Here is a 288,358-nt window from a genome sequence, read left to right as displayed (position 1 = left end):
GAGCCCTTATGCAAGACAACCCTCCTACTCTATTGGGCTGGATCCAACTCGCGTGAGAAGTTGAAAATCGCATTTTGGAAGTCCGCTTGGTTGAACAACAACAACAAACGGGACAAAGACGCCCTCTGACTTTACAGAAGGGAGGACGGGGTGCTGGATACGCAACTCGCGGAGCGAGAGATGCTAGATGGCAGCAAGGATTGTGCTTGCAATGCGGACAAGCCGGTCACTTTGCAGCACAATGCCCCTACCGGCCTGTGCAAAGACCTCCACTCCAACTACGGCGTCCAACCCCTACCCCATTTCCTCCATTCCAACGCCCGACACCGGCTCCCAGAACGGGCAGAGGTCGCGGCGCTCCCCTGCGACCTACCTCAGACAGGGGGTTAGAGGCGGAAGAAATCATGGAATACGATCCCGCTTCCCCAAATGTAGAGGGGAATCCAGAAAGCCCTCAGTCGGGAAACGAAATGGATCTGTCGTAAAAGGGCCCAAACGACAGATCCACCCCAAGCCCGTCCCAACACGGGACCGGCCGCCTGGGTCCATATTATTCATGCCTGTGACTTTGCTTAACCCGGAGAGGAAGATGCACATCCGTGTACAAGCTCTCATCGACTCGGGCTGTTCGAGAGACATCATCGCCCCAGCCCTAGTCAACGGACTGGTCCTACCAGTCCGCGAATTGCAAAACCCGGTGATTTTTGAACAAATGGATGGCACCAACATGAACCCTGTCACCACAGAAACAATTCCAGTGGTCACGGGCATGGGCCAACACTGGGAGAAAAGATCTTTCGTCATCAGCTCTACAGCCAAATATCCGTTAATTCTAGGCAGCAAGTGGCTTTGTGATCACAACCCCCACATAAATTGGGCTGAAGGATGCGTCACCTTCAATCACGCCAACTGTAAAACCCATCGATGGGACCAAAATTGGGGCAGTGATCCCTCCCACACTGAAAAGGCTCTTCTCACCCGGGAGGACATAAAACAAATACCCGAATATTATTGGCCTTTCTTGAACGCTTTCTCCGAAGAAGAAGCCAATACTTTGCCCCCGCACAGAAGAACCGACTGCGCAGTAGAGATATTACCCGGGGCCTCACTGCCCAAAGGCCGACTCTACCCTATGAATCCCCGTGAACGGGAAGAGCTCCGGAAATTCATCGACACCAATCTCCAAAGGGGATTCATCCGCCCAGCCAATAGTCCCCATGCGGCTCCGGTCCTCTTCGTGAAGAAAAAAGATGGGGGACTCTGGCTATGCACGGACTTTAGAGGACTTAATGCTGTGTCAACCAACAACGCCTATCCTATCCCGCTCATCCGAGACCTCCTCAACGTCGTGGCTCAAGGTAAGATCTTTACGAAATTAGATTTGAAAGATGCTTACTTCCACGTTCGTATAAAGGCAGGGGATGAATGGAAAACAGCGTTTAATACGCCCCTCGGACAGTTTGAGTACTTAGTTATGCCGTTTGGTTTGGCGGGAGCCCCGTCCGTTTTCATGTCCATGATAAATGAAGTCTTACATGAATTCCTCTATAAAGGAGTTGTGGTGTACCTTGATGATGTGTTAATTTACTCGGACACCGAGGAGGACCACATTCAACTAGTCCAACAAGTTCTGGCTACATTAATGAAAAATAAACTGCCCATCAAGTTATCCAAATGTGAATTCCATAGAACCGAGCTCACTTACCTTGGTTACTGTATTTCCTCAGAGGGTTTGAAGATGGATCCATCTAAAATACAAGCGATCCAAGAATGGCAAACTCCCACCACCCGTAAAGAACTACAGTCCTTCCTGGGTTTTGCCAACTTTTACAGAGACTTTATTGCAAATTTCGCGCGAATCACGCTCCCCCTAACAGAACTATTAAAAACCAAAGATAAAGGGGACCAGGCAAAGAAACCCTCTTCCAGAATACAATGGACATCCGATTGCCAAACAGCCTTTGAATGCCTAAAAGACCAGTTCGTTACAGAACCCGTCCTCTCCCACCCCAACGAAAACTATCCTTTCGTAGTGCAGGTCGACGCCAGCGATACGGCCATTGGAGCGGTTTTATTGCAGAAGGGGGAGGATGAAAGGCTGCGGCCTTGTGCATTCCTTTCAAGGAAGTTCTCTGAGGCTGAGAGAAATTGGAATGTATGGGAGAAGGAAGCCTTCGCTGTCAAAGCAGCCCTCACTAACTGGCGACATTGGCTAGAAGGGGCGAGGCACCCTTTCGAGGTTTGGACTGATCATAAAAATCTGGAGGCCCTTCGAAGCCCTCGCAGACTAAATGCCAAACAATTACGATGGGCAGAATTCTTTTCCAAATTCAATTTCACTTTAAATTACCTCCCGGGCAAAACTAACTTTCTTGCAGACGCCCTATCGCGCATGCCCCAACACAAAAGCAAAAGGGAGGAGACTATAGACACAGTCTTCTCACCTACGCAATTGGGAGGCGTGGTGACTACCCGCAGCCGAGCAAGCCAGCCCCTCCCGCACAGCCAAGAGTGGAAAACGAAACTTAAAGCTGAGGTGGAAAAGGAGGGGGGGTAAAGCACCCAAAACCAAACTGATTCAATCCCCACAAGGGGATTGGCTAGCCGGAACCAAATTTTATGTCCCGGACAGCCTCCGACGGGAGGTCTTGCAGCGATGTCACGATGCCCCCACGGCCGGTCATTATGGGTACCTAAAAACGTTACATTTAATACAACGGCAATTCTGGTGGCCGGGCATACGCAAGGACATTTCTCAATATGTTGGTTCCTGCCCCATTTGCCTCAGCGCCAAAACTCGGAAAGGGAAACCCCCGGGTCTCCTACAACCGTTAGAAACACCTAACAGACCTTGGGAAATAATATCCATGGACTTTATCACTGATTTGCCCAATTCAAAAGGACATAATTGCATTTTAGTAGTGGTAGATCTGTTCTCCAAACAAGCACATTTTATTCCATGTACTGCTGTACCCACCGCTCGAAAATTGGCGGATTTATTCTTGAAACACATCGTAAAATTACATTCTTTTCCGTCCAAGGTGATTTCGGATCGCGGCGGACAGTTCGTTGCCAACTTCTGGCGGGAGCTTTTACAAATGTTGAATATTGAACAAGGAATCAGCTCAAGCCACCACCCACAAACCGACGGACAATCCGAAAAAACTAATCAGATCTTAGAGCAGTTCCTTCGTTGCTACATTAATTTCCAGCAAGATAATTGGGTGGACCTTCTCCCTCTAGCAGAGTTCTCATACAACAACAGTGTACATGCTTCCACTGGGGAGGCTCCTTTCAAGGTTGTATATGGAGCTCACTTCAACCCTTTCCCGTTGGACGCTCCCCCTCCTCATTCCCCTAGTTCGCCGGATGTATCCTCATGGTGGGGGGAGGCCGCTCACCAATGGACTCTCATAAAACAACACCTCGAGAAAGCCAAGCAGGATTACAAAAAATACGCAGATCGCCATCGTGCGGCCGATTGGGATTTACATCCTGGAGATCATGTCTACATTTCTACCAAGAATTTGAAACTGGCCCAGACCAGCCGCAAACTAGCATTGAAGTTCCTCGGACCTTTTCCCGTGCGCAAAGTAATTAACAAAGTGACTGTTGCCGTAAATTTACCCAAAAATTTGCGCCATGTTCATGATACATTCCATGTCAGTCTCTTAAAAAGAGCCCCAACCGACGACCAATGGCACGTCAAAGCTCCACCCATCCCAACTCTAATAGACGACCAGGTACACTATGAAGTACAACAAATTCTGGACTCTAAATTCAAACGTAACCAGCTTTTTTACCTCATTAGGTGGAAGGACTTTGATTCTGGTTATGATGAGTGGGTGAACTCTGTACATGTTCATGCTCCTAGATTAACCAAAGCTTTTCATACTCGCTACCCATACAAACCAGGGGGGAATTTGTTTTAAGGGGGGCAGAATGTCAGGTCCAGTGTATATGCAAACTGTACTGACTCCATTTTCTAATGTTTCTAGTGCTTAAGTGCTTTCCCCACAGGTGCACCGGTTCCCAGGCTGACTTCTCATCATGCGAGATTGTTTTGTCTAACACCGTTCCACCAAGGATTGGCCTTGAAGGAGAGAACAACTTTCCCGAGACTGAAAGATGTTGTTTTGAGAACTATGGGGGGAGGCTGGTGCAGCTGGGAACTGTTACTTTGTACCTCATGCTTTGCTCTTCATTGGTAACAATGATCTTGTACCATCCTGAGTCTCCTATTCAGGACAGTGGACTATAATGAACCATTTCTGCAGTAAAGTTTCCTTATTCAAACAATGGACTCTTGTTTGCTTGTAAAGGGGAACCTGTGAGAAGGACATTATTTAGCCACAGTCTGACATAGGCTACTACTCTAGCGGCTCCCGCTTGCTGCTGGGTGAGCGTGGCTCCGATGCTTTTGTCTGAGACTGCTAGCTGGATAAAGAACGGCTGGGTGACATCCGGATGGGCTAGAGCTGGGGCTGCGGCCAGACTACGTTTCAGTTCGGCCAAGGCTATCTGCTGATCTGGTCCCCATTCCCAGGGAGTGTTCTTTTTAAGTAGGGCATAAAGAGGGCGAGCCTTATCTGCAAACGACTCAATAAAATCTCGGGAGAAGTTGAAAGTTCCTAGAAGGGCTCTAAGGGAGGGGACGTCGGTGGGTGCAGGCAGCTTGGAAATGACCTCCATTCGCTGGGCGTCCGGGGTGCGACCCTCGGGTCCCAGGGTCAGACCCAGGTACTTGACGCTGGTCTGAACCAATTGGGCCTTTTCCCTGCTTGCCTTGAACCCAGTCTCGCGGAGGAGTTCTAGGACTTCCCTCGTGACTTGGCGAGCTAATTCTTCTGTGGGGGCGTGGACTAGGATATCATCCATGTAACTCAGAACATGGGGCCTCAAGGAGGGTTGGAGGCGTTCCCACATCTGAACTACATGGGCATGGCAAATGCTGGGGCTGGAGTGGAAACCCTGGGGTGTCCGCTTGAATGCGTATTGCTGGCCGCGGAAAGTGAACGCGAACTTGTACCAGCAAGACTCATGCAACCGGATGGAGTGGAAGGCGTTGGCCAGGTCTATGACCGAGTAGAACCGGGACCCAGCGGCAATGGCCGTCAGGATCTCGTTGTACTTGGCCACAACCGGGGCAACTGGAGGGGTGGTGGCATTCAGGGCACGGAAGTCGACCGTCATTCTCCAGGTCACTCCATCTGCTTTCAGAACTGGCCACAATGGGGCGTTGCAGATGGACTGCATCGGGAGTATGACGTCCCACTCAAGAAGTCCTTCAATGGTCTTGGCTATCCCTGCCTCGGCTTTGGCTGGGTACTTGTACTGTCTCTGGGGAGGGGGGTCCTTTCCTTCAATCAGGACGCAGGCGCCCTTCACTATCCCACACTCGGCTTTGTCTGTCACCCAAACTACGGGAAAGTCCTGAACCCAGGGGTCTCCTGTGATGGGGGCGAGAGGCAAAGGGGCCTTAAGGGCTGCACATCGATGGACTGCATTGACAAAGTCTGGGCCTCCCGGGATGCGCCACAGGAGCCCGTTCGCCAAGTCAATGGTCAGTCCCTCGGCTCGGAAGAACGGCATACCCAAAAGTCCATCATCTTCTCCCCGGTTTGCGCATGCCGAAATCCGGGTGGCCAGGCTCCCAACGGAGAGGGGGATATCCTGCCAGACCGGGGATTCCTGCATGCCGCCTCCAAAACCGGCGAGCTGCATGGTGGTAGGGGTCTGAGTTCCCTTTGTAACTAAGGTGGTCCGGAGTATATTAAGTGAAGCTCCGGTATCTATGAGGAGGGTGGCAGGCTTCTTCTTTTCCCCGGGAGTCCCGATCCCTGCCTTCACTGTCGGTCTCCCCCATGTGTCCGGCTTTAGTTTGGCAACTATGCCCACGGAAGGAGACTGGGACTCGGGGCGACCCTATTCTGAGCCTGCGCCCTGGTCGGTGGAAGCGGCGCTTCCTCTAAAGGGGTTGTTGGGACTCGGGCGTTCCCGGACCGCAGCTATCGGGGGACCTGGAAAGGGAAGGTCCGGTGGTAAGGGGGGCGCCGTCGGGGGTACCGGGGGTTGTTGCTGATCTTCCCAGTCCATGATCGCCTTCATTAGAACGGACGTGGGCTTTCCATCGAATAGCTCCATGTTCGCTCCAATGTTTTTGAGGTGCATCCAAAGTTCCCACCGGAGGGGGTCCCTGGACTGGGGCGTGCTGCCGCGGTCCTTGTAGCCCTCGTGGTCGCCTTGCGGTGCTCCCCAAGCGTTAGACTGATCTGGAGGTGGGTAGACCTGATGGTTGTACGGGTGCGATGCTCGAGAATGGGAAGGGGCTAGGGGCGCATCTTGCGGTCGGGGCTCGTGAGGTCCCTGCTGGGAGGAGGAACCGTAACTTGGGGTGGGTGCAAAGGAAACTCCCGGGCGGTAGTCCCTTGGCCCTCTTCCCCGGTTAAAACTGCTGCTCCTTCCCCTCAGGATTCCTCCCCTTGCCTCCGAGTACGAGTTGTGTCCCTGCGGTCGGTACTGGGAGTGGGGGCCATGATTGGCGTAAGTGACTGCACTTATCGGCTCGCTCTCCTTCCTACGAGAGGCCGGGAACTTCACATGGCGGATCGCTCCGGTCTCTCGCAACAGGCCAGCAATGCTCCTGATGCGAGCTTCCAGGTCTCCCCATGAGATGCTCCCAGGTTCTACTCCTGCCAGGGCTAGGCGAGTGGTGCCGTTGAGCCCATCTATGACTGCCCTCCTAAATTCTAGCTCATCGAAGTCGGGTACATCGCTGGCATCTAGGTCCACTTCGTCTGCTAGCTCAGCGAGAAGCTGCTTCCTAGCTAAGTATGCCTCTGGGTCCTCTCCGGGCTTTTGGGACTCTGCAATGTACAGGGCCTTTAAACTCTTGGTGGGCCATAGGAATGCGCACAGTTCTTTAATGGCTCCATACTGGCTGCGGGTGGCTAGCCTTCGGTTGGACACGTAGGCATTAAGGGCTGTGACTATTTCGGGGCTGGCGCAGTGGCGGGCCAGTTGGGCCACATCGGAACCACTAGCGGAGGGCTGGGAGGTGGTCACATGGGTGAACCACTGGATAGCCGTGTTTCGGTTTAGGGGCCCCATGCGATCGGCTATGGCTTGGAGCTCATCGGGCCTCCAATTGCGGGTTTCCTTAACGACCCGGTCTGTCTTCTTGCCGTCCTCGTCCATGGATACTATTTCTTTAGTAGCTATCGGATGGAGGGGCTGTGGGGCTTCCTCGGGCTGGGGCGACTGAGATGCCCAGCTATCCTTACTATCTTCTGGGAGGGCCAAGAGGGCTGAGGGGTGCACGGCAGAAATTACGGCCTGTTGCATCCCCAAGTGTCGCTTCAGGGCCTCTAGCTCCCTCTTACAAGCTGAATGATCCGCGGCTGCGGTTTTAGACTGGTTGTGGTCCGCCATGAACCGGGCGGCATGGGTGAGCTTAGTAATCTCCTCTTGTCCCTCAGTTAGTGTGTGCTCAGCCATATCGGCACGAGCGGTGGCCGCTTCAGCCTTGTGCTGAGCGTCCTGGAGGGCAGTGGTTAGTCCTTGCTTTTCTAGTATGAAATTGACGCGTTCGGCGCGCCACTCAACTGCTCTTCTCTCGTACTCTTTCTCCTGTTCGGTGAGCTTAGTCCTGAGAGTCTGGATTTCTAGACGCAGGGCGTCCTGCTCTCGCTCTGACCTCTCCTCTAGCTCCTCCTGCGCTGTTTGCAACTTACTAATTAGGGACACGCTGTCCTGTAGGGCAGTGAAAAGTGCCCAGGCTCCATATCTGTCCTTTTTGCTCGATCTAGGTTTCTCCTTGTCACAGAAATCCTGGAAGCACTTCTAACTATCTGGAGTGGGTCGGGTCCCTTGAAGGAACCGGCTTCCCAAGAGCAATCTCCCTTCTTAACTAGCCACTTCTCCAGGCGAGGCACGGTGGGGTTTGTCCGGTACATTTTTCCTTTTTATTTAAAACTACTCAGGGGTTTTAACAACTTTTCCTCTCTATGTTCCTTTGGGAGGCTTATCCTTCCCTCCGGTTCTCAAGGATTTTTAAACTGGGTTCTACACAGGGTTTTACCAGGGGTGATTTCAAGGGTCCTACTTTTAGGTTTACAAGGGTATTTTTAAGGGTCCTACACTCGGTTCTTCTCCACCGGGGGAGAAGGAAAATTCCTATTCCCGTTTCAAGCTTGCCTACAAGCCACGGGACCAGGAAAAGTTTACTGGCTCAGCAGGTGCTCTCAAGCTCTCTAAGCCCAAGAACCAAAAACGCTCAGTGCTTCCAAGCCTCTGCTCAGAAGCCAAAGCTCAGGGGTCTCCCAAGCCTATACTCGGAAAACCAAAGCTCAGGGGTCTCCCAAGCCTATACTCGGAAAACCAAAAAGTGTTCCCAAGCCTCTGCTCAGAAACTGCAACTAAGGGGTCTCCCAAGCCTCTGCTCAGGCAACCAGAAATGCTCCCAAGCCTCTGCTCAGAAGCTGAAATGCTCTCAAGCTCTCTGCCCAAGAACTAAACTCACAGTGTCCCCAGGCCTCGCGCTCAGAGACAAACGGTTAAACTGTCTCTAAGCCAAGACCAAAAGACTAAAGCGCTCAAGGACTGCCTCTGCAAGTCCCCAAGCAAAAGTGCCCAGGAGTAAAACTACGGTACTCCCAAGCAAGGTGCGCTCAAGAGTTCAAACAACTCCCAAGCAAAAGTGTGCCCAAGAGTCCAACTAACTCTCAAGCGGAAAAGGCACCCAAGAGTCTACCTTCAAACTCCCAAGCGGAAAAGCGCTCAAGAGTCTAACTTAAAACTGTTAAGCACGGTGCGGCCGGCTGCCGCGGGGCTTCAGGAACCTGACTTTAGATTCCCAGAGCTAAACTAAAACGGACTATCGATCCCTTCACGTTTCCTCCGGAGCGGGGATTGAAGCCTAAGTGCTGGCAGGAACGGGGTTTGGACGGACTTAGGAGAGACGGGGGAGGGCGGAAGAGAATTTTATATGTGCTGCTTCAGAAAGTATATGTGCGTATATATCTAGAGCCTACTTCTGGGATCCCACCCACATAGACGCATTTAGGTGGCCCGGAAGGTGGCCAGGAACTTCACCAGTTCAGAGGTCCTTACCCACAGTACACCGGTTATAACGGCTGGAGGGCCTCGCGGTGCACCACAAAAGGCAAGTAGTCCAAAGCTGGCTGAAGGAGGAAATGGGGGAAAAGCCAACCCACAAGATAGAAATGCTCGCTAGAGCCACACACACTCACACTTTTAATTCCCTGAGCTAAATTGCGCTCCTTACACTGAGGTCTGGAAAATTTTCCTCTAAGTCAGTTCACTGAAGACACGCGTGTCGACTCACGTGCATTCACACGAACCGGGTTATGCCCGCATTCTCCACCAGTAAACTGTTACCAGAACTGCTCTTTATTATAATGGGGAATTAGCTGTAGCAGTCTGTAACTTAAAATTAGCGCGGATCTTAACCTATGTCTACGGAGGTCCCAATCCCAGACACTCAAGTGAAAAAGAGGCAGACTACAAATAAGTTCCAAACACGTGTATTTAGTGTGGCGTAAGCCTAAACTTGCACAAGCATACAAAGAACACACAGGATCTAAGAAATACAGAGTAGGAAATACAGAGACGTTCGCATTAGCTGGTTCCCAACGATGGTAGAGGGAATACTCACTTATCCTGAAGCGAAGCAGAGATACAACAGCGAGGGTGGCCCAATGCCAGCACTGGGACCACAGACGGACAGCGAGGGGTTCTGGATAGGATGGCACGAGCACCGTGTGGTCTGGGAGACCAGCTTAAATACCCCAAAACGTACCCTGGGGCTGGTGCTGTACTTGGTGGTTCTCACAGTTTAAAACAAAGGTTCTAATGGGCTACTGAATGGCTTGGAGGGGCCACTTTGGTAATCAGATTGTGATAAGTGACACCTCAGGAAGAGGGGACAAAAGAGGGAGGGGGAAATCCAAGTGGGCTGAATGGATGTTCCAGCGGACAGGGCTTGTCCTGATGTCATCAGTTCTGGAATGCGGAGGTTTCTTTGAGATGCATTCTCTAAGTGCTTGGGATGGTCGGCACTTAGTTCCTTCTCCGGGGCGGCTCCTAAGATATGCAGAGCGGGGCGAGGTACTCTCGCTGCGGACGTGGTGTGCCCGCTTCGCCGAAATGGCTTCTCAAAGCAGTCTCTTCCTCTGGGTCTTCTGGCTGCCTAAGAACATGGATGCCGGCTGGGCATAGCTGGGGCTGGATAGCAGGCTGCCCGGTAGCGAGGGCAAGCTCGGGGACTGACCCGCGGGAGGCTCCAGGCGGGAACTGACCAGGGAGCGCCTAGCCAGGCTCGCTGGAGGTTTCCCCGGCAGGCGCCCGGCTGCTAGCAGCGGCTTGGGCCCATATGAGGCAGGCTTCCATGGAGGCAGGGGAAACAGCACACAAAACACAGTCCAAAGCAGGGAACAGGCACGGTCCGTGGCAGATGGCAATGCAGGCACGGGGCACACTTGTAACACAGTCCAAACACACAGTGGGAAGTCCAGATACAGGTCAGGGCAGGGCTGCCCAGAAAAAGAGTCCTTTGTGCAGTTAACCAAACATGGAGTCAGTAAACTACACAGTCCATAGCAGCAGTAAGGCAATTGACACGCAGGCAGGAAACTGACACGTGTATCAGAGCACACACGTGCAAAGCAATCTTTGTGTAGCAATAAAACAGCAATGCAGGAAACTTTAACACAGTTCATGGCAGGCTTTAAAGCAGGAGAGGGGGCCTACTTGGCAACACTAGTGGCACCTTCAACTTCCAGCATGTGAGTTGGAGAGTGCAGGTCAGTGAAGGGAGTTCTGAGATAAAATAAATAAATAAATAAATAGCAACAAACAAACAAGAACAACCCCCTTCCCCAGTTATGGTGGAATGATCTTGTTGGGGTCCAAGGTGCTGCTGAGTTTCAGTGTAAATTTTAGGTATCTGATTTGCATCTCTGTCCCTCTGTTATGGCATGTTACTTAAAATTTCTGGCATGGTTTCTATACCCAATTAGGTCGATGCCTAGAGAAGAGACTCGAAGCCAGTTAGCTACCTAAGATGTTCAATACAGGCAGCTTGTGCTACTGTTTTGTTCCCTGGCTACACTAACTGCTGGCCAGGAAGCAGGCAGGTGGCTATGTTCACAAGTGATTAGATTGTACTGTTGTGTATGGGACTCATTGAAGGGCTACCATTTAGACTAGGTATGATCCCTTGCCCGGTGGCTTTGTGTTAGGGGGACCTGTTTCTTTCTATTGCACCCATGGCCACATTCCAAAATGGGGGAATGGATCATAGTTTCTCCAACACACATTCCCATCACGTCTCTGCACATTTCACAGTGACATAGTCTCTCATTTTCCTTACTTAACAGTATAATACCCTGAATAGACAGGGCTGGATTGAGGGGGGGCAGGGGGGTAGTCTACCCCCAGCGCTGCCAAAGAGGGAGCGCCGGGTGCAGCTGAGTGGTTGCCCGTGCCATTTGCCTGCCCTGCAGGACAGGGAGCACGCAGCAAGCTGGCTGCCCCTTCAGCCGGGCAGGAGAGTGACGCAGGTGGCCTCTCAGCTGCTGGTGCTGCCGCCGCTCTGCTGGCGGCACATTGTCCTGCATCATGCAGCGCTGGGAGTGTGGGCGCACTATGCACACACATGGGCGGCCAAAATTGGGTTGTCCTGGCCGCTGGGAACCCAAAATCCGGCCCTGTGAATAGATAGAACACGTTCAGTGTTGTGTAATTAATGCATGTTGATTAACTCAGGACCAAACTACAAGTGATGAATGACACTTGAACGGCAAGTGTATTCCTCCCTGTTCACTTGCCCTCCACTTGCTCTCCACGCAATCCGCTTGCCATTCAAGTGTCATTCGTCACTTGTAGTTTGGCCCTCAGTTACCCTCAGCATGCATTTCTGGATTTTGGGGTACATGAAGGTGACCAGTAATGGCACATTGCAAGCTCTCCAAACGGGTGGGGAGCATTATGGTAAGCTGCTATGAAGGAATGGCACAGTATTTGCTGCTGTAGAAGGGTTTGAGATCCTTGTAACCTTGACTGGAAGGGCCAATTCTTCATCGCAATCAGACACAGCATGCCTTGCCTCTGTGTAAAATGGAAAAAATAGATTAGTATGTCCCATATGCCTTTTAGGGATTCGGTGTTAGGCACTTCTGTGATCTGCTCTCCATAGTAGCACATAACAAATAGTGAGCTAGTGCTTTAGTCTCAGTTCCATTCTGTGGACATATTCCCAGCAGAACAGGCAAAGAATTGTAGATTGATGTTAGGAATGTGAACACCAGGTTGCAGTTCAGCAAGCCTACTGTAAAGGCGCTTGCCCTGGTACATCGTTTGTAGTGTGTGTGTCTATCTATCTATCTATCTATCTATCTATCTATCTATCTATCTATCTATCTATCTATCTATCTATCTATCTATCTATCTATCTATCTATCTATCTATCTATCTATCTATCTATCTATCTATCTATCTATCTATCTATCTATCTACCTAAATAAATAAATAAATAAATAAATAAATAAATAAATAAATAAATAAATAAATAAATAAATAAATAAATAAATAAATAAATAAATAAATAAAAAATGAAGGCTGGGAGTTCACATTGAGTGTAGTGAGGTTTCTGCCACCATATTCATTCCTTTCCTTGTACTTCCAGTTCTCATCGTTCTCTGAGCATAAGTAAATAATTCCCAGCTTTCTCTTCTCTCACCTCTGAGTTTCCTTTGCAGATCTGTCGAATATATTTGTATAGGTAGATAGATAATTATAGATATGTGTAGATATAGATATTCAGCCACAGCGTGCATTAAATTATTTTCTTATGAAATGGGGTATTGTGGCAGCAAAATGCTCTCAGGGAGTCTGGAACAATGTGACACTGTTTGATGGTGTACATACCGTATCAAGCATTCTTAGGAGGTAGCCCTGAAGTCTTATTCATGCATCCTATGTGCATGTTCACCTTGCTTTGTCAGCTAACAAGTTTTTCTTCAGCCCAGTATGTTACAGGACGTGGAATCTGCACTTCGGAAACCTAAAGGACTGGTTCTTCAAGTGCATCCTGGACAGAGCTATGGGCCAGACCTGTTGCCAGTGAACTGTGGAAATTTGTAACCACTCATGGGTTCAAGAGGGTTCTTGGATTGTTTGCTTCCTCCACCCTGCAGCCCTTGCAGATTTGGCTTTAGTTTCCCGACGTCCATAGCCATAGCTGTGCATATGCTGATCTTCCAGGGGGGCATGGGGCCTTGCCCCCAACATCTAGAGGGGTGTGTGCAGGGTCTAGCTCATGTGGCCCTTTCTCACGTGCCCAGGGTAATGCTGATTGCCAAGTTGGGGTCAGGAAGGAATTTTCCTCTAGGCCCGATTGGCTCTGGGGTCCTGGAGGTTTTTTGCCTTCCTCTGGGCATAGAACAGGGGTCACCATGGATGGGGGGGGAGTGTCACCTAGAACCCCCCCTTGGAGTGCTTGTCCTTGCTATTGGTGTGGTCTGCTCTCCCCCCAATTTTGGGGGGAGGTGGTCACCAGCAGGATGACCTGGGGTTTTCCCTGCTGCAGACGGGGGATTTGTACAACCGGAGGCACCGAGCTGCATTGATGGAGCCCAAGCTCCCCACTGATTCTCTTTTTTAGCTGCAGGTTCTGAGCTGGTTCTGGTGTGGACTTTCCAGAAGGAGACAACAGCTGCCAGGTCTGGTGGTAACAAGGTGGCCAGGTCCTGGAGGGGTGCACCAGCAAGGTGGATCCTAGCAGTGGCCTCAGGAGCATCCTGCAGTTCTTCAGGGCCTGCAAGGGGGCTCCTCAGGGGACTTCAGCACAGGATGAGCCTCCTTGGACAATGGGCTAGAGCAGGTCACAGTGCCCAGCCTCGATTGAACAGGATGCAGGGGGCAGTCTGTGGGGCTGCTGATGGAGCCCCTGGGGTGATTCTTCCCTGGTCAGCTATTGTGGAACAGTTATGGTTCTTGCCTAGTGGAGCCTGTCTAGCTGGGGTCTGGACATGTGGTCGTAGGGCACTGAGGGGCCCGCTTGGTTTGGTTTTGCAGCTCTAGGGTCATTGGTGGTGAGCTATTTTGTGGCTCTTGTGGTGGATTGGGGATTAGGCACCGATCCGTTTGGGGGAAACAGGGCCCTCAGGCTCAGTTTCCCTATTATGGGGATCCCCATAAGGGGTCTGGGGAGTGAAGAATGGCCAGTGAATGCCCAGTCGGGGACTGTCAGTCTGCCTCACTCCCAGTGGCAGGGGATTTCACACAGGGGTGTATACTCACGTGGCATCCCACTGGCTGTCATCCTATGGTTTCCCCTCTCAGCAGTGATCTGAGGGGGCTTGTGGGTCATCGGCTTGGCAGGCGGGTCAGCTGATGCTCGGATCTGTGCCCTTTGCGCGCCTTTGCTTCCTGAGCAGGAATCTCAATACAAGTTGTGGCCTTCTTTACCTCCAGCACTGTGTCCATGTGTTTTTGTCACCATGCTCCCTCCCCACTCTCTTCCCTCACTTAGCACTCGCCTGCAAAGGCAACAAAAGGTTTTTCAAATCAGACAAGGCCTTTCTGTAGACAGGTAACAATGCAGTAACTAAGGAAGCATATGAACAAAATCAAGATGAAAATGATTTCAAGATAGCAACTGAGTCTGTGGCAACTAATTTTCAGTGAAGTGTGCATAGGCCTAAAGGTTTCTAAAGCACATGATCCTCACTTGTGATCCTGCAAGTAGTACATGGCCCATTTGCCATATATTGCAGTTTATAAGACACCTAATAAATCTTCTAGATTTTCTGCTTGCTTAGAAATGTCTCAATACATGGTTAACATGCTGCATTGGCTTGATAGATCTTAGGTTGTACAGATCTGGTACAAGGATTCTATCTAAACTAAACCTGACAGTGTGTAATTAATGAAAATGGATTCAATAAGAATTAATTTACTCTTAGCCCAGATACTAACAGAGTATGAGCGTAAGAGTGTGCTGTCGCAACTTTACAAATCAAGAGCTCCCATAAATTCTCCATTTTTTTTTACTGCTATAAGGTTTCCAAATGCTTTCCTGAATGCTTTCCAACATTGCAGAACAATTGAACAGTTTCTGATGTTATGATTAGTTTGATGCCTTGCTGTCTGATTTCAGTTTTGGGTGGCAGGTAATGGGTTAGGGTGGCAGAAGTGATAGTGACGGGAATAAGCGACTTTGCACATATATGTATGACTAGCTTGATGCCCATGCTTTGCTACAGTATTTAACTACTTTAATTCCAGTTATAATACTTATGGGTATGTAACATTCTGTTTGTGGGTTTTTTTCTTTTGAGTTGGTTTTGTAGTATAATGGCATAGTGCCCAAGCTTCACAAAGGTGTTTGAATAAAGCGAAGCGTGTTGATGTCGAAATTGATGAAGTGAATTTCAAAATGTAACATTTATTGAAGAGATTTTAAAAGGAAAAGATTGTAGTGCAATAAATAAAGTGAAAAATATGTACAACCTTTTCCTTCTACTGAGGACCTCTTTGTAGACCTCATTGGTGGCTTTCCCCTCAGGTGCTAGGATCACCAGGCTGTTGGGTGAGCTCACTCTGAAGCAGGCCACGTAGAACTGCCCATGTGAGTAGCAGTCCTCCCTCAAGTCAATTTTTGCTACCTTCAGTGTCTGCCCCTGGGACTGTTGGATTGTCATAGCAAAGCAGACCTTGAGGGGAAACTGCAGTCTCTTGAACTCAAAGAGGTTGTCTGATGATATGAATGGTATGCATGGAATAAACACTGACTCCCCCCGAGCACTGCCAGTGAACAATGTGGCCTCGATGATGTTCCTGTGGAGGGCTTTCACTCATAGTCTGGTGCCATTGCAGAGTTTGGGTGGGCTGAGGTTCTGGAGCAGCATCACTGGAGCCCCCACTTAGAGGAGAAGCTTGTGGGCTGGGAAGCCAGGAGGGTTGAGCATGTTGAGGAACTCCACAGGGTAGTGGACAGCATCATCCATTTGCACCACTGAGTCCACAGATCTGTACTCCATTTCTACCCCTTCAAGGGACTTAAGTTTTGTTTCATTAATGATGGCAGCCTTGTTGTTCTTGGGGGTTAGAATGGCACACTTGCACAGCCTGTCTGTAGACTTCTTCATGATAGTGACGATATCAGGGTATATCGTGGCTGTTAGGTCTTTTAGGGTCGTCACTACTGTGCCCAGGCCTGCAGGGATGGTTACCTTTCCCTTGTCTCGGGACTTGCTGGTACTTGGCCACTGCTGCTCAGTGCATCACAGGAGTATGATATGAATATTTCTTTGCTGCATCTCTAAATTGCTTCCCCCTTTTAGCATCGGTATATCTTGCACAATGTCTGACAGGAGGCTTCTTGGCCGCAGTAAGAGATGATGGCTGCAAGAGGTGTGAGGTGGAGTTGGACTGAGGGAGGGGTGGTGTGGTGGGCACTTTGGCAGGTTCATGTGAGAGGTTCACATTGAAATGGCCCCTAGAAAGGTCGTGTACCATCTCCCCATGAACATTTAAAAACTCAGTTGCCCTACTGACTTTTATATAAAATCCCTTTCCAGGAGTTTGGTACTGTCTTTCTTCAACTGTCTGTAGTTTCCTTTTCCTGATTTTTACCTCAGAACACAAGAGTTCCACAGCTGACACATCAGAGAGGGGGAGGGTGTGAGCAGGCAGGAGCCTGCGAGCCACACAGGAAAGCCAGGCCCCACAGGGAGATTTGCAACCCTAGAGGGGAAGGCTGGGAGGTGTATTTTTTCCTCAGGACACATTCAATGATTCCCAATAGCAACTGTATACTCTTTAGAATGTTAGGGAGATGGCCAATCAGGTCGCATATGCAAATGACCTCAGGGAGGCTGAGTTGGCAGTTGGGGGTGGGGAGGAGCACACTGCCAGCCACATAGGGAAGCTGTATTCCTATGGGAAAACACATTTTGTCCCTTTTTACCCCCTTAGGGGGTGAATTTCTTAAAATCCCTTCTTAGTGAATCTCTACACCACAAAAGGAACATCCTCCCCAAATTTCAGGTTTCTAGGTCCAGGGGTTTGGGCTGGGCGTTGATGCTTTGCCAATACAACAGGGCTACAAAAATAGATGCTCAGGTTTCACGTTGGAGGGCATGGCATACAACAATAAATGCACATATAGGTGATAAAGGCAAACATATTGCCTGTAAGTTGCTCTGGAAGGCAGGTGCTGGGTTAGGAATAGACCAGGTTAGCATTGCTCTGACAGTGCAGCAAAGTAAAGTGATGGTGGAGAAGATTTCATTACTGTCCTCCATATGCTTTATATAAAGAAAAAATGCACTCTACTCCACTGCTTTATTTTATTTTTATTTTACTTCATTTATTCCCCATCTTTCTCCCAAATGAGGTCCTAAACTGGCTTAAATCATTCTCCTTTCCTCCATTAATCCTTACAAGAGCCCTGTGAGGTAGGTTAGACTGAGAGTGTGTGACTGGCCCACACTCAGCAAGCTTCCACGGCTGAGTGGGGATTCAATCCTGATTCTCCAACATAATAACCACTATATCATGCTTGGTCTTGAGCATTTAGGAAGGAAGGAAAGGCTACTCTTTCATGTGTCATTGTTGTCCCCACCTTCCCAAGCCTGCTATGCAAGGGGTAATTCAAGTTATCTCTACATTTAAAGGTGTTTTCTTTTTTGAGCTGGTAATTGGGCAGGAAAGATTCTTTGGGTTACAGATAGAAACCTCGAAAATTTTATCCCATTTTGGAGGACTGCTCCCAGAAATGTGTTGCCCTGTCAATTCAATGGAAACAATAGTTGGATTAAGTAACTTAACGAACTTTTAATTCTGTTATTAAAGAGGCCGATTCATATGTTAAATTCCAAAAGAACTGATTCTGAATCAGAATTCTTTTTTACTACACTATATATGAAACAGATTTCTGCAAAAATGAGACCAATCAACAGATTTTTGCTCTTAGACTTGTCTCTGGTGGGGGCAAATTTCCATGCTAAGAATTTCTCTTTTTAGTTTAATCTTGCAAAGCATTTCCCCTCTAGCTCCTACATTTGCGGCAAGACAATTAAGTCTAAATGTTGACTGACTGATCAAACTGACAGAAACAGGTTATTTGTGTTGGAAGATGCATTTGCAAAAATCAATATGAATCTATCAAGGAAAGGAAACAATTTAGAAAAATATCCACTCCCTCATTTTGGCTCCATCCATTTACTGAGATGATCGTGCAACGCAATAATAGAAAACACAATGTTCATCTAAACATCTACCCTGAGTAGCTTATCAGACAGAAACATGATTGTGTAGTTAAAATAAAACAAATGTTTTTTGTCTTTAGGTTCAGTAATTTCCTCTGTTCATATCAAACAGATTTATGGAGCTCTTTAAATAAAACCATCTTAAATAAAATCCTGTTTTGATCATAAGACATGGCAATGTTTATTCTTTAACTTCAGTTAAATGCCTTCCAATTTTAGTGTTCTGCAAGAAAGAGTTTAGCTTCTGGGATTTAACAGACAGTAATTTAAGCAGAATCATTGCATCCTTTATGCACTGCAATAAAGCTCTTTAGATGTACACTTGAGACATTTATAACTGCAAGTTTAATGTAAGCTTTTTATCAAACCTTTGGTAGAGACTCACTTGAAAGCTGAGCATTCCAAACACAGCATATATAGATGCTGGCCTTTCCAACTCATCCCTGTGGTAAGAATCATAGAATCATAGAGTTGGAAGGGGCCATACAGACCATCTAGTCCAACCCCCTGCCTCAAGTCAAAAGTGATAACAACTTGAGTCCTATGGAAATTGTCTCCCTGACCTTCCAGACTTACTTCAGTTTCCAAGACCTTCTAACCAAACCAGACTTACTCCCATATTGAATAAAACTAATTAGATGTCTATCTGCCTGTATGATTCAACTGTTGTTTTAAAAATTCATAGCTTTATCTGCCATGTGGCCACAGAATTTTTGTCACAAACAGTGCAACCTTAAGCAGAGTTACTTCAGTCTAAACTCATTGAAATCAATGGGTTTAGGCTGGAATAACTCTTCTTAGGATTGCATTGAAAGCCAACCAATAGTTTTGCATTATTTAAGAAATGGTTACCTCACATCCCATCTACATGTTATAGTTGTCAAGTGGAGTCCACTTTAAAATAGATATAGTATTGTAATATAACACACAGATCAGGTTACCTTTTTTTACACATATGTAAGTTGTTGAATATGTATCTTAAGAGTACCACAATATGAGCGACAAAAACAAAATAGCACAAAGAGGTGACATACACAAGGTGCTCATCATCACAACCCAATGTTGAACAATAGAAGGTGGTTCCTCTTCAATTACAATAAAAAAAACTTACTATTGTTTTGTGCTGGCTGTTTGTAATATAAAGCTTGTAAATAAGAAGCAGAGGAAGAAAATGACCTTTGTACTCCCTAAATTGGGATCATGTTCCCTCTCTACTTTTTATTTAAAACTTTTATAATTTCAACTACACAGAATTATGCGAACTCTATAAATAAGAAGGCAATTACAATAAATGTGTTAAATTGCAAAATATATATTATAGTTCTATTTATAACCATACTCATTAAAAAGTTTCAGAAAAATTATAGATCATACTCAGCCAGTATTTTTGTCCATTATTCAGATAATCTTCTACAATACTCTTGGACTTCCGGTTTGGATCTATGGCGGTATGACGTGGTCCAGGGAGCTGGAACATCTGAGTTGCTGTTTGTCAGGCTGGCAGGTGCCTTGACCACCTGCAGCCCCCCGCTTCCAGGAAGAAAGTGGGCAGGAACGCTTGTGGCCCTGAGAGTGAGTGATCTCGGTGGAGGGGGGGGTTCTGAATCAAGGACTCTCCCCCTGCCTTGAGGTCCCCTCAAAGAAGGGCAGCTTTTATCTCTGCAGCAGCTTTGGAGTCAACAAATTGGCATAAGATTGTCATACCCAAGCCTCAGTAACAGATTTGAGTGAAGATTAGCAAAAGAAACAGCGATTACAACCCGAAAGAAGGGATTAAGAGGTAAAGATTACTATCTCCCCTTATGGACGTGATTTTGGCTTAAGGACTAAAGCTTTAATTGGGAATCCAAGATCTAATTAAAGGGGAAGAGCTATTAATGCCACCCGGGAAAAATGTTTGAGATTTCGAAAAACTTTAAAATGTAAAGGAGCCAAAAATAATTTTTGTTTACATACCTGTGGTTTGGGAGATAGCGACGCGAAGGGAAGGAGCGTGGGAAGCAGCAGAAGTATCGCGAGAAGACAGTTTGTTTATGAGAGCAGCAAGACGTGTAAAGAAAGGCAGAAAGTGCATCGGAGAACCAACGGAAGGAAAACTTCAGAGGATCGATAGAGGAACAGAAGAGGAAATGGAAGTACGCCATTTTAGGTAAGGGAAAGGTTGAATGCTTCATCATAGAGTTTGCCATAGAGAAAAGACGCCCGACATTTTGCCTAGTGCAACAAAGAATTTTGGAATTGTATTTAATTTGAAAAGGCATTTACAAATATAAAAAATTGACAGACGAGAAAACGGAGCTTAGAAAGAGAGCGGACTTGTGGGCAGGTACTAAAGCAAGCCCAACTATGTCAAAAAAAGATAAGGACTGGCAGATGGCTATTGAAAACCTGGATAAAAAGTTAACAGAGGGCAATAAGAAGCTTAATGAGACTATACAAAAATCACAACAAACTTTGCTAAAGGATATTAAAGAAGCAATAAAATCAGAAGTGGCGGAATTGGCAAAAAATATTGATGAGATTAGAAAAGAGCTCCAAGTAACCCAACAGAAGGTTCAGGAGGTGGAGAAAAAAACAGAAAATTTGGCTACAAATTTAAAGGTAGAGACTTCAGTGTTAAGTGACAGGATGGCAGTTATGGAATGTAAAATCACAGAAGAACAAGTGAGATTTAGAGGCGTCCCGGAATCTATGTCAAAATCAGCACAGGATCAAATCACAGAAATATTAGCATATTTATTAAATAAACAGCCAGAAGAGATTGCAGCTAATTTAGACAGTTTATAGAATTAATTCAAGCTATGCACTGCAAAAAGACTTGCCAAGAGATATTATTGCCCAATTAACTACAAAAAGAATGAAAGAAGAAATCATTAGGAAGTATTTTGAGAGCCCTAGTGATCGAGGGAAAATGTGTGAGAATTATGAAAGAGCTACCAAGGAGAATCTTGTTGGGGAGGAAGAAATACAGAGATTTAACCCAGAAACTAAAAATCCTGAATATAAGGTACAGATGGGAAATACCGGAAGGTCTGAGTTTTGAATTCCAAACCTTGAGGAGAGTTATCAAATCACGGCATGACATGGAGGTTTTCTTGGCAGATAATGAAAAGGACTTACCTAAAGCAAGTAGACCTTGAATATGGAGAGCAAATTAATATCGTGGAATGTAAATGAACTTAATTCACCTTCAAAACGTAAGGCATTATTTCATTGGCTAGCAAAACAAACGTGTAATATAATTTGCCTGTAAGAGACTCATATAAAAGATCAGGACTCTAAATATTTAAAAAACAAGAAATTGGGAAAGGAATTTGTGGCTTCAGCAAAACAAAAGAAGACAGGAGTTGTAATTTATATAAAAGAAGAATTGCAACCAAAATTGGTTATTAGTGATATTAATGGTAGATATTTGGCGGTGGAATTTACCTGGAATGCCAAAAAAACCCTAATTATGGGAATTTATGCCCCGAATGGATAGAAGGAACAATTTTTTAAAGAAATAGTGGCACAATTAGAACAGTTGACATATGATCAGGTGATAGTGGATGGAGATTTTAATGCTGTTGTGGATTTGCAATTGGACAAAAAAACAAAAGGCAGTTAGAAACAAAACAGGAAGATTGCCAAAACAGGAAAATTTGGAAGATATTTGGAGGAAATATAATTTAAAAGTGAAGCAATATACCTACTTTTCAGCAAGCCACCAATCACTATCAAGAATTGATATGATTTGGGCATCTAAAGAATTAGCTATATGGACAAAGGACGTGGAAATTATGCCAAAAATAAGCTCAGACCACAATCCTATTTTATGGAGATTTGGAATGGGACGTAAAAAATTAAGATGGAGAATAAGTGAAGACCTTCTCCAAAATCAGAGTAACTTGAATGTTCTTCAGAAAGAAACAAAGTACTTTATTCAGTATAATCTGGATCAAGGGGTGCCAATCCAGAAGGTGTGGGACGCATACAAAGTGGTTATTCAGGGAGTATTGATTGATTTAAATACTAGAGACAAGAAAAATAAGGAAATGAAAGTAAAGGAGATACAAGGAAAAATTGTCCCAAAAGAACAACAATTAAAGAAAAGACCAGGAAAAAAGAAATTGCAACAGGAGATAAAAATTTTACAAGAACAAATAAAAGCAATGGAAAATAAAGAGTTGGAATGGGAGTTGAAAAGATTAAAGCAGAAGTCCTTTGAAGGAGCCAACAAACCTGGAAAATATTTAGCATGGCAAATGGAAAAAAGGAGAGAGAGAAAATTTATAAGTAAAATTGTGGAAGATGGGAAAGAATTGATAGATCAACCAGCAATAAGTAGAGCATTTATAAATTTTATGCCAAATTGTACCAGAAAAAATTTGTGGACATCAATTTGATTAATGAATACCTTCAGAATATAAATTTGCCAATTATACCGAATAAATTGAAAGAGAGATTAAATGCTAAAATTACAGAACTGGAAATTACCGAGGCAATACAAGTAACAAAATTGGGAAAGGCACCAGGACCAGATGGAGTATCTGCCAAATTTTATAAGATGATGGCTAAAGATTTGATGCCATTGTTGCAGAAGGTAATGAATGGAATACTGAAAGGAAAAGGACTGCCGGATACGTGGAATGAAGCAAATATTACATTGATACCAAAAGGGGAGCAAGATTTATTGAATGTGAAAAATTATCGACCAATATCTCTAAAAAACAACAATTACAAAATTTTTGCTAAGATATTAGCAGAAAGACTAAAAGGGTGGTTGATGGAATTTGTGGCAGAAGAACAAGCAGGTTTTTTGCAGGATAGACAAATTAAAGATAATTTGAGAGTGGTAATAAATGCAATAGAATATTACGAAAAACATCCGGGGAAGGAGGTTGGCTTTTTCTTTGTGGATGCAGAGAAGGCCTTTGATAATTTGAACTGGGATTTTATGTTTGCAGTTATGGAAAAGATGCAGACGGGCAAGGAATTTATACAAGCAGTGAAAGCAATATATAAAGACCAATGTGCAGCAATTGTGGTAAATAACGAGTTATCAAAAAAGCTGGAGATAAGAAAAGGTACAAGACAAGGTTGCCCACTATCGCCATTGTTGTTTGTGATGGTATTAGAAATTTTATTAAGACAGATACGGGAAGATGACAATATAAGAGGCATGAAAATTAAAGGTTTAAATTAAGAGCATTTGCTGATGACGTGATGGTTATAATTGAGGATCCAATTCAAAACATGCCAAAGCTGTTAAATAAAATAAAAGAATTTGGTGACCTTGCCAGGTTCTATATCAACAGAAGCAAATCCAAGTTGTTATGTAAAAATATGACCAAGCAAAAACAGCAAGAACTAATGGAGATAACAATTTGCGAGGTGGTACATAAAGTAAAATACTTAGGGATTGATCTCACTGCTAAGAATATCGACTTATTTAAGAATAACTATGACAAACTGTGGCAACAAATAGATAGGGATATGATGAAATGGAATAATCTAAATCTGTCATGGTTAGGTCGTATTGCAGATGTATAAGGTTTTGTTAAAATGGTTTACAGAAGACGAAGTAGTAAAAGTGCAAATGGTAAAGTGGGCAATAAATTGTAACAAAGATATTTCAATGGAAGCATGGGAACATTTGTGGAGAACTACGTTAAAGATATCTACATGTACTAATATAAGGGAGAATGTTTACAAAATGATGTATAGATGGTATTTAACACCAAAAAAAATAGCTTTTGGGAATAGCCAAATGTCAGATAAATGTTGGAAGTGTAAAAAACATGAAGGGTTGTTTTATCATATGTGGTGGTCTTGTGAAAAAGCTAAACAATTTTGGGGGAATATTGTTGATGTTATGTCAGATATAGTGCAGAAAAAGTGAGTAAAAACCCAGAGTTGTTATTGCTATGTATAGGTTTAGAAGATTTTGCGACCCAAGATAGAACGCTAATGTTCTATATGATAACTGCAGCAAGGATGTTATATGCACAATTATGGAAGACACAAGAGATACCGACAATAGAAGGTTGGATACAGAAATTGCTGTACATGGCAGAGATGGACAAATTGACAAGGAAAATAAGAGAACAAGATTCAGAAGAATTTCTTATTGACTGGGGGAAATTTAAAAGATATTTGGAAAAGAAATGGGATGTAAGGGGGAAAGTGTGGTCATTGGACAATTATTGAAGGGGGAGATAGGGTGTCTTTACCGATGGAAATAATATTTGGAAAGTAAAAATAAGTTAATAGTGTAAAAATAATATTCTTTTTTTTTTAGATAATGTATTAGTTGGAATAATAGATACAATTAGATAATGGGTTGGAAAGCTGTTGGAAGTCTAACAAGAAAAGGGGGGAGGGAGTGGGTGGGAGAAACAGGAATAGGTGGGGAAATAGAATGTATATTAATTAATTTGTATGTTGACTCACCCAACAAAAATTATTTTTTAAAAAATCTTCTACAATACTCTTTATAGCACCTCTGTTTTCTTAAATCAATGCATGTATGTTGATCTCTGTTAAGGGCTGTAGGAATCTTCCTCTAGCATGCCTATTAATCAATTCCAATAAAAACCCTGAAATATTTACCATGTCAATGCATGGAAATTGGTTGTTTTCTTCAGAAGAAAATAATTCTGGCATTTCATTGTAAACAAAAATTACATATTTATAGGCTAAGCAATTCCCTCTGCATTTCACTGAATTGCTAAAAGTAGGTATAGCATGCTGGGCAGGTTATGCTGTGTGTATGTTTTTCCAAACAAAAATTGGGTCAGATTGTGACTTTTTCTCACAGACAAAGTAAAACTGATTAGTAATTGTCATAGGTACCAATAAAGTTTTTCTTCATGGATATTTTATAGGTAAACTTGCTGTAACTGCTGTGTTGATGGGTAGGAGTAGAAGGGAACGTAGAGGAGGCCAAAGTGGGATGAACTTGAAATGTGATACAATTCTTTAGAAATCCAGATGTTCATCAGGGAAAAGGAGGTTAAAATTATAGTAGACTGGGCTCCAGCTACCCTTTCACTGACCCTGAAAAAATAATCAGTTGGGATCTCCCAGAAAGTGACAGCTGAAAACTGCTAAAGTGCTTATACTGAAGACTTTCCACTAATGAGATGCTAAAGTAGAAAAGGTGAATGATGAAGTCTGCTTCCTTTCCTCCATTTGATAAAGGAGAACAGCCGTGACACATAATACTCATATATTTTGTGCTATTTCCAGACAAACCTCTGAAATGTCCAAATGAGCAAATTGAATGAATAAGCATAAGCTCCTTCAAGATGGACCTGCTTGTGAAAGCATGTCAAGTCTTAATACTAGTGTACAGAACTGCACAGGAATAAGGAATCAGCCTGTTCTGGACGCAGTTGAACTTTGTCTAGAGAAGCAAGTTTGTAGATTGGAGATACAGTGAGATCAATGCACAGGTAGCTTCTATGGCTCCCAGTGCATTGTTGCACCAGCTGAAGCCTTAACAAGAATGATGAATGAGTTGTCTACACTAGACATGGGCACAACAAAAATCCGACATGGGCCCCAAAAATCCGAACCATGAGGTTCGTGGTTCGTGGATTTTGACGAACCAAAAACCACGAACTGGCACAGAACTGGGGCCAGTTATGAACCAGTTCATGGTCCGTGGTTCATGGGGTTTAAATACCCCTTTCCGGAAGCTTAGCAGCAGCAGGGAAAGGGGCATTTAACCGTTTAAATGGCCCTTTCTTGCCTTGCAAGCAGCAGGTCCCTTTAAACTATCAGCTGGCAGGTGGCGGGGGGATATCCCCCTTGCCACCTGCTAGCTGATAATTTAAAGGGACCTGCTGGTGGCAGGGCCCTTTAAACTGCCCAAACCCCAGCCCCCACAATCTCCAGCCCCAGCCCCATACCCACATTTACCTTCCCCTTCTACGTGGCATCCTCCCTCTCCTCCAGTGAGGGGCAGGAAGGCCGTTTTTGGCCATCTCCACCGCCCTGTGGGCCCACAGAGGGAGAGAGGCCAAAAACAGCCTTGCCGCCCCTCAAATGACTGCCCATGCGGCCATTTGAGGGGCAGCAAGGCCATTTTCAGCCTCCTCTGTTCCTCTGTGGGCCTGCGCAGGGGCAGAGGAGGCCGAAAACAGCCTTGCCACCCCTCGCAGGAGGAGGGGGAGGATGCCGCAGGCTGCAGGTGTCCTCAAGGGAAGTCTGGGGCTGGGGGCTGAGGTGGGGGCTGGGGTGGGGGGCTGGGGCTGGGGTTTGTGGGCCGTTTAAAGGAACCTGCCACTTGCAAGCTGCAGGAAAATTTTAAATGGCTATTTCCTCTGGGAAATGACCATTTAAACTGTCCATTTCCCAATATGATCCAAATGAACCTGAACCAGTAACCAGTTTGTGGAAGTTCGTAGAAAGGAGCTTCCACGATCCGTGGTTCGCGAACCACGAACTGGCCTGGTTCGTGTATTTTTTTGGGTCATAATTGGATTCATGCCCACCTCTAGTCTTCACTGAGATGAGTGGCAGATCAAATGATTCCAATGGAGCTGTATCCATTTAGGAGCTCCTGTGACTGGTGCTACTTGCCAAGAACATACTATTAAGAGATCTATTCTCCACTGGGTGTTAGCACTGAAAGTAAGAAGGAAAATATCTCATGCTTGGGACAGTGATGATGTGGGGGGGAAGAGACGCTTCAGGATATTCTTTTAGCTGTTTGTTCATCTCTGGTTCCCATGTGGCTATTTCAATATAACAAATATCTGACAACTTTATATACATTTTTCAAAATGAGAGTAGGAAAAAGCAATGATGGAATTGTTGCCCCATGATGCCCTCATGCCACCTCTCAATTGATACCCATATTGTATTGTACCTCAAAGATCTCGCCTTCTTAAGTCAGTTATGTGAATTAATTAATCTATTTTGATATTAAAACATGGTCTTTTGATTAAAATATGCATTTCTCCTGGTGCTTTCATGAGTAGAAAGCTTGACTATCAGAATACTCTAGGGAAACATTAATCAAGGATCTTTTGTGTGACCCTCAAAGGTTTCTGATACCCATGGCCATGATTATGACTTAGGTTTGCAGGATAGTAACCAAAGTTCCCAGAATTTCCCTCACAATAAAAACTTCTCTGGTAAATCAGTCATAAAGTCAGGAAGGACCATGAACCCATTCCTGGCCATTGTCAGCAGGTCTGATATAATGCCTGCTACCCCTGCTAATTCAGTCATCTTCAAGCAGACTCATCTTCATTAAATTGCCTTCGTACTCTTTCCTGGTGCCCTTTTGCAACAGAAAGTTTGAGGTGCAGCCAGATCATATATGTTTTCCCCAGCCATTGTGGATCCTAATTCTGCACCAAATTTGGCCCATACCAGGGCTTTCCTAGTTTGTTCCTAGGTAAATCAAGGTGTATAAAGATAGCCCAGGCCCTCTGTTTTTGTAGCTGGCTCTGCTGCAGAGCCGCTTTCTATTGCTGAAATCACATGACCCCTCCCTTCAATCTAGTAAGTGGTTCTCCTGAACCATTGGATGTGGAAATTATTTGACCCTGTTCATCATGATAAGTGTAATACGCTATCCCTCTCTCATTCTGCTTTCCTTCCCAAACGCACCTTTTACATCTCTTTATCCACATCCCTTCTCTTAACTTCTTCCTCCCTCAGTCTTGCTGGTTGGCCTTCTGTGGGCCTGGAAGGCCAGGCAGCCTCCGAGAGCAAACTGTGCCACCAAGTAGCCTCCACGTCGCTGAAGAACGTCCCTGCCAGCAGTCTCTGCTCCTCGTGTCAGGTGAGCAATGCAAAATGCTGCTGCTTCACCTGAGCATGAGGTGCACTGAAACGCCGAGGGGCAAAGCAGCAGCAAATGGCTAGCCTAGCTCCACCCCTTGTGCCAATCCCTGTATGAGGGGAAAGCGCCGCTACTGCCTCGTCCTCTATCCGGAAGGGAAAAATACGGCTGTTGCTGCTGGCAGGGAGTGCCACATTGTTTCTGTTTCCTTCGTACAACTTCATCCTCCATTCTTTGTGTCACTCCCTCCTGTCAAGCTTTCCCCCAAGCCATTTTTTTTCAGGTCTCACCCAGCCATTCATGGTTTTCTTGCCTGCATCTGCCTAAGTTTCTCAAATCTGGGTTGGGAAATTCCTAAAGATTTTGGGGGTGGAGACTAGGGAGAGCAGAGTTTGGGGTAGAGATGGGCACGATCCGCATTACGATCGAAAAAACCCCACGATAATTACCCAAGGTAATGCCTGAGCTGTGTTTGTCCTCCTTCTGTCACCCTGGAAACCCGAATGGAAGCCCAGCTTTCCTTGATCAGCAGGGCTTCCTTCCAACCACGGAGCAGCAAAGCAGTCACCAGTTGGGAGAAGACACCCAGGTGAGGGAGGGGGAAGGAGGTGTTCTGTAGCCATGAGCACTCCAATCTCATCCCTGCAAACCCCGATAGGCAGCTCTGACGGCCAAACACAGATGGCCAAACACAAACACAGATGCCGCCGGCATCACCCACCGTTCCTGTATCGCTGGGAACAGTGGGGCACCCCTCCGCTTTTGCCTCCACGATCCACGATCCATGGATAGGGAACAGGAGATGATCGGTGTGGATCGTTTATTTGGGATCGTTGCTGCCCCCGATCCATGATCAGCTGGATCATTAATTTTTTTTGGATCGTGCCCATCTCTAGTTTGGGGAGGGGAGAGACTGCAACAGAGTATAATGCCATAGAGTCCATCCTCCAAAGCAGCCATTGTCTCTAGGTAAACTGATTTTTGTCATTTGGAGATAAGTTGTAATTATGAGAGCTCTCCAGCCCCCCATATGGAAGTTGGTAATCCTGCATTTGCCCTATCCTTGTTCCCCACCAAAGCCCTGCTCCTTAGCCAAGGTTGCTTTTTAACTATTTTACCATCTCAGCACTCTGCCACCTCATTACTACTTCATTCTACTACATGTTCAAATTAGGTCTTCGTCATTTAATATGGACAACTTTGTAGAGAATGAGTTGATCAAAGACTTATATACTACAGGAAGACCCTGGTTAGTATGGTGGAAGAAGACAAAAAGAAATGAGTAACTTGCAAACTTCAATGTTTTCCCAGATGAACTTTTTAAAATTTCAGTAGTGGGTCAAGTCAAGCTCAGATTTTTCACAGTAGCAGTGTCCATCCATTATTTAGAGGGGCCAATACTGCTGTAGATGCAACAAATAAAAGATTCAGAAGGATGTATTAAAACAGTTAAGCCTTTCCCACCATCGTCCACTATTTTGTTGTGGATATTTAATTGCATCAATAAAACTCATAGAGTACAAGAAGCTGCATGCAGTTCTTTGTTTTATGTCAATCATCCTGATTGCTATTAGGTAGCTTCTATATAATTGTAGACATATAAATGCCAATAAAGTTTGTAAAGTGATTTAAACGTGGTTTATTGATCTCATATAATAGCAGTAGCAGTGGCTGAGAAGATCAGGAGATCACTAAGAGGTTGAGAACGGTAGAGAAATTATATTGCTGAATCTGTTGAAGTACACAAATTGTGTGGTCAATTGACATGTATGAATGTTCAAATAAACCTCACCAAATTGTGGGTATGTTATGTGAAACTCCAATAGAGATACAGACCCATCTATATATATGTTTAGAGTTGCTTAGGCTGTCTGGATATGAATGAAATAGCTGAAATTATGAGAGATTAATCAGTCTAAACTTGCATTAAAATAGAACATTTATGATTTTAATAATATTAGTTACTGGTTTACAAGCACTGCAAAATATTACTTTGGTGCAAGATCCATTACAATCAATGAGGAAAATATTTGGCAGATCATGTCTTAATAATGCTGGAACTGTAAAAACTTGTATACATTATTCCATGAGGGAGGTGGGAATTATCAATAAAGAAAATATCTTAACTGAAGTTCCTGGTAAAAAAATGTGGAATCCCATGCACAGGATTCTAAATATATTTTGAGATAGTTGGATTTTCAAAATTCCCTATTTTTGAATATGAACAATTAATGCTAACTGATCACTTAAAATATTACAAAAATAATGAGAATGATGATGATTAAAAAGTTATGCAATAGTTTATCATAGTGGAAAGAGAAAGAAAAGCAATATTAGAATCAATATCTAATTCTTAACCTGACCTTATTTGTGGATACTTAAATCTGAGGATTGGGGCCAGATGGAGAGAAGGAAAGGATTTTTTTGTTGTTGCAAACTTGCCCCCTCCCAGGTTTGTAGAAAACAAAACCCCCAAATGAAAGGAAAGATTACCACCAACCCCATCAGACTTTTCTGTGCTTGTGCAGAATTGCCACTTATGCTGCATGTCCTGCCATTGCTGCCTCTCCTCAGTAGTGGACCAATGTATGAAAGTGCTGGTGGCAGCACTGAGGATGGGGATGGGGGAGAACCAATTCTGATAGGCGCATTATTGCTGTCTCTCCATGGACAGCATTGTGGATGGGGGGAGGAGAAGGAACTGCCATCTCCTCCAGGCCCAATGTCACTGCCTCTCTAGCACTGCTGTGCAAGTGGGAGGGGGGTGGATGAGAACCACCACTACCAACCTAGCCATTGCTTCCTCTTCAGTGGTAGCCCTGTGGGTGGCAGTAGGAGGAACTTCCACTGCATCCAGGCTAGCCATCTCTGCCTCTCTGGCAGCGTCACTACAAGTGAAGATGGGGAGTTAGAGGGACTGTTTTCACCATCCTCACTTTTGCTTCCTCTCCAGAGAGAAAGTAAGAGACAGAGAGTGAGTGTGTGATAGTAGGCACTAGGTATGGAGAGAGCAAGGCTGTTTCCACACTACTCACCTTAATCTGGAACGTTGTGAAAAAACTGTGGAAGATAGCATCTTCTTGTTCAAGTTTTGCGTGATGTTGCACAAAACTCGCATGAGAAAACACTATCTTCTGCGTTTTTTTCCTCAACGTTCTGCGGTGTTCCGGATGAAGGTGAGTAGTATGGAAATGGCCCAAGAGAGGAAGAGTGATGAGGCAGTGTATGGAGAAAGAGAGAGAGAGAAAGTAAATGTGTGTGTTGGTGTGTGTGTGAGTGTGTGTGAGAGAGTAGGCATTAGGGGAGGGAAAGAGAAAGATTGAGAGTAGACATTGGGGTTGAGAGAAAGAGTGATGGAATGAGGGCCAAGCTACACATGACAAATGACACTTGAATGGCAAGTGGATTGAGTGGAGGGCAAGTGAACAGGGAGAAATACACTTGCCGTTCAAGTGTCATTCGTCATGTGTAGCTTGGCCCTCAAACAGAAAGAGAGAAATTGGAAGAGAATACGTATTTGGGGAACAAAGAACAAGAGACAGACTAACATGCATTGAGGGAGGGAGAAAGATGAGGAAGAGTCACAACAGAGGTTGAGGATGGGAGAAACAGTGATAGGGTGGGGACAGAGAATGTGAAAAAGAGTATGTGGGCCAGTAAGCATTGGGGAGGGAGAATGAGAGAGAGAAAGACTAAGGAAGAGAAAGTGAGAAATGAGGTAGAAGAGAGGGGGAAGGGGAGGAAGCAAAGTTAGAGCAAATGGGATAGTCACTCCCACAAGTTCCTTGCAAGTTCCTACTTGTAGTACAGTTTAATCCTGTCCATGTGTAACACTAGGTGGATGAAAATAAGATCACTACTAAAACACCAGAACAAAGCTTTACATTGGCATAATGGCCTTATGTTGACATAACCATGTTATTATGCCAGTGGCATAATATACTGGCATAACTCCTACACTAATGGGACATTTACACTTCTTAATGAAAATAAAGTTAGTTGTCCTCTGACAGTGCCAACTTATGCTGAATTATTTCAGTCCCAGCTCACTGACTGGACTAACTTTACATAGGATGACAGCAAAAAACCTCATTGAGGGAATCTTTTGTTCACTTAGTTGTTTCCTTAAGGAAAGGCAGATGGTTGGATTGGTTGAGTACCATGTGTGTGCCAGAGAATGAAGACAGTTGATATAAGATTTTAATTAAGAGAAATGGCCTTGTTATTAATTATTAGAGTAAGAAATGTACAACAAATGTGGGAAATACCTTCTCAGTGTTACAAATGTTCCTTACTGCTCTTTTGTCTGTGGCTTTAGACTACTCAGTATTTAGAACAGCAAATGTCTTATTATGATGAGCCTGTTCTGGGAAGTACTGTATTTTTTAATTGTATTTATTCTAGAGATTGCAATTTTTTAAAAAATAAAAGTGGTATATGTATATAACGCAGACACCCTTTTTGTGTATCCACCAGTATAACAATATCTTTTCTTAGTAAATTTAATATATCATTATAGTTATCTCTTTTAACCTGAAAAAGTCACTCCTCCTCCTGCTATTCCTATTACTAGTAATAACATTTTTTTTCAAATTAAAAATAAGATAATTATATTGGTATAGTAGTAGTAGTAGTAGTAGTAGTAGTAGTAATAGTAGTAGTGATAAACTATTAAGATCTTTACTGTACCAGCATGCGGGGGTCCCTGCACCCTAACCAGGGGTACAATGACGATGCAAGCAACACAAGTAAGCAAGGGAGGAGGAGCCTCTGGCCCACACCAGGACTACTGCAACTGCTGCCTCAGGTTCCAACAGCAAAACACCATGTTAATGTACCCCCTGCAGGTGCGGGATTGAGGTGACACCCCATATAGGTTGACTGACAGAGAGCCCACTGCAGTCTGTGGCAAAGTGCCCACTGACAGTCTGACAGAGAGCCCACTGCAGAGAGCCCAGAGAGCCCACTGCAGAGAGCCCACTGACAGTCTGACAGAGAGCCCACTGCAGTCTGTGGCAAAGTGTTTGCAATGCAGTGCTAACCATCTTGTGAACACAACCAATACTTGCAGTGACCAGCATGCATATGGCTGCTCTTCAATGGGGTTGCCAAATGTCTCACACTTGTCTTGTACCTGCGCTCTCACAGGACACAAAGGAGGTGTGTCCTCCTTTCCTTTCCTCCTATCCTTCTGAGCTGCTCACATTCCTTCTGGTGCTGATGAATACATGCAGGGATTGCTATTTGGCTGTATTTATGTTTTAATGAGGTCCCACTGATTAGGTTTGTGTCCTCCCCCCTCCCCCCAGTTCTTTCCCTTCTTCAGCTGGGGGTCATGGGCAAAACCACACAACAAGCAAGGTGGTAAGCAAGGCATGTAGGCAGAAATGTGTTTTATTTTATAAAATCTCATTTCATATAATTTCCCTTGTATTTAATTTCATGCCAGCAAGTTTGTCAAATCCTGATGGAAAATCATTTTTAAGTAACATAAAATCTGTCCAAATAATTAACTTCTTTCAAATCCCTTTTTGGAGAATTCTTCATATCAAGCGTTTTTCTCATAATATATCCCATAAATTAAAAGTAAATGATCTGTATGTGAAGAATGGAAAACATGTAACCACCATAGTCAAATCTTAATTGAATGCTTTCTGCTTCCTAGTAATTTGATAATAAATCTCTTGGCTTTTAGTGGTACAAGCTAATATCAATGGAAAAATCATTAAGTTTTCAATAAGGAGAGGTTAGCTGTACTTATTCTCTAGGTAATATCCTGATCAATACAAAATAGGTAGTAAATATTCTTCCTTTGTCTACACAGCTGTAGGTGACCATCATTCATTGTCAATGTATGTTTAGAAAAAATCATCTTGAGAGCTACATTAGACAGTATTCTTAAACAATTAATCAAACGATAAAACTTGGATGTCAGGTTTTTTACTGTATGATATTGTAAATGCAGGGCCATCTTCAAGAAAATGTTCCAAATTACAAAACCCAAACACACTCGAGGTCTTTCTCCAAAGTAAAGTGGTGATCTGAAGAAACTATCTACTTTTGTCAAGATCTTAGATTTCAAAATTTATTAATCAGCTCATATTGCATGGGAAGTAGCATTACCTAGTTTGGTAATAAAATATTGCTCATAATTTTCACCAACATATATTTCTTTTTTGCATCTGGATTTAGTAAGGATTTGCTAGTTTGATAATTAATACTCCTGTTATGACTGTATTGGGTCTTCCGTCATCCTAAGTAGCTAAGGACCATCTTCTCCCATACGTTTGGGCCTGGAAGTTAAGATCACAGGGAGAGGCCCTACTGACTGTTCCATTACCTAAATAATCTCACCTGGTGGTACACAAGAGAGGGTCTTTTCAGTGGCATCCCAGAAATTATGGAACAGCATCTCCAGAGAGGCGCACCTGGACCTCTCACTGCTGATTTTCAGGAGGCAGCTGAAGATGTTTTTATTTAGGACTGCTTTTAATTAACTTTGTTTCTACTGCTTTTGGAACAACCACAAAGATAAATTCAAGTCTATAAGATTTCCCTGAGCCTTCTATTCTTTATAGATGGTTGCCATCCAGGACCATCTTCCAGTCACCATGAATATAACAACATTGCACCCTTCCAATTGAAGAGAAGTGGGGTATGATTTCTTCTGTCCCATTCTTTGTTTTCTGAACCTTACCTTTAATGCCTTTCCCCCATTCCTGCTATCCTACCTCTTCTACTTTCTTTTATGAGTAGACGAACAGAAAAAAAATGAACATGTTCATTGTTCGTTGCCATCCATGAACAATGAACAATGAACATTGACGAACATGACCTGTTCATGAACATGTTCATTGTTCATTGTTGGTGGGGGCCAGCAGGCTCTCCTCCAGCCATCAAGATCCCTACCACACCACTCCCAGAAATCCTACCTGAGCAGGCAACAGGAAATGTACCAATAATAAATAATAGCTTGGCCCCAGAGCCTGGCAGCAGCCCTGGAACCTGAAGGAGTAGATCCCTACCACACCACTCCCAGAAACCTTACCTGAGCAGGCAGCAGGAAAGGTACCAGTAATAAATAATAGCTTGGCCCAGAGCCTGGCAGCCGTGGAACTTGAAGAGGTAGATCCCTATCCCACCACACACAAAGAAAATTCAAGCTCCAATGCACTCTCCCTGTTTCTCTCTCAAAATGCCAACAACAAATGTCTCTCCCTCTCCACTGTCTGCAAAACCAGAGCTGGGAGCCCCCCTCCCCCCTGCTCTTTGCTTCCTTGTAACAAATTTGGAGCTCCACACTTGAAAGGAAGACCTGCCTGTCAAGCTAAACTGGGCTTAGATTGGGGTTTCCAGGGCAACAGCAGGAGTTCAGACAGAGTTCAGGCAGTCCCTGCCTCCAGTTGCCAAGGGAATTGATTGCAGGTGCCAGACTGTCTGGCTTGACGAACAGCAATGAACGAGGCTCGCAACTACCACCTGTTTGTTTAGAGTTCGTTTAGAATGGGGCCTCATGAACAGCTTGTTTGTGAACAGCTGATTGGGCTGTTTGTGGCTTTTTTTTAGTTCGTATTGCTGTCCGTGCCCATCTCTAGTTATGAGCAAGCTTGTCCTATTACCACTCGCCTTTCCATTCCATCCTGCCCTTCCTCTCATCCCAAGTTCTATTTCCATTTATCCCATCACACTTTTGGATTCAAATTCGGATAACCTCTCACCAGTTCCTTCTTTCAGGTTTACTTAATTACTTTACTTTAAGCTTACAGTAACATACATAACTACACATTAAGTTGGTGGAAAGTGGCTGGTTTTATTTGGTTTCTGTCGTATAACTGCTTACTATCTTGTTTTTCCATAATGTGATACAACTGCTTACTATCTTGTTTTTCTCATTTCTAGACTTATCTTGTTAGAATAATCAAGTGCTTTGTCTCCCTTCCATACGTTCTTTGTCTGAGGTTCACTGTGCCCAAACTAGTAAGTGTATACATCACACTGAACCAGGGGTCATTTCATAGAAAAAGAGCTGGAGGAACTCATTAGCATAACTCATTAGAATATGTCATGCCCCTTGACATCACTGGAAGTGTGTCATTAACTGATTTGCACATGCCCCTCCCCCTGACATCATCTATCCTGGCTGTTTTGGACCCAATCCTGGCCATTCAGGGCTGAAATTGGGGTCAGGATTGGGCCGCTGCTGAGCAGGAGTGATCCACCACCCATCAGAGGCCTGATCCAGGCCATTTCGGCCCCAATCCAGGCCAAAACGGGCCCAAAATGGCCAAGAGTCAGGTGGGTGGGACCACCTGACATGTGACCTCTTTGGGGAACTGCCGGAACTGCATTCATGTACATTCCCCCTCTAAATGAGCCCTGCACTGAACAATTCCAGCGTTACCTTGGTCCTGTGTTTTGACTGTATGCTTGAATAGGACACTCTGACATGGCAGGCCCAGCACAGAGACTCATTCAGAAGTAGATCGCTCTAGGAATCACCACAGTTCTATAGTAAAACTATGGTAACTTTATGGTAGAATTTATGGCAATTCCTAGAGCTACTCATTGTCTCTTCTGAGACTGATGATTTTTATTTATTTTTCTCCCACTGCTGCTCAGAGAAGCGGCTGGCATCAAAAACAATTGCCAGGATATTGCCCACCATAAGCAGGCATATGGTAAAAATATCCATGGCTGAGATTCTAGACAGCCATATTTTTGTACTGGGAACAACACATGGCATATAATTTTTTTTAAGGGAAAGGCGACTTTGGAGAAGGTATTTGAAAATAATAGGGGGAGAGCTGTTTAATCCTTTCCGCTGCCTACAGCTTCTCCAACCTTCTCTGCCATTTCCCCTCCTCCAGTTCCAAACATAAGTTGTGATTATGATGAAGCTGCTTATGCAGATGTAGGGTATGGATGAGGATAGGGAAGTTCAAGATGTACTGACATAATACAGGTTTATGGTGCACCAGGCCTCTAATCTTTTCATATGGATCTTATCTTAGTTAGAAGGCCTAGAACAGCAACTGCCTGGTACTTCTAGTGCTGCAGTTAATTGAAAACTTGAAGTCATTAGGTAATTACAGTAATGCAGGAATGACCAAGTCATGACTCATAAGAAGTATTTTTCTCAAAATGGAAGAAGCACACTATTAATCAAGAATGCATTTGGGTGAACTTAAACGTTGCAAAGCCATCAGCTAGAAAATTACTGCAAATATGTAGAACATCAGGATTAATTAATTAGTATATTTTACTCAAATACACTGACAATATTTCTTGCTAGTATTTCAAGGAAATAAAGCCATTAGTCTCCTATATGCAGAATTATATGTCTGGTTTACTTATTACAATGGTTCCCAAATCTCAAGTTTGTAACATTCTTTCAGCTCTTGAAATATTGCATGGAATGTTCATAAGCCACTTGGTTCCTAAGCAATTTTCTCGATGTCTGGCTCAGAGCTCTGCAATTATGGTTGTAATAGGGAATATGCCTTTTGAGGCAAACTATGCGTATCTATTTCCTCTCATCTGTACGCCTCAGAGACTCCACTCATTGCCAATTGATTGAGGTGGGGGAAACAGGGAGGAAACATTTGTTTTGAAGAAAAAGAGAACTACTTGCAGGGACATCTGGCTACTGTTTTCGCTTTAACATTAGAGGATCAGTGGCTGATGCATGTTTTGAATACGTAAGGTCCCACTTTCAATCACTGGCATATCTTACTGAAAGATCTTAGGTGGCAGATGTTGGAAAAATGTTTCCCTGACATCCTGGGCAACTGCGGCCCATCGGGATAAGCAATACTGAGATCTGATTTGGTGTGGACATCTCCATAAGTTCAGGAGCATGACATGCACAACTACATCATTCAGCTTTCCTTGTACATTCACTCTTAGACACTTTACCAGGCTCAGATTAGGGATACCAGAGACTTTGCAGCAAACATGTTTGATAGTTGAACCGACTATGCTTGGCAGCCATGTTCACTCATAAGAGGGATCTCCAATCTGTTAATCTGCCTCAAACAGCTTTTCAGCAGCTTTGCAGCTGTACCCTAGCCATGATGACAGAATTTTGTTTCCTTGTAGTGACGGAGCATTTCCTCACCTTTTTTTTTATATATATATATATTTATTATTTTTAACATCTAAAACAGTAAACTACAAAAAACTACAATAGTACAAGGGAAGGGAAAGAAGGGAGAATAAGAAGAGGGGGAAGGGGGGGTGGAAAAAAGGGGAAGGCAACTTACAAACACTAAACACTACACTTCAATGCTTTCCCTTCATACTGCCATAATTAAAAAAATAGCTTAATAAAGTAATGATGGAATGGTTGATCTTACAAAATACAAATTACAATTCAAATTAAATCTCCCCCCCCCCCCGGGCCTCGGACGCAGTTCTCTCTGAGCAGCTACAGCCGCAGCGCTCGTTGCCTCCCCCTCCCTTCAGGCTTCGAATCTTCTTCTTTTTGCTTGATGTCTGGCCCAAATTCTGGATTTTTATCCACAAAATCCCTTAGCTGATCTTCCGAATTAATCTTGTAAGCTTGATCTTTATAACTAAACCCGATTCCTTCCGGAAATAGCCATTTGTATAAAAAGCAGCCAGCTTTTTATACTTAAATCTTCTCTTCCGAACTAAAAATGGAACGTCCTTCAGTATCTTGACTTTATTTCCCAGAAAGTCCAACTCCGCGTTATATGAATTATATAGGATATTGTCCCGGACCCTCCTGGATGAGAACTCAATAACGATCTCACGAGGCAGCTGCCGCTTCATTGCATATTTTGAAGATGCCCGACGGACTCCCAAAATGGCGCTTTTTACTTCTTCTTTAGTTGCCCTCGCGGATGACGCTAAAAGTTCCGAGGCAAGATCCCATAAATCCTCATTTTCCTCCTCTTTAACATTCTGGAGACGCAAAATGGTCTGTGTTCGTTCCACTTGCAGCCCAATCAGCTGATTTTCCACCAACTTTAGCTCCTTGTTCGTTGCTCTCATAAGTGACGCATTTTCCCGAGCAGACTTCTCTGCCCCCCCCCCACTACTTCCTTGATGGCTTTCACATTGCTCTCAATTAAGCCCACCCTTTGATCTGTTTCATTCAGCTTGTCAACAAAGGGTTTTATGGCTTCAGTAACCGATCTTTTCACCAGTTCCTCGAGCGACTCGCCTCTTCCCTGCAGGGCAGCCGAAACTGACTTGCCCAAAGCAGGATTCTGCTTTTTTGCTGCCATTTTAGGGGGGGGGGGGCGCCAATCTTCCGAGACTCTGCGAGGGGGGAAAAATCCGAATCTTCTAAACTTCAGATCCCACCACTCCTTCACATGCGCTTGTAGTAACAGAAGGGATTCGCTTACTTACAGGCTTCCGCCTAATCCTGTTCTTTGCCGTTTTCCATGGCCTGGCAGCACACAAGGTGCCGCGCACGTCTGCCGGCCTCCATAGGGACAAACGGGCAATTTATCCCCTGCCTCAATCTGCCAGAGGGCTCTTCCCGTCGCGTCCCGGACCCAGACTCCCTCCCTGGGAGCCCTGGGGGCTAACCTTTGCAGATCAGCCACCCGGTCAGGGTGCTCGGCCGCTTCTTCTTGGACCTGCCGAGAGGAGCGTCCGACATGGCCGCAAAAACGAAACCGACGAGCATTTCCTCACCTTGCAGGGACTTTTGCGTCTGCGTAATAGGTGATGTCAATTCTTCGTCAGGGTTATGGATAATCAAGTTAGGTAATTAAATGATGCAGGAAGGGAAGTACACTTTCCATAGGGTTGTGGAAAATGTGCATGTGTTAAATAAGCTTGATAACCCAGACTTGAATACCAAATGGAAAGACTTCCTGAAAACAGTATGTATTTATAATAACTAGCTGACTTTGCTACTTGTTTCTACAATTGGCTGTTAAATAGCATCCAGCAACAACATGTCTGTGGGGGAAGGAGGGAAAGAGGCACTTCCACTGGGATGTGTGCGTCCACTTGAAATACTGCTGATTGTACTGTACGGTTTAAATAGTGAAAAGTTACCCAATGAACAGGCTTCAACAGTTCACAGTGAGCCCATCAACTAAAAATCAGCTTCCTGTTTGCAACTGGAGAACAAAATATAAAGCTGAGCCATAAAACGTTTAAGCATCCCTTGTCTGTTCATCGCTTCAATCTCCTTGCTTAAATTGAGAGTTAGATATATTGGTGATGGTTAGTTAGCGAAGAATGTGTGACCAATCAGGACAGCTAGCTATTGTTGGAAGATGATTTTGAAAGCCTATTAAATGTGGGAAAATAAATTTATCTGAAGTGTTTTCTTTGAAGATACTCTTTGCTTGTGACCTCCTTACTTTTTCTAAAAAGATTAATTAAAATTGTCAAACAATTGTTCTCCTTTGATTATCTATGTGAAAAAAGTTGATGATTTTATATTCTTTTAAGTTAGTCAATGTTAAAAGTGTAGAAGTATTTTAATTAAAAGATAACTGGAAGAAATATGCTCTAGTAATATCTTATTTTTTCATAACCAAAATGAACCATTTATTTATTTGTCTGCCTTTCTCACTGAGATCCAAGGCAGATTACACAGTGCAAGTGAAATACAATACAATCAATGGATAGGACATTCACCAATCAAGTATAGTAATGAACAACAGGACATTCGGGGAGACAGATATATAGGGTACAGTAGCAGAGAATTTGAGTTCAGCATAGAAATGAAATCTTTCTGAAACCACTCAGAACTAATTTACATGGAATGTTAAGCACTGTAGAAACTTTCTAATGGCACATCTCTCCATTAACATACAATATCCGATAGCATATAGTCCCTGTTCCTATCAAAGCATCCCTCTGAGCTATGTCTTATAGTCCTATAATCTGGGTAGAAAGCCCTCCTGAATAATTCAGTTTTGCATAGTTTGACGAAAGCCAGGAGAGTGGGAGCTTTCCTGATCTCCTCAGGCAGGCCATTCCATAAGGTGGGGGCTACCATAGAGAAAACACATTTGTGGGCAGCTGTTGATTTTGCTTAACTGCAGGGTGGTATATGCAGAAGGCCCTGATCAGATGAGTGGAGCTGTCATGGTGGAAGATGGTGGGGGGAGATGGTCACACAGATATGAAGGTCCGAGACCATGAAGGGCTTTGAATGTGATAGTAATTACCTTGAACTGAGCCCAGTAACTGATGGGAGGTCAATTGAGTGACTACAAAATAGGAGTAATATGCTTGTTCATCTAGTTCCTGAGAGTAAACAAGCTGTAGCTTTCTGCACCAACTGGAGGTTCCAAGTCAGCTTTGGGAGGAGGCCTATGTAGAGTGCATTACAGTAGTCTAGTCTTGATGTTACTGTCACATGAATCCAGGTGCCAGATCCAGGTGTCAAGGTAGGGGGCCATCTTGCAGGCTAGTCTGATTTGGGAAAGGCCCTTTTTTGCAGCTGCATTTATTTGCTTCTCTAGCAGCAGTGCTGGGTCTTATATAATCTCTAGGCTCTTAGAACATTGAGGTGTACCTCTTGCCAGGAGATTAATGATCTGATATAGGAATGTTTACAAGATGTCTTGGCTTCTTAAATGCATGCCTGTATGTGAATGAAGCCAGACCAGGACATTGAGTAGTACTGGAGTAGGCCGGTGAATGTTATCCTCCAATGCACATGTAATGTTTGCCCATCATGAAGATTATGGCTGTTTTCAGAGTAATTGCAGTAAATAATTTCCATTTTTTTCTTGTTTGGCATTAAGTAACATGACTCATTTTAATGTAAGATAATGGTTTTTATCTTGCCTCTGATTATAGATATAATATTGATATTTTCCTCTGGTAAATTAAAGTTATAGAAATGTAGTCTTAATAACAAAATGTGCAAGATATAGATGTCCCTAAATTCATGTAAATTCTAATACTGATGGTTAATCAGACCTACTCCCAGGATAACTCATGATGTGGAATTGTCAAAATAAAATGCTGAACAAACACCTGTGTCTAGCATAGTTATATTCATTGTTGAAAATAGATGGTCGATATTAGCCTGCACATTAACTAATAGAACTATGTCACTGCCCATACAATATTATAGTTAATAGCAATCATAGTGTCTTGCTACCACAGTAATTGGCTTCCACAAAAATCAATAGACTCCATTTCAGACATAGATAGAATGGTTGAAAATACATCATACATTTAGAAAGGTTGTTTGTTCACACAACATGGAAGTTTGGGGGAAAGAGAAGATAGATTTATTGTAAGCCCAGATTTTAATGTGTATGTAGATAAATCACCACATTAGTGACAGTCTGTGCAATTAACTTTACAGTGCTTTGATTGGAATACTTCTGTATTCATAAATGTATTAGGTAAACAAGATCAAGTGCTTCTCACCCAGGATTATTCCGTTGCCCTCCTGTAAAATCTATATATTAATTTTTTATTTATTCATTTTATTTTTACCCTTCCTTTCTCCCCAACAGTGACCCTAAGTGGCTTACATATTTCTCTATTTTATCCTCACAACCACCCTGTGAGCTAGGATAGGCTGAGAGTATATGATTGGCCTTTGGTGTCACAGCAAGTTTCCATGGTGACTTGAACCTGGTTCCCTTGTATTTGTTGTCCCTCAAATGATCCTCTGATCTGACTGCCAGAGGCTTGGATATGATATCCAGTTGGATATCAAGCCAGGACCCCCTCAACTAGCAGGAGTTTCCTTGGATGCTCTCAGGTGGAAGTAGCCCACTTGCCGAAATGCTCTGAAGAGCAGACTGATTAAAGGCCTTTTGTCTAAACCTTCCAGAGCTCCCTCAAACTAATGGCCATAGGGAACTGATCCATTTGCTGTATAATTACCTGAACTCCCTGGTCACTCTCCACAGCACAGCCTGATCCAGGAACTCTATCCCAACCCAGATTGAGATCAAGCTGCTGCTCAGCCTTTGTCAGACCAGCCAGAGCCACTCAGCTAATTCAGTCTGCCTTGTCATCCCATGTAGCATAGCCATATTTGGACCTGCATACCTGTTGGCATTCACCCCAAATTCAAAGTCCCCAATAGGACAGAAGAACCTGTTTCCTTGATCCAATCCAATTGCAGATCCTACATTCTGCACAGAATTGAGCCAATACCAGAATTCCCAGTTGAAGTCTAGCCGCTTCAGAACCTATGTGTTGGATATCTCAGCCCCCTCCAGCTTTTGTAGTTGGTTCTGCACCTCAGCCTCCTCCTCCTGCTTTGCAGTTTGTGGAATCACTAGCCCAACATCTTATGCTCTTGGCTCTTTGTTCCTCACCTGGACCCCAACATCATAGTTGATTTTGGTTTTGAATTTTCCTTCTCCTGCCTTCTCTTCTTTCAGATCTTTCAAACCACACACAGGTGTGGGATTTAAATGAAGCTTCAAAATATAAACACTGATGTTTTGAATTAATCCAGTCAATGAATATGTACACAGGCCACCATGTTTGTGCAGCAGCAGGAGCCAGATTGAGTTCATTGCCCATCACCTATATCCTCATATCAGCGAGACCACCTCTTTCCCTATGCTCTGCCATGGCAGCTTCACTGATCTGAGCAGGGCCTTCTCTAGGAACCACCCTGCAAATGGGCAAAATCAACAGCTAGCCCCCACTTTATGGAAGATTTTGTCTGAAGTGTTCTGGAAAGCTCCCATTCTCATGGCTTTTTGCAACCTATACAAAACAGAATTATTTGGGAGGGCTTTTGAAAGCAGGTAATAGGGCTGTGCTGTAAGAAAATGGCTCATAGGTGTACTTTAGAAAAAGGATAAGGACTGTTGTCTCTACTCTTGTGTTTACTCTTGCTGTAAGTATGCTCCTACTGAGTAGTTTCCACATCATTTCATGTCAAGTTATAAGCAATTTGACATGGCCTATGTCATATTAATTTGCTTAAGTCCTATTTCAGCAATGTTTACAGCTCTATATTCAGATTTATGCTGGTTTTTCAAATTTCTGCTATTCATACGCCATTGTATTTTTTATTGAATGCCTCAACTACTGATCATATTGACTTACACTATGTAATTTGCCTTGAGTCTCAGTGGTGAAAAAGAAGAAAGTTTTGGGAAGAGAAACAGTGGATGAGATAGGGGAGAAAAAAGTGGAGAAAGGGCTATGAAGACAGGGAGTGTGGAAAACAGGGCAGGCGGATCCAAAGAGAGAAAGGGCTGGGAAGAGAGATGAGGGCCACTATAGGAAATGGGATTTCCTTCTGCAAATTTCACTGGTCCCCAGCTTGCAATACCTATAATATACATACACAGCCTTGCTTACTAGATCTTCATGTTTGATACAATATATATGTCCTTGTTTTATGGTAAGCAGAGTATGTTAGGAGGATCTAGACAATAAAATACCTCCTGGTGTTCCCTGACCCATTATGTTCAGGTGACTTCTACAGTCACAGTTGGCTTGTGGAGGCACCTAAGTGAAAAACAACAGCAGTAGAAGGCCTCTGAATGGGTATGAACCAGCTCCACATGCCTGGAACCTCCACCTCACTGCGGCTCTCCTTTAATAATTGCTTTTTCTTTCCAATTTTCATCCTAATATGTATAATATGAACCTTTGCAGCAGCCAAAGACTCAGAGAATGAAGGAGACCCCTCCCTCCTCAAACCTACATGGATTTTGCTGGCCTTTCCTTACATTGTGCATTAAAAAACACAGAAAGGGATAGCAATGGTAACTCCAACGTTGACAGCACCAGTACTATCTGTCATTCCCATCCCCACCAAAAAACAAACCTTTTGTGATTCTAACCCTATCGGTATAAGCCACTCAATGCCAATCCTATTGCCCAGGAAGCGCTGAAGAAAAAATACACTCATGTGCGCCATACACATCTCTTTCCTGCCAATGAAGTTAATGCTAAGGGCTCAATTTCTCCCCTTTGGATCCAATTGATTGCAGACAGATTTGCCATTAAGAAAAACAAGATGCTGCTGGCCAGTCTGTGTGGCCACTCCGTGGGTAAGAACCGAAACAAAACACACCCACTTTGGGGGGGTCGAGGGGGATTCATTACAGCCTTGATTCCCAAATTTGTTCCACCATTCCAGAAGGTGCTTTAATGAGTTGAACCAGGTTTTTTTTTCATTATGAACATCCCCAGTTTGCACTTCAACTGCAGGTATTTTTGAAAATATTCTTAACCTTCAACATGACTGGGGGCTGAGGCAGGAAGAGAAGACAAAGGAACATCCCTACATGGATAGCATCACATTAAGGATTTTTTAAAAGGATTTAAAGTTTATGATACACGGACATCATTTTTTACAAACTGTAATGGATAATATTCAACATCATAGTTCAGAAAGAGAAGAAACATTTTAGCTGCTATATCTCGTCTTTTAACAAAGATTTGCTACAGTGAATGATAATTTAATTTAACATTTCTCTCGTTCTCTTATCCATGTTTTTACAGTATTTATTGCAATGTTAATTAATTAGACACTTTAAGTGCTCAAGCAAATCAACATTGATTTTATGCTGAAATTTATAATTCTAAAAATAGTTAAAATCTTATTTATGAAAAGCCACACTTTTAGGCATCAACACATTTTAAAGTTGCTAACCAGCACTAGCATAATAGCATTAAGAAAATATGTCTTTCAGCTCAACTCACACTATGTAAATGAGACTCCTCTGGCACTAATGATGCCATTTTATGCAAAGATATTATTCGACTTCCTATAACTGGATTGTAATCCTCCAAATAGATTTGATTGACAGCAATTCCTTCTCTTCAAAATCGGATGTTATTGGATGAAACTGATTATCCAGACCTACTTTCATTCACTTTCTGATCTGAATTTGTCATGGAAACTGCCTTGATGATTCTTTGGCTGAAGACACACAGGAGAAATGTGACTTGTTATTCCTCCTGAACCCAACAATTATTTTTATTACCTTGGCATCATTCTGGACTGCTTGTGTTAACAACAACAACAACAACAACTGTTTTACTGTTTTATTCCTTATATCTACTGTTTTATTCCATATATTATTCACCATCTACACCAATCCATTGGGTGAAGTAGTCCAGGGATTTGGAGGGAACAGCTCTGCTTCTTTTGCATCTGATCCAAGAATGGTAGTGGAACTGCTGAAAAGGTATTGTGAACACTAATGGGCTGGATGGGGACTAAGAAACTTACATTCAGGGCAAATAATGTTGGCAGATTATTCAACAATATTGAGAAGTGGTGTTTAGTGTAGCCTAATGGGATTTAATTCCCCAGGTTTACAGTTTAAGAGCACCTTTACATCTAGCTCTACCTTTTGATACTGAAGTAGCATCCGTTGCATTAGGTTCCTCCTGGACAGAGAGAGCCATGCCACTGTTATCCATATCCTTCTGTAGCTCAGTCATAATCTATATTACTGGGCCACTATATGTACAACTGCCTTTAAAAATTGTTCAGAAACTTCAGATGGTTCAGAATATGATAGACAGAGAAGCAGTTCTCAAACTTTAAGCAACACAAGGTTTTCCATTTAGATTTTTATATTTTCAAGCCTTTTAATGAAGAAATAAATAGTTGAAGAAATAAAAAGTTGGGTGTTAAATGAAGTGGTGTAGGAAGAAGACAAAAGAGGGTACAAATCTACTACCTTCCCCCTTCACTGCAGCCCCCACCCTGTGCAGCTGTCCACCCACTTGAGTCTCATGACCCTGGGACAATATTTGCAGATGTCAATTTTTTTTTCCAAAGCAAAGCAAAGTGGGAATAGGGCTGGAGTTAGAATAGGTCAAAACAATCATGGAAAGGGACCCATCCCCCTCCCTTGTTATGTCCCATGGTGGAGGAGGACTTGCCAGGGACAGAACCAGTGTTGACCACTAGAAACTCACTGACTGCCATGGTTTTGCATGCACAGTTCAAGGCGCTGGTTTTGACATATTAAATAGCCCAGAACCAGGATATTTGAAGAACTGCCTCTTTCTTTATGAGCTATCTGGATCTTGACACCTGTACCAGAAACATTTCTCTGGATACACTTGCATCATTGCAAGAAGGAATGGTTTCAGTTGTCTTGATGGAAGTGGCTACTCTTTAGAAAGCCTTCCCTGGATCTAGAGATAACAGAGATCAGACAGGTAGTGGTGGGAGTGTTCAAACAGTTTGCATGTGCTTGATAGTGTAAAAAAAACCCTGTAAGATCACATACACAATGTAACGATGTGAGTCTTGTCCTGCAGCATGGTGAAGGAGCAGTCCTGATTGGTTGAGTTCATGTGCTCATCATGATCCTGTGACATAGCAAGCAACCTATACAAGAAAAGAGTGCATACAGTGCTGGTATAGATCTACACAACATGACATTTGAGTGAGAATTCAAACAAAAATATTAAGGAGAACTGAATAGTGGTTATGGTAAATTCAAATGTTGATCATCTGCATTTTGGTATTCACAGCATTCCTGATGATCACCCACTTGGAAATAAAGGCCCACACCAAACTTATTTCTGATTAAACATGCAGAGGATCAGAATAAACTTCTAGGCATCTGGCAATCTAAGCATCTTTCAAATGCTCAGTCTAGCAAATCTATTCTGATTATTACACCAAGGGAGTCATGTTGCGCAAGATGGAAGGAAAGAAATCATTCAAGCAGCAAATGTGCATTATGTCTGCTGTCATACAAAACATATTTTTGGTTTCAAGGAGATTGCCTCCAGCTAAAGTGCTTTGCTATCTGCTGTTACAGCTGAAGGAGAATATGGCAAAATAAACATCAGTGCAAGGGAGAGATATGAATTATCCCAAAAGATCTCTGTAATTATAAACATCAGCAGTGCTTATCGAGTCCCCTTCTCTTCTCTGGTAATTATTTTCTCAACAGATTACTTGTAAAGGGGTGAAGTGTAAAAAGGCAAAAAATTAAAAGAAAGATGTATCTTTCATGCTGGGGAAATAAGCTATTCGTATTTAGATGCCCTGCATTCATTAATCCACAGGTGTCTCAACCTTTGTAATGGCTGATGTATAAAGAAGTGATCTTTGGGATCCTTCTTAGCAATGAAGTGGTATTAAACAGACTTGATGGCTTAATCACACATCATCTCTCTAGAAAGAAAGAGGAGAGAATGACCTGAGAAATCTGAGCTTTTGTGAAGAGTATGCAGAGAAGTAGATCTGACATTTTCAAATATACTGTAATTGTAGGCAAGTTTGCTTCTGCAGCAGTGTTCACTTAAGACACTATGCAGCAGAAATTCAGTGCCTATGGCAGCTGACCAGTTTCTGTGGGCTTCTAGAGTTTGGCATGTACAGCTTAATTCTGATTCCATAAATATAAAATTCTGTCTTCTTCATTGGTGATTTATTCCTGACTATGGAAAAGCAAACGCACGATGCCTGATTAAGGAAGCTGGGCTCCATGGAACATGGGCCTACAAATTCTTATATTGGGGAAGAGAGTGGGAAACCACCTCTCACCACATGAGGGATGTACAGGCATATAATTCAGAAAAAACATGCAAGGAGTGGGCTGAATTTCAAGAAGTGGAAGAAAGATTGCTGATATTTCAGAGCCATCTGTCAAGTTGTATATTGAGCATATATATGTGTGTGTGGAATTCATAGTTTTGCCTAAGTTTACAGCCATACTGCTACATGGTGTATGAAAATAAATTGTTCATATGAACCAATTCTTACTTTTTATAATATGCATATTTCTATATTTTTCAAAGGAAGACAATTTCCCCGCCCCCAGTCCCCAGCCCCCAAATCTCCATTAGACTTCAGCAACTCATTTTAATAAAGACTTCTTCTTCTCAGCTTCTGTTAGTCTTCTCATTCATGCAGGCAGGGGAATTATTTCTTCTTCTGTTAAAATATACCAGTAACCCTACAGATGTGCTATCTTGAGTAAATTAGATTAGTAAATAGGAGTGTGCATATAATTTTTTTGTTTTGTCTTCATTTTAAGTCCATGTTAAAAAGTTAGTCATTTCCTCCACTTTTATTATTTATTAATTTTGTGTATATACATCGTTCTCCCTCCTGAGAACCAGTTTGGTTTAGTGGTTAAGAACAGCAGGGCTATAATCTGGAAAACTGGATTTGATTCTCTACTCCTCCACTTAAAGCCAGCTGGGTGACCTTGGGTCAGTCACAGCTCTTCCAGAGCTCTCTCAGCCCCACCCACCTCACAGGGTGATTGTTGTGGAGATAATAATAACATACTTTGTAAACAGCTCTGAGGGGGCTCTGAAACAGCTTTGAAGGGTCGTATATAAATTGAATGTTGTTGTTGTTGTTGTTATATTTGCTACATAGGATGGTTTGGGGCTGGGCTGGGGCTAGACTGGCAAACTGTTTCTTTTTCATTTCATTATTGTATTTAAAAAAATGTATATACCTCACCTATAAGTTCAGGGCATCTCAAAACAGAATATAAAATGCATAATAAAAAAACATAGCTCATTTAAAACACAAGTGGGAAACTCTCGAGGACTTGGGGGGAATTCTTCATTTCCTCCTGTATCCCCTTCCCCAAACTATTTCCTCTTTTTCTCCCCCATACCCACTTCCTTTACCCTGCTTCTTTCTTCTTTTCCACTCTCCAACTAATATTTATTTTATCTGTGCCCCAGTCTTCAGATTTATTTATTTATTTTTATTTACTTCTTCCATGCCCCATCTTTCTCCCCAATGGGGACCCCAAGTAGCTCCCCCATTTTATCCTTGCAAAACCCCCATGAAATATATTATGCTGAGAGAGAGAGAGTGACTGGCCCAAGGTCATCCAGCAAGCTTCCATGGCGGAGTGGGGAGATCTCAGAAGGCATTCATTTCTTAAAGGGATTGGTGGATTGGTGCTAGTTCTCTTATTAGGGGGACTAAACCTCCATGTAATTTTTTTTCCTGCAAACATGGAGCTTTTCTTAGGTTTGTAGAAATATGTCTTATCTGTTCATGGTATCAGTCTCTTGATTTAAGTATCCACAGATGGGGCCATTTGAGAATCAGATATATTAGTAACAATGCAACAGGCACATTACAATTCAATCTCAGCAAAAAAAAATCAAAACCACACATTAGAAAAGTCCTGTGAAATAAAGATTCCCCCCTTGCTTTCTGACAAGAGACCAAAGAATGAAAACAATGAAACTTTTCAGGAGGAAAAGCCTTAAGAGAGGCTCAGCAACTGTGTTGCCTGTGTGAGGGAACAAACTACTTTTCCCAGAATGATCTAAAATGGCATACAAGTTCATAAAATGTTGCTGAGCTTGTCTGACTCTCCCCCTTAAACTCCATCAAAGACAGATAGTAGGATGTACACTTGAAGGGATTGAATTTGTGCAGACAGCAGGGCCAGATTTACTGCTAGATAATTCATAATGACTTCTCCTTGTAATTTGAGTGGAAACATCATGATATGACTATATCTGTTATTGCAGCAGCCCATGGAGCTACCTAATCAATATAATAGTTTCTACTCAAACAATTTATTAGATATGAAATTTTCCTTGGGGATTGGATTTCTCTTCACCACAAAATTTGGGACTTGGTGAATATGCTTTCTTCTGCCAAACGCAGCTCAAGTGATCTGGACAGAAATTTATTGACGCCTGTCATCACAATACTATGGATCCACTTAAGCCACATCTCTGCAAGTAATGAGCGCCTGTACATGAAATCTGGAACCTCTGCCTTGGAAGCCAGATGGAGCTCTGTGTAATGCCTTGGAAGCCAGGCGGAGCTCTGTGTAATAGTCTCAGGATATCCTGATGCCTGATTACTGCCAGCTAAAGGAGGTGTGGGTAGTTGCCAGTTTTGGTGGCTTTAAGAGGATAAGATAAGCCAAGAAACCTCAGTCCTTACCAAATCAGTGCAATGATATTTCCTAGCAGGCAGCTGCAGCTCCAGAGCCAGAGTCAGATCCAAATGTCATGGGGTCAGACCGTGGCTCAGTAGAAGGGCACCTTTGCTTGCAGAAGGTCCCAGGTTCAATCACCATTATCTCCAACATCAGGTAGTAGGTGATGTGAAAAGCTTCTGCCTGAGACTGTGGAGAGCCAATGCTGGTCATAGTAGATTAAATTTGACCTTGAGAGACTCAGTAGCCATGTACACACATTTGATCAATGCATAGAGAAGGGTGGAATGGGTATGAGTATGCTGGTCCTGCCTCTTACCTACACATGGACATGAGCACAAGTGGGCACATGGAGGAAGCCTTTGTATACAGCCTCTCTCCCCATGATCAGAAACATTAAAAAGCAGCTGATGTGGGCTGGTCCAGTAGCATAGTCAGAGTCCATTCCAGAGTCCAGATAGCAAGGTCAGGCAGTCCAACGATCAGTTAACAGCACGTTCTGAGGGCTAGGCAAAGGCAGAGTCAAGGCACGGTCGAATGGTCACAATAGTAAGGCAAGGGCAAGTTCAGTGGAGTGGTTGCAGCAGGAACAGGATTCCGACGTGTTGTTTCCACACTCCTTGGTTGTCTGTGACAGGGTTTTATAGACAGGCTGGGCTGGCAGCCAGCTGCTTGGAAGCTATCCTGTGCTTACTTCCTCATCGCTCTCAACAAGCAGATGGTATCTGGCCAGGAGGTGTGCACTTTGCCGCCTCTCCTGCAGCTCCCCCCGTTGTTTTTTTCTATGGCGCTCTCTGGGAGAAACTGGAGGTTTGGGTGTCGTTGGCAGTGCTTCACCAGTGGTGTTGGAACTGGAAGGCATTGGTGTTGCTGGCTCAGCTGCTGAATGAGGGCTTTGGGTAACTTCTGGCTGGGCTTCACCAGTGGTTTTGGGGCTGAAGGGTGTTGAGTAGGGATGTGCACTTCGTGTATCCGATTCAGAAAAAAATCCTGACTCGGGCCCGATTTGGAAAGATTCAGTATTTTGGAAATACTGAAGCAAAGCTTTCCGAAGAGATTCGAATCGCTTCGGAAAGCTTCGGTTGGCCAGCAGCAGCCCTTTGGTGGCTGTTTGCAAATGCAAACAGGAAGTTAAAGCTTTCCGTGCTTTCTTAGAAGAGGGGAGTGAAGACTCACTACCTCCTCCTAACCCCTCCCATCTTGCAAAAAAAGTCTGGCAGCTTGCTTTGCTGGCTGTTTGCATTACAATGCAATGCAATTCAATGCAAGCAGCCAGCAAAGTCAGAGATTCCCGCCTAATTTGCAGGTTGGGGAGGGTGAGGAGGGGTGAGTGACTAGACTAGAATACAAGGAGGAGGAGGGAGGGGGATCAGGGAAGGGAGGGAGAGTTAGGAGTGTCCAATCCCACTGCTGCATTCTCTTTCCAGCCAATGGAATCTCTGGAAGGAGATGCAGCAGGTGATTTAAATTAGAGGCTGGCCTTTGGATCAGCTTCCATTGTGTTCCTGCTGGCCTAGAGAGAGACTTTGAGAGAGAGTGCCTGTTTCTCACTGTCTCTGTGTTGTGGCCTGCCCTGCCTGGACTTCTGCTGTGAGTGTCATCTGACTGACTCAGCACTGGACTTCAGGAGACTGGTAGGAGAGTCAGTCAGTGACTCACTGGCTTTTTTATTTAGGGCTGAGGTGGTGGGTTTCTGGAGAGGAAGGGAAGGGAATTTAATTTGAAGCATTTTAATTTTAATTACTTTATTTTTTGTGGGGGTGGATTCTTTTGTGTGTGTGTGTGTGTGTGTGTTTGTGTTAGCCCTTTTTTTTGCTTTCAGCTGCTCCTGGGTGGGGCATTTGTTTTTTTGTTTTAAGGGTTTATAGTTTAGTGGCTTTTATTTTCCAGTTGCTGTTGGTGGGGGGGTGCTTAAAGGTTTAAAGGGTTAGGGGCTTGATTTTTCCAGTTGTTGGGGGAGGGGTTAAAGGTTAATAGTATTTGGATTAAAGGATAACTTAATACTTACTAACCAGCTTCCATTCTATTCCTGGCCTAGAGAGACTCCCACTGCTGCTGTGGCTGGTAGAGGCTCTCTGTCTCCAATTTAGCTGCAGTCTGCAATTGAGGAGGAGAGGACTTCACCTGGAGGATTCCTGCCTGCCTGTCTGCCTGCCTGCCTGAACATCGCTGGACTGCAGGACTGGTGAGAGAGTCAGTCACTGACTCACTGGGTTTTCTATTTGGGGGGGAGGTGGTGGGTTTCAACTTGTCTGGTTGGGGGGAAGGGAATTTAAAGTTACTGTTGGGGCTTAATTTCAATTGTTGCAGGGGGAGTTAAAGTTTTTAAGTGTTAAAGTTAGTGCTGTTTGTTTAGCTGTGTTTGGTTCTACTTTGGGTTTCCCAGAATAGTTTTAAATAGTGTTTTTAGAAGGTAGGCTAGTTGTAGGCCACTAGGCCACTGAATATTTGCCCCCTGAACTAAATTGATAGGGAACCAAGGGTAGTTTCCCCCAGTAAATAAGCTTCTGTAGGAAAATAATTAGGTAGGTTCTGTTCAAATTATATATATCTCTGGCACCCTTGAAGCCAGGCTGGGCTGGCTGTGGTAATAGACTTCCATTTATATTGGGGCTTAGGGCCAGCTTGATTCCTGATCCTGAAGAGGAATTTAGCTGTATGGTTTGTAGGTTTAGGTTCCCAAAAATAAATAGGGCCTTTAAAAAAGATATTTAACTGACCATCTCCAGTAGTAACAGAGCCACAAGAAACATAGGTTTAGAAACAGGTAGATAGGTTTTTTTGAAATTAAATTGTAAATTTGGGTTTTTTAAAAATAAAAACTTAACAACTGGTAGTTAGTGTAGGTTCCATGAGGGGAAAGAATGGCTGATAGGAAAGCAGAGACGGGCCCCGGGGAAAAGGCCAGCGGTAAGTCTAAAGGGGTGGAGGTAAGGGGGAGGGGGAATGCTGCAGGTATCCCCCCATCTGAGTGGGGGATGCCCTCCCCTGCACTGCTGCTGTTCACCAGCCTGACTTCTGGTGACAGGAAGAGGGTTTTCAAGGCCCTCTTTCCTGAGGCAGCTGCTGGAGGGCCACCCCCAACCCAGGTGTCTGAGGCAGGGACTGAAATTGGGTGGGAGCCTGCTGCTGAGGCTTCCCCTCCTCCAGCGGTTGAGACAGCTGCTGGAGGAGGGGCAGCATGTGATGTCTCCTGGGATGGACAAGGGACACATGACTTTTCCTGCATTCCTGTTCACCCCAGGAACCCATAGGATGTTGGAGGAACTGCAGGAGTAACCTCCTTCTGGGTGGTCCTCCCCTGTTTTCTCTGAGGCCAGCAGCAGGCCTCTCATGGCAGTGCAGGAGGAGAGGGTGCTGGAGGAAGAGGAAGAGACTGTGGTGGAAGAGCCCACATCTCTGCCCCTTCATCCTCATCCATCTCCAACTGCCCAGTCGACAGTGGGACATGGTATGTCTGGCCCGAGCACCTCACAGGAGGTGTCTCCTGGGGGGCCCATAAGCACCTCCCCTGTGTGATGTGGGGCCCCCATTACCTCCAATATCTGGAATCACTTCCAGAGAATGGAGGACCCCTGGTTTGCTCAGTTCCGGCATTGCAGGCAGCAGATCAGTCAAAGCAGGGATGTGAACCATCTCTCTATGTTTGGAATGCGGAACCACCTGAAGAGGCAACACCAGGCAGTGCTTCTTCAGGGGGAGAGTTCAAGTGGCACCACACTGCTGCTAGCTAGCCAGGTGGAGGCAGGCTCCTCTGGTACTCTCCCCCCACGTGTTCCCGTAGGGCAGGGATGCCAAGCCTCTCTGATGGAGATGCTTGGTATGCAGGACGCTAGTGTGCCCAGAGGGGAATCCAGAAGGTGAGTCGGTGTGTCACATGCCACATCATCACTATGATAGTGGTAGATGATCAGCCATTCTCCATAGTTGACCACTTCGGGTTCCAGGGGCTGCTCCATGATGCCTACCCCTGCTAGATGATCCCTGCTCACACGACGTTGAGTGGGACCGTGGTGTCCTCATTTTTCAGGACTGCCAGGGACCATGTGAAGACAAAGTTCTCCCACGCTGCTGAGAGAACTGTGCACTTCACATCCGACATCTGGACCTGCCCTAGTATGCTGCTCACTGGTGGCAACTTGAAGACCTTCAGGGTGGGGGTGAGGAATCCAGTGTTAGGGATGGATGGATGGGAGATTGCTGGGCCGGCTCCTGCAAGGCCTTGCTCCACATTAAGTTTCTCGACTTGTCGCACATGATGGAGAACATCATGGCCACCTTGAGGAGGGAGTTGGACGGCTGGGTAGGCGAGGGCACCATCACCATGGAATGCATGGTGACGGATGGTGGCCAGAACATGAGGGCAGCAGTGTGGCAGGTGAGCCATGAGTGCATTTACTGTGCAGTGCACCAACTTTATCTAGTGGTGAAAGCTGCACTTGGGGGGTCCCCGGAACCCAAGGACCCCACAACTCGTGACCTCCAGTATCCACTGCAGAAATTTTGGAGGCTCATGGTTCACTTCTCACACAGTGTGAAGTCCTCTCATGAACTGCACCAGAAGCAGGCCAGGGGAGGTGTCCCGGAGCATTGCCTGATCTCTGACATAGTCACTCGCTGGAACTCCACCTGTGCTATGCTGGAGCATTGGGTGGAGCAGCAGGCCGCCCTTGAGGCATGGCTCTCAGAGAGTGATGCTTGGAGGCAGGAGGGTGAGTTCAGCTGAGAGGATTGGCTCACCATCTCCCAGACAGTGGAGGTCCTGAAGCCCTTCAAGGACTTCACTGTAGCGGTCTCATCTGACATGGCGACCCTGGGTCTGGTCATTCCTCTGGTGCACACGCTCCAGAGTTCATTGGCCTCCTTTGTGGACCCAGATGAACTATGTGCAGACAGTGTTCCAGCAGTGTGCATGCTTGGGAGAAGGCTGAAGCAGGGCATAGCTGTCAGGCTAATGCCTCTCACGCAGAAGGAGTCGTACATGTTGGTGACCATGTGCAACCCGTGTGTTAAGGGCACTTTTGCCGAGCAGAATGGGAAACTCAGCCAAGCCAGAGATGCCCTCTGTATGCGGGTGAGGCACAGGCAGACAAAGAAGGGCTGCCTGTCATCAGAGAGGACAGGCAAGGGGCCCAGCCCAGCGGGTCCCTTTCGTGCCCCTTCTGAGTAGGCTCCCCCTGCGGCCACCACCGGGATGTCCATGGAGATGGATATGCTCCAGCAGCCCCTCGGCCACTCTGGGAATGCAAGTCATGTGAGAGAGGATTCGGCAGAGGCAGTGGTCAGGGACTACCTTGCAGAGCCCTGTAAGTTGCTGTCCACCGATCCGCTAAACTACTGGGCCAAGAAGGAGGCGGTCTGTCCAAATCTCTCCCTCGAGGTGTAGCAGCTCCTCCCATGCCCTCCAACGAGCATGGAGAGCGAGCACATGTTTTCTTATGTGGGCGACATTGTCAGCCCACATCGCTCTCACCTTCTCCCATGGAGAGTTGAGCATTTGGTCTTCCTGAAGTTCAGCTCTCAGCTCTTAGATTTCTCAGGAGTGGACTTCCAGAGTGGTGAGCCCTCCTTGTGGCCTGCATCCTCTACAAGTCTAGGACCTGGGGAATTGCACTCTTCCCAGCATTAAACTTTTAGAAGTAGAAAGAAATCCAGCAGGAGGAGGGTGGAACTCAGTGGCAAAGGGAATGCACCCTGAAATTTTGCCTCCTCCCCCCACCCCCGCCAGCAGGGAAAAAAATCTACTACTGTCACAGACCCTGTGGGCTCAAATTTATTTTGATAATTGATAACAGGCTCCAGAAATGCTGATTGCCACTGGTGGGAGGGACAGGTTAGACAGGGACTGGTTAGGTTAGGGACTCCCAGCAAGAAACTCAGAGCAGCCATACCTAGCTATGCTGCAGTGCTGATGAGAATGTTGTTTGATGTTGTTTAATGTTGTTTAATGTTTAATATTGTTTAATGTTGTTTTTGTTAAATTTAAAATGTTCATGTTGAAGGGTTGGGGGAGGAGTGGGGCAAGTAGGGATGGTGTGGGTGGGGGCCAGCTGATGATGAAGGCTACATCCTAACACTAACTCACAGGTGTTTTCCAGTTCAGCCTGAGGCTGGCGGGGCGGGGGGCGGGAACCTCGGCTACCATGCTCCGCAAATGTCATTGTGTTGTGGTTGTGGCTGGTACTGTTCTGCTCAGTGGTGTTTCCACTGGCTGAACTGAGAGCCTAGCTGCAGGAAATGACAATGGTTCTGCTGGACTAAGTTGCAAGAGTTCCCCCCGGTTCAGTTTGGTTTGGGTGGAATGGATGTGTGACACTGTGGTTTGGGGTTCCTTGGTGTCACTATGGTTATGTTGGGGGGGGGGGTTGTAAATGTTGTGCTGCTGTTGTGCTATCTCCCACCCTTAGCCCAGGAACCCCAAGAAATAAAATCTTTTTGCAAGTGATTGTGTGTATGTTAGTGATTCTCTGATGTGAGGATAGTTGTGGTACTACTGTCTAGGTGACTGATGTGATATGTTGTGATGTGCCTTCCATGCTGTGTAACTTAAATCTAAGAAATAACATCTTTTTGCAAGTGATTGTGTCTGCGTTGGTGATTCTCTGATGTGAAGATAGTTGTGGTACTACTGTCTAGGAGACTGTTGTGATGTGACACTAGTGTCATGTGCCATTAATGCTGTAACTAAAAGTTAAAAAATAATTTTTTTTAACTTGATTCAATGTCTGTTTGTGTGTTATTCCCTGGTGTGAAGGTTAGATCGCATCATAGGGAACAATGGGAAGGGGCTGGCCAGCCTGCTCTGGGGTGGGTGCGGAACTTGGGGATGCATTTCTTTGGGTCTGTGGGGCTGCTGGGGGGTAGATTGAAAGGGGGATTACACCTGTGGCCATGGATGTCACATTCCATGGATTCCTGCTGTGGGAGTCTGGATATTCCCACAACAGGAACCAATGGAGAGTGGCTGGGCAATGGTAAGTTTTTTTTGGGGGGGGGGGAGTTTGATTCTGAGGGACTGTGTAATGTGTAGCCATACGGTGGCTGTGGCCATTGGCAGCCACAATCCATGTGTTTCTGCTGTGTGGGAGTCTTCCCCACAGTAGAAATAAAATGGTGTGGTGGGAGAATCACATTTGGGGGGCCATAACATGGCCTCCCAAAGTGCTATCTCCCTGAAACTTGGGGAGAGCATGGTAGGACAGGAAGGAGCAGGTCTCCTGAACATTGGGGGCATTTTGCTTGCAAAATGCCACCCCAAGCCACGTAGAAAACGCCTTTGTTTTTCCCCATTGGGAATAGTGAGAGTGGAGGAGGATGGGGGGAGGATGGGGGCACCTTCTTTGGGAGGCCATAAAATGACCCCCCAAAGTGCAGTCTCCCTGAAACTTGGAGGAGGGTGGGATGACAGGTAGGAGCAGGTCCCCTGAAAATTGGGTGTATTTTACTTGCAAAATGCCACCCCAAGCCACCTAGAAATTCTTTTTGTTTTTCCCATAGGGAATAATGTGGCATATGGCTGAGGCTGAGCATTGGCACCAGTCACTTTAAATAAATAGTGTGATACTGCCTTAAGATTTTTGCTTAGTCATGGCCACTATGGATCTAAATTAAGTTGACCTTTTGATAATTACATGCTTGTAAGGAAGACACTTGCCAATGCTGATGTAGTGAAGATACTTGTTGAAGAGGCTGTAAGTAATGTAATATTGTATGGGTCATTTTTGTATTGTGTATGGAGTGGATGCTTTGGTGTTACATTAATTTCTGTATTGTAGGTGTTAAATGATGGCTTGATAAAATGTAACAACATGAAATGGGCTGTTACAACTACTGGCGCTCCCGTTGCCAACTGCCCAGGAGACCTATATTCCATCCTGTCTCCTGTGGGGGTTTCCTTGTCATCCTCCATTGATGGCTTTTGCCTACAGAAGAAGAAACAACAGATTACATATTGGACATTGCATCATATGAATTCAGTACTCTTGTTGCCTATCATCATTTAGGAATTGGAACTGTTATATTGGACTATTGAGCATTGGGTCTGAATACCTATGCATGGAGTAAATTATAAGTTATCGGAAAAAAAATTCACTTTACACTAGCACTTTGAACAATAAAATTCTTTATTGTTAGTGTGGTCTTCTGGGACCTGTGGTCCCCTTGTATTTTCAGATTGTTGAGACCAGTCCTTTTGATTGTTTTGTTGTATTATACCTTGGGACATGGATTATACCAGAATGTTTACATACTCCAGGGAGGAGAGAGAGTGTATTCTCTCCATTGCCCCTATGGGCACGAATTCAAACTCAGAACGATCAACTGAGGATTGGGGCATGTTAGAAAATTTGATGTATGAACGAATTAAGTTCCAATCTCATGCAACTTCTTTAACAGAATATTGCAGAATTAACATCATTCCTCGTGGACTTAGAATGCATAAACCACCTGGTATGTTTAAAGATAATGACACATTCAAATCATGATGGGCATCCATTTTGAATCGATGCTCTTATGATCTGATGTTGCTGCTGATTGAAACTGCATTTGCGGAGGCTGACAAAATCACATTAGAGATTGATGCTACTAAAGATAAAATTAATAGTGTTGTAACGGAGGAAGATTCAAAGTAAAAACCAAGGATTTGGACAAATTAATACAAGAATGTGAATTTAAACTCAAAGAGCTCAAAAATAAAAAACTGGTGAGGGCTAAAAAGGATTACAGCACAGGCAAAGTGTATATGTGGGATAATGTGGATGGTAACAGCAGGAAGAAAAGAGTAACCTGGGCTAGACCAGAAAATACTACAATGGGATATGAAACCACTGATCCCTCAGATAATGACCAATCGTGGGACGAGCAGCAACATGTTTGGACCCTTAGGAGTAGGACTGTTTCCTATTCCAATCCGAGGAATTTTTTAAGAGGGAGCCGCCGTCCCCAAAGAGGGAGGTATCAAATTTAGTTTTTAACCTTTCAGATTGCTCCCTCATGGACGTTGAAACCTAGATACTCAATAAAGGATTTGGTTATGTACCCACACCACAGTATAATGCCTTTAAAACATGGGTGGATTTGTTTAAATTATCACGGTTAATTAAATAGAGAAAACACTTCGGCAGCCAGGGAATTCCCACGAGAGTGGGAGGACTGAGATATAGATCCACTTTTGTCCCGAGAATCTTGGATGGTTTAATAGAGACCTTTGAAAGATTAGTGCATAGGGACTTGGAAAAACTTGAAGCCTCCAAAATAAAGCATTGGAATAACTTATCACAGGCAGAATGGAAGGCTTTAGACTCCTTAAGTAAAGACGATATGATCACTTTAAAACCCGCAGATAAAGGAGGGAGCATAGTGGTGTTAAATACATTTGATTACCTAAAGGAAATCGATTCACAGCCTAGCAATAGAGCTAATTATGAGCCAATTCCTAGAAATCCCCTGCAGGATATTCAACAAGTAATCAAAGTGGTTTTGGAAGACGCCTCCATCAGTGGGAAATTAGATGATAAGACGGTGAAGTATCTTAGACAGGAGTCTCCTAGGACTACAGTCTTTTATATATTACCTAAGATACATAAGAATATTCCCCCCCTCCCGGGCGACCTATAGTGTGAGGCTCCAGTTCCATCTTGGAGCCCTTATCATTCTTTTTGGATTATCATTTACAACCAATAGTTCAGGAGTCTAATTCATACATAAAAGACACTACATCTTTCATACGTACTGTTAAGGCTCTCTCCATCCCGCCTTCAGCCTGTTTAGCCACTTTGGATGTGGAGGCGTTATACACATTGATACCCCACAAGGAGGCTATGTTGACATAATGAGCCAAGAAGCATGTGTGCATCTTGCTGTTTAGGTCTGTCTGTCATAACTGATGTAATAGATCTATTTGACAGGTCCTTGGATGATGCAAGAGTGAAGAAACAGCTTAGTCACCTCACCTGATGTGCTGGGATTGGACACTGGGGGGTGCTATAGATGTATATAAGCCAGCTGTGTCTGGTGTAAGTGTGGAGCTTGTTCCAGTAAGTGCTTGGCAAAGCACTTTGACACTGAGAACAAAGTCTTGTAAATAAGTCACTGTAAAATAAACTGTACATACACTTTTACTACTATAAGTGTGTGGAAGCCTGATTTATAGCTCAGCTACAGTTCAAACCACGCTGTGCCAACAGGCTAGACATGTAGTGGAACTGTATCTCACGAACAGGAAAGATCCAATTCCACCCATCCATTTGTTACTGAACTTTTTGGACATAATTCTTGAAAGGAATTATTTTAGATTCCTAAACCAATTCTTTTATCAAAGAAAGGGGGTGGCAATGGGTTGTCCTGCTGCACCCAGTACTGCCAACCTCTACATGACTCAATTAGAAAAAACAGCTCTTTTGAATTCTTCCGCCAATCCTTTTTTTGATAAGATCCTATATTACGGGCGCTTCATTGATGATATCTTTATGATAATTAGTGGGCGGGACTATGCTAATCACTTAATTAATTGGATGGACACCATTGACAATAACATCAGGTTGTCAGGTACAGTTCATGATCAATGTGTTAATTTTCTTGACGTCGTGGTGTATAAATGGCTGGGGAACAGGCTGGGAGTGAGACCTTTCCGCAAAAGCACTGATAGGAGTGCATACTTGCATTACAACGCCTTCCATAATTGATCTCTTAAAGAGGACATTCCATATGGTCAATTTCTACGTATTAAGAGAAATTCTTCTAGAGAAATTAACTTTAGGAAAGAAGCGGAGAGGATGGGTGAAGCGTTTAGTGCTAGAGGTTACCCGCTAAGGGTAATAGAGCTAAAGAGAAATATTTGCATACACCTAGGGAGAAATTATTTGCACATCGCATTAAGGATAAGGCACAGAACATCAAATGGTCTATTGAGTTTACTACTCTTGCACCGCAGATAGCGAGAATTATCAAACGAAACTGGCACGTGATTCAGGGAATACCGGGTTGTGAATCCTCCCCCTACAGTGGATACAGTAGACGGATGTGCAGTATAAAAGATAGATTGGTGCACTCATATTTTAAAGAAAAGAAAAATGTAGACCCTTTGCCTAAAGGACACTATGCCTGTGGGCATTGTAATGTATGTGCTCTCTCAGTAAATACAGATGCCATTTTCAATTCTAAAACCAGCTAACGATTATTCACCAAACACTTCTCAACTTGTTCAACCCCCAATGTAGTCTATATAATAGAATGCAAATGCGGGCTACAATATGTAGGGAACACAACACGGCCCCTGAAAATACGAATCAAAGAGCATATGTCGAAAATAAGAAACAGAGCTCTTGAGGCACCTTTAACACAGTTTAATCAATGTCACCCTTGTGAAAGGGATTTTAGATTCTTGGCTTTATATGTAGCAGATCCTGGAACCACTACACCCATTCAAAAATTGTTATTACATATTGAAGCCGAATGGATCTTCAGATTGGGGAGTTTGGCACCTGCAGGTTTGAATAACGAAATAGACTTTACTGCATTTTTGTAAAGATTTTAGTGGCACCAGTCACTTTAAATAAATAGTGTGATACTACCTTAAGATTTTTGCTTAGTCATGGCCACTATGGATATAAATTAACAAAATAGACTTTACTGCATTTTTATAAAGATTTTATTGGCACCAGTCACTTTAAATAAATAGTGTGATACTGCCTTAAGATTTTTGCTTAGTCATGGCCACTATGGATATAAATTAAGTTGACCTTTTGAGAATTACATGCTTGTAAAGAAGACACTTGCCAATGCTGATGTAGTGAAGATACTTGTTGAAGAGGATGTAAGTAATGTAATGTTGTATGGGTCATTTTTATATTGTGTATGGAGCGAATGCTTTGGTGTTACATTAATTTCTGTATTGTAGGTGTTAAATGATGGCTTGATAAAGCGTAACAACGTGAAACGGGCTGTTACAACTGCTGGCGCTCCCGTTGCCAACTGCTCAGGAGACCTATATTCCATCCTGTCTCCTGTGGGGATTTCCTTGTCATCCTTCATTGACGGCTTTTGCCTACAGAAGAAGAAACAACAGATTTCATATTGGACATTGCATCATATGAATTCAGTACTCTTGTTGCCTATCATCATTTAGGAATTGGAACTGTTATATTGGACTATTGAGCATTGGGTCTGAATACCTATGCATGGAGTAGATCTAAGTTATTGAAAAAAAATTCACTTTGCACTAGCAATTTGAACAATAAAATTCTATATTGTTAGTGTGGTCTTCTGGGACCTGTGGTCTCCTTGTATTTTTAGATTGTTGAGACCAGTGTTTTTGATTGTTTTGAGGCTGGGCCTCCGCCAGTCTGAAAAAAGGGGTGTATAAAATCTTAACCCTCCGTGTGAAGGCTGTCCACCATCCTTTTTAAAATGTGTATTAATACGCTGTTTTTTAAATGTAGATGAATTTTTAATTTTATTTTAATATGTTGTTATCCACCCTGAGCCCACTCACAGGGAGGGAGGAATAGAAATTTGAAATTGATTGATTGATAATGGAGAGTGGAGCAGGATAAGGTACCTTCTTTGGTGGGGGGTATAACATGGCCCCCCGAAGTCCAATTGTTCTGAAACTTGGGGGGTCGTTAGAGGAGAGTAAAGAGAAGGTCCCCACCAGGTTTGGTTTGCTTCCTAAAGAAAATGCCCACCCCCCCAGGCTCCCGGAAAGCCGGAAGCATGTTCCCCATTGAAAACAACGGCTGAATCTTTAAGAAGCAACCCAAATAGTTTCCGAATCGGGTATTCCGAAGCGGCTTGCCACTATGGAATCCCCTTTATTCCAATTTTTTTTCCTGATTCGGGTAAACCGAATTGGGAAACCTGAATCACCCTGGCCCTGCACACCCCTATTGTTGAGGCTTCTGGCTCAGCTGCTGGCCGTGGACTCTGATCTGCCAGTAGCTATTCCTATTGATTGCTGGCTTCTGCTGTATCAGAGCTGGCTTGGGTGATTACACAAGGCTCCTCTTCTCCCAAGGAGTTCTCACCTTCACTGAGCCCCATGACAGCAGTGTTTCTGATCATGGGGATGGCACCTATATATATATATATATATATATATATATATATATATATATATATATATATATATATATATATATATATATATATATACTTTCTCTGCACAGAAGCACTCACAAGCTGATGATCATGCAGAGGTGGGGTAGCAGGGCCAGCATACTTGTACCTGCTTCTCCCTGTGTGCATTGATCAAAGATATAACAACAGCAACAACAACAAGAACAACAACAATTGTGCTTATATACTGCTCATCTAGATTAGTGCCCCACTCAGAGTGGTGGACAAAATCAGTGTTATTACTATCTCCACAATACAGCTGGGAAGCTGGAGCTGAGAGGAGTGTCTTACCACAGGCAGCCAGCAGAGTTCATGACATTAGTGGGAGTAAAACCAGTTGAGTGCTCATTTGCAGCCCAACCAATTAACCACTATCCAAAAAAGTGTTCAGGGTTAATGTAAGGCAAGCTTCGTATATTCATGGGCCAGTGTAATGATGTTAGTGTACTGGCCAAAGAGTGACTATGTAATCATCGTCAAAAGACTGTTCAGAATAGCTACATTCATGTCTGTGTGAAACACACATTTTGACTGCTAAAGTTTCCCAGGCAATGAAGAAACTGAATGATATGTTCAACTTGCCAAACATATGTCAGCACTGAACATATCTTGGAACCATTTCCTCTTTTCATGTTGCAATTTACATAAATGCATTCTAGGATTTATATGTTATAGAGAAAGAAATGAAGCGGGGCAGGAGGTGGGGGAGTGATGCACTTTAACCCATACCAAAAATCTTAATGGTGGTTAAGGGGATAAAAAGGAACAGAGCTATATTAGTAATTAAAGTGACTGTGTTCTATTCAAGTGATGTGGTTAGAGTCTTGCATGTCTTGCAGAATCTAAGAGAACAAGAAATATGGAATACCCAGATCAGCTTAACTTGTACAGGAAGTCTCAGGGTGCCTTATTTTGAAACTGCTTAGGATGGGGACTAAGACCTCTGCTAGTATACCTTGAAAGTACACTGGTGTAGCCACAATGTATTCTGGCACATCTATACATCAGTAATAAGTTGCAGCTGCGTTAGGCCAATGTAAATCCAGTACCAGCATACAAATGAGTGGTGCCAGGGATCTGTTGGGGGTGGTGATCCTAAGCCTCCCCAGGTCCAGTCATGCTACTAGTGTGGGCACAGTGTTGTATCATGACAACCTTAGCTTCTTTAAAAAAACAACAACCCAACAACCATGGAATACATAAAGTGTGAAAATAGAAGTTCCCTCATGTCCCTCTTTCCAATCCTCGGCACAGCATAGAATGCCAACTAAGTTTGCAGTCAATCACAGCCCTTCTAAGCACCATATAAATTCCAGACAAGACACATCATATACAGGAGTACACAACAAGGGGTACATCTTTTTGGCCTTGGCATGCACATTTAGAGCCCTCATGGGGTACTCTAAAGAAAAGGCTCTTGGCAGAAAAAAACTTGGTGCTTAAATGCTAGCAGGGAAGGAGTAAGACAGACTACAATTCCTTAATTGTTAGCATTGGTCCTTTTACAGACTTAAGTATCCTTCTTCTCTCTCTCAGCAGGCCCAATAATTCTTTATCAAGAACTAAGAAGTAGCAGATTCCACCAGACTGTTATTAAGACATATCACCTTCTCTCTGACTTATTTATAGAACCAACCAGAGTCAATGGATCTCATTCCAAACCAAATCAGAAAATAGCAAGCATACTACCTCCCTTCACTTTAAGTTCATTTTGTACTTAGTTGTACAGGTATAATATTGTGCATACCTTAATGAACTTGTTATGACCCAATTATGGGTTCCTGATTCAGATTAGTCAGACTAGCTTTAGTTCCTCTTCCCACCTACTTGACAGCTTAGAAGTTTTTACTCTAATTCTTACCTCCACCTGAGAGAACTTGATTAATTCCCCAGAAAATAGGAGTCATGGGAGATGGGGTACACAACTTGTAAGCAGTTTATTATACCCAAATGCAGGGAAGGGAAGTTACCTAATAGTAAGGCTTTAAGCAACATCCATTCATTTCAGTGGCCTTTGTGAACAGACCTACCTAGTGTATTGACCCAAAGTTGATTGTCAAATAGTTTCAATCACCTGTTAACATATTTCTTGACTAAGTTCACAGCTACTTCAGGGCTAGATCTGAGCAAATGAACATTTTTGCTTGGAAGTGCATGATGCTTTGTCAAGGGCTTTATAAGCTTTTACTTCTGCATTGACAGTCTAGCACTGCAGAATTGGCTGCTGCCAAAATGTTGAAGCATATCAGTGAAATGGTAACATGTATGCCATATTGATTGTGTTAAACTGAGAGTGGCATAGCCGTAATAGAACAGCAATAGCTGTTGATGTTTAGGTGATGGCTGTTGTTATCAGGATTCTGTCATCTTGAATGCAATAAAATGTTTCACTAATGGCTTGTATTTATTGCTTCAGGACTTTAAGTATTCCATATGTAAAAACTGACATGATAACTATTATGATTTTCCTGGTGCACAGAAGTGAATGTGTGTATGGTGGTGGTGAGGTGGACAACTGACATCCAGCATAGGGCTCCAGTGACTCAGGCCTTAATTACAGCAGGAAGAACTGGTTAAAGTTTTGCAATAGCAATAGCAATAATAATTTATTTATATACTGTCTTTCAGGACAATTTAATGCCCACTCAGAGCAGTTTACAAGGTATGTTATTATTATCCATACAACAAACACCCTGTAAGGTGGGTGGGGTTGAGAGAGCTCCTAGAAGCTGTGATTGACCCAAGGTCACCCAGCTGACTTCAAGTGGAGGAGTGGGGAATCAAACCCTGCTCTCCAGATTAGAGTCCCGTGCTCTTAACCACTACACCAAACTGGCTCTAAGGGGACTGTTAGAAACCATGGCATCTGCTTGCAATCTCAGTACATGGCTCATGGTACTCTTGGTCCTTTCCCTCAATCTGAGGATCCCCTTATTATTTCAAGCAGAACCAGATGAGAAAATAATTCTTAGTATTTTATTGCTGGAGCCATATGAGCACCTCTGTGGTAACATCTGTTCTAGGACCTCTCAGAAGATCACCTGGTGTCACAGTAATGTAGAAGTGTATTTTCATTATATTCACAACCAGGCCATTGATCCTACATCTCCCATATGGTGGGAACTATTCTCCTCTGCCCCCAGTTCAAACATTCAAGAGACATTTCTATCACCTTTGGTGGGTTTTCAGCTATTCCCATGCAGGGGTACTTAAGGCATGCAAGGAGGGTTGCCAGCCTAGAGATCTCCAGTAATTACAACTGATCTCCAGAGTGCAGAGAGCAATTCCCCTGGAGAAAATGGTTGCTTTGGAAGGTAGACTGCATGACATTATACCCACTGAGGTCCATCCCCTACTCTTCCCAAACACCATTCATCCTAGGGTTCCCACCCAAATCTTCACAAATTTTCCAAAAGAGAGTGGACAATTTTTAGATGAAAGAGGCCTGATAGAACCAAGGGAAGGTTACATCTCACAGGCTGAAAGGGGTAAGAATCAGCTGTATTTCATATGATGTGTCTCATTTCTACATTGGAAAATGTTGCTGTCATGAAAGGCCAGCAGTGGGAAAAGCCAAGGAAGAAAGAGTTGCAGCATCTTCCAAACATAAATAATGCATGGATAGCTATAAATATAAATGTATAAATATAGATTACATTCTGGCTGAAAAAGTAGTGCAATACAAAATTGTAGTTCAATTTCATCTGTGAGAATCAAAAGCACTTAGAACTGTTTTATATTAAAATTGTGCTAGGAAATGCTAATATGTCAGATAGATGCTGGAAATGAAAAAGCATGAAGGATCATTATATCACATGTGGTGGACTTGTGAGGTAGCTAAGCAATACTGGGGAGATATAATTGAAGTAATTAATGAGGTTTTGCAAACCCAAATAAATAAGAACCCAGAATTGTTGCTACTGAACTTGGGAATGGAAGATGTTCCAATGCAGTACAGAACATTGTTATTTTACATGATTACAGCAGCAAGACTTTTATATGCGCAGAAATGGAAAGTGCAAGAAATACCAACTACAGAAGATTGGATTTACAAATTGCTGTACATGGCAGAAATGGACAAAATGACAAGAAAATTGAAAGATCTTGATCCAGGAGAATACATTGCAGATTGAGGGAAATTGAAACAATATTTAGAAAAAAAATGGGATGTGAAAGGAGGACTGCGGCAGTTTGAGAACTATTAATTTGTGATTTTATAAATAGAAGAGAGAAGTAACTTTACCATTAATGGGAAAATTTAGCTATTAATTAACCTAAGCTAGTATTATTATTAAGGAGACTTTATTAAAAATATACAGTTTAAATAGTGACGTAGAGAATGGATATATAAGTGGATTTGATATAGTATATATAAAAGAATCGGAATACGCTTAGAGTAAGAGTTATAATATATATATGATTTAGAAGAATATAGTTGAAAATAAGTTAAGTAATAAGATAGGTTAAGGGTTGGAAAGCTGTCGGAAGTCTACAAGGAGGGGGGAGGGAAAGGGTGGGGGTTGATATAAATTAGGTAAGAGGGGGAATGTTTGTATTAATTATGTACTCACCAATATTTTTTTTTTAAAAAAGAACTGTTATATATTGAATAATTCCCAAAATTTGGTTATATATTCAATTATTCTTCATTAGTAATATGTACTGGGATATAATAAACCTAAACAAAATATCCCAATTGATCTACAACTGTTATTGTACTATTTCAAATTGAACAATTAATGACAGTTGATAATATTGAGACCTCTTTGAATCTAGCCATTATTCAAGAAGATTGGCAGGAGGGGGAATTACACAGCAGATATCTGATATGAACATTTACTAGTAAGCAAAGTAATAAGGTTCTTGATACTCGAGAGGATTTCATTGATAGGTACATATTTCCAAAATGTTATTTACACCAATCACATAGTACCTGCTTATTTTCTATTTTGCTCTCTCTGACCAATGCCAGCATACAGAGATAAATGTTTTGCTTGTATATGCTGCAATACAGGTAGACTTCATGGAAACCTAGAAAGAAACAAAATCTGGCAAATGCTAAACTTGTTCCCCATCTCTGGCAGTAGGTAATATTCCCTGTCTGGTCTTAATGTATGGGCCACTGTAATCACCAACATTCAAATGCAGACACAATGACCAAATGAGGTATGAAAAATCAGTGGCAGGTATGGATCTGATATCACTCAAATGCCTTACTGTTTCTTTAGAGCAGATGTGTGAGAGAGCTGTATCTTTAGAATTGTAATTTTCTAGGGCTTTTATCTGAAGTCTTCTAGGACTTTTATCAAGTTTGATTGAACAGACCCCCCCCCACACACACACAACACTTTTCCTCACAGTGATTGTCCTGTGCCTTGATGGGGATGGGGGAGACAGACCAGTGCCCAGGTAGTGCTGCAAAACAAATCAAGATGCACCCCAGCAGGCCTACTCAGATGTTAGTCAATAGTGCTTACTCCCAGGGAAGTGTCTTTCGAATTGCAGCCTATAATCAAAGTCTCCCTTCCAAACATAGATGGGGAAGGGTCTTCACTTGCGATGACCTGATTGGCAGGGAGACAATGCCATTTCCTAGGTAGTGACAGGGGGTGATTTGCACTTATTTCCCCTTCCTGCCAACAGAGTTAATTAATAAAATAAAGGCTGTCTCCCCTTGGGATCCGATTGGTGACTGCTGTTAAAGAAAACAAGTTTCTTATCTTTGCAAATCTTTTAAAATCTCATTCCAAGTTTTGACATAATTATTTTGAAATAACATACAATTCATATTTGTCAAAATAATACCCAAATATTTTACTTTCTTCTCTATTTTAAAACCCGTTTTATTTATCAATTTCATTCGGACTTGTATTTTCATTTTTTTGTTAACACCTTAGTCTTCTGTTTATTAACCTTAAAACCTGCACCATTTTTTTTTCAATTTGACCATTAAAATTTCAATTGCCCTCCCATTTGGAATAAAGAGACGGACACAAGGCTTGGGTGAAACAGGGCCATAAACTGACCGATTTATTTACAACTCAAAACCTATTACTACTAACAGCAAGGGAGAAACTAGCGGTACAGTCCGAGTGAGGGGTCAACCAGACCTGCTCCTCGACTTGCATGGGTGAGCACCCCCTGCCCCAGGTGCAAGCCATCCATTGCATGGCTGTAACCCGGCCGGCCAGGCGAGTGGTTCCCCCTTTTAAAGCACCATACACCCCAGCCATAAAGCCCGAGGGAAGGCCTTTTCCAGGGGGTCCCAGGGCAGCCTGCCCTCTCAGCTGATTCTGACATGGAAGTAGGCATCTTTTAAATCCAATTTGGAAAAGATCTTACCTTGAGCCACGACGTTGAGTAGATCTCGGATGAGTGGGATGGGGTAGGCATTGGTTGTGGACACTGCATTGATTCCTCTGAAATCTGTGCACAATCTCAAGCCACCATCCTTTTTTTTGACGAAAAGTACAGGAGCTGCATGAGGACAGTTAGCAGGGCATATGAATCCTCTTTCCAAATTTTTATCGATGAATTTTCTTAGCTCTTCCCTTTCCAAGGGACTCATGGAATATAATTTGCCCTTGGGTAGGCTTTCCCCTGGTATTATTTCGATGGCACAGTCTGTAGCACGATGGGGGGGGAAGACTGTCAGCTTCCTCTTCACTGAAAGCATGTTTCAGGCTTCTATATTCTTTAGGAATGCGATTGATTTCTTCTTGAGTTAGAAGAGCTACATCCAACTGGGGCGGGTTGTCTCTCCCCCATTCTGCCAGTCAGCAATGATGATTGCAGTAGTCTTTGTTGAACATAACTATTCCCTTAGCCCAGTCTATGTAAGGGTTATGATCCCATAACCAACGGCTACCTAGGATAAGGGGGTATTTTGCTGCTTGGCTAACGACAAAACATCTGCTTTCCCAGTGCTTCCCCATACCTGTGGATATTGGTTCGGTTTCTTAAGTCACTGGGTTCATGTTGGATCCATCCATTTGTTCAAAGACGATAGGATTTTCTAATTCTTTGGTTTCCAACCCCAAGCCGTTTACTAAGGCTGGGGCTATAATGTCTCTGGAGCATCCAGAATCAATCAAGGCTTCTACACAAATATGAGTTCCTCTTTTTGGATTTAGTAGTCTTACAGGAAGAAACAATACAGACCCCTTTTGTCTCACCTCCTTTTGGGTGATTCCTTTTTCAATCTGCCGTTCGGGTCTCATTACGACAGATCCATCTCGTTTCCCGATTGGGGGCTGGGAGCTTCTTCTTCACTCTCTGCGGGTTGTACATCCAGTTCCATTAAAACTTCTTCTGCTTCTAAGCCTTTTTCTGGTTGGCTGCATTTTGGTATTCCATGTCCCCGGCTGGCCCTTGGGGCTGGGATGGGACAAGCAGGAGTAGGGGCGGCGGTCGCCAGTATGCTTGATGGGCATTGAGCTGCAAAGTGTCCGCTCCTCCCGCATTGGAGGCATAGTCCTTGTCGCCAACAAGTGTCTCTTGCTCCGTGACTTGGGGGACCTGTTCGCCCCCCTTTGGGTATTACCGGTGTTCTTCTCACCCCTCAGGCTTGTTGTTGTTCCACTAATTTTACTTGTTGTATGCGGTTTTCGACTTCGCAGGCCAGTTGTATCCAACCCAACAGCATTGGTGGGTCATCTTGCATTAGAGCTCGATCTAGCAGCCTAGGGTTCATGCCTCCTTTAAACATTACAATCTTGGTTCCTTCTTCACAATGGGGATATTTGGCAGCTAGTTGCTGAAATTTGGCCGCATAATCTCTGATTGGTTGCGTACCTTGCTGTAAAGTTTGTAGTTCTGTGCGGGAACGATCTTCCTCAAGTGGATCCTCATATTGGGCTCGTAATGCTGCCACAAAACTTTGTAGAGTGTCTAATTCAGGAGTGCCAGAATCATATAAAGTCACATACCATTCGGCTGCCTTGCCTTCCAGTCTCGACGCCAGGTGATCAATCCTACTTTCGTCGTCTGGAAAAAGGTGTCCCCACCAGTTGAAAAACTGGAGTGCTTGTACTATGAAGAATCCCAACTTTTGCGTATCACCATCAAAAGTGGCTTCCAGTTTAATCCATCCCCACGGTAGCTCAGTCTCCCTTCGTCTGTCCGGCTGCATCAGCCACAGGGTTGGCGGGGGACTGGGTGGCACTAGCCCCTGCATTAGTCCTCTGGGCCAGTCTTGCGGACCTCAGGGAATTCCTTGTGCCCGGGATCTGGGTGCACTTCCGGGCGGTGGGGCTCAAGGTACTTGCCCCGGGGGCCCCGGTGGAATAATTCCTGGATGTGTTTGAGGTGCCTGAGGGACTTGCATAAGAGGAGGCAGCCTTGGTGGATTTGGTTGTTGGGGTACCACCTGTCTAGAAGGTACCTGAGGAAGAGGTGGAGGAGGCACCTGTCTGGGAGGAGGAGGAGGCAGTCGCGGTACTGGTTGTGGAAGAGGTAATGGCTGCGGTACGGTCTGAAGAGGAGGTGGTGGTGGTGCGACCTGCTGCGGGGCTGATGTCAGTTGAGCTGGGAGCAGTAGCGGTTGCGGAGGGGTTGGTAGGATTTGCGGGACCAACGGTGGTGGAGCGGGTGCTGCCAGCATAGTTTGTGGTTGAACCGGTGACGTACCCGCCCCCGACTCCAGAGTGGATTGGGTACCTACCGAGATTGGGCCCCTCCGCGGTACTTGTCCCTGTGCCATGGGAGGCACAAGCGGGGCTATTGTTTGGCCAGCTGCTGCTCTCGTCTCCCTCTGTTCTCTCACCAACACACCAATGAAGTAGATGGCTTGGGATAGATCCTCCTCCATAGCTCCCATTCTATCTTCCATCCAGCAGTAGTGTTCTTGAATTTCGCGGTTCGTTCCATCCTCCCCTCGTTCACTGAATTCAGAGGGTTCCTGCGACCTCGGAGGAACAACGTCTGCAGGCCAAGGCCTTATCGGTCCTTGTGCACCCCCGACTGTCCCCCAAACATGGGCAGTGTCATAAGGCCGTATCGGAGCTTCTTCTCCGCCACCTTGGAATAGTTGCTCTTCTTCCATAGTCATGCTGGCCAAAATCCCTTTTGTTAAACCAGTAACAGCCAAAATTCTGGTATCCACTACCTGGGCTCGATATTCCAATTGATGGGTGCACCCCCGCACCCACACTCTGGCCGAGTTCACATCCGTGTAATCCCAGCTCATAAGCTCATGTCAGGTAGTTTCCCAATCCTGGATATCTTCGGATCCACCTCGGGGATCCCACTCCTCCAGGCAGCCCGCATCTACATCCCACTTATACCAGGGTTGGGTGCTGGCCCACGTTTCATCTGGCGTGCGGGCTGCCCTCCTTAGATCCCACACGACGCTGGGGCCCTCCTGCTCTGTCGACCCGACAGTGCATCTCACATCAATCATTGACCGGGAAAACATGGTGCCCGCTCACCTCTCCCTTGCCTCTCGAGGCCAGGAGCCCCACTGCCATGGTGTCGGCAGAGAAATTAAATGGTTCTCCCCGGTAGCTCCGCACACCTTTGGCCGTGTGCCTGCTATGGCTGGGTCAGCCTGTTCCACCCCTCTGCCGGGCACGAGTTCCATCCGGCCGTCAGGAACAGGCGCCACTCCTCTGATAGGAACAGTGAAGGTTATGTCGGTAGGTACAACTCCTGGATCAGGGACCGTCTCCAATCCATTGTCCGGTACCAACGGGGTCGAATCAGGAAGCCCCCCCATCCTCCGTACCAGGGTCAGTTAGATCAATCAAGGCATCCTTGGCATCCATCCTCCCTGGGTGAGGTGTTGAAGGCTTCAAAGGAAAGATTCCTAACAAAATGTCAGACTATGGCATTCCAGGCACGAGAGTCTGTCTTACTCCCTTCTGCAAGAAGACAAGGTCTTTTGATTTCAAAAGGTTTTATTGTGAAAGACAGCATTCAGGCCTAGATGTCCATATTCCAGGATTTGAGACCCTGGCTGAACAAGGCATTGTTAGGAATGAGATACAGAACAGAAATTGTTACATTTCACACTCTCAGAGCCCAGCCTCCCCCCAGAGTTCACATAGCAGGAGAGTTCTCTGTGGGAACACTAGTCAAGGTCGACTCGGCTCAAAGAAAAGATAAGACAGGGTCTTCTCCCATGGAAACGGCTCCTTGCAGGTGGTGGGGCCTAGAGGGAAAAGAAGACTAAACAACTAAAGAAATAAACATGGCATTATGCAGGTTGCTTCCTTTCAGGCAACATACAAACAGACCCTGACATGTGCATTGCCCTGAACAAAATCTTCAGCCGAAGACACCGGAGCCTAAACGGCCGGACCAGCCACATGACCCTGGGTGACTTGGACAACAAAGAGTTGATAACCTGGACTACAGCCATGTTGTCACACCAAAAGTGGACCACATGGTTGGCCAGCTCATCCCCCCAAAGCCAAACTGCTACCAATATCGGAAAAAAATCCAAAAATGTCAAATCTCTAGTTATGTCGCTGTCATGCCATGCCGCAGGCCAAGGCTCAGCGCACCAGTGCCCCCGGAAGTACACCCCAAATCCCACGGATCCAGAGGCATCCGATGCCACCCGCAACTCAGCCTCCAGTAAAAGCTCATCCCGCCAGAAGGTAACCCCATTGAAGGCTGAGAGAAAATCCTCCCAGACCTTCAGATCATCCCTAATCCCTTGGGACAGCCTAATCCTGTGATGCGGCAACCACAGGCCCGCCATCACATCGCACAGTCGCCGCAAGAAAGGGCGCCCAGGCGTCACCGCCTTGCAGGCAAAATTGAGATGGCCCACCAACTGCTGAAGCTCAAGTAAGGAAACTTTCCTTTTACTCCGGAGCGCCACGAGGCATGCCCTAAGCTCGACCACCTTGGCTGCAGGGAGACGGAAGGTCTGCAGGACGGTATCGATTTCGATACCCAGATATGTCAGAACCTGCGCTGGCCCTTCAGTCTTCTCGCCCGCCAGAGCTATGAACCCTGCCAATAACCTAGCACATTGGCCGGAGCCCTTGGGCCCACAGAAAATAAAGTCATCCAGGTAGTGGGCGGAGTCATGGCATCCCTGCCTTTGATGCAAAGCCCACTCCAAAAAGGTACTGAACTTCTTGAAAGCCGCGCATGAAACAGAGCACCCCATGGGGAGCGCTCTGTCCATATAAAACTGGCCATCAAAGGAGAAACCCAGCAACTCAAAGTCTGATGAGTGGACAGGTGAAAGACGAAAGGCTGACTTGATGTCACATTTCGCCATTTCTGCCCCAACGCCATTGCGCTTAACCATAGCCACTGCCTCATCAAAGGATGTGTAACGCACACTGCACAGGTGCTCCGGAATGGCATCGTTAATGGACCCACCCCTGGGAAAGGACAGGTGGTGAATCAAACGATACTCCCCTGCCACTTTCTTGGCTACTACTCCCAATGGGGAGACCCTCAAGTTGGGCACTGGCAGGGCAGAGAAGGGGCCTAGAACTCGCCCCTCTTCGCATTCTTTCAAGATGTTCCGCCTCACTACCTCCTCCATGTCCACCACCAAATGCAGGTTGGAGGACATGAAGGAGGCCCGAGGACCCTGAAAAGGTATCCGGAAACACAAACTAAACCCCTTAAACAAAAATTGGGCAGAAGTCTTATCGGGGTACCCCTGCAGCAACTCAAAAAGTACCTTCAGCTTTATGGGCGTTGGACCCCTTGTCAGCAGAAGGCTTCCCCTGCCTGGCTCCAGGCCGCCCCCCCCCCCATGGCTGGGGGCGAGGACAAGCTGAGAAAGCATGGGGGCCCTTACATCGCGGACACTCGTGCTTAAATCTGCATCCTCTCCTGGCACACACCCCCTGGTAGGCGAATTCTCAGCAAAGCAGCTGGGGCTGAACCGACTGCCCCATGGGGGCACAGGAACCAGGAGGGTTGGCAAGACGCTGCAACAAGTGCCCACTGTCTGAACTATCACCCAGGTTGGGCTTGGCAGGAGCCATAAGCTGCAGCCACAGCTGTTGGTGTATGCGGTCCCAGGGTAAAGTGGGATTCACAGCCGCACGCATATGGAATTCCTCATCATACTGCATCCATGCAGCACCGATGAACTCCATATGCACCCTGTACACTATGCCAATGTACTGGAACAAAGGGGCAGCCCTCTGCGGCTGAGCCCGGGCTATAACCCCAGAATAGATAAGCATGCCAGGCAACCAATTTGCCCAGGTGCGATCAACCTTCCACCGCTTAAGGCGCTCCTTGTCACGGTCCTCCATATCTTCTTTATCCTTCTTTTCCAATTCACGGAAAAGGAGGGTAAAGACATCCACGAGTTCACCACGCAGAATCTTATCTCTGGTAGCGGGTGTTAAGTGGTCCCCTAGGGGCAAAGCGGTATCGCCAAACAGCATGACCTTGTAGGGCATGACTCCCAAGGCCTGGTAGTAATGGCCACCAGGAAATGGGGGCCACACAAACTGCAGCTGTCCATATAGATGGCTGCCCACGGCGGAGCCAGAAATACTCGCCTGTGAAACCCCCGGAGCAGAAGCACCAGCCCCAGCTTGCAGTGGCAGGGGATGAGGGCCCCAAAACTCCCAAGGGCCAGAACAACCCTGGGCCCCCTGATAAGGATACCCTGACCAGGGCTGTAACCCTCCTGGAGGGGTAACATGAGGTCCAACACCCTGTGCCGGGGGAACAAAACTAGATGGGCCAGGTCCACCCACCGGCCCCCACGGCCAAGGGTATGTCATGTGTAGTGAGGACAACTTACCCGCCGATTCAGGTTGCTCCACAACCACAGCAACAGGGGGCTCCTCCACTGCCTCCTGGGCCTCCTGGACATCCTGCTCGGTCACCCCGACGAGCTCGCAGTCACCAGACCACCCTGCCACGGCACCAGCAGCACCCGATGAACCTTCAAGAATGGACAGACGAGTTAAGACATCTCTCTGAAACGTGGCTGCAGAGACCCTCTTGGAGGCCCTTTGTGCCCTAGCTCCAGCAGGTTGCCCAGAGGCTGAACCCTTGCTCTTTTCCAGTGCAGCCAGCTTGGCAAGGATTTCTTGCCGGGCAGCCTTGCCCTCCTCATCGTCGGAGGAAGAGACAGGCAGGGTATGCCTAGCCTGGGGTCTCTTAACAGGCTGCTTACCCTTGTTTACACCCACCCCTTTCTTGGGAGGCATGGCAGCTGCTACGGGCCCAATCTCTCTTACAAGGGAAAGAATGCCCAACTATGCCTGTGAAAAAAATAGAAAGCAAGGCTCCCTAACACCACTCTGAGCCACCCACAGAGCATCAGAAGCCCAAAACAAATGAACAGGAGCTACCAACCTACACCTACACCCCCCAGCAAGAACCAGGACAGCCTCAACTGAACCCCCAAGGGGGGGGAGCTGGGCGGCACCAAGGAGGAACAAGAATTAGACAAGCATCTGCCAAAAACAGAATGCCATAAAAGTGTCCCCCACGCAAGAAGAACTGCAGGGTAGGTAGGTGAACCCCAAGCTGTGATCCCACTTAATCTAGGTCGCCTGAAGCCCTAAGAGGGGAAAGGCCCCCACCAGGGAAGCATGGGACACTCCCCCAATAAGAAGCAAAAAACCCCCTGCACCAGTCCTTCAATTGCTCGTATTGCCTGTAAGGCCCCCAGCCAAGAAAAAACCCAAAATGACGCCTCTCGCCCAAAGGGGGGGGGAGGCTCAAGCTGGAGAGAGAAGGGAGACGGCGCCCTGCAAAACGCCACTCTGGGAGGGCTCAGGCTGGGAGAGGGAAGGAAATAGCGCCCGATAGAAAACACCGCCCCGAAAGCCGCTACAGCCGGGCAGAGAGGGAGTGCTCGCGGCGCCCGAACAGACGCCGCACCGTCGCACGACCAAATACTCCCTGCCGCCAGCAATGCCTCATAAGCCACCGAACCGCCGCACGCCGGTGCCGGGGAAGGCTCCCAAGCCGGTGGCCCCTGCACTGGGCCCTCAGGGCAGCCGCGCACTGTCCGAAAGTCCTCCGACACCGAAGAGCCGTGGCAGACGCCGCTGCTCAGGAGGTAAAGGAAGGGAAGGCCTTGCAACCCCCTTGCCCTTGCAAGCCGTGAATGAGCAACGCAGCTCCTGCTCAGACGAGCTTGCAAAGGCAACTGCATCACGGGAGAGGCAGGCCCGGCCTAAGAATGGCCGGCCATGCCTCCCCGAAGGACCTGGATGCCTGGGAAAAGTCCGCCCTTTCTCCAGGTGAGAGGGCAAAACGCAGCACCCGGGTAAGCGCGCTGGCGCGCCCCGGGATGCCATTTCCCTTTAAGGGATCTTTGAAAACCAACTCTTAGTCATCATTAACAAAGGCTCTTAACTTATAAGACTAATTTTAATCTTTACACTTCTAATTCTATCATCTAAGATAGGACAACTATCACTTTTGAGAGGAATTGCTGCAATTAAGATGAATGTTTTACCTAGAATATTATTTTTATTTCAGGCAATCCCTGTTCTGACAACAGAGGCACCATTTAAATATGGCAGAAAGATATATCTAGATTTATATGGCAAGAAAAAATAGATTAAATACAAAATATTGTAGGGTGCAAAGGAAAGAGGAGGATTGGGTTTACCCGATTTGAAATTATACTTTACTACTTGCTGTTTTGTGTGGATGAAGGAATGGATCTCGTTAAGAATAGAAGATTACTGGATTTAGAAGGACATGACTTGAGATGTGGATGACATGGATACCTGTGGTATAACAAAGTTAAGACTAATGCGTAATTTAACAACCACTATGTTAGAAGTACCATTTTGAGAACAAGGAAGAAATATAAACTTAGGATCTGTCTGAAAATACCCTTGTGTCTATCGCCACAAGAAGCTCACTTCAGAAGGGGAATGTCAAGTTCACATAAATGGTTAACATACCATGATATGTTAGAATTTTCACAAGGTGAATACAAGATAAAATTAAGAGAAGATTTGATAACAGAGGGTTGTATTAGCCAATGGTTTTCTTATCTGCAAACTTTAGAAAGATTTAAAGTAAAAAGGAATTTTGATTTTGAATTATCCAAGACTGAATTTGAGATAGAACTATGATAAACATGTTATTGCCAAAATGTATAAACTTTTGTTGAAATTTGAGACAGAGGAAGAGCAAGTGAAAGAATCTATGAATAGCCCATGGGCTAAAAATTTTGGATATGACATATTAATGGAGCAATGGAAAAACGTAGTTAAAAGAGTTGAAATTTATATTAAGCTCTAGTCTGAAAGGAAATTTTTATAAGATGATATATAGTTGCTATATGACTCCTGAGAAACTGGCCAGAATGTACCAGGGTATTCAAGTCTATGCTGGAAATGTGAACAACATGAAGGAACATTTAACCATATGTGGTGGATGTGTGAGAAAGCAAAAAAGACTTCGGATACAATTAATCCAAAAGATATTAAAGAGTAATATACAATTGAAACAGAGGCTTTTCTCCTGGGATTGATTCACACTCAGCTGGAAAGAAGTCATAGGACTTTGTTTTTGTATATGACAATGACAGCAAGATTATTGTATGCATAAAACTGGAAGAGTCACATTGCCCACAACAGAGGAATGGTTGGTGAAGGTGCTGGAATTTGCAATGATGACAAAATTTACTTCACACACAATAAGTTCATTTATTGTTGACTGGAAACCCCTTATAGACACTTTGCATGAAATAGATAACATGGCCCTCCCAGCCAGCAGCTTACCTGCTTGAAGCTGGGGGCCGCGCTTTACCTCCCCGCTGGAGGAAGAGCGACAGACACTCTGCCAGCATACAGGGATCAAGGAGGAGGTGGAACCAGAACATATGTAAAGCAGCTCTGCCCCTTGTGCCTCCACAGTCAGGATTTGGCTCAGATGAGTGCATTGGTGCTCTTTTCTCAAGCAAGGCCCAAACGGGTCCTTTGCTGCGGAGGGCAGCCCTATGCTGCAGTGTGGCTCAGGGCAGCTGTGGGCAGCAGAGCACGGCATGGAGAAGAGTGGTGCAGAAGTGAGTGGTCCCAGCGGTGGTAGGATTAGGAGGAGAGAAATGAGTGGGCTGGTGAGCACTAGCACATCCCCATTTGGGGGGGGGGGGGGAATTGGGGTCTCTCAGGATCACTGGTACTGCTTGACGGCTGCCAGCTGAGAGGGCAGACTGCCATGTAGAGCTCCTATATAAGTAAGGCCCTCCTGCTATGCGGCAAGGTGCTATAGGCTTGGAGTGGGGGATCATTTGCCTAGCTGGCCGGGTCCCAGCCATGCGTGTAGATGGCTCATGCCCGGGGCAGCAGAGCTCACCCAGACAGATCAGGGTGGAGGTCCAGAGGTGACCTCAGGGCCTGATCTGTACCACTAGTTAGGCCCTTGCCATGTATATATGTTTGATTATATGCTGTTGCCAAAATAAATATGGCCCATTTAGTCCCAACACTGGTGTCTGTCTCTTCTTTCTGTCTAGAGTGGCAATAATGATTTGATGGTCTCTGTGTTTGCAGAATAAGGAATTTGGACATTAGAAAAAAAGAGAGCTTTTCTTAGTAATACAGAGTAAAAGAAAATTTGATAACTATACTTATATTTGTGGTGGAGAAAATCAGAAGCCTTAGCTTATGTAGTTTCTTTTTTGTTTTTGTTACATTTTTTGTTTAGTAGTTGTCATTCTTTGTTTTATTATTTTCCATGTAGCTGTATTTTTTGTTAGGCAGTTATTTCTTCTATATAAAACTCTTAATAAAAAAAGGAGATGCTGCCCTGCTGGGTGAGTCCAGTGCCTACCTGCTGCTGCAAAGTACAAAATGAAACACACAAACCTTTTGGTGGGAGAGACTCAGTACAAGTTTGTTTCTTGGATTTCAGCATTTCAGAAGCTGCTTTAACAGAACAAAACAGTGATTTCTGGGTTTATTTTTGGCTCATTTTTTCCATTATGCACCCCACCCCCCATGCCAATGCCTTAGAATTGCTGTAGAGGCAAGGTACCCTAAGAGAATCCATTCCAAGTAAAAACACAGCCTGTGTGCTGCAGAGAAGTATAACACAAGTAGGGGAGTTGTGTGCTATGGCAAATACGATGAAAGAAACACACATGGATACATTGACAGATTTATATTCAGTTTAGGAAACAGAAGTGGTTAACACAGCTTATTTATCATCTTTGTTAGTAACTAGGGGTGTGCAAGCCAAAAATTTTCGGCTAAAGCCGAAAGCAGAAAGCCGAAAGAGGATTCTCTTTCATATAAGCCGAAAGCCGAAACGGCCAGCCGTTTCGGCTTTCGGCTTTCGGCTTACTTTCGGCTTTAGGCTTTCGGCTTTCGGCTTTTTCAATGGGAAAATGCCTCCGGCGTCTTCCCGGACGTCTGGGGGAGGCATTTTCCCACCAAATCAGCCCAAAATTGGTGGGAACCTTCCTCTAACCCCTCTCTACAAACTCCCCAAGTTTCAGACCGCTTGGACTTTGGGGGGGCCATGTTATGGCCCCCCAAAGCAGGTCCCCCTATCCTCCCATAAGAAAGCGAAGGAGCAGCATATTGTTAGCATGCTGCTGCTCATCTTCTTCATTATTTCCTATGGGGAAAAATGAAGAAGCAGGCTTCCTTTGCCAGGGGTGGCATTTTGCATGCAAAATGCCCCCCAGCCCTCTGGGGCCCTTCTCCCACCCTTCCTCCCACCCCCCACCAAGGCTCAGACTGCTCCCACTTGGGGGGGGCATTTCATGGCCTCCCCAAGTAGGTCCTCTCAGCCCCTAAAGTCCACCCCTTACAGCCCCACACAAACCCAATTCCCCCCCAGCTGCCACACACAGACCCAAATCCCCACATTAGCCCCTCACAGACCCAAATCCACCCCCACATGCCCCACACCCATAACCCCAGGAACAGGCTGGCAAAGGCCAGCCCTCTCCCTTTGTTCCCTATGCTGGCAACTTCTAAACTCTCTTTCCCTGGGCAATTCTGCACAGCCCAGGGGTGCCACAATGGTGGGCACACTTCTGAGTGCCAGCTGGTCCCTGTGAAAGAGCACCTGAACCACAGACACCCTCCCTCAAATTCCCCCACCACCTACAGAGATGGCTGGCCAGCCAGCCCCATTGTTCCCTATGATGGGAACCAACTGCACAACAAAGAATAAAACAAGAACAACACAAAATAAAGTTTTTTAAAAAATATTTTCTCCCTTCCAAAGTACAAGTAGGCAAAGCATTATGACACATTACACCAGCAGTCCCCCACACAGAAAAATAACACAACTCACTTAACATCAGAGAATCACAAAGCACGATTCCTGTCAAAAACACTTTATTTCTTGAACAGCTTTAGGTTACACAGCAGGGGGGGACACCAAAGGGCATGGCAGCACTATCGTACACAAAAATAACACAACTCACTTAACATCAGAGAATCAGAAAAACACAATTCCTGGCAAAAACACTTTATTTCTTGAACAGCTTTAGGTTACACAGTAGGAGGGCACAACAGGGCATGATAGCAATGTACTACAAAAAATAATACAACCCACTTCACCGTTTTTGACAGCAAATGTGTTTGTGTGATTCTCTAATGTGAAGTGAGTTGTGTTATTTTTGTGTAGTACACTGCTTTCCTGCTCTGTTGTGCCTTCCTACTGTGTAACCTAAAGCAGTTACAGAAATAAAGTGCTTTTGACAGCAATTTTTTGGGGTGATTCTTTAATGTGAAGTGAGTTGTGTTATTTTTGTGTAAGATACTGCTTTCATGCCCTTTGGTGTTCCCCCCCTGCTGTGTAACCTAAAGCTGTTCAAGAAATAAAGTGTTTTTGACAGGAATTGTGCTTTTGTGATTCTCTGATGTTAAGTGAGTTGTGTTATTTTTGTGTACGATAGTGCTGCCATGCCCTTTGGTGTCCCCCCCTGCTGTGTAACCTAAAGCTGTTCAAGAAATAAAGTGTTTTTGACAGGAATCGTGCTTTGTGATTCTCTGATGTTAAGTGAGTTGTGTTATTTTTCTGTGTGGGGGACTGCTGGTGTAATGTGTCATTATGCTTTGCCTACTTGTACTTTGGAAGGGAGAAAATAATTTTTTAAAAACTTTATTTTGTGTTGTTCTTGTTTTATTCTTTGTTGTGCAGTTGGTTCCCATCATAGGGAACAATGGTGCTGGCTGGCCAGCCATCTCTGTAGGTGGTGGGGGAATTTGAGGGAGGGTGTCTGTGGTTCAGGTGCTCTTTCACAGGGACCAGCTGGCACTCAGAAGTGTGCCCACCATTGTGGCACCCCTGGGCTGTGCAGAATTGCCCAGGGAAAGAGAGTTTAGAAGTTGCCAGCATAGGGAACAAAGGGAGAGGGCTGGCCTTTGCCAGCCTGTTCCTGGGGTTATGGGTGTGGGGCTGCTGGGGGTGGATTTGGGTCTGTGAGGGGCTAATGTGGGGATTTGGGTCTGTGTGTGGCAGCTGGGGGGGAATTGGGTTTGTGTGGGGCTGTAGGGGGTGGACTTTGGGGGCTGAGAGGACCTACTTGGGGAGGCCATGAAATGGCCCCCCCAAGTGGGAGCAGTCTGAGCCTTGGTGGGCGGTGGGAGGAAGGGTGGGAGAAGGGCCCCAGAGGGCTGGGGGGCATTTTGCATGCAAAATGCCACCCCTGGTAAGACAAGCCTCCCCCAGCTGTCAGTAGTAGAGATGAGAGCACCTACTTGGGGAGGCCATGAAATGGCCCCCCCAAGTGGGAGCAGGCTGAGCCTTGGTGGGGGGTGGGAGGAGGGGTGGGAGAAGGGCCCCTGAGGGTGAGGGGGCATTTTGCATGCAAAATGCCACCCCTGGCAAAGGAAGCCTGCTTCTTCATTTTTCCCCATAGGAAATAATGAAGAAGATGAGCAGCAGCATGCTAACAATATGCTGCTCCTTCGCTTTCTTATGGGAGGATAGGGGGACCTGCTTTGGGGGGCCATAACATGCCCCCCCAAAGTCCAATCGGTCTGAAACTTGGGGGGTTTGTAGTGAGGGGTTAGAGGAAGGTTCCCACCAATTGTGGGCTGATTTGGTGGGAAAATGCCTCCCCCAGACGTCCGGGAAGACGCCGGAGGCATTTTCCCATTGAAAAAGCCTAAAGCCGAAACGTTTCGACTTTTTTTCTTTCGGCTAGCCGAAACGTTTCGGCTTAGCCCGAAACGTTTCGGCTAACCTGAAAGAAGGCGAAACACTTTTGTTTCGGCTTTCTTTCGGCTTTCAGAAAGCCGAAATGCACATCCCTATTAGTAACATGCCCTTGCTCATTCAAAGGTTGCTCAAAAGCCATAGCAATATTGAAGCCTAATATCCATTTAGCTTGAGAATTACCACCCTACCACCACCAAGCTTGAATACAACATAATATACCAATCCCTCCCCCTAAGAAGGAATAAATGACCCAGGAAGCAACTATGTATTTATTCACAGTATGAAAGAACTCATAGAATTTTACATAGTAGCCTTGGCAAACTATTTTTTGCAACAAAGTTTAGCATTCAACTTTGGTTGGTAGCGAGCATTCTTTCGGAGTCTTATGAAATATGGAAGATTAGACAAACTTGTATCTGAAAATTTTTGATGAAATCTTTTAAATGATCTGATTGTCAAAATTCAATAGATTTAATATCATAAGGATATGTTGACCCTAATTTTATTGGTTGTGTTTGTTTCTTGCACTCCTAATATGACAAGCCATATTTTTATTTCTCACTCTGGTACACACTCAAGATCTTTATTGTCTTGGCAACTTAAACATTATTTCTGTGATGGAAGAGATCATAGCAAACTGTTATTTTTCATGAAATGATTTGTGTCTATAATCAAGAGAAGAAACACCCTGAACCTATGATATTCTCTTTGATATGGAGTACACTGTATTCCAATTTCTAGTACGCAGTATTCTATTTGAATATATTGTAGATTTGTGTGATGGCATTACAATGACTTCTTTGTCTCATTTCTAACAATTCTTTGCCTTATGTTTGCTTTGTTTTAAACAGCCACAAAATGCTGCACATTCCTGAGGTCATGATGGATAGGTCCATGAGATCTGTTTCCTGAGGAAGAGCAGTTTCTCAGGAATCTTCATCTGCTATGCAGAGTTTTTATATCAAAGTTCTATATTTAATTTATATTCAGTCTTATCATTCATTTATTTGCCCATTCACACAACTGGCATGAGTCCCATTGAATCCAAAGGGGATTAGACTGCACCGTTACATATTGAAGCTAAACCTACATACTCATAGCTGGCATGTGACATTCTTCACATCCACTGCTAACCCTTCCTCCTTTTATCATTTCCCTTAAGTCAAGCTTTAGATTGCAGTTTCTTCAGGGCAGGGACCAGTAATCTTGTACTCTTGTCAAAAACACTAATGACAAAATAAATAATGCAACTAACTGGCAGTCTTCTAGAATACCTTTCTGCCTAAGCATACAAGAAGTTCTGATGAATTACGTGGAATTATTCATCTGTAGAATCAGTTTCATATTGTTCATGAAAATTAGAGATGACTCCAAGAATAGTTAGTAAAAGAGGCTTTGAAAGAAGTATCAATTAATGTTATGAGACAGGAAGAGTTGTGCTATGCATGCTATTACAAGAATGAAATGGTTAGCACAGACTGTAAAATGCTAATAATTCTCATACGATCTGTAAAGTAAGGAGAACCGTGTTCCATTTTTTGTGTCTCTGAAAGCTTTCCTTCTACTAAAGGTACTTTTATAGGCCTTTAGGTTAAAATATCTTTATTTTCTTGACGTTTTTCTAGGAAGTTATTCATACATCCTGCCAGAATTAAAAGGTTTAAGACAGACAAGTGTTCTCTGGTAAAGTTGTGGTCTCTCTCCTTCTCAAACAAATTTTTATCCCACCTTTCCTCCAACGAGCTTACAGTTCTCCTTTCCTCATTTTATCCACACAACAATTCTGCTAGGTAGGTTAGGACTAGAGAGAATAGTCCATGTTTACCTGGTGAATGTTATGGCAGAATGTGGATTTGAACCCTAGAATCCAAGATTCAGTTCCAATTTAGCTCCTATACTTGTTCAAAGTCAATTATATGCCCTTGTAAGAACAACAGAGCATGTCAATGAACTACCCTTTAAGCAGCTGAATATAAAAATATTCAGTTTTTCAGGTTTTAGTGTTGGCACCCTTTGTTTTAAGAATTTGCTTCCCTGTGAATTTAAACAGTCTTATACAGTCAGGGTATTTTAATGAACTAGTCAATATTTACCTCATAAAGTTCTTTCTCTGGGCCCAAGGAAGATGCAGAGAAATGAGAGACTCAACTTTTTAATAAAACACACTCCACTTCAGCAAGAAATGTGTTGGTGGAAGTAGTAAAAATGTTTAGGAACAATAAAGCAACCCCCCACCACTATTTCATAATCTTACTCATATAACAGGGTTCAACTTCCATCATTGTTTTGTTGAACACTGTCTCATATTTTCATTAGAAATGGGCATAAACCGAAATACAAACCAAAGTTCATTGTGAACAGGCTGGTTCATGGTTCTCAAACCAGCGGTTCATCAGAGCCCATTTCTGATGAACCATCATGAACTTTAGAGCAGTTCATTTTTTGGTTCGTCACTGCAGATAGCCTGGTGCCAATCAATCATTTTCCTAGGCAGTGGGGGTTGGGCTTTCTGCAGATCTTATGCTGACCTAGAAGTGGTGATTTGCTGGCCTGAATATGATATTTTCACAAACCAAATGAACCGGTTCATGAACTGGGGCAGGTTCATGAAAGTTTGTGGTTCATGAAATGCGACAAACCACAAACTGCATGGTTCAGGATTTTTCTGGTTCGTGCCCATCTCTACTCCAGGATCCTCAGCCAATCGAGCCTGGAGGAAAATTCCTTCCTGAGCCCAAAGGGGTGATCAGTATTACTTTGGGCATTATGATGGACCCCCTCTTCAGTTCCCCACTGTGAGGCAGATTTTCCCACCAAAATTCAGTTTGCCTGCTTTGGCTGAACAGCCCCAAGTAGCATGTTAATCTTTGTGGTTTGAAAGTCTGTTTGTCCAACCCTGACAGTCAGATATAATTTTGGCTTTTTAGCCCAGCCCAGGAATGATGGGGAGAAGTAGGAGCCCACTTCATTTTTGTTGGCAATGGCACTGGGGACTGTATAATGTTAAAAAAACCCTTTATTTAACAGGCAAGGATTGAATAAGAGTAGTTAGGGAATGAAAGTGCTGAGGTAAAATTATGTTGGTAGTACATAATACACTTTGAGTAACAGGCAAAATAGTTTCCTTGAAGCTTAGTTTCTTATATCCTTGGTTCTTAGCAGTAAGAGGTGTTTTACTTAATAGTTTAGTTACAGCAACAATTTTTCTTCACAGAGTTTCCTATGACAGCTCAGGTTTTCTAAAGTTCATTTAAAACTGTTTTCCCCTCACAACAGACCCATGGTCCTCCCCAGAGCAAAACCTCCTTTAGAAACTGGGCAGGAATCTTATTCTAAGAAGATATCATCCTTCTTCTTCCAGCTTGAAAGGGAGTCTAACATCCTACCCAGTCTCTCTTGCCAATACACACTCCGAGTTCTATGGGGTCTGTGTCAAACAGGCTTCAATTTCTGCTGACACTTATACTAAGAATTCTTAAATTGAGTTCTTCTTCAGGACAATAATGTTATAGATTGGTTCCTCGTACCAGAAGGGAACCTGTCTAACCTTCCTTGTCAGACTCACTCACAAACTCAAACTCTGAACAATCCTGTCAGAAACCAACTGTTAGCCCTTCAGCCAGGTTCTAACTGACCGATCAGAGAGGAGGGAGCAATATGTCACTCAAGCTCTCTATTCCAAGCAAGAGTTAATGCTTTCCCTCCCAGCTCTCTGATTGCTGCACTTAGAAAACCTGCTTTCAAGTACAGTCTGCCGCAGGCATGTACAAAAAGGCCACAAGAGCCTAGCACCAGCTAATCTCTTCATAACCTCCATTTCCTGATCTGCCTAAGTTCATACTGAATCATAGAATCCATATTACTGTCAGTTGGCCATCTAGCCTCTGCTTAAAAATCTCCAAAGAAGGAGGCCCACTACCTCCATAGGATGCCTGTTCCACTGAGGAACTGCTCTAACTTATTTTCAATAAGATGAGACAGTGCTGCAGAACAGAATTTGGTCCCCTAACCCTTGCAAGGGTTATTTAACAATAGATACCCCTGCTTTATATGTGAACTAGCTCTAGAAAACAGCCTCTGGAGGACCATACCACCATGCCGGGCCTTCCCAGGGCTCCAGAGGGTCATGCCCTCTGGTCATGCCTTCCCGCTGCCACAGTGGCCTCCTTGGGGCCTCTGGAGGGCCACGCCACCATGCTGGGCCTTCTCGCCACCGCACCAGGCCTTCCTGGCCCTCCGGAGACCTCAAGGAAGCTGCCGTAGTGGTTGGAAGGCAAGCTATGTTGCTGACAACTCACTTCTTATTCCCGTGAAGTGCCCCTATGCAGGGATAAAAAGTAAGTCATTGGCAACACAGCTTGCCTTTTATATATGAGAGATAAGTGGACTGATTAGTCACCTCTCACTCATTGTTTCAGTGAATCAAATTGTTTATCAGCACAGAGCTCTCGTATAGCTCAATATAAGGGTTTTTGAAATATCTTTACAACTGTAGATGGAAAGCTTTAAGGCTATGCCTCTACAGTGTTCTAGTGGGCAACAGAATTAGGTTGCCAGTCATTAGAGTATAGCAAGGCCAGGGCCTCTGCACATAACAAGCAAAGGTTTTGTTTCTTTCCACTGAGTGGGAAGTTTCCTTATCATTAGCAAGGGAGCAAGTCAAGCCTAATGCTTAGGTTCTAATTGTATTCCTTTTCCCTTCCCTGCTTTACAACAATAGTATTTGCCCCTGCCAAGTCGACAGCAGATAAAAGGCAAGACCATGCAATTAGTGGCAATAAGTACAAATGCTATATACATAAATGCCAATCCTGGTTAGTGGGAAGACTAGATTATTTTTTTGATGGAAAACATCTGTGTTATGCACTTGCCTTCTCAGCCTCTCAGCTTGCTTTCCCTCCTACCTACTAAGAAAATGAAACTAGATCACAAGGTACCAGAATTGTCAGAGATGGCAGCTTTCCTGTTCACTTATATTGGAAATAATTCTGTTTGGATACAGAGAACATAGTATTTACAAGCTGGCATCCTTTGGATCCCATCTTGATTAATATATTTCTGACCATACATCCTCTCTTATTTCATGACCCTAATACTGAAGTTCTTCAGACAATTAATGTACCCGCTGAAGTGTTTTTTTTCAGTTTACTAATAGCATTCTTAACCAGTTTAACATGATAAAATTTTGCTGTTCAAAAACACAGACACAAACAGTATATTTGGGGGGGGGGGGAGAGAAAGAGAGGGAGAGGGAGAGACATTTATTGACACATTTGCAAACACCATTACACTACATCCCAATTGTACAGTTCTCTAGAAAGAATAGTGGGAAATACATACAAAATAAATAAATACAAAGGAGAATAAAGAAACTAGCAGACACAGAAACCCAGATTCTTCAAGTAAGATCCTCAAGGGATCTTTCCATACCATGTTCTAAATCTGCAGCACTATCCGTAGTAGCTACAAGACAACATCCATGTTGTAGCTACAAGAACTGGGAGAGCTGGATACTGGAACACATGATGACACTGGTGGAATAGGAACAGAAACAGTCATTACTAATAAATTTAGTCTCTCCTTAATTTCAGTTTCTACAATATGACTGGTGTCCTGATTAGATAGTGAGTCCAGCTTTTGTAATTCTCCTAGCATTTCCCCTTTCAAAGATGGGTCACCAAAATCATATTCCATTGTATCATCCATATTATCTTCCCTAAGACGATAATGTCTCTCTTTGTGGAAATCTGGAAATAAAGAAGAAGCTGGGACATTATTACATTTCCTCAGGATCCAAGATTTAGTTTATACATATTTGGGCTGGTGCTAGACTTCACATGCTGGAGGAATTATATGGACATCCATCTCCTACACCTGACATCTCTTCTGAAAAAACATTTCATACAAATGTCTGATTGCACAGAGGCCTAATTTACATGGTCTTTCCTACTCAAAAAAGGGGGACCACCACACAAACTATCAGGTCTCCATCCATGAATCCCTCCACTAAGGACATTAACTACTTGATAGAGGAATACTAGTGTTTCTGCCTCTGGAAGACCAATTCCAAATCAGATATATTCAACTTGGCCTAACTCACTCAGTAGTCCAATGAAGACATTTTAGGGGACAAAACACTATTAGTGTAAAGGATGGTGACAACCATTCTCAGCACTAAATGCATGCTTGTTAGATGAACACTCCCTGCCTGTATATTTGACTTAACAAGAAGTTAACTGGCTTTGATGGGGCAGAGGGTGGGGAGAGTGAAAGGAATCTATTAAATGCTTTTTTAAAAAAAGCCTGATTTTGAAACACAGGTTTCTTCTTGATTTTAAATGGATTTGTACCTGCAGCGTTTATGCAAAGCAGTCCTCAGAACTGACTGTATCATCCAGGTTTCATGTGACTATCGTTGTTGGGTGGAAACAATTGTCACATGAAACCTGGATGATACAGTCAGTTCTGAGGACTGCTTTGCATAAACACTGCAGGTACAAATCCATTTAAAATATATACTTTGCTGATTTAACAGAAGGTATAAAAGGGAGCCCAATTTTAGCCATGACACACTTTCTACAGTCCTCATATTAGAAATTTCAGCATACTCATACCCACCCCCAAATGAAATAGTCTCTTCATACTGTGGTATCAGGTCAGAAATAATGCTGGAATTATCCAGTCCAGCCTATAAGCATGCATGCATTCCAATCATGCACCGAATTGCCCAATCTGATGGCTTCTGCACCTTTAAGAATTGTACAAAGGCAATATTTTGACAGGTGCAGTTTTTCAAGCTTCATTCCATTAGGCATAGAGAAAGGTACGTTTGGCAAGTTTCCCCCTTGTGTGCAATACTTGAAGAGCATAAGGAGTCAAGTGAGGACTGGACCCAGCCCTCATTTACACACAATCACTCCCTCAGATGCAGTCCAGTGCATTTTGAAGCTGTTGTCTTCCTCAAGGGTAAGTTATTCTACTGTGTTGTTTTCTACCTCCCCAGGTTGCTCCAACAGTTTGTTACTTGAAAATAAGTTGTAATATGCACTCAGACTTAGGAGTAGCAAAGTTTCTTGATGGTATTACACAGAAATATAGTTTTTTAAAAAGAACATCTGGTAACCCTGAAGAGTGTTCTTTAATGCTGCCTCTGCAAAAAATGATTTTTTTAACCTGGTATATTAATACAAAGAGAAGAGAAATTTAAAAACAAATAGCTAACAACAAACTAACAACAAACTACCTTGAAGCTCTGCAATAGTTAGGTTTTCAAACAAATATATGAAAACTTCACTAGAAGAACCAAAGCTGGAGAAAATAGGAAAACTTCACCTGCTTTTATTCATTGTAGGCAAGAAGTGCCACTTGCTATTGATTGGTAGCTACCAAGTCTATAGTCCGGGGAACCAAAATTAACAACCCTCACAAGGCAATTTGAATTTTTTAAAAGTATTTTTAAGTACTGCAAAGTGCAAAGTACTATGTGCCAAGATAATAAATACAATAATACAATAATATAAATATACACTAATAAATGCAAAGTCAAATAGTCCGAATTGTAGAAGTCAAACTCTGTAATAAGAGTTCCAACTGGTGAGAAAGGAGTTCCAACTGGGAAATACAATAACAGATACATTTATAAAATTAACTCTTAATGATTCTCCAAATATATTTTAGCTTTTAAAGTAGTCTATCTGCCCCAAAAGTTCAGGGGAAAAAACCCCCAGTAACATGGGGCTGCAATCTCAAGAACACTTTCCTGGAAGTCAATCCTAATGAAAAAAATGGGACTTACTTCTGAGTAGACCTGCTTAGGCTTGTCCCCATGCCTAGAATTTACATTAATGAGCAACACAGACTTTGGATAAACCTGGACTGAGTGGCAATGTATACCCTCTGACAAAATTACCTTTATTTTGTCAAAATTCAGATTTGGGCCTAACCTGTGATTGTGTTTCTCATTATCTGTTTATTTTCTTAGTGCTTAAATTCATACTAGAGCTAGCATTTACTAAATACTCTTGCATGTCACCTGTCAGCTACTATCAAATAGACATGGGCACGAATCGAAATATGAACCAAATTTCGTGATGAATTGGGCCAATTCATGTTTTGTGAAATGCGTTTCGTGAGGATGCGGTTTTCATGAAATTCATTACTTTTGGGGGCGATTCATTCAATTTGTGAATGATTCATGATGCCAGACAGGCTGGCATCTATCCATTGATTCCCTAGGCAACATAGCCCCGGAATGTCTGCAGACCTTTTGTTGCCATTGGAAACTCCAATCTTAGCCCACATAACCTTGATAGGCACCTCTCCCTGCCAACTGGAGATCTTCCATTCTGCCCTATACAACAAGGAGCAGGGGGGTTGATCTCCTAGGCAACTGAGGAGATGGGGCTTCTGTAGCCATGGGAACACCAATCTCATCCCTCAAACCCTGTTAGGCAGGTCTGTCTGCCAACCAGAGACCTCCTGTTCTGCTCTTTGTTAGCATTTCTTATATAAGGCACAGCTCTCTGCCTCATGCTTTTCAGTTCCAGTAGATAGAGGGAGAGGGAGGATCTGTTGCTGGGATTTTGAGTGAGAGAGTGGAACTGGGAGCTTTTGACTGGATTTGCTGCTTCTTTAAAAGAGACTGAAAAGCCTCTTTCTTATTTTCAGCTCTTGGCCTTGCTTCGAAGGTCATTGGGTGAGGGTGCCTTCTTTCCTCCACCCCACCCAACCCCAGTCTCAGGGCATTGCCTGGCTCTGGGGCCTAGCTTGACTGAGGCCTACTTTTTTTTCTTTAATTTTCTTTGTTTATATTTTTATTTAGAGCATTTGTTCTTGTTGGGTAAGGGTGGGTGGAGGAGAGCCCTGCGAGTTTGGCATCTCTGGGTATGAAGGGGGCCACTGAGGTGCCCTGGGTTCTAACGAATCATGAAACTAATGAATCGTTTCATGAAACGGGACAATTTCATGGAAGTTTATGATTCATGATTCGTGGAATGCAATGAAACATGAAACACTCGTTTCATTTTTCCCATTTCGTGCCTATCTCTACTATCAAAACAAGATGAGTACTGCTGATTTTTTAAAAAAACAAAATACTATTTTTGCATATCACAATGAACTGCTAAAATAATTTTATGTCAGCTATCAAGTAATGTCAGGTACTAACTGGCAATGAGTGTCAAATATTTAAAACAGCTATTAAAATTGTATAGGAATCTATGGTGATAAACAGAATTTTCAGCAAATATTTGATTATTTACATCCTGTTTAACACCAGTGATTTGGATCCTATGAAACATGACTGGAAGCTGCTCACAGACACAGATCTTTCTCCATTCCCTTTCATGCTAACAACAGTTGAAACTCAAAAAACAGTACTGTTGCAGGGATTCATGTAGAATTCATGTGGACCAAAGTTCATGCAGCCCAATGAACACCAGTGAGGAGCAAAAACTGGGCAAAATTGTCTCCAGCTCACTGTGGTATCTAAGGAGCTTCCAGTACTAGCGGAGGCAATGCTGACAGAAGACGAAAATGAGGTGATTTCACCCAGTTCTCTTCACTACAGCTTCCCATGCCACATGGCTTTTGTCCACATGTGTTCTGTGACCTCCAGCGTGGCATGACTGGAAAGATCTGCATCCACAAGTGCCATTTTGCTCCTGAATTATGTGTTTCTCTACTTAGTTAAGAGTTTTTCTGTTAAGAAATGTGTTATGTTCACTTCAGTTAATATGTACATGCTAAAGTTCCCCCCTCAAAAAAAATGTTGGCTGTACTAATGATGTGGTGGCTTGAAGAAACCACTTATTCCATTGGGCATTAAATGTGCATTAAAACCAGTCCATATACCCCATAGTCCTGGATCTTGGATCCAACGTCCATCTTAAACTATGTCTAGTGGATATTTGTGTGCGGGGGAAAGATTTTATAAAATCTTTTGATTTTTTGGACATGATTCTTAGCTTAGGAATGATATTTATTTTTGGAATGTGCTCTTTTTATTGTTCAGGTTTAGCAAAGGTTAATTGTGTTAATGCCTTTTAATTTCCAGCATATGAATGTGCAAGACAAATATTTCAAGACTGAAGATGGAAAGTTTATATATGGATCTTAAAGTTGTCAATTCAGCCATCCCGGCCAGTGGCAACAGCCACTCTGGCCGGTGGCTGCTTTTGCCTCCTCGGAAGGAGGAAAGCAGAAGGCACACCCTGGCATCCAGGGCTTAGCATTGGGGGTGGAGCCTGTAGCCTTAGCTGGCTTCTCCGCCCCATTGCATTCAGTTGTGCCTCATGCTCGGCCTGAGCAGAGCTCATTTCAAGCTCTCTCAGCCGAGCTCCTCTGAGGCTGGTTTTACTGAGGGGCCTCAGGGCTTGGCAGCAGCAGCTGCCTTAGAGAAACTGTACTATTCCCCTGCTTGCTACCATCGGACTTCATGAGGAGAGCCAGGGCCCAGCGCCAGGCTCACTGGTTTGGCAGAGACTTTTTTCTCCTTATTTACATTTGGGGCCTGTTGTCTATCAGTCAGGAGGGATAATGCAGGATTATGCCCAGCCCTTGAGGCCTCTGGCCTACCTAGGCTCCTTCCCCCTCCCCCCAACACTGTTTTACTTCGTTGAGAGAGAATACTTGCAGTGTCAGAATATAAACTCACTTGCACATGTGTAAAGGCTGTTGTGCCCTTTAACATAGAGCATAGGGTGAGTCAGCAATTTCTCTGACAGTTCACACCTGATCAATTAAGCTGGGATTGCGGCAAGATTGCATCAGCCGTGTGCTGGTTGGCTGACTCCAACTCACCCTATAGGCTGGTGGACACTTAAAAGTCCAGCCAAAGGTTTGTGCATCGCTGATCTGCTCAGCTTGGTGCCTGGTGCAAACCTTTGTCGCTCAGAACAATCTTGGATAACTCTGGTAACTGACCTAAGGACTGGACTCTGGTTTTGCTCTCTCTGTATGTATGCTGAGCACTTTTGCACCTGTAATATATGGACTTGTATAATACACCATCTGCACTTCATCACAACGTCTTGGCTCCAGTGTTTTTGTTGTTGGGCAAGGTGGGTCACTTGGCAGCACTAATTACAGGCGGTTATTCCGTCAGGGTTATGGGCCCAGCACGCTTCCGCTGCGCCAGTGTACCTGCCGCCTGCAACTGAACCTGTTGGTTTGCTGGAGCATCGTTTGGATCGTTGTGTGGCAGCTCAAGGGTTGGAACAGACGCTGACTGGTTACAAGCCGGTGCCTGGACCCGTTAAGGCAGCTGTGAGTGCGGTGAGTGCGTGGGAGTCCTGCAGAGTGCAAGATAACAACCATGGCACAAATGGCTCTCATGCCGGCTGAAAGGCTGGGAGCCGATAACTATTTTACGTGGGCAGTATGGATGGAACATTATCTAAAAAGGGAAGGGCTGTGGACTGCTGTAAGCAACCCTCCCGCTGCTCCCACGCCTGCAGATCAGACTAACATTGAAAAAGCCCTGGCCACCATCGTTTTGAGTGTGGATAAGACTCAGCTTGTCCATGTGATGGGAGCTGCTTCTGCCAAAGCTGCATGGGACGCTTTGAAAAGGCTACATGTGAGGCAAGGAGCGGGCTCACTCATTACTCTGACAAGAAGGCTTTACCGGTGCTATCTACAGCCGGGGGAGTCGATGTCTTTTCACTTGACTCGGATGGAGGGCTTTTTCCAACAGCTGGCTCAGAGAGGAAAAATCCTGCCTGAACAGGACAAAGTCTTCGCCCTGCTCAGCTCTCTGGATGCCAGGTTTGATAGCCTCATTACAGCCTTGGAGGCAAGAGACGTGGACAGTTTAACGATGGGCCTCGTCTCTGGGTTGCTGCTTGAGGAGGAATCAAGGCAGCAAGAAGCGAAAACTGCTACGACCTTCAAGAGCTCTGCAATCAACAAACAATGCGGAGGAGTGTCCCAGCACCTGCCGGAGAAAGCTTCCAGCGAGGAAACTGCACTGCGTGTCCGTCATTGCTTTGCCTGCGGTTCTACACAGCATCTAAAGAATGCCTGCCCATCCAGCCGGAGGAAGAAAAAGCAGCAGAAGTCAGCAGGAGTCGCAAGCAGTGGTGTGACCCAGCGTACTCAAACAGCACTGGTGTCTGCTGGACCCTCTGTGTCTGGTGGGAGTATCTGGCTAGTCGATTCGGGCGCTACACAATCTTTTTGTTGTGAGCGTGACTTGTTGGTCACTGAAACAGAGCCCAGGCTCAGCCATGTCTCCCTTGCAGACGGCAAAGCTGCTTCAACGGTCTGTCAAGGGGAGATTTGTTTTCCTGCATTGAAGCACTCCCTGGAGGGGGTGCTTTGTGTTCCATCCCTGCAAAATAACTTACTCTCTGTAGCTGACCTTGACAAAGCAGGCTTTGCTGTTTGCTTTGCTAACGGAGAGTGTACAATTTCCAGGGACGGAGTGGAGCTGCTGTCTGGACCACGAACTAACAATGTTTACATGGTTAAGAACTCTCCTACCATTAGCCATGTGAGTAACCGCCCTTACCACGATGGGTGTATACACTTTCTCCATCGCAGGTTTGGGCATGCTTCCTTTGGGGCTTTGGAGAAAACTTTGGGACTGCTAGGGGTAAAGGTGAAACCTTGCAATGCTTTCCTAGACTGCAATATCTGCAAGGAAGTAAAAAGCAAGGCAGCCCCAGTAGCCAAACACAGCCAGAGGCAGTCAGCCAAGCCTCTTCAGCTGGTTCATATGGATGTGGCTGGCCCCTTTCCTCAAAGTGTGTCTAAGAACCAATATGTGCTTGTAATAGTGGATGACTGTACAAGGTTTTGTTGGGTGTATCCCATGAAACATAAATCAGAGGTTTTTAGTACACTTAAGTACTGGATGAGCAGAGTTCAGAGACAGCTGGACACTGCTGTGGTATCTATCCAGTCAGATAGGGGGGGCGAGTTCTGTTCAAACCAATTAAAGGCATGGTTGCAAAAGCAAGGGGTTGAACAGAGGCTTGCCAACACTATGTCTCCTCAGGAGAATGGTGTGGCTGAGAGGTGGATACAGACTCTCAAAACTAAAATGCAAGCCCTTTTGGCTGATAGTGGTCTGAAGAAACACTTCTGGGCTGAAGCTATGAAGGTTGCCTGCTATTTGGCCAACAGGACTTGGACTTCTTCAATACAGGACATTCCATATCATGCCCTGTATAAGAAGTACCCTAACATACATCACCTCAGGGTCTTTGGGAGCAAAGCCTTTGTAAACGTCCCTTTGGGTAAGAGACGGACCCTGTCCAAGAAAGCCAGGGAGCTGGTTTTTCTTGGCTATCAGTCAGGTTCAAAAGCCTACAGGTTCCTGGGTGATAGAAATGAGGTGATCTTCAGCCGGTCCGCGGGGTTTAAGGAAAATTCTCGCTGGGAGAGGCTAGGTGATAGCAACCACTCACAATTGCTATTGCCTCTGGCCCCTCCACAGCAGGAGGAGAACGTCATCACTCCAAAAACTCCCAGCCCGAAGAAACGGCATGCTGTGAAGCAAGAGGAGGGTGAGTCGGCTGTCAGCCGATCTCCCCCTCCTGCAGAAACAAACAGTTCCTCTCCCTCCTCCAGCCCTGCTCAAATGCAGGCTGTGCCGAGGAGGTCACAGAGGGAAAACAAAGGTGTGCCGCCAGACCGGCTGGGCTATTCACAGGCCATAAATTATGTTTACACCTCTGAGCCAGAGGATTTTTGGCAGGTTCAACAACTGCCACAAAAAGAGCAAGAGGGCTGGAAGGCTGCTATGCAAGAAGAATACCAGTCCCTCATTACCCATAAGGTTGTGTCACCAATGTGGCTACCCAAGGGTGAAAAGGTAATTGGGTGCCGGTGGATTTTCAAAAAGAAACCACTGGAGGATGGTTCTGTCAAATACAAAGCAAGACTGGTCGCTAGGGGATTCTCACAAGTAAATCAGATACACTACGACCAAGTCTTTTCCCCAACAGTAAAAACCGAGACTTTCAGAACTGCATTGGCTGTAGCAGGTTTCAAAGGGTGGAAAGCTTTCCACTTTGATGTAAAAACTGCCTACCTCAATGCAGACCTTGAAGAAAGTCTATACCTGGATCAAATTCCAGGTTTCCCCATGGGAGAAAAAGGTATGCATTTAAAACTGCACAAGGCTTTGTATGGGCTGAAACAGAGTGCCCGGCAATGGAACCAATGCCTGGATCAGGCACTAAAAGCTCTGGGTTTCAAGCAGAGCAACGCTGACTCATGTCTGTATACCTTACAAAGGGCAGGTAAATGGGTGCATTTACTGGTTTATGTAGATGATCTATGTCTCATAACAGAGCATGAGAAGCACCTAACATGGTTCCAGTGCAAGCTGCAGGAAAGGTTCCAACTAAAGTACCTGGGCCCCTTAAGACACTACCTAGGGGTGGAAGTGACCAGGCACTCAAATGGAACCTATGTTTTGTCCCAAGAGGGAAAAATCCTGCAGCTCCTGGACAAATTTGGCATGGCAGAAGCCAAGCCAGTTAACACTCCCATAATTACAAATAGCTGTGATGAAGAAGGTGAGCTTTTTCCTCACACAACATTATATCAATCACTGGTGGGATCTCTCCTATATCTGTCCTCCTGGGTTCGGCCTGATATCGCGTACGCTGTACACCGTCTTTGTCAGAAGAATGCCAGTCCTAGGCAATCTGACTGGGTGGCAGCCAAACGAGTCTTGAGGTTTCTCAAGGGCACTAGCAACAGGAAACTAACTCTGGCAGCCAGCCATACAAACCTGTTCGCTTTTTCAGACTCCAGTTGGGGGGACAGGGAGCAAAGGAAATCCACCACTGGTATAGCTATTTATTTGGGTGGTGCCCTGGTTCAGTGGAAAGCAGTAAAACAAACGTTTGTATCCCTAAGTTCTGCAGAAGCAGAATTTGGTGCTTTAAGTTCTTGTGTCACAGAAGTGGAGTGGTTTACTTCGCTATGCCATGATTTTGGTATAGCCCAAAACAAGGTCATTATACACTGTGACAACACGGCTGCTATTCAGTTAGCTAGGGAGCAGAACTTTAAAAGTCGCTCCAAGCACATAGGGATCAGGTATCAAAACGTAAAAGCAGCTGTTGAAAAAGGGTTGGTGGACCTGCAATACAGCAACACTGAACAAAACATAGCTGACATGTTTACCAAAGGGTTGGATGTGATAAAACATAACATATTCACTGAACGGTTGTTTGATGGTGTAAATATGTAAGGTCAGCTGTGTATAATATATATAAATGATATGTGACATGTGGCAAGGAGTTTAGCAGGAGTGTCAGAATATAAACTCACTTGCACATGTGTAAAGGCTGTTGTGCCCTTTAACATAGAGCATAGGGTGAGTCAGCAATTTCTCTGACAGTTCACACCTGATCAATTAAGCTGGGATTGCGGCAAGATTGCATCAGCCGTGTGCTGGTTGGCTGACTCCAACTCACCCTATAGGCTGGTGGACACTTAAAAGTCCAGCCAAAGGTTTGTGCATCGCTGATCTGCTCAGCTTGGTGCCTGGTGCAAACCTTTGTCGCTCAGAACAATCTTGGATAACTCTGGTAACTGACCTAAGGACTGGACTCTGGTTTTGCTCTCTCTGTATGTATGCTGAGCACTTTTGCACCTGTAATATATGGACTTGTATAATACACCATCTGCACTTCATCACAACGTCTTGGCTCCAGTGTTTTTGTTGTTGGGCAAGGTGGGTCACTTGGCAGCACTAATTACAGGCGGTTATTCCGTCATGCAGCAGCAGCAGCAATAGGCTTTGCTGTAGGCCACAGGGGTGAGTTGCAGCCATTTAAGGGGTGGATTAGTTCATACTTTATTGCTACTGGCCTAGCAGGGTGGATTCTAGTAGTCCCCCCCCCCTTCCTTCCACCTAGGCTTTATCCCCCCTCGCCATTTACACATACTTGGGAGGGAGTATTTCTAGCAGCAATAGCTCGGCCTTGGCCTGCAGGCAGCAGGAGCCATTTTGCAGTTTATTCAGTGGGTGCAGCCATTTTGAGAGAGGCACTCAGTGACCTTCTTAGCCTGGCAGTGCAGCCATGTTATGAAGGCATCTACAATATGCACAGCTCCAAGAGTGGCCATTTGGAGTGTGGCATTTGTGTGGCCTGATTTGCCTCCTGCTTACTAGCAGTTGCAGTCATTTTGGTGGGGCTTGTGCAGCTGCCTGCAGACTCATCCTTTGAGAATGATTAAGAGACCAAAGGGAATAGGGAAATACTGGGCTATCAGTGTCCATCAGTCAGGAGGCCTGAGGCAGGGTAGGCCCAGCCCCCCTCAGGCCTCCAGCCTATCTAGGCTCCTCCACTCAATTGTTTTACTATATTGGTGAGAGTACTTACAGCAACAAAGGTGGATTGCAGCCATCGGAGGGGCAGATTGCTTCACACCTGGGCTGCTGGCACACATTATTACTTTTTCACTCATGCCACCAATGGCATATTGTGTTATTGCATCTGTTTTAGCAAGTACTGGGTTTTTGTGCAAAGAAAGAGGCACTGAAGGGTGAGAGGAGGTTAACCATTTGATTGGCAGTGTGTGGGATTTGATGAATAACATTTCATTTATAAGAAACAGAACAAATTGATGTTGGAGAACAATCATCATGGTTGTCAGGCTTTGCAGGTTGCTGTAAGAGCATGGTGGACTGCCACCAAAGAACGCTATCCAAAGTTTCTCCAAAGAAAGGGGAAGCATGTATGTGCCCCACATCCAGGAGACCCCTGAGGCAAGTTTCTTCCTCTGCTGAGTACTAGTGGCATCAGGGACCTAGTGGCACATCTAGATGCCAGGAAAGGCCCGGGCCCAGAAGAGGAAGCTAGGTGGGGAATCTTCTGGGGGGGGGGGTGCAGAAAACTGCAAAGTTGTCATGTGGGGCACAGAAGTCTGAGATTTTATCTGTCCTTTCTGACAGTTTAGTGCAACTGATGGACGGTAGCTGATCTGAGCTAGCCTGCCTTAACCCAATCCGGTTGCACGGCAGTGAACTGAGTGACAAAGCTGGGTCCATATGGCCTAGGAGGATTGTTCAGCAACCCTGGCAGCGATGAATCTGGCGAAATGTGAAAAACAATATGGATATGGCTGAAGGAGGCTGGTAGCAGTGGCAGTGCAGCCACCTTATAAGGAGGTAATGGGAGCATCTGCCATGCTGACAGTGAGGGAAGCGGATTCCAAACTGTAGAGTGCATGGCTGTGAGGTGGTATCTTGGCAGGTATCCAGTGGTCAGTGATGGTAGGTCCATTTGGCCCTGGCTGGGGTATGCTTGGCCATTGGGGGCCTTGTGGGTCAGTCCCTGCCTCCTTACCTCATGGCTCTTTCCACCCAACATGGCCTGGCTAGCACATTCCAGGGTTAGTCCCGACTGGTTATGTGAATGGGCTTATATGGTGGGGTAGCTTAGGTGCTGTCCACTCAAGTTCCTATCAGCACACACACACACACACCCTTCATTGGAGCACGGACTGGCTATGTCATGGCTATCCAGGTCCCTCAGGGATGGCTTCAGTCCACCATATCCTGCCCTAGGTGGCTAAGTGTGGGTGCCAGGTGCTGGTGGATCTGTGGGAAGCCCAGCAGTAGTCTGGTATGAGGACCCAGCCCTATACAACTGAGGGTACCTCGGCAGCATGGAGCATCTCCCAAACGTGCCAATGCCTTGTTTTGGGGAAGAATGTTCCTAGGGATGGGAAACTCCCTCCTTTCTGGCTGGTCTCCCCCACTTTTTGGTCAGGTACCAGACAGCCTGCTGTAGTTCATTCCATTCATCACCCTTCCCACCCAAAGAAGCCCAGTAAATGATGCCTGTGCGGACACATGCTTCGACTGGCCATCAGGTTATCAGCGGTGCACAGTTGCACAGAAAGGTGAAAATGAGTTGGCATTTTGCCTCCTCCGGGGCCTGCCTGCGGACTCTTTGCTTTTGGGTTGTCATTCAAGGACCATCCCTACACGGGCAAGGCTCTGCCAACCGGGTGCTCTGTCTCAGGTGTGACTTTTGGCTGCTTCAGCTCTTTTCTTGAGGGGGCATGTAACGCTTACCCGCAGCTTTAACACGGCCATGATTATCCCACGGTTTCCATATCTCAGTTTTAGGATTACAGCAGGCATGTGGGAGGACCTCTAAGTATGGGGGGTGATCAACTCCTTTACCTGAGTCACTTTACAGAGTGAGGCCTGTTGTTAGTTGGTGTGCTTCAGGCCTTCTCCGATGTCTGCTTGAAGGTCTTTGATGGCGGCCCTAGTTAGTTTGCCCTTGAGGCCGATGGATCCCTGGCCTGGATTCCTCAGGATTTCCCCCTTCCCCAGCTTGGAAAGCAGAGGTGTACAGGGCAGTCTAGTTTGCCATTTTACACAGCACTCAATGGGCTTTCAATACTGCTGAACACCTGTTTAGGTTGAGGGGAGGCATGGCAACTTTGGTTTAGCGTGCCCCCCAGCTTTGATGTGACACTTCTTTCAGCTGTTCTGCCTTGTTGTGGCCTAATCCCTTAAGGATGGGTCATGAGGAGCCTTTATGGCTCATGACACAAATCTTACAGGTGTCAAGTTTGCAAACAAGCCAACGACAATGGGGCTTAGGAGGCTATTGGGCCCCAGGGTGGTTGGGAGCTATGCCCAGGGATCCCCTTGGCCTGTACATGGAGGTCCAGCGATAAGATGCGACTGTTCTGACATGCATGGCACACCCCCATCTCAGAGCCCGAGTGGCCTGGTGGCTGGAAGGGAGATGTAGTTCTCTGCCTCACCTCCTGGTCATATAGGTGTGGTCCTCCACCTCATGTTGGTCATTCACTTTGTGGTAATGACCTTGTCTCACAGGGCATGGCTTTTTCCTTACAGGCTCACACAGGCTTGCAGCACCCAGGAGAGTAGTGGCCTGAGGGTTTGAGGGGAGGTTCCATCCTCCACCTCATGTCCTGGTCATTCACCATGTGGTGTTGACCTGGCTCACAGGGCAGGGATTTTTCCTTACAGGCTCGCACAGGCTAGCAGCGCCCAGGCAAGTAGTGGCCTGATGGTAGAGGGGAGGTGCGTGCCTCCACCTCACATGCTGGTCATTCGCCGCGTGGTGTTGACCTTGTCTCACAGGGCATGGCCCTTTCCTTACAGGTTCACACAGGCTTGCAGCACCCAGGCAAGTAGTGGCCTGATGGTAGAGGGGAGGTGCGTGCCTCCACCTCACATGCTGGTCATTCACCGCGTGGTGTTGACCTTGTCTCACAGGGCATGGCCCTTTCCTTACAGGCTCACACAGGCTTGCAGCACCCAGGCAAGTAGTGGCCTAATGGTAGAGGGGAGGTGCGTGCCTCCACCTCACATGCTGGTCATTCGCCGCGTGGTGTTGACCTTGTCTCACAGGGCATGGCCCTTTCCTTACAGGCTCACACAGGCTTGCAGCACCCAGGCAAGTAGTGGCCTGATGGTAGAGGGGAGGTGCGTGCCTCCACCTCACATGCTGGTCATTCGCCGCGTGGTGTTGACCTTGTCTCACAGGGCATGGCTCTTTCCTTACAGGCTCACACAGGCTTGCAGCACCCAGGCAAGTAGTGGCCTGATGGTAGAGGGGAGGTGCGTGCCTCCACCTCACATGCTGGTCATTCGCCGCGTGGTGTTGACCTTGTCTCATAGGGCATGCTCTTTCCTTACAGGATCACACAGGCTTGCAGTGCCCAGGCAAGTAGTGGCCTGATGGCTTGATGGGAGGTGTGGACCTCCACCTCACGTTGGTCATTCACCGCGTGGTAATGACCTTGGCTTACAGGGCATGGTGCTTTCCTTACAGGCTCACACAGGCTTGCACCGCCCAGGCAAGTAGTGACCTGATGGTTTGATAGGCGGTGCGGACCTCCACCTCACGTTGGTCATTCACCGCGTGGTAATGACCTTGGCTTACAGGACATGGCCCTTTCCTTACAGGCTCACACAGGCTTGCACCGCCCAGGCGAGTAGTGACCTACTGTTTGATGGGAGGTGCAGACCTCCACTTCAAGTTGGTCATTCACCGCGTGGTAATGACCTTGGCTCACGGAGCATGGCCGCTTCCTTACAGGCGCACTCAGGCTTGCACCGCCCAGGCAAGTAGTGGCCTGATGGTTTGATGGGAGGTGCGGACCTCCACCTCACGTTGGTCATTTATCGCGTGGTAATGACCTTGGCTCACACATCCTGGTTGTTCATTTGGGAGATGATGACCTGGGTTTGATGAAGGGCATGGCCCTGTCTTGGCAGGTGCGGGATGACTTGCTGGAGAATAGCAAGCGTTGACCCGGCATCCTGATTTGTTGGTCTGCAATGCTTCTGTGCCAGGTGTGGCAGGATGCATTGGACCAGAACGCTTTAGAACGGGCTAGGCGAATGGCCAACAGAGCCCTATTCAAGGCTAGGACAGAGGGGTTGGGGTTTTATTTGCTCCATCCGCAAATTCGGGCCAAGTTTGCAGACCTCTACCGAGGGGATGGTGTGCACCTGTCTTCCAGAGGTAACAGCATTTTTCTGAACGATCTGCGGCAGGGGCTTAGGCTGGCTTTAAGCCATTTGTGGGGCGCTGAGGCCTAAGCAGAGGCTTGGCCTCTGCGGTGGCAGGATTTTAGTTAGGGAAAATCTGTAGCGGGCTGGTGAGCACCCTTGGCACCTCCCCATTGGTGGGGAATTGGGGTCTTTCAGGAGCGGCTGGCTGCCGTACGGCCCAGCTGCGAGGTCGGACGCCCTGGGTGGGGAACCCCTGGACAAGCCAGTCTCCCCCCGCTGCCGTACGGCCGGGTGGGGGAGCTTTACAGGGGTGAACCATTCCGCCTCCGCCTGGCCAGGCCGGGTCCCAGCCATTTTGTGGATGGCTCGCACCCGGGGCAGCGGGTGCTCGCCCAGACAGGTCAGGGCGGGGTCCAGGAGTGACCCCAGGGCCTGACCTGTACCGCTAGTTAGGCCCTTGCCGTAGTTTATATTTAATTGTTGTAATTTTAATAAAGCGGCCCATTTTAGAATCCAAATACTGTGTCTGCCTTTCATTCCGACTGAGGGGGCAATTCAGCCATCCCGGCCAGTGGCAACAGCCACTCAGGCCGGTGGCTGCTTTTGCCTCCTCGGAAGGAGGAAAGCAGAAGGCACACCCTGGCATCCAGGGCTTAGCATTGGGGGCGGAGCCTGTAGCCTTAGCTGGCTTCTCCGCCCCATTGCATTCAGTTGTGCCTCATGCTCGGCCCACCCACCTCACCCTATTGCAGTGCAGGATTAGCCGGTCGCCTTTTGGGCCAGGTAGGAATTTTTCTCTCCTTGTCCCTGATTGGCACTTGGGAATGGAGTTTTTTCGCCTACCTTGCACTGTGAGAAGAGGAAGGTAATTGGCTTGGTGGGACTGAGGTAATTCCCCTGGTGGCAGGATTTTAGTTAGGGAAAATCTGTAGCGGGCCGGTGAGCACCCTTGGCACCTCCCCATTGGTGGGGAATTGGGGTCTTTCAGGAGCGGCTGGCTGCCGTACGGCCCAGCTGCGAGGTCAGACGCCCTGGGTGGGGAACCCCTGGACAAGCCAGTCTCCCCCCGCTGCCGTACGGCCGGGTGGGGGAGCTTTACAGGGGTGAACCATTCCGCCTCTGCCTGGCCAGGCCGGGTCCCAGCCATTTTGTGGATGGCTCGCACCCGGGGCAGCGGGTGCTCGCCCAGACAGGTCAGGGCGGGGTCCAGGAGTGACCCCAGGGCCTGACCTGTACCGCTAGTTAGGCCCTTGCCGTAGTTTATATTTAATTGTTGTAATTTTAATAAAGCGGCCCATTTTAGAATCCAAATACTGTGTCTGCCTTTCATTCCGACTGAGGGGGCAAAGTATACTAAGTGCTGGCTTAGATGTTATTTGCCTTGTGAGCAGACTACATAAAAGAGCACTCAGTCATCTTTATATTCACAAAGGATGAGTAACATTCAAAAGCGTATTACTTAGAGCACAGCTCTCCATGTGTCTGCCCTATGGAGTTGTACTCTTCTGGCAACCCAGTGCCAGTGGACTGCCACTAAATATACTAGGTACTTTGGACAGTGTAAGCAATCTTTTAGGGCTTAGTCCTGCACACGCTTACCTTAGTAGTAGCTTAGCCACACTGAATAAATTTATTCTTGAATAAGCATGCATAGCACTGAACTGCCTATGCTACTTTCCCCATGTGTATCTTTGCCACAAGAAGGTACTTTTCTGCAGTCTGCACATGGGCTAAGTAATGTCTATTACTAGTACTTTGTTTCTAGATCATTAATCACATAAAGAGTGCCAGCCTGGGACCCCTAGCCATTTCTTTTTAATTACCTGGTTGTCTTCCTAGTTTATCTTGAAAGCACCATATTGTTTATCAGTGAGGAATTCAGCCTTGGTGATGAGGTTAATAAAGATTTTAGTCCACAAACTATTTGATTAGTTTTGTTGATTCTCTGTAGCTATTCATAAAAGGCAGCTGTTTTTATTATCGCAGTCTACCCATGGAACTATAAAGAGGAAGCCAGCATTTAAACAGTCCCCCCACCCCGGAATCTCTTGTTAGGTGGGTATGCTATGTAAAATAGTGAAACATAATGCATCCTTAATTAAAATAAGTCCAAGCTCCAGAATTTCTAGTTACTGGGAAATTTAGGTGACTCTTTTCCCTCTCCAGTTTTAATGTAAATAAACCATTCCACTAAATGTAGCTAAATTCTAGACAAGCTATCCAATAGCCAAGGCATATAGGACAATTACTTTAAAGAGAGACAAAATTGAAGGATCTACAGACACCACAATACTTTGTGAATGGAGAATTCCTTTTCCTGTGTGAATGGCCCAGTTGCTCAGTGTTAGTACGCATGCCTTGTATTCACAAGATGCTTGGTTCAATCTTTGGCTAGTCAAATTTAAGGATCCCAGATAACAGAATTCAGAATGACCTCTTCACAGAATTTGGGGGACCCAAAGATGACCAGTTTGGAGTTAGCCAAGTTAGGCACAGATCAAAGTGACTACAGGTTAAGTTATGCATAGTACATTATTGCTTGAGTGTGTGGTGGCTACTAGGGGTGTGCGATTTGGGTTTCCGATTCAGGATAAATACCTCAATCTGACCCAATTTGTAAAGATTAGAGATTTCCAAATCGGGCCCAGCATGCTGAAGTTTAAATGGCCCTTTCTGAAACAGGCCCAGCATGCTGAAGTTTAAAGGGCCCTTTCCATGCTGCTGCCAAGCGGCACGAAAGGGGCCCTTCCCACACTTTAGCTGGCCCATGGGGGGAATCCCCCCATGGGCCAGCTGAAGCACAGGAAGCCCCACCCCCACACCCTCATCCCCCTTCCATCAGGTGAAATAAACGGTGGGGTGGGAAGTTTCAATGTGTTCTGAATCTTCATGGAGCATACCAAAGCAGGGCAATAAGCGGTTTCCGAAGCGGCAGTCTTCAAGCAGTCTTGGAGGAGATGGATCATCTAGATACATCTAGATATGGATTAAGGCCTGGCTAGGAACAGAAATGGCTTGGTCTCCCTGACAGATGATTTCAATGGAAGACTGAGAGGGGGAGTGTGTCCCTGTTGATTCTCTTAGACCTCTCATCAATTTTTGATCATAGTATCTTTCTGAAAAGGCTGGCTGGGTTGAGTTTGGGGAGCATTGTACTTTTGTGGTTCCGTTCTTACTTGACCAACCAATTCCCAAAGGTAGTGCTCAGGGACGGCTGCTTTGCCCATGACATTTAAGCTATAAAGTCCCACAGAGTTTCATCTTGTTCTCCATACTATTTAAGATCTATATGAAACCGCTGAGAGAGGTCATTCAAGCATATGGAGTGAGGTGTCACTAATATGCAGATGACCTCCAGCTCTATTTGTCCTTAACAGCTGGCCAGATCGGTCTATGGAAGTCCTGAATAGGTTCCTGGGGAAGGTAAAGGAATATGAGGGCAAATGAGATGAAGTTCAGTTCAGACAAGACTGAGGTATTGTTGGTCAATGGAGAAGCTGCTTGGGGATTGTAGAATCAGCCAGTTGCAGAGAGGGTTGACCTCCCCCGAAGGAGAAGTTTCCTAGTTTGGTGGGGGTGCAACTGGATCCTGGCCTGTAGTTGGAAGCTCAGGTTTCTTCTGCGGCATATAGCATCTTTTATCACCTCTGGCTGGTTCATCAGCTACAGCATTTCCTCAAAAAGTATGATCTAGCTATAATGATCCATGCTCTGATTACATCCAAGTTATATCACTATAATGATGCCTTTGAAAATAGTTTGTGAACTTCTATTGGTACAAAATATGATGGCTAAGCTATTATTAGTGGTTACTTACAGGGATTTTATCACCCTGTGCTGAAAGATCTGCACAGGTTACCCATTTGTTTCCAGGCACAATTCAAAATGCTGGTTCTTACATTTAAGGCCCTAGCTTGGAGCTAGGGTAGTTGAAGGATCATCTCTTCCCATACTGTCCAGCCTACCAGTTAGGATTTGCCTCACAAGCCCTGCTCATTGTGTCCCCATCTTCAGAGGCAAAGCAAGTGTTGACTAGAGACAGGGATTTTTCTGTGGTGGTGCCTCACCTCTGGAATGTCCTCCCAGTTGAGGCTCACCTGCAGCTACTCTACATTCTTTTAGGTGCCATACCAAAACGCATCTTTTTACTCAGGCTTTTAATTAGGGATTTTATCTTATCAGCTTTTTAACTGCTTTTTATCTGCTTCTGTTTTATGGATAGTTTTCATGATATCCAAGGGCTTGTTTTTAATAGAAGGACATTGTTTTAAGCCACCTCCAATAGAACTCTTTGGTGTAGCACAGAAATATCCTAAATGAATAGATCCATTCTGAAATGTGGTAGTTCTTTCTTTAAAAAGTACAGGTGGCATATGAACATTGTTCAGGACCCATCTTCTCTGTTCCTGCTCAGTTAGTTCTTCATTTCACACAGTGGTCGTTGAAACTGCTGAATGCACCAAACCATAAAGCTTTCCAAGTCACCTATGAGGTAAACAGGAATGCAGCCACTCAAACATACAGTTCATTTGGCCTATGAGCCTCTGATACTGTTTCCTTTACGTATGAATGTTGTTGATACAAAGCAGAATTTGAAAGAGAACTCACATGAACATTTGAAGCCAGGGTTAGTTTTACATAAAGGCAGAAGTAGATATCAAGGGTGTGCTTTGGAGTGGTGTTCAGATAATTCCTCGCAGACACTACTGAAAAGGCCACCAACACTGTGGGACCTGTCCTGTAGGGTTGCACAGGGTACGGTCCTGTCCCTCATTCTATCTAACCTCTAAAGCCATTAGGACAAATTATTTGTAGTTTTAGGGATGGCTGTCATTAATGAGCTGACAACACTCCGATTTATATCCAAAACTCCTGGTGATGTGATAGAGGACCTGAATTGCTGCCTGTTTGCCGTGGTTAAACGGATAACAACAAATAAACTGAAACTAAATCCTAACAAGACCGATGTAATGCCAGTTGGGAAGGTGGAGATCTTGAAGGACGTTGTGCTTCCCCCCTTGGGTGGGGTTCTGCTGATCCTTGCAGATTCCATTAAAAGCTTAGGGGTTATACTGGATCTAACATTACTTCTGGAGGAACAAGTTAGTGCAGCTGCAAAGGGCATTTGCTTCCAACTTAGTTTAGCTCAGAAGATGCCCCCCCCCCACTTTGATCCATTCTATCTGGCTTCCTGCACCCACACAGTGGTAACACTGAAATTAGACTGCATGTAATGCATTCTACATAGGTCTCTAAGTTAACTTGGATACACCAGTTGGTCCAGACTACTGCAGTTTGGTTATTATTGGGGGCTAGGCAGAGTATGCATATTACTCCCATCCTGCAGTTACTGCATTGGCTGCCAATCAATTACCAGGTTCAATCCAATGTATTATCACATACAAATCTCTTCATGGCCTTGGACCCTATATGTATGGGACTGCCTCTCTCCCCAGTTTCCATGGAGATATCCTTACAATTCTTTAGTGTAACCATGACTGCATTCAGTATGAAGTGAATTAAAAAGGGGAAGGGGCCTTGTTCTAATATACTTTTTCATTGTAATATATGAGTGCTATTCACTCACTGAGATCTGCCAGAGAGGTACTGCTTGGAGTCATCTACATAAAAGGGATTAGATCTCTAGAACAGAATTTTTATTAGTCCAAAATGTAGGAAACACCTTGCCCATTGGAACCTGTGTAAAATTAGTAAAGACATCTTAAGTCAAGCCTTACATCAGTGGTGCACACTGGTACTCCCTTCTTGTGCCTTGCAGATAACATCCAAAGGGTCTTGAATGGAGCAGGGGAAAGGAGGATTTTTTCAGATAGCATCCTATCAGCTGACTAACTAGTAAAGTACTGAGCTCATCCTAAGCAGATGTGTCACAGCCATGAACCTTCAACTTGTATATCGACACAGATGGTCTTATGTCTCTGGCCCTGGCAACCTCTCCAAGTGGTTGAATGGGAAGTAAATCCTCACTTTTCTTTGGAACAGTGTGTGTCTTTTGCTTAGAGCAAAGAGCTAATCCTGCCCTCTCACAGGTACTACACTTGACAACAGCCATCTTGTGGTGACACCCACTACCATTTCCCAACATTCCCAAAGTGCCACAGGTTCAACAAGTTTAGAGATTCCTACCTAACATGATGCTTTAGAATGAACATTCTGATGACAATCTATTACATGTCATGTTTTATGATGTGGCCTGTCAATTGATAGTTGAGTTATATCTTCAGGAATTACACTTAAAGGTGCCCAGAGCTGTTAGTTACTAAAACAAAAATAGTCAGGGTTCAAAGGAAACAAAGTGTACTATGTGTCTTTAGAAAAAGAAAAGTCAGTAGAGAAAGCCCTGGCAGACATGCTCTGAGGTGCTTTTCATTACCATACCAAATGCTCCAGGTTGAACCCTGAACTACAGCATAAGTGGGTGGTGGATTGTGTTTTCAGCTAAATAAACAAGAGTTTAGTAAGCAAGTAGAATAAAGTCATAAAGTATCTGTCCCGCTGGAGAGTGGAACGTGAGGGAAATAAAAGGCACAATATTCATCTTTGTGGAGGGAGAAAGCGAGGGAGGCAGACTTCTGCCAGATGTGTTTTGGCAGCCTCGGCCCCTTTTAATAGCCTCTGCAGCTCTGGCAACCCCCTCCTGCTCGCCTCGTAGTGAGGAGGGGGCTGCTGATTCGGCTGCTTTCAGCCCACCCCCGCCCCTGCTCAGTCCCATCCAAAGCTGCAGCGCCGCATTTCACACTAGCAATCAATAGCATGGGGTTGGCTCTTGTCGAGGCGAGACTCTGGGCCGGCCGCGGGCTATATAACCAGGAGCAGAGCCGCTGGATCCCTCTCTCTTCAGCAGCAGCCCCTGGCGCAGAGAAAGCCAGGCGAGCAGGGAGCCTGCAGCAGCGCCGCTTCCACCAAGCCCCCCAGAGCAGGCAGTTAAAGCCGAGCGCTTCCTCCCTCTAGCTCAGGGAGATGTGTGCAGCGGTCAAGGCGGAGGCCGGGCTTCGGGTACCCCAGGACCGCTGCTTGCGGGCTTGAGAGCGCTCCCAGCCAAAAGACCGGCGGCATCCTCCGCAGGGACGAAGCATTGCGCAAACGCCGGAGGGGCTCGCCTCTTCTGCAAACTCTCGGGACTTGGCTGTGAGGCGCGTTCCTGCTGGTCGCTGCGATGCTCCCTTTGCCTCGGAGGAGGTCTCCGCTGCTGCTGGGCGCCTGGATGCTGTGGGCGCAAAGTTGCCTCTCTCTGCGAATCTTCAGCGGTGAGTAAAGGAAAGAAGAGGCCACTTCGCTTGGTGAGAGAGGCTGAGACTTTATCCAGATCTCTCAAGAGTTCCGGATTTGGCGGGGCTTCATGGTTTGAATCTTCCTCCCTCTCACTTTTAAATGAAAGTTGCCACTACTATCTTAATACATCTGTACCTGCAGTTATCTAATTGCTGTTAAAACCGTTGGATACTGATTAACAGTTTCAAAAGAGAAAAGTACCCGGTCTCTAATCTTTGGATGAGGACCTTCAGAATCCCAAAGAGGATGAGCAAATGTACACTTTGTACATGCAAAGAAGTACTTTTTTCCTTGTTACTTGTGCTAGGGATCAGCTATGTCATTTCCAAGGCTATTCCAGGCATTTTGATCTTAGTAGATCTGGGTTCCTGGTAAACAGTATGCAAGAATTTACAATACTTGGAATTCTGGACATGATGCCTTGCTGATCCCCCCCCCCAATTAATTGCTGTTTTTCTTTTCATTTGTTTCACTAGAACTTTGGTGCCACTTATTTTAAAGTGACTTTCACTCATTCCATCTTAATTTAACATAACTTTAGAAGCATGCATCTTGCTTCTTTGGGGGTAAATAATCCAAAGCAAATAAATGTAATAAGGTTGAATGAACATCTTTAATCACATACACAGTTTGTATAGTTAAAAGACAATGAAAAAAGATCTCCACCTGCTTGCTGTTTTAGTACATGCTTATAAATGATACGTGTGTTTATGAATAAGTTCTACTGGGTTACCTGCTATGGGAGTATAGCAGGGTGGGAACACATGCCATAGGGAGGCAGTGGCTAACCACTTGGTTTTTAAAAAAACACACACACACACACAAAATGTGCTATTGCTATTGCACCTGTTACAAAATTTCCCCACAGCATTGCACAATATCAGTGATATAAATGATGTTACATGCTGGGGGTGGGGGAGTAATAATTGGGAAATGCAGGTTTCACCCATTGAAAAATATTGGGAAGCTGTTTGATTCTACAAGGAATGTCCACCTCCCAAACCATTCCAATTAACTGATTATAAGGAATCCAGTGCAGGTGGGAGGGGTGCACCTTCCTCTGAAGCAACATGTGCCAGTATGTGCTGATAACACAGCCCTCTCTTCCTAACAGCAAGCTAACCCATAGCAGAGAACAGACCTATGCCATGTCAATGAAGACATGCTTTCTTTTCCTTTTGCTATAGTGGTGGTGTCTGTGATTGGGGGCAGGTTGCAGCAAGCAAGAGGTAGGCAATTGGCAAGTCCCATAGTTGTGTTTCTGTTCTCTGTTGCTGGATAGGGTGGGGCAGTGATGGTGGAAGCAGCACTGAATTTATCTTCAAGCATTTACTTAGCTTAAACTTCCACCAAACTTCATGCTGAATTAGCCTTTGAATTATTTTTAATTTCTCATAATCATATTCCATAGTCAAACACCAAGTCTGTCTTTCTGTCTTTTTCTCCTGCATCTGAAGTAATGGAAATAATTAAAAGTTTTAGCTTAGAGGAAAAACAAAGCCCTTGCATGTTTGAAAGTCCAAATATGAGAAAAGCTAAAATAAGGACAAAGAATCATATTTGGATCAGCACACATGCATATGATTCATTTTGCCTCTAAGCTACAATTCTTATTGTTTCCATTACTACTGAGGTAAAGGTAAAAATAGAGAAGCACTATTTTTTTTTGTTTCTTTGTTTGAAAGATTTTTACACAAATACCTTGTCCACCAAAGCAGGTCTTCTAATGCTGTTAGGATGAAGAAAGGGCTGGAATGTTAAACACAAGATTTTAGACTTGGTGCATTGGAGTGTACTAAATGGAGTAGTTATCTAGTGCTGCAAACCAACTCTTGTACAAGGATTGTGCAACTGTAAATATAACAGCAATTATACAGAGAAAGAACTTTCTCTATGGCACATCTCACCCTTTGCCCAGAGTGCATGATCTCTGCATTATAGAATGTATTGATAGAAAGGTATTAAATCCAACTTTTCCTCATCCTATCATATATTCTACTGATTTCAGTGGAATGTATCTTCATTCATAGGTTTTGGACTGTAGCGTCGTGGAATCATATTTGAAAGAATCCAGCAGCCCCTCAGAATGCCCTGCACCTAATGGTTCTCCCAGCGGATACTGAACTTAATCATGCACTAAGCATTTCCAAGGAAGGAGATACCATGACTTCTCAGTGAATCTTGTCTCACAACTTACTTGCTTTTGTAGACTGAATGTTTCCCTTCATCTTTAACTTTGATTTACCTAGTTGTGGGTTGAGGTTCAAAATATATTATTAAATAAATGTATATTCTACTGCTTTGCCATTAGTTTCTTAGACAGCATCCAGAATGAAAATACACCTGAAAACAGCCTTGAAATAGACAAAGATGAAATTAAAAAGACAAATCAATTAATAAAATAAACAGCTATCAGAGTAACTGCACTATAAAACAGGTTTTTTAAAAGAACCGTTCAAATAATATTACAAGTACAATCCAAACCAGTGAAAGCCCTGACTGAACTGACAGGTTTCATCTCGAAGACTAGATATTCACCATGCAAGCAGTTGTGGGGAGAGAGTTTCACACTGAAGTGCCGCCTTAGAAAATTCTCCAACTCTTTAGCTACTAACCTACCCTATGAAGATAGGGTGCACACAGAATGGGGCCTCGATAGAAAATATCAGTTGTTAGGTTCATAAGAGAGCAAGTGATTATTGTTATTATTATTAACTTCAATTATAACCTACATTTGTCACTGAGACTCAAAGCGGATTATGAAATATATTAGATTAATTAAATAAAACTATGAAGATATTAAGTACACATAGCAACATAATGAAGTTAGGACTGAAGTACAGGAAATCAATGCAAGTAAACAAAAAACCTGTCTGAGGCAAATAAACACCCTGTCAATGTAGGTAGGGTTGCCAACTCTGGCTTTGGAAATTCCTGGAAATTTGGGGGTGGAGCCTAGGGAGGGAAGGGTTTGATGAGGGGAGGGAGCTCAGCAGAGATGTGATACCACAGAATCCACCCTCCAAATAAGCCATTTTCTTCAGGGGAACTGATCTCTGTAGTCTGGAGATCAGTTGTAATTCTGGGAGACCTCCACGTGGCGTTTGACAGCCTTAAAAGTGGGTGAAGAACTGTCTGAGGCAAGAAAAACGAAGATTTGACATACCAAAGAGACAAAGTTAGGAGACACTGTATTGTAGATGGTGAACTAGAGTGTAATAAATGTACAGTAAACATTGTAATATACTCCAATACTACAACTTATAGGAGAATGACCTGAGGTATTATACTATAGCTCTGAGTACTTTATAAGAGTCTTTCTGAACATTTCTGTTTTGTGTGTTCTGCAAAATGGTAGAAGCATGTTGGTGTTCCAGATAGCCTCAGGCAAACAATTCCACAATATGGGAGCCATCAGAGAGAATGTACATTAATGGATAGTTGCTGATTTTACCTGTTTTCAGGGTGGTACCTTCAGAAGGCTTTGTGCGTGGTGGAACATAGCAGGAAAAGTGGTCTTGCAAGAATGTGGGTCCAGGAATATGAAGCACTTTTTAGGTGATAACTATAACCTTGAATTAAATGCAGAAACTTATTGTTAAATGATGTTGTGTCCTAAGAATGGGAGTGAGATGCACATTCCACTGGTCCAATATAAGCCACAAGACAGTGTTCTGTACCAGCTGGAATTTCTGCACTGTCTTTAAGGGCAGACCCATGTAGAGTGCAATACAGTAGTCTAGCTTCAAGGAAACCATAGCACGAATCCACATGACTAGATCAGCAGAATCAAGGTAGGATAACCTCTTCCAAGCAAGTGAAGTTGATAGAATGTCCCCTTTTTTGCAACTGTGTTCATTTGCTTTTTCAGCGATGAAGCTGGATCCAGTATTCCTCCCTAGGCTCTTAACTGAGTCAACAAATGTCAGTTGGACCCCATCAAAGGTGGGAAGCAAGTAGTTTCTTATGATCTGTGGTCCCAGATAATGTAGGACTTTAGTCATAACCAACTTGGAATTATATTCTGTTTTGAGGCTAGAGTACTGCATCACACATTGTATTTTTCTAGAAACCAGTTATTTGAAGTAAAACATGCACTGTCTAAATGTTTGCAATGCCACACATTTATTTGTTTCTAGAGCAGTTATGGTCAATTGAGCAACTGGTACACGTATTAACTGTTCATTTAATGTTACAGTGTACAATAATAATAAAGAAGCCTGTGACATTTTAAAAGCTAAACTATTTATTGGTGCATGAACTTTCATAGTGTACATGTTCACTAAAAAGTAAGTTGTAATGGGACTTACTCCCAAGTAAGTGCTCATAGGATGTGTGTGTGTGTGTGTAGCCTTCTTAGGTATCTATACAACATAGCTGCTGTAACATAATAGTTAAGTGATTTGGCTGTGAATCAGTTCTCTGCTAGTTTGAATTCCGCTACTGTTATTAGCTCAGCAAGTGGCCTTGCATAAGCTATACCTCTTAGCCCCAGCTCCCCAGCTGTATTATAGGGATGATAATGCCACTGACCTTGTTTGCCACTCTGAGTGGGACATTAATCTGTCCAGAAGGGTGGTATATAAGTGCTGCTGCTGCTGTTGTTATATCCATTTACCTACATTGAAAATACTCAAATCTAAAAATTTTTCCATTTCCCCATGTTTGGAGAATACATGCTGGCTATGAAAGGTAACGTTTGATAGTACTATTTACTCAGTTTCTAATGCCATGTAATACCTTTTATTAAGACTAACAAAAATGACATAATTTAGTAATTAATATATTTATATTCTACCTTTTTTATGGATCAAGATGGCTTACCATTAAAACCAATAGAATAAAATCCCTGATTCCCCCCCTCACCCAAAAGATACCTATAGTTTAAAAGTCCAGTCAAATAAAATGTTCTTGCAATCTCTCCTGAAGATTTCTAATGATGATTCTCCCCTCACCTCCTCAGGGAGCCCTTTCCATAAAGTGGGAGTTGCAGGGGAAAAGGCATGGGTGGGCTCTGGTTGATGCCGAGTGGGACATATTAAGTGGAGGAGCAGCCAGTAGGTGGCTACTTGAAGACTGTGGGTGGAACATGGGGACATGTACGGCCCTTGAGATAAAATATGCTATGCTGTGCTATTCTGATTGCACTTAATAAAAGACACACAGCTTTTGTTTTTGGATTTTCCTACAAACCAAGATGGCTACCTGCTTCTTTTATCCTCTAATCTCAGCTATTAGGAAGATTAATATGGATTTTTCAACCCAGGATCCAGGACATATTCTTTTTTTAAAAAAATGGAACATTTTTCAAATTATTCTTATAAGATCGACATCATAAGAAGAGTCCTGCTGGATCATACAAGTGGCCCACCTAGTCCAGTGTCCTATTTCACATAGTGGCCAACAAACAGGGCATAGAGGCCAAGACCTTCCCCTGAAGTTGCCTGCTAGTACTGGTATTTACAGGCTCACTGCCTATGAATGTTGTAGTATCCATTGATGGTCCTTTCTTTCATGAATCTTAATGCCCTTATGAAGCTAACATAGTCATCATCATAGATGGCTTTAAGTGACATAGAGTTAATCTTGTCCCTGTATCCTAGCCAGTCCTATGGGACACAAAGCTTTATGTTGCTATATACTCTTGAATAACACTAGTATTGGAGCACAGAAAAGAGAATAGCTAACCATATCCTCCATATTGACTCATTTGCAATGAAACTCTGATATAAATAGAATATTAATCAAAGGTCAGGTGACCGAATGTTCGATTAGATTATGATCTATACACATTCCAAACCTATCTTTGCAAGTTGCCTGGCTTCCACTCATATATGGTGCCTCTGTCTTTAAAAGTCTGATAGTACTGAGATACTGAACGTATGAACATGCCTTAAATATGTATCATTGGTTTATCTAACTTAGCAGTTTTCTACTCTGACTGGCAGTAGTTCTCCAGGGAATCACACAGAGAAAGATCTTCCTGACTCCTGTTACCTGAGACCTTTTTTAAAACTGCAGACTGAACTTACAAAACACTGTCTCTGTTGTATAGCCATGCCCCCTCTCCCTTAGACACTTCCTGCCCCAGTAGTCTGCTGGTCTGTTGTCCATTCTGCTTTGTTGAAGAGAGAGAGAAGGATGGATTCTAGCAGAGTAGTAGTGGGGCAGGAGGTGAAGTGGTTGCAGTCTTGACTCTTGATGTTACAGACCATTCAAAGAGACCATACAGGAGCTTTGGCAACAGACTGTGTAGAAGATACATGAAAGATAGTTGTATTCAGTCTGTAGTAATTGCTGTAGGGTTAACCTGTAGATGTGTTTCTAACAGTGATCCCTTGTAGAGTAGTGTTGAACTATGCCAGGGGGAAATCCAACTTCAAATCCCCACTTCCTATGCAAATTTCTTGTTGGCCTTGGGCCAGTCAATCTATCTTAGCCTAACCTACGCTACAGGGTTATTGTTGTGAGGATAAATGGAGAAAGGAGAAACATGATTGCCCCCTGAGCTCATTAGAGAAAGTATAGATTAAAAATAAATAAATGTTCATTTGTGTGTTTGACTCTGACATCTCTTTCTGAGACAGACACAAAGAGTAGTATGCAGAAAGTTATGGAAAATAACAACACTGTCCACCATAGGGGCGTTAGCCATACTTTGGAAGCTGTACAAGGTGGTAAGATGCTCTGCACGCCATTCATTTCAATAGGCAAGCCCAACTCTGTCTAGAAGTTGGCTGATGTTTGCCCCTGCTTTCCCAGAGGTTATTTCCCATTAAAGTCATGGAAAGAGGAAGTTGGATCTTTTACTGTATAATTATTTTTTGTAGCTATTTTTGTTTTTCAACTCAAATTAAAACAGTGGCTAGATCTAATGGGCTTTTCAGTAAAGAGCCTTTGTTTACACAGTGGAATTCTTCACTTTTTTTCCTTTGGGGAGTTAATCTTCTTCATACCATATCCCAAAAAACATTTGAAATTTCTTTTAGTTTCAAATGCAGTTTATCATGCAGGTTGGGTGGTGCTGTTAACAAGCCTAAAGTCCACTTGGGCTTAGGGCACCACCTCTACAGTTCTTTGTATTTGAGCCAGTGCTACTCAGTGTTATAGCAACATTATGAATATTCACAACAGATCTCACTGAATACCCACCAACATCACTCAGAAAATGTCTATTGAACTCAGGAAATATTACACAGTCATCATGAGAACTGCCTCAAATGGCATCTACACAAGCTAGACTACAATCACAAACACACACAAACACACACAAACATAATTAAGCTAGTCATTTGGCAAACATTAGCCAATAAATCTACCTCTTAGTAGATTTCAGATATTTAACATGTGCCATTTTCCTCTCAATAGGAATTAGATTTCCCATTCTCTTTTTGTTGATAGGATTGAATGGACTTTACTACTTGTTCAGCATTAGGGAACACCCTGGAAATTTTCCTAATCATTCATTAAAAATGTATCTCCATGAAAATTAGGACTAGAAGCACTGGAAAAAATAAAGATAGCTTGATTTTTCAGAATTCTGATAATAACCACAAACCCTAGAACGGTCGAGTCAAAATGGACCAACCTATGGATTGCATAAATAGCAAATTCCTTATTGCTTAGTGTAGCAAAGTATTCTATTCTATACTAATTTGGTTGGGAAAGGCTTATTTTAGTATTCTTTCCTAGTTTATCACCATTTATCCTAATTGCTTCCAGTGCCTTTTCATGTGTGGTGGTAGTAAGTGCAATGAATTAGAAATAGATGTTCTGCGGTGGGGAAAGTCTTAGTTTTATGTGATCATCTTGAATTATTTTCTATAGTTGGTGTTTACACTGCAATTGATCAGAATGCCTGGAGCTGGCAGGAAACTGGGCTTTTAAACCGTTGAGAAATCTGGGCCAGGAAAAACTGCTGAGTGTTCCATAACCCGCATTGCTGTCCCCATGACATCATAAAACACATAAAGTGATGATAATGCAGTTTGCAAAAATGCAATTACTTTAAGTATCCATTGGGCAGGAAAAAAGCGAGCTAATCTTATTACTAGCCACTTAACAACCCATGTATTAATCAAAGCCATTATGCCTTAATGACTGCTGTTTGCTTTCAGTTTATTTTTGCCTTTTTTACTAGTGACATTTTTCTTGGCTACGTCAATGCACATTCCAATATTTACCCTGAGTGCATATCAATATAACACTTCCAATAGGAGCTGTAAAGGCAGAAAATAATTCAGTACATATATACACCATTTATTGAAATACAAACAATTGAGTAACTCTAGAAGAATGTGACTCCAAGCCAAGGACAGACAATATGTATAATTGGTCATGCTCTGGTAATAACTGTGCAAAGACAAAAGCAGTGGATGGGTGTGCATATGTGCCAGTCTGTATCACAAGAGCAGATGAAATGGCACACTCCATCCTCAATGCACAGTGCTGGTGGGGGATTGCATGTGCATGCACATTTGACAGTGGGGCATTTAATTATTACCCTAGATGGAAGGGAGCTACTTTTCAGTAAGTGGCTCCTGAGTGACTGAACTAGTATTTAAGTTTAAGTAAGCCAATGCCATTTTTATGCTTTAACTGGATTTTTAATAGTGTGTTGATTTTAATTGTTTTATGATTTTTTCATGTTTTAAGTTCTAAGTCTCTTCAAACAGATTGTCTGGAGGGATGGCATATGCTTTTTCTAAGTAAATAAACAAACCATGTTGTGGGGACATTCTCACAGAAGCAGCATATTCCCATGGGGTGTTTTTCTCCTCTGGTCAGGATTTGTGCAAGTGATCCCCATAGTCAGGTCATTTAAATATTATGCTAGTCACTTGGTAGCCACCCATGCAGCTACAGTAACCTTCAAAGAGACACAATGTTTCTACACATGCTTAAACACACTCTTGCATTGGAAACTACATCCTACAGACCCTGGCATTTACATTATTTCCTGAATCAGATCAAGCAGCAGTTAAAGGCTTTTCAACATTGGCCTGAGAGAATCTGGCCTGGATCCAGCAATGGGTGGATAGAAAGGAAAACGTATTCAGTGCAGTTCTGTTTGCACAAGCAATAGCACAGGGGATGCAGCAGCACAATGCACTTCAATATCATTTTTAATGAAATAACAATGTGCAGCAAGAATAATGTAAAGTACAACAGATGGTTTGCATGCATGATTCAATACAATTGTTCTTAAACTGCTGGGGGAGAAACCTGACTCTGTGTTGTGCATGTGGAAAACATAGTACAGATACAATTGCTTTCACTTAGTGCAAGCAAACAGCAAGGAGTACTTTTAGTGCTCTGGCTTTGCACATGGACTGTTGTTAGCGTTGCCAGCTCCAGGTTGGGAAATACCTGGAGATTTTGGGGGGTGGAGCCTGGAGAAGGTGGGGCTTGGGGAGGGGCTAGAGCTCAGCAGGTTATACTGCCGTAGATCCTACCCTCCAAAACAGCCATTTCCTCCAGGAGAACTGATTTTTGTCAGCTGGAAAGCAGTTACAATTCTAGGAGATCGCCAGGCACCACCTGGAGGCTGACAACCCTAATTGTTGTGCATTCAGAAATCTTCCATAGGATCCATCCTTATACATGGTCACTGTAGTCTGGATAGTTTGAACAATGTTTTTCATTACAAAAAAATGGAAGATGTATGAAGCTATTTACAATATTGGAATAAGCAACTACAAATTATTACATTCATCACTCAGCCAGATCTGGAAGTAAGTAGACAACATTCTGTTGGGCTGTTTTACTTTCTGTTTATCACAGCTTACTTCCAGGAAGCTCAGGGACTTCTGTCTCTTCACAAAATCCCTATCAGATATATTAGGATGACAGGTAGTGATTTGCCCAAGACCATCCCTAAATGGTAGTGCACCATGACTGCATCAGTGAGCAGTTTCTCCTAAATGATGCCCCTGAGGCCCTGCTTTGTACTCCAACCTATGTGGAAACAAGATAGAGTTCCATAAGAAGCAGAGCCTTTTCTGTAGTAGTCCCAGAATTGGGGGAACCCTCCTCCTTGGGATATGTCTGCTTACCTCCTTGTCATCTTATCACAGGAAGCTGCTTTTGAAGACTGGGTTTTCATCTTTTTCTTTTTAAACTCTGCTTCTTCTGTTTAAATGGTTGCTTTACTCATATTTTAAGCTGGTGGTTTTACTTTGGCCTTGCTTTTTCTAAACTTTTTTGCAAATTCTTTGACAGAAAAAGGCACATCTTTTAAATAAATAAGCTTTATGGCTAAGCAGGGACTTGAATCAAAATTCCAAAATACAGTTCTTAGGAATTGTGCCTTATTTATTCTACCACTTTTAAATGAACTTATGATGACATCACTTTCTTCTAAAAATCTACAAATCTTCAGTCTGTTTAGGATTGCAGCTTAAATCTGATCTATGTCAAGATAGGTTCATGTGAATCTACAACAGGTGATTTCATAGTAGAAAAAAAAATGTCTGAAACTACTCCTAGACTCTGTTGTTTCACCAAAAGCACTCCTGCACTCCAAATAGTACTCCTAGACTCTGTTGTTTCACAGGAAGTACTCCGACCAGTATTCCAAATAGTACTTCTTTTAAGGCATGTGGAATGTAGCATAGAACATTGTACAGCTTATTTCTGAAGTATGAGTTGTTCAGAGACAACCAACCCAATGAACAAGCTGGATATTTATTTGTGGTGATTAACCTGCTGAGGATGCTGAACTGTTATCTGCATCCCACCACTCTTCTAAGCAAAGCAGTTCCAATGGAAGAGCCATTTGCTGGTGGAAAGCTTCTTAGACTGGAGGTCTTTCGGACAAGGACTTTCTGTCAGGTCTTTCTGACAAGGAACTCAGAAGACCTGAACTCATGACATATCTATACATTGACTGCATGGATGGAGAGGGAGAGTAGCATGAACACACTGGCCACATGCCCTACCTGTGCTCAAAGCCAGTGTCCACACATACGGTCCCTCCTCATAACTCTAGACTCTGCATTCCAAATGTTGCTGATCTCTGAGAGTGAATATATGCGTGGACACTGCCTCTGGACATAGATGCCATGCTCACAAGCTGGTGATCCAAAGTAGGCAAGAGCAGAGCCATCATGTTCATGTTCATGTTCATGTTCATGTTCATGTTCATGTTCATGTTCATGTTCTCACTCACTCACTCACTCACTCACTCACTCACTCACTCACTCACTCACTCACTCACTCACTCACTCACTCTGCTCATTCAGCCTATGTGTGAAGCAGTTGTGTGTATACACATGACTATCTACTGATTTTCACTAAACTCTAATGAGAGAACCAGAGTTTTGTAGTGGTTTGTTACCAGCATAAGTATGGCTGAATGGGGAGGGAATTCAATGGAAAGGGATTCATCAGGGTATATGAGGCACTATTCGCCATGCAGCTGCTGTGAACATGTACTATCATCTCTGATGCCACACCGCCGCCTCCTGATGTCCTTCAGCAATGGTATTGGTCCCCTATCCCCATTCAGGGTGCTCAGAGGTGGTAGCTGGTAGTGCTCCACTGAACTGCCTTATGAATAACCCTGGAAATTACTCAGGGTAAGCAATAATTACTTGCCAAAGGTCCTCTTATGTGTTTCATGGGGAAGTAGGGAATCTCCTTACTATGTCTGCCTCTAATATTCCAGTCAGATATGCTTAGGGGTCTTTTCTTAAGTGGGATATTCCAAGGCTAGGATAGTGTCTTCAGTGTCTGAGACAATGGGACCCTCAAAAAGACAAAAGTATAAGGTAATAAATTCAACTTTTGCTCCAGAGACAGCAATCACTCTACAGAGATTTGGGAGGTATCGCGGGTTTAAGACACAGTATCTCAAAACACTCATCACCTTCTTAGATGAAACTGGCTATCTGCCAACCAAAACTGATCCCATAATTTACAGCTGCAATATCCATGTGCTCAAGAGAGGGGGGGGGGGGAGAAAGCATTTATTACAGAAGGAACAAAATGGGTCTCAACCCTTCTCTTTATGGCATCTTAAATATATGGAGTAGAACTAATGCCAAAAAAATAGACATTTTCCACTTAGAGGGGAAAATAAAGCTGTCAGGATTTTAATAGTTTGGCAAAAAAAAATGCCATCAGGAAAAACTGTAATATATAGATCCCCCCCCCCCATGATAAAGGCACACTACTTAATCTTGCAAGTAAAACAGTGTTTCATTTGCTCTTTCAGTATGATAGCCTCTTTCTAGTTGAAAGCCATTACCTTGTATTGATTCAAGTAATTAGACATACATTTTTTTCTGGAAGTGTAACCTGGGAATGCCAAATGCTGGAGAGTTTCTTTTAAATCAAATGCATAAATAAGGCTCCCCACCATGTATATTTAGAAGTCCTTTCTATACAGATCCTTCTGTTGTAGAACTTCCCTGCTATGATTATATGGGCAATGACAGGAGAAATACTGCATGTGCATTGACATCATCCTTCTGTGGACTAAGAGGGGCATAATAGTGCTTCCAAAGTGCTAGAATTTAAGGACATCCAATGAAGTTGACAGGCAGTAGATTCAGGGCAAACAAAATCACATGATGTGTAACACATTTAGGGAACTAACTGCCATAGGGTATAGTGGTTGCCTATAGTTTACATAGCATTGTGTGTGTTATGTGCTCTCAAGTCACTTCCAGCTTATGGAGACCCATTAAATGAAAGACCTCCAAGACATCATTATCATTAACATTATCATTAACAGCCCTGCTCAGATCCTGCAAACTGGAGGATGTGGCCTTCTTTATTGAGTTAAGCTGTCTCAATTTGGGTCTTCTTCTTTTCCTACTGCCTTCTACCTTTCCAAGCTTTGTTGATTTTTCCAGTGAGTCTTGTTTTCTCATGATGTGACTAAGGTACAATAGCCTCAGTGTGCTCTAGGGAGAATTCAGGCCTAACTTGGTCTGGAACTCACTTATTTGTCTTTTTGGCCACCCATGGTATCTGTAAAACTCTCCTCAAATACTGTTACCCAATGGGTCTTCTTGCAAGCTTTGTGGGGGAATTAGAAACAAGGAGAGGCTAAGTGAAGGGAGAGTGACTGCAGGATCTTTTAACCAATCTCTACAAGGACTGCTTCCTCTGGAAAATACTCTAATAAACAGGCAGATGTTCAAAAGGAATGTTTTTTATTTAAAAAAAACATTAAAAGAGCAATTACACAGAATATTCAGATTTTGCACACCTCTGGGGGGTTGTGGGGCTGTCAGCTCGCCTTTCTCATGACCCACAGTTCAGTACTTTTCCACTCTCTTGGCCAGGAGATGACAACTGTCTTCCTGCCTTGCCGGGAAGCATGTGTTATAGTGTAGGTCTGGTAGGTGGCTTACAATACCACATTTCAAATGAATGAATTTTCTTCCTGTCAGCTTTCTGTCCAAATTCACACCCATACAGAGTAACAGGGAATACTATAGTATGGATTATCTTGATCTTGGTCCCCAGCAACACATCCTTATCATTAAAGATCTTTTCTAGTTCCTTCATGACTGTCCTTCCAAGTCTAGGTCTCCTTCTGATTTCTTGGTTGCAGTCTACTCTTAGGTTGATGAGTGAGCCAAGGAACAGAAAATCTGCAAAGATTGCAGATTCTTTATCAAAAGATTCTTCTTGAAGGAATCTGTCACCCTCCCATCTCTCCTATATAGTTCTTCAGTGTAATCTCCTGATAAGTATTGTATTTTCATGTTGATCTTTCAGCATCCTTTCCTGTGTTTTGAATTTCCCTTTGATTTCCTGGACTTTGTGGAACAGATCCCTTGTTCTTTCTTTCTTTTGTTGTTGTTGTTGTTGTTGTTCTCTTCTATTTCTTTATTATAATAGACACCTTTGTCTCTGCATGCAAGTTGCTGAAAAGCTGCATTTGGAATTCTGATTCTATTTCCATCACATTTTACTTTTGCTTCTCATCTATCTAGCAATTTTAAGAATTTCATCAGTCATCCATCTAGGCTTCTCTTTTCTTTTGGCTATGAGAACAGTTTTTGCACATTCTTTCTTGATCACGTCTCTGGTTTCAACCACAGATCTTCTGGTTCATGATTGTTGCACACAATGTGTTGTAAATGTCTCTCAGCCAATTCAATAAGGGACAGACTCAGAGTCCTGTGAATGAAGCAAGTCTACAATGTTTAATTAAACATGGCGGCGTGTCAGTTACACAGAGAGTAAAGGTCCCTCTTGTCCAATGCTCATCAGAGCTACAATGGCATTTTGTACCCTTGGATAAATTGCAATATTGGGGGTCCCATTGGGTAAAGCTTTATTCTGGACCCCATTGGTCCCAACTGGTGGCCACCCCTGATAATTCAGTGGTCACCTATTGGCAGAACAATTCTGATACAACAGCAGTTCCGGCTCTTCTTTGCCATTGTTACAATTGTCAAGGGCATCTTACTGCAGCGTTGGCAACTTTTCACTATACCGAGAAATATAGTTTCCTTGGCCCCTTTGATGGGAGGGGGAGAGCAATATCCCCTTTCCCTTAGGAATGTGCTTCAGCACCCCACTTTCAGTGCCTGGGGGCTACCTTTGGCCTTGGTAGACTCTATCTCTAGTGGAGGTGTTACTTTTCTCCTTCAAGTGGTCTATAGCCTGCTTCTTTGATCTACCTCCCCCCCCCCTTTCTTCTTGTTCTTTGTCACTGTTTCTCTTCTTCTTCTACCATCTGCTGTTTCTGGACAAAAGTTCAACTTTCGTTTCTGGTTGCTTCTGGAAGTAACCTTCTCTCTGCTTCTCCCCCATCTGCAGCTGGCTCTATTCTACAGCTACGTCTAGCATAAATTCTCTTATCAGCCTAAGAATAGCTTGTGCTGTATAGTGCATAGTGATGCAGGTGTATGCTCTTGCTAATAATTTTATTGCTTCTTGTGCCTATATTGGTGGCCTAAGCTACAAATATCTAGTATTTCTCTCACTGACTGGTATGCATTCACATGTCTTCTCTGCTTTTCTACTTTGCATAGTAATAATACAGTGTAAGCACCTCAGAGTACAGAGAAAAGTTACATAGAGACAGGAAAGGCACATGAAAATATTCTAGTACATTAAATTCACTTCCATCATGATCAATTAAACTTAGTAATGCAAATCTGTCCTTTACATGGTCTTTAAATTCTTCATGAATGTTATTTGGATTATATTTGGGCATTGTGATTCTTTAATATTTCTCATCAGCATTATTCCAATTTTTGAATTTAACAGTTCATGGTCTGTACCACAATCAGCTCCTGGTTGTGTTTTAGCAGAGAGATTGTGCTTCTCTATTCTGTTTTTCTTTTTTTTCTTTTTCTTTTTTTTAAAGAAATTCTATTCTGTTTTTCATAATGTAATCTGTTTTGTTCCTGTATTTATACAATCATCTCTTTAGTTGCCTTGAAGCATGTGTTTGCAGTGAACAAGTTGTTAGCTTCACAGAATTCTGAGTCACTCTCCTGCTTCACTTCATAATCCTAGTAAAAAATTTATGACAATGTATGATTCTGTTTTGTCTCCTACTTTTGCATTCCAGTCACCTATGATTATCAGCATATAGGGGGTATGATCAATTTCTTCTTCAGCACTTGTGTAAATGTTATCAGTTTTTTTTTTCCTTTTCAGCATCTGTAGTTGGGGTATAAGTTCCCAACAGATCCCAACAGCAACCTAGTCATCACAAGAATCATTTCTAGTAATCCCTAGAAATGAGGATGGGATGGGTGGGAAGCCAGTTGAAAAGTAGTGTCAGGGGCCCAACTGGCTTTGCCATTTAACCCCATCAAGTCAACCAGAGAGAAGACTTTAGCCCTCAAGGTCTGCTGACTGGGGCCCTGCCTCACTGTCCAGCTAGCCAGCTGCTAATCGGCCGGCTAGTGATTTGAACCTGGGGATGAGCCTCAGCCCTGCTGGAGCTGCTGGGCCCTGAAGAAGATGGAAACACTGCGTATATTGTCCCCTCCTTTACCCTGTGTACCACAAAGACAGCCTTGGGTAAGTCCTTGGCCAGGTGTTTTTAAAGTTTTCATACACCATAACAGGACAAGTTACAACTTACTTACTTTGGCTGTTGAAGGCAAATGGATGTTCATACACCTTAAGGATAAAATGCTGTCCTCCTGCAGTTAATGAAACCTGAACCCAGATTTCCTTTTGTTCTGATGTGGGGTTTTATGGAGTGTGTGTGTGTGCATGTGTGTGCACGTGCGCACATGCTTTATCCTTAAGATGTGTGAAACCTTTTAAAAAATCTTTCAGAAGTCAAAGATGGTTAAAAGGAGCCCATGTGAAAGAGACCTTCGTTACTGAGTTTCCTCATGATAAAAGTTTTAGTTCTACTACAACAACAAAAACAACTGTATTTTTTGATATCTGTTCAGATATTTGTACCTGCTTTTGTCACCAATGGGGATCTGTAGTGGCTTGCAATATTGTTCTTTCCTCCTCCACTTTTCTCTCGCAAACAACTACCCTTTGAGAAAAGATCAGATCAGTTTGTTTTGATTCTTCTTATATGAAGAATTTGGTCAATAATTATATAAACAAGTACATTTCATTTGAGATGACAACACTGTCTTCTCTTATTCTGTCAAAGATTTATAGAAAATCTTTGAATGAGTTTTCTTTGATATGAATTGGAGTTGTCTGTCTTTCTTGCTAGATCTGCCCAATGACATGCCACTCTGAATCTGGTTAAATTTTAGAGAGCCAAAGGAATTACTGTCCTCTGGATTTCTCATTATTGTGTGAAGTATCTACATAATTTTCTGCTGCAATAGTTATGTCCAGCACATTACACAAATGACATAGAGAGAGCACATTACACAAATAACAGAGAGCGAGCATTGGCCTACCAATGTCGATTTTAGCTACTCCAGCTAGCAGAGCTTTCCAAGGTCTCAGTCAGAGTTCTATGTTCTTTGTACGTAAACTGAGGGCCAAGCTACAAGTGATGAATGACACAGGTTGGACACTTGTCAGCTTCCCTCAAGTTTTGATGGGAAATGTAGGCAGCTTGGCAGAATGTTGGACAAGTGACAGTTGAAAAGTCCATTGGACAGCAGTCAGAGAGCCAAGCTGCAAGACTAGGATGCCTATATTTCCCATCAAAACTTGAGGGAAGCTGACAAGTGTCCAACCTGTGTCATTTGTCACTTGTAGCTTGGCCCTGATTTTTAAAAAATCAGTAAGAATACCTCTGATCTCAAAGTATTATGCTAATTATTTAAACTGTAACCTTTCCTAAATGTTTATTATATTGCCTTTTCCACTGGTGAATGTTTAAATACATGTTTGATTAGTGTGTGATAATTAGTGATTATTGATAAGCTTTATCTTCACATTCATTAATTATTATTAGCTGTCCCTTATGGCATATTAGCACACATACTGAGTTGATTTAGCAGCCATAAGTTGATTTGATAGGCATTCTTGGTTCCTAGGGAATCATCAGAATTGCACTGAATTTTTTTAATTGGGAAAGGGTTAACCATGTGTTTAATTTTCATCTTTATATCAACATGGAAAAGTACAAATATTGAAAATGAGCCAGCCGTTACAGGATACAGAGACAGAGATTTCACTAAGAAGTCTTTCAGATGCTTTGAAGGAACCTTAAGAGTTCTGTAATATCCCTCTCTGTTGTACTGTTTCTATTTAATTTCATTACAATTTGAACATTTGGAAGCCCTTTTCAATCATTTATGTTGATGAATATCAGGAGTCCAACAACCATACATAAATCAATACATGTGGTCACCATGTTAACTGATTAGGGCCTGTGTATTTATTATGTACACACTAACTGTTTTGGTATGTGCAAACCAATTAATAGATTTTCCAGGGTTCTGGTTCATGCACACAGAAACTGTACATCCATGCAAAATAGGTGTGTAACCTGTCAGAAAATATAGACTTTATTTTATTTTTAATTTTTTTTACATTATTTGTAGTCTGCCTTTCTCACAGAGACTCAAGACAAATTACAAAGTATAATTCAATATGATCAATATCTGGGATATTCAATAAACAATAAATAAGGTATAGATAGCAGAAATTTGAAATAATGTTGAAATGAAGCATAAGCAATTTCACATGACATACTAAATGACAGTAACAGCCTTTATTGAAGCATCTCTTTGAACCAGTTTCTTACAGCACAGCTCTATTATCTGTGTATGAAAGCTCTCCTGAACAATTCAGTTTTGCACAGTTTGCAGAAAGCCAGGAGAGTGGGAGCTTTCATGCATCTGAATGGGCACCTGTTGATATTTACCATTTGGAAGGTGGTTCCTGCAGAAGGCCTTGTTCAGATGAGCAAAGCTGCCATGGCAGAGCGTAGTGAGAGAGGCAGTCCAGGGCCGGATCGAGGGGGGGCAGGGGGGGTAGTCTGCCCCCAGAGCCACCAGGGATGGGGCACCGGGAGCAGCTGTCAGCTGCTGGGAGCATGCACACAGCCTCACAGCCCCCAGGAGCACGCACGCAGCCTCGCAGCTGCCGGGAGCATGCGGACAGCAGCGCGGGCAGTCTCGCAGCCCCCCACGCTGCCTTTTGCCTGCCCCACAGGATAGGGGCGGCCAGCTGCCCCCTATCCTGCAGGGCAGGCAAAAGGCAGTGTGGCCGCCTGCGCCATTCGCCATTTGCAGCAAGCCAGCTGCCCCCTATCCTCTGGGGTGGGCAAAAGGCAGTGCGGGGACCTGCGAGGCTTCCCATGCCATTTGCCTGCCATGCAGGACAGGGGCGAATGGTGCAGGTGGCCACACTGCCTTTTGCCTGCCCTGCAGGACGGGGCAGCCGGCCGCCCCCTGTCCTGCGGGGAGGCGAATGGTGCAGGCGGCTTCCCAGCCCTGCACACTGCCTCCACCGCTCCACCCTGTGTGGTGACATCACCGAAATGACATCATCACACAGTGGTGGGAGCGTGCGCATGCACTGCACGTGCAAGGACGGACTAGAGTTGCTCTGGGCGCCGGCAACCCTAGATCCGGCCCTGAGGCAGTTCCATAGATATGAGAGCCCAAGGCCATGAAGGGCTTTGTACGTAATAGCAAAACTTTGTATTGAGTCTAGTAACTGATGGGTTGCCAATGGTGTAACTGCAGAAAGGGAGTAATATGTATGTTCTGCCTAGATCCTGATAATAATTGAGTTGCAGTATTCTGCACCAATTGGTGTCTCCAAGCTGATATTGCATGTATTGGGAGCACTGAGAGTTTGAAAAGGACTATGATGTCTAAAATTTCAGTGGTTTCCTATCTGAATTTAAGTGTTCTGAATTCTTTATTAAAATATCATGTGTCCTATCTGAGTCCACTGGGGATTCAACTGCCAGGACTGGATGTCCATTTGAAAATGCAGCTACTGCTTAAATATGCCCTGTTACTAATGAAAGTTTCAAAATCTTTGACAAACCATACTTGTGAGGGATTAAAGATAGTTTGTACTAGCCCCATGGCGCAGAGTGGTAAGCTGCAGTACTGCAGTCCAAGCTCTGCTCACAACGTGAGTTCGATCCTGGCAGAAGCCAGATTCAGGTAGCCGGCTCAAGGTTGACTCAGCCTTCCATCCTTCCAAGGTCAGTAAAATGAGTACCCAGTTTCCTGGAGGTAAAGTGTAGATGACTGGGGAAGACAATGGCAAACCACCCCGTAAATAGTCTGCCAAGAAAATGTTGTTATACAAGAAAAAATACATGACGAATTATACCAGAATGAACACTATTTGAAAGAAACTGATTTTATTGCAAAATGGTTACCATTCATTGAATTCATTTCCAATACAAATCACTCTCCACCTAAGCATTTACTTTTTGTTACTCAGATTTGAAGCAACGACTATCAAATAATTGAAAAAAAATGCTAGTTGTCTTTGTTTTAACTATATTGGCATGACGTTTATTGTATATAGTTCACTAAGACTTTGTTGTTGTTCTATTTTACTTCTGTACATTGTTTTTGTTTGTTTGTTTGGTTTTAAAAAAATAAATTTAAAAAAAAATTATATCATGTGATGGAGATGACCGATAAGCTATTGCCAGCTACAGTATAAACCACTTGTAGAGAATGTCCACCTTGTAGCCATTTATATTGGAAATAAAGCCAACTGAAATCAAAAAAAAAAAAAAGAAAAAAAGAAAATGTTGTGATGCAACATCCCCCCCCCCATGGGTCAGTAATGACTCGGTGCTTGCACAGGGGATTACCTTTACCTTTACCTACCCTAAAGATAGTTTAAATAACAACAACAACCTGAGACAATTTGTAGTGTGGATGTGCCTGGTAGGTACATGGCATTAAGAACTCTTTTTCTCTAATCCTTTCAAATGAGTGAGATTAAAACTATAAGTCATCTCTCAAACTTAGTAAAATGGAATCATAGGATTGATAATTTAGTTGCTTCCTTAAATCCATTTTGTTGAGTATGCTGCTAGATATATTGATGTCTTTTTGGCACAGCAGCTTCAAGAACAAGTCAGATATGAGCTAAAACAATGTCTTTAGTATTTGTTATTATATCAACACATTGGCTTTGAAACTGGCTCATTTGTAGCCTCCAAGTATTGCTGAATTCAAAATAACACCAAAATAAATAAGCAGGACTCTCAGGAGATATTTTACACCACAGACTTAAACTTATAAATTGGTACCAAGCCAAAAGCAGATCGCCAGCTACATACGACAGCCCATGAGGGTGCTGACAAATTTCCTGTATTGGTTGCCTGGAATTGCGAATACACAGGCATTCAAATTCCCTAGGGTGCACAGTGCAATGACTGGTGATTTGAGTTTAACTTCTTGGGTCACAAGTTGTGCAAGCCTTGCATAAGATAGCCGAACAATGTGGGTGAAAAGCCAGTTTCAGTGCCAGAAGAAGCTGTGTTTTGGCAGAAAAAGAGGCTATTTATTTTTCTTACTAATGAAGACAGAGTACAGTTATGAAATCATGCTGAAGCAGTAGTTTTTGAAGAGACATAATGTAATGTGATTCATCCTAAAATGCAGATTAAATTATATTGATGGGACAGAAGAGGGCATGGAGCAGTAAGGCATCGATGAATCACAAGATCAGCTTTTGAAGAAGATCAGCTTTTGAAAGTTTAGGCAACTTTGCATCATTATAGATTAATCAAAATATGACTGCAGAGATCTGTTGTTCTTTACTGTGTTCCTATTGTATATTATTAGCATTATTATATATTATTTTGTGTGATGCTCCATCTATTCCTTGTGATTTATCAGACAGATGAACAGTTCATATAATTTAGTGCATCACCAAAGACCCAAAGACATCAGTAAACTTATTATAATTTTCAGTATCCTTGATGTTAGTTCTAAGCTATAGTAAATTCACACTTCTTTCTGTCGCTTACTGTGCTATCATAAACAGAATTATTCCTTGCTAAGTCCATTGAAGTCAATGAACTTAGAAGGGTGTAACTCTGCTTAGGATGACACTGTTGAGACCCTCTGATATGTAAAGGGTTGATTAGATAATGCATTAAACATATGACCTGATGCTCACCTTTAAAGTAACGAGCAGGCACAAATTGGCAATAGCCCTCCCCTACAGCCTTTCTCTGCAAGTGGAAGGGGAGAACGATGATGCTCCTCCTGCTTCCGGATGCACTCAGAAACCAGTTTGCACCTCCCCACACAATCTTGAGGGAATCACCAAGTAAACTTACGATGCTGTAAATTAAGAGAAAAGTTGCATATTGGATGATACTTTCAGGTATAAAGAAAAATAATGGCCATACCTGTTCACCTCCCTAAAAAAGACAACTGCCCCAAATAAAGTGAAAAGGGACCAGACACTTTTTTCATACTGCCATGGAATGGCAGCAGCATGAAGGCACTGAGGGTTACCCATTTCTTCTGAACCATCTACTAGACCTTAAGCTGTGCCTAAGGGAAGTTTATAAAACAAGTGGGTCAATTCTCTTCTTCACTAACTTGCCTAGGCATAAGGTGTAGTAGATTTTCCTTTGTCTCTGTCGTCATGAGGGAGGTGCAGAAGAATCTCTTTCACCCATACTCAACCCAAGGAGAGCTTAGCAAAGTTCCCTTGGATTCAGCATTGGAGCTGGAGATTCTGCTGCATTTATCTTGTTCAAGAAAGGTTCAGAAGACTCTCCTACACCTAAGTTTAGACTGATGGAGCTTGCAAAGCAGTGCGCCAGCTCCATGGTTGGTAGGCTTCCCTGGGCTCCATGTAAGATCTTCAGAGATTTTTATATGCCTTGCTCAAAATAGCCTCTTGGGGACTGAGAAATGTCTATCTAGCATGCTTGGAATACCCAAATATTTAAATGCTTTTAGTGTTAAAAGTAGGCATTTTTGAAATTCTGGCGTGGTGGGATGGGAACAACTGCAAAAAGGCTGCTGCAGGAGGTGGAGCCAACTGCAAAATGTCAGGAAATGAGGTCATGATAACTTTAATACTACCTCTTCAACATTTCAGCTGGAAGCTTTGTTTTACAGGATGTCTTTTAAAAGGAACATATTGTTTTAAAGCATTTTCGCATAGACACACAGCTTGCTTTCAGTTACACAGTGAACATCCTTCTGCTGTAGTGGTAGCTGCTGTCAAAGCAATATTTTTTTAAAAAACAAAATCTGCTCAGCCAATTAGATCTCCAATGGTCCTGCTTAGCAAAAGCCCCTCCCACTTTCTAAAAAACACATGGTGGATGCCAGGAAAATGTCAGCTGGCTGCATGGCATGCATGAGTGCGAAGTTGGGGACACTTATTCTGGAAGATGAAAGTTTTGCATCACTTAAGACCAATTTCCGGTGTTCCTCCCTGCAATCAGCACTATAGAGACATTGCACAAGCCTACTTGATTAGGAGGGCAGGAACCTATTCATCTATTCATCTACTATTAGTGATTACCTATTTCACACTAATGGACTGCAGAGGAAGATCAGGATGGGTAGCCGTGTTAGTCTGTCTGCAGCATTAGAAAAGAGCAAGAGTTCAGTAGAATCTGTAAGACTAACAAAATTTGTGGTAGGGTATGTGCTTTCATGAGCCACAGTTCACTTCTTCAGAAAGGGAAAAGAAGAAGGTAAATCTCCTAGTTTCTGAAGGATCCCCAATTTGTAGTGATCGATTACTGAATTTTCAGTTAATTTTTTTCTTGTTCCCACTCATACTTTGTTTTCTATTCTCACTGCTACCCACAGATTTTTGTTCCCCATTACTAGGATCCCATTTGAATGGAAGAATCTGAATGAAGGCCACGTGAATTTTTGTATCTATCTTCCAGAACTATGTTCTGGAAGCATGTACTCCACCTGCTTCTGTAATACTGCCAGAACTAATTTTAAAAGACAAGAAAAACACTGGTGGTTTATAACAGCTATTTGAAGTTATACCATTTGCTCATTAAATTAAATTAATGTAGTGACAGGTTTTTTCTTTCTTTCTCATTTTAGACTTGGAGCAAATGTTTTTGTTCTTAGTAACCGGCCAAGGCATGCCTAAGTTCTATCTAATATTTCATGCCTCTGATATGGTACTTTCTGACATTTTAAGCACAATGTGGTAGATCTAAATCTCTCTGATGTAGTTTATATTTTCATGGGAAACTAGAAAAAACATTCAAAGGCGAATAATCTTGTTATTAAAGCAGTGGACTGGTCTTAACATATGAATGGCCCACACATTTCTTGAATTCCTTGAACAATTTGAGTGTTCTTGGGTTTTCTTATCTCGATACTGCATTTATGTCATAGATTATGTATTATTTTTTTCATGATATATACTCTTTAAGGAAGAACTGTTACATAATTATGAGTTTGGGTGTAGGCAGACAAAAAGCAATTATGATGTGGACTGGTACCATGCCCATCTGTTGGGTGAGTTTCTCTATGTTGCTTGTCTGCACAATCACTGCTAAGAGTACTAGGTCTCCATCCCTGTAGCAGTGGAAATAAAGAGCCAAGGGAGATGAAGATGAGCTCGAAGCTATACACATGCTGTCGATTATGGAAACAGTTTCTGAACCAATGTATAATAGATAGAGATGGGCACAAATGGGAAAAAACGAACTGTGCGTTTCGTGGTTTGTTGCATTTCACGAACCATGAATCACAAACTTTCACAAACCAGCCTCAATTCATGAACCGGTTAGTTTGGTTTGTGAAAATGTCACATCCAGGTCAGCAACCCATCACTTCCGGGTCAGCAGAAGGTATGCAGGAAGTCCATCCCCTGTTGCCTAGAAAACAGATTGATCGGTGCCAGGCTGTCTGCAGTGACGAACCAAATGAACCAGGGCCGATTCCAGACGGCCCCCCACCTCGTGAAACGTTGTGCGTCGTCGCGCATCGTCGCACAGAAAACGCGAAATATCGCGTTTTCTCTCGCGAGTTTTGCGCGATGTCGCAAGTTCATGGTGGTTCATCAGAAATGGGCTCTGACGAACTGCAGGTTTGTAAACCACGAACCAGCCTGGTTCATGCTGAACTTTGATTCGTATTTCAGTTCATGCCCATCTCTAATAATAGATATACATGTGAATCTATACAATGTTCTTTTTTTTTTTTTAGGTCAAAAGGTATGCTATGGCGATTCAACACATCCCTGTTACAAGATAGCTTATTTCCATGATGTGTCCAGACGTGTGGGTTTTCAAGAGGCCCGCCATGCCTGTGAAATTGATGGTGGTGTCCTCCTAAGCCTGCAAAGTGAAACAGAACAGACACTAATAGAAAACATGTTGCAGAACCTAACAAAATCAGGCTACGGGATTTCTGATGGTGATTTCTGGATTGGCCTATGGAGAAGCGGAGAGGGCCAAACTACATCAAATGCCTGCCCTGATCTTTACAAATGGGCAGATGGAAGCACCTCACTCTTCAGGTATAATGTTTGTGCAGCTTTACTTAAAGAATTTTGCCTAAAATATAGGCCTTTAAGGTAGGGTTGCCAATCTCCTGGTGAGGATTGGGGATCTCATGGAATTACAGCTGATCTCCAGATGACAATTCCCTTGGAGAAAATGGCAGCTTCAGAGGGTGGACTCTGTGGTGCGCGCGCACACACACACACACACCTCTACCCAGCTAATTATGTTCCATCATTCTATCTCTGGCCGTGGATTCATTCTTGTCACTGACCCTCGGGATCTTCTCATGTCTCCACGGCCTTGTCTGCATACTTCCATAAGGCTCCTGCCTCCTTTCTCTTTTCCCTTCTGTCACATTCAGAGCAGAACCACAAGTGACAAAAGGCACAGATTGGACACTTGTCTGCTTCCCTCAAGTTTTGATGGGAAATGTAGGCAGCTTGGCGGAATGTTGGACAAGTGACAGTTGAAAAGTCCATTGGACAGCAGTCAGAGAGTGAAGCTGCGAGACCAGGATGCCTACATTTCCCATCAAAACTTGAGGGAAGCAGACAAGTGTCCAATCTGTGCCTTTTGTCACTTGTGGTTCTGCTCTCAGATATCGCCCAGCTATATTATAGTGTTATTGAGATGCCCACAAAAGTGGGGGGATATTTGGAGAAGGTGTAAGGAAATAATGCCTAGTGGATTCTTCAATAAACAGTGGGGTTTACATTTGTCAGACCCAAACCTTGGAAAAGTGTTTCATCACTTAATTGTTTTTCTGGTTAGTAGCTATGCAGGCTGCTGCTCAGCTCAGTATTTTTACATTTATTCTTGATCTTTTGCTACCAGATTGGTTAAGCAAAACAATCTTTTGCATTTCCTTTAGGAATGATTCTTATATGACTTGTTGTGCCTGGATATGAATGCAGAAACTGTGTGACAAACATGAAATGTCTCTGCATATATTATTATTCCCCCCATCCCGCTTCAACCACAAGCATAGAACAAAGAGTAACAAGTCAAACAAGTAATGATCTACGTTGTAGCTCTCTTCCCAACAACAAATATATTAGGAGTATCCAAAGGAGAATATGAAAGGGCCAGGCTAACACAGCTAGAGTCATATCCATTTTTCTATAAACTTTATTTTTTGTTTAGCTCCCATATGGTAGAGGGAGTCTGTTCATCCTTATGAAGTTAGTGCTATTCTTATTTTGTAAGTATTATACTGAGACTCTGAGGCAGAGACCTCTTGCTCAGCTTAATTCCAAACGTTTTTGGTATTTTATATATATATTTTTAAGATGGATAGCTGTGTTAGTCTGTCTGTAGCAATAGAATAGAGCAAGGTATCTGAAGTGAGCTGTAACTCATGAAAGCTTATATCCTACCACAAATTTTGTCAGTCTAATAGGCACTACTGGATTCTTCTATATTTTATTATTAAGTGAAAAACTAGACAAGGTCGAGTAGCACCTGGATTCAACAGAAGAGGAAAGACTGGTGGGCAACAATTCAGCTTTCCAAAGTAATGTTTCCTGTACTTGTATATTATGTCAGAAATTGGTATACAGATGAACCTTCCTGTGGGAGTGAAGCATGTGTTGTGATGTATCATCAGCCAACTGCTAATCCTGGTTTAGGAGGGCCTTATCTTTACCAATGGAATGATGACAGATGCAACATGAAGCACAATTTTATCTGCAAATATGCTCCAGGTAAGCAATGTCAAAGCCAATCTTCATATGTAATTTATGTTTAACATTCCAAAATAGCTTTTGGTTGTAAATTATAGCTTTAAAATCTTAAACCATCTCATAATAAAGAAGACTAGACAGACCAGATATCTCTATAGATATCCTGTTAAGATCCAGGCAAACTAATGGCCACTCATATCAGTAGTCCAATCACCTCAGTAATAGGGGGGAAGAATTAATGTGAGAGACTCTCAAGGACTTGTGGTGGGCATCTCATTTTGCCCTTCCCTGAACGCTCCCATAGCCCCTCTTCTTTTTCTACTTCCTTATCTTTTACCTACTGAGCAGCAAATCTACCTTTATCTACCCCCCTATCTTCAGCTTTCTCACTTCACTCCCCTGGCTGCCTCTGCCCAGGAAAATTATAGTTGAGTTATATAGCACCGGCCACTAGGCTGGGGCCAGTTGTGGGGCGGGGAACCCAAAACAACTTGTGGGGGCAACTCTGTATCCTCTGCCCCACACGATTTTCTCTTTCTCTCCTCTTGGCAACCCCCATATCCTCATCTTTTCCTGCTTCCTTCTGTCCTTCCCTGCTACCCACCCACCTACCAAGCTATGTTTTATTCCCCCCCCCATTTTCATCTATAAATAATATCTATTTACTTCATTCCTTATCTTTCTTCACAATGGGGACACAAAGCTGCTCACATAATTCTCCTGTCCTCCATGTTATCCTCACAACGAAAACCCATGAAGCAGGTTAGTTGGAATAGATGTGATTGGTCTAAGGTGCTTCCGTAGCACAGTAAGGATTTTAACCTGGGTCTCACAAATTCTAGTCAAACTGTAACCACTACACTACACTGACTTTTGTGGCGTGGCTCCTGTTGAACAGTAGCAAAGCCACTCCTGGGTGACTCATGCAATTTCCAAGGTATCAAGTTGCCTGGTGGCTGCTGCTGGGCCTAGCCACAATGAGTCCTCCCTCAATGGTCAAAACAGCCCTGCCCCCTTCCTGTGCCTTTCAATAACATAAACAAGGCTGGAAAGCTGGCAATATGGTTGTGGATGACATATGTTGTGAGAGCAGCTATTGTGGTCCTTTCATATGTTTCTACTTGCATAAGAGCTCTAGCACAACTGGAATTTTTGTGCAGGATCCATCGCACTGCAAATTGCCTTGGCTCCTTGCAGAAAAGTAAGGAAAAGAATGCAGTAAGAAAATAGTATATAATAGGCATCTTCAGTTGGTTGTGTTTCAGGTCAAAACAGGCATACAAAGAATAGTACCTGTGTCCTAGCACTGCAATGGATCTTACAGTTTACACATTTGAGGTTTCTTTTTCTTTGTCATAGTCATGGCACATATACTGTGGTTTAGCTGTGATATGGCATGTTTTATGTATGAAAGTTAGAGTTCCCAGGTCCCCTGGTTGAGGGCTTCTCCGCTCCCAGTCCCCACCCACTCCACTGCCTCTTATCTGGCCAGCAGGAGGGGGGAGGTGCAGAGAATGGGAATGGGAACTCCAGAGTGCACTCTGGAACCTTTGTTGTTGAACTGGGAATGATGTCATTCCCAGCATGACAATGAAGGCTCCAGAGTGCGTACATGCTTTGTGTGCATGCATGGTAAGTTTTCCCTGCCATGCCCTCCCAAGACCACCCCCCATCCCCCAATTTGGGCCCCAGGGGAACTGGCAACTCTAAGAAGGTACAGGCTATGGTGTGACCATGGCAGGCCTGCTACTCCTCCTAAAAAGTAATCAAATAAAAAAGTGTATAAGAATCGGATAATTCTGTCCTGTGTTTAAGAGAGCACCTAAGCTTTTCCAGAGTTTGAGTCCACTGTTGAAGTCAAGAGTAAATAAACTGGGCAAGTACATAAAAGTCCTGAAACATAGTTAGAGACCCAGCAGGAGGGAAACACCATTTTTCAGAGGTATACCACATGTTTTTCATGCAGTAGTTCCCAGGTTCAGTCCCCATTTTGTCCAATTACAGGATCCTATTTTAATGGTGTGAAGAAAGCTTGTTCTCTGTGTGACACTCCGGGGAACCACTGACAGCCACAGGAAACAATTTATATCATGATGTACCAATGATATAAGACAACTAGCTTCATATGATCACAACTATTCCTGCTCCCCTCAGCAAAACATGGCATCCCCTGGAGCATGATAGTTACTTCCTTTCAATCTGTTGAAAGAGGAGGTTAAGATTAAATACATGATACAGTTTTAAAAAACAAACAAACCCTGAACGTTGTTTATCTTTCAACATATGGCAGTGTGTGCAAAACAATGTAAACCATCTGATTTTTTTTTCATTGTTGACCCATTGATTTAACAGATGACATCCTTGAAAAAGAATTAGGAGATAGAGCAGATCCAGATTATGGTAAGAAACATTTGGATTGAATTGCAATGGTGAAGCAATATCATCTCATTCATCATTTACAAAGTTCAAACAATCATATAAATTAGAAAAGCAGAGCAGCAGTAGAGTAGAGGGACAACTAACCCTATAGTGAGTAATATTTGCAATGTATATTTTTATGAGCAGATAGATGTATTTCAAAATACTGTAGGTTGTAACTCCTATTCCAGATGTGATCCCAGTGGCACAATGAAGTCCTGTAGACAACTGTATCTCCTACCCTTGATTTGCTTTTGAAGCTGATGAGCTGTGAAGTCGGCATTGTCTTTTTGAAGTGCAATAATGTGAACAGATACTGCAACACAGAAAATAATTTTTCATTGTTAAAACGTTTAATTTCCTTTTCAGAAATGTCAGCAGCCCAAACAACAGTGCCATCAGGGAAGCCTCATGATTCAAGCAATCCAGAAGACAATTTTCCTGTGGTTGTTACTGAAACTGGTAATTGATACACATATGATTTTAAAATTTGAGTCATATTTTTGCATAAGTCGTAGATCAGGCAGACGTGCAATTTCTGTTTATTACTAATATGAATAAAGTGACTGTACTCCCAGAACCTAAAAATGGAACTGAGCTCCAGGATAAAATATCAAGATGTTGTTCCAGTAAACAGCATTTTTAGCAAAGCCTAATAAATTTTTAAAGGAAAATGCTAGAAAGTACAGATAGTCAACGTTAAGCACGTTTTTCTATCCATTCTGCCAAACCCTTTCTCTCAGAAAATATTTTCTCTTCCTCTAGGGCCACACAGAAGCAAAGAACCTGCATTTAGATTTACATTCCCAGGCTAGGTTCTCTGTGCCATATTTTAAGTGAATAGGTCCTGGCATAATTCATGAACATGATCTTTCAAAAAGCTTTATTCATAAAGAAGTTTTAGAGTCATAGCTTTTGGGGATTTTGACAGTAGTTTGCTGTAGTAGTTTGGAGATGTGTGTAATTCCAAAGATGTGTCAGTCATCTGTTTTGTGATCATTCCCAAACCAGGGAAATTTTCTATCACAAGAAAGTATCCAGGGTTAGCCCAAGATTCCCATATGAACATTCAGCTTCCATTATGCCACTTTGAAAATATGCTTATATATGTTTTAATTCTTAGCATTTCTATTATGCTTTGGTGTGAAAAGTGCTTCATATAAATTGTGATAGTAATCCTTACAGAACCTCCATATTGCAAATGGAGGATTGCGGCTGAGAGACTAACATCCCCTCCCCCCAATGAATTTTTAGCTGAGATGAAATTTTAACTAGTGACATGCCAAACCACAGCTCATTTTTTTAGGCACAATGTACAGGCTATACATGTAGCATCTGAACAATCATTGTGTGCAGTAGATGACAAAAAGAATAAATTTCATTTCTTTTGATTTTTTTACATCTGCTGTAGAAGCTATAAGCTAGGGTTGACAAATTCTTGGTGGTGGCTGGAGATCTCCCAGAATTGCAGCTGATCTCCAGACCATAGAGAACAGTTCCCCTGGAGAAAATGGCTGGTGTGGAGGGGACAATCTCCGGCATTATACCATGACAAGATCCCTTCTCTCCTATCTCCCCCCCTTCCAGCTCCACCCTAGAATTCTGAAGGAATTTATTTATTTATTTATTATTTATGTCATTTATAGTCCACCTTTCTCACTGAGGGCCAAGCTACAAATGACGAATGACACTTGAACAGCAAGTGGATTGAGTGGAGTGCAAGTGAACAGGGAGAAATACACTTGCTGTTCAAGTGTCATTCGTCACTTGTAGCTTCGCCCTGAGACTCAAGGCGGATTACATAGTGTGAAATTAGTACAATCAGTAGCAAGGACAAAGGTAGGCATTTCCATACAGTGTCAAGGACATTTCCATGAACAATGTCATAGGGTAGATGAATACAAGTTTACAAATACATAGCATTAGCAAGGATCCAATACAGGGCTGAAGGATTGCTGAAACAGAACATAATCAATTATAGGATTGCCGTTAGACAACATGAAGCACAAGCAGTATATACGAGTACATATTCAAAGCAACAGATAATATGTAAAGCAACATAATGGTGCAGCCCATGGTTCCCAACTCATTCGTGAAACATCCGAGACCCCCTCCTTACAGTACCGCCCTCCTATTAGCGAAACATCCAAGACCCCCTCCCTACAATATCAACCTCCTATCTGAGTAAAAAATTTCACAACCCAGAGTTGGCAACCTTACTAATAACCTTGAATTACATATTCACACTTTGAAATCATTACACTGTATTATTATTGATTACAAAAACAGAATAACTATACACGAAGTCAAAAACGTTAATGAGCATAACCTAATTTTAGGCATGACATATTTTCAAATAAGCTTCCAGGTATTTTTGTTGAGTAATCCCTGCAAAGTCTATTGCTGAGTCCACAGTCCTTTGTAGGGCTGGGATTGGTGAGCGCTTGAAGATTCTGCTTTGGGGGGATTCAGTTGCTAGGAGAAGAGAATGCTGTGTAGTTCCTGTGTGTCCTGGGTCCAGCCACATAAACACTTATGGCATGAGCAGGCCTAGAAAGTATAGGACTCTGGCTTTTCCCTTCAAAGCTTGCCTAGAGACAGCTCCATCTTCCTCCAGCAGCTGAAGCCCTAAATTCAGCACTGCCTGTTTCCAGCCAGCTTTGCTAAGACAGGTACAGAAAAGAAATGTTTGATTAGAAACTTTTCACAATACTTGTGTGTTCTTGCTCCCATCCAGCATGGTTTTCATACGTTGAAAAATAAAAGGGTAGCTTTAGCCCCACTCCCAGCAAGTGGGATGGCATCCCACCCTGCCCTCCATTTTGAGCACTTGTGGCTAGTATGATTATGGCTGCAATCTTAAGAACATTTACCTGGAAGTAAATCCAACTGAATAAAATTGTACTTCTGAATAGATCTGCTTAAGTCCCACTGAGATAAGTTGTGCTTAAACACAGAAAATTAATGGCAGAATCCTTAAGAAACAATTTTCAGACTTCATACTTTGAAAGAATCCTTTCCGTTGGTTGTTGTGGGTTTTCTGGGCTGTATTGCCGTGGTCTTGGCATTGTAGTTCCTGACGTTTCGCCAGCAGGTGTGGCTGGCATCTTCAGAGGTGTAGCACCTAAAGACAGAGATTTCTCAGTGTCACAGTATGGAAAAGATGTAGGCAGGTCATTTGTATCTACTCAGGAGGTGTGGGGTTGAGCTGAGTCATCCTGTAAGAGTTTCCCAGGGTGTGGAATGCTAATGGTGGGAGGCTTCACTGTATCCTGAGGAGGTTCTTTTGCATATGGATTGGTGCTTGATGTGCTAATCTTCTCTGCAGGGCTATTGTCGAGTATAGAGTGTTTTGTTAGTCTGGTGTTTTTCAGAACTGGAAACCATGCTCTGTTCATTCTTAAGGTTTCTTCTTTCCTGTTGAAGTTTTGCTTATGCTTGTGAATTTCAATGGCTTCCCTGTGCAGTCTGACAAAGTAGTTGGAAGTGTTGTCCAGTATTTTGGTGTCCCGGAATAAGATACTGTGCCCTGTTTGAGTTAGGCTATGTTCAGCCACTGCTGATTTTTCAGGTTGTCCAAGTCTGCAGTGTCTTTCATGTTCTTTTATTCTTGTCTGGATGCTACGCTTTGTGGTCCCGATGTAAACTTGTCCACAGCTGCAGGGTATACGGTATACTCCTGCAGAGGTGAGGGGGTCTCTACTGTCTTTTGCTGATCGTAGCATCTGTTGTATTTTTCGGGTGGGTCTGAATACTGCTTGAAGGTTATACTTTTTCATAAGACAACCAGTTACTTCCAATGGGATAACGAATTCTATGAACAGATGGATGGGGTGGCCATGGGGAGCCCTCTCAGCCCAGTTATAGCAAACTTCTACATGGAACATTTTGAAAAAACAGCTCTAGAATCAGCACCCCACAAACCTAGTGTATGGTTCCGGTTTGTGGATGATACATTTATCATTTGGAGCCATGGGGAGGAAGAATTGATGGGGTTTTTGAATCATCTCAACAACATCCACCGGAACATACAATTCACAATGGAGAAAGAAATCGAGGGAAAACTCCCATTTCTGGATACCTTGGTCATCCGCAAAGCAAACTTTCAGTTAGGTCACAAGGTCTACAGGAAACCAACTCACACTGATCGGTACTTACACAAAAACTCCAATCACCACCCCCGACAGAAAAGAGGCATAATGAAAACATTAGTGGATCGCGCAAGACGGATATGTGAGCCGCACTTTCTTAATGAGGAAATTAATCATCTAAACCACGCACTTCAGGCAAATGGCTACTCCAGAAATGAAATCCGAAGAGCAATCAAACCCAGGATGAATCAAACAACCAAGGAAAAACAGTCTCCTACAGGAAAAGTGTTTTTGCCATATATCAAAGGAATTACTGATCAGATGGGAAAGCTTATGAAAAAGCATAACCTTCAAGCAGTATTCAGACCTACCCGAAAAATACAACATATGAAGAACTCTCCTACAGTTGCATGTGGGTTAGCGGTAGGCAAGTTTTAAGATTTTTAACAACAACATTCAGTTTATATACTGCCCTTCAGGACAACTTCATGCCACACTCAGAGTGGTTTACAAAGTGTGTTATTATTATCCTCACAACAATCACCCTGTGAGGTGGCTGGGGCTGAGAGAGTTCTGAGAGAGCTGTGACTGACCCATGGTCACTCAGCTGGCTTCAAGCAGAGGTGTGGGGAATCAAACCCAGTTTTCCAAATTAGAGTCCTGCCACTCATAACCACTACACCAAACTGGTTGTCTGCTGTTACCAATCACCTCTTCAAGAATATCATTGAAACCTAAAAGCAATACACTATTCTGTGGCACTAACTAACATTTGTGTTGTAAAACATTCCTAAACTATAGTATGCATAATTCTGTATGTGAACAACTGGCTCAAGAAATCTTTCTCTGATTGTGCTCAGTTGTATGTAATGAGAGCAACAATAGAAAAATTAAATGTAGTTTAGTCAAATAGAAATAGTCAATATAGATAGTCAAATTCAATATAGTTTAGTCTATAGTATAGAACACTATAACCTCAAATAAAAAAACATTAATGAGACTCTTTTTCTTATAGGTTTAATTCCCAATCTAATTTATGTTGTCATACCAACTATACCACTGCTGCTGTTGATATTAGTGGCTTTTGGGACTTGCTGTTTCCAGATGTTGCATAAAAGGTAAATAATATATATAGCCAAGTTTGGATCTTGGGGTCATGCACTGTGAAATCCATACTTCCATTTGCAAGCTATTCACGTTCATGGCCATTCTACATGCAATGTAAAACCATTCACATTTTCATTGCAAAATTAATTTTGTTCCAGTGGTATATATTAGAGTAACAGAAAACATATTTAATAGTGCATCCAGGCAATTGGAATGGATTCACATATTACAGTATCTAATGATGTGTGCATCCAACAAAATATTTTTGCTCCTGGATATTTACTGCAAAAATAGCATTCTGCTACAATGGCTAGAAAAAGCCACCTTCCCCATATGTATGAAAAAGGTTTAAGAAGAATAGCAGGCTGGCCCTGTACTTGATGTATTTTGGTATAGTGACTCCTCATCTTAAAACTGGATTTATTATCTTTTCTACTCATTTGCATATCTGTGCAAACTTTCTTTTGAAAAGCCTGCTTACCATGGAGCCAAGATTCATGACTGTTTTCCAAAGCTGGATTTGCTCACTCCCCTCATCCATATTTTGCACACTGTGCAGGATATTATGGTTGTTGTACTATACTGTAAGAAGCCAGTGCATTTAGTGTCATACATGGAGGAGCAAGATCAAGATGGAGTTAGGTACCACTCTCAACATAGGGCTTCCACTGAAACCAGCAACACTATGTTTAATGTTTCCCTATATCATTTCCTCCTTGCCTATGTCAGTAGAACCCAATGATGTGAATGTGAGATATGGACATTTTTTATTTATTTTTATTTATTATATTACATTTGTATTCCACTCTCCCTGAGAACCAGGCTCAGAGAGGATCATAGTAGAAATATAAAACAGGTAGCATAGCAATTAAAACACTTCAGTAAAAACATCACAGAATTCTTGTTGCACAATTCCTCTATGTACAAGAACCCATGGGGGTGGGTGACAAACTGCTTGACATTCAGCAGACCAGGGGAGATCATATCCCGCCCCCCTTGTGGGAGGTCGATTAGGGGATTGGTCAATGATACAGGAAAGTCAGAATAAAATCTGAGTAAGGTAAAGTTGACATAGTATTCTGATTCCAATGGACTTGCTGTGCTAATAGTATCAGATGACTCTGGCCCAAGATGCCTTCCTCTGAACCACTTGTGTCAGGAGAAGGTCACTTGTGCCAAAAGAAGATGCTGCTGCTATCAGAACAAATCCATAGGATTCATTTGCCTGTGGCAAGCATGCATCCACCTTGAGGGAGGGGTTTGCAGCCATGTTATTCTTGCTCCTATAGAGACAACAACCAATGATGATACCCCTTGTAACATTAAAAGTCAAAATAATGGCATGGGAAACTCTATATTGTCTTCCCATTAAGGTGGCAATAATGCCAAGCATTCCACCTGTGCTTCATGGCAACCAACACCTCATTCATGCTTAGCTACTTTCCTTTCCTTTCTTCCAGGGAAGCAAGGAGAAACTGCTTCAATGACACATCTCCATTATCATCTGAATGCCTTGCAGAAAGTTTAGATTCTAACTTGGTACATTTCTCAGTTTGTATGATTGTATTTCAAAGTTGGAACTATAATTCCTGAAAAATTTCCTCAAACTATTATATGCTCATGCCAGAAAAGTTGCAAAAGGAAAACTCCTGACCTGATATTTTTGTCCGTTTCATTCAGCTAGAAAGTTATTATTATCTATACTAGTTAGTGATGTGTGTTATAACATAGTTTCCTTCAACACATACATTGTTACAGCAGTGGTGTAGAAGCCTATAGTAATGGAGCAATGCCTTTACATGCAATGTTGGGACCCAGGCATAGCATATGAACAATAGAATGAGAAGTCGACACCACTTTATTAATTAGAAGATGCAGTGACGTATTAGGTCCCATCCCAACATACTAGTTATTGGTAGATATTTGTGGGATTTTGCATCAGTTCTAAGCAGGTTTGGATCACATTATTAATGGGGGAAAAAACCTCATAACTTCACAGGTAAGTCTAACATACTCTTGGTGTTAAACAATTTAACATGAGAAGCAGTATCTAAAACCTGGGAATCAGTTATGTTCTTTGGGTTGGAACAACAAAAACATGAGTGGAACTTCAGTTATGGAATGAATCTTTCTCTCTTTCCTTTCATCTTCTATCTCCTGTCAGTCCAGAAAAGCTGCCTGCGAGGGTAAGGAGACTCAGAAATGGTTTAGGATATACAATGGCAGTCCACAATGGGAAGGGAGGATTAGGAGAAACCATTTCCTCCTCTTACACAAATTTAAATACACTCCCACTCATGGAAAGTGAATCCAAACCCTTTGTATGGTAGACAACCTGATCTAGCATAGTCCTGGAATGGGCATCTACCTCCATAATTCCATAGATGAACTGTGCAGGTCCATGAAGCAATGCATTCCCTGTAGAATACCTTGGTATGCTCTCTTAGCATGAAATGTTAAGACTGAAATCAATTACAGCTATATACATAATGTTTTTTACAGGTGACCAAAAAAAAAGCATATACAGTAGTAGAAGAAATTCTGCATCTATTTGCAATAGCTCTTTCTACCTTATCATTGATTTTTCACTTGATCCTTACGAATAGATGTCCTCTGTAGAAATAGATATCCTTTAAAACTATAAACATGCACATGTTTTTGATTTTTCAGTAAAGGAAGAACAAAAACTAGTCCGGACCAGTCTACACTATGGATTTCAAAGAACCCAAGGAAAGATAGTAGCATGGAGGTATAGAGATATGACTGAAAAGCAAGCAGGAATAACATTTTTTTACATGCAGGATCTCTTTTAATGTCATGTCAGATATTAGCTTGGAATGGCTTGAAATTGCAAAGGATCAGCAACATGAACTGGAAGCTCCCCCTTGAGGCAACTGTTCAAATCTTTTTTTATATGCAATGTTTTATTTTTAATTCAGCAGTAAAACATGCCACTTTCAAAGGAAAGAATGCATTTATTTTGCTAAGGAAAATGACTGCACTACAGATAGCAAGGAGATGGACTGAGCATTTGGAATATCTATGGGAAAATGTTAACTGTATGTGTCAATTCTAAAACAATTGTTTCTAGTTTAAATTTAACTTTCCCCCCCCTTGTTAGTTCCCCATACAATGTACCTTAATTGATGTGCTGTAAATTCAGTTAATATAAATTTACAGTGTAACAAAGTAATTTATCTTTGCATAAAAGTTTGATAAAATATTGATTGTATGAGTACTTTTATGGTGTCAGAAGTGATTTCACTGTTATTCTACCTTTCATCTACTTCAATAAAGGTGCTTAACAGTGCCTTGAGATTGATCTGCAATTAAGAATGTACAGAGTTGATGCATAAGAGTGGTAAATGACCAGACCTTTGGTGTTTGATGAAGTTTGAGGAGCCCTCCTCCATTACTCCCCAATTTCCTTCTCCAAAATCTAAAATCAGACAATTCTTTTAATGTTACTATTATGTTTATTTTATGCTTTTCATTGTCTTTTGGGGGTAATCTATTTTAATCAATTTAAATGTGGTCTTTTATGTGAAAAAATAATTTCCATTTCCCACAGCTGTAAAAGGGCTTACATTAAGAGCTATTGTTTTGGTTTCCCTCTCTATGGCAAGGTAGAATAATAAGGAACGTTCATCTGTCCTATGTGAATCAGTGGTGATTAAAGGAATGCTTCCTGTCCTCTATTCTAAGTGCCAGTGGATACAACTGTAAACAGAACTGCACATTTAGTAACTTTGTTTTAATTAGCAGATGTACCTTTTTCTTTGCACACAATGGCAAGCACCATCCCCTTCCATTCAACTGGATATGGCCCTATGGATCATTCTATGAACAATTAGCACCCTTTGTCTGCAAACTATTTGAAACCATTAACCTAATTAGAGAGAAAGATCTAGTTGGTCTTTAAGGTACTACTGGACCTGAATCTTGCTATTCTACTACAGACCAACACAGCTACCTACCTGAAACTAAGGCATGGTAAGTCCAGATTCATTGTTACAGATTTCTTTTTTTGTTTGAAATTTTTAAAATATTTCCAAAATAAAAAGGGTACAGAAAAAACAGGGGGAGTTACAGGGTCCAAGGAGGGGTAGGATTTTGCACTACAAGAGTTACTAAAATACAGAGTACGCAAAACATATCTTAATCAGTGTTAGTCAATATTAAAATAAAGAATACATATACTATTCCAGCTACTGAGTATTTTCACCTTTATTTTCAGAAACCAAATACATTATGCAGCCAAATACATTATGTTACAGATTTCTTAGAGGACACTTGGTATGATTTCCTGAGGGAACACACTCTGCAGGGGACCAAGATAAAATCCCAAGTCAGGAAAGAAACAAAGGCAATGAAGGAATGTTAAATAAATAAAATAAAAGATAGGGGAGCAGAATAAATAACAGAAATATGATGGAAACGTACTTCCACTCTTACTTAAATAAGCAATCAAACTGGCTTGGTTGTGTTTTCTCTGTACCATGCTCCAAAATAAACCATTTGAAGCTACATGGTTTGAGTTGGGTAAACAAACACGGATGGGGTTTTTTTCATCCCTTCTGCAATAATAAGCTTCTAAAACATAGCGGAAACTGCTGATGCACTATAATGAGTACATTTTGCCAACAATGGAGTTATTGTTATGATACGTTCGTCCAGTGTCACCATGCATCATTTCACCAGGAAAAATTAATTCAATGTAAATGTCATTTGAGTCACTAAAAACAAACTGATGTCTTGATAATTTTTTTAAAAAGACTATTTCTTGCAGTATATATTTTAAGAAGTTGGTTTATGGTAGGAAAATAAACTGTAACCCCATCTATTCTTCTGTGACAGGCAAAAACACACAGAGTTCTACTCCTTTTCCTCCTGCACTGTTACCTGAAGTGGTCTCCTTGCATAAATATGATTTTTGGAGGGGAATTAGCTGGCAAGGAAGACGGCTATACGAGAGGCGGTAACTGGAATCGAATCACCTGTGTCTATGGGGTCCCAATCCCAATAAGCCAAGCGAGTCTGGTGCTTCAAATCAGTCAATAATTTTTATTTTAAGGTACAGAACTTCATGCACATACATGCCAATTACTGGGGAAAATAACCACGCACACACAGAGAGAGTCCTAGGAAATAATAGCCAGAAGCATGGGAATAGAGCAAGAGGGAGTAATCATATCTACCTCTCCTGGGAAGGGGTCCAGTCCGTAGGAGAGAAGCTTCAAACGTCCTGTGTTGTCAGCCCAGAGAGGTGTGGAACAGTGCTTGTAGATCCAGGAAAGCAAGCAAGTGTGAACAGAGAGAGACTCAGGGAAGTGACCCTAAGGGAGAAGCCAGGAAGCTTGCACGATGTGTATGAGGCTGGGGCCTACCTTTATAGGTAAAATGTGCCCTGAGGTGGAGGAGAGTCCTTCTGGCAGTTAGGACAAAGAGTCTAATGGTCGGTTCCTGGGTGTAACAAAGGATTCAAGTACTTTGGTTGATGGCTGTCAGGGTGCATGCAAGCAGATGCAAAACTAGTTCCAGCACTGCACAAAAGGGACAGTTTTCCTGATGAAGTACCGGAGCCAGGTTAAGTGTTTTTGGGGAGGGGATACAATGTGCCAGGAATGACTGTACATGCTTATGAATGCCAATTGATTAATTCCTCGATCATGGATAGGAAATCTCATCACGGGACAAGGGGCAGGAATGTGTTAAGTGGGGGTGACTCAGCGAGACCTTTATTGCTCTGGACCTTCCAGAGCATGGGTGGACAGCGAGACCAGTTGCATCACAATGCCCCTGCATTCCAATGCGGCATTCCGTACATGCCTGGTTCTCCAGGGCAGGATCTGGCAATGACAGGGGCTCTCTGGTTGGTAGTACTGCAGCCATTTTAAACCCCAGAGGCTTGTATACTTTTAATATCATGAGCAGTCATATGAAAACTGCTATTAAAATGGCGGAGGCCGGGCTGACTGCTCACAGCACTGCCTTTCATATTGCAGAGGTTTTTTTTTAATTTTATTGGTGAGTACATAAAATATTACACAAATTCCCCATCTTACCTAAATTATATCAACTCCCACCCTTTCCCCCCTCCTTATAGACTTCCAACAGCTTTCCAACCCTTAGCCCATCTTATTATTTAAATTACTCTTAACTATAATTTTTCTAAATCTTATATATATTGTATCACTTATTCTAAGCATATTCAAATTCTTCCATATCTCCAATTTACTAATATATCCAATCTACGTCTCCCTATTTAACCTATCTATTTTTAATACATTCTTCTTAATACTAATATTAGCTTAGATTGATTAATAACTAAATTTCCCCATTAGTGGTAAAGTTACTTCTCTCTCCCCTTTATAAAATCACGTGTTAATAATTCTCAAACTGCCACAGTCCTCCTTTCACATCCCATTTTTTTTCTAGATACTGTTTCAATTTCCCCCAGTCTGCAATATATTCTCCTGGATCAAGATCTTTCAGTTTTCTTGTCATTTTGTCCATTTCTGCCATGTACAACAATTTGTAAATCCAATCTTCTATCGTTGGTATTTCTTGCACTATCCGTTTCTGTGCATACAAAAGTCTTGCTGCTGTAATCATGTAAAATAGCAATGTTCTATACTGCTTTGGAACCTCTTCCATTCCCAAGTTCAGTAGCAGCAATTCTGGGTTCTTATTTATTTGGGTTTGCAAAACCTCATTAATTATTTCTATTATATCTCCCCAGTATTGCTTAGCTACCTCACAAGTCCACCACATATGATAAAATGATCCTTCATGCTTTTTACATTTCCAGCATTTGTCTGACATATTTGCATTTCCAAGCGCAATCTTCTTGGGCGTTAAATACCACCTATACATCATTTTATAAACATTCTCTTTATTTTTTTAAAAAAGAAAGAAAAAGAAACGGTGTCAGTTTATTGGCCATATAAAACTTTGCTGTTATTCCATCCGGTCCAGGCGCTTTCCCTAGTTTTGTTGATTGTATAGCTTCTTTTATTTCTTCCTCTGTCACTTTCCTATTTAACTTCTCTTTCCATTCCTCTGAAATTGTTGGAAGCTTCATTTTCTCCAAATATTCCGCTATTGAATCTCTGTTCACCTCCTTTTTTTGGTACAGTTTTGCATAAAATTTTAAAAAGGCTCTACTAATGGCAGATTGATCCATCAATATATTATCTTCTTCTCGAATCTTAGTTATGGTTTTCTTCTCCTTTTTTTTTCTTTAACTGCCACGCTAAATATTTCCCAGGTTTATTTGCACCTTCAAACGACTTCTGCTTCATTTTTTTAAAAAATTCCACTCCAATTCTTTGTTATTCATTGCCGTCAATTGTTCCTGCAGGATTTTCATATCCTGATATATTTTCTTTTTTTCTGGTCTTTTCTTAAGTTGTATCTCTTTGGCTTTAATTTTTTCCATAATTTCAAATCTCTTTTCTTCCTTCCTCTTGCGTTCAAGTCCATTAGTATTCCTCTAATCACAGCTTTATATGTGTCCCATACCTTATAAGTTGGTACATCCTTGTTCAGATTGTACTGTATAAAGAATTTGGTTTCTCTTCGTAACAACGCAATGTTTTCTTCCATCTGCAGCAAGTCTTCATTTATCCTCCATCCTCTTCTTTTAGTATTTTTTCCAAATCTCCACATGATTGGATTATGATCTGAGCCTACCTTGGGCATTATCTCGACATCTCTAGTCCATACCACCAATTCTTTGGAGGCCCAGATCATGTCAATTCTTGATAGTGTAAAATGTCTTGCAGAGTAAAATGTATATTGTCTATTTTTAGGATTTTGTCTCCTCCATACATCTTCCAGACTTTCTTGTTCCTTAATCGCAAAGAACAATTTTTTGCAAAAGTCATCTTTTGGGGGGGGGCACTTTTAGATTTCTTGTCTTCTTCCAAGTTTGTAACTCCATTGAAGTCACCTGCCAGAATTATTTGATCATAGGTCAGTTCGTCTAATTGTTTCTGTAAATCCTTGAAAAAATTTTCTTTTGCCCCATTAGGCGCATAAATTCCAATCACCAAAGTCTTCTTAGAGTTCCAAATTATTTCCACTGCTATATATCTGGCTTCTGTATCGCTTAGAACTAATTTTGGCTGCAGTTCTTCCTTTATATACAATACAACTCCTCTCTTCTTCTTTTTGGAAGCTGCTGCAAATTCATTTCCAAGTTTTGCAAGTTTCAAATATTTTACATCCTGCTTTTTGATATGTGTCTCTTGCAAGCACACTATGTTACATTTTTGTTTTAAAAGCCAGTGGAAAATAGTCTTACGTTTAAAAGGTGAATTTAGTCCATTTATATTCCAAGATATAATTTTACACTCCATGATCAAATTTTAGCTCTTTTTGGTAAGTCTTTTTCATTGTCCTTAATAAATGTTTCCATCTCCTGGCCAGATCTGATGTTTCTCCTTGCTCCACCAAATTCAAAAGCCAGTCCTTCAGGTATTTCCCATCTGTATCTGATTTTCAAATCCTTTAACATCTGGACCAACTCTCTGTACTTTTTCCTCTCCAACAACACCAATCTGGGCAGTTCTTTCATGATTCTCACCACTTTTCCATTGACTTCTAATGGATCCTGAAATTGTTTACTCACGATTGACTCTCTTGTATTTCTAGTTGTAAATTGCACAATCATATCTCTTGGTAACTTCTTTTGAGCTGCAAATTTTGAATTAATTCTGTATGCCACGTCCAGAAGCGCTGATATCTCCTCTTCTTCTTTACCCAGGTAACCCACCAAAATTTCTGTAATCTGCTCTTCCGGAATTCCACGAAATCTAAGTTGTTTTTCCATTTGTTTACATTCAGCTACGGCCATTCTTCCCTTCACTCCTCTCATCTCCATTCTCTGCACGTCTGCCAAAGTGTCAGCCGCATTTTTACTGCATTAACTCTCTGCTGTGTAACTTGCAAGTCTTTTTGAACTTGATCCATGTTCTTAGTTAGTTCTGCCATCTCCGATTTAAGTGCCTCTTTAAAATTTTTCAAATTTTTCGCCATCTCTTGCATCATATCTTTAAGCTCTTTATTTCCTTCCGAAACTTTTTTGTCTAAATTTTCCAGCGCCGTTTGCCATTCCTTCTTCGACATCGTGGGGCTAGCTCTACTTTGCTCCCACGAGTCTGCTCTTTTCCTTAACTCCATGGCGCTACTTTATTATTTTGTTTTTAAAAGTCCAGATTTAGGTTGTTTTTCTAAAAACTAGTATTTACACAGTCCAGAATGTCGGGTGTCTTTTCTCTATGGTTTTATTTTGAGGCAACCGCCCTTACCCTTATCAAAGATGGCCTACTTCCATTTTCCTTGAAGTCGCAGCTTTGCCCTACTTTGCCCTACTTCAAAATGGCGATGTTCCACTTCCGTTGTTTACAAGCCGCTTCTCGCCAGTCTCTTTATGGTTCTGATGCACTTCCTGTTCCTCTCCGTTTCACAGCAGTTCTCGCGATGTTAAAACTTTCTCACAGTCCGCTATCTCTTCCTAGCCGCAGGTATGTAAACAATAATCGTTTTTCCGCGCTAACTTCTCTTTATAATGTCACTTTTAAAAAATTTATTTGCTGGAGTTTTCTCAGTTATATATCAAGTCTCTCGCAGTTTTCTAATTCTCTTTGTCACTTTATTTCTTATTGTAATCTGTCCCGTATTGAGAGATAGCAATCTTTACCTTCTTAAATGTTTCTCTTGGGTTGTAGTAGCTGTTTCTATTATCCAATCGATTCAGGTTCCCTTCTTGGTTTGCTGAAGCTTGGGCATGTAGGTCTTATGACAAAAATTGACTCCAAAGCCGCTGCAGAGATCTTCGCTACCTTTCTTCGGGTGGGACCTCAAGGGTGGACGGGGGCTCGTTGTGTAGAACCCCCCTCGCACCCGAGATCAACACGCCCTCAGGTTCTTGAGCATACTTGCCTGTTCTCCGCCTGAGAACAGGGGGCTATGGGCAGTTTGCGCCCCTCCAGCCCCTACAAACCTTCATGAATCCCAAACTCTCATATTGCAGAGTTGTTGCACAACTGATCTTTCTTTAAGTGGCTCCCGTCTCTGTCTCTTACTATCTAAGCAGCCCTAGTTTTTTTAACTTTCCAACAATGATGTGTGCAGCTTACCAATTCAATATATAACATCCCAAACAATATATAACCAGTCCCCTTCAAGTTTCAAACCTTCTTCACCCAATAGGAAATTAATTTGCCTAAACTTTTTTTTTTTTACTTTCTTTTAAGTTCATTTCCAGCATTGTATTTATTTTCTTTTTATTTTTAATTCTGGCCTGGAACCCAAATCATTTAGTTTTGCTTTGGGTACAGCCTCTTTTGTGATTCTGAGAAAAGCCAATCATGACCCTTTGATTAGATTGGGGAGAGCACAGCTTAGTGAAACCCTTTTGTTCAGAAAGATCACTTTTCCACCAATTAGCTGAGAGTGGCATGCATGGTTCTCACCATTTTATCCTTACAACAACTTTATGAAGAAACTTAGCCTAAGACATGGTGACTAGACTATCAAATCCTATGATGAGTGGCTAAGTGAGAATTTGAACCCAGGTTATCCCTGTTCTAACCTAGCATTATCTCCACAGTGCATTTCAGTTGGCACCAATTACAGCTCTCAGGGTCAAGATTAGAGATGGGCACTGTTATGACCTGTACTTTCTTTGGGGTAGATTTTTCTTTTAATCTTCCCCTTACACCCTCTGGGTAGTTTGCTGCCACCAGGAATATATTATTCCAAAATATTTTATTCAAATTTCCCCTTTGGTAACGTGTTTAAGCGTCAGGCTCCTTCGTGGTTCTATGTGGCCCTGAGGATATGAATGGGATATAGCAATGACAGCTACACTGGGATATAACAAAACAAAATAAATGTTTATTTTTCAAGAAGCATATTGGTTTCATAAAAGTAGTCCTTAGTTCTTAAAGTTACTTCCTATAAACTCATTCACACAGATCTCTTCTAAGGCTTCACACACAGTTAGCCTCCTTCACTAGACTCAATAGTTCTCTCACAAATACTTCAAATATAGGCAGCACACAGCTAGCCTCTCTTTCTCTGACTCTCATTCACAGAAATATTAAACCTGCTCAGGCAGCATGCAGCTGGCCTCTCTTTCCCTGACTGAGTGTCCTTTCACAAACATGCTCAGTTCAGGTTCCACACAGGTTATATTTCTGTCATAAATACTTCAGTATACTCAGGCAGCACACAGCTAGCCTCCTTCTGACTGAAAACCTTTCTCTCTGCACTGTCCGTCTAAACTGCATTCACTCCGCCCACACTCTCAGTCATCAACCAATCATATCACTCACTCTTCCCTCTCTCACCCCACTCTTCACCTAGCTCAAACCAAGCATTTAAAGATACATGCACACATTTACTTGGAATCATTACAGGCACGAACAGCAATAGGGACAAAAAAAGCCACAAACAGCCCAATCCACTGTTTGTGAGCAAGTTGTTCATGAGGCCCTGTTCCCAGCGAGTGTGTTCGTTCCAAGCCCTCTTTGTGGCATTCGTCAGCCATTTGTAAAGCCGGACAGTCTGGTGCCTTTCAATCAATTCCCCTGGGAACATAGGCATGGACTGTCTGACCTCTGTCTGAACTCCTTCTGGCTTTCTTTCTGGCTTGTAACCCCTCAAAGTAGCTTCCAGCAGACAGTCCAGTTTTTTCCACTGTGAAAAGAAAATGACAGGAAAGGGAGGGACCCATGGATCATGGCTTCCCCAGGATCCAATCTCAGGAAAATATTCTACCATGCCAGCCCCATGGAAGAAAAATCTTAAAGACAAGTAAACTATGTTCATATCTGTCTGCAAGATTGTACTGAATCAGGCCTTTATATATAAAGAAGAATGGAGCTACCACACAGGACTAAATTGGAAGCAGCAGTCTTGAAGAGACAAGGATCCAAGGCTGTGAAGGATGTTAGTGGTAATATCAGCACCTAGAATCGAACCTTGAAATGAACAGGCAGCCAGTATAATGCTCTTAAAATTGGAATAGTATGTACATTCTATCCAGCTACTGCTAGAATTCAGTACCAAATGAAATGTCCTTTATTTGTTTCAACTGAAGGGCAGCCCTGCGCAGCACACATTACAATAGGCAAACCCTTGAGATTCCTGTAGCATGCATCAATGTGACCAAATCAGCTGAGTCTAAATAAGGGACCTAATTCCACACTCAACAGAGATGATAAAACACTTTCTTGACCACTCCACTGATCTGCTTTTCTATCAGGAGGGCCAATTTTAAGATTGTACCCAAACTCCTCACAGAATCAGGCAACTTTGCTACCTCAAATGCCAGGAAGGTTAAGCCCTCCAGGACTTTAACCCTTCACATTAGCTGTGTGACAAGTAAAAGCACTATAAATATTGTTTCATGGGTGCTCTTCCTTCCTTTCTCTTTCTTATCTGAAAGAGTCTAGCAGGAGCAGTAGAATATATCCAGAATGTTCAGTAAGAAAATACTATCAAAGATGTATGTCACATTTGTCATTCTGGAGATTAAATTGGACAGAAGCTCAAGCTGATCATTGATGTGGGTGAAGAAGCAACAATATTCAGAAAGAAATAAGAGGATAGAGGGGAAAAACTAAATAAGGGTAATTGACAGTTGCTCACAGCTGAACCAAACTGGGATTGTAAATTTGTGCCATTATTAAACTGCTATTTTTTTAAAAAAAGTTTTATTCCTGTATCAAAATAGCAGTTAGAATGCTGGTTCCTGTTTATATTTTTAAATAAATAATATCCCTTCATATTTAGTGCCTTATAATCATATTTTAAAGTATCTGATGGCATAATGCAATTAAGAGCACAAAGGTATCCATATATTAAAATGCTCATTATTATAATAATAATTCTTATTTATTTTTGATTTTTTTATAGTCTGCCTTTCTCGCTGAGACCTAAGGTGGATTACATAGTGCAAGTCAATATAATCAACAGCTAGTAAATTCAATGAATACATGCAACAAAACAAAAACAAAAAATCTTCAACCCCCTCTATGAACAAAATAGTTTTTATCTGGCATCTAAACTGAAGAAGGCTAGGTGCCAGTTGCATATCTGAAAAAAATCTTAATTGGAGAACAACAAGGTAAATGGTCCTTTGGACCAATTGTTTGGATTACTGACCCAAAAAAAGCTCAGCTAACATATTGTTTGCTGTGCTCTGCTTAAGTGATATGCTTTCTTGCCTTGAATCTATTTGTTGTAACTTTTTACCATTGTTTTTTTTAAAAAACTACAATGCTAACTGATGACCCTTTTTATCCAGTCAACAAACTGTGAAACTTTCACATAAACACCAGGGCGATGAGGCAGAGCACACTGATAGCCAAAGGATGTCACACCAGCCAGCAGCCACTTGTCTTTCTCTGGACACATCAAGGGCCCACCAGAATCTCCCTGGAATGTCAAAGAGAAATAAAACCATTAAAAGATTCTTACATGCAATATTTTTATTGAAAATAAAAGTATCTGCTAAGCCAAAATGAGGTTTGACATGGTTTTATTTCAGTGAGAGGCCTGTCAGTTATGTGCAGTTTTATTGCAACCCTCTGGATGTGTTCTTCTTTTAGGCTAAATTCTTTTGAGCTTCCATGACGTTTGTGTCACAAGGGTTTTGTAAGCATCACTGAAAAAGACAGTGCCTTTCTTAGCCTTCAGAATAGCTTTAAAGGCACACTGGTTATGATAGCAGCCCGAAGCTTGTAAGAGTATAGGATTTACGTGTTGTCTAGAATTATTTCTTTTAAAAATGCAAGGATGTTAAGCTGATGAAGGACAACAAATAAAAGTGGAACAATGATGACAGCACTACTGGAGAAGATGATTCTATTGCTGCCAAGATAAGCAATGCTCAACCATAAATCAGTATTGAGCTACGCTACATTTATGCTACAGATAATGATTAGAGAATCTCACAATAACCCATACTTTTCAAGTAGCTATACAGTAGAGTCAGCAGAGAAGACTTAATAACCTTTTCTTGGAATTAAGTCCCCTTGAATAGCTCTGAACAGCATTCTGAGTAGGCCTGTTTAGAATTGGTCTCTTTTTGTTTCCATTTACCTGACAGGAATCAATTCCTCCTTGATCATACCCAGCACAAATCATATTTTCAGTAATATTGTATTCTGGCATATGTTGTTGGCATTTTTCTTGTGTTATAAGAGGGACCTCAGCTTCCTGCAGAACACTTGCAACTGAACCTGTTAAAAGATGAAGGTATGAATTTAAATTGGCATGATTCCAAAAATTACAAATGTGTCTAAGCAATACTCTTATTCATCCTAACTGTTGCTATTCCTATCAAATACAAGTGATTTGAGCTTCCAGTGTTACTAGTTTAACTCAAAATATATTTGATGAAAATTGCCTATATCCCAATTGTCAAATTGTGAAAATGTGCATTTTCCACATTTTTGTGCAAATACACATACATAGCACAAATATATATATAAAGAACAAGCAGCAGCAAGGAAAATGAGGCAGCTCAAAACCCATGTCAACATTCAGAATCAACAAGAAATATCTAGCAGACACTAAGACCCAGTTTGGTATAGTCTTCAGAGTATCAGACTGAGATCTGCAAGACCCAGGTTTGAATCCTCCCTCTGCCATAGAAGCTCACTGGGTGATCTTGGGCTAGGCATACATGTTCATCTTAACTTCAGGGCTGGATCTAGGGTTCCCAGTGCCCGGGACAACCCAAGTCTGGCCACCTTTGCATGCATGTGCTGTGTGCACGCGCTCCCGGCGCTGCGTGATGTCACTTTGTGATGTCATCACACAGGGCAGGTGTGCCACCAGCGCAGTGGCAGCAGTGCCGGCAGCTGGGAGGCCACCCACGCCACTCATCTGCCCCACTGAGGGGGCGGCCAGCTTGCCATGCGCTCCCTGTCCTGCGGGGCAGGTGAATGGCATGGGCAGCCTCCCAGCCCTACATGCCACTCGCTTGCCCAGCAGGACAGGGGGTGCGTGGGAAGCTGGCTGCCCCCTCAGCCAGGCAGGCGAATGGCACAGAGGGCTGGGAGGCTGCCCTCACCATTCACCTGCCCCACAGGACAGGGAGCACATGGCAAGCCGGCTGCCCCCTCAGCGGGGCAGGCAAGTGACACAGCCTCCCAGCTCTCTGTGCTCTTCACCTGTCTGGCTGAGGGGGCAGCCAGCTTGCCGTGCGCTCCCTGTCCTGCTGGGGGGGAAATGGTGCAGGCGGCCACTCAGCTGCCCATGCTGCCACTGGCACACTCCCAGCAGCTGGCAGCTATGCCCGGCGCCCCCTCTTTGGCAGCGCCGGGGCAGACTACCCCCCTGCCACCCCTCGATCCGGCCCTCCTTAACCTACATCACAAGTTTATTGTAAGGATAAATTGGAGAAAAGGAGGATGATGTAAGGTGCTTTGGGTCCTCACAGGAGACACAGGCAGGGTATACAAGAAGTAAAACAACAGAAATGTTCATCCTCATAGTAAGACTCAAGATATGTGTTGCAATTGCTGCCAAATACATCAGCATGACAGTAACGCTTCAGCAGCTGAGTGTCAATTACAAACATATTAGTTAGATCCAGTGATCAATTTGTACAAGGACTACAGATCTTCACACAAGGAGAACAGTTCTTTCCCTCTCAGCAGTCATTTCTAAACCTGGGAAAGTTGATTCCCAGGCCTGAGGGGCCTGACTGTAGTGAGGAGGGGCAAAAAGAAAAAAAAAACCTTCTAAAAACACTTCTTTCTCCTCCCTCTTCCATTAGTGGAGCTCTGCAGACTAATTGGTGGCTCTGCTGATGAAAGAGGAAGGAAGGGCAATTTCACCCCATTTCCCCTTTTCACCGCAGCTCACTGACCCGTGTGACTCATTGTTGCAGGGGTGGGTGGGTGGGGGACCACAGCCATTAGCACCTTATTTTGTTGGATCATTAGATACAACCTAGTGTATACAAATATTTTAAATACCTTTGGACTGACATGCATAGAATATTCCACATGGAGCAGCGAGAAAAAGAAAGTAATTCCTATCAGCACTATTTTGGCATGGGAAATGTCTTGGGGGAAAGCAGGAGCCTTTTCTCCCCCTGTGGCAGCACCCTGAGACCATTTGGGTTCTCCTTTATTTCTTACAGCTGTTTCCAATAGCTTCTGTGAAGTTGTGGGGAACCTGGATGCAACTCACTTGTTTTGCCCAGAGTCTTTTGCTGTGGATAATACTGTAATCATAGCACATAGTGCTGGACAAGAAGGACAAGAAAAGGAAAGCTTGATAACTAATGTAAGGAATGCTAAGAAAAGTTTTATGTGAACAGATCATTTTTTAGTATTTCTAGCTATACACTGTTGAGATTGCATTCAAACTCAATGAGACATCAATCTGATGGGCTCCTGCTGTGTCTAATAGATTATATCTATATGATGCTACACAAACTGGCTTTGAAGTTTGAACTGGCATAGTCATGGTGGCATCCTCATTCATTCACTTCATTTTGCTTGTTGAAAACCAGAGGTCACTGGAAATAATTTCAATTATCACAGCAGATCTTAAAAGCCATCAAACCATAGCTCCTTGTCATGAAATATTAAATGCAGTCCAAACTTAAGATAAACAATTAGCAAGTGAATTTACTAGCTTGAGCTGGGAAAAAAATCACATCTAAGCTTGCATATGCCACTGCAACAAAGATATCCTTCAAGTTATATATTTATCTTGGTTGTATAAGCAAAACCATAATTTGTCACCATCTCTGCAGACAAATTCCAATTTCAGACAAAAAACATTTTTGTCCCTGGAGAGATGCATTCAATAAAGAACATCCTCAACCTCCTGTAGGCCACAAGTAGACATGGGCACAATCCCAAAAAAAATTCCGATTAAGCCGTTTGTGGATCTGGGCTGCCGCCGAACGCAGGTCACCGATTCTAACCGACCAAGTCTCGTTTCCGGTCTGGAATCGGGAATTGGGGAGGCCAGCACCCAGGGCAACTGTAGTCAGGCTCTTGTGCGCGCACTCCTGAGTTGCCCCTGCCCCCGCAGCAAGCTGGCTGTCCCAGTGCGCTGCGGAGCTGGTGGCAGCTCGAGTGGCTCGGGGCTGCCCGCACCGTTCACCTGCCCTGCAAGACAAGGGGTGGCCGGCTTGCCCGCGCGCCCCTTGTCCTGGGGAAAGGCAAACAGCACAGGCGGCCTCCCAGCCTCCCACGCTGCCTTTTGCCTTTCCCCAGGACAAGGGGTGGCTGGCTTGCCCACATGCCCCTTGTCCTGGGGAAAGGCGAATGGCGCGGACGGCCTCCCAGCCTCCCGTGCTGCCTTTTGCCTTTCCTTTGTGCCCATGGCTTCAGAACACCCCCTTCCCCCTCCCTCCCCTGGGTTGCTGCTCTGTGATTGGAAGGAAGCCTGCTAATCAAGGAAAGCTGGGCTTCCATTCATGTTTCGAGGGCGACAGAAGGAGGGCAAACACAGCTCATTCCCCTGACTCAGTTGCCCCGGGAATAAATTACTGGTGCCAGAGTGTCTGCAATTCTGAACAGAAACTGACCCATCCGATCAAGTCCCAAACAAGCAAACTCCTGACTGCTGGATCAGTTGCCGTGGACGGAACCAATTAGCTGAGTCACGATGGCGCAAACGCCAAAATCAGGGGTTTTTTGCAATCGTAATTCAAATCGGGCGCATCTCTAGCCACAAGCATAGGCAGCAAAAACAATGAGGAGACATGTGATGTCTTAAAAATTGACAATCATAGACATGGACTGCCCTGTTCTGTACATTTTTTGCCACCCCACCCCACCAAAATAAAGATGTCACATACACAATTGGGTTCAACTGGAATTTCTTTATTGAACTGGTATGAGCTCTATTATACCCAACCCTCAGTTCAGGCACCTATTTAAGAGGCTGCTGGAGGCATGCTATCATTAATGGGCAACCCCACCGTAGCTCCAAGCACGAAGCAGCCAAACACTTTTAATGGCCTGCATACTAATGTATACCGAGAGAGGCTGTTCCTCCACTATCACCATCATGCCTCTCTGCTGGCAAACACAAGGGCTTGAATAAATGATGCCCCAGCTCTAAGAGGACCCCTTCCCAAGTCCTTGACTGGTAAGCCATAAGAAGCCAGTTCAGGAAGCCTCCCATCATAAGTTTCGGGGTGCTCACCATAGTCCTTTAACTTAAGCAAAAGCCCACATTATTCCAGCCAACCCTAGTAGGGTGTAACCAGTCTTAACCAGGCCTACTTAGAAATAGAGATGGGCACGAACCGAAACATGAACCAAAATTAAGCACGAACCAGGCCGGTTCGTGGTTTGCAAACCACGGTTCGTCAGATCCCATTTCTGATGAACCGTCATGAACTTTTAGGCTGGTTCATTTGGTTCATTTTTTGGTTCATCACTGCAGACAGCCTGGTGCCAATCAATCAGTTTCCTAGGCAACAGGGGATGGACTTCCTGCAGACCTTCTGCTTACCCAGAAGTGGCCTTCTGCTGGCCCGGAAGTGACCTTCTGCTGACCTGGAAGTGATGATTTTCTGACCTGAATGTGATGTTTTCATGAACTAAATGAACTGGTTCACAAACCAGGGGCAGGTTCATGAAAGTTCCTGGTTCCTGGTTCCTTAAATTTGATGGACCATGAACCACGTGGTTTGGTTTTTTTCCAGTTTGTGCCCATGTCTACTTAGAAACACCCCATCTTGTCAAAGTGGCAAAGTAGAGCAGGCGAAAAAGAATCCTTTCTTGGCCAATCTGAAAATTCCTGCTTGGCCCTGAAGTGACCAGCGACTCCCACCTTGCCAAAATACTGGGATGGGTGGGCAGGCAGGTCTGAACAGCAAGTGCTGTTATAGGGCAGGAGCAAGCTTATAAGGATTACTTGCTCCTCTCCCTTGATTGACTGAAAGCCAAGCCTCCCAGCATGCCCTCCCCCAAGCAAACTAAACATCTTCCTTATTTGGAAAGGAAGTGTGGCAAATGCAGCTCCCAAGCCATTTGAGGGGGAGGAGCTGATATTTTCCTTTCTCTTGTATGTTTGTGTAGAATCTGTCATTCCACTGGCACCATCATATCCATACATGTTAGCCTTAAACTGCATGGGGCCAAACAACATTAAAGAGTAAATTGAAATGTTACTGAAATGCAGCTGCTGGGGGCTGCCACTTTGATCAGAGGAGTGGATAGTGAAAGGCTTCTTAACCAAGCTGCCCCACTGGGAACAACGTGGGGGAACAATGCATGAAATAACATTTGAGAAAGGCTTAAGTAACCCCCTTCCCCCATTGTCTGCTCAGGTCAAAGGGGCAATGCCTAATAGCAGCATTTCATTAAGAAGAAAACTTAGACTTCCCCATAGATATTGTCTGGTATTCAAGCATAATGGGTTGTAGTATGGTGACTGAAGTGTACTTAATAGAAGCACATTTTCAAAACATAAATATATGTTATTCTAAGTATTTGATTATATCAAAGGATAACATTCAAAGCATAGGGAGACAAGAAGTTCCTTTAAAGGTTTTGAAAAGTTTTTTTAAAAGACAAAGTGATGACATACCTTGATTGGTGGTTCTTCCCCACCCAGCGATGGAGCAATTAGTTCCTGGCAAAAATTGTTTATTTTTTTCTGGAAAGCAAATAGGCTGAATGTAATCTGTGAAAAGAGATGATCAATCAATTATAATGCCAGTTTCCAGTGTCCAGTCTTTTATGAAGTCATTACTCAGGCAGTTTCTCCAAAGACAGTTGGTAGGAGTCAGCCCAGAATGTGTCAATTTCTGAGGACTTCATATACTCTGTAATTTATTTTTCTTTTATTAGAAACATGTAATATCTTACTTTTCTGAAATTCTTTCAGACCTGGATCTAAATCAGTCCCTCCCAACTGTAAAAAAAACCCCATATTCCTACCTGTGTAATTGATGTAGAATTTAAGATGCATCAAAGCAATGTCACTATTTTTCGTTCGCTTGTTGTAATGGGGATTTATGATGATTTGATCGATCTCTCTGCTGACTGTTTGAGGATATGACAGATTCAAACTGTCATGCAAACCAAGTACTGCTTTCCACTGAGATGGTTCTAAATTCCTCCTGGGGATTACAAGGCATATTTCTAATCACCTGTTATTAAGTAACAGGGCTGAGTAATTTATGACTTCTTAAAAAACATTTTGACCATATTGGTGCAATGTTCTCTTGCACAAGTCTCATACAATTTGGCTTGTGTTGGGAAGTTTCCAACTATCTAAGCTCTGTGTTCTTAACATAGTGCTATCTCGAACTGGTAGGGATTGATAACAATGCTAATAGTGTAGTCATCAATCTCTCCCAATTCTAAATAGGTTTGCAAGTGTGACTTCAAAAATTAAGCTCCAATGTTGGGAATATAGCTACCGCACTATGGCACAGGAAACTGCCATGGAGCACTTGCCCTCTTTTCCAATATATGGGCAGCAACATCATTTCAAGTAAGGAAGTAAAGATGTACAATGATTCACTACAATCAAGAGGCAAGTGAAAATTCCAAATGCCTCTCCATTGCATTGCCACAAAAGCTTGTCCCATCACTAATTGACCAGGTTATGGTATTGCAAGGCAATATTAGCTGGGCTATCTTATAGAGTAACAAAGTGCATGTCCATTGTTCTATGAGCTGATCAAGAAAATACATAGGAATCTCTTTGAATGTAAAAATAATGTATATATACAATTTTAATTCTGAAAAAAACTGTATCCCAGAGATTAAAAACATTGGAACCACTTAACTTTTGAAAGCACACTTTCAGTCCTTTTTATAGTATATTATGTCCTAGCATATATTTAGGAAATAACTGACTTAAAAATTTCATAACCAAAGATTTACCCATTTATTTTAGAATTATATCACTAATGGTGCAAATTTCGAAGGAGTTAAATCCTTCTAAACCCATTGACTTTAATGGAATGGTGTTACGTTACTATAAAAGCCTGTTACAACTCTAGTAGAATGGATCAGTCCAGGAGGGCACTTTCATAAGGTTACAGGATGCTATCTAAGGCAATGATTATTGTAGGTATCACCTTGTGTTTACTCCATGGTGTTATACTTTGTGATCTGTTCTTTGTACTTTTTATATTATACTTTGCCTTAGATAGCTTGTTGTTTGGATTTTTCTCTAATTTTATAATTTCTAGCCCAATGGTTATTGTTCACTGGTTGTCGTAGGCTGTCTGATTAATCTGATTAATGCAAAATTCTTAAAACAAAATTGCAGAGTAGAGATGGGCACGAACAGGAAAAAAATGAACCACATGGTTCATGGTTCATCAAATTTCACAAACCATGAACCACGAACTTTCATGAACCTGCCCCTGGTTCATGAACCGGTTCGTTTGGTTTGTGAAAACGTCACATCCAGGTCAGAAAATCCATTACTTCCGGGCCAGCAGAAGTTCACTTCCGGGCCAGCAGAAGTTCACTTCCGGGTCAGCAGAAGGTCTGCAGGAAGTCCATCCCCTGTTGCCTAGGAAACTGATTGATTGGCACCAGGCTGTCTGCAGTGATGAACCAAAAAAATGAACAAAATGAACCAGCTTAAAGTTTGTGGCAGTTCATCAGAAATGGGATCTGATGAACCGTTGTTTGTGAACCACGAACCGGCCTGGTTCGTGCTTAATTTTGGTTCATATTTTGGTTTGTGCCCATCTCTATTGCAGAGTAATAATTTTACTTGTATTATTTGTAATTGATGGGTCTCAGTTGTTGAGAGAAAGGTAGATATTTAAATAAATAGTATATTTGTGATTGTTTTTAAAAACTAAGGTAAGTTATACTTAAGGGAGCTTATGCCATTTTTGGACAATATTTTCATATAAATATAACTATCAAAAGACACGTGTTTAAGTCTTAGAGACATATTAACAATTTCTTTTAGTCAAAATACTTGAATAAGATGACTTATACTTGCATCATATGAAATGCTGCCTAACCACTATGGATCATAGTATTGGGTAGTAATATATCATCAAGATATTCATGACACAACATGGACATGGACCTGTCTGAAGATAATGGTAGCCATTGCACAGCTCTGAAGATAAAGGGTCAATATTTCTTCCAAACAGTCAACTGACCAGAGCGACTCACAATGAGGGGGTCAGTGTAAGCATATATATTGTTTTTTCACATGTAAAGGAGAATAGGTGTTTGCCTGTGACAAATGAAGGTAGAGCTGAATGACTTGACTTCATTTCCCAACAGCAGGATGACACTCTAACTGTGGAAACTGAAACTGCTGCTGATGTGGGCAAACATAAACAGCTTAAGGTCAAAACATATGAGACAAAATACACTTGAATTATACTCAAATACACTCAAATTACAAAATACACTCGAATTATCCGTGTAATTTGAGTGTATTTTGTCTCGTGTGGTGAGACTCTTAATTTACTTACAGGACTGTCTAACGAACACTTTCCTGGGAGTATATCCAACTGAATAGACCTGAGTATGATTCTTCACAGAGAGAATCCCAAGCAAGTCTACAAAGAATCCTTCTTGGGTCTATTCAATAGGGAAAGTGTTTTTAGGACTGCACTGGCTTAAGTGGGCTGAGAACCAGGCTTTTATTTTGAATGCACTTTTGTAACCTATGAGGTCATTTTGTAATCACACCATTGGCATCATGTTGGATGAGTAACGCATATGCTCAATTGATTCTAGATAATGTGAGAACACTTAGCCTGGTATAACATATTTAAAGTATATAAGCACTCTTGATTTGCTTACATCCTTTGTTGTAACTGATGAAATATGAGGCTACAAATCAACTGAAGATCTATCAAATTAAATTTCATATTTAGAAGGGAACAGCTTTAACTATACTGAGTATACGCTGAGAAATAATTTCAGATTTACATAGATTTGTGAAGGCTGCAGGAGTGCATAATCTGATCAATAATGTCACAAACACAGTTTAAAGACATTTACAAAAATATTTCTTTTATTTCTCTTTACTTCTGTGCTTTTTGCCAATACAGATGTAAATAATTTTAAAGTGCAAGGTGCACACTCTTTCCACACTCACACTTCTATGCATCTTGAACATGCATATCTGTAGAACACACTGCATCCACATACAGACTACTCAGGCTCCCTTAATGTCCATCATGTAGTTATACATGAGCTGAGCAACTCACATAACAGAAACAAAGGTACATTTCGCACTCGGTTTTTAGAGCGCGTTTGTACCTGTTCCACATCCCATGTTTGCAAGGTTTTCACACTTAAAAGCAGTCATGGGATGCAGTCCCACTTTTTGTCCGCTGTATCCCCGATTTTTCCCCCTGCGGACATACCCCGATGTTTTTTAAGTTCGCTGCCGACTGGCAGCTGGCCCGCATTTTGCTAATGTGAACACATTTGCCTCCTTTTTGCTTCTCTCCCCCCCCCTCTCCTTTTCCCTGGGAGCTGATTGGTTTGTGCAGAATTAACCACTCCCACCCTCCTCAGCTCTCTGAACTCCTTGTCCACCATTTTTTTTAGTAAAGCGAGCTGAGGGTCATAAGGCTGCTTCTTCGTTGGTTTCCTTCCTCCCGGTATGCATGCTGTTTTATTTTTTTTCAAAAGCCAGGAATGATTCCTAAGCTTGCTGCTAATTCCCTGCTAGCTTTAAAATCAAGGAAAGTGTTAAATAGCTGCTTTCTCCTTCCTCCCTTAGGGTATGCACACACATTCTTTTTTTTTTAAAGACAAGAATGGGTTGCAACGTTGTAATGTTCCTGCACTTTCTTCCTGGCTTTAAAAGCCAGGAAAGGATTAAATGGCTGCTTTTCCCTCCCTCCCAGGCATGTTTCAGACTTTGCCAAAGAGGGGGAAAAAACCCAAGCATTTTGCACAGCCCTTTGGAAACAAGCCTCTGCTTCCTGGGAGGAGATTAATCGGCAGCATTTTAACCCTTTCCTGGCTTGATTTAAAAAAATGAGAGTGGTACATGTTTTCCCCCAGAACTCTGCCACCAATTGCCTCTCTGGTGGGCAGGGGACAGCCCAATCAGCAAAAAGGGGGGAAGGGTTCCAACATTGCAACGTTACCACGCATGCTGAATTTTTTAAAAAAAAGTGTGACGTGAATTGCAAGGCCCCAAAAGCCCAAAATTGCACCGAGGTTTTGAAATGAAGCACAGACACCAAATCGAAATTGCAGTGGACAGTGTGAAATGAACAGGTGCAATGCCGAAGCCACTGCAATCGGGGCGAATGCTCATAAATGGCGGTTTAAACCGTAAGTGCGAAAAGGGTCAAAGTGTGTATTACATTCCACCCTTTCCCCAGCAATGTTGGTTCTTGTGGCCAAACTATCCAAAATGAAGATGTTTTGTCTTTTAACTTTAAAGGGCCAAGAATGGTACAGATTGTGAGGGAGGGGGTGTTATTAGCACAACCATATGGGGCAGAAGAATTAAAGCCCTCTTCCTTTCCCATATGGCCCCAATCTGAATCAGGGTGGAGCACAGCTATAATTTAGTATTTAAATTGATACAGAGATCTTTGATCTCCCTTTTGTTCAGTTTTACCCTCACTCATTTGGTAGTGCCTTACAACATGAACTGGAGCAGGGAATCTTAACTATAATTGTGTATATACTGCTCCCAATAAATACGACCTTACCTCCACGCAGCTTGCTGCTCGGAGGGGGTCGTGCATTGCTTCCTCGGAAGGAGGAAGAGCAGAGCAGATTCCTGGGCATCCAGGTCTCTGCTGGGTGGGTGGAGCCAGCAGCCTTTCTGGGTGGCTCCGCTCACCCACCTTCAGTGGGTTTCAACGCTTGAGAAGGACAGACATGTCTCTGGTGCACCCGAGCATTGAGGCAGCAGTGAGGGCTTGAGGCTCAGGCCTGCGGCGGCGGCGCTTAGCAGTGGGGCTTCCCAGAGGCTCATGCTCGCGGCGGGCGCAGTTTGCGGCGGCAGCGGCTCGGAGGCGGCGGCAGCACCTCTACCGCAGAGGGAGTGCTCCTCGGCGGCGGGGCTGCTCGGCTGTGCTCTTCATGCAGGCTTGGGCCGGCTTCGGCGGCGCTCAGCAGTGGGGACTCGCTGGAGACTTGGGCTTGTGGCGGCAGCGGCCTGTGGTGGCGGCAGCTCGATGGCGGCGGCGGCGCTTCTGCTGCGGAGAGTGGCTCATTATCTGCAGAGCCGCTCGACTGCGCTCTCCCTGGGTGGCATGAGTTGTTGGGCCCCGGGGGGGTTGGCAGAGTATAGGCAGGCGGCGACAGTTATTCACCCCCCCCACATGCCTAGCCAGGGAACGGGTGGCTTAGGTTGCGCCCCCTGCTTCTTAAAGGGGGGCAGATTAAAAACCCCCTTTAGCCTCCTCTGGTATCAGTGGGAGCTGTTTTGCCCACTTTAGGCCTTTGTGCTTGGCCCTAGGGGCAGGTATTGCGCACCAAAGTAGCGGCCGCCATTTTGGAGCTTCATTGACGGCCATTTTAGGTGTGTTATTGGCGGCCATTTTGGGGGTTAATTGGTCCCATTTGGGAGCACAGACCTGTGGGCTTCAGTGGCCTTTTTGGCCCGGTGTAATTTTCACTGGTACACCCGGTGGGTTCATTGCCCCCCCTTATTGTTAAGTAAGTGAGTAAGTGGGCTGTTAACTGCATCATGGCACCTAAAAAGGGTGGTGGCCCAGGCAAGGGCAAGCAGCCTGCTAAGCAGGCCCCAGCCAAGCAGCCTGCACCAATGGTTTCCTCTTCTGAGGAAGAGGAAAATCTACACCAGTAGATTTTTGTGAAGTGGCTGTTGTTAAACATGATCAAGTAGCTGGCCTGGGTGGGTTATACAAGTCAGGTGGTAGCAAGTCTCCTGACAGTTGCTGCCAGGCCTCGATCTGATGAATCTTTCCTCAAGGCCTTGCTCCTTTTACTGACAGAACCCAAGGCATCAATTGGCAGTGCTACAGGCACTGCTTCTGTTATGGGTAGTGGTAAACCTCCTACTGTGTGTGCATGTGTATGCACGCACTTGGAAACATTTCATATTTTGCTCTTTTTTATCAGGCTTGTAGAAAGATCTGTCTTTTTTCATAGGTTCAGTATCTGGATTTAAGTTTCCACAGATTTAGCCATGTTGGGAATCAGATATATTGACAAGCTTGGGGCCTGCAAGAACTTGCAGGGGCATCTCATTTCCCCCTCCTCACTATTTCTTCTTTCCTTTCCCTGAAAGCCATCATATCCTCACCCTCTTTCCTGCTTCTTTTACTCCTTTATACCTACAAACCAACCCCCTTAGCTTCAGCTTTCCCTCCGTTCTCCTAGCAGACTCTCCTTGGGAAAAGTCCAGTCACACTGCTGGGCCGGGCACAGTTGCATAGAGAGGAACCTGCAGGGTTCACTTCACTTTCCACTGTATCGCCCTCCCCACACTATATCCTCCTCCTGGCAGTCTTTCACAACAGTAGCAAGCAGCTAGACCTGGCTGAGTCATTCAACTTGGATGGCAGCCAGTTGCTGTTTCAGATTTTTCTGCAAATCTGGTTTTTTTTCCAGGTTTATAGAATGATCCATATTGTCGGTTCATGGCTCCAATATCTGGATATAAGTATCCACAGATATTGCCATGCTGAGAATTTGATATATTGATATAATAGACTAATTATTGGAAAACCCACATATTAATGAATCTAGGTGGGGAGGGCTATGGAGGATTAATGGCAATCCCATTATAAAATATGTTTGGGGAAATCATCAGAAAACAGTACATTTCTATATCTGAATGTTTTGGATTTCCTGCATCTGTTAAGTAGAAGAAATACTACCCAACCACCCATACGAAATAATGAATCATTTACTGTACAGCCACTGAAGGTGTCTGACAGCATCAGAATCAAGAATAGAGTTTGAATGATTATGGTGCATTTTCATTAGTGCTGATAAAAGCTTATTTCCCAGAAACTCAACATGCATCTAATATGTAAATCATAATGAGCCTGTTGTTCTTCCATAGTTAACATTTTCACTGAATGCAACGTTATAGCATTTAATTCCAGAGGACCCAGATTGCTGAGTTTAAGGTGTTAAAAGTTGTCTGGATAGCAAACATATATAGTCTGGATTTATTTATTTAAAATATTTCTTTGCCTTTTCCCCACCTAACTCAGGGTCCCAAGGCAACAAATGACATTGAGTAAACCAGAGAAGGGCAGACTCTGTGTTTTGGCATTCTACTTAATTTGTGCCTAGGGAACCACCAATCCCAAAATAGTACCTAGATGGATAGAGTGAATCACAAAATGGCAGATTGGTGGGTACAGCCAATTTTTTGGCAGGTGAGGAAACTCCCCTCTGTTGTTTTCCCAAAACAGACCAGAATCACCCAAATTATAGTTTGCCTTGCAGGGGGAAAACAAAGTTCTTTGTTTTCCCTGAAAGAGGAAAATAGCAGCTTTTATGCATGGATAATCAGTCAACAGCACCCTTCTTTCCAGTCTAAAGCAAGGGCATGTCTGTGAACACATGTAGGAGGAGGAGAGGAAGACAGGAGAAGGTGCTGGTGCTGTCGTTGTCCCATCCAGAGCAAAAGGATGCATACATGTACTCCTCTTGCTTGAAAGACAAAGAGGAGAGATGCTGCTTTGATAGCTTTAAAGGGAAGGATAAGAAACTTATTAGTCCTGACTAGAGATGGGAACGAACTGGAAAAAAATTAAACCATGTGGTTCATGGTTCATCAAAATTTCATGAACCATGAACTTCCACAAACCTGCCTCTGGTTCACGAACCAGTTTGTTTGGTTTGTGAAAATGTCACATCCAGGTCAGAAAATCATAACTTCCGTGTCAGCAGAAGTTCACTTCCGGGTCAGTAGAAGGTCTGCAGGAAGTCCACCCCCTGTTGCCTAGGAAACTGATTGATTGGCACCAGGCTGTCTGCAGTGACAAACCAAAAAATGAAGCAAATGAACCAGCCTAAAGTTTGTGGCAGTTAATCAGAAATGAGTTCTGATGAACTGTTGGTTCGCAAACCACAAACCAGCCTGGTTCGTGCTTAATTTTGGTTCGTATTTCAGTTCGCACCCATCCCTAGTCCTGACCTGGATGATCCACTAGCCTGATTTCATTCAATCTCAGAAACTAAGCAGTTTTTAGATGGGAGACCACCAAGAAAAAACAAGGTTGCCACACAGGCAGGCAACAGCAAACCACCTTGGAATGTCTCTTATACTGACAATTAGTCACTCACTGCAATTGTGCACACACGCACACACGCACACACACACAAGACAGTAACTACTATAGCACTGGAGGAGTGGCAGAAAGCTACATTTCTTTGCTTGAAGAATGACTGGTCACTTCTGATGCTACTTTAGCTTATGGCTGTGTATTAAAGGGAAGATAAGCCTAACAAGTTACTTAAACTACAATTTGTGAAGACAGAACAGGTACATAGCATTTACATGCAGAATTAAGTAAATAATTAAAGTTACCCATATACGCAGTGTGCAGCTGAGACCAGCCATTCATTGCTGACAAGTGAGGCTCCACAAACTGGTCTGGAATTAAAATGTAATGATACCACCCAAGGCCAAGCACCTTCTTGAGTATTGGTACCACCAACAATCTTCATACCACTTTTCTGAATAATCAGTCTTTTCCCACATGCTATGGGTGAAAAGAAAAAAAAATACCAAATTCAAAACACATCATTTTGTAAGAAAGGCACAGGATCTAGAGCTAGGTTATGATGACCTTCCAAAAATAAGAGAAATTAGGTATTTGAGTTTCATATCAAACCTACAAATAAATAATACATGGAGCTTTTCTTCCTTTTATGTTATTATGACAATTATTATCATCTTTCAAGTCACATGTATATCTAAAATAGATTGGTACAAGTAATTTAAAATCCATTAATTTAATTTAAAAAAACTTATATACTGCCTTGTAATGTCTCAGGCTCAATATCGCTAAAATTCTTCTGTAGTTAATTATGATTTCAAGAGTACCCTTTTTGAGTTTATCATCTATATAGACAGCAAAGAAAGACATATTTGGCAACTGCCTTACAACAGTGGAGCTTTGTTCTCCTAGAGGTTCCATGAATCATGAGACTGAGCATCCCTCCGAACCATGCAAACAATGTTTTATGTGGGCTGCCTTCTGGACTCAGACCTAGGAATAAGACTTCTAGCTTTCGTTTTATCTATTTTATTCACATTTAACATGAAAAATATAGCAGTATATTGTGTGAGCAGAGAAAAATACAGTGTTGGCCTGTCCGAGCTGAACTTTACACATTTTTCCTTTTGCATATACTTACGTTTTTCATTACATTGCAGGTGAATCACCAAATTATCAAGACACTGTTTCCTAGAATGACAACAGTAATTGCATTTCAGGTGTTTGCAGGTCATTTAAGATTGTAAGACAGTTTATTCAAAACAGGGCTTTCCTAAACTTTGTTTTAATACTTGTTGTGAAGGGCTACCTATATATCCCTTTGGCAGACTGGCAAGGTTATTGGGGTCTTATATGCTGGCACCTGGAAAAATAGCTAAACCACTGATCTCTTTGTTGTTTTGTCTCTCACTGGCAGATTTGCTGATGCTACATGTTTGGAAAGTTTGCTAAACATTGTCACCTAAAATGTAATATACCTATAATATACAAGACTACACAATGAAAACATGAAAAGGAGATCAACACAAAGAGATGATGGGATTGAGACAATTAAAGAAAACATCAATCTGACTTTTGTTCCACTTTAGCATCTTGAAAGAAGGTTCTACTTTTTTGACAAGTTAAGTATGGTCTGAAATGCAATAGCTTGGATGAGCCTCCTCAGCTCCTCATCCGTTGCCAAGGTGGCATAAAGTGCTTTTTGAATCTTGTTCTGAATGGGAGTTCCTAGCATTAGATCACAAGAGCAATGTGCTCTGTGGTGGCAAACTGCTTGCAAAACATGGAAAAAATTACTGTACAAACAGAAGACAGGCATAGAATCCAAGCCTATTCAGCTTGCCAGCAGCAGCATAGCTGCTTAAGCTGGGAGCCGTCGTTTGCAGCCCTGCCCGGAGGAAAGGAGACAGGTTCCTTTCCTGGGCATCCTTTTGCAGGAGGCTCTGCTTTCCCCGACTTCAGTGGCTTCGTGTGCTCGGACGAAGCAGGAGTGTTTTTTCCCTCCTCTTCTTTCCAAGTGGCGAAGTGCAGGCTGCATCGGGGCCAGGCTCCACAGCAACAGCATGGTCAACTGCTGAGCGCTCAGAGGGACTTTTCCCAGAGGCGGCAGCATTGTGGTGGCAGTGGCGGCGGCGTTTTTCAGCGGGAGCTTGTCCACTGCTATTGCTGCTGGCTTTCAGCCCTGTGGCTGTAGCAGGCCGGTTTGCCAGCTGCAGGTGCTCCCGTGGCACGGAATGGGGGTCATCAATTTTGTTAAGGCTCCTGCCTGGTTTCCCTCCCTTGCAGTCCCACCCTTTTTTACACTGGGTCTTTGGGGGTTTGTGGGGCTTGTACTGCAGCCTGGGGTGGCCTGGGGCTGGGGGGTAGAGTATCCTTCTCCCCCCTGCTGCTGAATATACTCATACTTTAGGGTAGGACTGGTGTCCCTGGTAACCTATAAGTGCATTGTTTGGGGGCCTGGTGGCTATTTTGGTTGTTAACCCTCAAATGGGTGGGTGTTTAGGAGACAGCTACCTTGCTTGTGCTTGGTGGCCATTGTGTGGTTGCCTGCAGCTTCAGCCATTTTGTGCAGTGCCTTTGGGTCTTCTCCAGGGCTGTGCTCAGCGCCATCTAGTGGTGGCTGATTGCTACTGTTCCTTTGGCAATTTGTCTGTTTTTGCTGGGCATGGTGCTACCTAGCAGGGTTGGTGTTAATTTTGGTTAAGTGGTTAGGCTGTGAACCAGTCCCACGCATCAACTGACATTAGCATTTGCTACATTGGAGCCTGCTAGGGGTCATGCTGCCCAAAAAAGGGGGTGGCCCATCTAAGGGGAAGCAGCCTGTTAAGAGGCCTACGCCTAGGAAGCCTCCACCAGCCATTTCTTCCTCGGATGAGGATGACAGTGGTCCAAGCAGGCAGGAGCTTCTGGATCATATTGCAGCACTCAAGAAGGCTAGGAGTGGTGCAGCACCAGTTGTGGCACCCGTTTGAGTGCACTGAGCTCCCAAAAAAGTCTCTAGAGCAGAATTCTACAAAGATTTTTTCTCTCGTCTTTCTGCTCTTGAGGGAACATCGAGAGGTGGCGGGTGACAGAGGTGGTGGCTAGGAATCCCTGATATCAATTGATGGTGTGATGGAAGTCGAGCAAGAGTGGCCGGCGGACAGCGGGCAAGTTGCCATAGAAGTGGAACTGCCAGTATCTGAGGGTAAATTTCCTCTGCCTCAGCAGGCCAGTAACTGGCCATGGGGCCATTGAGGACAACCTGCTACCACAGGTGATCCAATTTCTTTGTCTTCATATTCATCTCCCATGCAGGGTTGGCCCGCAGCGGGATTGCCAGTTTGGCCTGGTTATGCCAGTGGGTCCTTGAGCCAGCAACAGGTGCAAGTTTTACCAGCTACAGGGGGTGCCAGCAGTGGGGATAGCCAGGCCTACCCTCTTTCCACGGTTGGGTGGCCTTATGGTTATGGCCCTCAGCTGGATCCAGTCCCTTATGGATCCCCTGGGTATGGCATGGTTCCGTATAGGGCATTGCCCCTGGGGACACGGTGTTGCCTTTGGGTGATCACCTAGCACAGGCTACCCAGGACAAGATTATAAAAGGTGAGTATGTCGATGTCTTTACCCTTCTTTTCAGGGAGCTGGAGAAGAAGGATAAAGATGATCTAGATGATAGGGATAAGGAGAAGATTCGCCGTAGTTGGATTGACAGGATGTGGTCACATTGGTTGTCTGGGTTCCTGGTCTATGAGGATCTATTGGCTAGGGCACAGCCCTGGAGGGCTCTCCCTCTTTTCCAGTACATGAACATCATCTATAGGAGCTACACCGATTTTGAGGGGGTGGCTTGGCTGCGGTATGATGAGGAGTTTCGCATGCATGCTGCCTTGAATCTGAGCCTCCCTTGGGATCAGATTCTCATGCAACTGTGGGGACAGGTTATGGCCCCTGCAAAATCTAACTTGAGAGACAGAACAGACAGTGGTCATCTGATATTCAGGCTGTCTCACAGGTCAGGTTCCCACACCTCTGCGGGGCAGCAGGTTCAATTCTGGCTGCTCTGTTGGGACTTTATGTCCAAAGGGGTTTGCAACAGAAAAGCATATAAGTATAGGCTTGTGCTGGAGCCCACCCATATGCAGCTTGCCCCAAAGGAAAGCAAGGTGGAAGACACTTTGTGGGTGGAGGCAGCCAGCAAGGGTCTGGTAAAGGGGCCCAGTCCAGTAAAGCTGAGGGTATTTGAGCATTTGCTTCAAGCTTACCCTTGGCACCTGGACACAGATTATTTACTTAATGGTTTCAAGTTGGGGTGTAGGTGTCAGGGCTTGTCGCTGCCGCCGCTGGGCGGGGCCCCAGCTGGGCTGGCCCTGGCATCAGAGGGGCACCAGGGATACTGCAGGACCCTGCTCTGTGGAAGGAGGGGCGGTATACATCACCCAAACTCCCTCTCAGTCCACTCGCTGGCCTACTCAACCTGGCCTGCTTACCCTCTGCATCCTCCTTCATCTCCTTCTCCCAGAACTCTCCTCCAAGCCTCCACTCTTGCACTGCTCTGCTCTCACTCCACACCATCACTCCTTACTCACACCCACCACCTCAGAGCTCTTCCTAGCCACCTTATATAGGGTTTCCTTTCCCCGCCCGCCCTCCTTCTAGGCTTGTCCCCTCTCCTGACTTGGCCCAGCTGTGCCTTCCCTCAGGTGTTTCCCTCCTACCACTAATCCCTTCTTGGCTTCCTTGCCTTGCTGGCAGGGTGGGGTTGAATGTGAGCCATCCCCAGCTGAGGTCTCCTTGGCCTTGCTCACGAGGAGCTGCCCCAGCTGGCTTCTGTGCTGCTGAGCATGCCTGGCCTTGCTTGCGAGGAGCTGCCCTGTCCAGCTTCTGGGCTGCCTGCTCATTGATGCTGGGCAGGGCTACCCATCTCCTCCCCCAGAATGCCTGTGGCATCCCCACCTGGAGGGGCTTGGCTCCTAGCACCTCCTGAGCCAGGCTGCTGTCCTCTAGCCAGGGTGTGGCTCTGGGCTGTAGTGGCTGCTTCTCGTCCTTGGCAGGTAAGGGCTCTGTCTGGGCTGTTGCTGGGTCCCTGTTCCCCCTGCCTTGGCCCTTTGCCTCTGTCCTGCTTAGCCCCCTCTCTTCCCCCTGGAGGGTGGGACTGGCTGGTCTCCCCCTGCTCCCCCCAGCCCTCTGAGGCTTGGGCCTTTCGCCTCTTCCCCCCGGAGTGTGCAGTTTCTGGACCTGGTTGCTGGCTGGGGTGGTAGGGCCACTGCCTCCCGGTTGTCTCCCACTGCTCCCTCCTACCAAGTCTGGGGGCTGGGACCCAGACCCCGGACAGTAGGATCCCTTTTCAGGGTTCCCAGCAAAAAAAATTCAAAGGAATGTGCTGAGGTCAGGGTCTTGTGGCCATTTGATGCCCCTCCTGTCCCTTCCTTGAGGGTTTCTCCTCTGGGGGTGGTGCCAAAAAAGGCGCCTGGAGAATTTCGCTTTATCCACCACTTGTCTTTTCCCAAAGGGGGACCAGTGAATGACAGCATTCCCGATGAGCTCTGTTCAGTGCACTACACTTCTTTTGACCAAGCGGTCAGGGTTGTGCGCTGGTGTGGGGTGGGAGCTGAGATGGCAAAGTGCGATATTAAGTCTGCCTTTCGCCTTCTCCCTGTTCACCCAGAAGACTTTGACCTCCTCGATTTTTCATTTGAGGGCAAGTTTTATATGGACAGGGTCGTTCCGATGGGGTGTTCCATATCTTGTTCGGCATTTGAGCGCTTCAGTTCCTTTCTGGAATGGGAGTTGCGATGCCACTGTGTTTGCTCTGATACCGTGCATTATTTAAATGACTTTAGGATAGCAGGGCCAGCTGGCACTGGGCAGTATGCCAGGCTAATAGCTGGGTTCATGGAACTGGCTGAGGAACTGGAAGTTCCTTTAGCTCATGAAAAAACTGAGGGACCGTCTGTTGTCCTAACGTTTCTGGGTATAAAATTAGACACAGTCCAACAGACTTTGAGGTTGCCCTTTGAGAAAGTGGTAGATCTCAGGGCACGGTTGGATGACTGTTTGGGTAGAGACAAGGTAACTCTTCTAGAGTTGCAGCAATTATTTGGCCATTTAAATTTTGCCTGTAAGGTGATTGCTCTGGGGAGAGCTTTCCTCAGGTGGCTGTGCGATGCTATGGGGACCTTGCGGTTGCCCCATCATCGGTTACGAATGAATAAAGGTATGCGGGAAGACTTACTGGTTTGGTAGGAATCCTTAGATTCCTTTAATAGGATGTCTTTTTGGAGGGATGATTTGCTCTTAGAAGACAAGCTCCAAGTCACCTCTGACACCTCTGGGTCCACGAGCTTTGGAGTATTTTTTCGGGGCCATTGGTGTGCCGACCGATGGCCAGCAGACTGGGTAGCTCAGGCATTGTCCAAAGACCTTACGTTTTTGGAGTTCTTTCCCTTGTTAATGGCAGTTTGGCTTTGGGGACTGCAGTTAGCTAACCAAACAGTCCACTTTTGGTGTGACAACTTGGCAGTTGTGCACGTGGTCAACACTTTGGCTTCTAAATCCCCCAGGGTAATGAGGCTTGTAAGGGCCTTCACCTTGAAATGTTTACAATTAAACATTTTATTTAGGGCCAGACACATTCCAGGACTTAATAATGGCATGGCAGACACTTTGTCTCACCAACAGAGGGAATGATTCTGGCAGCTTGCCTCTTGGGCCGACAGGCAACCAGCAAGGATGCCCTAAGAACTTTGGCATCTTGGACAGCGGAAGCAAACAGAGCGATCCAATTGTCCATTGCCCCCAGCACGCGCAGAGCCTACGACCATGCGGTAGGGCAGTTCTATGACTTTAGGGCAATGACCAGGCTCAAGCAGTTTTGGCCCATCCCGCCTGAACACCTGATGCACTTTTGTGCCATGCAGCGTGGGAGGGGTCTTTCTGTAAAGTCCATTCGGGGACAGCTGGCTGCTTTAGCCTTTGAAAGTAAGGCACGAGGCTTACCTGAATTCATGGGAGTTTTCAGGATTTGTAAAATGTTAGAGGGCGGGTCTAGGGAAGTTAGGACACCTGGGGACTCCAGGCAGCCTATCTCCCCATCAGTCTTGAAGGGGTTGGGAGCTGTCTGGGGGGAGGTGTGCTTCTCTGTGTATGAAGGGAAGCTCTTTCGTGCTGCTTCCTTAACAGCATTCTTTGGGGACCTGCGGGTCAGTGAGTTGGTGTCCCTATCTCGTACGGACACTTCTGGCCAGGACTTGTCAGCCCAAGATATTAAATTTGTTGGGGATAAGGTCTCCATTTGTATTCGGCAGCCCAAGACGGACCAGTGGCAGTGGGGTAGTACTTTTCTTTTAGGCCCCTGTGGGGAGCAGGAGCTTTGCCCTCAGGCAGTATGTGGAACTTTGTGGGGAAGGCCAGGGTGTCTTGTTCCACCATGAAGATGAGACCCCCTTAACTAAGTATCAGTTTTGGGTGGTGACTGAGAGTGCTCTTAAGAGAATTGGTTTGTCGGGGGTCAGATTTGGCACCCATTCTTTTAGGATTGGGGCTGCCTCTACAGCAGCAGCTATGGGGTACCCTCAACAGGCAATACAGCAAGTGAGCAGGTGGCGGTCAGGGGCTTTTTGGAGCTATATCCACCCCTTGCCTCAGTTTTAAACGGTCATACTAATTGCTCTTTCCTTAGGTGCCATGTTGGGCCAAGGGAAGAAGAGGATCCTGATTTGTGGCCACAGCATGGTGTTCTGGGCAGCCTGTCAAGCCAGGAGAATGCCGGTTGGATCCCAGCTAGGTTTGAGTGCTGTGGCCACTGTGGAGTGGCAGGGACGGCATGGCCTTAGGTGGCTGGGCCTACTGCCACTCTTGTTTCAGGGAAGGAAGAGTCCTCCCCCACATATTGCAGTCATCCATCTCGGTGGTAATGACGTGGGGCTAATGCAGGGTAAGGCCCTGTCAATGCAGGTAGCTGAAGACCTCTGGGTTATAAGCAGCCGATGGCCAGGCATGCTTATATATTGGTCAGAGATGCTACAAAGATGGATTTGGCAGGAAGCCTTAGATCCTAGGGCAATTGAAGGGTCCCGGCATAAGGCTAATCATGTCATTAAGAAGTCCTTGGGGGATGGCTTGGGCGTTTATTTACCACATCCTAGAATTAGGGCTGAATTTGCCCACCTCTACTGAGGCAACGGTGTACACCTGTCACCTGAGGGCAATGACATATTTCTGGATGACCTATGGCAAGGGCTTCGGTTGGCTTTAAGCCATATGTGGGGCATGAGGGTGTAAGAAGAGGCTTGACCCTTGCAGTGGCAGGAGACTTTTGGGAATAGGGTGCGGGCCGGTAAGCACCCAGTGGTGCTTCCCCATGGATGGGGAACAGGGTCTGCCATCAGTGTGGTATGCTTGTGGCGGCTACCATAGCACAGGCAGATGCCTGCTGGGATCCCCAGGGACAAGACCTTCCCTCACGCTGTATGGCTGGGGTGTTAGGTACTTGATGGGGGGATCCATGGCCTGGCTGGCTGGGTTGCAGCCATTCTAGAGATGGACTACACCCAGGGCTTTGGAGCTCGCCCAGGCAGGTCAAGGTGGAAGTCTGGGGTTGACCCTGTGGCTTGATCTATACTGCTTAGTTAGCCCTTGCCATGGTTTATGTTTCATGGTCATGTTAATAAATGGCCCTTTAGTTCCAAACCTGTGTCTGTCTCTTCATTCTGGCTGGGGTTGCAATATATTTAGGAAATGCTTATGTAACATATCTTTTACCCTGAATTTTGAGCTTTTGTGTGTCACAGAAGAAGAAGTGAGCTGTGAGTCACAAAATTTCATACCCTACCACAAATTTTGTTAGTCTTATAGGTGTTGATGAGCTAAATATTACTTAAACCAACCTTGAGGGGAAAAAATCAGCACTTCACTTCCCTAATAAAATTTTCTTTGGGGAAGATAAGAATTTGCATTCCAGAATGCTCAACAGAAAATTAAACTGCTTTCTTACATGTTTACACAGTCTCTTGCCACTAGAGATCAGTATGACCAAAGATGTTTTTTAAAAAAATTAGCATGGTAGTGAGAAAAAAATAATTTTGAGTTATTTAGCTCTGTTCTGTCAAACTTATCTCAGCCTGACTCAGCAGCTTTAGAAATATTTGACAAAATAAAAAGAAGACAGATTCCAGAACAGCAGAAGACATGTATCAAAATTACTCAAGCATTTCTATGATTCAGCAGCTTGAAGAATATTTTCTTTGCCTGTAATGCTCCTGAACCTTTGAGGCTGTTCTTGTGCCAAAAGTGGACAGAAAGCTACTATATAATTACACAAAAGAAATCAAAATGATTTCTTTACAATTTATCATACTTTATTAATTTATAGGATTAGTCAGGGCTTTTTTTCTGGAAAAAGAGATGCTGGAACTCAGTGGGTTGCCCTCGGAGAAAATAGTCACATGGCTGGTGGCCCCGCCCCCTGATCTCCAGACAGAGGGGAGTTTAGATTGCCCTCCGCGCTGTGGCACAGAGGGCAATCTAAATTCCCCTCTGTCTGGAGATCAGGGGGTGGGGCCACTAGCCATGTGACCATTTTCAAGCGGTTCCGGAACTCCATTCCACCGCATTCCAGCTGAAAAAAAACCCTGGAATTAGTAATAGCATTTTCATAATCCGCACTAAAGATAATTGTTACTAAAAAGGATAATGAGAATTACAGTACTGAAATCTCATTAAAAATTGTGCTGTCATATCAGTGAAAAATTCTGCTGGGTCTATCTAGTATACACATACATGTTTCTACATAATTAGAGCCATGTACATATTTAAGAATGACCCAAGAGTACTTTGCGACAGGAGAAAAGTCAATCTGTACCACTATATACAACATCTCTGATGTTTTATGTGTTGTTTTAAGAGTCCCATGGTGCAGAGTGGTAAGCTGCAGTACTACAGCCCAACCTCTGCTCATGACCTAAGTTCAATCCTGGCGGAAGTTGGGTTCAGGTTCAGGCTCAAGGTTGACTCAGCCTTCCATCCGTCCGAGGTTAGTAAAATGAGTACCCAGGTTCCTGGGGGTAAAGTGTAAATGATTGGGGAAGGCAATGGCAACCCCCCCCCCCCCCGTAAAAAAGTCTGTCAAGAAAACATCATGATATGACGTCCCCCCATGGGTCAATAATGTCTCGGTGCTTGCAGAGGGGACTATCTTTACCTTTACCTTTCACTACTAAATGTTCATTTTTAATATGTAGAGCTCTGGATTTTATTTATTTATGAAATTTATATCTGCTTTTCCATCAGTGTGCTCAAGGCAGCTAACAAAAGCAAAGTTGCATAAAGAAATTACAAAATCAATAAAAATAGAAAATGCAGGTCTACAATTTCCTTTTGTTTTTGGCAATTGATTATGTGGAATGGAAGCAGCTGTAAAGTTAGCAAATAGCTGATAATCTTTGATGCATCCCTCCCTATAGACAGCCAATTCACAGCAATAGGATGGAAAAGAAAGGGTTTTTTTGGCTCTAGAATGATATCTGTTATTCTGGTTTTTGTTTGTATGATATTTATGGATCATTTCATAGTTAATATGAGAAAGTTTAACAGTCAAACTGAATTTAAAGCGAGCAATAAATATACATTAAGTGTAACTCATGAAATATGCTCTGATAACTTACGTTGGTGTTAGTATCCAGCTGTTGTTGATTGCCTTTGTAACGTTTACAAAAGGGCCATTTCCATCAAATAGTAAAGGAGATGATGTATTCATAGTTCTAAGAGGGAAAATAATGTCTGGAATAATTTTCAATTAAAAATAAACTAGAGAAACCAATTAATTTACACACATTATCTGGGCCTATGTAATTCTGAGAAGTGCTGTAGGCCTTGCACAATAAATGGTATCTATTGTTTATAAGATTTTTACCTAAGGTTATGGGTAGGATGGTAATAAACAGTCTATCGATGGATGTTTATTACAGTAATAATTATTAACCAATGAAAGAAAGAGGGGAAATGATACTTCATGGCACTTTTCCTTTGTAAAAGACTCTCTTTACTTAACATAAGTTGACCTTTTAAATATATCATTGAAGAATATGCCAATTAAAAGAAATAGGACCATCATGATAAGCATACTGCCTATTGTAAAGTTGGCTAAACCCAGTGTTCTATATTGCTTTAAAGCTCACAATTGCTTTAGAGCTTACAACTGAGCTCTACAAACAAGGAAATGAAAATTCACTAAACCACATTACTTACCCTAGTCCCAACCAGTGGCAGATACTGCTTGCTAATTGTTCAGTCGAATAGCCTGCACAAGCTGTATACCATTTATTTTCAACCTTGAATTGAACCAGCCCATTAATGCTGAGAGAACCATTAAGCAAGCGCACTATTGACAAAATAAATAGAAATGTTTGTTTTAAATGTTTATATCCTGCTTTTCTCCTGATCAATGGGACATAAAGCAGCTTACATCAATTAAGAAAAATTAAAACTTCAGCAGTAACAAATCATCACAGAGGTCTTGACCACTTCCAGATTTTTAGTCCAGTAGTCATAAAAATTAAAAATGGCACATGATGCACATAAAAACAAATTATGAAGCTTATCATATATGCTCTCCAAGACTGTGCAAATAAATTATTTGTACTCTTCCTCCCATACACTTGTTCAAATTATCTGAAGCCATTCTAGAACCAGGCATATTTTTATGACTACAGTTATCCATACAACAATATAAAAAGTTTCCAGTGCTCCATGATTGCTCCTGAACTGATTGGAATCTGCATAAAATCCTTCCCTCATAGAACTTCTCTAACACATACTTACCATACTACATAAGAGATATTTACCCCTTGTGTAGTACACACTGCCATCCTAATCAGAGTTTGACATTTTAAGTACATTGACTTCAATGTGTTAGAAAGATAGTTGATTAATTAATGTGAGGCTGTTACTGTTCTCCCTTCCTTCAAGGTAAAGGATGCCTGAAACCAACTCTGCCCTGTGACCAGTACTTTCTAAGGGCCAAATGTGATGGTGTCCTCATGTCTGCTATGGGGATGCAGTTGCCATTTTAAAGAGGCTTAAAAATGCTATGAGGGCCTGTTCCTGGTTGAACACACAGCACAGCCAGCCAAGGTGCTCTCATCACCCCTGCACTTTTTAAAGTGTTGAAATGGCTATCTCCTCACTGCTGTTTTAACACTTGAAAAGGTGTTGAGAGAGAACTCCTCAGCTCACTGTGTGTACTATGAACTCTATCAAGATCAAGCCCTCATGACATTTTTAAATCATTTTAAAAGAGGGCAAGTCTCGTAACCAGGGGGAGACTTGGGAGCAGGGACATGGTAGGGGGTGGCATCAGAGCAGGAGGACATCACTTCCAAGGACACCAGGAAGTGGCATTGTCACACTTGTGATGCAGCCAGGTTTTTTATTTTCCCTCCACCACCACTTGGCACATTGGTAAGCAAAAGTAGCTTTGGGTGCGGAATACCCTGCCTACACTGGGTGCTTGGCAGCCATACCATCTCATTTAGCTTGGCCCTAAATCTGCATGAAAGACTCTCCACACAAGATCAAACAAATGGTCTCAAGTCAAGATCACAACCTATAACAAGCTTTTTTCTCTCATCCTTAAAAAAATCTAGCCTGATAAGACAACTCTAAAGCTCATGTACTATTTTGTGTGGTTTTTATTTTTTAATAAAGGGTATTACTTGGATTTTGCTTTGAGATGTTTCTTGGGACTAATGTGGCTACTTGGAACTTTTAATAAAATAAAAACAATCCATGTGAAGACCCAGGACAAAAGCTACAGTGCACACAGATCATGACCAAAGTGGAAGGCATTCGCAACTACACCAGCTGTGACATTTGTGCAGAATGACTCATTCTACTGTTTGTGCTTAACTGCTGCACAGTTCACATGTTCAGATTCAAACAAATATATATAAATAATGTACCTTATTTATATTTTAAACGCTTTGGGAAATTATGGCAAAACATTCATGTGTTGTTTTTTAAAAATAACAATGTGCTGTCCTATTTTGGGAATGGGTAGGGGGGGTAGCCTGTAATTTTCCTTTATTCTAAAAAAAAAGCAGAACAGAAAATGTTTGCTTTTCTTCACAAAAATGCAGTAAATTAAGTTATATGAGGAGCTATATTTTGCCTCTGAAGATATATACTGCTAATCATGAAGTCCAAGACACCCACCAACAGATGTCTAAGAGTTTCAGCAGTAACAGTTTTGATTTATCTAGCATAAACTAAGAAAATATGTCTCAAAATCTAAATATCCACCCACAGAAATAATCATGTCAGACAGCTCTTGGTCTGTAATAGTAATTTCATTTTTTACCAGTCCTCAACATCACTTTAACATCAGTTCTGCCTATAAATAATTGTACAGAGACCATTATATTTGTTTTATGTGAAACAAAGTTATGTATGGAACATTTAATTTTGGAAGTAACTATCTCCACAGATGGTATTATGACAACAGCTGTCACTGTTGTCAAAGTAATCCACGTATGTGCTGTGAAACAGTTGAAATGCTGCTCCCCATAACTGTTTTATGCTCTGTCAAACACTTTTATCAATCTTATGTTTGATCCTAAACTTATTTCCTGGAAAATACATACAAAGAAGATAGTTCTAAGCATGATTCACAAACATTCTAAAGAAAACCAGATCTATTTTTCCACTGCAACGAATAAAAGAAAGCTTGGTTCTTCATATTACATATTTAGTCTGTTTTAAGTATTGTTATTTATATATTGATACTTTGGTCTAGATTAGGGATAGGCATGAACCAAAATATGAACAAAAGTTTGTCACGAACAAGGCCAGTCTGTGGTTCGTGAACCAGCAGTTCATCAAAGCCCATTTCTGACGAACCGCCATGAACTTTAGGGTGATTCGTTTGGTTCAGTTTTTGGTTCGTCACTGCCAACAGCCTGGTGCCAATCAATCAGTTTCCTAGTCAACGGAGGTTGGGCTTTCTGCAGACCTTCTGCTGACCCAGGAGTGACCTTCTACTGAACCGGAAGTGACCTTCTGCTGAACCAGAAGTGGTGATTTGCTGGCCTGGAAATGACGTTTTCAAGAACCGAATGAACCAGTTTGCAAACCAGGGCAAGTATGTGAAAGTTCATGGTTCATGGTTCATGAAACATGACGAACCACAAACTGCATGGTTCATTTTTTTCTGGTTCATGCCCATCTCTAGTCTAGACGCTTCATTTACCTAATTGTTTCACTGTTATCAGCCAGGTCTATCAACATTAATTTAGGGCCCTAGTCTAAGAGGCCAGGATAACTACCATAATAACTTACAGAAGTGGACAAACAAAGCCATTGTGAGACAAAGTAACCTTGCAAAGGATTTTGCCATTGTGTTGTTCCATGTTTGGCTGCTAGATCCTTTGTACTGCTTTGTGGTAAGTGGCCTATTAGATTTTAAACTTGTATAATGTAATAAAATGGATACTGGCCAACAAATGATCTGTGTATACAGGAATAAGGTAGAGAAAAGATTGCTCAATTAATTTTGTATTTCCTTTCTATTTTGTGGGATGCAGATGTTCAGTTACACTCCCAGGAAAAAGAGGGATATATTTTAAATATAGGTCAGGATCTTGATACCATAATCAAGTAGGCTGAAAAAAATATTGGCCCATGGTTAACTTTTTTTCATCTTCTCACAATTAGGTGAAAGAAATCCATAAGCATGGTCTTCAGCTGAGAAAGGAAGGCAGAACTATTATCCTCTTTGATGATGTGTTATATAGAAGAAATGGATATCTTGTTCCCGATTTAAGATGAAAGTATTTACCACAGTCTGTTTCATCAGAATTATCTTTACAGTGCTGGGATTGGTCACAAAGATAGATCAATGGTATGCATTCCCCACTTCCACACTGATAATATTTGGGTGAACAGGGATCTGTAAAATAAAAATGATGGTTCATAAGGACTAACAAGGATGAGTTATTCTCAATGAATGTTTTTTTTAAAGCATGTTGAACTCACTTGCCACACCTAGATGGTAGCCAGTTGTGAAATTGGCTACAAATCCATTCTTACTTCCAGCCTTGTCAGTAATAAAGAGCACAGTCATCTGGTGAGTTGTCGAGAATATATCTGGCACTGGAGATTTTCCTGTATATACAGCTGCTCATATGTGGAAAGGAATATATTCCAGACATAGGTCATTTTTGTTGTTTTGAAAGTTGATGATGCATTTTTTTTGCAATTGCAAAAAGCTTTTGATAGAATACAACCCATCCCCCGCCTCCCAATCCTAATCTACTGGTATTCCAAGATCAGTCTACAAAAAAATTCCTCCCCATTTAGACATTTATGTATGAGAAATAACCCTATTTTCATTTAATAAAAATATTTATTATATCCCCTATTTCCATCAATGGTCTCCAGAGCTATGTGTGTTTAATCTGCACATTTTTTATTTATTCATTTATTTAGATTATTTATAGTCCACTTTTCTCAGAGACTCAAGGTGGATTACATAGTGTGAGACAGTATCCTCAATTTCAAAGACATTTCAATAAATGAGAGCCAGTTTGGTGTAGTGGTTAAGAGCACAGGACTCTAATCTGGAGAGCTGGGTTTGATTCCCCACTCCTCCACAAAACCAGCTGGGTGACCTTGGGCAAGTCACAGTTCTCTGGAGCTCTCTCAGCCCCACCCACCTCACAGGGTGATTGTTGTGGGGTAATAATAACACTTTGTAAACCGCTCTGAGTGGGCATTAAGTTGTCCTGAAGGGCGGTATATAAATCGAATGCTATTATTATTATTGTTGTTGTTGTTATTATATAATATGGTATATAAATGGTACTATGGTATATAAATAAAAATTTGCAAAAATTTTAAAAACAGCAGAATTGTTGGATTCTTACACTGCTGAAATCTGAATATATTTTATGGATTCTTCCTGGCTACAATTCCCCTGGATTTATGTTCCATAAATTGATCTAGCAGGTTCCAAAAAGGTGTGGCCTTACTTCTAGGATTTACCACATGTGTATGAAGGTCTATGTGACATCACATAGCAATGTTGTGCTGTGATATTATTACACACATTAAATATCAAAAGCTTCACAGTTGCTGGAATATCATGGGGGTTCAAATCATTTTGGAATCCAGAAGGACCACTCAGAAATCCATATAAATCAACCAGGAACTTTCAGTTATACCTGTAGGAGTTCAGTTCCGCTGAACAATTTCTAGAGTGATATCTAGAAATTCTTCTGCCCTGTTCGATTTTCACTTATGTAGTCAATGCTATTGTTGTTGAAAATGCTTGTTGTATGTGAAGTTTATTGTAAAATCTAAGAAGAATACAGTAACAATACTATGTCCTGATTCTCAGCCAACGGAGATTATTACTGTGGAGCATATTAAAGGCTTTTGTATTTCAGCGTCTGTTTTCTTTTTCAGTGAAAAAGAACTATTGCACAATGGTGCCCATTTTATATTTTATATGATTTAGCAAAAGAACTGGTAAGTCATACTTGCCCAAAAATAAAGAATCCGCTCCTCCACTATCTCTGATTTCTACAACATCATCAATATTCTCCAGATCAAAATACTGGAAATGAAGTTGTATATTTCTCTCCCTTTCAGCATTTAAATACCACACACCTAGAAAATAACGTTCAAGAATGAAAGAAAACACTCCCTTTGCTTTATAGGTACATCCAGATTGCTTATTTGTCAGCATCTGCACATAATGAAATGGGAGCAGCTGTTTATTCAAAGTGGCAGCCACATGCAACAGTATTCTTTTCCAATCTGTGAATGGATAAACAAAATCAGTGCTCTCTTTCTTGCCTTTTGGATTCCCCTGCAGAATGTCCACCTTAATTGCCAGCTCAGATGATGGAAGAAGGGACAAAATTATCTGCCCTCCTGCCAGAACATTAACAGCTGCGCCTCCTGCAGCCAGTAGACCACCCATTCTACCCAATAGATGCCACATGCACACACGAAGTTGTCTTATTCTGAATCAAACCATTGGTCTGTCAAAGTCTGTATTGTCTGTATTGGCAGAGAGAGAGAGAGAGAGAGAGAGAGAGAGAGAGAGAGAGAGAGACTGATGGGATGAGGGATGGGGAAACAAAGAGAAAAAGTAAGAGAATGTATATATGGCAAGAGGCTTCTGGTGAGGGGGAAAGAGACATTAACAGAAGGGGCTGGGGGACAGACAATGAGAGAATTTGGCACACCCAGCAGCAGCAATGCTGCATAAGTCGGGGGGCATTCTTTGCTAACTTGCCTGGGAGAGAGACAGACTCCCTTCCCGGGCATACAGGTAGTTGGCCAGGGGCGGAGCCAATGCCTTAGTAGGCTGCTCCGCTTTTCCGGCCACCCGTCGCTGTGTTTGCTCGGCCCACCCACCTCACCCTGTCATAGTGCAGGATTAGCCGGCTGCTGTTCCCAGAACCAGGTAGGAATTTTTTGCCCTTGTTACCATATTGGCTGTTGGTATGGGGTTTTTTTTTGCCTACCTTGCACTGCTATTAAACAAAAATGGCTGTTCCTGTACCAAATAGACAAAATCCAAAAGAGAATACACTCACAGGAGCATACAAATTATAAATTTATAAGTCAATTAATCAAGTGCAATTGCTACATATTACTCATAAAGAGTGACCTTATTCATTTTAGTCCATTAGAATCAGGATGAAAAAGTTCAAAAAGTTCATTAAGTGTTGTTCCCTTGTAGTTTCTTCTGTTTCCCTTGTAGTTTCTTCTGTTGTTCCCTTGTAGTTTCTTTCCACAAAATGCTGAACTAGAGGAAGCACCTCTAGTTCAGCATTTTGTGGAAAGAACTCACGATGAGAGATGTTTTAAAGTTGCGGTCCTTGAGGTAACAGATCAAACTGTTCTTTTACGGAGGGAGGCTTTTTGGATTCATGAATTACAAACAGTTAAACCTTCAGGCTTGAATAATGAACTTTCTTTAAATTGTTTTTTGTAAAGGGTTTTCTGATAAATGAATCCACAATTGTTGTAACAAGGGTTTTACTTGAGAATTAGAAACGGTCCCTTTAAATGAAATGGTTGATTCTAAAGGATTCTAAAGAATTTGCATAAGAGATACCGATGGACAATAGGGAGGCTGCGCGAATCCACATGCAGCCACCGGTGTCCTCCCTCTCCAAGGGAAATTCAGAAAATACAAGAAAGCAACAGGTCTGTATGGGTAAAATGATGAGGAGTTTATTTTTTAATTTGCTGTATTGATAATACAATGGTTATGTATGAATATATGTATGTATTACAGCGGTATATAATGCCCCTGAGGAAGCAAATGAACGAAATCTGAGCTTATACAGCCGGCAGTCAGATTGGGCATTAACCATCATTTGGAATACTACCGCGGCGTAATATACTGGGAACCTTTCCGGAGAAGAGGAAAAGGAAAAATTTCGTTTGGGACACTGTTGCTTTAATTTGATACAGAAGAAACTACAAGGGAACAACACTTAATGAACTTTTTGAACTTTTTCATCCTGATTCTAATGGACTAAAATGAATAAGGTCACTCTTTATGAGTAATATGTAGCAATTGCACTTGATTAATTGACATAAATTTATAATTTGTATGCTCCTGTGAGTGTATTCTCTTTTGGATTTTGTCTACCTTGCACTGCTGGCAGAGGTTGAAGGTTTTGGCCTGGGTGGTGCCGTTTAGGTTCCCCGGGCAGGAGATTCTCGGGGAAAAGGGAGCGGGCCGGTGAGCACCCAGTGGCATTTCCCCCATACGTGGGGGAACAGTGTCTGCCATCAGTGCGGTATGCTTGTGACGGCTACCACAGCACAGGCAGACACCTGCGGGGATCCCCAGGAACAAGTTCTTCCCTCATGCTGCATGGCTGGGGCATTAGGAGCTTGATGGGGGGATCCATTAGCCTGGCTGGCCAGGTTGCAGCCATTCTAGGGATGGCCTACACCTGGGGCTTTGGGGCTCACCTAGACAGGTCAAGGCAGAGGTCAGGGGCTGACACCGTGACTTGACCTGTACCGCATAGTTGGCCCTTGTCATAGTTATAGTACAGTTATGTTATTGTTATATTAATAAACGGCCATTTTTCTCCAAGCTTGTGTCTGTCTCTTATTCTGGCTAAGTTAGCAAAGACTGACAGGCATTGCGGGACAAAAAAGGAGAGAGGGAGAGTGATAATAGATGTTGGGGATTGGAGAAAGAGTGGGTGACAGAGTGTGTATGACAGTAGGCATTGGGGGAGGGAGAATGAGAGAGAGAAAGACGAGAAGTGATAGAAGAGGTAAGGGGAGAAGGGAGGAAGCAAAGGTGGAGGAAATGGGATAGCCATTCCCACAATTTTCTTGTGGGTTCTTCCTTGTTAATACTATTTGTTTTGATTATTTAGTTAATTTTTATTCCCTTTCTGGCTGTACCACTTCTCCCAATCTAATTAGAATGCTAGTTTCACATATTACTCCGATCGGCCTGCCCCATTTCAACAGATGGGAGAAAATGTTGTTTTCAGGCAATTAAATTAATGTTTACAGGGCAAATCCACAGAGAGGTATTTGACAGCCCAAAAAAGCAAGTGCTGTACTCAAATAATATATGATAGCATTATATTTTATTATAATAAATAGGAAATTATAATAGATTTGCAAAACTCTCCCAAGTCATATTTAAAGGAAGGCAATGGATATGGTAGGATCTAATTTAAAACCACAATGAAGTGCATCAACAAATAATGCTAAGCTAATAATGCCAAATGGACTGATTCCAGGCTGTAACTACAAGGCTCTCCCATTCATGTCTAGTATGATTGTTAATTTAGATAATTAACAGTGCAATGCTAAGTAGAGTTACACTTTTCTAAATCCATCAAAACTATGACCTGAAACCACTGAAGGGGTTAACTTTGTTTAGGATTGCAGTATATAAAGTTGCCTGTCCTTTTTCTCTACAGATATGAACTGCAAGTTGAAAGAATATCTGTATGACAAAAAAAATGAGGATGGCTGACTGAACTGTTATCCCCCAGTGTATCACCTAAGCATCTCAAGTAAAGATTTTTTTCTCTGTGCATGCACAAAGCATAAAAGAGTGATGGTTGCCAGTCTCCAGGTGGGGCCTGGATATCTCCTGGAATTACAACTGACCTTCAGATGAGGGGTGCCCCCCAATTAATATTATTTGAATTTGGTTATTCAGAATATCATACATATTTGGTATTCCTGATATTTAGGCCCAAAACACTGGTATGGTATTTAGAACTTGGATTTAGTTGGGAATCAAATATATTTGGCTCCATTATTCCATATGGGGGAACCTTTCTGGGGGGCTGGAGGTTTTTTTTTTTTTTTTGCAAACTCTCAATCACAGGGAAACTTCCTGTTCATTATAGAACTCCCAAGTTTCAAGAAGATTGGACCACGGGGTCCAATTATATGGGCCCTTGAACAAGGTGCCCTAATCTTCTCTCTGTTATTTCCTTTGGGCAAGGGGAATTCCCTCCCTCTTGGATATGCACCATAACACATTGAGTGGGTTTGAGTGTGTCAGCGAAGCTGAGAACAACACTGTCAGGAGCACAGGCTTGGTTAAGGCTAGGCCAATGTGGTAACACAAGAAAACAGTGGGTCTCGCCCCGACAGGTACAAGGAGGAAGTCCCATGGCGACCACTGGCTTGACCTCTACCACTAGTTAGCCCCTTGTTGCTGCTGTTGAATGTTATGTTGTTGCTTTAATAAAGTAGCCCTTAGTACCCAAGCCTGTGTCTGCCTCTTACTTCCGACTAGGGTAGCAAACAAGCACCAACACATCAACCACACAGCAGTAGAACATCAACCTGGCAGAAGCACTGCCAGTTTCCTGACAATGGCAAGCAGGAACACATACAGTAAGTTGTTATAAGAGCCCTCTCCCAAGGAAGTCCACTAGACTCAATAACAGTAGAATAACAGCAGAATAACAATAGTAACTCTTAAAATATATAACAACTTTTAAAATATTAAACCACACCAACAAGAAAAAAACAATCTGCCCCCCCACCCTCAACAGCAACTCTTAAAATAAATAACAACATAACTCTTTAAATATGATTTAATTACGCCAAACACCAACAAGCAAAAAACAGTCTGCCCCCCAGATAGGGATCCCAGATCCCCGGTGTGGGTGGGGGATCTCCCATCCCCGCTCCCCACATCCCGCCCCCACTTAACTGAGCTGCGGGGGGGCACACACCTTCCTTGCGCGCTCCCCCACCACGCAGCGTGCTCCCGTGCACCACAGCCGCTGGCATGGGGCCCGTTTTGGCCTGGATCGGGGCCGCTGAGGAGCACAGGAGCACTCCTGCACTCCGCAGCACTTCTGCGCTCCGCAGCGCTCAAAATGGGTCCAATCCACGGCAAATTGGGCCCATTTTCAGCATCTGCATCCTGCACTCCACAGCACCCAAAACGTGCCTGTTCTGCCATGGATCGGGCTCATTTTTGAGGTGCTGTGGAGTTCAAGAACGCTCCTGCGCTCCGCAGCACCCAAAACAGGCTAGTTCTGCCATGGATCAGGCCCGTTTTGAGGTGCTGTGGAGCGCAGGAGGATTCCTGAACTCCACAGCGCCTCAAAACCGGGCCAAATCTGTGGCAGAACAGCTTGTTTCAGGCACATTCTGCAGTGCCCGGCTGCGCAATAATGTCACCCCGAAGTGATGTCATCACACCTGTGGGGGCGCGCACACTCTGAGTGCACGCACCCCCCTCTCCCAAAAGGTAAGTGCCAGGTCCCTGTCCCCCATCCGGGAGATTGAGGGGGCCTGGCAGCCCTACCCCCAGAACAGGAGCAACAAATATTACGAAACAAGCAAAATCACCCCACTACAACAGCAAAACAATTAAATAAAGTTTTTAAAGGAAGTTTAAACTGGAAGAAAAAGCTTGCCCCTTTCCCTAACTCTGTCTAACCCAACCCCTGGCCAGCAGCCCTTCCCCTCAAAGCAAGAAAAGATGACTTCTCAAACCAGGCGGCAGTTCCTCAGGAGGTCCTCCAGGCAAGCAGAACAGTCCAAAAGACACAGAAAAGACAGCAATCCAAAAGGCCAACTCCCAGGGCAGCTAGAAACTAAGAGCACTCAACAGCACACTCTCCAGAAATCTCACTCTAAAATGAAGTCTGCTCTGAGCCAGGACTGCTTTTAAATCCTTGGCAGGAAGTTGAAAAAGGCTCGTCTATCAAAGGATTCCTATCATTGGCCATACAACTAGAGCCCTTCCAATGCCACATCTCATTGGTTACTCACTACTTCTCAGTCTCCCCTCCCCTCTGCTTTCTGGGGGGAAAAGCCCCATAAAAACCAAGAAGCCAGACAATTTTAAAATGGCTGGTGCTGTCATTCCTGGTTAGACCTGCCAGTGGGATACTCACATAGGATCCCACTGGCTGTCATCCCATGGTTCCCCCCCTCAGCAGGGGTCTGAGGGGGTTTGTGGGTCATCGGCTTGGCAGGCGGGTCAGCTGATGCTCGGATCTGTGCCCTGCATGCACCTTCACTCCCTGAGCTGTAATCTCAATAAAGTCGTGGCCTTCTTTACCTCCAGCGCTGTGTCCATGTGTTTTTGTCACCATGCTCCCTCCCCACTCTCCTCTCCCACTTAGCACTTGCCTGCAAAGGCCTTCTCTAGGATCAGTGCTATGATAGTCATTGGCAGGAAACAGTGCACACAGAAACACTTATGGGGATGTTTTAGAGGGATCATCAAATAATTCTTCTGGTTAAAATTGCCAATCTCTGCTGAGATATAGCCGCTCCTTGCAGCCTCACACACACATATTACATACCTCACATTGTGCAACTGTGGAAAGTAGAATAGCAAGCATTCTGAAGATATTCAGCAACTACTAAATGTTATTATTTGATAATCAGGTTAATTATACTAATGCTCTTAAAGAATAGAGTATTTTATTCAGATTTCTATCAGCTAATTTCCAAATGCACATTCCTGTTTTCTTGTAGCTTATATAGGTACATTACAATCTTAAATTCCTGTTACTCTCACAACATAGATACAAATGCTATAGTGTTCCATAGGCTTGTACAGTTTTCTTTTAAATAAATGAAATGTATGTTACATGCTTTCATTCCAATAAATTCTGTTTAAGTTTTGAAGATGTAATACTTACAAGTGGCTAGGTTGGGGTATTTGTTGGGGTAGTTCATTGAAGCAAATGTAGTGTTTGGCTCCCACAAATCAAAAGGCCCTCCACAGTCAGCTAAAAAGGGGAGCAGGGAAAGATTCAGAAATGAGAATGCGCTTAGTTTGGACTATTGTATTGTAGATCAGAATACTAAATTGTTGTAGAAATTTGGAAATATGAAACTATTGCTAAAACTGTAATGGTCCAGTTACTTACTCTTTGTCTCTTTGTCTAAACAGAGCTGGCTCTGCCCTTATATCTACCCAGGGAATACAATTACAGGACCCAATGGCATCAACTACACTGGCTCTTACAGCTGCTCATCCTCCAATGTGATATATGCCCTCATGTGCCAACAATGTCCATCTGCTCTGTACATTGGACAAACCAGCCAACCTCTACGCAAAAGAATAAATGGACACAAATCTGACATTAAAAATGGCAACGTCCAGAAACCAGTGGGAGAACACTTCAATCTAGGGGTGTGCAAAAGTACCCTGGTTCGTGTTTCCCGAATCTGGCAAACCCGAATCGAGAAGCCAATTTGGGTATAGCAGAAACCCAAATCGCCCAGCCGATTCAGGTATGCCAATTCGGGTTGATTCGGGTTGATTTGGGTTGATTCGGGTTGATTCGGGTTAGCTTTTTCAATGGGAAAAAGCCTCCCCCAGGCTTCTCTGAAGCCTGGGGGAGGCATTTTCCCACCGAATCAACCCAAAATTGGTGGGTTCCTTCCTCTAAATCCCCTCTAACAACCCCCCAAGTTTCAGACCGATTGGACTTTGTTATGGCCCCCCAAACCAGGTCCCCCTATCCTCTCCTAAAAAAAGGGCATAGCTTTAGGTTGCTGCTGCTGATCTTCATTCATTTTTTCCTATGGGGAAAAAATGAAGAGGCAGACTTCCTTTGCCAGGGGTGGCATTTTGCATGCAAAATGCCCCCCAACCCTCAGGGGCCCTTCTCCCACCTTTCCTCCCACCCCCCACCAAGGCTCAGCCTGCTCCCACTTCGGGGGGGGGCATTTCATGGCCTGCCCAAGTAGGTGCTCTTTTCTCTACTACTTACAGCTGGGGGAGGCTTGTCTTGCCAGGGGTGGCATTTTACATGCAAAATGCCCCCCAACCCTCAGGGGCCCTTCTCCCACCTTTCCTCCCCCCCACCAATGCTCAGCCTGATCCCACTTGGGGGGCATTTCAAGGCCTCCCCAAGTAGGTGCTCTCAGTCCCCAAAGTCCACCCCCTACAGCCGCACACAAACCCAATTCCCCCCAGCTGCCACACACAGACCCAAATCCCCACATTAGCCCCTCACAGACCCAAATCCACCCCCAGGGCATGAAAGCAGTGTACTACACAAAATAATACAACCCAGTTCACCGTTTTTGACAGCAATTGTGTTTGGGTGATTCTCTGATGTGAAGTGAGTTGTGTTATTTTTGTGTAGTACACTGCTTTCATGCCCTGTTGTGCCTTCCTACTGTGTAACCTAAAGCAGTTAAAGAAATAAAGTGATTTTGACAGCAATTTTTGGGGGGTGATTCTTTAATGTGAAGTGAGTTGCGTTATTTTTGTGTAAGATACTGCTGCCATGCCCTTTGGTGTGCCCCCCTGCTGTGTAACCTAAAGCTGTTCAAGAAATAAAGTGTTTTTGACAGGAATTGTGTTTTTGTGATTCTCTGATGTTAAGTGAGTTGTGTTATTTTTGTGTAAGATACTGCTGCCATGCCCTTTGGTGTGCCCTCCTGCTGTGTAACCTAAAGCTGTTCAAGAAATAAAGTATTTTTGACAGGAATTGTGTTTTTGTGATTCTCTGATGTTAAGTGAGTTGTGTTATTTTTGTGAGGTGGGATGCTGGAATGCCCTTTGGTGTGCCCCCCCTGCTGTGTATCCTAAAGCTGTTCAAGAAATAAAGTGTTTTTGAGAGGAATTGTGTTTTTGTGATTCTCTGATGTTAAGTGAGTTGTGTTATTTTTGTGAGGTGGAATGCTGGAATGCCCTTTGGTGTGCCCCCCTGCTGTGTAACCTAAAGCTGTTCAAGAAATAAAGTGTTTTTGACAGGAATTGTGCTTTTGTGATTCTCTGATGTTAAGTGAGAGTTGTGTTATTTTTCTGTGTGGGGGACTGCTGGTGTAATGTGTCATAATGCTTTGCCTACTTGTACTTTGAAAGGGAGAAAATAATTTTTTAAAAACTTTATTTTGTGTTGTTCGTGTTTTATTCTTTGTTGTGCAGTTGGTTCCCATCATAGGGAACAATGGGGCTGGCTGGCCAGCCATCTCTGTAGGTGGGGGGGGGGAATTTGAGGGAGGGTGTCTGTGGTTCAGGTGCTCTTTCACAGGGATCAGCTGGCACTCAGACGTTTGCCCACCATTGTGGCACCCCTGGGCTGTGCAGAATTGCCCAGGGAAAGAGAGTTTAGAAGTTCCCAGCATAGGGAACAAAGGGAGAGGGCTGGCCTTTGCCAGCCTGTTCCTGGGGTTATGGGTGTGGGGCTGCTGGGGATGGATTTGGGTCTGTGAGGGGCTAATGTGGGGATTTGGGTCTGTGTGTGGCAGCTGGGGGGAATTGGGTTTGTGTGCGGCTGTAGGGGGTGGACTTTGGGGGCTGAGAGCACCTACTTGGGGAGGCCATGAAATGCCCCCCCAAATGGGAGCTGGCTAAGCCTTGGTGGGGGGTGGGAGTAGAGGTGGGAGAAGGGCCCCTGAGGGTTGGGGGGCATTTTGCAGGCAAAATGCCACCCCTGGCAAGACAACCCTCCCCCAGCTGTAAGTAGTAGAGAAAAGAGCACCTACTTGGGGAGGCCATGAAATGCCCCCCCCCGAAGTGGGAGCAGGCTGAGCCTTGGTGGGGGGTGGAAGTAGAGGTGGGAGAAGGGCCCCTGAGGGTTGGGGGGCATTTTGCATGCAAAATGCCACCCCTGGCAAAGGAAGCCTGTCTCTTCATTTTTTCCCCATAGGAAATAATGAAGAAGATTAGCAGCAGCAAGCTAAAAAGACGCTCACTTTTCCCTTTCTTAGGCGAGGATGGGGGACCTGGTTTGGGGGGCCATAATATGGCCCCTCAAAGTCCAATCGGTCTGAAACTTGGGAGGTTGTTAGCGAGGAGTTAGAGGAAGGTCCCCACCAATTTTGGCTTGATTCGGTGGGAAAATGCCTGCCCCAGGCGTCCGGGAAGACGGAGGCATTTTCTCATTGAGAAACCCGAATCAACCCGAATCAACCCGAATCGATTCGGGTTATGGCGATTCGGAAAACCTGAATCGATTCGGGTTTCCCCGAATCAACCTGAATCGGGGTGATTCGGGTTTTTTTCGGGTTTCCAAAACCCGAACTGCACACCCCTACTTCAATCTACCAGGACATTCCATCCAAGACTTAAAGGTCACTGTAGTTCAACAGAAACCTTTCAAAAACAAAATCCAATGGGAAGCTGCTGAATTGGAATTCATATGTAAATTTGACTGTCAAGCTGGGACTGAATAGGGACTATGAATGGTTATCTCATTATCAAAAGTAACTGATTTCCTTTACAGAAGCAAACTGATCTCCATATCAGAAGGAGCTGTTTGCATCTACTCCGCCCTCCCCTCTCCTCCTCTATATCTGACCAGTTTCTTCTTGCCCTCCATGCACCTGATGAAGAGAACTGTGATTCTCGAAAGCTTATGCTACAATAAAGTTGGTTAGTCTTAAAGGTGCTACTGGACTCTTTTTGATTTTGCTACTACAGACTAACACGGCTAACTCCTCTGGATCTATAGCCATCTAATAGGAGCCCTTTAGCTTTGGATTTCCTACATTGAGCATTGGGTTGGGCTGGATTGCCAATAAGGCCATACTAAGACTACAGTACATGTTTTAACAAACCTGCTAAAATTACAAGCCTCCTATATGCCAAGTGTAAGAAATACCAAAGAGCTAATTTTTAGAACAATTTCAGGTAAAATTGTACCCCTCACTAGATGTATTAAGAGCTTGGTAGGTACAAATGGCTTGACAGAAGCACTTACAGGATGTGCCATTACAATAATGACACCATTAAGTCTAATGATAATTTGACTACTTTTCTCTCATAATATGGCTTCATACATCTCTATTATGCTCTGTTATTAGACATCCTAGTCACAGCTTCAGAACAAGCATATAATGACAAAGGTCAATAGCTGCTTATGTTATTTAGGAGTAAATGCAGTGAAATTTGCCTACGTCAGAAAGTGTATCAAGGGTAAAGCCATATGAGACTTTTGACACATTCATATCTGTAGAAATGAACCCATATGCACAGGTGATAGAAATCATGCATATTGGCCTTTCAGGCCTCTATGAATTCAAGGGCCCATTTCAAACATACACGTGGGCACATGAACATATGGTGATCCACATGTCCCTGTCTCACCCTGCCCAGGCATTCATTACTACCTCAATGGTCATGCAGACTATGGACATGAAGGAACTCTGTCATTTCAGTGCTTCAGGGTGGATGTTGAAGAGCCATGTCTTAAACAGGTTGTCTACATACATCTCAGTGTTTAATATGCTCTTGTTTACAATAGCAGAGAGTGTGAGAGAAACTGTTCTAGTTAATTTATGTACCTGCATTCATACATCATGATAAATCACAGCGAGTTTCTAACCAAGAAGGGGGAGGACTGAGATGTATATTCAAGCATAGTTACAAGCCAGGATTGTACACATGTTGGTTCAATACTGGCCTAGTAACATCTGAATATAGCCTATGTGAAAACAGCAGGCCAAAGCGTACTTTTTGCTAGCTCTTCTCCTCTAGATTACTTGACAGGGATTTCATATCTATTTACAATAGTGATAGTTTTACCAATTACAACATGCACTTCACACCCCAATTTCAACTTTCATTTTTGTAATAGATGTTTTGATTACTAAAGAGCCAACAAGGTCTGAAGGTTGCCACTTACTGTTGTCATGCGGTTGTTAGAATTAATAAGATGAAATAGTACCATCTGCTGTGCGTGGTTATAGAATATAAACATAAAATACAAGAAATTATGTGCAGTTGCTATAATGTTCATGCAGATAGCTTTAGCTAATTCCACTTGCCTCTTGTGGGTAATTTTCACAATACTTTATATCCAGATAAGTGTCAAACTATTTTTAGAAATGATTCTGTTATAATTGTTGTTGCTGTTATTCCAATTGGCTTATCCTAAGAACTGTGAGCGAGAGACTGAGTTAATGGAAGCCTTAAGCCAGTTTCCACTAGAACTATTTCAGCAACCTCTCAAACCAAACTTGAAAAGGAAGGGGACTTTGGAGTGATATGTAAGTGCTTACTTCATTTGCAGAAGAGCTTGGTAAAAGTGGGATGTGATTTTGATCATTCCCTTCCTGCAGCTGCAGCCCAATACTCCACAAATAAAACCATTCCCGAGGATTCCTCCAGTCAGGAAGGAGTAACTTTGTAGTGGCTTCAAAGTTCATAAGGATCCAAACCTCTACTATTAAGTATCCCTAGGGTCCATTTCAATGCATAAAGCACTTTGTAGTTCCTAACAGCACTGGTTAAGATATTCATATTCTCATTTCCTAAGGAACTGAAGCTCAGGGAAAGTGATCAATGACAATATGACATCATCCAACAAAACAAAACTGCATGCAAGTAAAGAATTGCGATGGATATTAGTGATACTGGGAAATAAAGCAATGTTTATAGAACCATAATATAACTTCATTACAAGTCATGGAACTTTTAATTTTACTTCGGCATGCTTGGATTACTGCCAATGTCTATTGAAATTCACTAGGGTGAGTTTGGGTTCTCTGTTGTTTTTGGCAGGGCATTGTTAATAATATCAGTAGCGTGATAAAAACTGTGACAATTTGAGTGATTGAATTTGATGGTATTCAAGATTTTTGATAGCCCTATAGGGAAAACAGTTTTCAGCATGTCTTAGCTGCAGAAGGAAGATAATAAAACAAGACATAGCCAGCTTTCCCAGCCTGAATTAATACAGACTGTGCCATTATTTCATTATATAGAACAATCTAATTTTGCTTCTGGACCTTATTATCTGCTCCACATACACATATATTGCTGTCTTTGTATCTTTGCTTCTCTTGTTGCAATTTCCAATTTATTGTACATTTATTACATATAACATTTTCCCGTAAAATTGATAAAATTGACCATGTGCATCATCAGCTGGATGACTTTCAATATCTAACACAGCAATCGCAAGCAATGCTGTAAATGAATGAATTTGATTAAGGCATCTTTAGGCTGTGCTACAAGTCATTACGTATCAATGCTTTCACTCACATTTTAGTGAACATCGTATTGTTAGTTAGAAGTAATGAAAGTTTATTGGAATTTTACATCAATGTTGCTTTATAAAGTGATATCATGGATAAATTTGCCTTAACATATGATGCAAGTAGTGTATACAGAAGACAAGAGGGGAAATATGGTGCAGAAACAGTGATGAGATTCCACCAAGCACAGCCACATACCTTCACTTCAAATATAACATTCTGAAAAAAGACTAGTATCTTCTGCCCTTGCATGTTCCCCTGGCCCAAACTCAGCAACATGGCAGGGTCTGGGATGTAAGAAGCAGAACAGAAGACTGAAAGAATATTAGACAGAATGCCATGGCAGAAAATACCATTGTTTATTCAAAATGTTGCATTTTCTGCCATTGGTTGTCCTGTTTGCAACTGACGATAGGCCTCAATAATCTCAAAATCTGTTCTAACAGATTGTAAAAAAAATTCCAAAATAGTAACTATACTTACTAGGTAGCAGAGGGGTTGTAGGTACTGTGGGGATAAGAGTAGGTTCTGGATAAGGACTTTCTGTGCAGCCTCCATTGGTTAGTCCTATGTCATCAATGGCAATGTCATCCCACCCTGGTCTTTTAATGGCATCAAAAGCAACCTGGAAAAGAATTACAAAAATTACATTGACTCAGTTATGATTTAATAAGTAAGCCCCACCTAAGAATGAACTGCATATATAGTAAATACTGTGGAAGGCATAACTCCCCCCCCCCCAAAGTAGAAAGTTTATTCTAACACACTGCTGGGAGAATTTTGTGCAGTGGGAACTAGTTGCATAGAGTTTAAAAAAGAACGAGGCTGTTTAAAAATAGATGAGAAAAAGCATATTAAAATTGTATAGAAAATATATAATGCAATGATCTCCAACATAGTGCCATGGACACAATGGTGGCCACCAATAAACCAACACTGGTTTTCTTCCACTGCATTGGAGCAAGGAGTGGTTCAGAATGCTGAGGAGGCATCACCTTTATATCTGCAGGAAGCACCGGTTTGGAAACAGCTGCCTCCATCATAGGACTATGCTTAGTTTAGAACCTCTGGACATTTGTGGATCTTTCCAAAGTTTTGTGATTGTAGCCAGTCCCCATGGAAAGCATTTTGTGATTATTTTAACAATCTCATGACAGCCTTTTGTTATGGCACTCATTCTCTTTCTCAAAAATCCAAAAATGTTCACAAGTCCAAGAAGATTGCTGGCTCCTACTATAATTCCTTGCTGTTTTCCCATCATTTCTCCCTTCTCAAGTGGCAGCTTGTGTGGTGGGGGGAAAACTTGCAGTAAGCCTTCAATGGTTGCTACTTGTCCAGAAACTACATGTATAAATGCTCTGTTCAAATCTTAGAATGAATATGTGGAAGGCCAAGTTAGGTCTAGTGTTATCAATTTTCACAGGACTACACATGTACCACACTGGAATGGATGGGTGATTTTTCATCCACACCATACTCAGCTATTCTTCATAAACATCTCTATCTGTTGCCAAGTCACTGATGCTATACCTGAATGACTCAATTTCTTTAAGCAATTAAATGCTACTATGTAATAGGAGTGCATTCCAAAGGTTTCCTTAAAAAAAAAAAGTTAGCAATTAAAAAAATTGCTGAAGCTTTTAAGAATTTTACTAAAGCCTTAAATAATTATTTAAAGATTTTGAAGCTTTTAAGAATAGACAGCTATTAAGAATTTTCAGTGCTTCAGTGGGGCAAATTTGCTTGCTTTGTTAACAAATAGTTCATTTACATTGGATGTTTGAAGGTTGTCATTAAGCACCTGCACACATCCAGACTTTCTGCTCATTTGGTACTTATTCAGTTCATAAAAAGAGCAACACCGCCATGATATATTTACAGCTGCATATGAAAGTATATCTTATGGCAACCCCATCAAAAGGTTTTCAAGGCAAGCAAGGAGCAGAGATGGTTTGCTGTTGCCTTCCTCTGCACAGTCTTTCCTGTTGGTTTCCCATTCATCTACCAATCTTGCTTAGCTTCAGAGATCTTATGAGATCTTACACGCATGCCACCTTCCCACATGCATGTAAACATACCAATTTTAAAATATGTAACATGCAATTATAACTATATAAAATACAAAACCGAGTTTGGACAACAGCTTCATTAACCTTGTTAATAGCTGTAAACATTCTAAAATGTTTATCATTTTTATCAACATTTTTTAATCAACCACTGAAACAAGATTATTTCTAAATTTCATTTTTAAAAATCATCTGTGGAGAATCCACAAATGTTATCTACTTACTAGGAATTCTAGATTGGTTAAACAGAATGAAAACAAATTCATATTCCTACTATGTCTTTGGAGTTCTTTCCCTGACAGCATTTTTAATGCAAAGTTTTTTATCATAACAGCTGGAAGATAATAGAGTTTTGCAAAACCTGTTGGCCAAATCCATTTCAGTTTCTCTTAACATATCAAACATTTTTGGCCAGTAATTTATAAACTAGATATAAGCACATTCCCTTTGGGAAACAAGTTTAATGTGTGTATTGCTAGAAATCCTTTTTTGGATTGAAAAGGTCCACAGTGTGAATCATAACAAGAAAAAGCTTTCTATTTCATTCACATTTAAGGCACTCAACTTACTTTTAGTTGGGGATGTATTCTGGCATTTTGATATATCTAGAATGGTGGTTTAATTAGTAATTAAACTGGCTGATCTAGGACAGATAATAATTTTAACTGCCAGCTACATATTATTTGCTATCTTTGCGTGTTTTGATTTTTTTTTTACAGACTGTACTGGGATGATTTCAATGGGCTTAGACTGGAGTAACTCTGCTTATGGTTGCACTGTATTAGTTTTGCAAATGTAAATATTGGGTTCAAAGTACATAAATGGCTGCAATAAAAGTAAAGAGAATTGGCTAAGAATACTATTGAATATGAATAGTTTGACATACTTTAAAATTAGATGTTTCATTTAGAGTTATTTGTCCATAGTTCCAGTTGTTTCCATAATTTCCTTCTTTTTGGAAAACTGTCTTTTCGGTGTCATGGTCATATGTGATATTAATGCTCAAACGATAAACATTAGCTCCAAACATATGATACCTGAATAGACAGCAGTAGGTTACTCAATTTGATTAAACTGAAATTTACTCAACTATGCTGAATAAGCAGATTATATGAAACAATATTATCATGTCAAGAAACGAAGTTAATGTATCACAAAATTAGCAGCTAAGCTTGTGCTAATATTCCTCCTCTTCATTCACTTTCTAATATGCTACAGATGCTTTCTAGAGTTTCCTCAGATTATCAGTTCTTGGCAGAAAAAACTGATAATTCCTAGTCCCTAATAAATAAATAAATTTAGGCTACTATATTCTGCCCTGTGATCTGCCCTGTTTATATTGTCTCGATCCAAAGATTAAAAATGAAACCAACAAGGAATACCCTTGAAACATGGCAAATTTTCAAATTTTGGCAATAAGGATTTAATGCAAATGACTTCTGTAGCTATTTTGTCATACTTCCATGAACATGAGATTGCTGAACATGAGTTCATTCACAAATTCAAAACAATAGGGTTGAGCAGAGACACGGGATTTTTGCGTGATCCTATGAATTAATGGCCTCCAAACCATCAGCCTTTCTTAGATCTTGCAAACTGGAGGCTGTGGTTTTCTCTATCGAGTTGATCCATCTCATTTTGGATCTTCCTCTTTTCCTACTGCCTTCCACATTTCCTACCATTATTGCCTTTCCCAGTGAGTCTTGTCTTTTTCATGATATGACCAAAGTACAATAGCTTCAATTTTGTCATTTTTAGAGAGAACTCAGGCTTGATTTGATCTAGAGCCCACTTATTTTTCTTTTTGACTATCCATGATTTCCAGCACCATATTTCAAGTGAAATAGTTTTCTTCCATCAACTTTCTTCAGTGTCCAGCTTTTACATTCATACATAGTTACGGAGGATTCCATAATATCCCAAGTGATACATCCATGAGGATTATTTCTAGTTCCTTGGCAGTCCTTCCAAGTCTCAATCTTCTGATTTCTTGGTTGCAGTCTCCCTTTTGGTTGATGAGTGAGCCAAGGAATACAAAATTTAGAACAATTTCTTCATTTTCAACTTTAAAACTATATAATTCCTCAGCAGTCATTACTTTTGTTTTCTTGATGTTCAGCTGTAATCCTGCTTTGACACTTAACTGTCAACAGTAGTCACTTTAATTCTCATTATCACTACAAATGCTAATTTCTGGTGTAATCACGATGCATTCTACCATTGTACCTTTGCATCCTGACTCCTTTCTTTGCAAGACCCCTCCCTTCTCCTTTGCGGGATATAACTGTTCACAGATCTCCTTTTCTACTTGTATCTGAAGAAACTTTGACTCTCAAAAGCTTATGACTAGAGATGGGCAAGAACAGGAAAAAAACCTGAACACAATGTTCATTGTTCGTTGCCATCCACGAACAGTGATTCATGAACATAAACTAACATGACCTGTTCACGAACATGTTCATGGTTAGATGTTCATTGGGGCCAGAATGGCCTCCTTGGGACTTAGAGAGCCCATATTCTCAGGGAGTGTTCAGAAGGCTCTCCTCCAGCCATCATCTAAGTTTGGTCAAGATTGCAATATGGAGCTCGGAGTTATACATTCCCAAAGCCAGCGGACCCAGGATACTCCCATTCAATACAGTAGGAGCAATCAGTTGACTTTGGCCCCATTTCAAGAGGTGGACCTCAGACCTCTGGCAGGCTCAAGGAGATGGCGGCAGGCCACCTTCCTTCTAGGGAGCCTGTGGAAGCCCACACCCTCCATGATGGAGAGAGGGAGTTCTTCTAGGGCAATTGTCTCCACCAGGATGTGAACACCCATCTCCTGAGCCCTCGACCTCACCCTTTTCAGCGGCACTATCCCTGACCCCGAGGGAACAACCTCCACAAGAGTGGCCTGCCTGACCATTCAACTCCCACCTGCAGCACCCTCAGTGGAAGGCCTCTTGCTTAGGGTGGATTCCCGTGACCCTCCCACTGATCCCTGCTCAGAAGAGCTGGAAGCCCTTCTCTCCCTGAGGGATGTTTTGCGGGGGAAGGATGGAGATAAAAGGCTCCAGAGGTGTGTTTTCAGGTGCCTATGCAGAACTGTTGATGACAGATGCTTAGGGTCAGAGTTCCTGCACACCAGGCCATCTCAGGCACAGCACTGTACCACACAGGGGTCATTCAGAATGGTCCAAAAGTGCCTCCAGATGGAGAGGTTGAAACATGGCCCACTAACTTTTCCAGGGGAAGGAGGATGAAGGGTTACCAGCCGCGCTGCAGCCCTGGCACCAGAAGATGGAGTGAGGGGTGGACTGCAGGCAGGAACAGCACCAATTGTTTGGGATGGGGACAGGATGAATGTTTCCTCAAACCCCAACCATTCCTCCACAGATCCCTCCCCCTCCTACTCCTCAAAAAGTTTAAAGAGATCCTCTTTCCCTCAGCAGCAAGACCTCTTTGGCCTCCTCCACAGCCCTCACAGTGAATTTTTGGAGCAGGAGTCTCTGCTGCCCCTGAGCCCCATCTGTATTGCTTCCTGCGGTGCAACCGGGACAACCTTTGCACTTCCCCCCACAACCACCCTTGCCCCCTGCCCTAAGCCTCATAGTGCCAGAAAACAAGAATTAAGGAGGAAAAAAAGGAGAGAACACTGTGAGCCCTTAGCTGAGGTGCCCTCTGAGTTTGGCCACAGAGCCCAGCAGTGACCCTGAGACCTGAGGGTGGGTAGAGCCCTACTGCACCTCTCCCAGAAACCTGACCAGAGCAAGCAGCAGACAGGTAATAATAATAAAAACTTGGCCCCCAAGCCTGACAGCAGCCCTGGAACCTGAGGGTGGGTAGAGCCCTACCACACCCCTCCCAGAAACCTAACCTGAGCAAGAAACAGGACAGGTACTAATAATAAAAACTTGGCCCCAGAGCCTGGCAGCAGCCCTGGAACCTGAGGGTGGATAGATCCCTACCGCACCACTCCCAGAAACCTGACTTGAGCAGGCAGCAGGAAAGGTAATAATAATAAAGACTTGCCCCCAGAACCTGGCAGCAGCCCTGGAACCTGAGTGTGGGTAGAGCCCTACCGCACCACTCCCAGAAACCTGACCTGAGGAGGCAGCAGGACAGGTACTAATAGTAAAAACTTAGCCCCAGAGCCTGGCAGAAGCTCTAATGCATTCTCCCTCTCTCAGATTCAAGCTCCAATGCACTCTCCCTCTCTCTCTCAAATGCCAGCAACAACTCTCACCCACTCCATAGTCTGCTGAAACTGAAAGCCAGAGCTGGGAGCACAGTGCCTTCTATAACCAGAGGTCACATAGAGAAATACAGGAGGTCTGTGGTTGGCAGTCCGAACTGTCTAACAGGGTTTGGAGGGATGAGATTGGTGTTCCCATGGCTACAGAAGCCCCCCTCCCCCCGCTCTTTGCTCCCATGTAACAAAATGGAAGCTCCACGCTTGGAAGGGAGACCTGCCTGTCAAGGTAAGTTGGGCTTAGATTGGGGTTTCCAGGGCAACAGAAGGAGTTCAGACAGAGTTCATACAGTCTCTGCCTACATTGCCAAGGGAATTGATTGTAGGTGCCAGACTGTCTGGCTTTACGAACGGCTGACAAACGCCACAAACAGGGCTTGGAATGAACACATTTGTGGGGAATGGGGCATCACAAACAGCTTGCTCACAAACAGCAAATTGGGCTGTTTGTGGCTTTTTTTTTTGTTCGTATTGCTGTTCGTGCCCATCTCTACTTATGACCTGAAAATATCGTTCATCTTTAAGGTGTTACTGGACTTGAATCTTGCTATACTTCTGTGAGCTCATTCATGATTTCTACCATTTTCTTTTCTGATTGCAATTCCTCATGCTGCAGCAGATGGTATTTCCAAAGATCTTCTGACTTTGGGAAGGAGCTTATTGGGGTAGCTTCGAAGAACAAGTGTGTGTGGAACTGCTACCTGATTTCCTTTTTTTCATTTCTGAAATATATGTGAGGCTGAATTTGCATGTTAGAGTCATGTGTACCCTGGGCACTGGGCATATTTCCTTTATGAGAGAGCCCCTGCTGATGTTGTAATGGAATTGCAATGTAAACAAGATTTTTGAAGCACATCGATGGGAAGTTAAGGGAAGAGTTAACTTTCTTTCCTGATTTTTTTCCTCTGATGCCAATTCCTACTCCTCCTGTTTGATTTTTAGCTGACAAGGTGTTATTTGAGCTACAAAACCGCCCCACAAGTTGCCTAAGGAATCCTAATGTCTAGATTGCACTAGTGGGGCAGTTCCTGCTCATGAAACCTTCTATGTGTGCTCCCAAGCTCCCCTCAGGTTTGGATTATGGTTATTACACAGATCTAAATTCTACAGAAATAAATTAGACATTTATTCATAGAACAGGGGTGAAATTCCATATAGATTTTAACAATTAATGTATGTTTATCATACCAGAAAATTAGGCACAACATATCTGAAGCAGGGACTAAAGGTAAACTTAGAAGTCGAACTCGCACTGGTCTGCCTCCAAGTGACCTTGGTGTGGAAATATAATATCCTGTAAAACAAGCAAATGTAGTATTACGCCAGCAGGGTATTAATTCTTATGACACATTGCTCCAGAAACCACATTTTCATATAACTGAATTTAGAACATTCAGACATACCCAGCTTTTTTCCTGATAGGGACCCAAATCCGATTATAACATTTTTTGTCCCCTCCTCCTTTTCCCCCTCTCAAGAACCCTGTGACACAAGTTAGTTTGAGAAAGAGTGGCTGGCCCAAGGTTACCCAGTGAGCTTCTATAGCAGTGGGACTTTGAGCATATGTCTTACTAATCCTTGCTGGTACTCTCTAACTGCTACACCATACTGGTTCTGATTTGGCTTCAAATAAACTCCCAATGTTCCATGTGAAAAGAAATGATAAGAAAGATGCCCTGCAAAGATGAAAATAGAGTAGCAGGTATCTGTAACTGTTATTCATTGAGTGATCTTCTGTGCAGGCATACATCCCTTCCTCCTGGCCCGCTGTGAAGTCTCTGGAACCTTAGTTTCTGGGGAGGGGGTCCTCCAGGGGCGGACTGGAGAGAACTGAGACAATATCTCCCCTCTTCTTCATCATACAATGGTTTTGGCAGGAAAACACCAAAGGGAGGAGGGGTGAGAATAGTTTTGTAGAAATCTCTGGAAATCTTTTTGGCTGTTGACCTGCACATGTGCACTCCTAACAATGAGACTGCACTTAAGCCACATAGATGGACCATCCTTCTGACAATTTTACCTCAGTAATTGTTCTGGGGTTGAGACAGTAATTGTTCTGGGGTTTACACTCAAGCTGAGACGCTGTTTCTAGGGGTGTGAACTGAGAAAATTTCATTATAATTTCTGATCTGGACTTTAGGGGAGGGGTAGTGGTATTGCTTATTTCTGGGTAGGATATTAACAGTTTGGGAGTAAAATCCATGCGTGTTTTTCTCTTGTGCATGTGTTATGTACTGTCAAGTCACCTCCAACTTATGGCAACCCTATGAATGAAACACCTCCAAAATGCCCTATCATTAACAGTCCTGCTCAGGTCTTGCAAACTGGAAGACATGGCTTCTTTTATTGAGTCAAGCCATATCATTTTGAGTCTTCCTCTTATCTTACTGCCTTCCACCCTTCCTAGCATTATTGACTTTTCCAGTGACTCTTGTCTTCTCATGATGTGACCAAAGTATGGCCTAAGTCTCATCATTTTAGCTTTTAGGGAAAATTCAGGCTTGATTTGATCTAGAACCCACTATTGAAGCGTCTTGGGTAGCTTTTTATAAAGATAATGACACCAAATCTGCACAGAGCACAGTTCTCCCTCTAATCTAAAACCCCTCAGAGTTTATGCAGATTGAACAAAGGGGGTTGATTTTACAGAGCCCCAAACTAGATCTCTCTCTGTGCAGCCATACTTATCTTTACTGATATCTAAAATGGAGGCAGCCTAGCCGGAGAGCTCAGACCAGCATCCCCCCACCCCACTTGCATTAATTTCTTTTCCCTACTCTTATAGTGACTAACTGACAATATGGCCCTCTTGGCTGACAGACAAGGCTTGAGGCTGGGGACCGATGTTGCTGCCCTGGAACAAATACCACAGACACATGTAGCAAAGCTAGATACACTGTGGTGATGGAAAGTGCTGCCAAGCTGTAGCTGACTTATGGTGACCCATGCTGGAACTTTCAAGGCAGGAGACTAACAATGGTGGTTTGCCATTGCCTGATCTGCATAGCAACCCTGGTCATATTTGGAGGTCTCCCATCTAAATACTAATCAAGGCTGACTCACCCAGCTTAGATCTGATGAGATCAGGCTTGCATTGCATGTGATATAAATTTACCTGTGATAAAATATTCCTTAGATAAGTACATTTGATGTAAGTAATGGTTTCAGATCTTAATGATCTGCTGTAGCAAAAGAAGACTGTCAATGCTCCCTGAGGGAAGATCAGATTGGAATATATCTAACATCCAATTAACCCATAGATCAGTGATAATTAGGGGTCTGCATAATGGGAAAAAATGAGCAAAAATACACCTGGAAATTGCTGTTTTATATTGTTAAAGCAATTTTTGGAATGCTGGACCAAATTCAGAAAACTAAATTTTAAAAGTCTCTCGCAGTAAAAAGTCTGCATGTTCCATTTAGTTTCATACCTTGCAGCAGCAGGCAAGCACTGGACTCACCCCACTGGGCAGTATCTTGTTTTCCTGAACAGCACTCACCAATTGGATCCAAAGGGGAGTGAGCTCTTATGTTATTAATTAACTTTGTGGGTGGGAAGAGGGAATGAATGCTATGCACATGAGTGCATCTTTTCCACCCCTCCAGGAAAATGGCATTCCCTAATTTGTCTCCCTGCCAATTAAGTCCTCACAAGGGAGACCCTCTCCTCCCTTCCTATCAGCTTTTGAAACTTTGGAAGGGGGACTTCAATTATAGGCTGCAATTAGAGAAACATTTCCCTGGGAGTAAACACTATTGAACAACATCAGACATCTGAGTAGACCTGCTGGGGTGCATCTTGGTTTGTTACACCAGGACACAGTCAGTTCAATCAAACTTGATAAAAGCCCTGGAAGACTTCAATCATATGCTGCAATTCTAAAGACACTTTCCTGAGAGTAAGCACAAGGAAACATGGCACCAAAGGTAATAACTCACCTTCTTTAGGGTCTGTTATTGTGTAACTGAGGGAAATTTTTACAGATCAAAGGATTAGAGGGAGAACTATGTTCTGTGCAATTTTGGTGATGTTCAGTGCAAAAACAGCTGCCCCAAAGAAACCCACATTGCAAAGAACAGGGACAAAACCCATCATAATGGGACAAAAATAGATCAGATCTGAGCAGGCAATGCTCCAGTCAGAAAAGAAACAGTAACGGTACCTCATTGGTTGGGAACCCCCAGATCCAAAACTGAAACAGATTTTTTTTTCAGTTCACACCACTAGTGAAAATACAGACTGAATGTTAAGGTTGATAGGGCATTGGGAGATCTGTGGTTTTTTAAAAGAGTAAAGACCAGGCAGAGGCCTAATTGGGATTCAGGTCATGGTGCAGGACAGACCATTTTCTTGACCTCAGTCATTCCCCCTTCTCCGGAGCTGCTATTTGTCACATGGGTAAAGCATGCCTCTATGGTGTGTATACATTTTTCTCTCAGAACAAAGGGGAGATCTGGGGGGAGGGTTCACTGATTCATTAAAATGCCATGTGGGGAAGCACTCTCCTCTGTGCCCAGTGAACTGAATCCTTCAACTGATATGTGCTCTTTAAATAAATTGAGAATGTCTAGTCAAATATTTTATGGTAGCAGTCCTGAATTCCCTCCAAATTAGGCCCAAATTAAAAAAAATCTATCCATATTGATTTTAAACTCACTATATTATGTCTGGTTGAATCCATAACACTGTGATCTTATGTAATGCAATCCTATGCAGCACAATCCTATGCAAAATTACTCCAGTCTAATAATTTTAATCGATGAGGTCAAAATGGGGTGATTCTGCATAGGACTGCTCTGGGCCTATGTCTGCCTAGCTATGTATTGGCAGATGTCAGAGAAAGTTGAGTAAAAGAATAATGCCACATGAACATATTGCAGCTGTGACATTGACATTGTTATGCCTCATTATTGGATGGATCAGAAGCCTACCTTCCTGAAGAAAAATAAACAACTAAGGATAAAATAAATATTGGCAACAAATTTCAAAACAGGTGACATAACTGAATGCTACAGGATACTTATGGCACCATGTGATAGGTCTTAATCTGCCCAAGGGAGGAAGAAGTACAGGGAGCCCAAATTGTATATAACCAAAAAGTTAAAGCTCCATGTCTCTAGCAGTGTAATTGTTTTCTATTTCTAGACATTCTGTTTTATTTCTGAAACATTACCTTGGTCAGTCCACTAAAATTAGTAGAAAATGTCCATTTGGCTATTACCTGAAAGATTGCCAGTTGTATGATCAAAATCTGGGCCAGATGTAATAGGAAAGGTGGGACCATTTATTCGCTCCCATTCTTCATCATCATTTAAATCTTGAATCCAGTAACAAAAGCCATCTTCAAAACTGCAGTTAATTTTCTGATTATCTTGAAATGAAATTTGAATAAAGTAACTTTACAGTCAATGAACCATGAAATCCTACAATTTATCTATTGATTAGACTCTTTCTATACCACAAGCTAAGTGAATAACTAGAGGTGCTTTTCCTTTTGAAAAGTAATTTACAAATTATTTTCTATAAACCTTGACAATAACATAATTGTCTGAGTATAGTCCATGATACTTTTTCCTTACAGTGGTACCATTATGGATTTGTTAGTTTTCTCAAAAGAATTAAGGGTTTTTTTGGTTTGAACCATCATGGGAGACCTGTTCATTCAAGCAGCCTTTATTGGAGATTCAGATAAACATTTTGATGTACGATGGTTGTTGTGAGTTTTCCGGGCTGTATTGCTGTGGTCTTGGCATTGTAGTTCCTGACGTTTCGCCAGCAGCTGTGGCTGGCATCTTCAGAGGTGTAGCACCAAAAGACAGAGATCTCTCAGTGTCACAGTGTGGAAAAGATGTTGGCAGGTCATTTGTATCTACTCAGGAGGGGTGGGGTTGAGCTGAGTCATCCTGTAAGAGTTTCCCAGGGTGTGGAATGCTAATGGCGGGAGGCTTCACGTATCCTGAGGAGGTTCTTTTGCATATGGATTGGTGCTTGATGTGCTAATCTTCTCTGCAGGGCTATTGTCGGGTATAGAGTGTTTTGTTAGCCTGGTGTTTTTCAGAACTGGAAACCATACTCTGTTCATTCTTAAGGTTTCTTCTTTTCTGTTGAAGTTTTGCTTATGCTTGTGAATTTCAATGGCTTCCCTGTGCAGTCTGACAAAGTAGTTGGAAGTGTTGTCCAGTATTTTGGTGTCCTGGAATAAGATACTGTGCCCTGTTTGAGTTAGGCTATGTTCAGCCACTGCTGATTTTTCAGGTTGTCCAAGTCTGCAGTGTCTTTCATGCTCTTTTATTCTTGTCTGGATGCTACGCTTTGTGGTCCCGATGTACACTTGTCCACAGCTGCAGGGTATACGGTATACTCCTGCAGAGGTGAGGGGGTCTCTACTGTCTTTTGCCGATCATAGCATCTGTTGTATTTTTCGGGTGGGTCTGAATTATGCCTCTTTTCTGTCGGCGGTGGTGATTGGAGCACCCCATAAACCTAGTGTATGGTTCCGGTTTATGGATGATACATTTATCATTTGGAGCCATGGGGAGGAAGAATTGATGGGGGTTTTGAATCATCTCAACAACATCCACCTGAACATACAATTCACAATGGAGAAAGAAATCGAGGGAAAACTCCCATTTCTGGATACCTTGGTCATCCGCAAAGCAAACTTTCAGTTAGGTCACAAGGTCTACAGGAAACCAACTCACACTGATCGGTACTTACACAAAAACTCCAATCACCACCCCCAACAGAAAAGAGGCATAATGAAAACATTAGTGGATCGTGCAAGACAGATATGTGAGCCGCACTTTCTCAATGAGGAAATTAATCATCTAAACCACGCACTTCAGGCAAATGGCTACTCCAGAAATGAAATCCGAAGAGCAATCAAACCCAGGATGAATCAAACAACCAAGAAAAAACAGTCTCCTACAGGAAAAGTGTTTTTGCCATGTATCAAAGGAATTACTGATCAGATGGGGAAGCTTATGAAAAAGCATAACCTTCAAGCAGTATTCAGACCCACCCAAAAAACACAACAGATGCTACAATCAGCAGAAGACAGTAGAGACCCCCTCACCTCTGCAGGAGTATACTGTATGCCCTGCAGCTGTGGACAAGTTTACATCGGGACCACAAAGTGTAGCATCCAGACAAGAATAAACATGAAAGACACTGCAGACTTGGACAACCTGAAAAATCAGCAGTGGCTGAACATAGCCTAACTCAAACAGGGCACAGTATCTTATTCCAGGACACCAAAATACTGGACAACACTTCCAACTACTTTGTCAGACTGCACAGGGAAGCCATTGAAATTCACAAGCATAAGCAAAACTTCAACAGGAAAGAAGAAACCTTAAGAATGAACAGAGTATGGTTTCCAGTTCTGAAAAACACTAGGCTAACAAAACACTCTATACCTGACAATAGCCCTGCAGAGAAGATTAGCACATCAAGCACCAATCCATATGCAAAGGAACCTCCTCAGTATACAGTGAAGCCTCCCGCCATTAGCATTCCACACCCTGGGAAACTCTTACAGGATGACTCAGCTCAACCCCACCCCTCCTGAGTAGATATAAATGACCTGCCAACATCTTTTCCACACTGTGACACTGAGAGATCTGTGTCTTTTGGTGCTACACCTCTGAAGATGCCAGCCACAGCTGCTGGCGAAACGTCAGGAACTACAATGCCAAGACCACGGCAATACAGCCCGGAAAACCCACAACAACCATCATTCTCCGGCCGTGAAAGCCTTCGACAATACATTTTGATGTACATTCAACAGTTACATTGTAATTCACCATTAAACTAGTTGGTTAAGACTCTTGAGGTGGATAACCTTCTGGGTTCCTCTTTTGTTATCTGAGATTGTTTATCCAGAATTTGAGCAAGTTTTTTCCAAAAGTATAGTCACAAAAAGTTGCTGAAAGTGTCTATTTAATTATGGGCCATTTTCACACATCTTTAAAATAGCATGATAATCACAGAAGGCTGCTGGCTTCCTCATGCAATTTTTGACACCATCTATTTACAAAACACCATGAAAAAACCATCATTACTACCTGCCTCCATTTTATAAATGGATGGAGTCAAAATTGTGCGAGGATGCTGGCAGCCTTCTGTGAGTATCACACTATTTTAAAGATGTGTGAAAATGGCCATGGTGAATGTTTTGGAGCTAGTAGTATTGTTCAATTCGAGTCTTGCTGTCTGTCCCATCTCTTCCTCTGCAGACTCTTCTCCAGCCCATTTCCCCTATCAGGCAAAGGTTTAAATCTGTTTAATATTGGCTGCTCAAAACTAGAGATGGGCACGAGCCAAAAAAATTAATGATCCAGGTGATTGTGGATCAGCGCCGGCGACAATCCCGAATTAACGATCCACACCGAGCATCTCCCATTTCCGATCTATGGATCGTGGATCATGGATCATGGATCGTGGAGGCAAAAGCGGAGGGGTGCCCTGCTGTTGCCAGCGATACAGAAATGGTGGGTGATGCCGGCGGCATCTGTGTTTGTGTTTGGCCGTCTGTGTTTGGTCATCAGAGCTGCCTAACAGGGTTTGCAGGGATGAGATTGGAGTGTCCATGGCTACAGAACACCCCCTTCCCCCTCCCTCCCCTGGGTGTCTTTTCCCATCTTGTGACTGCTTTGCTGCTCTGTGGTTGGAAGGAAGCGCTGCTGATCAAGGAAAGCTGGGCTTCCATTCGGGTTTCCAGGGCGACAGAAGGAGGGCAAACAGATCTCAGGCATTTCCCTGGCTCCGTTGCCAGGGGAATAGATTGCTGGCGCCTGAGTGTCTGGATCCCCGATCCAAGCCCGGATGCTCCAATCCAGGCCTCTCCCGATCACTGGATCGTTGGCTGTGGACGATCACGATCTGCTGGGTCACGATCATGCGATCACCATTATCATGGGTTTTTTCGATCGTAATGCAGATCGTGCCGATCTCTACTCAAAACCACATACAGAAGTATTGTTTGGAATACTATACATGCAGCAGTTATGTCCATTCACAGAATGTTACATATAATAGAAACAATAATAAGGAAATGTAATATGAATCCAAAAATTAATTCTGGTACAGATTAGCAGACCAGTTAAAGTAATAGCATAGCGTTGAAGCAGGTTATAGATTTAGGATTATGCTTTCTCGTTACTAAATAAACAAGACAACCATTTTTAGGGGAAATTAATCTTAAATATTTTGCTGGAATCAAGGAAACATAACACTTCCATCAGCACCAAATTATTTTTAAGGTGAAGTCTGATTAAAATCCAATTAAAAATCCAAAAACCCAATAATCCAGTTAAAGAACTGGTTCACTTTTGATTGCTCATTCTAGGTTTTGGACCACTGCTTAGTGGGTTCTAGATCAAATCAAGCCTGAATTCTCCCTTAAAACTAAAATGACAAAACTGAGGTTATCGTACTTTGGTTACATCATCAGAAGATAAGACTCACAGGAAAAGACAAAAGATATTTTAACTTTTATTAATTTCTAAAAGTAGTTCCACTGGAAGTCAACTCCATTAGAATCAGTCATGCAAATTGGCAAGCAGATTTCTTTCGAAGTGTGATGAAACCACTTGCATTCAAATATGTCATACAGGGGAGGGGGATCCATTGAAATCAATGGCACAGCCACACAGTGAGATCAGGTGCATATTTACCTGCACCAAAGAAAGGGATCACAGTTAGTTAGCAGCAGTGGCTATAGTTTTTCCACAATGTGAACTAACACACTGGTAATCGATGACAAGTAACAAAGAATACTTACTGCTTAGCTCGTTTGTATTAAATGCAGTATATATTGCATTAAAGCCAATGTAATTTTCAGAATAATCTGTAGCGAACTCTACAGTGGCTTTATTAGAAAAAATGTGAATTGTACCAGGATTAGAACCCCAAAGGAAAGCTAAGGGTAAAAAGACAAAAAACAAATTGTCAAAAAAAAAAAAGATAATTCAAATAATCTGCCCATCAGACTTTTATGTCCACAGGGTATATAAACTTTATTCCAAACTACTTTTCCATTGATATAGTAGATGTTCTAGCTAATGTCCTTCCATTCTGCAAGCAGACTGCTTAAATCCAATTGAAGTCAATGGTCTTTATATAGCCTATGATCCAGATAGCAGCCATATTAATTTGCTTCTATTTCAGGTTCACATGGGTTCCAGTTTGATTGCTGTTCAGAAATTCAGAATAAAAGTACTTATGATCAGATGGTTGCTTAAAAACACCCAAAGGGGTAGCTCTAGCTGCTTCAGAAACAAAGCAATCATTTGTATGCCTTTGCCACATGAGGACTCCAGCATTACTATTCCTCATGGTTGAGGGGGATGCAGTGATGTTTAACTTACTGCACGGCTGAAATCTACAAATGACTTGTTCTCCATGTGGTTAGGGGTGCCATATAAGATGCTTGTAAACAGAGATCCTACATTCTCTTTTTACCCAGAGAAAAGAGATAAACTGCACATTTCATGATGTGTGTGACCATTTTGTCATGAACTCCTGGAAAATGGAAATAGAAAAAAATATAAATATTTGATCAACCAAAAGCCTGCATGGCTAAACAGTGAAATTACATATAGAAAATGATAAAAAGTCTGCCTGTTGATATTTTCCATCACAAAGGAGAAGGCTATTTAATGCTAGCCTCCCCTATTCAAGGCATTAAGCAGGCAAAAAAAAAATCTCCGCCAATTTGATGGAAGATCAAATAAAACGTATTTGGGCCCAAAGCAACCAGCTGATCTTGCACTGCCATTTTCTAAGGTTGGTTGGAGGATGGGCAAACATCAGGCAAAAAGTAGCTGTCTGTCATCCTTTAGCCAAGACCTATAAGGTACCCTTGGCAGCCACTTAGTGCCTACCACGTTCTCTATCTCTTCATGGGAATATGCTGTATACCTATTTGGGGTTGGGTTTATTTGACTAGTACATGAATGTGCAGTGGAGAACTGCAATTTGCCCTGTAAATGGGAAAGCCATCTCTTACAAAAACTCAATGCGCACTGGAGAACATGCAAAGTTTTGGATGAAGAACATCATGTTTACCACCTGGTGGTATGTAACAATACATTGCAAATGGCAAACTATATAAATTATAGAGATTTTTAAAAAATCATCCTACCTCGCAAAATCTTCCTTGGACCTAATCCTTCATAAATGCTTAGTGTATCCGCGTATTGCTGCGTCTCAAAAGTGGTAAAGTTTATTTTGATAGACAGACCTTGATTTACGCTAAAGAAGGACAATATATTACATTATTTAATAGAAGTGTGATAGTTATAAGCAATGAGCACAATACAGAGAAGTGCAAGGACAGATCTTCATGCACTGTACTTGTCACCTCCTACTGCTCATACGTACAAAGGGGTGGGGGAGCTCTCTACAGCTGTTAAATTACTTTTACAAAAAGGTATTTGCTGAATTGTACCCAAATAAACAAATCCAGAGATAATTAAGTTTACATAAATCATACTGAAGTACACAAAAAAGAGGTAAACAACCCATCCTAAAGACGTTTTCTTGGAACAAAATCCTAATGAGTTCTTTGGGATTTATGTGCAAATAGTTTAGGCTTGCAATGTAAATCCTGTTGGTGTATACTTAATTTTCTGTGGATTGCATCCAGTTAATACAAAATTACAAAAAAGATTACAATAAGCAATAATTTCTAACCATTATTCAAGTTTGGTGTAATGGTCAGATTGAGTCTGAGAAGACCCAGGTTCAAATCCTGACTCTGTCATGAAGTTCACTGGGTGATCTTGGGCCAGTTGTTCTCTCTCAGTCTAGCCTAGTTCACATCATGATGGGATGAGGGAAGAACTGTGTATATTGTCCTGAGCATCTTGGGGAAGGGAAGTATCAAAAAATGGTTGATTACTTGTTCCATCATGCTGTAAATAGTCTAATACTAACGAGTTTTAATAGTTGAGTAAGTCTGGGACTATTTCTTTCATTGTTTTATTCAATCTGAGCAGAAGACACATATATTAAAAATAATATATATTAATATAATGGACACTTCAAATGCTACAAAATTAGCCAAGTATTGTCTGAATCAGCAATTTATCCTGTAGCACATGAGAGAGTTATAATCTTAATTGACCAGTGGATGTATACACTAGAGAGGTGTGATTTGTCCTGAGTTCCCATAAATCATGCATGCAATTTATGCAGAGCTTTTGAAGGGTATGCACCTCTCTCACAAGTTATGGCTGTGCCCAGGTAACTGTAGCGTATCAACTAATTATGTAATATAAAGCAGGCTTCACTTTCAAACAACATAACATTTGATAAGAGTGTTTCTTACCTCTATACAATGAAAATCTCAGATACTCAGTTTTATAAATAACTCCCCCACCCTCTCAGAACTATCTTGAATTTATTTGCTTGTTCTTTTTGGTTACGGTTAAAATATATATTTGACCGCAACCATTTCAACTCTAATTTGGAAACTGCATGAAAGCAACATTTTATGCAACCTATAATTCTTTCTATTCTTTTCTTAGCGCCTGCATAGGTAGAAGCATGGAAAATTATGTCTGACAATCAAAGTACTCAAGAAGAATGCTGGAAAAATTGAAGAAGACATATTTGGTTAATTTAATATGATAGGGTAATTTGACTGCAACCAAGTTATTTGTCTACATTTATTAAATGAATAATGATTTTATTTCTTTGCTCAGGAAAGAAGCACAAAATTGAAAAAGGAAATTGAAAAATCTTCATAAAAGCAGGGTTATAGTTAGTTGATATAGAAAGGAAATATGCAAAAAAATCCCATTATAGATAATCTTGGTCTTGCTTCAGATTTATTTTAAAAAATGCTCCCCTAACCATTTTTTCCATAAACAGAGGAGGACAACAGCACATGCAGGTGTTTGTTGATGTCATCATGCAAGATCAGGAAGTGTCAGGCACAACATAATTTATTGAAGATTTCAAGCCTTTTCCACCCACCCGTCCCCCATAACTGTTTCCTGGGAAGAGCTGAACTGGAAGCGGACATTGTTGACACTATCCTTTTCTATATGATCAAATAGTTAGAAATGAAACAGGGAATATTTGTACATCCTTTAGCAGATGTTGCAAATGCCACTGACTATCTGAGCCATAGGAAAGTTGCTTATGGAGCACATAATATAGGACACAAACTTGAATGCTTAAGGAAAGTTGTTAGTGAAAAGGGCTTGCATTTTATTTGCAAATAGATTGTGTTGACCATAAACTTCTGTGAAGCCACTTACTGTATAATCCATCGGCAAACCAAATTTGAAATATAAGGTTCTGGATAATGAATAGACTGGAAAGACCCAGAGGAGTCCATTAGAATAAATTTCCCATCACAGGATGTTGCTGTAAATAAATAACCATTGTCTTCTCAATGAATACCAACTCAAAAAGAGACCATTCCCATCTCCAATTAAAATAAAACAATATGAGTTTCCAAACTATTTGTTTACCTAACATATGTTTTGGAAAAATAACCATCTTAGTAGAGAGGCAAGTCTTGTTTCTTCGCCAGATAGAAATACAAATTCATGCTCTTTATACATTTTTTTAAAAAATGAGAGTAAAGTTTTAAAGTGGAGAGAATCAAGTTTATTGTTTTAAGTAGTCCATCCTGTGCTATTTAAATTGATTTCCTGTAACATGAACAACGGAAAATAATTAGATGGATTACTTCACAAAACACCCAGCATGCCAAGACAGCAATGGCTACTCCAAGCCTATGTCAGAGGATTATTGACAATAGCTGCACAAAAGAAAAAGAAAAGCAGAAGACCATAAAGAATAAAACAGAAAAATTGAAGACATTGGAACAAGAATGTTTAATTTCTAGTGTTGTAGTTTACAGAATGTATCTCTTAAGCACATGCTCTGGTTATGTCCAGTTATTCAACCTTTTGGGGAGGAAGTTATTATCCATATTAATTTTGTATTAGAATACCAATTGATCTTTGAAGATGTTAACATACTTGTAAATTATCTACCTGTATCCTGGAATCTAACTGATGGTCAATGGTCTGTGCCCATAAAGTAGCTAACAGACTTATAATACAACACAGTAGAGACAATTGCCCTCCTCCAATAATTCAATGGATGGAGGACCTTGCAACTTTATCTGTATTGATATGATATATAGATGATGACTGTGGATGAACTTACTTTTCGATATCTGGAAACCTCTTGTGTGTAGATTTCTTGTTATAGTTGCCATTCATTTATTTTTATTATGTATGAGGCTTATTTTTTATTTTTTAAATTTCAAATAAAATGAAAACTAAAGAAATATAAAAGAATGAGACCAAGATCATAAGATCTATTAAAAACTGAAGAACATTAGAATACATTTTGAGATAGATCGCCCTCCTGAAGGGCCCAGCATCTTCCCAATGGGATATTTTGGGCAATACTTTTTGCTTTTCACTCATATCCCATTCCCAGGGGTCATTTTGTAGAAAAAGAACTGGAGGAACTCATTAGCATAACTCATTAGTATATATCACGCCCCTTGACATCACCGGAAGTGTGTCATTAGCATAACTGATTTGCGTATGCCACACCCCCTGACATCACCTATCCTGGCTGTTTTGGACCCAATCCTGGCCATTCAGGGCCACAATTGAGCCCAAAATGGCAAAAAGGGGCTGAAAATGACTGAAAAGTGGTCCAAAATGGCCAGGATCAGGCCACTGCTGAGCAGGAGAGTGATCCACTACCCGCCAGAGGCCCTATCCTGGCTGTTTCAGCCCCAATCCAGGCCGAAACAGGCCCCAAATGGTCAAGAGTCAGGTGGGTGGGGCCACCTGACATATGACTTCTTTGGGGAACTGCTGGAACTGCATTCCTGTGTGTTCCCCCTCAAAATGAGCACTGTCCATTCCCAACATAACAATACTTTTTGCATGAAGGGTTAAATGGTCAGGGATTTGTAAATTTCCATAGATGACAAGGAAATCTGTAGTGATTTTACAGCTACTCATGCCCACAAAAGAACATATTTCTTTCTAAAGAACTATCTCTTACACAATCCAGCCTACATTATAATTCCCTATAGTGCTATTTACATGAGCATATGCTAAAAGTATAAAAGCACTGCACAGGAGTGGTGTAATTCTAAAATCTGATCCTGAATTAAAGTTCAGTGAAATCAATTAACTTCTCATTTGAAATGTAGACAACAGGTGACATAACTTCACTTCCTAGTTTTAATGATAAAATCATCCTGAAAAGAAGTGACACCACAACCATCACTGAATATCATCATTCAGCTATTGGAAATGGGAATCACAGCCAAAAATATGTCTAGTGGAAAGGGTAAAAAACAACAAAAACAAAAATCTCCAGAGGAACATGGAAATCAAAACAGGATTCATTAATTTGCAGTTATGTTGAAAGGAAATCATGAAGCATATCGGTATAGATGAGAAAAGAAAGTTTGATAAAAGTGTAGCTTCTTTGGGCATTCTTCCTTCTAACCAACTCTCACAATTATATGTCAATATTTTGTTTAAAGTTTTCTCTCACTAATACTATGCAGGGGGGGAGTGAAAAGGAAGAAAAACCATTAACATAAATACTACTTGAAGACCAGGTTTCCTGAAAAAAGATCATATCAAATGTCGACAAAAAAATAAAAAAATCAGAATCCCCCCACTTATTAGCCCATCCTGCGATGTTCCAGGAAATAAGCTGGAATATGCAGCTGCGATGGAATAACATCATGAAGGAATGTCTACTCCTTCCCAACTTTAATCATAGAGCACATGGTAGGGAATAATATGAAAAAATGTGGCTCTGAATGAAAAATGTTATCTACAAGTAGGGGACCCACAAGGACCCACAAGGGGAATCTCAATTCCCTCCCCCCACTATTTTCTTCTTCCTCTTCCTGAAAGCCCCATAACCTCTCCTCATTTTCTGCCTCCTTCTCTGCTTTCCACCCACCAACCATCCTACTTTTATCTGCTCTTGTCTTCAGATTGTTTTCCCTTCCCCTCCTCCTGGCAGCTTCTGCCTGAGAGAACTATGGCCCAGCTGTGTGGTGTTGGCCGTTGGGCTAGGCCCAGTTGTGCAGTGGGGTAGATGTGATTTTTCCCTCTATCCCCTTCTCTTTGCTTCCTCCTTGCAACTCCCATATTCTCACATTTCCCTACTTCTTTCCATTTCACCTGTCACTCAACCTACCTTTAATCAGCATCCATCTGCACCTTATATTATTTTGGGGGGGGGGGATTATCCCCCTTTTAAAACAAATTTCAGATTTTTCTGCAAACTTGGGGTATTTTATTAGGTTTGCAGAAAAGAATTATCTGTCTTCTCAGTATCTCCCAATTTGGCCATGTTAAGCCTAAAATATATTGATGATGGATATTCTTTCAGTAGCCTTGAGCCATGTAGAAACATCTAGAAACTGGCAAGGGGGAAAGCTCTGTGGTGGCCTCCTTTGATCAGACAGTATTCTTTGGCATTGTCTTGAAAAACTATGTTGAAAGTTGTATTGTTCAGTGTACTGCATTTTCTTCACTATGAGAAAAAAGCCATGAATTCCATGCCATGTGTATGAAATATGTTACTAAACCTTCTACTTTTTTAGGGCTCTTCTAGAGTCCTCATGCCCAGTAATGATTCATTAATAATAAAAGTGTGGTAATATACCACTCTTCCAGACACATTATGCCTACTCAGAGTGGTGAACATAGTGTTATTATTATCCCTACAGTACAGCTGAGGCTGAAAGGAGTGGCTTATCCAAGGCCACCAGCTGAGCTCATGGCAGTAAAGGGATTCAAACTAGCACTTAACCACTATGCTACAGCAGCTCCAGAATTATTATTGTTTTATTTATTTTATTTCATTTGACTTCTATTCTGCCCTCCCTGTAAACAGTCTCAGGGCAGATCACATCATTAAAACATGCATTTTCCATAAAATCAATTTTAAAACATTATAAAAATTCAGTCATTCGTCATAAAAATTATAAGTTATAATATTCATGATGGCAGCAGTTAATGCTGAGCTTATTAAAAACTGGATTAAAAATAACCAGGATGATGGACAAGCCTGATGGGGGAGGTTTGAATCATTCGCTGCCACCTCTTCTCCTCCTACCAGGCTGGTAGTGGCCTGGCCCAGCTTCAACTATATGCCTGATGGAACATCTCTGTCTTACAGGCTGGGAGGAAAGATAACAAGTCATGCCAGGCCCTAGTCTCAATGGACAGAGAGTTCCACCAGGTTGGCGCCAGGACCAAAAAGGCCCTGGCTGTGATTGAGGCTAGGTGGGCCTCTCTGGAGACCAGGACCACCAATAGCTGTTTTTCTGCTGATCAAAGCATCCTCAGGGGTATGTATAGGGAGATGCGGTTCTGCAGATACATTGGTCCCAGTCAGCATAGGGATTTATAGGTTAATACCAAAACCTCGAATCTGATCCGGTACTCCACTGGTAGCCAATGCAGCTGGCACAGTACAGGTGTTATATGTGCCCCACTGGGCACATACAGCTTCATTTTGAACCAGCTGTAACTTCCAGACCACACACCAAAGGGTGGCGGGATGACAATCAATCCCCTAGCACTACCCTCTGTCCCCAGCCATGGAGAAAGGAGACAAGCCACTGCAAGGCTGTTGAACATATCCCCACATTGGTGAGATGGTGGGTCAAAAGATTGTGGTTGATTGTATCAAACACTGCTGAGAGATCCAACAATATCAGCAGTGCTAAACCACCTCAATCCAGATACCTGTGAAGACTGTCTGTGAGGGTGACCAGAAACATATCCATCCCATGTGCTGGACTGGAAGGGATCTAGGGCTGAGGTATTCTTCAGGAAACCCTGCAACTATTCCACCACTTCTTGCTCAATCACCTTGCCCAAAAATGGGAAGTTTGAAACTGGGTGGTAATTGGTTGAGTCAGTGGGGTCCAAAGATGGTTTCTTTAGAAGAAGTCTCACCATGGCTTTCTTTAATGCTCCAGGAAAAAACGCAGAGTCTAAGGACAAGTTAACAATGGCCTCCAAGGAAGTCCATAGCCCATAAGCACCAGCTTTTACCAGCCATGATGGGCACGGATCCAAGGGGCACATGGACCTCACCACTCACAGGGACCTGTGAATCTCATCCCCAGAGAGCAGACTGAAATGATCCAAAATGGCCCAGAAGACGGCCAAGGGGTCTCTAGTTCATATACTGTATCAATCGTGGCTGGCAAGTCATGGTGGAGAGACAAGATTTTATCAGCAAAAAAGCTCCCCAATGCCTCACAGCTAATATCCAAATTTCAGATTTGGCAGTCTCCCTCTGATAGGAAGACAAACAATGGAACCACATTAAATAGTTTTGCTGGGTGTGAGCTAGCTGACACAATGGAGGCTGAGTAAAATTAAAATGCTGTATACCAGAAGGTCCAACCCATTCTGGAAACTGAAGGGCTAATGAAATGGGTGCATGATCTGAAATAATAATTACATCTATGACACTGCCATAATCTGGGGCATCAAAGAAGCTGAGACAAGAAAATAATCTAATTTAAATACTGTATTCAGTATTTCATTAAAATCTCCCCCCATCAACAAATAATCAGATGTGAAATTTACCAAGTGACTAAAGCATTGATGAAACATGCCTGGAGAATTCACATTTTGTCCTTACGCATTAACCATAGCAATAACAGAATCAGAACTTTTCACTATTAAAATAATAAAATGACCATTTGGGTCAATTATCACTTGCTCAACTTGAAAAGAAAAATGTTTATTCACTTTCTTTTTTTTAATTGGTTTGTTTTGGGATGGCATAACTTTTGATGTGCAGCTGCAAGATTGTGTATCGAGTTATTGCTCCTTTTTTGTTTGCCACAGTAAACTTTATATCATATGAATTTTATTGCTGTATCTTTTAATTATTTTACAGGCAGTACTTTTTCTATATGAAATTTTATAATTTTCTTTGGAGAGTGAGGAACTGGTCATTGTTGATTGGATACATTATTTTCAAATCATATGTTTAACATGATATCATGTATCCAAAGAGATCTTTCAGTTGGCTGAGGTGGTGGTGCCAGCAGGAGCGCTTTGGGTTCTGGGACCACGGGATAAGTTTTCTTAGAGAAGGCCTTCTAGCACATGATGGCCTCTCAAGGTCAGGGAAGAAAATGTTTGGAAAGAATCAGGAGAGCTCCATCAAGAGAGCTTTAAACTGATGCCGCAAGGGGAAGGGGACGATTAACATGGGGATTTCAATGAAGAAGTGATAACAGCGGGGCCCCACCTGAGTAGGACAAATCAAACAAAGGTACAAGGCTACAAGTGTCTATATACCAATGCCTGAAATATGGGTAATAAGAAGGAAGAGCTTGAGCTTCTCTTGCAAACGGAGGGCTACGATATAGTAGGAATTACTGAGACTTGGTGGGATGATTCCCATGACTGGAATGTGGTAGTGGATGGGTACGAGTTGTTCAAGAAAAACTGGAAGGGTAGAAGAAGAAACGGAGTGGCATTGTATGTGAGGAGAGGGCTTGATTGTCAGGAAGTTCTGGAAAATGTGATTGACAACCCAGTGGAAAGTATATGGGTGGAAATAAGGGGAGGAAGGACAAAGGGTATTGTTGGAGTCTGCTACAAACCACCTGGATGCTGCCCTCCTTGAAATGGATGCTGCCCTCCTTGAACAGATTGGTAGAATGTCCAGATGTCAGAACCTTATAATTATGTGTGACTTCAACTTCCCCGATGTGTGCTGGGAGACAAGCTCAGCAAAGTGACAAGAATCATGCAACTTCCTGACCTGCCTGGCTGATAACTTCCTTTTTTAAATGGTGGAGGAAGCTACAAGAGGCTCGGCCATACTAGACTTAGTATTAACCAACAGGGAAGAATTGGTAGATGGGGTGAAGGTGGTGGGGACCTTAGGGGGAAGTGACTGGCCATTTCCACATGGCTTACCTTTTTCTGAAAAACAGCATCTTCGCTCGCAAAATCGTGCTAGGAAGATGCTGTTATCGTGCAAAATTGCATGAGAAGATGCTGTCTTCCATGATAACAGCGTCTTCTCCCATGATTTTGCGCGGGTAACAGCATCTTCTCGCACGATTTCACGCGTGAAGACGCTGTTTTCCAGAAGAAGGTAAACCGTGTGGAAATGGCCACCATGTCCTCCTTGAATTCCAGTTGCTGTGGGAGGCCAAGGAAGTTTGTAGCCAGACTCGTATGTTAGATTTTCTTAGGGCCGACTTCAATGAACTCAGAGGCTTGATGGGAGTCATTCTGTGGGGCAGCGTGCCGGAAGGGAAAGGAGAGAGTGAAGGGTGGGCCCTTCTCAAACATGACCTTTTGCAAGCTCAAGCCCTCACTATTCCAGCAAGACAGAAACATAGTAAGGGCTCCAAGAAACCAATGTGGATGAACAGAGAGAATAAGATAAGGGAGGGAAAGGAAATGTTCATGAAATGGAGAGAAGGACAGACCTCTAAAGAGGAATATATGAGGGTTACTAGGTCCGGCAGATCAGCCATCAGAGAGGCTGAAGCTCAGTATGAGCTGGGTCTGGCCAGGGGTCTGGGTCAGGCCTGGCTGGGTCTGGCCTGGGTCTGGCTACAATAAGAAAAACTTCTACAGATATGTGAGAAGCAAACACAAGGGGGGAAAAGGCAATTGGACCGCTGTTGGGATGGAAGGAGAAACTCTGATGGAGGACAGAGAAAAAGCAGACAGGTTTAATGACTTTTTGCCTCTGTTTTCTCCCTGAAAAACTTGAACCTATCTAGAGATGGTAGTAGACATGACAGAACACCTGGGTGGCTAGTTGACATTAACAGAGAGGTTGTGGAGAGGCATGTGGCTGCACTGGATGAATACAAATCCCCTGGGCCAGATGGTGTGCACCAAAGAGTGCTGAAAGAACTTTCTAGAGAACTTGCAGAGCCTCTGTCCATCATCTTCAAGGCCTCCTTGAGGACTGAGGATGTGCCACAAAATTGGAGAAGAGCAAATGTTATCCCAATCTTTAAGAAAGGGAAAAAGGATGACCTGGGAAACTACAGGCCAGTCAGTCTGACTTCTGTTGCTGGGAAGATATTAGAGCAGATTTTAAAGGGATTGATCTGTAAGCATCTGAAGGACCTCTTAGTGATCCGGGGAAGTCAACATGGTTTTGTCCCCAACAGATCTTGTCAGACCAACCTGGTTTCCTTCTTTGATCGAGTGATGAGCTTACTGGATTGTGGGAACTCTGTCAACATGATTTAACTGGATTTCAGTAAAGCTTTTGAAAGGGTTCCCCATGACATTCTAATGGGTAAACTGGAAGACTGTGGACTGGACTATAGGACAGTTCGATGGACAGGGAACTGGTTAGAGGACCGCACCCAAAGCGTGGTGGTCAATGGTATTTCACCAGATAGGGGAGAGGTGTCTAGTGGGGTGCCACAGGGCTTGGTTTTGGGCCCGGTACTTTTCAATATTTTTATCAATGATCTGGATGAAGGGCTAAGCAGGCTACTCATTAAATTTGCTGATGATACCAAATTGGGAGGAGTGGCACACACCAAAGAAGATAGAGTTAAAATTCAACAAGACCTGAATATTCTGGAGAAGTGGACGGTTGTGAACAGGATGCAATTCAACATAGATAAGTGCACAGTATTACATCTGGGCCACAAAAATGTGAAGCACAAATTCAGGATGGGGGATACACTTCTGCGTAGTAGCGTATGTGAAAGAGATCTTGTGGTAAGAGTGGACTGTAAACTAAATATGAGCAGTTAGTGTGATGCGGTGACAAAAAAGGCAAAATCAGTCTCGGGTTGTCTCAAAATGGCCATAGCGTCAAAATCACAGGAGGTCATAGTCCCGCTCTATACTGCCTTGGTCAGGGCACACCTGGAGTACTGTGTGCAGTTCTGGAGGCCTCACTTCAAAAAGGATGTGGACAAAATTGAGAGGGTGCAGAAGAGAGCAACAAGAATGATCGGGGACTGGAGACTGAGCCCTTCAAGTAAAGGCTGAGGGCCTTGGGAATGTTTAGTTAGGAGATTGAGGGGGGGCATGATTGCTCTCTTTAAATATTTGAAAGGCTGTCATTTGGAGGAGGGCAAGGAGCTGTTCCAGTTGGCCAGCAGAGGATAGGACTCAAAGCAACAGGCTTAAATTACATGCAGAAAGGTACCAGCTGGATATTAGGAAAAACTTTGTCATGGTCAGAGTAGTTCAAAGGTGGAACCAGCTGCCTAGGGAGGTGGTGAGCTCCCCTTCACTGGCAGAGGCTGGATGAATATTTGTCAGAGATGCTTTAGGCTGATCCTGCACTGCGCAGGGGGTTGGACTAGAAGGTGTGTAAGGCCCCTTCCAACTCTGTGATTCTGTAATTCTGTGATCCTACTAAGTGTAAAAAGATTATTTCTAAGCTGAAAGATCTCAACACTTATGTGGATGTTTTTACAAGAAACCCATATAATGGCAAATGACAATTTGGCCATGCCTCCAGGCAGCTTTAGCTGCTCACGGAGGGGGGGGCGTGCATTGCCTTCCTAGAAGGAGGGAGGACAGAGCAGCTTTCCAGGGCATCTGGGGCTTTCTCTGGTGGGCGGAGCCAACAGCCACTTTAGGCAGCTCCACGCACCCAGCTTCAGTTTTGCACAAGGCTTGGAGGGGAAAGACATGTCTTTCCACTCTTCCGAGTGTTGGAGCAGCATTGTCGTCATCGTCATTGGCTGGTCTCGGCAGGGGAGAGGCTCGGCAGCAATTGGCGGTGGCGGGACTCGGCGGTATTTGCCTCGCTGTGGCGGTGGCGGCGAGCTGTGCCTTCAGGGTTGGCTGCAGAGGTGTGATTAGGCCACCGTGGCAGGGTGCTGGCTACGTTTTCGGTGGCTTCCCAATTTGGGAAGCACCATTTATAATGCAGTGCAGCGGCAATGGCAAGGGCTGTGTTTAGCTGCAGTTGCGGGGGGGGGTTGATTGCGGCCTTGTCCATGGCCCGGCAACCGCCCTTCCTTGGGTTTGTGCCTGGCTTGGCTACTGGGGTTTGGGGTGAATAAGAGTCTATTGCCCCCCCTCTATTTCTGCCCAGTGTGTGTCTTGTGGGGCAGGGAAGGGCCTGGGTTGGTAGGCCCAAGAGGGGTGTGGTAGCTTTTTTCTTTGGTGCCTTTGGGTTCCCGAGGGAGCAATTCTTCTGTAGGGTGCCATAATGTGCACCGCTCCCATTTGCCTCTGGCTGTTGGTTCTGGTGGCCATTGGGAGCTATATGCCCCAGCATGGGTTTGGGTGGCCATTTTGTTTTTTGGTGGTGGCAGCCATTTTGGAGTCCTGTAATAGGAGCATATGCTGACAGGTGAGGGGTGGACAACTGGGTTCATAGTTATTACTGTTAGCTTGGGCAGTTGGCATCATTCCCCTAAAAAGGGTGCCAGCCCTTCTAAGGGCAAACAGCCGTCAAAAAGGGCACCAGCTAAGCGACCTGCCCCTGTGCTCAGCTCTTCTGAAGATGAAGGGGAGCAGGTTAGCAAGTAGGATATCTTGGAGACGCTGGTGGTACTTGACCGGAGCAAAGGGGTTCCTTTGGCGTCTGCAAGTAGCAGAAGCAGGACCCAGCCTATCAGAGGGGCTTCTAGGGATGCTATGAATAAAGAGATTCTTAGGCATCTCTCTGTCTTGGAGGATGTTGCAGGTTCAGCAATGGGTGGTACCAGCGGAGCCCAGGCAGCAGTGGCACAGAGGGATGAAGAACCGGTGGTGGACTTGGAACAGGAGGCGGTCCTGGAATCTGCACCTGTGGCGGGCCAGCATGTTTCTGGTAAAGGGACCCAGCCCGGTAAGGCTGAGGGTCCTTGAGCGGCTGCTGCGGGCCAAGAGGCAGGATACCAGTTTCCTTTTTCAAGGTTTTAGTTTTGGTTTTAGAATCCCAGTTCAGGGGCCTCGTTCTCCATTTATGTCTAATAATTTACATTTGTTCCAGGGGATGGAGGATGTGGTGAGGGGAAAAATAGCTAAGGAATGTGCGGAGGGCCGAGTTTTGGGCCGCTTTGATGCCCCCCACCCCAGTTCCTAACTTAGGGTGTCCCCATTGGGTGTGGTACCCAAGAAGTCTGCAGGCAAGTTTTGCCTGATTCATCACCTCTCTTTTCCCAAAGGGGGGTCGGTGAATGACGCAATTCCAGAGCAGTTATGCTCTGTTAGGTATACATCGTTTGACCAGGCGGTCAGAGTAGTACGTTGCTGTGGAAAGGGCCTGAGATGGTGAAAGGCGACATTAAGTCCGCCTTTCGTCTTCTCCCAGTCCATCCTGATGACTTTGAACTCTTGGGGTTTTCTTTTGAAGGGAAGTTTTATATGGACTGGGCTCTTCCCGTGGGCTGTTCCATTTCTTGTGCCGCATTTGAACGCTTTAGCTCATTTCTGGAATGGGAGCTACAGCGCAGACCACGTAGTCGCAACTCTGTGCACTATTTAGATGATTTTTTGTTCATGGGGATGGCAGGGTCTGGGCAGTGTGCCCAGCTGTTAGGTTTATTTACCCATTTAACCAAAGAACTGGGCATTTATTTGGTGCATGAGAAAATGGAGGGGCCCTCCTGGGTATTGATGTTCCTGGGCATAGAGCTCGACACAGTACAGCAGTGTTTTCGACTTCCCCCAGCAAAGGTTGCTGACCTTGAGGTCAGGCTCCTTGAGTTCAAGTCCAAGCGAAAGGTGACTCTATTGGAGCTGCAGCAGCTCGTAGGTCACTTGAACTTTGATTACAAAGCAATTGCTCCAGGAAGGGCCTTCTTACAGAGGCTTTGTGATGCGATGTCATCACTTTGTGCTCCCCATCTCCACCTTAAGGTCACCAAGGGGATGCAGGAGGATTTGGATTTGTGGTCCAATTTCCTCAAGGACTTTAATTGGTTTACCTTTTGGCAGGATGACCTGTTGCTCAAGGCCGAGCTGCAGGGTACATCCGATGCATCTGGCTCTTTGGGCTTCAGTGTGTATTTCCAAAGGCATTGGTGCGCAGACCGGTGGCTGCCTGATTGGCATGCTTCCGGATTGGATAGGGATTTGTCCTTTTTGGAGTTCTTTCGCATCCTGGTAGCAGTCCACCTGTGGGGAGGGGAGTTGTCTAACCACGTTGTCCACTTTTGGTGTGACAACCAGGTGGTGGTTCATGTAGTCAATTCACTGACTTCAAAATCACGCCAAGTTATGAGGCTGGTAAGGGCCTTTACATTGTTGTGTCTCTGGTGGAACATTTTATTTAAGGCCAAACACATTCTGGGGGTTAGTAATGGGGTGGCAGATGCTTTGTCTCACCAACAGATGGAGCGGTTTTGGCAGCTTGCCCCAGAGGCCAAACCGGAGCCTACGCAGATGCCCCTGGAGTTATGGCAGCTTGGGAGGCTGAGGTGTCCAGGGCCATAAGGCTTGCATTGGCCCCCAGCACCCAGCATGCCTACGACAGAGCGGTAGGCCAATTTGGGGGATTTAGGAGGGATACGGGCCTTCAACAGGTATGGCCCATCCCTGTAGAGCATCTATTGTGCTTTTGTGTTCATCAGAAGGGTTGCGGGTTAGCGGTCAAGCACCCATTCCTTTAGGATTGGGGCTGCATCAATGGCAGCTGCCATGGGGTATTCCGTGCAGGCTATTCAGGGCATGGGTAGGTGGAGGTCGTCTGCCTATGGATCCTATGTTCGTCCCCTCATGCAATTTTAAAGGTTGTACTAATGGTGTTTTTTCTTAGGTGCTCTGTCTTGCCTTGAAAATGACGGATTTTGATCTACTGGTACAGCATGGTGTTTTGGGCTGCTCATCAAACCAGGAGGACACAGTGTGGGTCCCAGCTTGGCTTGTCTGAATGGGCAACGGTGGAGTGGCAGGGTCGTCGAGGCCTTCATTGTCCCAGTTTGTTGCCACTCTTGTTCAAGGAGCAGTGGAGCCCTGCACCCCATATATTGGTCATTCACCTGGGTGGGAATGACCTGGGCTTGGTTCATGGTAGGGCTCTCTCACTGCAGGCTAAATGGGATTTGCAGGAGATACTCCAGCGTTGGCCTGGAGTGCTTATTATGTGGTCCGCCGTGTTGCCTCAGCGGGTTTGGCAGGAAGCAGGGAACCATCAAGCCATTGAAAGGGCTTGCATGAAGGCCAACAGAGCCATTCAGAAAGCCCTTGGTGAGGGTTTGGGGGTATACCTACCACACCCCAGGATCAGGGCCAAATTTGCCGATCTCTATAGGGGCGATGGGGTGCACCTGTCAGAAACTGGCAATGATATCTTCCTCAATGACTTGCGGCAAGGGCTTAGGTTGGCACTAGGCCAGCAGTGGGGCGTCAGGGCCTAAGCAGAGGCTTGGCCCTGGCATTGGTGGGATAGAGTTTGGTTAGAAGGAGCGGGCCGGTGAGCACCCTTGGTGCTTCCCTATGGGGTCTGCTAGGAGTGGCTGGTACTGCTTGTGATGGCTGCCAGAGTGCATGGGCAGACTGCCTGGGGAAACCCCACATGCAAGTCCTTCTCTCACTGCTGTATGTCTGAGTATTAGGAGCTTGAAAGGAGGGAACCAATTTGCTTGGCCGTCCGGGTCTCCTAGCCATCCACCTGGAGGGCTCACACCCGGGGCTTCAGGGCTTGCCCACACAGGTCAAGGTGGAGGTCTAGGTAGGACCCCATGGCTTGGCCTGTACCGCTTTACCCTTGCTGCAGTTATGGTTAATGTTGTTGTTGAAGTTAATTTAATAAAAGTGGCCCTTAGATCCAACTCCTGTGTCTGTCTCTTCGTTCCAACTAGGAGGGCAATTATTATTTGTGCAGGGATTCAGTTGGAGAGGCATATATACAGATATAGATAACTGATTTAAAGGTGCTGCTATATTAATACATAAAATGTTTCTTGTTCTCATTCTTACTCCATTTCCCCTTGTCATGCATGCACAATACTGCTTGTTTTATGTTTTCCATGGTTGTTGTCATTCCCAGGCTTCATTGCCTCTTAATCTACGTGCTTATGTTAAAGTACCATGCAGTCTGAAGTGCCCCCTGTCCCACCCACCCCGAAATGTATTTTTCAGCAATTCTCTGGGCTAGAGCTGCAACACAAGATCTGAATTTATTTCCTTCACTCAAAGAAAGTACTTCAGTTATCATATATAAGTAACTGGAAGTGGCAAATAAATACATAAATAACCATAATAAATAGGTTCTAGTTCCAAATTAGAGTATAAATATCTGCAAAGAACTTATTTTGAGCCTTTTGGACATAATGAAAAGGATACTGGTGATTACTTACGTAGAATACCTTTGTAGACACAACATTACCAATACCCATGAAATAAGCTATTCTTTGTTACCCTTGGGCAAAAGAGATTTACTTTCAGTAATTTCTTTACTAAACTTTGATACACAGTGATTGAAGGAATTAATTTATTATGATTTTTAATTGATATTTTAATTTTTAATTGATATTTGATAGGTTTTAAATAGTATTGAGATTGTTTGGATCGCTGTTTTCATTCTAAATATTTTAATGCTGCTTGCTAAGGCTATGAGCGAATGCAATAAAGTATATGAATAGAATAGATCACAATACTAAGTGATTCAAGGAAGTTCAAACACTAATTATAGCTCCTTAAATTCTTACCACATATTTTCTTGTACTCATCAGAGCTGTCTGGGCAGTTTGGTATTCCATCACAGAATTCATCTTTTTTAATGCAGTTTACACCATCAGCACAAAGGTCCTCGGGAGGTAAACATTTAACTAAAACAAATTTTTAAAAGGGAAATTGCATTATTCTGGACTGCTTTCTTGACTTTACATTGCTTGAAGTTTTAATTTCAAAGTAGCATCCCTGTACCACAAAAGAGAATAAATATTTTCACATTAAAAGTGTACCACAATGGGCAGGAACATGATTTTGGGGTGTGTTTGGGGCTGCTGTGAAAGAGGAAAGTTGATAAAATCATGCTGTTCAGGTGCAAGGATTTCTGCTCATGGAAATGCTAGTGTGAATCTTTGCAACCTCAGCCAGAATTAAGAGACAGACACAGACTTGGAACTAAAAGGCCATTTATTAACATAACCTTAAACATTAACCACGGCAAGGGCCAACTAAGCAGTACAGGTTAATCCACAGGGTAAGCCCTGGACCTCCGCCTTGACCTGTCTGGGTGAGCCCCACAGCCCCGGGTGTAGGCCATCCCTGTAATGGGTGCAACCCAGTCGGCCAGGCAAACGGCTCCCCCCATCAAGCACCTAACACCCCAGCCGTACAGCATGAGGGAAGGCCTTGTCCCTGGGGATCCCTGTGTTATGATAGCCATCACAAGCATACCACACTGTTGGCAGACCCTGTTCCCCACCCATGGGGAAGTGCCACTGGGTTTCACTGGCCCGCACCCTATTCCCAAAACTCTCCTGCCAGTGACATAACCAAAACAGCACTATCCAGGTCAATACCTCAAACCTCCACCAGCAGTGCAAGGTCGGCAGAACCCCCCCCTTCCCCCGTCCCAAAAGCCAATTAGGGAAAGGGGTAAAAATTCCTACCTGGCTCTGGAAACAGCAGCCAGTGAATCCTGCACTACAACAGGGTGAGGTAACACCAAGCGAGCGAAGCAACTGCAACTGGGGAAAGTGGAGCCACCTGCAAAAGGCTCTGGACTCTGCCCCCAGCCAAAGCCCCATATGCCAGGGAAGGGAGTCTATCTCCTCCTCTGGGCGGGGCTGCAAAAGCTGGCTCCCAGCTTAAGCAGCTAAGCTGCTGCCGGGCAAACCAAATTTCCCTTTCAAAAGCTTGTGTCATGTTCATAAAGGCATTGGTGCAGACACCGTCAATTCCCCCTTCCCCTGACAGAATAAAGAGGCAGGAAAAGTATTTGGAAACAAAAGGGCCATTTTTATTTGGCAGCAGCATAAACATTAAACAATAATGCAACCATGGCAAGAGCCTAGCTAACAGTACAGGTCAAGCCCTGGGGTTACCCCAGACCTCCACCTTGACTTGTCTGCATGAGCCCCACTGCCCCAGGCATGAGCCATCCATATGCATGGCTGGGACCCTGCCAGCCAGGCAAAAGAGGTCCCCCCTAAAAGCTCCTGCTACCCCAGCTGTCAAACATGAGAGAAGGACCTTGTGCAGGGGGTCCCATCCGGCAGTCTGCCTTCTCAGCTGGCAGCCGTCAAATATGCCAGCCAATCCTGACAGACCCCAAGTCCCCCAACAAAGGGGATGGGCCAAAGGTGCTCACTGGCCTGCTCTCTTAACCCAAACTCTATTCTGTCACTAACAACCTATTTAAAACTCCACCATAAACCAATTACCACAACCCTTGCATGCAGTGTAAGGTAGGCAAAAAAACGCCTCTCCCAATAAGACAATTGGGGAAAGAAGAAAAAATTCCTACCTGGCCCTGATAATCAGCAACCAGCTAAACCTGCACTACTACAGGGTGGGCTGGTGGGCCAAGCACGAAGCAAACTGTAAAGCCTGAGGTGCAGATCCACCTTTTAAGGAGTCTAAGGGCGAAGCTACAAGTGACGAATGATACTTGAACGGCAAGTGTATTTCTCCCTGTTCACTTGCACTCCAATCAATCCACTTGCTGTTCAAGTGTCATTTGTCACTTGTAGCTTGGCCCTAAGATCCACCCCCAGGCTCAGAAACCCACATGGAGAAGGGGCATCCTGTCTCTTTTTCTGTCGGACTGGCAAAAGCCGCCCACCAGCCTAGGCAGCTATGCCGCTGGCCGGGAGTGGCTGAGTTCTAATAGTGTACAAAAGAACAATATAAGAAGCATAATCTAAGTAACTGTTTACAAAGAACGTAGACTTCAAAAGAAGCTCTATAGTTTATATTCCTAAGCGATGGAAAATGTTATATGAATGAAAGGTGTGGGGTGGGTGGGGGGGTGGATTCACTCAGAATGTATGAGAACTTAAGTTATTAATTATTATTTAAGCAGCACCATTAGAACACATGGAATTCACATCCATTATTTAAACTGGGGGGTGGGGGTGGATTGAGGAAATCACAAATCACAATAGGACATATTTGAGCAACTATTTACAAGAGTTCTCCATTGATGAATCTTTTCCAATAATGTCTGCTGAGGAATTCAAAAGTTATGCATATGTGTGCTTCACCCCTGTAAGCTTATCACCTGACTGCAGACCAGATGCTCTAGCAAGAGAAAATGGGCTGCCCTATACATATAGAAGTATAGAATAGAGGTAATGGTGTCCATACTTCCAGACTGGCATGAAAATATCAAACATGCACTTATATCCTAATTGTGTTAGTCTGTTTCACAAATGTTACCTGAATTAAAGATGATGGAAATTATACTTTTTCCAGATGAATGCCCACTCTACCCCCTATCCATTGCATATTGCTTCAAGGAACTCATGAATATAAGAACTGAAGCCTTTCAGCAATTGTTGGTAGACTTATGTGTAAGTGGTAATGTAAAAGGACAAAACAGTTTAATCCTTTTTTTAAAAAAACCTGAATTTATGTTCCAGTCTTATTTTTGAAAACTCTTACATTTGATATATTCCACATAGTCCCCACACTCATCATCAGTTGTTTACTAAAAAACTCAAGAATCCAATTAGTATTAAAATCAGTACTTATTGATGACCTACCAGTTTTAAGTCTTATAGCTTCAGAAAACTACACTACAGTGCCATCTACTGGACACCATCAAAATGAGTCCATTTCAAAATGTTTTCTTCCGATCAAGGCCAAAACAGATGCGACTGAGGCCACAGGTCACCATTAGTCTATAAAAAGTAAACTATGGACATGCAAAACTATCTTTTGGTCAAGGTCATACAGGAAGGGAAGAGGGAATTTAATCTCAAGCCATGCTCATTTTAGCTTACTGATTTAAAATGAGACTCCCTGCAGTTAAACCGTCCTCTTAAAAATCTGTCTTCTTTCTATTCAAATGCTTTTCTTTTCAAAACAGAATATAAAAAAATGCATAAGGTAATCCCTTTTAATGGTCATCAACATCAGTGGGTCTAATTACTAAAACAGAATGTTAAGTAGATTTCAGATATTCTTAGAACTACAAATCTTGGAATAATGAAATAGATTGACAATTTAATTCTCAACATTGCCAAATCTGTGGATCCAGAGATTGGAACCATGAACAGGCAACACAGATGTTTCAACAAACCCAAGAAAAGTCCCAAGCTTGAAGAGAAATCTGTGCTAAAAAGTCCAAAATAATAGAAGCAGCTTCTGTAGCTTTAAGAAGCCCCCTGCCTTGTACTTACTGGGGCTGGCATTTGCAGGGCTTGCAAGGGAAGGGACGAGCAGGAGCGGCTCCTTCCCTCGGCTGGCCCTGGCTCTGTTGTGTGTGGCACGGTTGTATCACCCAGCCAGCCAGTCAGTGAAGCTGGCTGGGTGTTTGAATGGGGGAGCCGTTGCTGGACCTGAGGGAAGGAGTTTTCCCTCAGGTCCTCCCACATTCTATATAGCCAGGGCAGGCATGAGAGCCCTTCAGTCAGCTCTGGAACAACGAACCCCTCCCACCCACTGCTCTTTTTCAATTTGCTTGTTTCAGTGGCTTTAATGTTCCATTTAAGTCAGGATTGGTTTTGTATTAGCATAGGGTTAGCTGTCTTTGGCCATTTCCACACACGTTGAATAATGCACTTTCAATGCACTTTCGCAATCCTTTTGAAGTGGATTTTTTGTTCCACACATGGAAAATCAGTTTCAAATGTTCACTAAAGAGTGTTGAAAGTGGATTATCCAACGTGTGTGGAAGCAGCCATTGTCAGTGTCAAGCATACTGTTGAAAACCTTTTGTTAAAGAATGAGACTCCTTGGGACAGTCTTTGTTAAGGCGTTAAATTGTCACAACTTGGGGTTGGCGGTTGGGGCATTGGGCACCGATCCCTTGGGGGGAAACAGGGCCTGTAGGTGCTGTTTCCCCATAGATGGGGATCCCCATAAGGGATCTTGGACCAGGCATGGCAGCTGCAGGCTCAGCTCAGGGGGCTGCCAGGGCATGCCTGCTTCCAGGTGATGGGGGAGCCACACAGAGGCTACCGCCCAGTGTGGACCTCTCAACTGTCATCCTGTGGTGTCCCCCTTCAGCAGGTGGGCTGAAGGGGTGAGGGGGTCATCGGCTGCTAGATGGGTCACCTGATGCTGAGATCCGTGCCCTATGCAGCCAATGCTCCTTTTCTTTTGTAACCAATACAGTTATGGCCTATTTTTTATTCAACAAAGTTGTTTGCGTATTTGTTCTCCTGCACTAGACCCCTTGCCTTTAAGCTTGCCCCACAAACAAATGCCCTCAGTGGCCATTGCTAGACAACCACAACAGTTGAAGCCTTCATTTCTGTCCAGAAACAGGGCTCTTTCCACTGCTGTTTTGGCTTTTAAGGGAGAACTCTTCCTTAATCCGGAAAAGGGGAAAGGTGTGGGGGTTTTCAGGAAAAAGAAAGATGAAATAGTGGGGGAAAGAAAAATTAGATGCCTCCTGCAAGCCATTTCGGTTCTTTGTTTGTCATATTCTCCTTACTAACCTGAAGTTGCCAGAGGAGTGCTGGTAGTGTATGTTCCCAAACCTGCAAAACAAAATATGTACATGATTAATTGTTTCTGAAATAATTGTTCTTGCTGCTAATTGTGGAAGTGTAATGCAGCAATGTGAAACATTATTAGCGGCATTTTCAAGACGGTTAAGAACCTGGAGGTATTCATGGACCCACCCCTTCTATATGAAAAGAGGTTCATATGGTGGCCAAGAGTGCCTTCTATCAGCTGCTTGCTAGTGTTCTCTTTTATTAGACTTAATTAATCTGACCATGTAACTTCATAGCTGGATGTGTTGGTCTACCTTGGATACAACCCAGAAACTACAACTGGTTCAGAATATGGCATTAAGACTGTTGTCATGGCTTGCCTATGGAAAAACATCTCAACTATTTTAAAACAGCTATATTGGCTTCCAGTTTGTTTTCAGGTTCAGTCAATGACTTGTAATACCCTTCATAGTTTAGACCCACATATCTAAATGACCAACTTTCCCATATGTCCCCATGAGCCAGTCATGGTCCTCAGGTTGCAACTCCTGGCTTTTAACCCACTTGGACATGTAAGACAGATATTTTTTTACATGCCAGGAAAAAAGCCCCAGGTTTGCAGAAAAATTGGAAATCTACAACAACCACACAACTTTGCTAGCCCTTCAAGCCTTGATTTCTGGAAGTAAAAGGCAGGGGGAGGAAGCAGGGCCCTTTCTAGGGCTGTTTTGGCCTTTAAAGGGGGAGACTCTTCTTCGGGGCCAGAGCCAGCAGCAACCATCAGGTGAATTGCTACGACCCAGCTTGGATGACACACTGAGACCTTGCTGCTTGGTACTATTCAACAACATCTACCCTACAAAAGTCAGAGTGGTGTAGTAGTTTGCATTCTAGACTAGGATCTGGGAGACCCAGTCTATTGTGGAAGTTCACTGAGTGACCTTGGGTCAGTTACACATTCTCAGCCTAACATATCTCACATGGTTGTTGTGAGGATAAAAATGGAGGAATGTAGAATGATGTTAACTGCTTTGGGTCTCCATTGGGGAGAATGATGGAGCATAAATGAAGTAAGTAAATATAGCCAAAAATGGGTGACAGATGAAAGGTAGATTGGTGGGAAGGAGAGAATAGAATTGGGAAAAGTAAGGGCACAGGGATTTGCCTGGAGGAAAGAGGAGAGAGGAAGAAGGAGGGAAATAAGGATAGGGATAGGGATACAGTGAGAAATGTGATTCCCTATGCAAATCCTTATAATTCACCAGAAAACAAAGCTGGACATTTGAAAAGTGGCCCCAAGGTTCAGGATGGTTCAGTTTGCAGTGCCAGTAATGAAGGACATGGTTTAGCTCCATAACATCCTTCTGATATTTGCAATAGGAAAAAAAGGTTTACTCAAAAGAAGCCTTCAAGGCCAGGCAGCACAAACAGGAAAGTGGAAAATACTCCCTCTGACACAAAACAACGGGAGTTTATAAACTTCCCTGACCTATCAGAGCCTGTGTGAGGTAGTAGTCAGAGTGCTTGACTAAAATATAAGAAACACAGGTTTAATCCTCAATCTGCTATGGAAACTTGCTGAGTGACCTTGAATCAGTCACACCCGCTCAGCCTGACCTAACTCAAGAGTTGTTATGAGGATAAAATGGAGGACAAGAAAAAGATGTGAGCCACTTTAGGTCAATATTTGGGAGAAAAGTGCCATAGACAGGGAACATATCCCAATCCTTTAAAAAACAGAGGGGGTTTAATAACCTCTCTGAGCTATCACAGCCAGTATGGCATAGTGGTTGAAGTATCTCACTAGAATTTAGAAGACCAAGGTTCAAATCCTACCTCTGCCTCAGAACCTCGTTGAGTGACCTTGGGATACTGACATAGTTGTAAATTTTATTTTGGCTACAGTTCACAAAAAAAAGATGATCAATCTTGTTGCTTTATCTGATTTTTTTTGTCATGAAATGCCTCACACTCATTCACTATTCAAGCTACCGTTAAATATCACAACTACAGCAAGTTACTAGGTGGGCAAGGAGAGTCAGTGAGCACCCTTGTAGATATTGTATCTGATTCAGTTGTGAAATGACATTGTTTTGTTATTTTGTTGATATTTCTCTTACAATTTTAGCATCTACTTTTGTTAATTAGATTTTTTTTTTTTTGCATGGGTAGGGCTATTGGGGGGGGGGGAATCCAAAAACAATTCACATCTTCATACAATTTGGCAATCACAACTAATTTCATCTTATTACTAACCACAAAGAGCTCACATGTATGAAGTGTTCAAAAAGTATATGACAACATGTGAGTTCAAGGATTTCTGACTTTCTTGGCTCATTTGAATGCTGCTAAAATTTGGCAAGGCTACCCATGCAAAAATAGTTTCATACCTGGTGTTACTTCCTTTAAATATTGATCGTCTAATATCACTTTGATACTTAAGTAGTCAAAATTTGCTATTCTACTGCATTAAATAGCAATATTTTAGTCTGTTCAAAGAGGAAAAAAACATAATTCTGTAATACTTAATGAATATGCAAACAGTCTTTTAAAAAAATATATCACTTTTGACATATGCAATATTGCAATGAAAGTTGAGAAAGAGGATAAAGTCGTATGTTACAGTGTCTGACATACAGCTAAAACAAATCTTTAAATCAGGCTGTTAGTGAATCCGTGATGTGATTGGATTAGAAGATATGTTTATAATGCAATGGAAGTCAAGCAAGAAACTTTTCAGTGGTGATGGCCGGGTATCAGCTATATTTAATATGGTAAAAATCATTCTCAGATCTGTTTACTGGTCTATGTTTAAAAAGTCACTTGGAAAGCCTTATCCATAGAACAAAAAGTGAGATAACCACTTAATATACAATATCAAATGACATTCAGTATTGGTGGTGTTTTGCTTTCTGCAATAGAGAGTATTTAATAAACATTAAGAACTGATTTTATGATATATTATTTTTATAAAGTATTTAACACTTAAGATCTACTATTTGGTCATTTATTCTTTTGATCATAAATAATCTGAATTTGCTATTAATCCTTAAAACAATAGTTTGAGGGAAAATTATAATTTTAGATATTATATTATAAATGCATAGTTCATACTTAGTATATTTCAGAGTGTATTAAAACCCAACCTGGAATTGGTTGTTGGGTAACTATTAATTGAGGATACAAGTGTTTTTAATAATTAGTGCCAGCATCTCTGGGTAGACTTTCTGCTTGATTGGTCTTAATTGGCATGAGATCTAGGTTCCTCTCTTTGCATACACCCCTAGCAATATAAATTTATAAGGCATCTTACTTGGAGAGCTAGTCATTAATCATTGTAAATGCTTTATACGGAGGTACAACCCACCCAGATTTAGGACATTTTATGGTGGGAAGTGCCAGTGGCTTTGCCCATTATAAAAGTGTCATTGACGAGTAAATAAGTACATCTCTGTAGATACCATTGTGGCCTAGGAAGGAACCAATAAGAGTAATTAAGCAAATAGGATGTTTCAAGGCTTTAAAGGGAAATAATGGTTACCTGTTACTTGTATGCTGTTCACATCAATGATGAAAGTCTGCAAGTGGACACTTTTATTTCCTTCAATGCCTAAAGCCAGTTCATTTTTTATCTTTTCATCAGATACCCATTGTACAAAGAAGAGACTGAATACCACAATAACGCTGCCATTGCTGCCAAATATGCAATACAAAAGAAGAAATTAGTCATCAAAACAGGGTGGTTAAAATTTTTTGCTATCCTGATTGCTGTGAATAGGCCTATCCCCAGGTAAATAACAGACAGACGACTTAACAAAAAAGCATTAATATTCCAATAATGGTATAAATCTCTCCCCTGTCTTTGAAAGGTAATGAATGTCCTTTAGCTTGCAGGATGACACGTGCAAATCTGGAGACAGAGAAAGTAAGAAAGAGACCCCCACATTTTAGTTGAATAATTTCTTGGTGTGCAGTTAGTTTTCAGTGAGTAATGCAGGAGTAGCAGTGATACTGCCTGCTTTCAGTATATGCTTTCTTCTATATATTGTATTGCTATTAAAAATACACTTCAATATTTCCTCAGATCCAAAGGAAATTAACTCCTGTAACTTTGGTCCTTTTCACACTGGGACTTTAAACACTTTAAAGTGTTTCAGTATCTGTTCTGCTTCCCATGTTTCCAGGAGTTTCACACTTGCAAGATAGTAATGGGACACAGTACCGATGTTTGTCCACGGTATCCCTAATTTCCCCCCCTGCAGACATACTACAATTTTATTTTGAAGCTGCTGCTGAGTTGCATCTGGCCCGATTAATGTCAGTGCAAACTCTGTACTTCCCTTCTGCTTCTCTTCTTTCCGCTCTTCTTTTCCCTGGAAGCTGATTGGTTTGTATAGAATTAACAAATTTAGGGTGCCTCCCCTTTTTATTCAGAGTCATATGGCCATATTCACTCAAACCTGAGTAGATAATGGTCAGACCATGGTTCAGGCCAAATCTCCAGTCCCAAAAGAAGACTTTCCTTCAAAAACTCCTATTGAGTAGTTTCCACATCATTAAAGATGTTACATTTCATTACTTATACTTTGTTTCAACAACATTTCATTGGATCAGCCTTGTTTAGTAATTGGACAGAAAACCTCCAATGAAGACCAGAGTTACAGAGGCCTAGTTTTACTTTGAATTTATTGTATATGGCCATAGGCCTTCACAATTCAAAACCATTAAAAAACAGAAAAATACAAGAATACAAATATAATTATATGCATATAAATAAGATTACTATAAAATGCATTTTACCTAAACTGTAAACGTTAACAACATTAAAACCAAATGGTTTCTAGTAGCTTATAAGACAACAATCCAGAGCTCATTTCGAGGGAGAACGCACAGGAACACAGTTCTGGCAGTTCCCCAAAGAGGTCACATGTCAGGTGGCCCCACTCACCTGACTCTCGGCCATTTGGGGCCCATTTCGGCCTAGATTGGGGCCGAAACAGCCTGGATTGGGCCTATGACGGGTGGTGGGTCACTCTCCCACTCATCAGCAGCCCAATACTGACCATTTGGGGCCCCCTTTCAGCCATTTTCAGCCCCTTTTTGCCATTTTGGTCCCAATTTTGGCCCTCAATGGCCAGGATTGGGTCCAAAATAGCCAGAATAAGTGATGTCACGGGGTATGGCATAAGCAAATCAGTTATACTAATGACACACTTCTGGTGATGGCAAGAGGCATGGCATATGCTGATGAGTTATGCTAATGAGTTATGTTAATGAGTTCCTCCAGCTCTTTTTCTATGAAATGACCCCTGCAACAATCTATATCAGGTGTTTACTCTCCTTGTTGCCACATTTGCCCTTATTTTCCTAGCAGCCAGGGCCTAGAGAGCCATCCTGTTCGAAATTAAAAGGGTCTGTATCTGAAAGTATAAAATTTAGTTTCTCAAAATCAGACAGAGGATAGAGACCAGATAAAATACCCGTGAGAAATTTTCCCCTTGTTTCCTGGTATAACGGACAGTTTAAAACATAGTGTGCTAAATCCTCAATTGAGGTTCCACAGATACATATACACTGATGGATGGGGGGGTTTTGGAATCACCCCAGTAGGATCTCAGTTGGTATAGACTGGAAGCGTAATGACGTAAATGCTACCCTGAGTTTATAGACTGTGATATCAGTCAGATAATGCACTCTAGTATGGTCTTTTTTGATGGTTTTATACCATGGAGCAAATTCCGTTTTACTGATGAAAAATTTATCAGTTAGGGCATCCTCTTTGTAAACTCATTCCTTTAAGTCAACATTGCTTCCTGAAGGCTGGAGTAATTCATCTGGGATGGTATCTTGAGATGCAATGGGGTTACAGAGGCAGGTAATGGCAAATCAGCTCCGTTAGTCACCTGCTGTGAAAATCCCATGATACGTCAGCTATAACTTGATGGCACTCTCCACCATTAGTGTCACCTATGCTCCAAGAATATTAAAAGACAAGTAGGGACTTTCAGGGGCATTTCATTTTCCCCTCCCCCATGTCCTCTTTTCCTTCCTTGCCCTCATAGCCTTTTCCTGCTTTCTTTTCCCTTTCCCACCCACCTTTGTATGCATCCCTGCCTTCAGATTTCCCCCTTCCCCCTCAGTGACTCTTTTCTATGATTCAATTGCATAATGCTGGCTGAAGTGGGCCAAGTTACATGGTCAGGAATCTGTAAGGTCTTGTGGGGAGTACTTCACTTTTTCCTATATCCCCTTCTCCACACTATTTCCTCTTTCCATCTTTCTGGCAGCTTCCATATGCTCATCTTTCCCTAACCACTACACTACACTGTTTTTTGAGGAGGGAGTGCTATTGAACAGTGAATAATGTTCACTGTGCACGTGGGTGAATAATGCAAGGCAAACAGCAGCAAATTGCCAAGACCTGGCCTGGTCCTCCCTCAAAGGCCAAAACAGCTCCAGAAAGAGCCCTCTTTCCTCTGCCTTTTATTGAGAGAAACAAAGCATGCAATATGGCTAAACAGTTATGGTTGTCTAGCAACAGTCATTGAGGGAAACTTTTTTCTGCAAACCTGGGGCATTTTTCAGATGTGTAGGAAGATCTTTGTCAGTTATTAACGCCAGTCTCTGGATTTAAGTATCCTCGGATCTTTTCCACTTGGCTATTAGTATGTAAGATTATCTTTATACATAAAAGGCAAACCATGTTGCTGATAATGCACATTTTATCCTGGTGTACCTGCGCAAGAGCACCAGGATAAAAAGAGTGTCATGGCCAATATGACCTCCAGAAGACACTATGGCAGTGGGATGGCCAGGCAAGCCAGCCTGCCTCTCCAGAGACCAGTGCAGCGGTGGGAAGGCCAAGCAAACCAGCCTGTCCTTCTGGAGGCCAGGCAAGTTGGCTCGTCCCTCCGGAGGCCACATTGTTTTCTAGGGCCTGTTTTTTTAAAGACAGGCTCTTTTGCTAGTATAAAATAAAATCAGTAAATGTTTTCAGTAGCTTTCCATGTAATCCATCTGCCCCTGGAGCCTTAACTCATTTAAATCTTTTCTATCTTGTTACATATTTTGGACTACAGGTCACTCCTCACTCACATTGTTTGTTCAGCTTTTCCTGGGCTCGACATAATTCGTCTTATGGGAGCAGACCAAGGCTAATCAAGAGTTAAGTTGTTATACCTTGTATCTATCACTTGTTAAAATTTCACAAGCTTCCCCAAGCAATAAGCTTATCTCTTTCCTTCTTCCTCTTTTTTATAACATAGCCAAAGAATCCTCTTGAGCACATTTCTTCAGGGTTTCAAGCCTTGGTAGTCTGTCCAGTTGTTCCTCAAGTCCTTTGAAATCAGCCTCCTAACATGTAATTTTGCTCAGTTTTCACATTCCTTTTTATCACAAATTCCAGGATGATATTAGAATGGTGATACTAGGCTACATTAAAAATTTCAGAAATATCAACAATGATGGGGAAAATCAAATCAATTATCAGAGAAATAGATCTAGAACTGAACAACTTCCTCTGACTGCAAGAGCTCCTTGCTTACATGGGTCCTAAAAATCTTAGCCAATTACATGGTGCTCGCAATTTGTGTCATGATTCAAGGAGAAGTAGTTGATGATATTGATAATATTGTTACAATTCATAATAATTATATTGTTACAAATAATGTGGCCTGTAATCCTTCACATAGTATACCTAACAATCGCTATGCATTTGCTGGTACTTCAGGTGTACCTGCCAAAGATAGCAGTCAATATAGACTTTGAATTTACTCACCTGAAGTGCAAAACGTCACATCTCTTATATTCATTTTGAACGTCACTTGATTGAAAGATATCATCTACCTAGATAAATATATATAAATATATAATATGAAGGAGACAAATGACGTCTTTTTGGGGGGATTAGTAACTGTCAGTACCTATCTGCAAATCTTTGTACAGTAAAAGAAGTACTTTTTAAAAATATCTTTCAGGTAAATTAAAAGGAATAATCTAACTGGCTTTTCTTATAAAAACCAAAACACTACTGTTCATTGGAGGCCAATAAACTCATACTAAATAAATTCAGTGCTGCATACTGTGATGCCATTGAGCTTTGGTACATCAGTAGTTAATGTAACAACTCCAAACTCAGGTTTGCTATTGCGGTGCACCTGGGCAGAAACATCCCAATTAACATCTCAAGGCCACTCCAGCTGGAGAGTGATACTGCCTGACTTTAATGTTGGGAGCAGAGAGTAAAGTGCAATTGCATCCATGTTCTGGAATGTACTAGGAACTGGCCCTGATTGGTCAATGCGAACCCAAAGCCTATAACAGCCCTAAGATCCAGCTAGGAAAGTGATAGGCAATGCTATGGTGGTAACAATGGTGATTAGAGTAAATGGAGAAGCTTTGATACGCTATTTTCTTCATACACGTTTTTCCATTAGTAGTTTGAAATTGACAAAGTCCGTGTCAATGAAGTTGTAATGAAGAAGGTGATTACATTTCCTAATGAATTTATTGGACATTGTTTTAGAAAAAGCTACTTCCACTTTGGTGACCAGTTCTACATACAAGCTAAGGGCATTGCGATGGACTACTTTGCAGCCCCCAGTATCGCAAATATCTATATGACTGAGCAAGAGAAACTGTATATCATGAACGAGGATCCTAATCCTTTCTATAAAAATATTTTGTACTATTGCAGATACATATACAATCTTTATTTCCTCTATAATGATATAAATACAATTGAATCCTTTGGCTCATGGCTTAATTCAGTCAATCCCCACATACAATACTCGTGGCAATACGGTAGGGACAATGTTAACTACCTGGATGTAATAACTTACAGGAATGCTTCCAATACCATCAGTATACGTCCATTCTGTAAAAAAACGGATAGAAACTCCTACTTACAGTTTGAATCATTTCACCCTTCACATCTAAAATGGAATTTACCTAGGGGACAATTCCTAAGACTTAGGAGGAATGCCACTCAGCAACAAGACTACATGAAAGCAAGAGATAAGTTAAGTCAGGATCTCTTCAATAGAGGCTATCCAATGGAACTGATAGATAGAGCAAATAAGCATGCTGCCAGTGTAGCAAGAGAGGACCTCTTACAGTCCAAGAATAGGGAAACTCACAATGGACTCTGGTGGTCATTAGAATACACACATGTGGCTGAAAGTATTACTAATATAGTTAAGAAACACTGGCATTTGTTAGGTGGTATCCCTGGTTGTGATACTATACCTCACATAGAATACAGGAGAACGTGTAATCTGAAGGATGTACTTGTAAATTCTGATTTCAGCAAATAAGGAGGCGGAATGGAACAGGAGGAATCTAGTTCCCCTCTATCAGGACACTACAAATGTCACAGATGCAATATTTGCAGTCTAGCAGCCACGAGCAAACAATTTACTTGTAGATCTTCTGGTTGTACCCTCACTTTAAGAGATTTCTCCACATGTAGTACACCATTGGTACAACACTTTCTAGATATACATAAGGACCCTAGGGAATTCCGCTTCACAGTTTTACAAGTAATTACGGATGTAGCATCCTCCAATTTAAAACAAAAATTATTAAGGAGGGAAGCGTTTTGGATCTTCCAATTAAATACTGTACATCCGCAAGGATTGAATAAAAATTTAGACTGGTCTTGTTACCTATGATGACAGGGGTTTCGTTTCTGTATGTGAGATCATCTAGCCTTTTACACCCTGTTACATCATGGTGGCTTTGTGAACTCTGATTCTGTAAATGTCACACTATGTCTTTAATTGAGCGATTGGGCTTTTCCCGCAGCATGTTACATTGAATATAAATTAGATGTATTCTTGGATTCTCGGGTATCTGTGATTCCAATTGGATTGAGAGATGGGAAGTTTCGTAAGCATATGGAGTTCTTGTGAGTATGGAAATAGAGGAATTATGTCATACACTATTTCTGTGTCAGGTAAGATTTGTATTGCTATTGTGTATTATTATTGTTGTTGTTTAGGGAGACAACTGCTAAAAGAACCCTCTTAATAAAGGGAATATGAAACAGGGGAGATGCTGACATCCTGTTGAGAGGTTCTGGACAGCTGTGAATTCTCCTATTCGAGACTGGCCACCTGGTGTTTCTCCTGCCCGGGAGACAGCATCCTTGTGAGCCACTTCCATTGCAGGGATTCTCCTGGAAAAGAGACTAAGCGATTTACTATAGAATTTTTCCCAGCCTCATCTTTGAATTGCATAAAGAAATAGATGTAATCACCTTCTTCATTACAACTTCATTGACACGGACTTTGTCAATTTCAAACTACTAATGGCAAAATGTGTATGAAGTGGATACTGATGATTGTAATTGCGTAATCAACACATTATTGATTAAGATTGCATAGTGCACTTCAAAAGAGAGTAAATGTCAATTTCTTTGACTTTTGTATTAAAGTGACGTACTTTTGTATATTGTTGCATTGTGCACTTTAAAAAGTTGATTGTATTCGCGGTAGAGTCTTTTTCACTGTTAGAGTCTTAAGGGAAGCAAAGATGAAATTAACAAACCCTCTGAGGAGTGATCTCCACTGGCTCTGTCTTTTTAAACTATTCTCGTGTTGAGAGGTAAAATTTAAACTATGCTTCCCAGCTAACATTCCATCTCCCTACACTTGGGTTAAAAAAAACCCTAAAGAACATTTAATGTAACTAAAAATATGACACAGTTGGGTAGTGGTGAGAAATTATTGCCTAATCCATGACAAAAGCTGGGATGAAAACAATGTATTGTAATGCTTGAGCCCCCCTGCAGGCGCTCAACAGAACAGGACATAGTTCTCCCTCTAATCTAAAGACCCTCTAAGTTCTAAATGGATTGAACAAGGAGGTTCAGTTTTACAAACCCTAAAATAGGTCCCTCTTAGTGCAGCTACTTCACTGATTCCTGCTTTGGAGGGATGGTGGTGGCTCTGGCCATGGGCATTTTTTAAAAAAAACCTGCCTGATTCATTTCATTTTCCTACTCTTACAGTGACTCTCCACTGAAAACGCTTCCTTTGCCATACTTACTTGTTGTGGTCTGTTGTTTGTTTCCTTTCACAAAGTGAGGAAGGAGCAAGCTGGAACAGCAGTTCTGCTATTATTGCTTTTTCGTTGGGAGCGGGAGTGGGTGTTTTCCCAATCAATTGATATCAAAATTACAGGTAAGCTTGCGCTGCCTGACCACTAAAGACCACCCATAGTTCAAGCAAATTGGACCAAACAGTCCAATTCTATAGGCCCCTGAACAAGGTTCCCCAGCTATTCTATTTGCAGAGAAAGAAAGGGCTCTGCCCCCAAAAGGAAGGAAGAAAAATGTAGAACTGCAGGTCTGTGGGGCCCTGCACATGGCATGCACTGGCCAGGTGATGCTCCTGGGAAATTCAGAAAAACAAAGAAAAACAAGATGTCTGCTGCTGGTAAGAACTTAAATACAAAAAACTATACAGACTTTTTTTGGTAGGGGGAGGGTTCGTAATGCCTAAGGCTCCCAGATTTGTGTAACCGTTCTGGAAAATCAGGTAACAACCCAAAACAGTGATTTTAGCACAACTGAATGCACGCCATTTGTGTATGACTTGCACCACCTGATTTCTGCACACTTCAGGTTTTTAAAAAGTTTTTAATGTAATTTTCAGCTGATTCTTACCATTTGCTGGACATCAAAGGCAAGACTTTTAAAGGCTGTTGATGATTTGTCTTGCAATATCAAGCTGAAAGATGCTCCTGACAGTATCATGAATGTACCTTGGGCTGCATGAATATTACCACCTGATATAGATTAAAGGGAAAATATATGATGAGTTTCTCATTTTGCATTTTTAGAGCTCTTCTTCATGTTTTATTACAAGCTTAAAATTAGATTCACAGGCAAGCAATGGAAGACAATTTATTATTTATGACCATACTATATGAGAGAATCTCAGAATTTTCATGTACATTTTCAGCAGGCCTGGTGTTAATTTTCCACCTTTATCTGGGCATATATGCTTTCTGTGGTATGGTTTGACCATTATTTTCCTAAGAGCCTGTAAGCTTAATGCAGAAGAGATTGTTCATGCTCCTTGCATGATATCCAAAGGCATATTTGTCTCACAGTAGCTACAGGATTGGATGCTGCTAAGGGAATGCATTTCTGTCATTCAAATGAGACATCTGCTCATCTCCTTTTCCACTGCAGATAAAACTGATCCTGAAATTCTGCTCCTGAGGGACAAAGAATCTTGAGGAATAACATCCAAAGGCATTTTCTGTCTCACAACAACCACACGTTGAATGCTGCTAATGGAAAGCAGGATCAAAGGTTTGTAGCAACTCCTTCCATTAGCTGAAATTTGCTACAGGTTTCAAGCCATATCTCTTTCTCATTCTCTCTCCTTGTACCGCTCTCTTTGTATTCTCTCTCTCATTCTCTCTCCTTGTACCTCTCCCACTGAGAAAGGATTACATAATGTGTCAGTACGTGTGTCAGTAGGAAGAGATATTTAATAAACATCCCCCCCCTCCAGTCAGAATAAAGAGGCAGACACAAGGCTTAGGTAATAAAGGGCCACTTTTTATTTTGGCAACAGCATGAACTGCAACAACTCAAAATCTAGCAAGGGCCTAACCAGCGGTACAGGTCAAGCCCTGGGGTCACTACACCTGGATCCTGCCTTGACCTGTCTGGGCGAGACCCGCTGCCCCAGATGCGAGCCATCCAAATACATGGCTGGGATATGGTCAGCCTGGCAGATGGTTTCCCCCTTAAAGCTCCAAGCAGCCCCAACATGGAGCATGAGGGAAGGACTTGTCCACAGGAACCCACCAGGCAGCCTGCCCTTTCAACTGGCTGCCATAAAGCATGCCAGCTGATCCTGACAGAACCCTAATATTCCCACCAATGGGGGCGTGCCAAGGGTACTCACTGTCCTGCTAACATCCCCCCAACTAAATCCTGCCAACGCTAAGGCTGAGCCTCTGCTCAGGCCTTCGCACCCCACAGGTAACTTAATGTAAGGTGCATCCCTTGCCTTAGGTCATCTAAAAATATGCTGTTGCCTGCCACTGAAAGGTGGACCCCATCACCTCTGTAGAGGTCAGCCAAATGGGCCTTAATCCTGGGATGGGGAAGATAAATGCCCAACCCATTCCCCAAAGCTAACTGGAGGGCCATATTGGCCCTGTGCCTAGCCCCTTCTACCCCTTTGGGGTCCAAAGCTTCATGCCACACCTGGTGCTGAAGTATCTCTGACCAAATAATTAGGACACTGGGCTACTGCTTGCTAATCCACTGCAAGTCAGCCTGTGCCTGCAAAGTAAGGGCCTTACCCTTTACAAGTCCAAGGTCATTACCTCCCGGTGAATGACCAATATGTCAGGCGGAGGGCCACTCCTCCCCTCAAATAGCAAAGGCAGCAGCCCTGGCCAGCATAGGCCACAGCGGCCCTGCCACTCAACCATGGCCCACTCACTTAACCCAAGCTGGGACCCGATGGCCATCCTCTTGGCTTGGTGGGCCACCCAAAAAAGCATGCTGTGTTCGCATATAAGAATCTGCAGCCTTCCATGGTGAAACACAGCACCCAAAGAAAAAACAAGTCAGTTGAGGTTCCCAGTGCCTAGTGGGTGGATGTACGAATGATAAGCCTTGGACCTCCACTGGCCCACCCGCTGGATAACCTGACTAGGGTAACCCATGGCTGCAGCTGTCGAGGCTGACCCAATCCGAAAGGAATGGGTGCCGAATTTAACATTTTGCAGACCCAATCTGGTCAGAGCCCATCCAGTAACTGTCTAGAACTGGTACTTAGTCAAGGGGGCTCCATCAATGTGATGAAACAAAAAACCCCCATTGTCCCCACGAAGTGCAATATATTCCTTCAAAGCCGAGGCTGGGCACAACTCTATGTCTGCACAAGGACCCAGCTGGATAACAGACCCCCGCTGTAACTGATCCATCTTAGAACGCCTAATGTTTAAAGTAACATTATCCCCCACAAACTTTACATCTTCGGTCATTAAGGCCCTACCTGACTGGGCAACCAGTTCACTTATTCTAAGTGCCCCCCAAAAAGACTGTCAGTGCAGCTGCAAGAAATAGAGCCGCCTCGTAACAAGAACAGTACACTGAACTCCATACCAAACTAAGGCCACTGAGGATGGCTGGAGTCATAGGCTCCCTATCATCCCTTGGTCTGGCTGCCTCCCAGGACCAACCCTCTAACATCTTCCTAAGGCAGAAATCCCCAGTGGATTCCGCAAACCCGCAAGCTTTGCTGGCAAACGGAACGCTGCCAGCTGGCCCCTAATTGACTTTACCGCTAAGCCCCTAGCCCTCAGTTGAACACAAAACTGCATAAGGTGATCAACCGGAATTGGCCACACCTGTTGCAGACCCTGATCATTCCTAAACTCCAAAAACTGCCTCACTGCACTATCATAGGACCTCTGTGTGCTGGGGGCAATGCTTAGCTAGATGGCCCTGTAGGCTTCAACCTTCCAAGCTGCCATAGTTCCTGTGGCATCTGGGCGGGCATCAGGTCAACCTCTGGGGCAAGCTGATGAAATTGTTCCATCTGTAGGCGAGACAAAGCATCCACTACCCCATTATCCCACCCTGGGACATGCTTGGCCATGAACACAATGTTCAATTTCAAGCAGCGAAGAGTGAAAGCTCTAACTAGCCTCATGATCCTTCATGACTTATAAGTAAGGGTGTTCACGACATGAACCACTGCCAGATTGTCACACCAGAAGTGCATGGTGTGATTGGCCAGGTCCCGTCCCCATAGGAATACCACAACTAGAATAGGAAAAAATTCAAGAAACGTAAGGTCCCAACTGAGGCCCTGCTCGACCCAATCTGATGGCGACTGTTTGGCACACTAGTGCCCATGAAAGAATACCCCAAATCCAAGGGAGCCGGAGGTGTCAGAGTACACCTGCAACTCTGCTTCCAGCAAAAGATTGTCGCTCCAAAAGGAGACACCATTAAATGCCTGTAAAAATACATCCCAAACCATAAGGTCCTCCCTGATCCCGGCATCTATCCAGAGCCTGTGATGGGAAAGCCTTAATTTGCCTTAAGCAACCCCAACCAGGAGCCACCATTCTACGTTTAAGTGGCCTACAGGCTGCTGTAACTCAATCAGAGATACTCTATGCCACTCTTTAAATGAGGCAAGCCACACCCTGAGGTCAGCAAGCTTTTCCGGTGGCAGCCTGGAGGTTTGATGGACAGTGTCCAGTTCAATACGCAGAAAAGTGAGGGCAGTGTCAGGGCCCTCGTTTTTTTTGTGGGCCAATGGGACCCCCAATTGTGCTACTAGATTAATGAAGTCCTCCAAGAGCCCAGTGCATTGGCTGGTTCCAGAAGGCCCCACGAAAAGGTAATCATCCAGATATTGAATGGTGTCCCAACAGTGAAGCTGGTGACACAATGCCCATTCAAGGAAGGAGCTGAAGCATTCAAAGACTTCACAGGAAATCAAGCACCCTATGGGTAATGCTCTGTCCATATAGAAATGACCTTCAAAAAAGAAACCCAACAGCTCAAAGTCCTCTGGATGAACTGGGAGAAGGCAAAACGCTGACTTAATGTCGCTTTTGGCCATCTAAATGCCCTGTCCACAATGCCTGACAACCCTAACTGCCTGATCAAAGAATGTATACCTCACTGAGCAAAGGTGATCAGGGATAGCATCATTAACTGATCCCCCCACCCCCGGAGTAAGAGAGGTGGTGTATCAGCCGGAACTCGCCCCTGCTTTCTTCGGCACCACACCCAAGGGGGAGACCTGCAAACGTGGAACTGGTGGGACCGCAAAGGAGCCCAACACCCGACCCTCGGCACACACCTTAGCAATCTTTTCCCTGATGATCCCTTCCATACCAGCGACTGATCGAAGATTGGCTGCCATGAAAGGGGCCCTGGGGCCCTGGAAAGGGATCCTGAAACCAAACTTAAACCCATTAAACAAAAACAAAGTGTCTTTGCACTTAGGGTAAATATCCAAGAGCCACTTAAGTTCCCTCAGTCTTATTGGGCTGGGACCCTTTACCAGCTTGCTGCTGGGAGTTACCACCAGCCCCACCCCCTCTCCTGCCCCTGCCTCTATAGTGCCTAGGGCAGAAGTTAAAAGCACCCATGCTTGAACCTGCATGGTTTCCTTGCGCACATCCCCTGATACGTGAAGTCCCAGCACAACAGCCGTGCTTGAACTGGCTGACCCACAAACCCACGGGTGCTGGAAGTAGCGGAGGAGCACTGGACTAAATGGCTGCTGTTGGGACGGTCTCCAAGGTTAGTCTTTGCTGGATCCATCACCTGCAGCCAAAGCTGCTGGAGAATCTTATCCCACGGGAAAGCAGGGTTCATTGCAGCCCTCATACGGAATTCTTCATCATACTGCATTCAAGCAGCACCAACAAAGCCTGTATACCCTTTGTATATTATGTCCAGGTACTGGAACAGAGATGCAGCCCTCTATGGTTGCACCCTAGCAATTACTCTTGCATAAATCAGGAACCCAGGGAGCCAATTAGCTCAGCTATGGTCGTCCCAGAGCCGTTTCAGCCGCTTCTTGTCCCTATCATCAAGGTCTTCTTTGTCCTTCTTCTCCAGTTCCCTGTAGAGAAGGGAGAAGACATCAACAAACTCTTCTTTTAAAATCTTGTCCCTAGTAGCTTGAGTAAGATGATCACCCAAGGATAGGGCTATGTCCCCAAATGGAAGGGCCCGAGAAGGAACCAAGCCATAAGGGGTCATTCCTGCAAAGGGGAAGCTCCAAGGAGGAGCATAACTGGGCCAAGTGGAGGAAGGGCCAGGCAAAGATTGGCCATCAAAACCTTGCCAAGAGGCAGTACCCGACTGTGTCAATGTGCCCAGGTCAGCTATAGCAGCCTGTCCACCCATACCTGGTTGCTCCAAGCAGGCCTAATTCCATAGGTGCTTTGACTTTGCATGATGTTCTGCTGCATACTAGATGGATGTGTCCCTGGGAAGGCACAGGGTAGTGGCCTGACCCCAGGGCCCCCATGGTCATATTAACCCCTGTTGACTCAAAGGAGACTTACCATCCACCACTGGGTCCACAGCCACCAGTTCAGTATCAGTCATCAAGCCAGAATCGACTCCCGAAGACTTGTCACTAGACATGGGCGTGAACCAAAAAAAATTAATGAACCAGCAGTTCGCAGTTCGGTGCTGACGACGATCCCGAGATTGTGAACCGCAACGAACATTTCCCGTTACCGAACTGGTTTGCGGTTTGTTGGGCATGGAACAGCCCCTGTGGCACTTACAGAGCCCATATTCCCGGGGAGTCTTTTGCAGGCTCTCCTACAGCCATCACCCAAGTTTGGACAAGATTGCAAAAGGGATCTTGGAGTTATACCCTCTCCAATCCAAGGCCCCCAGGAAACTCCCACAAAAATCCAAGCTCAATTATACTCTGTCTCTCTCCGCAAAGGCTAGCAAGTGGCAAGCAAGAGCTCTGTCCCACTCCACTGTTTGCTGAAAGTGAAACCCATGAAATACAGAATGGGCTCACTGGGTCCAGACAATAGAAGCACACTACCCAAAAAACCCAGTGAAAGGTAAATAAATCAAAGGTTAAAAACATGTCATATGAAATTTACTGAATAATCGAAATGGAAAAAATCCACAAAGTATTAATAAAGGAACAATATCAAGATACAATGAGCAATGTGATTATTCCAAACTTCAGGCTGAAAAAACGAGGGTGAACAAATTTAACATATGCACAATGGTAGAGTCAATAAACACATTATTTGCACAATGGCAGGGTCAGTACACACATTATATCCAAATGGTGATAATAAATTCCAGGAGACACAATAAACAAACAAACAAATAAATAAATAAATGGCAGAGTTCCTCCACAGCCAGAGAATAGCTGGGTATCCTCCTCTGCTACGGGTTTCAGCCAGCAGATTTTCCAGTACCTGTTTCGTTGGTCACTTCATCAGGCAAATTGTCTAACTGGACTGTAAAAGACGTTTACATGTAATCATAACAAATTCATAAACATATGTAGTGACAACAACAATTTGAATTTAATACAACTTACTATTTCACCACGTAATACACTCCCATTACATGACCCAAGCAGTAGTCAGTGAACAATGTCGTTTGGGAACTAATAGCCAATTACACAGATAATGAGTAAGCTAGAAGGAGACCTGAAATCGAACACTTCACAGGATGAGTTTGACGCCCGTAAACAGGATTTAGATCGATGTGTAAAAGAATGTGAGGACAAACTTAGGGAATTGAAGTTGAAAAAATTCAATAGAGACCGTAAGGATTATACTAGTGGGCGGGTTTATCTGTGGAAAGAAGAACCCAATTCTAAACCCCACAAACGTGTCACATGGGCTCGCCCAATAGACACTGGCTCTGAGTTCGAGACCACAGAGCCATCTGAAACTGATACCTCTGGGAACGAAGGTCCCAGTGGGTGTTTTTTGAGAAATAGAACCATGCCCCTTCCACCTAGAGATCGTTTTTTAAGCAAATTTCAACAACGCCCCTTGAGGAGGGGATGGGGGAAGATTTAATGTTTAATTTATCTTCTAAAATATTAACTCCTACAGAAAAAGTGGTTCTGAACAAAGGACTGGGTTAAATCCCCACCCCGAAATATAATGCCTTTAGGACACGGATTGACTTATTTCGGCTCTTTAGACTGATCAAACTTAAAAAACATTTTGGGCTCTTCCCTCTGTGCCGTTGCAAGTGGGCATTAGATATAAATCTTCTTTTTGTCCCCCCACCATGGATCCGATGATAGATACCTTTGAAAAAATCGTATCCAGGAATGTGGCGAAACTAGAGCAGTCCATTTTCCATTCAGGACATAATTTGTCCTTCCAGGAATGGCAGGCCTTGAAATCTCTGAAAGGGGATCCGAATATTATTATTAAACTGGTGGATAAGGGGGGCGGGATTGTGGTTCTTGATAAAAACTTATATGTTCAGGAGACACAGCAGCAATTGGATATTCAGACTGATTATCAGCCAATTTCATTCAATCCTTTATCCCAGATACAAAATATCATCAAAATTGTACTGGATGAAGCTTTGTTAGCTTTTGAGATCGACGACAGGACACATAGGGCTCTTATTAATAGAAACCCCAGAACACCGGTGTTCTATACATTGCCGAAAGTTCATAAAGCAGGCCACCCACCCCCCGATAGACCTATCGTCTCCGGCTCAAACTCGGTACTAGAACCCCTTGCTATCTTCTTGGACCATTTTTTACAACCTATAGTCCAAGGTACTCCGGCGTACCTTAAAGACACCATGGCACTTATCAACTTGTTGGAACCTCTTTCGGTCCCTCCAGAGGCGTTTTTGATGACCCTAGATGTGAGCTCCTTATATACTTCCATCCTGCATACAGGAGCACGTGAAGTCGTGGAGGCTGCCCTTTACCAGAGACCATCTCAGCAGCCCTCCACCCCCTTCCTCCTGAATCTCTTAGATATCTTCTTGGAGCGCAATTATTTTAAATTTAACAACCAATACTATTATCAGGTGAGAGGAGTAGCCATGGGCTGCGCTGCAGCTCCGAGTATCGCCAACCTCTTCATGGCACGCCTCGAGACAGAGCATATTTTAAATACAGATTCCAACCCCGCATCAGATCAGATCACATTTTATAGGAGATTTATAGATGATATTTTAATTATCCTGAAGCGGGGGGCATCAGCAGCACCCCTAGCGACTTGGCTAAACACCTTGGACCCCAATATTAGCTTTACTTGGCAAGGCAGTTCCACCACATTAATTTCTTGGATGTGATCATTTATAAACTGACCGTAACATCTTTAGGGGTCTGCCCCTTTAAGAAATCAACAGACCGTAATTCATATCTTCATTACTCATCCTTCCATCCGCCCCACCTCCAGAATAACATTCCGGCTGGCCAGTATCTTAGAATTAAACGGAATTCTACAGAACCGAGAGATTACAAAATAGGAAGTAGGGCTCTGGATATATCCTTCCTACAGAGAGGATATCCACATTCAATATTGTATAAGGCTAAAAACAAGGGGTCTTCATATAACCGTCACCAACTGTTGACTCCTAGTAACAGGGAATCGGACTGGCATATCAGTTGGGCATTGGACTACACTCACCTGGCCCCGGCAATTATAAAAATCATTCGGCGACACTGACATATAGTTTCTGGCATAAGCGGCTGCGAAACCACTCCTTGGATCGGCTATCGGGGAACAAAAAACCTGCGAGACTATTTAGTCCAGTCAGAATTTAGACAGGAGATCCCTGCTAAAGCTTCTCCTGTTGGACACTTTGCCTGTGGGGACTGTAATGTCTGCCAGTATATGATTAAATTGCAGGACATTGCAGCCCGGGATGGAAAACGCCCCCCTTTTGCTAGTTCCTTCTCTGCCTGTAGAACTGCCAATGTCATTTATATCATTCAATGTAACTGTCCTCTATCCTATGTAGGGAGTACCAGCAGACCCTTGAAGGTGAGGATACAAGAGCATTTCTCACGCATCAGAAACAAGATCAGGGAAGCCCCACTAGCTGATCACTTTTTGCAATATAATCATCGGTTTACTGATTTGAGAATCTCCGTCCTTGGGACGGTGGACAACTCTGGACGGATGGATGGGGATCAGGCACTTCTTAGACTGGAAGCTTTTTGGAACTTCCGTTTAAACAGCCTTGACCCACATGGGTTGAATAATGAACTGGATCTGTCTTGCTATATTTAGCCCTATTGATTTTTGATGAATACCTTTGCTGCCACCTGGTGTTAACTTATGTGTGTTAACTTATGTATGTATACCTTTAATCTTTGGATATGTTGTATCTCTTTAATTGCTTTGAATTCCTGCATGTAACGATGGCTCCTGCGTGTATATTATCTGTGTAATTGGCTATTAGTTCCCAAACGACATTGTTCTCTGACTACTGCTTGGGTCATGTAATGGGAGTGTATTACATGGTGAAATAGTAAGTTGTATTAAATTCAAATTGTTGTTGTCACTACATATGTTTATGAATTTGTTATGATTACATGTAAATATCTTTTACAGTCCAGTTAGACAATTTGCCTGATGAAGTGACCAACGAAACGGGTACTGGAAAATCTGCTGGCTGAAACCCGTAGCAGAGGAGGATACCCAGCTATTCTCTGGCTGTGGAGGAACTCTGCCATTTATTTATTTATTTGTTTGTTTGTTTGTTTGTTTGTTTATTGTGTCTCCTGGAATTTATTATCACCACTTGGATATAATGTGTGTACTGACCCTGCCATTGTGCAAATAATGTGTTTATTGACTCTGCCATTGTGCATATGTTAAATTTGTTCACCCTCGTTTCTTCAGCCTGAAGTTTGGGATAATCACGTTGCTCATTGTATCTTGATATTGTTCCTTTATTAACACTTTGTGGATTTTTTCCATTTCGATTATTCAGTAAATTTCATATGACATGTTTATTAACCTTTGATTTATTTACCTTTCACTGGGTTTTTTGGGTAGTGTGCTTCAAAAGTGAAACCCAGCCTGGGAGCCCATGGCTATTTATAAGCACAGGTCCCATTGAGCAACACAGGAGGTCTGTGTTTGGCTGTCAGAGCTGCCTATCACGGTTTGCAGGGATGAGATTGGAGTGCCCGTGGCTACAGGACACCCCCTTCCCCCTCCCTCCCCTGGGTGTCTTCTCCCAACTTGTAACTGCTTTGCAGCTCCATGGTTGGAAGGAAGACCTGCCGATCAAGGTAAGCTGGGCTTCCATTCGGGTTTCCAGGGTGACAGAAGGAGCACAGACAGAGTTCAGGCATTCCCCCAGCTCCGTTGCCAGGGGAATTGATTGCTGGCACCTGAGTGTCTGGCTTCCCAAACCGCGGCCGAATGCACCGAACCAGGCTTTTACCGACTGTTGGTTCATTGGCCATGGCCGATAATGAACAACCGGATCAAGATCGCACGATCGCCATTTTCGTGGGTTTTTGAAGTTCATAATGCGGTTCGTGCCCATCTCTACTCATCACCACCAGACATACCTTTCTTGGTTTGGCTCCTTGATACCTCTGCACCAGCTGATGTAGAAGGCCCTTCAAGGGCAGAAAGTCTATTAAGCACCTCAGTCTGAAAAGCAGCTGCCGACGTCAATCTCACAGACCTACTGTGCTTCGCACCACCAGTCCCTAATACACCTCTAGATTGCTCCAGAATAAGCTAAGGGAGAAAAAGGAAGAGAACTCCAGAATAAGCTAAGGGAGAAAAAAGGAAATGTTCAAGAAATGGAGAGTAGGACAGACCTCTAAAGAGGAGTATATGAGGGTTACTAGGTACTGCAGATCAGCCATCAGAGAGGCCAAAGCTCAGTACGAGCTGGGTCTGGCCAGGAGGGCTCACTACAATAAGAAAAACTTCTATGGATATGTGAGAAGCAAACACAAGGTAAAAGAGGCAATTGGACCACTGTTGGGAATAGATGGAGAAACTCTGATGCAGGACAGAGAAAAAGGAGACAGGCTTAATGACTTTTTTGCCTCTGTTTTCTCCCTGAAGAACTCAGGCACATCTAGAGATAGTAGAATATGTGGCAGGACACCTGGGTGGCTAATTGACATTGACAGAGAGGTAGTGGAGAGGCATCTGGCTGCACTGGATGAATACAAATCCCCTGGGCCGGATGGGGTGCACCCAAGAGTGCTGAAAGAACTTTCCAGAGAACTTGCAGAACCCCTGTCCATCATCTTCAAGGCCTCCTGGAGGACTGGGGATGTGCCACAAGATTGGAGAAGAGCGAATGTTATCCCACTCTTTAAGAAAGGGAAGAAGGGTGACCCGGGAAACTACAGGCTGGACAGTCTGACTTCTGTTGCTGGGAAGATATTAGAACAGATTTTAAAGGGATCAATCTGTAAGCATCTGAAGGACCGCTCAGTGATCCGGGGAAGTCAGCATGGTTTTGTTCCTAACAGATCTTGCCAGACCAACCTGGTTTCCTTCTTTGATCGAGTGACCAGCTTACTGGATCGGGGGAACTCTGTTGACGTGATTTATCTGGATTTCAGTAAAGCTTTTGATAAGGTCCCCCGTGACATTCTTATGGGCAAACTGGAAGACTGTGGAGTACACTATAGGATAGTTCGGTGGATAGGGAACTGGTTGCAGGACCACACTCAAAGAGTGGCGGTCAACGGCGTTTCATCAGATTGGAGGGAGGTGTCCAGTGGGGTGCCGCAGGGCTCGGTTTTGGGCCCGGTACTTTTCAATATTTTTATCAATGATCTGGATGAAGGAGTGGAAGGGCTGCTCATTAAATTTGCTGATGATACCAAATTGGGAGCGGTAGCAAACACCCAAGAAGACAGAATTAAAATTCAACAAGACCTGAATACTCTGGAGAAGTGGGCAGCTGTGAATAGGATGCAATTCAACAAAGACAAGTGCACAGTATTATACCTGGGCCACAAAAATGGGAAGCACAAATACTGGATGGGGGATACACTTCTGGGCAGTAGTATATGTGAAAGGGATCTTGAGGTAAGAGTGGACCGTAAACTGAATATGAGCAGTCAGTGTGATGTGGTGGCAAAAAAGGCTAATTCAATCCTGGGTTGTATCAAAGGGGCCATAGCATCGAAATCGCAGGAGGTCATAGCCCCTCTCTATACTGCCTTGGTCAGGCCACACCTGGAGTATTGTGTGCAGTTCTGGAGGCCTCACTTCAAAAAGGATGTGGACAAAATCGAGAGGGTGCAGAGGAGAGTGACGAGGATGATCAGGGGTCTGGAGACTGAGCCCTACGAGGAAAGGCTGAGGGCCTTGGGAATGTTTAGTTTGGAGAAGAGGAGATTGAGGTGGGACACGATTGCTCTCTTTAAATATTTGAAAGGCTGTCATTTGGAGGAGGGCAAAGAGCTGTTCCAGTTGGCAGCAGAGGGTAGGATGCAAACCAATGGGCTAAAACTACATGCACAAAGGTACTGGCTGGATATTAGGAAAAACTTTTTCACCGTCAGAGTAGTTCAAAAGTGGAATCAGCTGCCTAGGGAGGTGGTGAGCTCCCCTTCACTGGCAGTGTTCAAGAAGAGGCTGGATGAATACTTGTCAGAGATGCTTTAGGCTGATCCTGCACTGGGCAGGGGGTTGGACTAGATGGTCTGTATGGCCCCTTCCAACTCTATGATTCTATGATTCTATGATTGCTCAACGGCCACGATATGGCTCAAAACGGCCTGATGACCAAATGCTTCCTCTTCATCTGAAGATGACAAAGTAGGAGGGGGCCTCTTAGGAGGGGGCTTTGGGGCCGGTTTCTTCCCCTTAGAGGGGCCTGAGCCTTTTTTGGGTGTCATGGTTTTGCAGTTACTCTTTATTAATAAAACTAACCACCACCACCACCACTATTACTATTATCAGAGGTCACTTCATAGAAAAAGAGCTGGAGGGACTCATTAGCATAACTCATTAGCATACCTCATTAGCATATGCCACGCCTCTTGCCATCACTGGAAGTGTGTCATTAGTATAAATGATATACATGTGCCACACACCCAGACATCACCTATTCTGGCTGTTTTGGGCTCAATCCTGGCCATTCAGGGCTGAAATTGGGCTCCAAATGGCAAAAGGGGCTGAAAATGGCTGAAATGGGGCCCAAAATGGTCAAGATTGGGCCGCTGTTGAGCGGGGGAGTGATCCACCACCTGTCAGAGGCCCAATCTGGGCTGTTTTGGCCACAATCCAGGCTGAAATGGGCCCAAAATTGCCGAGAATCAGGTGGGCAGGGCCACCTGACATGTGACCTCTTTGGGGAACTGCTGGAACTGCATTCCTGTGTGTTCCCCCTCAAAATGAGCCCTGATTATTGTTTTTGTTTTTGTTGTTGTTGTTGTTGTTGTTGTTGTTGTTGTTGTTGTTGATGATGATGATGATGATGATGATGATGATGTGATCAAATCAATAAAGCCTCCCAATAGGCCTGAGGGGCTGTAATGCAAACTTGTCAGATCCAAAACTGGGCAAAAGCTTACTTTCCTTTTCTAAAATGGCCTCCAACTATGCTTGCAGGGAAAAGCACCAGCCCCCAAAATGGCCACAAACAATGCTATGCAATGGTGCATCAAGCACCCTAAAATGGCCACCTTCTCCTATGGAGATTGAGAGACAAACTAACAACGCTCTACAGGGCAAAACTCCCCCCAGCAACAAGGAAGGAAAAATGGGGAGGGGGTGAGAAACAACATATGCTCATATATAATAAACTAATCAAACAATTAAACACCTCAGAAAGGAATGGGAGGGGGTGAGCTAAAGCCCCTTGTCAGTCTGCAGAATATGCCCCCAAGCCCTTTAACTAACAACCGTTGGGGGTGGGGTTCAGAGCCAACTTCCCCAAAAGCCACCCTGGGGCAGCAGAAGGTACCCACACCCCCTGTCTGGGAACCCAGTAAAGCAGTAGAAGTATAAGGCAGGAGCAGCAATAAACAAAAGATGCAAATAGCATAAAGAGTGAAGCCGGAGGCTCCGACAGTTATGCTCCTCGCAATGCTGCTTCTGCCGCCTCCCCAATGCCAGTCCAAAAAACAAACAGTGCAGCTGGAAGTGCCGAAGCTCCGCTCCTCACCTCCGCTCCTTTTTGCCTATCAGCAGCTCCACGGGGCCACAGCTGTGCAAACAGCTTGGCTCAGCTCCTCTCATCTCTCAGAAAGGCAAGCGATGCAGAGCTGAAGGCTCCGAATCTGCACTCTTTGCCGCCTAACAGCTGATTCACGGTGCCGCGGCTGAGCAAACAGCTCAGTTCCACTCTGCTCAGCTCTGAAGGTCTCTGAGTGCTCAGGAAGAGGAACAAATCCTCCACTTCAACCGAGCATGAGGCGGCAAGTGCTGTTAGGGGGCAGGGCAATCCTATTAAGTCACATAGCCCCACTCCCATCCACGTGATCCTACGAGGCCGGGGGAACACTGCCACTTATCCTCTATGGTGGCAAATGTGGCCCTGGCCTCAAGCCTTTGGCTGCTGGCTGGGTAGGGGCCGAAATGTAACAGGACTAGGAGTGCAGAAATCTTAAACAAGATATAGGTATTAAACATGACATTTAAACAATGCAAGAAATTGTATTATAATGCAGCAAGAACAAGATAAAACATACAGCAACTGTTAATATATTTTAGTAGTATAGCCCACACTCTTGTTCTCTTTAATGAAGGGTCTCCTTGAACCATTCTAATGCAGCACCTCTCCTTCATAAACATGCCCTCCTGAACAATTCTGTTTTATATAGTTTGCAGAAAATTAGAAGTATGGAAATTGTCTTGACCTCTTCAGGAAGGCTATTCCATTGGGCGGGGATCACTACCGAGAATGCACATGTACAGGCAATTCTTATTCTTGCCCATTTGCAGGGTAACACTTGTAGAAGGCCCTGATCCAATGACTGAGGTTGTCTCAGAGGAACTTATCTGCAGATATGAGGGCATAAGACCATGAAGGACTTTGTATGTGATGGCCAGGACCTTGAATTGAACCCAGTAACTAATAGACAATGAATGGAGTGTCTACAGAATGGGCAGTCCCGATGTTACTATGGCATGGACTCAATTAACTAAATCAGCTGAGTCAAAGTGGTGCTTTGATGGCTATTTCTACAGTAAGTGGTTTCCCAAGAAACAGGATAAAACTACTTTACCTTAGTAGCAACTAGTCAACTGATACTACTGCATAAGTAATAGAATGTCTATTAACCATTCCTATTGATTTCATTGGGAAACATATTTTTGGTTGTAACTTTTCCCTCATCCAATTGATTATATTCATAGAGATTGTTGCTTTCAGTCAAGTGATTGTCCTGATTTCAGGAAGAAAGAAATGGAGAGTAAGGCACAGGAAGGGGCATGGTTCTTTAAAAATAACCCATTTACCTCTGATTTCTTTACATGTGCCTGGGGCTAATAACAGCTGGGGAGGGGCACTGTTAATTGAGAAAATGATTCAGTTAATTCCTCTCATCAGTAAAGTGAGTTAGCATTATGACTTGTGAAAAACAGCAGTGCTCAGACTTACCTGGGAGGTCCTATTGTGGGTGGTGGGGGAAGAAGGCAAGACGCATGGCAGATGTCATGTTGTTTGTGGCTGCATGGCTCCCAGTGGCTGTTGCTGGGGAGCCCTGATTGGCTGGCTGGCAGTTCGAATGCCAGCCAACCAATCAGGGCTGGCTGGCCTGGGTAGTCAGGGGTAGGGAGAGGCTGGTGGAGCTGGGAGGCAGGGTTCCTCTCAGATCCGTGGCCAGGAGCCTTAAGGGAGGCTGGCCCCACCTCTTGGCGTTTTGCTCACAACCGGCTGCCCTCCCTTTCGCTCTGGTGTTAGGGCTCATTGAGCATTTCATAGCTGTGATAGTTGGGGGATGGTTGTGGATTGTAATGGGTACATAGGAGGATGTTGTATAATTGTTTTTCTTTGTCACAACTTTCTTTGGGGGTAGTTGGGCAAGGGGGACTGATCTGTTTGGGGGAAAATGTGGCCTTGGAGCTCAGTTTCCCTATAATGGAATTCCCTTAAGGGATTTGGAGGGTGAAGTTTGGCAGGTGCATGCCCAGCTTGGGGACTGTTGGGTCCGCCTCACTCCCAGATGGCAGGGGATCCACACAGAGGCATCCGTCCACGTGGTATCTGTCTAACAGTTATCCCATCATTCCCCACCCCCTCGTCAAGAGTCTAAGGGGGCAGTGGGAGGTCATCAGCTGTCAGATGAGTCAGCTGATGCTGGAATCCATGCCTCATGTATTGCTAATGTTCTGTGGGCTGTAAAAATCAATAGAAGTGTGACTTCTTTTAACACCAGCACTTGTGTTGGGTGTGTTTTGTCACTGTGTCCCTTGCCCTCCCTTTTCCACATCACTGCTAGCCTGCAACAAAGTTTGAAAAGACAGATCTACAAGCAGAGTCCATTTTGGAGATAGGGAGCCAGTTCTGAGTATAACTCTACTGATCTCTACGTATCTCCTAATGGTTCACTCTTACCTCCCTCTCTCATCTATGAATGCTAAGTCAGAAAACTAGGTGCTAAGTTGAAGGATGCAATGGAACATTTTGAATATAACTACCATTAATTTTTCAATTCAGATGAGTTATAAAAACAATATTAAAGAAAAGAGTGAACTCTTTAAATGAGTTAATATCTGAACACATATCCCTTCTGGACAAGGGTACAATGGCTAGACAGCTTGTTTCATCCAATACAACAGATCATGCTAGGAAACCAAATGTTCCTACATTATTGTAAGAACTAAGGATTAATTTTCTTTCCTTCAGGCATGACACAGACATAGTTCTCTGATGTGCAGCTTTGAAAGAAACTGCTTTGGTTTGATAAATATATTTTTAGCCTTTTCTATCAGAATTGCTTTGATGAACATACAGAATCTTCTTACTTTCATTTTGAGTTTTCCATTTAATTATCAATTAAAGTTTGTTTCAATATTTTGTCATTTAAAAACAGCAAGTAAATCATTTAAAATAAGCACATTAAATTAGATATTTCTTAATTCTAGAAAACAAGAAATGCAGAGTGATCTCCTAAAAAGAGCATAAATGGGAATTATATGGTCCATATTCCATCTGCTTTTCTTTTTAATATAGCTTAAACTATACAAAATATAGATTAAATAATGAAACACCCCTGGTCCATATTCACGGTGGTCACTGTCTTTGTAATGACCAGTATTTGTTAATTAAAACATTTGAGTGCTAATTATTAAGCTTGCAGACATTTTCCAAGCTAGAGCTATGCAATCATGGAATTCCATGTAGTCATAGAACTGGAAGTGCCTCAATCATAAAGGCTAAGATACTCACTGTAAAAAACAGAATTAATTGCTAACCTGAAGCCAGAAGTGAACATGAGATGACTACCTCAGATAACCTTTTTAAAAATCATGTGGAGGAGAGAGATAATGAGGCTTAAACAAAAAGTTTTTGATGTATGTAAGCTTACCACCTTATAAATAAGCACACATGTCCAAAATGTTTCTGTTGGACATGAGCCATCTAAATGAGTGGGTATGTGAAAAGGTGGCTCTAAAAATCATGGCCAGAGGAACCAAAGAAAGCCTTAAGAAGGCCATCTGAAGAAAGGAAATGGAGAAGTCCCACATTGGGTCCAAGGACACAAAACAAAGAATACGGGACCTACCTGGGTTGTAGAGGATGTCCACCCCAGCCTAGAAAAGGCCCTGGAAGGGGCTCTCCTCTTTACGACTGCCCAGATCTGGTATTTTCCAACCTAAGTAGCCCAACAGATGGCAACCACAAAAGCAGAAATGTTCCAGGAAAAGGCAAAAACAAGGGCCAGCTATCTCACTACAGTTGTGTAAAGCTTCAAGTTCCCATTTTGTATTGTATACACTTAAAACTGCATTAAGGCTGCTTAAGCAGGAAAGTTCTGATTTAATGTGAACTTACACTTTAAAAGTAAAATTGTGCCTGTCCCACATGTGGACATGTAGCTAAACGCATGAGGTATATAAGGAATGGTTGGCCAGGCCTGGTTGAAGCTGAATGAGAAAAAGTCAAAGTCCCACCTTGAGGGGTTAAAAAGGCCTTAAGACTCCCTGATGCCAAAGAGTAAAGTCACATAGGAAAATGTTTCAGTCATGTTCAAACAATTCTAGAAAGTACCCAAGACTGATACCACCTTAGTTTGGTGTAGTGGTTAAGAGCACGGGACTCTAATTTGGAGAGCTGGGTTTGATTCCCCACTCCTCCACTTGAAGCCAGTTGGGCTAGTCACAGTTCTCTGGAGCTCTCTCTGCCCCACCCACCTCACAAGGTGTTTGTTGTGGGGATAATAATGACATACTTTGTAAACCGCTCTGAGAAGGCATTCAGTTGTCCTGAAGGGCAGTATATAAATTGAATGTTGTTGTTGTTGTTGTTGTTGTTACATTGGCCAAGAGTAGCAGCCAGTCAGAAACAACCACTCGGACAAGGACGCCCCAGTATCAGTCATATATGGACAGAAAACATATAAAACATACAAGGAAAACATATAAAAGGAGACTGTTCAGAACCATGGAGAGATCTCTTTTGAAGCTCTCTCTTGCTTAACTGGTTTTCTTCTGATTGATCTGCAGCTAGTAACCTGGTCTGGCCAACTAATTAGGGTAAACCTAATGCAAGCCTGCGTATGAAATTTACTCTGTAATCAGTAAAGCTATTGCTTGTTTTCAAGGCACTTGGTTGTTTTTCCTCTCTCTCTTTTTGGCACCTGAGGCTTGAAACTATTTTCTATGTGAATAAAAGAAGTGGGGATCTAGGGGCTGATGATCATCTCCTCCTTGACCTCCATCTCCTTTAGATTTTATTTCTAACAAGGGAGCTATCCCTTTCCTCATATGTCAGCTTCCCATAAGACATCTGTATATTCCCAGATGAAGAAATTCAAGTTTTAAGGAAGTGGGTTTTAGATTGGGAAATAACACATTTATTAACCTTCCCTCCTTAATGTTACTGTGACTGCTCTGATCCAATTTATAGTTCCCTTCGCAACATATTTAAGTGAAACATAGCATCTCAGGAGATCAAGTCATGAATTTCCCACTCTGTATATTCTTTGCCTGATGTGCTAAACTAGATAATATGCCAAAAAATCCGTGATTGGATATCCTGAATATTTTTATTGCTAAATAGTAGCTTAAGAGGAGGAGGAGGAATTTGGCATCTCATTTAAATTGTTCTTAGTTCATAGGGTAACAGACAATGGAAATTAACAGAATACAAGGAAAAATCAAAAGGTGCTTCTGCCAAGTTATTTTCCTTCCTTTTATAAGTAATTTTCTACTCTATTGCTTTAACACAGCACTCTAATACTAAAGTCAACTTGTTACCCCATCTTATTAATACAGAGAGAATATGCTTTTCAATTAAAATTATGGTCCAAAGGCTAGCATTGTAGTTCCTGTTTCAATATGTTTTTTTCAAAGCATGAGTTTATAGTCTTTGCATCAAACATGAAAAATAATTAAGGCAACATCAGTTACTAAAATTTACCACAGAACTCAAGAACTCCTTACCTTGTTCAGTTGTCCCGTTTAAAAGCCACAGAAATGTCAATAAGCCAGTGGACACACACATCACAATTATGAACAGAACAGCAAACAGGATTTCATAATTATTAAGAGGAATACTGTTCTTCATTACTAGCTTGTTCAGATTCATGTTGACCTAGAAACAATTTCTAATTAAGACTTGTCTGCAGATGCATCAAAGGATGTCAAGAACAATGATCAGACAGATATTTATATAGTGGATGCTTCGAAATTAAATAGAACTTTAATCTTCATTTACACACATTAATTTCAGCTCATTTCATTTCTGTGTCATCCAGTGCAGGGTTTTCTGAAAGAATATATTCATAGGAAGAAAATACGTCTCCTTTAAAAAGATAATATTTTCAAGATAAAATATGTACACAAGAAACACCCAAGGTTGTAAATGTTAATTGTCAGTTCTGCATTATTATTCTGTCATTTATCTGACACTAGTGACATTAAACAACATTAAACATTGCTTCTTGCAGTTGATTGGCTTATAGCTTCCTGCAACCACTTAGTCACATATCAATTTACCTTTGCACCAACAAGAAGTAAAACCAAAGTTCTAGACTTTTAGAAAAAAGTGGCAGTCTGTTTCCAAAGGCTATTTGACAGATGTTGAAAGCACATATCCTTCATTAAACATTATGAAAGCTGGTGTGTGTGTGCATGTGTGCATGCACACACACATGCATGCACAGTTACATTGTGTGTGTTGTCTTTGTGCAGGCATGTTGTGTGCACAGTTTGTGTGTGCACAGTTGCTCAGCACTAGTAAAAGACATATTGGCACCTGAGATGGAAATTCTAAATGGCAGACCTTCCCATCACATATTGTAGATAAAAGATTTAGGTTAGATTTCAAAGAGCTACACTCAAGCTACTAAAGGATTTTCAGAGCCTCTTCCTATCTCAGTTGTTTGCATATGCTTTCCTTGTCTTCCTGTTACGTTCTTCTGGAGCTTCACCAAACATGGTATGAAGGGCTATGATAATGAAATGGTGCATGTGATGCATAGGTTCAGATCCAGAGATGCACAAGTAGACACATAAATGTGCAAGATCTTGTGATATACCTAGAGCTTTCATGTATATATATTACAAAGCCCAGAAATTGGTTGCAGAGATGTTGTGCAGATAGAAATGTGAATGGGGATATAATAAGTTTGGCTTAGCTCGATTAACTATTGCAGGCTTTTTCTTATGCTTCCGCTCATACAAGAGCTCTAACGCAAAGTCTTTGGATATTGACTGATAATTTGCTACCCTATAGAACAGATTCTGGGTGTCACTGAAAGGTGACAAAGCAAACTACCTGGAGAGGGAAATACCTTCTTTGAGCTTCTCAAATGCAAAAATGTCTTGCCTTGTCTTGGGCAACTGCTCTCTCTCTCTCTCTCTCTCTCTCTCTCTCTCTCTCTCTCTCTCTCACACACACACACACACACACACACACACACACACACACACATACAGATTCAAACATTCATTTTGCCAAACTGGTGCTTCAGTTGCACCCTTCTTTCTGCTTTTTGTTTCCTTTAGTTTTGACCAGAAGTGGAAACCAGCTGCCCTCTTAGCTGAAGGAAGGGGGCATGTGAGTGTGAAAACAATGTGTATCTTACATCCTGGAAGAAAGAAGGGAAAGGGTTAGGGTTAGAGATCCTGGTCATAGAACCTGCACATAGAAAGTTAGATTTGACCAGCCCTTTATTTGGTGCTTGTTTACATCCTTAAAACAAATTTTCTTCCCTAACCTGACCCCAAATCCTAATTAAAAGCCAAAATAAAAAGCCCGCTGATGCCATTCTCCAGGGCTGTAATTTCCCAGTCTTTGGGAAAAACTCTGTCTCCTTTTCTTAAGCTGAGACTGGCTCACCCCTTCCTAACATTTGAAGTTCTATGTCTGGCAATCACTTGGATTTGCAAAAGGCTTAAATTGGATTGGTGCAGAGCCCTGGAGGATAGGTGGGACTTGGGGAATGATTGCCAAAGTGTATATTACAAAATGGCACACATTTCAAGTGCTGTCTTTTCCAAAAGGAACCCCGAAACATCTCATCAGGGGGCTGTATGTGTGGATAGCAATATTTATGTTGTTTAGCTGGAGTAGTACAGGAATTACTTTGCTGATGACAACAATACTATTAAATTAATGGTAAAACTGGATGGTAGTCATAATTCGCATGCAACTCTACAAGGCCATGTAAGTAATGGATCTGATGTGGGCTTTTAAAATTTCATTTATTATATTACAAGTAATATACTCTTTTTAATATAATACAGTCCACTGGACTCATATATGTGAACTAATAGTGCAGCCAAACATTTTTAAAATGACCAAATTGCTGAGACGATTATATCAAATCAAATATCCTAGACATTTACTCACAAGAAAGCACATGATAAAGTCTCCCTGATTAACCACCTAGCCTGCCAAACCTATTTCCTGGTACATACTGCATAAATTCTAAAATGAGAAATGCTGATGATCAAGCATATGGACTTGTTAATGTATTGAATGAGAAAAGGCAGCTTAGCTTATGCCTCTGTTTTTGGCAGTGGTCAGAACCATGGAGAAGTGCTTAAGCAGAACAAGTGATAGAAATATTTATAATGCTTTGAAACCATAACCATGCATATTGCCAAAATGCTAATTAGTATGTATCACTTGTGACTCTATGAGTCTTTATTTCATACATGGCAGTTTTATCAAACCAATTTATGTTTGCTAACTATTATTAATGTAACTAAGTATTCTATTTCATATTTAATTTAATTGGATCACAAATTTCTGCACAGTGTAATTAGTAACTGCCTCCATATCAATTCACTTTAATTAACAGGAAGTCTAAAAATAGATGTCACCATCTGAATCATCTTCAAAAAGAAAGAATTAAGACATGCTTTGATTTCAAATGTGATTGAATATACCCATTTACAGTTGTAATTGTTTTTTGTGGTTACACAACCCTGGCTAAGGTATCATTTTTTTAAATTCTCTGAAGACTTCGTTTTTAAGTTGAATTTGGAGACACAGTTGAACATTAATTCAAGCTCACAGGTCTGCAATCAGTCCAAAAGTAGTACTGCACAAGATGCAGTGAGGCTGTCTGCTTTGTTTTGGACAACTTTGTCAAAAAAAGCTCTAGCAGTAACATAATAGAGGTGCAGGATTTAATACATTGACGTCCCCTGCTTTGAAACAGTTTTCTTTTAAGAGAATAAAAGTGTATATTTATGTGTGGGAATATAAGGCGTGTCAAACCAAAATCTGAAACTGTAGTTTGAAGTTGGTTTATTAACCACAGTGCATCTTAAGTGTGGCTTCATGCGATGTATGAACAGAGACACTGCAGATTAATTTTGGCTTGTTTTCTACCACAGCTGTCCTTGTGGCAACTCAAACTGGGATATCAGCCAGACCATTCTGGGGATACGGGGCAATGAATGAAGGTGATTTCTCAAAGCAAACATGTTAGCCAACTTATGGTTTCACAAGCATACTTAATATCAGCAATGATTTCACGTTATGGTTGAACTGATTAAGTAGTCTGAGGAGCAGCAATCATGAGGTCAAGTAAATGCCTAAAGGGCTTTCATATAAGCAGTCAGATAATGTAAAACTTTCTTCACAAACACTGACACCCAGACTTAACTGGGGGAACTGGTTGTGGACAGCAGGGGAGGGAATGGATGGTGAGATGCATGGTGGCCTCTATGTTGTCCACAGCTGTGCAGCTCCTAGCATCATTGCTAGAGTGGTGTGTGCGGCCGCAATTCAAAATTCCAGGCCAGCCAATTGGGGCTGGATGGCCTGGGCAGTCATGGGCAGGGAAAGGCCTGTGAACCTTGGAGGCAGGGTTCTCTCTCAGATCCACTGCCAGGAACCTTAAGGGAGGCTGGCCCTGACCCCTGTCATTCTGCTTGTGACTGGCTTCCCACATGGCCCTCACTTTAGCTCTGATATTAGAGCTTGTTGCATGGTGAGCAGCTGTGGCAGTTGAGAATGGTTGCAGATTGTCACAGGTGCATGCGGGGATGTTGTGCAATTGCTTTCACTTCATCACAACTTTCATGTGGGGGCGATTTGGGCATGAGGCACTGATCTGTTTTGGGGGAAACAGGACCTTGGAGCTCGATTTCCCTATTATGGAATCCCCTTAAGGGACTTGGAGAGTGAGGTTTGGCAGGTGCATACCCAGCTTGGGGGCTGTCAGATCTGCCTCACTCCCAGATGGCAGGAGATCCACATAGAGGCATCTGCCCACGTGGAATCCCTCTAATTGTCACCCCATGGTTCCCCCCTTCAACAAGGGTCTGATGGGGCATGGGGGTCATCAGCAGTCAGTTGGGTCAGCTGATGATGGGATCTGTGCCCCATGTATTGCCAATGCTCTGTGAGCTGTAAAATTAATAAAGTTGTGACCTCCTTTAATTCCGGCAGTGCTGTCACATGTGTTTTGTCACCTTGCCCCTTGCCCTTCCTTCTCCAAAACATTACTAGCCTACAAAAGTACATTATTCCATACATTAAGATTTTAAAGGTGAAATGCTCATTTTTTACCATCCATAACCCAAACCTTGTGCATAGTATTTTTCTGCCAAGCAATTTTTGAGTGGCTATTGCATCAGCTTTTTTTTCTTGACAGAAACCCTTAAGCTCTTGCAATCAAATAAAGAGCCAAGTTAGAAATCATGAGGAACTTTGCCAATTGCATAAATTAATCTTTAAAAGGGATTCCAAGAGAGCAAGATTGTCTTGTTTTAGAGAGCTGCCAAATTTGCAAGATTTTATATGCAAGAGATGCTGCCCTCTCCAAAATTACACTAGCATGATTTACTGTTTTCCTCCCCTTTTTAGGGAAATCAAAAAGATTGAGTTCAATCGAATCTCAAAAACAGTATATAATAGGGGTATGAACAATCCATCCTTTCACAGGGGCCATGCTTACCTTCTCTATATTGTTCCAATTTTAGTATATACGCCTTTCATGACCAAGGCCTCTTATGCAATCCTTTACATGGATAAGGGCGGTTAACTTGTCTAATCACTAGCTCAGGAGGTGACAATGAATTAATTGGCAGGGTTCATAGGGCTAGAAAAAAAAGGGAGCTCAGGCAGGGGCAAAGTATGTGTCCAGACTGTGCCGTGGGAGAGAATATAGTTGGTCCTATAGGAAGAAAAGCCCTGGAAAAAAATTTATATTGCACAGTAATCAGAAAAGAGGCAAGTGGCTGGCCCACATATGGGCATATCTGGGTGAAGCAAGCATATTTCCAGTTGATCATAATTTATTAGAGCAGATGGTTGTTGTGGGTTTTCCGGGCTATTAGAGCAGAAATTAGCATCTGTAGTGAAATAAGAATCCTATGTCTCTCTTCATTCCTAGGGCTTTCATTGTTTTGAATTTGAAAATGAATTCAAGTTCAGCAATCTCACATTGTAATCTGCCCTTGAAGCTTCTTCTTCTTTTTTTTTTTTTGAGGACAACCCACTTTTAGGTCAGCAGAGAGACTGACCTGTTTGTCTGATGTAAAGAGAGGAAGGCCATTGATGACATTTGATAGAATATAGAACACTGGAAACAGAACAAATGAATGAAACTGAGATGGTATAACTGGTGTTATTAGGTTCAGTGATTGTGTTGTCAGAGGGAATATGGGGACAGAGTAGACATGTTGTTTATTGCAGGCCCTGATCCAAGAGTCCATGTGATGTGCATGTTAGGTAGTAGTGAGATTTAAGATTAAGGGGCTGTCTGTGGGTTAGAAAAGGTTTGTCTCTCAATGCTTGTGAGAGAAGAGCATTGTCCAGCATATGTTGCAAGTCACTAATGATGTGCTGAACTGGTTTGATCTGAGAGCTGTTTGCCCCCCCCCCGTTGAAATAAAAGGCAGAAACCAGGTTGGGGTATAAAAGGGTCACTTTATTAATTTTGACATAACATAACCTATCGTTGCGGCAAGCGATCTAACTGCAATACAAATCAAGCCCTGGAGTCCCCCTGGACCTCTGCCTTGACCTGTCTGGGCAAGCCCCTGCTGCCCCAGGGGTGTTCCATCCAATGGATGGCTGGGACCTGGTGGCCAGGCAAGTAGTTCCTCTTTAAAGCTCCAACCCCCCAACAGCCATGGAGCCTGGGGGCGGCCTTGTCCTGGAGTCCCACCAGGCAGTCTGCCCTCACAGCTGGCAGCCGTATAGCCTCACCAGCCACTCCTGACAGATCCCAATTCCTGACTAATGGGGATGTGCCAGGGGGGTCACTGGCCCGCTTATTTTATCCTATCCTGCCAGTGGCCAAACTATTAACATTACTGCCACACCACTTTAATTGATAACTCCCACAGTGCAAGGTAGGCAAAAAACAACTCCCCTGTTGTACCAGTTAAGGAAGAAGAAAAAAATCCTACCTGACCCTGATAAACAGCGACCAGCTAATCCTGCACTGAACATAAGGAGAGGTGGGTGGGCCAAGCACAAAGTGACGACTGAAGACCAGAGGGGTGGAGCTGGCCTATAAGCCCTCGGTTCCACTCCCCGGCTGATGCCCGGATGCCTGCGAGGAGGTGGGCTGCCTTTTCCCCTTCTGGGGTGGCAAACCTGGCCCCCTGCCTGAGCAGCCCAGCCACCATCCAGGAGGGCTGAATTGCTCCCCCCCAGTTGAAATAAAAGGCAGAGACCAGGTTGGGGTATAAAAGGGTCACTTTATTAATTTTGACATAACATAACCTGTCATTGCGGCAAGTGATCTAACTGCAATACAAGTCAAGCCCCGGAGTCCCCCTGGACCTCTGCCTTGACCTGTCTGGGCGAGCCCCCACTGCCCCGGGGGTGTTCCATCCAACAGATGGCTGGGACCCGGTGGCCAAGCAAGTGATTCCTCTATTAAAGCTCCAACCCCTCAACAGTTGTGGAGCCTTGTCCAGGGGTCCCCCTAGGCAGTCTGCCCTCACAGCTGGCAGCCGTACAGCCTCACCAGCCACATCTGACAGATCCCAATTCCTGACTAATGGGAATTTGCCAAGGGGGTCACTGGCCTGCTCATTTTCATCCTATCCTGCCTCCACAAGGGCCAAGCCTCTGCTTAGGCCCTTGCATCCCACAGGTGGCTTATGGCCAACCAGAGCCCTTGCCACAAATCATTCTGGAATATGTTAGGTACCTGTCACCGCCAGGTGGACCTCATTGCTACAATAGAGGTCAGCCACCTCAGCCCTAATATTAGGATGTGGCAAATAAATTCCCAATTGGTCCCCCAATGCCTTCTCCAAGACTCTGTTGGCCTTATGCCTCACCCTTTTGAACATAGATTCTAGTCCGACCCTGTACCATACCAGTATACTGCATTAGCACATGCTTTCTGGAAGCTGCTGAATCTTCTCTTATCTCGCCTGGTTTTTGCGTTAATTTTCAAAGGCTTTTATGGAAGAAAAGGGAAAGCAGTTTAGGAGAAGACCACGGGAGCAGGGAAGATTTGCAGAAGCAGAAGCTAGCGGGTGTATATACATTTTGAGTAACGGATTAGGGATTTCGATATCCCATTCAGACCCAACAGAAAAACCACAGTGCCGCTAGCAGGATTGTGGCTGGGACGCTTACCCTCATTGGTTTGCCTTGCCCTAAGCCAGATTTAGAAATCTTCTTGGAACGTTGCTTCCAGTTCTGATTTAGAAGTCGACCGCAGTTTGCACAAACCGTTGTTTGTCCAATTCACACATAATGGTAAGCTAGGATTGCCAACTCCAGGTAGGGCCTGATGAACTCCTGGAATTACAACTGATCTCCAGAGATGACGGGACTATTCCCCTGGAGAAACTGGCTGCTTTAGAAAATGGACTGTATGGCATTATACCCGCTGCGGTCCCTCTCCTCCCCAAACTCTGCCACCCCCGCCACCCCAGCTCCACTTTCAAAACTCCAGGAATTTCCCAACTCAGAGTTGGCAACCCTATTATGTTGTGCAAAGATAAGGAGGAGCATTGTGAACCAAATTATCAGGGTGCCAAACCATTGCTTCCTAATAAACTGCAAGTATGCCATTCCCTGTAAGGAGAGGGCCTTACCATTTACCAGGCTAAGATCATTGTCACTGAGGTGGATGACCAGTATATCCGGCTGCGAACCACTCCTCCCAGTGAAAAACAGTGGCAGTAGACCTGGCCACCTCAGGCCATGCCAGCCCTGCCATTCAATAGTGGCCCACTGGCTGAGGCCAAGCTGACACCCGATCAGTTTCTTCTTTGCCTGGTGGGCTGCCCAAACGACCATGCTGTGGCCGCATATGACACTCATCCTCCCGCAGCAAGCCACAGCACCTGAAAAGAAATTAAAACCACTAGGTGTCCACATAAGTGTCCAAGGGACATACATATGACCAGAAGGCAGCAGACCACTAATGCCCCACTTTCAGTATGCAGGCCCTAGATAACCCATTGCTGCTGCCATAGAGGCGGCCCCAATTCTAAAAGAATGGGTTCCAACATTTACGCCAGCCAATCCCAATTCAGCAAGTGCCTTTCCTGTGATTGCCCAAAATTGATATTTTGTCAGTGGGTAGCCATCCACATGGCAGAAAAGTGACATATCACTATCCCCATGCATGGTTACATAGTACAGCAGGGTGCTAACCGAGCACAAACCTAGTTCAGCACAAGGGCCCAACTGAATCACCACCTCTTTACCAATCTGGTCAATCTTGGACCACTGCATGATGAAGGTAACCTTGTCACCCATACATCTGAGATCCTGCGCCATTAATGCATGACTGGACCTGTCAGAAAGGGATTAAGCTAGTAGCCCACTAATGCTTAGTGCCCCAAAGAATGCGGTAAGGGCTACTTCATGAAATAAGGCTGACTCAAACTCCTAGTGACACACCACCATCCATGTAGGCCCCAGCGAACAGCTGGGGAAATGGGTTTTCTGTCATCCTGGCATATACCCCCTTCCCAGGACCAACCATCCCATCTAAAATCAAGACAGAGCATCTGCCATGCTATTATTCACCCCTGGGACATGCTTTGCCATGGACATCATGTTCAGCCATAAATATTGATGCATTAGAGTCTGGACCAACCTCATGACCATTGTGAATCTGGATAAAAGGGAGCAAAGGACATACACCATCACTTGGCTGTCACACCAAAAGTGGACAGAATGGTTTGCCAGTTCTTTCCGCCACAAACACACCACAGCAAGGATTGGAAACAACTCTAGAAAGGTAAGGTCCTTGATCAAGCCTCTCCTGGACTAATGAGCTGGCCATTGCTTAGCACACCAGCGCCCCCAAAAATAAACCCCAAAACCAATGGATACAGAGGAATCCGAGGACACCTACATGTCAGTTTCCAACAACAGGTCCTCCCTCCAAAAGGAGATCCCATTGTAGTCGCTGAGAAAGTCCTCCCAGACTGCCAGGTCTGTCCTCATGCCTCCACTCATCTTGAGTCTATGATAAGGCAACCAAAGGCCCCCCATTGTTTCACAAAGATGCCTAAAGAATGCCCTACCTGGCACTACTATCCTACAGGCAAAATTCAAATGCCCAACTAGCTGCTGAAGCTCCAAGGAAACCTTCCACTTTACCCTGGAGGCCAGCCAGACACAGAGCTCAGTCAACTTCTCAGCTGGCAAACATGAAGTCAGCTGCACTGTGCCAAGCTCTGAACATTTTGGTTTTTCTGCACCAAGTGGCTGCTATCAGAGCGGTCACCCAGATTTGGTTGGGCTGGGGACGTGACCTGCAACCATAGTTGCTGGTGAATCTTGTTCCACTGCAGCATTGGGTTAATGTCAGCATGCATATGGAATTCCTCATTGTATTGCAGCCATGCTGCACCAACAAAGTCCATATAGCCCCCATATATAATGTCAATGTACTGTAATAGTGGGGCAGCTCTCCAAGGCTGAGCCCTGGCAGTAACTCCTACATCAATTAACATGCCAGGGAGCCAGTTGACCAGTTACGATCAACCTTCCTCCTTTTTTACTGTTCCTTTTCATGATCATTGAGGTCTTCCTTCTACTTTTTCTCCAGTTCCCTGAAGAGGAAATTGAAGACATTGACATATTCTCCACAGAGAATCTTTTCCCTGGTAGCTGGTGTTAAATGATCTCCCAGAGGCATTGCTGTGTCTCCAAAAGACAGGGCCTCAGTGGGGACTGACCCATAACTATGAGCACCTGGAATGGAAAAGCTCCGGGGTAGTAATCCCAAGGAGAGAAATGGCCCATAGAAGGTTGCGCCTCTCTGCCATACCATGCCAATGTCCCTGTAGAACCTAGCACTGATGAGGTACCTGCTGCTTCTCTGTTTTGTCCTGACCATGCCAGCAACATCCAAGGTGACCAAGCTGAAGGCATGTCTTGGAAACGGGGCATGCTAGCTGGAGTGTGCGATGCGTGTGCTGGAGCTGGGGGAATGGGGGCAGTGGCCTGTTCCATGGCTCTCAAGGCCAAGAACTTGCCTACAAGGGCATGGTTGACTTACCATCTCCCTCAGCTAGTTGCACTGCCAACGCCACTTAGCCAGACTCAGCTGATCATCCTTGCTGCTGCTGCACCCTCTGCCACTGGCATCAAGCTGCTCTGCTCATCACTGTCCATTCCACATGTTCCTTTAAGAGCAGAAAGCCGTTTAAGAACCTCCCATTGAAAGGTCGCAGTAGAGACTGACCTGACAGACCTTGCCTGCTTTGCCCTGCTTTAGATGGCAGAGGCAAAGGTGCCACCCCATCCTGCTCCAGGGATGCTAAACAGGCCAGGATTTTTTGCCCCCCTGAAGTGTGGGCAAGGATAATGTGGGAGCGAAGGCTAAGCAGAGGCCCTTCAGAGTGAAAAGGCCAGGCTACAGCCCATCTACTGCGAAGGTGGCATAACACGGATGCGGTCGATACTCCTCAATGCTGTCGCTTCCCTCTGCCACCACCACGGCCTTAAAACTGCTGCCGACGGTCCCCGCAGTTGCTCCTCCAGGAGCAGCTCCTCTATCGCCAGCTGCCGCCACCTTGCACTCTCCTGAGAGGAGTGAAATAAGGACACTCCTCTCCGCTCAAGCACAAAGCGGCAACTGAAGGCCGGAGGAGCAGAGCCAGCCCATAAGCCCTTGGCTCCACACACACACACACACCGGGTGATGCCCAGATGCCCACGAAGAGGCGGCCTACCTTTTTCCCTTCCAGGGTGGCAAACCCAGCCCCCAGCCTGAGCAGCCCAGCCTGCCATCTGGGAGGGCTGCATTGTGACCACCAGTGGGGTTATTTTGTTGTTTCATTTGGGTCTATCTTGTAGCACATTATCATTCTGGATTTTTCAGTCTGTTTCCTTACTATATCAGGTGAGTATTGTAATTCCAAAAATGCCTATTGCAGATCTGCTGTTGTGCACGTATCTGTCAGAGGGATTGGAACAGATGCAGTTGTAACATAAAGCCTGGGTGTAGATGATTGCTTGCTGTGTTTAGGATGGTGACTGGAGGAGTGTAGATATGTTTGCTGATCACAAGGTTATTAGAAGTGCTATCGGAAGTACTTCAGTTTAGTGTTGTAGCAAAATTAAAATAAAAACCTAGGTAGTTGTTGTGGGTTTTCCAGGCTGTATTGCCGTGGTCTTGGCATTGTAGTTCCTGACAATACAGCCCGGAAAACCCACAACAACCATCGTTATCCAGCCGTGAAAGCCTTCGACAATACATCGAAAAACCTAGGTAGCTAACAGTGAAATCCTAACTATAGTTCCTCCAATCTAAGCCCACTGACTTCGACTGGAGTAACACTGCTTAGGATTTCACTGTAAATCTCGTGCTATGCTAATGTACTCATAACAGAGTTTTCTGGTGAATAAGCCTTCAATGTAAGTCCAGGGAAATAGATTTAATGGATTAAGGTGCATTTTGCTTTTAGCAACAAGTGGGTGTGATATTCAGTTCCAAGTTCCACTGGGAACATGTGGAATTTACATTGCATTTTGTTTTATTTCTTTCAAAGTATGAAAGTATGTCTAGGAAGAATTTCTGAGCATTGGAGTATAGAAAGTGGGGGAGGGGTAAAAAAAGTAGGGTAAAGGTAGCCCTCTGTGCAAGCACCAAGTCATTACTGACCCATGTGGGGATGTCGCAGCATGACATTTTCTCGGCAGACTTTTGTTATGGGGTGGTTTACCATTGCCTTCCCAAGTCATCTACACTTTACTCCCAGGAAACTGGGTACTCATTTTACCGACCTCTGAAGCATGGAAGGTTGAGTCGACCTTGAGCCGGCTACCTGAACCCAGCTTCTACCAGGATTGAATTCAGGTTGTGAGCAGAGCTTTGAGCTGCAGTACTGCAGCTTACCACCCTGCGCCACGGGGCTCTGTGGGGAGGGGGAGCTGAAAAAGCATCAGTATTAAAACCAAAGATCAGACAGTGTTTTTGAGAGAACTTTCTGTGCTTCTTTTCATTTCTTCAGTGTTTCTTCCATTTGCTTTTCCAGAAGACTATTGCAGGGCATTGTAACATAGCAGTGCAACCAGGAAATGATGGGGTACTACCAAGATGACCAGCCCCACCATGCTTCTTCCCAGACACTTAAATAATGCTTTACCATTTATCACTAGGTCGCTACATCAGCAGCTTCTCAGATCAAATGAAATGATTACCAGCTAGGCCTGGATACACATATTGTTGGGTAATGCACTATCATAAACATTTCCTTCCTGGATTTTTCTTTCGGCAGGGGGAAATCTGGGAGATGACTGTTTTTATGTTAATTGCACACTTCATTGTCTTAAGTAAAACAGACCTCTCTAGCATCTAATATTTGTAGTATGGTACATAGGATGCCGTTATTTTTTATAACATGGTTATTCTGGGAGTGACATATGGAAATGAAACCTGTCGAGATGATTAACAGAAGTGCAGCACAAATTAGCCATTTGTTAATATTCTTCTATAACATGACATTATAACAAGCTATTGTGACAATTTGTATTTGTGTCAAATGCCAGGCATATTTATATTTCAACATTGTTACATTTCACAGGATGCAAGAATATCCATTTAAGATGCATAGTCAGTAAGGTGTCAGCAAAAATAAGCAAATGGTCTTTCCCCGGGTTTTCATCTCAGATCCATTGATGCAGTTTATCCAAAGTCTTTCACAGCAGCCAACACTGCAAAAAGGACCAAATCATTTAACACATCTGCTACAAGAAAGCTGAGTCCAACTTCATCTTCTTAATGGAGGGCAATTCTGTGCATGTAACCAAATCATTTCCCCACAGATGGATTAATAAAATGTCAGGTACTAGCTGCCTTCATCATAGATTAGGAATTCAAGGGCTTTTTAAAATGCTTCTCATTCTGTGTCAGCAACCTCTTTGCCCTGTGCAGTCATGATTAAAAGGGCAGAATAAAGACACCACTATGAGATTGCAAATCTCACAAGGGTTGCTGATGTTGCTGACCCAACATGAAGTTCATTATAACATGAATTTGCCAGAATTTTTCACTTCTGATATATAGTATGTTTCTTTCAAAAGAAGTTAACAAGAGTTTTGGTCTTAGCCTGACACCTAGGTTAACTAACCAGTATTTAAGATGAAATAGCCCTTCTGTCTGTCATCTGTTGGAGATGATGTAGAGATTGGCTTACTTCTATGAAGTACTATAAACAACTTATACTGGAGAGTTGGAAAACAGAAACTCTTGGAGTAAGACAATGCTTTTTTATGCTTGGGTTCCTTAGAAGTTAATTAGGGAGTTGTTAGGAGAAAATATTAACAATCATGAACACATTGTCATGATAGATGGCATGTTACAACACTGCCTTCATTTTGGATACTAGAACATCCATTTTGATGAGAAAGCCTAGTCCTGACAGGCATAGACATGGGTCAGGATAATTCAAGAAAGTCCTGGCATGCAGAGGGAGACAGGGGTCATTTTTAATTGGCATGCTATCAGGGAGTGCTGTGAGGTGAACTGGGGGGGGGGGGCTGAGACAATGCTACATCTGCAGACTGGCACTGTGACGGAATCAGAGCACAATTAGGATCATCCAGTCATCTCCTCAAAAGACCTTCCCTGCCATCATATATATACCAGGAGGGTTGGCCAAATTTACCTGTCACTAACATTTCCCTTGCTTAATGCTAAACATGAAGTATAAAAACAAATATGAATTAGTCATCTAACATTGAAAATAACAGCTAACCATATAATTTGGAGGAAATATCTAAGGGAGGGGGAAAGGAGGTATTTTTGAACATTAAATAACCTTTAAAAATGTTGCATGTAGTAAAGATGTGCACCAAGAAAAAATTTGTTTCATTCTGGGGGGTTCCAGAATAATGTTGTTCCGATACTAGTTTGTTCCAGGTGGGCCGGTGCCGGGTTGGAACTGATTTTTTTGTTTGTTTGTTTGTTTGTTTGTTTGTTTGTTTGTTTGTTTGTTTGTTTGTTTGTTTGTTTGTTTGTTTGTTTGTTTGTTTGTTTGTTTGCTTCAGAAGTTTTGGCCCATTGTATGAATCTTGGCTGCACATGCTTAAACACATGCTATTCTTTTCATGGGGGTGGGGTGGGGCAACGAGGCTTTGGAGCAGCTGTTTTCTCACTTAAACACCGCATCAACAAGTGGTCCACCTCCTAGTCTAAACCATTGGTCCACTAAGTTTTTCTTCAAGCACAATAATACAC

General features: G+C 43.3%; 2 protein-coding genes and 1 non-coding gene across 4 annotated transcripts; 1 reads left to right on the top strand and 2 right to left on the bottom strand.

The window, feature by feature from the left end:
• The first annotated feature begins 111,484 nt into the window (after positions 1-111,484).
• Positions 111,485-149,216, top strand: CHODL (chondrolectin). Of its 2 annotated transcripts, XM_054974330.1 has the most exons (8): positions 111,485-111,881; positions 136,467-136,779; positions 138,311-138,468; positions 140,800-140,847; positions 141,235-141,327; positions 145,972-146,074; positions 147,524-147,602; positions 148,734-148,818. In XM_054974330.1, exons 1-8 carry the CDS (start codon positions 111,791-111,793, stop codon positions 148,734-148,736), a joined length of 888 nt encoding a protein of 295 aa, XP_054830305.1. In that variant the 5' UTR covers positions 111,485-111,790; the 3' UTR covers positions 148,737-148,818. The 2 variants fall into 2 exon arrangements, with proteins under 2 accessions (XP_054830305.1, XP_054830304.1); XM_054974329.1 differs by lacking the exon at positions 147,524-147,602 and having other exon boundaries at positions 148,734-149,216.
• A 9,858-nt stretch (positions 149,217-159,074) lies between these two features.
• TMPRSS15 (transmembrane serine protease 15) lies at positions 159,075-273,804 on the bottom strand. Its single transcript, XM_054974419.1, has 25 exons — positions 273,660-273,804; positions 254,236-254,357; positions 250,345-250,412; positions 246,109-246,260; positions 242,568-242,609; positions 237,660-237,779; positions 223,285-223,393; positions 221,160-221,269; positions 219,798-219,935; positions 215,235-215,384; positions 211,201-211,306; positions 206,665-206,815; positions 204,196-204,337; positions 197,412-197,501; positions 190,765-190,890; positions 189,256-189,396; positions 189,059-189,169; positions 185,473-185,605; positions 184,890-184,985; positions 175,388-175,437; positions 174,555-174,729; positions 166,007-166,188; positions 165,654-165,749; positions 160,182-160,321; positions 159,075-159,515 (listed from the first exon to the last, which is right to left on the bottom strand). Exons 1-25 carry the CDS (start codon positions 273,802-273,804, stop codon positions 159,360-159,362), a joined length of 3,051 nt encoding a protein of 1,016 aa, XP_054830394.1. The 3' UTR covers positions 159,075-159,359.
• Positions 273,805-278,577: 4,773 nt separating this feature from the next.
• LOC129326818 (U6 spliceosomal RNA) lies at positions 278,578-278,685 on the bottom strand. Its single transcript, XR_008596740.1, has one exon. It is a non-coding gene; the product is annotated as a U6 spliceosomal RNA (small nuclear RNA).
• Positions 278,686-288,358: the final 9,673 nt, after the last annotated feature.

Source organism: Eublepharis macularius, chromosome 3, assembly GCF_028583425.1.
Source record: "Eublepharis macularius isolate TG4126 chromosome 3, MPM_Emac_v1.0, whole genome shotgun sequence".
Taxonomy (NCBI): domain Eukaryota; kingdom Metazoa; phylum Chordata; class Lepidosauria; order Squamata; family Eublepharidae; genus Eublepharis; species Eublepharis macularius.
This window is presented reverse-complemented; position numbering and strand designations above follow the sequence as displayed.

Excerpts from the sequence above, each read along its gene's own strand:
- TMPRSS15 (XM_054974419.1), bottom strand. The coding sequence starts at position 273,804 with ATGAATCTGAACAAGCTAGTAATGAAGAACAGTATTCCTCTTAATAAT. Across the intron at positions 175,438-184,889 it reads AGCTGGATACTAACACCAAC|GAAACAGTGTCTTGATAATT; the intron begins GTAAGTTATCAG and ends TTGTCATTCTAG. Across the intron at positions 160,322-165,653 it reads GGGAAGAACCACCAATCAAG|GTTCAGTTGCAAGTGTTCTG; the intron begins GTATGTCATCAC and ends ATCTTTTAACAG.
- CHODL (XM_054974329.1), top strand. The coding sequence starts at position 111,791 with ATGCTCCCTTTGCCTCGGAGGAGGTCTCCGCTGCTGCTGGGCGCCTGG. Across the intron at positions 141,328-145,971 it reads TGTGGTTGTTACTGAAACTG|GTTTAATTCCCAATCTAATT; the intron begins GTAATTGATACA and ends TTTTTCTTATAG. Across the intron at positions 146,075-148,733 it reads TTCCAGATGTTGCATAAAAG|TAAAGGAAGAACAAAAACTA; the intron begins GTAAATAATATA and ends TTGATTTTTCAG.